This window comes from Pecten maximus, chromosome 1 (genome assembly GCF_902652985.1).
Source record: "Pecten maximus chromosome 1, xPecMax1.1, whole genome shotgun sequence".
Classification (NCBI taxonomy): Eukaryota; Metazoa; Mollusca; class Bivalvia; order Pectinida; family Pectinidae; genus Pecten; species Pecten maximus.
The window spans coordinates 40,098,684-40,352,209 of record NC_047015.1 but is presented as its reverse complement, the minus strand read 5'-3'; the positions used below and the strand labels follow the sequence as shown (position 1 = coordinate 40,352,209).

The window sequence follows — 253,526 nt, the reverse complement described above, 5'->3', positions numbered from 1 at the left end:
GACAACGGGCAAACCAGTCGTCCCACTCCGAGAATGTTGAGCGCTAAGCAGGAGTAGCGACTACCATTTGTCTCGGCCAGAGTCCAAAAGGGTCCAAAGTCTTCCTCAGAGGGGCGATCACTCAACTATAGGTCAAAAAGTGGGGCACTGTTAAGGGAGACATTAGGAAAAAGAAAGTTGTTAAGAAGAGAAAAGATAAGATTCCAAATTTACTCGCCTCTTACGATAACTTACGCCCTACCTCCAGGGCAGCATTTCACCATTTCATTTGTAAAGAATATCAATTACCGAAATATGAAATCTTCAAAGTCAACATGTCACTTAGTTGTATTTAATGTAATAGATTAAATATAATTAATATTTTATTAACATTCCTGCTTTACTAATTAATACCTATGTCGCTGATGAACCGTCTGAACAATTATATAAATCATGCGGTAGATATATATATACAGCTGTAGTTGGAATTTGAAAAGCTGCTGTGACAAGTGTCAAAACCGTACATTACATATTGATATAAATTTGATTAGGCTTTGTGTATTTGATGGACGAGATGGATCCAATATTTCTCCATTGCCGAAATCTAATTAAAGTAGAACAGACCATACTTTAATTGGATTATGGTTGGAAAGTTACGATATCAGTTGACAGGTTTGAATTGGTAGGTTTTGTGACTGTCACTTAACTTTTTTTTTCGACGACTCAATTTTGTGTTTGTTCTATGTTTTTCCATATTCCAATTGAAGACTTTTTCATGTATCGTCTGACCAAACTTCAATAAATAGAGTTTATGCACACTTAAATCACTCGCAGATTTCACATTTGACTCTAAATTCATTTCAATAGTTTCAATTCAATAAATAAAGATAAATAAATAAATAAATATTGCCCTGTCGCTATGCTGATACATGCCAAATCAAAACCAAAACCGATAAATGTATGTTCTCTTTATCAAACCAATCATATGTATACTATAAGCAATGTCGTTCACGGTGCCTTCGGTTTATTTTGCCATAGCATATTCTAGAGAGCGGACATCTTGGTTCCAAAGATGCTAAGCATGCGAAATGTTATTAAGATTATTTTTTTGTTTTAGAGTGCTTATCACAGCAGCATACTTTCTTAAAAAAAAACCCAGTTTATGACAAAACCCGTACAGTTTCCTATATACTTTTCTAGTTTTGTTTTTCAGTCGATTTACATAAACATTGTGAACTAGTTACAAACATGACAACTATATAAAGATAGACCGACAAGCTGTCACGACTTCTCTTCGTATAAGATAGAAGATATAGATTTTTCTTTTTTCCGCTTTCGCGAGTTTTGGTTTTTATTATATGACTAAATGTATCGTTCCTTTGCCAATTTATCTTTACTTGGAGCTCAAACCAGCTGGTCGCATCTATGTTGTAAATAAATTACTCTAACCTATTGTGGGGCAACTTTTACAGATATGTCATAATTAAATATTTTGCCTAGGCAAAAATACAATATTGCCTAGGCAAAATTATTTCTGCCTAGGCAAAAATAATTTTGTTTCGATTATTGCCTAGAAAGAAATCGAATTTTGCCTAGGCAAAAATCGAGTTATGCCTAGGCAGAAATCGAATTTTGCCTAGGCAGAAATCGAATTTTGCCTAGGCAGAAATCGAATTATGCCTAGGCAAAATTAAAATTATTTTTGCCTAGGCAATATTTTATTTTTGTCCTAAGCAAAAATGATTATTGCCTAGGCAAACATATTTAATTATGACATCCTTCCCGCGCCATACATATCGTCCTCCTAGGGCTCATCAGTCATGCAGTCTCAACTCTCCTGGGAAAATGTCTTATATAGCAATCTGGTATTCTTTAATTTTCCTGAACATGTGCGACTGTTGCCTTGTGACGTCACGTGGCGCGAAATTGAGTCTGATGTCACTCGTCCGATGGATATCGTTGCCTAAGTTATGTCATGAACATAGATCATTGCCCAGGGATGAAGATGATATTCAAAGGAATGCCTGAGTGTCATTTGTTTTAAGTAAATAGAATTTGGCTCGACGACTAGATGGGTTAGCTACAAACGAGTAATTTTGAATACATGTACAGTATGTTACATACTTGTGTTACACTATTCACGACGTAACTACAACTATATCGTTCTCAATCTATTGTGGATAGCCGTAATGCACTCTGGGATATATTGGGGGTAACCGCAATGCACTCTGGGATATATTGGGGGTAACCGCAATACACTCTGGGAGATATTGGGGGTAACCGCAATACACTCTTGGAGATATTGAAGGTAACCGCAATGCATTCTGGGAGATATTGCAGCAGTTTTCTCCCGCCAATGAATCAGCGCGGTTGTAGCAGGTGTGTAATAAAGAGAATATGTGATGGATTTATTATACAGTACACAACGGTAGCCGTATGATAAAATGTTTATATATCCGAAAGTTACTTAATATATAACACATCTGTGCTGTTTCTAACTTTTCGTTTACTGGTGGCATCGTATCACACCATTATATAGTCTGGTGTTCAAAGTTATTTGTGGGTTTGGTTCATTTTTATTTGTACATTTTACGACCCATCGACAGTTGGAGTAATTCAGGGCCGGTTTGGACGCATATTCTATATAAATTTTCCATTCTCGTGTATGAACTCTATCAAATTTACCCAGTCATTCTACAGCTTATTGAGTAATGCATCAAATCTAAATATAGATTTTGTAAAATAGTGTATCGCTTGTTCACAGGGGTCTATATTCAAAATTTGAAAGAAATTGCTATATAATTATGACTGAAATCTAGAGGTATTTAGCCTTTCCGAAAGTGCCATGTTTCAATAATATTCATGTATGCGGGCGGATTTACAAAGGTGTGAAGCGTCCTCCTGGGTCGTTAGTTTCACCTGGAAACTTCCGGCTGTTGACATCCGAGGTCAGAGATAGTCATGTATGCCTAAACCAGGAAACGTATCGAATTTATCCAACATGTCTGTCGGCATAATGGATGGTAAGTTTCTGGTGTTTGGTCCCATTACTCTGTATATTAGTTTGATTGCTGTGTTTAACGACGTACATTGAGGCCCAGATATTAGGAAATCAAGCATGACGTCTGAATGTGATCGAGTTGCTGCTAAAAGCATCGTATTTCTGCATAATTTGATTTTTGCCTCCAGTAAAATGTTGTGGAATAAACGAAGCAGATCACGTATCTCGATAATCTCTTATCGATTGGTAATGGATGGTCAAAAACTTCATTCAAATGTCATACTAGTCGTTTACGGGTTGGAGCATATGAATCATTTTATGGGGAACTGTTTGGTAAACACTGCAAGTGCTATTCAAGTTGCTATGTGCACCATAATGTACACCTTCCCATCCATTCTTGAATACGGAATGTCTGACTATTTACTGTCAATCAGTCGATAAATATAGAATTTTGGCATAAGACAATATTGAAATATTGAATCACTCTTAAAATAATGACAAGGGTTTGGTTGGTTGCTACCAGTGGTACCGGATTTGTCTTTTGGAAGTGCTCAAACAGGAAAACCAGATTTCGAGTCTGATTAAAACGCAAACATGGAAAACAAAGTACTACAAGTATAAAAAAAAAAAACACGCCCTACAGCCTATATAAAGTACCCTATATCGGCTACCATTGTAGATTCAATATAGTCAAGTACCAAATAATATATTTTGTAGCTATACAGGTGTCGAATGTCTTAAGCAGCAAACTTAATGCTATTATCTTGCATGCTACATGTAAAGTGATAACGTTACGCATACAATGGAGGGTTGATTAGTTGCGCCGGTCATGTAGCTAATGTTTGAAGCATTATTGTAGATTTACTATATCATATCATGTAATCAAACTACATAACAGGTAATTATCCCATGATTTATCGGTAGCGAATATAATCCGTCTGTGCTATCGACGGCTAGTACATGTTTTCTGGCCTGTTTTGATATCCTGTAATATATTGGTAGCATCCAATGACCTTTACTCTGTCGTAGTTCCGTACCAAACACACGACAAGGCCTAGTTGAACATTTTGTTTTCCTCCCCATTGTGTTTGATTCTATTACGATATGACATTATGTACTGTTTTGATTTGAATAGCGTGAGACCAATATCAGAAAACCGCTTCCCAACACAGATGACTGAGTATGGCTCTTCTCTTGATTAGATTGAATCGCGGGATAATAAATCTGTCCCTTTCCATAAATTTTATCCAAATCACAAGCATACATTATGCATCGTTTCTATTGGTTGATTGTCTGTCGAGACGTTACCAAGGGGAGGTACGGGGTTGACGTTTTTCCTTGACATTTGTAGTCAAAATAGCCACAGTGATTTGTTAATTGCGTTGGGACCTACAGAAGGACAGTTCGATGTCTCCCTTTGGTTCCCGACACGAACTCACATCACACGCTAGTACATACATCCTTATCGAGCTGTTGATGTGGGTAGCACATTTAATAAACCACATGAAATATTGCTATCTTAGACTGACGGTAGAGCGTTCATCACCAATATGTGTTTGTCCGGATTATGGCCGAGATAAGGATTCTGGCAATCTCCCTGGGGCTGATGGTCTGGTACATGTAAGAGGTAAAAAGCCTATGGTATATCGTCAACAAAATGTATTAGCAAGTCTACAGAGGAGAGAACGCACCAGGGGCTATATTACAGGTGACCTCAAGGTCATACATGTGTACGTACGTATAATTATGCCAAAACAAAATGGTGGTGCCAACTTGTTGAGGAATCGGAGCTCCGCGGTGTGAAGAGGCGCAAGTCACATTTGAGAAGTCCCCATGGAACCACAATGCATTATAAGAGAGGTTGGCCGTTTACGTATACGCCTTTCCTCGAAGACGTCAATATGATCACATGGGCTGGTGCACATGGGTGATTCAGGGCATGTGTATTCAGCAATGAATTAGCTGCTGTTGCTTCCACTTGAGAAGATGACCTGGTACACTTTGATCTGCCGTCATTCCATTCAAGTATCTAGGCGTTATGCTGTTTCCTCAAAGGAACGCATATATTGAAATCTTAAGGTATTTTCAAATATCCCATTTGCTTTCTTTAAAAATAACACAGAAAATGTTTATAATTGATGTTGTTAAAATGAATCTTTCTTCTAAAACAGATCTCACCACCTGCTGAAATTTCCTCACAGGAACATTTGAAGTTAATTCACGAGTGGAAGGCTATTAATAAATGTCAGATAGCCATGGATACATCTTTACTAAAGAACAAAGGAATGTAGCCAAAAAATGGACAAAAAAAATAAAGATAAAAACATAATAATGCAGAAAATGAGCATTTTCACTTATAGTTGATAACATAGACAGCTAACGTGTAATGAGTTATAACTCTGATGTTTTAACACAGTAACAGTTTATCTGGCGTCGTAGACTAGTGTGGCCGCCGTTCTACGCCGTTCTGTGATTCCGTCAGATAGGGATAACCTCGCTTGTGAGATTATCGGGCTACTGTACGCCCAATTCACGATACACCATCCACCATGAGACAAAGCAGGGCTGACGGATAGCTTTTATTGCCACAAACATTGTTTATAAGTATACAACACTTGTCGAGTCTACAGCGATAATGCGGTCAACTTTTTTCATCGACCTCACTTGTGAAATGTAATTGAAAATAGCGCAAAGATGATGCAGGCGCGTTGTTTACATAGCTCTAGTTGATACAATACGACAGACAGGCACGAGAAACGAGCTCGTGGGGAGTATAATACCTACTTCATCTACGGCATAAAGCATATAAAGCATTTAAAATATCATTACAACACATGTATTTAAAGCCCAAACGTCTAAGTTTATTTGGTTGAACTAAGAGGGAAGGTCATGGTAATTTATTGAAAATTACGCAACGAGAGAGTTGGTGTGGTGCAGAAAGTGAGATTATGACATCAGACAATAGTGACGTCATCATAAATGTATTATAGGAGTATCAACACTGTATCTTTAACTACTAGGGATATCGATGATGTCAAAATGCAAACAAATACTACAGCCCGATAAAACAACTATAGGGGAAAAGATTTGCGTTCATTTAAGATATCACGACGACATTTGATAATCAAGGCGTAGCATATGAATTCCACGGAAACCCATTGGTGCCAAAATGAAATCTAAAAAAAAAAACTATTGTGTATACGATACGTAATGCGCAAAGTATTTTTATATGCTTCTTTTGGCAACAACGGCTTCTGTAGAATCCAAAGAGACATAGTGTCACGTTTGCGGTAATATTTCCATTGTTTTGGGTTTTTTTGTTGTTGTTTCTTTTTATCTTAAATCAGTCATTGACTATCTTCCAGTAAGCAAATGGTATCGTAATTCTAACTGGAAATGGTTAAAACGAGGGCTGATATGAAAAAGGAGAAGATTTACGTCGGGTTATCTTTCCATAACTATATAGGAACATCCCCGTGTCCCCTACGTATGGAGTTTACATGTCCCAGTGGATTCGATATTTAAAGACTTGTACCAAATATCACGATTTCCGTGATGGATGTCGCTGATGAAGTAGAAGATGCTTCCAGGGTCACGTGCCAGACCACGTGGGTTTTCTCAAGGTTCTCTGGTTTCCTCTCACAACAAGACCCCTCGCGCCCTTCCATCCAGGCCATCAGGAGTGATCTTCCATCCGGGCCATCAGGAGTGATTATGATCAGTTGATCTTGTTTCGGCATTGTTGTAATATGTATAAAGTTTACATTTAAATTTTACAGTGACTCGGCGCTTCAAAGAAACTGTTTCCAAGAAGACGTTTTGTAATTTACGGTTGTATTTGAAATAACGGACACCTACTTTGAGTATATTTTGGAATATATATTGTGTGAGAGATTGTTATTAATTTGTTTGCTTTGTTTTTTGTTTTTTTTGTTTTTTGTTTTCATAAAACATATCTAGAAGTGAGAAGAGGATGCTTTATCCAATATAAACCATTTTCATTATGCAATGTACTTTTCCACACATTTTGTTCTGTTTAGGGGTTTACATTTGTACTTACCATCAAAATAACTTACGTAATTATTTTATATCAAAAATAAAAATGAATTGAATTGAAAATGTATTACTTATATGATTGTTTTATTAAGGAAAATGTTTTATAGGAGCTAACTGCTTTACAAACTGATTGATGTGACGTTCGCTTTATATTATCTAGCAATCTGCTTGGGTTTGACGTCTATATAGTTTGATTTATCTCTATTTAGCTTGTAATATATAAAACAAAATCATAAATTACATATAACATTTATCTGTCAGCAATTTGCAGTTGCGCACGATATTGCTTTTATACAGCATTTACGATTGGGCACCATTATGATTGTGTATACGACAGTATAAATGTAGCTTCGAACAAACTTGTTCTCAACAGAGAATATGTTCGCAGCTTACTGCGGTCATATTTATATAAACGCAGTCCAAATTACGTTCATTTCTTAATCGTTCAAATGTACACGAGAATATCAAGGAAACATAAATAACAATAAGTTTCTTTCCTTTATGTTTTATAACTTTAACTTTTGAATTGATTATCTTTATTTCTCCTGGGGCCGATATGAAGCGTAACGACACACTTCGTGGTAGTGATGGGGTTGACTGTTCTAGAACGTCGCCTTCTTGTTTTGTTTACGACCAGGTTACATTGAAAGAGCATGCACATGGATTTTTATCAGCAATCGTGTTTTTGCGTAAAAGGATATGATAAGTTTTCAATGTCCTCCACGATTTCAGGATATTTAGTTAATTTTACCCTGAATATGACGATGACATCTCGTGGACTATCTTGAACGAACAGAAGATTCCGGCACCATATTTGAAGAATACAATGTATGCCAATCTTCCGAACCCTATATTTACAAGGTTCCTGGTCCCAACAGCTAACAGAATAACGAACATGCGCTTACACTGCAGCAGTGCTATGTATAATAAACGATCACCATTTGATCACGTGGTCCTATTGTGACGTCATCGGGCACATTGTGACAACAGTAATTTTAGAAGAAAAAAACTGCGTTATTATGATTTATTCAATCAAAATGGAAATACTGTCTACCGATAATTTCTATTTGAGTAGTTTGCGTCATGGTCATATGACAACCATTGTAGATGATGAACTGGTAGCAGTGTTAACACTTACGACATCTAATAATGCATATAAAGACACTAATGTACTACGCTGAATGAATTTAATTAAGAAGTATATCTCAATGTCCTCTTCCTTGTTATAACACAAAATGTGTGCAGAATCATTTCCATTCCCACGCAGTTTCAACATGAGTATATATCATTGATTTTTGAACATGTGATACGAAATTTCGCAGACTATGACGAGTGTTTAATTCGTGAAGGATTTCAAGACAATCAGATATACTTCTATAACATGTGACCGATATATTGTGTTGTATTTGTATGTAAATTAAGTAATGTGGAATTATTTTTTGAAATAAGAAACGTAGTTACTACGGGGACGCATAATTAATGCCCGATGAATATATCTTATGTTTCTCACTGGTGACGATATAACGATTGATTCCACGGTGTTGTTGAGTAAGTTGATATTCTACATTTGACAAAAACGTGAGGAGTGGACACGATGATGAACATGAAAAAAAAACAATAAAAAAAAACAAAACCGCGTGGCAATATTCATTTGTACTATTAAATAGAAAATGTCTCTATTAAATCGTAGGATACGGCGATTCTGTGCTATTGCTTTTGCTATAATAACTGAATATATGCATGTGTTTTATAAAATATTTCATTCTAAAGTCTTTAATTTAGTATTGTTATACTTTCGTGTACAAGCTTAAAGTTTTGAAAACATTTTTGAAAATATTTTTTACATACCAATCATGTAATCTGAAGATCTTAAACATATATATGTACACAGTAGGTGTGAGATATAATGATTATCACAGTTTGAATTTAAACAGACATTTCAGCCATCGGTTACAACATGTTAACGTAGTGGGTTGTTGTAAGACAAGAACGTTGGAATCAGTCCAGTGTAGCCTACATAGGGATATTCCTATAAATGGCGAAAGCTGTCTTACACAATCGTAATATTACATTGATAAAGATAATTTAGGGTTAATGTATATTTGGTAATGGTAATTGAGCAATTTGAGTTTTTTATTGTTATTTGAAGTAGTGTGATTATTTGTTGTAATAATGTTGAAAAAATGAATTTATTTACTGATTTGTTTATAAATTATGCATACTAACTCTAAATCTATAAATAGCTTTAGGAATCCATATACTAAAATATACGTTATCAATTAACAATATCGGGGGGTGGGGGGTGGGGGGATTAATGTCGTATAGTATTGAAGAATATATTATATAATTAACTAACGTCAATAACTTGATATACAATGTATCAAGATTCGTGTGAAATAGAATTGATATTTCAGTTTAATGGAAGACTGGACAATTGCTGCTCGAGATATAATTCAGAATTATAGTACCCACACCATTTTGGTTCATCTTGGGGCCGCGGTGGCCGAGTGGGTAAGGTGTCCTGACACTTTATCACTACCCCTCCACCTCTAGGTTGCGAGTTCGAAACCCATGTGGGGTAGTTGCCAGGTACTGGCCGTAGGTCAGTGGTTACTCCAGATGTCCTCCACCTCCAAAACCTGACACGTCCATAAATAGCCATAGGTATTAATAGGACGTTAAACAAAATAAACCAAACCCATATCACAATATAGCTTACTTTACTTTGGAAAGTTTTAGCTCTTTAGTACCTTGATTTACGTGACAAAAACACGTGTTTACTGCCAAAAGTATCGCTCGTTGAATATGAATCAGAGAACAAACTACATCATCTTTGTAAATAATATCTTGTTACTATTCGAGTTATTTTATGTTACAGCGATTTCATTAGTATATCAATTTACAGCCCACACTTCAACATGGCCGACGGGCTCCTGTTGCGAGGGGATCCTCTGTAGTAACTAACGCATGACTAGCGAATCTAGAGTGCTTTTCTGGACTTCAGGAAATACCTCAGCATGGGACATTGTTTGTAGTAGATCATGTTCCAATCGTTTCCTGTTCACTACGGGACGTGGAGTACCAACTAATTTGCATTATACATATAAACCCCTTATACATACTGGGGCCGCGATAGCTCTGTCAGCATCGGACCTCAGTACCCCGGGAGAAGATACTCGAGGCGAGAGCTCGATCTCTACCGAGCGATTTGTGTTTCTCATAAAACCTGAGATCGCAGAGCGTCCTTTGATGTTATAATTGAGCAAGATGCTTTCCCTCAATTACTCAAGGCAATATGCAACGGACCTCCATATGTTTGAGTGAGGTAGCCACCGGCTACTACAAGAAACTCCGCCTAAAATGACCCTGATTGTTCACGGGTTGATACCTAAAGGCAGCAAACAGGATGATGCACCAACTAGATTCCTAGACACCACTAAGGATCATTGTCCAAGGGTAAATGTAGCGTCCTCAGTAATTTCTACCTGAACCTCGCACTATAACAAACTACGTCGTATGCTACCATCTCTTCTAATTTAACGTAAACATCGTTGCAACACAAGACGCAAATTTTATTTTGTAGCTCGTAGCAATTTTTAAACACTAACTTACATTTGGAACTGCATGATGGCAAAAGTCGACTAATTTTGTGATCTTTTCTTTTCTTTCTAAACTTTCATGCTCACTTTTGGACTTCAGTTGAGCGTTTGTCCTTGCGAGGAAGGTTTTTTCTTCTGTCCCCTAGCCGAGACATGCCAGAGTCTATACAAGTTGTTTCTTTATACTCCTGCTTTAAGTAGTGGGACGACTCGTTCAACTGTTGTCAGTATAGTATAATGTTACCGGATGGGATGTCTTTGGTAGTATTCTTTATTGAGGTGGCACTATAAAGTCAACACCAGTTCCACGCTATCACAAGGAGACAACCAAGAACATACCACAGCCCCCTAAAAAAACACACCATACGAACACATCTCTTACACACGGGAGGCTGTCCTTAGATAACAATAGCTGGAGATAGGACGTTAAACAATGCAAAAACGGGACCCACGATTCTGTAAGACGCGCGCTATGCGTCCCTACGTCCCTGAGTATTTATCTTGTGGAACTCCCTCTACATCATTTTCTTTCCGACTCCGACTGCAATAAAAGACCGAACTTGTTCTCTGGCCAGCTGACCCAAAGGTAAGTAGTATCCTTGATCCTCGAATGGTAAGAAAATCTCACAGGACCATTCAAGGATATTTCTTTTGATTTTTCAAGAGCAAAATCTCGATCTAGTTCTAAAATAACATTCCGATTTAGCGCCGAATAAAACTATCAGACCGCTTCAATCTTAATGTCAACCGCCAGAAGCTGATATTTTGGGGTAGACTTAAACCAGACTGGATAGAAAACCAAGGACAGGGAATTGTGTGCAGAATGAAACTCAGCTGGTAACTAGTTAATAGGTACGAATCTGAACAAATCCCGGCAGAAAGTTGTTCCCGTGTTTGTATGGCGTAAAATCAAGAATCAACCTAACACCTGAAGTCCTTCAACTCAAGCTTATTCAGTTAAGCTACACCAACTTACGCCATCCTACACCATCCTACACATCTCACACTCTAAATTTTTTTTTTTTTTTAACCCCCCCCCCCCCCCCCCCCGTTTTTAAACCATTTTTTCGTTTTGCCCTCAAAAAAAAAAAAAAAAAAAAAAAAAAAAAAAAAAAAAAAAAAAAAAAAAAAAAAAAAAAAAAAAAAAAAAAAAAAAAAAAAAAAAAAAAAAAAAAAAAAAAAAAAAAAAAAAAAAAAAAAAAAAAAAAAAAAAAAAAAAAAAAAAAAAAAAAAAAAAAAAAAAAAAAAACCCAAAACCCCCCAAAACCCAAAAAATTTTTTTAAAAAATTTTTTTAAAAAAAACCCCCTTTTTTTTACCAATTTTTTTAAAAAAACAAACCCCCCCCCTTTTAAAAAAAAAAAATTTTTTTTGGGGAAAAAAATTTTTCCCCCCCCCCCCCCCTTTTTTTTTTTTTTGAAAAGGGGGGGGGGGGGGGGGGGGGGGGGGGGGGGGGGGGGGGGGGGGGGGGGGGGGGGGGGGGGGGGGGGCCCCCCCCCCCCCCCCCCCCCCCCCCCCCCCCCCCCCCCCCCCCCCCCCCCCCCCCCCCCCCCCCCCCCCCCCCCCCCCCCCCCCCCCCCCCCCCCCCCCCCCCCCCCCCCCCCCCCCCCCCCCCCCCCCCCCCCCCCCCCCCCCCCCCCCCCCCCCCCCCCCCCCCCCCCCCCCCCCCCCCCCCCCACCCCCCCCCCCCCCCCCCCCCCCCCCCCCCCCCCCCCCCCCCCCCCCCCCCCCCCCCCCCCCCCCCCCCCCCCCCCCCCCCCCCCCCCCCCCCCCCCCCCCCCCCCCCCCCCCCCCCCCCCCCCCCCCCCCCCCCCCCCCCCCCCCCCCCCCCCCCCCCCCCCCCCCCTACCCCAAAACCTAACCACAACGTTCAACCCAATAACCACAAAACCCTCCTGAACTAAACAATCACAATTTAACCCCAAACTCACCCTTTTACTCATACCCTAAAACCCCTCTCACTAAACAACCAACATAAAAACCCTTAACCCTTAAATACACCCACTTCCCAACTAAAAAACCAACCCCGGGCCTTAGCCCTAATAACCACCCCACCCTACAACCGGCCTTACTCTAACTACAACAACCCCTACACAACTCACCTTCCCTAACGTCCTTCGACAACGGGTCACCAACCTACCAAACCAACTTACAACTTCGTCCTAACCCCCCCTTTAATTATCAACCACCTTCCCCAACTTTCGTCCTAACTACCAACTACCCCATTTACCAAACTTACCCTTACGTCAACTAAAACTCACAACTACAACAACCCCTTACTTAACGAAAACCACACCAACCTACCACAACTACCCCAATAAAAACCATCAACAACATCTACACCACTTACAAAAACCGCTAACGACTAACGCAATAAACCCCCTTCTACTAAACCAACCAAACCCCAACCCAACGCCTTACGTTTTTTAACTCAACCACCTACACCAACCTACCAACCAACCTCAACTACAAAACCTTAACCTACACCACACAACACCACACCCTTATACTCTAACTACACCAACCTACACCAACCTCCCAAACCTTACTCTAACACAACCACCTACACACAACTAACACCACCCTTACGCAACTCCCAACCAACTACAACACCAACCTTAATCCACCAACTCCCACTACACCATTAGTAACAACAACGCTTACGTTATAACACTAACAACCTAAAACCCCAACTACAACCACCTTACGTCTAACTCCTACCAACCTACACAACCTACACGAAGGCCGCTTTATCTAACTACAAATCCAACCTACCCTTAACCTACACCCCGTTACGTCTACTTGCGACAACTACACCACCTACACACCTACCATACCCTAACTACTAACCTACTCCACTAACACACCTTAACGTCTACCCCCAACCAAACACAATAACCACGCTACTAAACTACACAACCTCCCAACACCACCTACCTTACAACACAAAACCAACCTACACAACCTACACCACCTTACACATACAACCAACCTACACCACCTTACGTCATCCTACACCAACCTACACAACCTACAAACACCACGTAACTACACAACCTACCACTCCTAACACCCACCTATCTACAACCCTCGCTAAACCCAACCACCCTTACGTCAACTAAACCAACCTACACCACCTTCACACCAACCTACACACCTACACCACATACCTACGCTAACTACACAAACCTACACCACCTACACACACAGACACCATCTCTACTACACCAACCTACACAATACACCCCTACGCTTACACCAACCTACACCACCTACCACCTTACTTCCTTACTACACAAAAACCCAACCAACCAACCACTAACCAACTACACCACTCGCCTTACGTCAACACAACCAACCTACACCAACCTACACACCCTTACGTCTAACACAACCAACTACACACCAACCTTACAACCCTTACGTCTAACTACACCAACCTACACCACCTCCAACCACCTTCACTCTAACTACCCAACCAACACACACCTACCCAACCACCCGCCTACTCTAACTACACAACCACACACACCTACACCCCTTACGTCTAACTACACCAACCTACAACCCCCTCACACCCACCTACGTCTACTACAACACAACCTACTACACCTAACCTACCCAACTAACCAACCTACACCAACCTACACCACCTACTCTAACCTACACCACCTACACAACCTACACCACCTACAACAACACACCTACCAACTACCACCACCTAACACACCTTACTACACTAATACACCAACCACAACTCCAACCACACAAACCTACCACTAACAAACAACACCGCCTTACGTCTAACTAAAACCCAACCAACCAACCAACAACCTACCCACCTAACAACCAACCTACACCACTACACCGCCTTATCTAACTACACCAACAACACCAACCTACACCAACTACACCACCTACCCAACTACACCACACACCACACCACCCCTTACGTTCTAACTACACACAACCAACCTACACCATACTCAACCTACACCACCTACACCACTACACCCAACACCACCTTACTCTAACTACACACTACACCACCTCCATACCAACACACCACCTACACAACCCCGCCTTACGTCTAACTACACCAACCTACACCACCCTACACCAACCTACACCGCCTTACGTCTAACTACACCAACCTACACCACCTTCACCCATTAAGCAACTCACCAACCTACACCACCTAACCACACCACCCTTACACCCCTAACAACCCACACCACCACAACCTACCACCTACACCTACACCACCTACACCAACCTTCACATCACCTTACACCTACTCAACACACCAACCTACAACCACCTACACCACCTACACCAACTACACCAACTCCACACCAACCTACACCACCTTACGTCTACACCCCAACCACACCACCTACACACCTCACACTCACAAACCCTACTAACACACCAACCTACACCACCTACACCAACCTACACCACCTTACACCGCCTTACGTCTAACTACACAACCACCCCACCAACCTACACACCACCTACTCTAACTCAACACCAACCTCACACCCACCTAACACCAACCTTACCTACTCACCAACTAAACCACCTCAACACACCACCACACACCCTTACACCCCCTACAACCACCACCCCTTACTCTAACACACCAACCTACACAACACACCCCTTACGTTAACTACCACCACCTACACCACCTACCAACCTACACCTTACTACTACACCAACACACCCACCTACCCACACCCCTTACGTCTAACTACACCAACCTCACCCAACCTACAACCACCCACCTCTACACCAACCTACACCAACCTACACCCTTACTCTAACTCACCCAACCCTACACCAACCTACACCACCTTCTTAACAACAAACCTACACCACCTTACACCGCCTCTAACTACAACCTACACCCTAACCAACCTACACCACCTTACTCCTAACCACACCAACCCACCCCTACCAACTACACCACCTACTACACAACCTACACCCACCTAACAAACACCTACACCACCTACACCACCTTACGTCTAACTACACCAACCTACACCACCTTACACCACCTTACGTCTAACTACACCAACCTACACCAACCTACACCACCCTACACCAACCTACACCACCTTACGTCTAACTACACCAACCTACACCACCTTACGTCTAACTACACCAACCTACACCAACCTACACCAACTACACCAACCTACACCAACCTACACCAACCTACACCAACCTACACCACCTTACACCAACCTACACCGCCTTACGTCTAACTACACCAACCTACACAACTACAACACCAAACCTACACCAAACCTACACCAACCTAACCCCTAACTACAACCAACTACACCAACCAACCTACACCACCTTACGTCTAACTACACCAACCTACACCAACCTACACCACCTTACGTCTAACTACACCAACCTACACCAACCTACACCACCTTACGTCTAACTACACCAACCTACACCAACCTACACCGCCTTACGTCTAACTACACCAACCTACACCAACCTACACCACCCTACACCAACCTACACCACCCTACACCACCCTACACCACTCCCAACTACACCCAACCACCCTACCTAACCAACACCACCTACACCAACTACACCCCTACCCCCAACACCACTCACACCAACCTACCCACCTAACCACCTTACCAATACACCACCTACCCAACACTACCACCAACCTACAACCAACCCTACAACCACCCTAACCAACACACCAACCTACACCACCTTACACCACCTTACGTCTAACTACACCAACCTACACCACCTACACCAACCTACACCACCTTACGTCTAACTACACCAACTACACCAACCTACACCAACCTACACCACCTTACACCAACCTACACCAACGTCTAACTACACCAACCTACACCAACCTACACCACCTTACACCGCCTTACGTCTAACTACACCAACCTACACCAACCTACACCCCTACACCACTACACCACCACACACCCAACCTACACCAACCTTACTCAACCCACCTTAACGTCTAAACTACACCCAACCTAACACCACTACACACCACCTACGTCTAACTACACCAACCTACACCAACCTACACCGCCTTACGTCTAACTACACCAACCTACACCAACCTACACCGCCTTACGTCTAACTACACCAACCTACACCAACCTACACCACCTACGCCAACTACACCAACCTACACCACACCACCTACACCCCTACACCCACCCTACACCAACCTACACCACCTTACACCGCCTCCTACACCAACCTACACCACCTTACACCGCCTTACGTCTAACTACACCAACCTACACCAACCTACACCAACCTACACCACCTTACGTCTAACTACACCAACCTACACCAACCTACACCACCTTACGTCTAACTACAAACTACAAACCAACCTACCAACCCCACACCACTTACCCCAACACACCACCTACACCAACCTACCACCCCTTACCACTACACCAACCAACCTACCACACCAACCTACACCGCCTTACGTCTAACTACACCAACCTACACCAACCTACACCAACCTACACCAACCTACACCAACCTACACCAACCTACACCACCCAACACCCTTACGTCTAACACACCCCTAAACCACTAACCACAACACAACCACACCAACCTAACCCAACTCACAACCACCACACCACCTTACACCACCACCTTACGTCTAACACCACCACCTAACACCACCTACCTCCAACCTACACCAACCTACACCACCTACGTCTACTACACCAACCCACAACCTACACCACCTACCTACTACACACACAACCACCCACCCCACACCTTACACTCTAAACTAAAAACAACCACACCACCTTACGCTAACACAAACACCAACCTACACCAACCTACACCAACTTACACCACCTTACGTCAAACTAAAACCTACCCAACACACCAACACCCCACCAACCTAACCCCTTACTCTAACACAACCAACACCAAACCCTACGTACACACACCAACCTACCACCACCTTACCCTTACTCACACACCAACCTACACCAACCTACACCAACCTACACCAACCTACACCCCAACCTACACCAACCTACACCACCTACACCAACCTACACCACCTACACCCACCTTACACCGCCTTACGTCTAACTACACCAACCTACACCAACCTACACCACCTTACGTCTAACTACACCAACCTACACCAACCTACACCGCCTTACGTCTAACTACACCACCTACACCAACCTAAACCACTAACCAAACTCACCACCTACACCACTTACACTAACACCAACCTACACCAACCTACACCAACCTACACCAACCTACACCAACCTACACCACCCTACACCAACCTACACCGCCTTACGTCTAACTACACCAACCTACACCAACCTACACCACCTTACGTCTAACTACACCAACCTACACCACCTTACTCAACTAAACCAACCCACCACCTCGCCTACCTAACTACAACCAACCTACACCACCTACACACCTTACCTAACTACACCAACCTACCACCTACACCACCACCCTACACAACTACACCAACCTACACCACCTACACCTTCAACCAACACCTCATACCTCTAACTACAACCCAACCTACACACCACACACCACCTTACACTAACCCACAACCTCCTAACTACACCAACCTACACCAACCTACACCAACCTACACCACCTTACGTCTAACTACACCAACCTACACCAACCTACACACCTCACCTAACACACCACCTACACCAACCTACACCCCTTACCCCTACCAACTACACCCAACCACACCAACCTACACCAACCTACACCAACCTACACCACCTTACGTCTAACTACACCAACCTACACCACCTTACACCGCCTTACGTCTAACTACACCAACCTACACCAACCTACACCGCCTTACGCCAACTACACCAACCTAACACCACCTTACTACAACACAACCTACAACCTAACTCACACTTACTCAAACCAACCTACCATTAACCCACCTACACCAACCTACCCACCTACTCTAACAACCCCAACCTACACCAACCTACACCGCCTTACGTCTAACTACACCAACCTACACCAACCTACACCGCCTTACAAACACCACCTACACCACACCCCTTACAACTACACAACCACCACCACCTACCACCTACACCCCTACGTCTACACCAAACCTACCACCAACCTACACCACCTTACCCACTACACACCCCTAACCACCTTACCCTTACGTCTAACTACAACCAACCTACACCAAACCTACACTAACTCACCAACCTACCAACCTACACCCTTCTAACACAACCAACACCAACCTACACCAACCCTCACTCAACCACTTACACAACCTACACCACCTTACCTAACTACCCACCCCCAACCTACACCACCTCAGTTCACCAACCACCACCCTTACGACCAACACACCAACCAACGCAACCTCCCCCCCTCTCAACCACCAACCTACACCAACCTCAACACCAACCTACCCACCAACCTACACCACCTACAACTCACCCTACACCACCTTCCAACTCACCACCTACACAACCTCACCACCTTAACCAACTACACCAACCTACACCAACCTACACCACCTTACGTCTAACTACACCAACCTACACCAACCTACACCACCGCCTTACGTCTAACTACACCAACCTACACCAACCTACACCGCCTTACGTCTAACTACACCAACCTACACCAACCTACACCACCTTACGTCTAACTACACCAACCTACACCAACCTACACCACCTTACACTACACCAACCTACACCAACCTACACCAACCTACACCAACCTACACCAACCTACACCACCTTACACCACCCTACCACCAACACCCCCTACCTACTCAAAACCACCTACCCAACCACACCACACCTCTACCTACCTAACTACACCAACCCTACCCAACCTACACCACCTACACTACCTACACAACCTCACCACACACCCTACACAACTACACCACCTACTCCAACTACACCAACCTTCACACCTACACCACAACCATAACACACAACCTACAACCAACCTACACCACCTACCCACCTACACCAACCTAACCCCACCAACCTACAACCACCTAACTACACCAACCTACACCACCTACCTTAACTACAACCAACTACCCACCTACACCAACCTAACACAACACACCACACCTAACCACCTACACCACCTTACCCAACCCACCTACACCAACCTACAACCACCTTATATAACCTAACCCACAACCACAACCCCTACACCCCTAACACCCAACCACACCACCTACACCACCTTACGTCAACTACCCACCACCCCCTACACAACCTACACCACCTTACGTTAACACCACCACAACCACCTTACACAACTACCAACTACACCACCTCTAAACATACACCAACCTACACCAACTACACACCTACCAACAACCACCTACACCACCTTACTACACCCTTAACCGCTAACACAACACCACCTACCAACTACACCACCTACCCACCTTACACACCCCCTACCAACACACACCTACACCCCTTACCCCCCTTACTCTAACTACACCAACCTCACCACCTCACCACCTACGCTAACACACACACCCACCTACAAACACCACACCAACCTACACCAACCTACACCAACCTACACCGCCCTACACCAACCTACACCAACCTACACCACTTACACACCACCTACCCCATAACCAACCACACCACCTACACCACTTACCACACCCAACCACTACCCAACCTACACCACACTACACAAACACCAACCACACCAAACTACACCACCTTCCCAACCACCCATACACCCCTACACACCTCACCTACACCACTACACCAACCTACACCACCTTACACCGCCTTACGTCTAACTACACCACCCTACACCACCTACACCACCTTACAACTACACCAACCTACACCAACCTACACCACCTACACCAACCTACACCACCTACACCAACTACAACCACTTACCTAACTAACCACCTTCACAACCAAACCACCTTACACCCACCTTACACCCACCCTCTACAACCAAACCAACCTACACCACCTACCCCTACCCAACCACCCACCCTACACCACCTACACCCCACCTACAACCAACCTTACACACCACCATACACCAACCTACTAACCCACGTTACAACAACCTACACCACCTAACCACACCACACCTTACGTCCTCTAACCAACACCACACCACCTACACCGCTACTACTAACCTACACCAACCTACACCAACCTACACCAACCTACACCAACCTACACCATCTTACACCGCCCTACACCACCTTACACCTCTTACACCACCCACCCCACCTACACACCTACCTACCCACCTACACCACCTTAACCGCCTACCCTACACCACCTACACACCCACCAACCTACACCAACCTACACCCACCTTACGTCTAACTACACAACCAACACACCTACACCCCTTACCACTACACCACCCACACCACCTAACCACCTTCCCCTAACCCCAACCCCACCACCTTACACCACCTACACCAACTACACCTACCACCACCACTTCACCCCTACTACACAACCACACCACCTCACCAAACCCCACTCCTACACACCACCACACCTTACAACACACACCCCTACAACTACCACCTTACACAACTACCACCCACCTTACCAACCACCACTAACCAATAACACCACTAACCCAAACCTACACCACCTACAACCACCAAACACCACTTACACACCTACCCACCAACCTCACCACCTTACACCATTTACCACAACCAACCTACCAACCCACCCACCCCACCCCAGCCCTTACACCACCTTACCAACACACCACCTACCACCCCACCACTACACCCACCACACCACCACACCATCACACCACCACACCACCACACCACCACCCTTAACCACCCCTACCACCACCCTTACACCACTTACCACCCCCTTACACCACCTTACACCACCCTACACCACCTTACACCACCTTACACCATCTTACACCACCTTACACCACCCTACACCATCTTACACCACCCTACACCATCTTACACCACCTTACACCACCCTACACCACCTTACACCACCTTACACCACCCTACACCACCCTACACCACCTTACACCACCTTACACCACCTTACACCACCTTACACCACCTTACACCACCACACCTTACACAACACCATCTACACACCAACCCTACACCACCTTCACACCCCCTTACACACCCTACAACCACCTTACACCCTACCCACTTAACCACCTACACCACCTACCACCACCTAACCACCTTACACCACCCTAAACCACCTTACACCACCCTACACCACCTACACCATCTAACACCACCTTACACCATCTTACACCACCTTACACCACCCTACACCACCTACACCACCCTACACCACCCTACACCATCTTACACCACCCTACACCACCCTACAACACCATCTTACACCACCCTACACCACTTACACACCCACCACCACGACATCTACACCACCTTACACCACTTAAACCACCCTACACCACCCTACACCACCCTACCCACCCTACACCACCTACACCATCTTAACCAAACTACAAACCAAAACCATCTTACAACAACACATACACCACCTACAAACACACCTTACAAAACCCATCTTACACCACCCACAACCACCTTACACACCTACAACACCACCCTACAAACCAACCACCTACACCCCACACCACTACCAAACCCTTACACCACCCTACACCATCTACACCACCTTACACCACCCTACACCATCTTACACCACCCTACACCATCTTACACCACCTTACACCACCTTACACCACCCTACACCACCTTACACCACCTTACACCATCTTACACCATCTTACACCACCCTACACCATCTTACACCACCTTACACCACCCTACACCACCTTACACCACCTTACACCACCTTACACACCACACCACCTACACAACCACCCTACCCCACACCATCAAACCCCCTTACACATCTTACACACCACCATCCACCAACACCCACACCACTACACCACCACCCACTACACCATCTTACACCACACACCCACCCTACAAACCCTTACACCACTACACACCCACCCCACACACCACCCTAACAAACCACACCATCTTACACCACACCACTTACACCACTTACCACACTACACCCCACCTCTAACACATTACACACCACCACTACACCACCACCATCTTACACCACCCTAACCACTTCACACCCTACACCACCACACCCCTTAACACCACCCACTAACACCATCTTACAACCACTACCCTACACCACCTTACACCACCCTACACCACCCTACACCACCTTACACCACCCTACACCATCTTACACCACCCTACACCACCCTACACCATCTTACACCACCTTACACCACCTTACACCACCCTACACCATCCTTACACCACCCTACACCATCCTACACCATCTTACACCACCCTACACCACCCTAACACCACCTTACACACCCACCACCACACACCCTACACCACCTTACACCACCCTACACCCTTACACCACCCTACACCACCTTACACCACCCTACACCACCCTACACCACCCTACACCACCCTACACCACCCTACACCACCCTACACCACCTTACACCCACCACCCACACAACCCTCCACCACCCTACACCATCTACACACACCACAAACACCACTACACCACCCTACACCACCTACACACCACCCACACAAACCTACACATACACACACCCTACACCACAACACCACAACACCACCCCACACCACCCACACCACTACCACCACCGACACCACCTACACCACGACACCACCCTACACCACCCTACACCATCTTACACCACCTACACCACCATACACCACCCTACACCTCTTACACACCAACCCCACCACCCAACCCACAATCAACTTACACCACCCTACACACCACTAACACACCAACCTACCCAAAACCACCACTTACCAACACAAACCCACCCAAAACCATCTTACACAACCACCCTACAAACCACTTAAACACCACCACCCCACTACACACCTACCCACACACACCACCCTACACCACCTTACACCACTTACACCACCTTACACCACCACCTACAACCACTTACACCACCACACCACCCTACACAAACACCAACCTACAACCACCAAAACTACACAAAACACCGACACCACCTACACCACTAACCACCAACAAAACCACCTAAACACACAACACATACAAAACACCTACAAAAAAACCCACCACACACACCACCAACACTAAACCACCAACATACCCAACCACCACCTACACCACCCAACTACACCCACAAAACAACAAAACCACCCAAACCACCTACACACCACCACAACCCCCTACACAACCCTACACCACCGAACACAACCACCCTACACCACCCTACACCACCTTACACCACCCTACACCACCCTACACCACCCTACACCACCCTACACCACCCTACACCACCCTACACCACCTTACACCACCTACACCACCCTACACCACCCTACACCACCTTACCGTTACGGTAACCTACATATTGTACATCCCTTTACGTCACCCAACACCATCCTACGCCATCAAACACCTTACGCCAATCTACACTAACCTACGCCAACGTACACCACAATTTACCACCTTACGCTACCCTACATCATGTTACGTCAAACTTTACCACCTTACGCCACCCTACATAGAGGTTACACAACGAGTGGTTGTTGGATATGGAATTTATTTCACTCGAGTAAGTTGTATTTTCAAAGTTACAAAAGTCACGAGCTTTAGCGAGTGTCTTTTGTAATTTTTAAAACATATTTTACTCTAGTGTGAAATAAATTCCATATCCAAAAATCACTAGTCGTGTGACCCGTTTCTACCACACTTATATCGACTTGAATCAAAGGGAAACGTGGCCAAGTCTTATTTCGCGTATGCAAATAAGGTGAACATGTGACGGCCGGGTCAAGGTTCGAATTATTGACCAGTCAAAAGACCGTAAGGTCCTTTAGTGGTAAAGAACATATATATATATCGAACTGTCCACACATTATATCATGGTTTAGAGGAAATTACTCAGCGTGATTGTGGTAAAACCATTTACACATTAACGTACACCACCATATTTACGGTAAACAAACACCTACGTCCCATAATCACTTAGGGCGCACCCTAAATCACTTACCACCCTAATCACCTTACACCCCAAATCACCTACCCACCTAACATCACCTTACCCACCCTACATCACCTACGCCCCTAAATCACCTTACGCCACCCTAATCACCTTACCCACCCTAATCACCTTACCACCTACACACCTTACCACCCAATCACCTTACGCCACCCTAATCACCTTAAACCTAATCACCTTACCCACCCTACATCACCTTACGCCACCCTACATCACCTTACGCCACCCTAAATCACCTTACCCACCCTAAATCACCTTACGTCACCCTAAATCACCTTACCCACCCTACATCACCTTACGCCACCCTACAATACACTTACCACCCTAACATCACCTTACCCACCCTAAATCACCTTACGCCACCCTACATACCTACCTTACGCCACCCTAATCACCTTACGTCACCCTAATCACCTTACTGCCACCCTAATCAACCTTGTACCCACCCTACATCACCTTCACCACCCACATCCCTTACCACTAATCACCTTACGACCCACCTAATCACTACCCCAAACACCTTACGCCACCCTACATCACCTTACGCCACCCTACATCACCTTACGCCCCCCTAAATCACCTTACCCACCCTACATCACCTTACCCACCCTAAATCACCTTACGCCACCCTACATCACCTTACGCCACCCTAAATCACCTTACGCCACCCTAAATCACCTTACGCCACCCTACATCACCTTACCCACCCTACATCACCTTACGCCACCCTACATCACCTTACCCACCCTAAATCACCTTACGCCACCCTAAATCACCTTACCCACCCTAAATCACCTTACGACCCAATAATCACCTTAAACTAGCCACCCTAATCACCTAACCCTGCACACCCTAAAAATCACCTTACGCCACTAATCACCTACCACCCTACATCACCTTACACCCCACCCTACAGCCACCAACTTAACCTACACACCTTACGCCACCTAAATCACCTTACGCCACCCTAAATCACCTTACGCACACCCTAAATCACCTTACACTGTACCCACCCTAAATCCACCTACCCAACGCCCCTAAATCACCTTACGACTACCACGCACCTACACCTTCCCGCACCCTAATCACCTTACCCCCCTAAATCAACCTTACAGTCACCTATCACGAACCACCCTAATCACCTTACGCACCCTAAATCACCTTACGCCACCCTAATCCCTACGCCACCCTAAATCCAACCCTAATCACCTACGCCACCCTAATCACCTTACGCCACCCTAAATCACCTTACGCCACCCTAAATCACCTTACGCCACCCTAAATCACCTTACGCCACCCTAAATCACCTTACGCCACCCTAAATCACCTTACGCAACCCTAAATCACCTTACGCCACCCTACATCACCTTACGTCACCCTAAATCACCTTACGCCACCCTAAATCACCTTACATCACCCTAATCACCTTACGGCCGCCCTAAATCACCTTACCCTACCTATACATCACCTTACGGGCGGCCGCCCTAAATCACCTTACATACCACCACCCTAAATCACCTTACCGCCACCCTAAATCACCCTTACGCCACCCTAAATCACCTTCCGCCACCCTACATCACCTTACGCCAACCCTAATCACCTTACCCACCCTAAATCACCTTACGCCACCCTAAATCACCTTATGCCACCCTAAATCACCTTACGGCACCCTAAATCACCTTACGCCACCCTAAATCACCTTACGTCACCCTAAATCACCTTACGCCACCCTAAATCACCTTACGGCACCCTAAACACCCCTAATCACCTTACCCACCACCCTACCACAATCACCTTACCCCTAATCCTCGCCTAAATCACTACCCACCCTAAATCACCTTACCCACCCTAAATCACCTTACGCCACCCTACATCACCTTACGCCACCCTAAATCACCTTACGCCACCCTAAATCACCTTACCCACCCTAAATCACCTTACCCACCCTACATCACCTTACCCACCCTACATCACCTTACGTCACCCTACATCACCTTACCCACCCTACATCACCTTACACCCCACCCTACATCACCTTACCCCCCTAAATCACCTTACGTCACCCTACATCACCTTACACCACCCTACATCACCCTACACCACCCTACATCACCTGCCTACCCCACCCTAATCACCTACCCACCCTAATCACCTTACCCACCCTACATCACCTACCCTACCCCCCTAAATCACCTTACGTCACCCTAATCACCTTACCCCCTACACCCTACGCCACCCTAAATCACCTTACGCCACCCTACATCACCTTACGCCACCCTAAATCACCTTACGCCACCCTAAATCACCTTACGCCACCCCTACATCACCTTACGCCACCCTAAATCACCTTACGCACCCTAAATCACCTTACGCCACCCTACATCACCTTACGCCACCCTAAATCACCTTACGCCACCCTAAATCACCTTACGTCACCCTAAATCACCTTATGCCACCCTACATCACCTTACGCCACCCTACATCACCTTACCCACCCTACATCACCTTACGCCACCCTACATCACCTTACGCCACCCTACATCACCTTACGCCACCCTAAATCACCTTACGCCACCCTTAATCACCTTACGCCACCCTAAATAATCTTGTGCAATCCCTACATCACCTTACGCCACCCTACATCACCTTACGCCACCCTTAAATCACCTTACGCCACCCTACATCACCTTACGTCACCCTACATCACCTTACGCCACCCTACATCACCTTACGTCACCCTACATCACCTTACGCCACCCTAAATCACCTGACGCCACCCTACATCACCTTACGCCACCCTAAATCACCTTACGCCACCCTTAATCACCTTACGCCACCCTATATAATCTTGTGCAACCCTACATCACCTTACGCCACCCTACATCACCTTACGCCACCCTAAATCACCTTACGCCACCCTAAATCACCTTACCCATCCTAAATCACCTTACGCGACCCTAAATCACCTTACGCCACCCTAAATCACCTAACGCAACCCTAAATCACCTTACGCCGCCCTAAATCACCTTACCCACCCTAAATCACCTTACGCCGCCCTAAATCACCTTACGCCACCCCTAAATCACCTTACGCAACCCTAAATCACCTTACGCCGCCCTAAATCGCCTAACCCACCCTAAATCACCTTACGCCGCCCTAAATCACCTTACCCACCCTAAATCACCTTACGCCACCCTAAATCACCTTACGCCACCCTAAATCACCTTACGCAACCCTAAATCACCTTACGCCGCCCTAAATCACCTTACGCAACCCTAAATCACCTTACGCCACCCTAAATCACCTTACGCGACCCTAAATCACCTTACGCCACCCTAAATCACCTTACGCAACCCTAAATCACCTTACGCCGCCCTAAATCACCTTACCCTACCTAAATCACCTTACGCCGCCCTAAATCACCTTACCCACCCTAAATCACCTTACGCCACCCTAAATCACCTTACGCCACCCTAAATCACCTTACCCCACCCTACATCACCTTACGCCAGCCTACATCACCTTACCCCAGCCTACATCACCTTACCCACCCTAAATCACCTCACGCCACCCTAAATCACCTTACGCCACCCTAAATCACCTTACGCCACCCTAAATCACCTTACGCCACCCTAAATCACCTTACGCAACCCTAAATCACCTTACGCCGCCCTAAATCACCTTACCCACCCTAAATCACCTTACGCCGCCCTAAATCACCTTACCCACCCTAAATCACCTTACGCGACCCTAAATCACCTTACGCCACCCTAAATCACCTTACGCAACCCTAAATCACCTTACGCCACCCTACATCACCTTACCCACCCTACATCACCTTACCCACCCTACATCACCTTACGCAACCCTCAATCACCTTACCCACCCTACATCACCTTACCCACCCTACATTACCTTACGCAACCCTAAATCACCTTACGCCGCCCTAAATCACCTTACCCACCCTAAATCACAGTACCCACCCTAAATCACCTTACGCCACCCTAAATCATCTTACGCCGCCCTAAATCACCTTACGCCACCCTAAATCACCTTACGCTACCCTAAATCACCTTACCACCCTACATCACCTTACCACCCTACATCACCTTACCCACCCTAAATCACCTGACGCCGCCATACACCATCTGACGCAACCCTACACCACCTCACCCCACCCCACCCTACACCACCTCACCACACCGTACACTACCTCACCCCACCGTACACCACATGACCCTACCGTAAACCACCTGACCCCACCCCACCGTTCACCACCTGACCCCACCCCACCGTTCACCACCTGACCCCACCCCGACACCACCTGACCCCACCGTACACTACCTCACCCCACCCCACCGTACACTACCTCCCCCACCGTACACTACCTCCCCCCCACCCCACCGTACATCACCTCACCCCACCGTACACCACCTGACCGCACCCTACACCACCTGACCCCACCCCTACACCACCCCACCCCTACACCACCCTACACCACCTCATCCTACCTTACGCTACCAACAATGTTATAGACTGGGTTACATGTGTTTGTTTTTCCTTTAGCGCAGCCTAGCCGAGAGACATGGTACCAAGGCAGGTCCACTGTAATGCTACATTTGTTCCGGGAATGTCGCTGACCAATCAGAAATCCCGTATTATTCAAGTGCCCCCGCCAACGACTAATGGTGACGTTATGTAAGGATACCACTGCATGGTAGGTGTGTATGTTTATGTATTTTGTTGACTATGGAAAGCCCGACTTTGTGTGATCGAGAAAAAAAGCTGTTAGATTCTTTTCTTGAAAAGATTCCAAAGTTTGAAATAATAAGATTTTATCTGTGGTCAGAAGCGAACATTAAAATGCATGTGTTAAATTTTGAAAGTTCCTGCCGTTATGAATTATCCGTGATCTGGGGTCGGACCCTGGGATAAATATATCATTCTGGGTCTCAGGGACGTGATTAGCTCCTATATGATCCCCACTAGAAAGTGTTGTCTAAACAAGCCTTTGAACATCATTAATGTGAAGAATGTCGCCCCTTCTACTTACCCCCTCGACGATTGTCTCGGCAGAACTTTGTCTTTGTCAGGTCGAACTATCTACATTAACGTTGTTTGTTCTGTATGTTTGTAGCGATAAATGAGTACACTTGTTGTACAACTTAAGTAGCTGAAGTGAGATGTAATTTGCTCAATGGGTGAGAATAAGTGTCGAGGAAGTATCTATTCTCTGTGTCTTCTCTGACACGTTGTTTGTATTGTAAGGAAAACGAACCCTCCTCCAGCGCCTTGAGTGGTTCCACTACTAGGAGTGTTATACTCGTTAAAATGGCGTTATTCTGCTTAATATCATCAGCGGAAAAGTCTTCGTTCTTCAATCAGTGACAATTGAATTAGACTGCGTGTGGTTGTATTCTTTTGTTGAAATATCAGTACGTTTCATTTATTTAATAATAAGAAATGAAATTGCTTTAAGAATAAAATTCAAAGGAACTTAATTTGAAAATGCAGATTTTTTCTTGTGTTAAGAAATACAGCTATTAGGAAAGCTTTGATCGTTCTGTTAGGGAATGAGGCACTTATAATGTGAGAGAATGCGATTATAACACCTGTGTCGAATTCCCTCCTTAGGCACCGCAAATGGTCCATTATAAACTCCCCTGTCCTGCAATCGACCCTAAACAATGGCACAAGCAACTCGAATCCCTGCTTTCTCATTACAAACATTATCTTCGAACTATCCCCTTAAGGCATCTTGAAGCTTTTGTCTCAAACATTCCTTGCATGGTAAACAACCTCAACTCGCCACTCCCACATCCAAATATATGTGTCCCAACCCACAAACACGGCAAACGCACAATAACGAACAATCGAGGAGAAACACGCCGTCACATTCTCTCACCACTCTCCATCCAACAACACAAACAAACACGCATTAGTCGACAACATGCAAACACGCAACGTTTACATTCAAGCACTTTCCTCACTAGAAACGAAGCAAGCAGCCCCTCACTAACGTTAACAGGTACTTCACTAACATTGACCACACATTATATCCCCTCACCAGCACTAACATGCAAACACGCACTTCCCTCACATAGACAGCACGCAAACAACCCCTCAACCCCGTTAACATGCAAACACTCACTTCCCTCACATAGACAGCACGCAAACAACCCCTCAACCCCGTTAACATGCAAACACGCACCCCTCAACCCCGTTAACATGCAAACACGCACTTCTCTCACATAGACATCGCGAAAACAACTTCTCTCACATAGACATCATGCAAACACCCCCTCGCCCGTTAACATTAAAACCCCCCAAAAAAACAACGCACTTCCTTCAAATACACCCCCTCCCCTACAAGTACACATCAATCCATTTTGAAACCAGACATACTCCCACTTTACACCCCTCCCTCTCTTTCAAAAAACGAAGACACACGTCTCACTTTTTCCAACTGACAGGTCTAATGTGACAACAAGCTGCTGTCTGAACGGAATGTTTTTAAGTGAAACTATTTTAAAACAATGTCTTCTGGTCTGTTAAAACCTTTAATTCTTCCCACTTTGGTATTTACTGGGGAATTTGACTGTAGAATACTGAAAGATATATGTTTCGTTCACCTGAAAATAACAAAACTCGATAACTAATGGCTGCCCAATCATTTCCTTGGCTTGCTGGATAGAGCCGAAGTCTCTTGATGCTACTTATGAGCCGTGGAAAGGTTGCGATGTCTACGCCAAACTTGTCTTCACTGTAGCAGCATGGCGTCACAGAGCAATTAGAGCGGTTTCACCATGGTAACACGGTGTCACCAAGAAAGCACTGCCTTACCGTCTCCAAGGTAACAAAGCATCACTGAGCAGGTAGAGCTTTACCGTTAGCTTGGCAACTAAACCAACAGAGGCTTGGTCACCATGACGACATGCCGTCATAAAACACGGCCTTACTATTACCATGGCAATAGAGCGTCTCTAAGCAAGATAAGGTTGGACGTCACAATAGTAAAATGGAGTCACTAAACATGTGAGCCTTACCACCAGCGCAGAAAAAACATACCGTCAAAGTGCGTCACTACACAGACAGACCCTTACTGCCGCCTTAGTAACACGTCGTTACTACACATAAAGAGCTTTGCGTCAAAGTGGTAATAAGGCGTCACTTCACATAGCCCAACCGTCAAAGTGGTAATACGGCGTCACTTAACATAGCCCAACCGTCAAAGAGGTTATATGGCGTCACTTCACATAGCCCAACCGTCGAAGTGTTAATACGGCGTCACTTCACATAGCCCAACCGTCGAAGTGTTAATACGGCGTCACTTCACATAGCCCAACCGTCGAAGTGTTAATACGGCGTCACTTCACATAGCCCAACCGTCAAAGGGGTAATACGGCGTCACTTTACATAGCCAAACCGTCAAAGTGGTAACACTACACAGACATAACTTTACCGCCACCTTGGTAACACGTCGTCACTTCACATAGCCCAACCGTCAAAGAGGTTATATGGCGTCACTTCACATAGCCCAACCGTCGAAGTGTTAATACGGCGTCACTTAACATAGCCCAACCGTCAAAGTGGTAATACGGCGTCACTTCACATGGCCCAACCGACAAAGAGGTTATATGGCGTCACTTCACATAGCCCAGCCGTCGAAGTGGTAATACGGCGTCACTTAACATAGCCCAACCGTCGAAGTGTTAATACGGCGTCACTTCACATAGCCCAACCGTCGAAGTGTTAATACGGCGTCACTTCACATAGCCCAACCGTCAAAGGGGTAATACGGCGTCACTTTACATAGCCAAACCGTCAAAGTGGTAACACTACACAGACATAACTTTACCGCCACCTTGGTAACACGTCGTCACTTCACATAGCCCAACCGTCAAAGAGGTTATATGGCGTCACTTCACATAGCCCAACCGTCGAAGTGTTAATACGGCGTCACTTAACATAGCCCAACCGTCAAAGTGGTAATACGGCGTCACTTCACATGGCCCAACCGACAAAGAGGTTATATGGCGTCACTTCACATAGCCCAGCCGTCGAAGTGGTAATACGGCGTCACTTAACATAGCCCAACCGTCAAAGTGGTAATACGGCGTCACTTAACATAGCCCAACCGTCAAAGTGGTAATACGGCGTCACTTCACATAGCCCAACCGTCAAAGTGGTAATACGGCGTCATTTCACATAGCCCAACCGTCAAAGTGGTAATACGGCGTCATTTCACATAGCCCAACCGTCAAAGTGGTAACACTACACAGACATAACTTTACCGCCACCTTGGTAACACGTCGTCACTACACATAAAGAGCTATGCTGTCAAAGCGGTAACACGGTATCACTAAACAGACATACCCTTAGCGTCACCTCGGCAACATTGCGTCAATACACAGTGAAAACATAACCGCCCCCTGGTAACACGGCGTCACTACACAGTCCTTTACTGTCACCTTGGTAACACGGCGTCACTACACAGTCCTTTACTATCACCTTGGTAACACGGCGTCACTACACAGTCCTTTACTGTCACCTTGGTAACACGGCGTCACTGCACAGTCCTTTACTGTCACCTTGGTAACATGGCGTCACTACACTGTCATTTACTGTCACCTTGGTAACACGGTGTCACTATACAGTCATTTACTGTCACCTTGGTAACACGGCATCACTACACAGTCCTTTACTGTCACATTGGTAACATGACGTCACTACACAGTCCTTTACTGTCACCTTGGTAACACGGCGTCACTACACAGTCCTTTACTGTCACCTTGGTAACACGGCGTCACTACACAGTCCTTTACTGTCACCTTGGTAACATGACGTCACTACACAGTCCTTTACTGTCACATTGGTAACATGACGTCACTACACAGTCATTTACTGTCACCTTGGTAACACGGCGTCACTACACAGTCCTTTACTGTCACATTGGTAACATGACGTCACTACACAGTCCTTTACTGTCACCTTGGTAACACGGCGTCACTACATAGTCCTTTACTGTCACATTGGTAACACGGCGTCACTACACTGTCATTTACTATCACCTTGGTAACACGGCGGCACTACACAGTCCTTGACTATCACCTTGGTAACATGGCGTCACTACACTGTCATTTACTATCACCTTGGTAACACGGCGTCACTACACAGTCCTTTACTGTCACCTTGGTAACACGGCATCACTACACAGTCCTTTACTGTCACATTGGTAACATGACGTCACTACACAGTCCTTTACTGTCACCTTGGTAACACGGCGTCACTACACAGTCCTTTACTGTCACCTTGGTAACACGGCGTCACTACACAGTCCTTTACTGTCACATTGGTAACATGACGTCACTACACAGTCCTTTACTGTCACATTGGTAACATGACGTCACTACACAGTCATTTACTGTCACCTTGGTAACACGGCGTCACTACACAGTCCTTTACTGTCACATTGGTAACATGACGTCACTACACAGTCCTTTACTGTCACCTTGGTAACACGGCGTCACTACATAGTCCTTTACTGTCACATTGGTAACACGGCGTCACTACACTGTCATTTACTATCACCTTGGTAACACGGCGTCACTACACAGTCCTTGACTATCACCTTGGTAATATGGCGTCACTACACTGTCATTTACTATCACCTTGGTAACACGGCGTCACTACACAGTCCTTTACTGTCACCTTGGTAACACGGCATCACTACACAGTCCTTTACTGTCACATTGGTAATACTTCCAGAAGTTAAACTTTAAGGGGTCACATTAGATTTCAAGTTAAATTTTCACACACATGTAGCTATTCTATCATTTCAAACTTCAATTTTTTGTCCACTCACATGGCACTTCTGCGGAGCAACCAACACACCAAAAATGGGGGAGAAATCCAGGAAAGGGCACTCAGATTCATTTACGACACACAGTATGATACTTACGGAAATTTACCAGCTCGTTCAAAATTACCATCACCCATAATTAGGAGACTCAGAAATTTTGTCATAGAAGTCTTCAAAATCACAAACACCAACATACTTACATGACTTAATCAATTTAACAGAAAAGGCATACACATTTAGATTTCACAACACTACAGATATACCACATGTTAGGACAACAAAATATGGCAAGCATTCTTTTCGGTCAAAAGCACCTAAAATCTGGAATACCCTACCAGACCACTTCAGAACAACAACTTCACTCACACAATTAAAATCCCTGACAAACAGCTGGTATGGGCCACAATGCGAATGCAGCACATGCAGACAAAACATATAGACATACACTTGACATCAGACCGTTAAATGTATATTTTTTATATCGTGAAGTGCTATATTTAAAGAGGAAACTCTAATAGAAATATATTTCCAACAACTATTTTCTGCTGTTATCTGTTTTTACAATGTTTAGGATCTATAGCCTATTCTATTGTATACATTATTTACTGTGTAAGTTGAGAAAGCCAGAATATACTTCGCTGGTAGGGCTATTCCAAACCCTTAGAAAACAAAAAACGTTTTATTTTTTAACAGACATATTCTAATATCTTTCCATTCTAAGCCATCATATAACTCACTATCAGGTAAACACACACGTATGTTCAGAGACGTTTATATAAAGGTCTTTAGTATGTTTTAATGTTTTATTTATTTCTATTTATTCTTATTTATCTTATTTATTTTGTATCTGTTTACTGTTTGAGTCTGTTTTAATAGCTCATTAGAGCTAATGTTGATTTCTTATATGTACCGACAATAAATAAAGTTTGAATTGAATTGAAAAACTGTCATCTTAGTGTCATCTTGGTATGGTAACACGACTTCAGAATTGGGTTATTTTTACATTCACACGGTAATATATATATTCTCCTCCAAGATGTACTGATAATGCCTTGGTATAGAAACTTTGAATACGACAGCAGAACAGCGCCCGGATGTATAGCCGATACTTGTTAAATGCATCACGCCATAGTTGCCTGTTATTGGTAAGACAATAACTGCTGCGGAAAAATACCCGTATGCATTTCTACGCACATCATATACTTTGATACTATTTGGTCCCATTAACGGCCAGTGGGTAATCCCATTGACCGACAATCACGCACAGAGTGACAAGAAGTGTCCTCCAAACTAGAAGAGTTCCAGCGTTAACGACCACGCGTAGCGGCCAAGTTGCTGCCTTTGAGTGATAATGAACTTCTCCAATCCTAACAACGGCGGGTAAACCGGATGTGAAGAGAGCCCTCGAATTGCCAATTCTGAGCGTCTCCGTTACTTCAGCTACATGCTGATTTGTCGTGACACGGTGAGGAGAGACTGGTAGAGTATGACAAAGTAAAGACTACACTGAACACAACACAAAGTTCACGTATAGAATACACGTGTACATTCTTCAGCACTGTAAGATGATATTTTGTAATACAATCTTAAAGGTTTGACATTGTTTAAAAAATGACAATGATTAAATGTAGTGAAATGGAACGCCTATCGATCCAACAGCTTATTCTTGTGTACAAAACTGATTGGCATTTCAGGTAAATAATGTTCGCATGATCATTGGATAATTACACCATGCATAGCAAGCGTACCAACGACCCTGATTGTTGATTAGTTGGGTATGAAATGAACCACAAAGGTCAAACAAACTTAACACCTACAAAACACTTACTATAATCGGTGAGACAAATCATGCAATAGACGGAGCTGTGTAGGCGATACGAAGTATCTAAATCAAACAGCATCACGGGAGTGGTGGCATCGGATCGAAGAACACTGGTTACAGTCCGAGGGATCTTTGAGCATGGTGTGCAGGAAACTTTCTGGCCATGCCAACGTCTAGACAGCGGAAGGGCAGGATCAACACTCACCAAAAATCAGGATAAAGGCCAACCCATTGCGGTGGTCGCCTGACCATAAACTACGGCTGTGAAATAGGACATACTTATGGCACCCGTTTTAACCGGCCACTCCCTGCTAGAAAAGGAAAACCTATGCTGGAAAAGGATTACGGGGTCATGTGTTGAATGTCGGCACGCTTACAACCAGATTATGAATCTTAAACATCCAAACCGACTAGTACCTATCGCATTACTGAGATTGTTAGTTACCGCTGGACAGACAGGTCTACGAAGAATACAATTTCTGTGGTAACTTTCCGCAAAAAGGAGAGTGATTATGATCTGGATTAAAAAGAGTGAGAAAGAGAGAGAGAGAGAGAGAGAGAGAAAAAAAAATTCATCAGCGATAGTTTTCGCAATACAGATCTATGACAGAACCGCGACAGTTTACGACAGATCTGCGGCAGCCATTTCACTTCACCAGAACTACGACGTCGTATTAGTCTACGGCTGAACTAAGACGTTGTATCGGAATAGGATAGAATAACGACTGTCATAGCCATACGATAGGATAACGATTGTTGTTTCACTACATTAGAACTAGCGTTAGGTATCCCTACGACAGAATTACGACTGTTATATCCCTACGACAGAATTATAACTGTTATATCCCTACGACAGAATTATGAGTGTTATATCCCTACGACAGAATTATGAGTGTTATATCCCTACGACAGAATTATGACTGTTATATCCTACGACAGAATTATGAGTGTTATATCCCTACGACAGAATTATGACTGTTATACCCCTACGACAGAATTACGACTGTTATATCCCTACGACAGAATTATGACTGTTATATCCCTACGACAGAATTATGACTGTTATATCCTTACGATAGAATTATGACTGTTATATCCCTACGACAGAATTATGACTGTTATATCCCTACGACAGAATTACGACTGTTATATCCCTACGACAGAATGATGACTGTTATATCCCTACGACAGAATTACGACTTCCATATCCCTACGACAGAATAACGACTTCCATATCCCTACGGTATAATTACGACTGTTATATCCCTACGACAGAATTACGACTGTTACATCCCTACGACAGAATTACGACTGTTATATCCCTACGACAGAATTACGACTGTTATATCCCTACGACAGAATTATGACTGTTATATCCCTACGACAGAATTACGACTGTTATATCCCTACGACAGAATTACGACTGTTATATCCCTACGACAGAATTATGACTGTTATATCTCTACGACAGAATTATGACTGTTATATCCCTACGACAGAACTACGACTGTTATATCCCTACGATAGAATTACGACTGTTATATCCCTACGACAGAATTACGACTGTTATATCCCTATGACAGAATCACGACTGTTATATCTCTACGAAAGAATTATGACTGTTATATCTGTACGACAGAATTACGACTGTTATATCTGTACGACGGAATTACGACTGTGATATCTCTACGATAGAATTTCGACTGTTATATCTCTACGACAGAATTACGACTGTTATATCCCTACGATAGAATTACGACTGTTATATCCCTACGATAGAATTACGACTGTTATATCCCTACGACAGAATTACGACTGTTATATCCCTACGATAGAATTACGACTGTTATATCCCTACGACAGAATTACGACTGTTATATCTCTACGATAGAATTACGACTGTTATATCTCTACGATAGAATTATGACTGTTATATCTCTACGATAGAATTACGACTGTTATATCCATACGATAGAATTATGACTGTTATATCCCTACGACAGAATTACGACTGTTATATCCCTACGACAGAATTACGACTGTTATATCTCTACAACAGAATTACGACTGTTATATCTCTACAACAGAATTACGACTGTTATATCCCTACGACAGAATTACGACTGTTATATCTCTACAACAGAATTACGACTGTTATATCCTTACGATAGAATTACGACTGTTATACCCTTACGATAGAATTACGACTGTTATATCTCTACGACAGAATTACGACTGTTATATCTCTACGATAGAATTATGACTGTTATATCTCTATGACAGAATTACGACTGTTATACCCCTACGACAGAATTACGACTGTTATATCCCTACGATAGAATTACGACTGTTATATCCATACGATAGAATTACGACTGTTATATCTCTACGACAGAATTACGACTGTTATATCTCTACGACAGAATTACGACTGTTATATCTCTACGATAGAATTACGACTGTTATATCCCTACGATAGAATTATGACTGTTATATCTCTACGACAGAATTACGACTGTTATATCTCTACGACAGAATTATGACTGTTATATCCCTACGACAGAATTACGACTGTTATATCCCTACGACAGAATTACGACTGTTATATCCCTACGATAGAATTACGATTGTTATATCCCTACGATAGAATTATGACTGTTATATCTGTACGACAGAATTATGACTGTTATATCTGTACGACAGAATTACGACTGTTATATCTCTACGACAGAATTACGACTGTTATATCTCTACGATAGAATTACGACTGTTATATCCCTACGATAGAATTATGACTGTTATATCCCTACGATAGAATTACGACGGTTATATCCCTACGGTATAATTACGACTGTTATATCCCTACGACAGAATTACGACTGTTATATCCCTACGGTATAATTACGACTGTTATATCCCTACGACAGAATTACGACTGTTATATCCCTACGGTATAATTACGACTGTTATATCCCTACGACAGAATTACGACTGTTATATCCCTACGACAGAATTATGACTGTTATATCCCTACGATAGAATTACGACTGTTATATCCCTACGATAGAATTACGACTGTTATATCCCTACGACAGAATTACGACTGTTATATCCCTAGGACAGAATTACGACTGTTATATCCCTACGACAGAATTACGACTGTTATATCCCTACGACAGAATTATGACTGTTATATCCCTACGACAGAATTACGTCTGTTATATCCCTTCGATAGAATTATGACTGTTATATCCCTACGACAGAATTACGACTGTTATATCCCTTCGATAGAATTATGACTGTTATATCCCTACGACAGAATTACGACTGTTATATCCCTAGAACAGAATTACGACTGTTATATACCTACGACAGAATTACGACTGTTATATCCCTACGACAGAATTATGACTGTTATATCCCTACGACAGAATTACGACTGTTATATCCCTACGACAGAATTACGACTGTTATATCCCTACGACAGAATTACGACTGTTATATCCCTACGATAGAATTATGACTGTTATATCTCTACGACAGAATTATGACTGTTATATCCCTACGACAGAATTACGACTGCCATATCCGTACGACAGAATTACGACTGTTATATCCCTACTACAGAATTACGACTGTTATATCCCTACGATAGAATTATGACTGTTATATCTGTACGACAGAATTACGACTGTTATATCACTACGACAGAATTATGACTGTTATATCTCTACGACAGAATTACGACTGTTATATCTCTACGATAGAATTATGACTGTTATATCTCTACGATAGAATTATGACTGTTATATCCCTACGATAGAATTACGACTGTTATATCTCTACGATAGAATTACGACTGTTATATCCCTACGACAGAATTACGACTGTTACATCCCTACGATAGAATTGTGACTGTTATATCCCTACGACAGAATTACGACTGTTATATCCCTACGACAGAATTACGACTGTTATATCCCTACGACAGAATTACGACTGTTACATCCCTACGATAGAATTACGACTGTTATATCCCTACGACAGAATTACGACTGTTACATCCCTACGATAGAATTGTGACTGTTATATCCCTACGATAGAATTACGACTGTTATATCCCTACGACAGAATTACGACTGTTATATCCCTACGACAGAATTACGATTGTTATATTCCTACGACAGAATTACGACTGTTATATCCCTACGACACAATTACGACTGTTATATCCCTACCACAGAATTATGACTGTTATATCCCTACGACAGAATTACGATTGTTATATCCCTACGACAGAATTACGACTGTTATATCCCTACGACACAATTACGACTGTTATACCCTTACGACAGAATAACGACTTCCATATCCCTACGAAAGAATTACGACTTCCATATCCCTACGACAGAATTACGACTGTTATATCCCTACGGTATGATTACGACTGTTATACCCTTACGATAGAACTACGACTGCAGTTTCACTACACTAGAACTAGTGTCGTGTCGTATCGCTACGATAAATTACGACTGTTGCGTCTGTTGAAACTGGCCTACTGTCTATATATCGTGTAGATGTTCATATCATGTAGTACTGCATTTGAACATAAAGTTCAGAGTAGATAAAGTACATAAAGTACACAGTATCGGCAACACTACGGTCGAAAATGTTCGATCACATCGACATACATCTATGCATGATTTTTGTTTAAACATGCTTTCGCCATGTGAAGCACGTGACCTAGAAGTGCAGAGTGTCCGATCACGTCACATTTTACGTCACCCGAACAAATGCAGTGCATCACGTCCGCGTCAGTGAATGCATTTATTTAGATCGGCTAAAGGTACATAACAAAGAAGGTTTTGCTGGAATGAATTATATCCACAAAACACTAATGTTCTAAGTGTTTTCTTTTCTTTTTTTCTTTCCTTTCTTGCTTTTGAAGTAAATTTCCATTAAGAAATAAAGAAAATTTTATCTTGGGTTAACATGAAATTATGTTTGGAATGGAATTTAAAAATAACAGCAACTGAATATTTCGGACATATATCAATTGTCTCCTTGGCGATGGCGCAAAGTTACAGAAATGTACTCAGAGCCTGCTGTTGTATGATAAAGATATGGCCATGCTGTATCATAACATTCTGTAAAGTACATGTGTACTGGATGATGTACAAACTATCTCGGTACGGTACATGTGTTTGCTTGTCTGAACACGGATAATTGGCACGGATTCCCAACCCACAGCTCTGATATATAAGTACATGTTGGTATAATTCTTGCAAGTCCCTGTGTGCCTGTGTAGGACAGGGAGTAAGTATTCGCGAATGTTTTCTTTTTTGTTTTAACCACGGTGACGGTCACTGCAGTTATAACATTTGTATTTGTGTTATGAAGATACGACCCATAAGTTAGTCCCATCCGTGACATGACATTTCATGATGATGCGTTATATTTAAGCAACCGCATGTTGGCCCGATCCGCGATATTCCATTTCATCGAACGCGCCCTATATTTAAGTGATCCATAAGTTGGTCCCATTCGCGACATGATACATGTACTTCATCAAAGAGGCGCTATATGAAGTGGCTCGTATTTTAGTCTCATCCGCGACATGCCATTTCATCGAACACGCGCTATATTTAAGCGACTAATATATATGTTGGCCCAATCCGCGATATCACATTTCATCGAAGCGCACTATATTTAAGCGACTTATATGTTGGTGCCTTCCGCGACATGAAATTCCATCGAACACGCCCTATATGTACGTGAATCATATGCTGGTGCCATCCGCGACATGCTATTTCTTCCAACACGCGCTAAATTAAACAACCGCATGTTGGCCCAATCCACGATATTAGATTTCATCGAACACTCGCTATATTTGAGCGATCCATAAGTTGGTCCTATTTGCGCCATGATACATCAAAGAGGCGCTATATTAAAACGGCTCATGTTTTATGCCGCCTAGGTGAAAGGGGAAGGCAATATCCACTCATCAAATGGCTAAAAGGACCAAATTAAAGTTTTCAGTTAAAGATTTCTGTTCAAAACACTCATACAGCTTTGCTAAGTTGCTCTAGTCTAACTATGTCATGTGTCAGACGATGACGTGTTACATGTTAATGACGTCGGCAACTAAAACACTGTTTCGTGTCATAACAACCGTGAATCGCCAGACGAAACAGATGTTATAGACAATACTAATTCAGTTAGCAATCCCTGTTAGGCAGACCCGGAAGCTATCTAGAAATACAGGGGGTATAGATACTCCATCATGTATATGTAATGATTTCCTTTAAACATCTTAAGAACAGCATAGAACTTTGTTATAAAAAGTAAAACGAATACATGTTAGCAGGAAACGACGGTGTAATTAATTAGGAGAGGAAGTGCCTTGTATCTTATTGATCGTAGGCCGCAGTACATACTGTAATGGGGCCGTGGAAGGACCTCACCCGGCAGGGATCATACGGGATTAATGGCCGTCGCCGGGGATCACGCTGGCCGTAAATCTCACATTTTATGGAGAAAATTCCGCAACAAATTACAAATATATCTCTTACAATTTCCCCAACTGTTTGCATAACAATCATGCGTTTATTCCTGCAGCGAATGTCTGCTGTCAGCACGCGTGGGGCGTAATTATACAGCAGACATCATTGGTTTCTGGCTGGATTTGTCGGGTTTAGATACGGTGAGGTACCGACTCCAGACCGCATCTAGTTGACAATAGGTAGTAACGTGCGACTGTCTGTCGGTCCAGTCGCTCACTGGCGCGAACTACTTAGTATGCACATTAACACCGAATTTGTCTGTTAGCATCGTAGAAATCACGCTGACAGAATAATAAATCTCTCCAAAATAATGTGGAAATAGAAAATCCAGGGGACAAGCCATGCCCAGCCGACACGGCTGAAGAAGTAGGTCTTCCCACAGAATGTGTGTATACATCAAGATCGGCTCATGTCAGACGAGCCACAGTCGCTCGTAAAACCTCGGACGCAAGGATGTCCCGTGAGAATTCACTCTATCCGGATGCTCATTACTTACTGGCGTAGCAGATTACACAAATGATATTATCACAAACGGTTGAAAGATGGTACTGTTGTTATTGTTTTTACTTAATCTCAGAGAGATTGGTGCTGAAGCTCCTAGCCGGAATATGTCTACAGCAAATTTCAATGGAGTGCGACACTGATGGCGGAGGGCTCGGAACACGGGGTAACGGACTGGAAGTTAATGATGGCGGAGGGCCCGGAACACGGGGTAGTTAATGATGGCGGAGGGCTCGGAACACGGGGTAACGGTCTGGAAGTTAATGATGGCGGAGCGCTCGGAACACGGGGTAACGGACTGGAAATTAATGATGGCGGAGCGCTCGGAACATGGGATAACGGACTGGAAGTTAATGATGGCGGAGGCTCGGAACACGGAATAACGGACTGGAAGTTAATAATGGCGGAGGGCCCGGAACACGGGGCAACGGACTGTTAGTTAATGATGGCGGAGGGCCCGGAACACGGGGTAACGGACTGTAAGTTAATGATGGCGGAGGGCTCGGGACACGGAATAACGGACTGGAAGTTGATGATGGCGGAGGGCTCAGAACAAGGGGTAACGGTCTTGAAGTTAATGATGGCGAAGGGCTCGGAACACGGGGTAACGGACTGTAAGTTAATGATGGCGGAGGGCTCGGAACACGGAATAACGGACTGTAAGTTAATGATGGCGGAGGGCTCGGAACACGGAATAACGGACTGTTAGTTAATGATGACGGAGGGCTCGGAACACGGAATAACGGACTGTTAGTTAATGATGGCGGAGGGCTCGGAACACGGGGTAACGGACTGTTAGTTAATGATGGCGGAGGGCTCGGAACACGGGGTAACGGACTGTTAGTTAATGATGGCGGAGGGCTCGGGCCACGGGGCAACGGACTGTAAGTTAATGATGGCGGAGGGCTCGGAACAAGGGGTAACGGACTGTAAGTTAATGATGGCGGAGGGCTCGGAACACGGGGTAACGGACTGGAAGTTAATGATGGCGGAGGGCTCGGAACACGGGGTAACGGACTGGAAGTTAATGATGGCGGAGGGCTCGGAACACGGGGTAATGGACTGTTAGTTAATGATGGCGGAGGGCTCGGAACACGGGGTAATGGACTGGAAGTTGATGATGGCGGAGGACTCGGAACACGGGGTAACGGTCTGTAAGTTGATGATGACGGAGGGCTCGAGCACGGTTTAATGGACTTTAAGTTTATGATTGCGGAGGGCTCGGAACACGGGGTAACGGTCTGGAAGTTAATGATGGCGGAGGGCCCGGAACACGGGGTAACAAGACTTCAAGGTTTTTATTAGTACTCAGGGACACTATTTTGCAGTAACGGACTGTAAGTTAATCATGAAAGGGGGCTTGGAACAGGAGTAGCGGACTGTTAGCTAGTAATTGTTGGAGGCTCAAAGCAAGGAGTAAGATGCTGTAAACTAATGACACCTGAATGCTTATCCATAGCTGGTGAGTTAGGATGTGGACAAAAGGACTACGTCACTCATGACCCTAGGCTAAAGACAGAAGAGGAAAATGACTCAATCCAAAATGCGCCAGGGCTCAGGACATGGGAAATGGACAGTCAGTCAGAAATCGCTGGGGACTCGGGACACTGGCAAAAGGACATTAGGATGAAGTGTAGTTAGTAAGTGATCGATAAGGATATTCAAGACATTGGATAAAGGACTATGGGTAAATGATGGGGTCAGGGTTCAGGACACGAAACGGGCTGTACCTCATTAAGGACATTTGAACTGACCAACACAAGACATTATGATTTTATCCAATCGCAGAACACCAATCAAAGAGGACCTGATTTGTCCAATCATATGCCGCGTATATTAGTGTCTCGCCTAACATGTGTAAACAGAAAACAAAAATGCGTGCGGCCTAAAGACTGGCCTTCTATTCTGATCAAAATGTTATTGCAGATTTCAATATAGTACAGAAAATAATAATAATAAAATCATTTCATATTGTTTATTTAGAAATACAGTTTTATCAAAACATAGACTGCAGAATACATTTGGTTGGTTTATAGTGAGCCTAGGACTGAGTGGTTTATAGTGAGACTAGGACCGAGTGGTTTATAGTGAGTCTAGGACTGAGTGGTTTATACTGTGACTAGGACTGAGTGGTTTAGAGTGAGACTAGGACTGAGTGGTTTATAGTGAGACTAGGACTGAGTGGTTTATAGTGAGACTAGGACTGAGTGGTTTATAGTGAGACTAGGACTGAGTGGTTTATAGTGAGTCTAGGACTGAGTGGTTTATAGTGAGACTAGGACTGAGTGGTTTATAGTGAGACTAGGACTGAGCGGGTTATAGTGAGACTAGGACTGAGCGGGTTATAGTGAGCCTTGGATTCTGATGATGGTGTCAGATCTTTAGGAATGGTGTACTATGCTTAAACATTTGAGATTTTATTACATTTCTGTGGCGTGATTTCCTTAAACCGTCTATATAAAAATATTATAATATATTTCAGCGACAGTTTATTAATTGTGTATAGACATTGATTTGGAACCAAAACATATCATTGTAATAATAGTGCATCGTGTTTCGTGTAGAAACAGAAAATGTAGAAATGATATTTAATAAAAAAAAAAAAGGATTTTGAACTGGTTGCGTTTAACCAATGCTGGTTGATTTGATGCAAAGGACTAGTCAAGTTTGTGTCGCCTTCCTACACGCGATGCAGTAGCGTGTTGGAGGGTTCCCCCTGGGGCGCGGCCTTCTCTAGCCTAATCGTACATCACAGCATTGCCGGGCAGGCCAGCTCCCAAACGTCTACCCTAAAATGCAGTTTACTGCAACGTCACATGCGGATGCCATCTCTGACGACGCTGTTACGACACGTAAGGCATAGCCTCACAGCTACGCCTGCGATAAGATGGGAATAAGTTTTTTTTAAACATCAGCGATTGTTTCCACAGCAATGGTGAACGGAACAATTGATATCAACAGCAGTAAGCAATTTTAGATTTAGTGATGAGACATGTATCAAATTGAATCTTCGGACTGGAACGCCGAAAATATAATCAATATTCAGAAAAAATAGGAAGACTGTGTGTTGAGGCCCTCCCCCGACGCCCCAATGGTTTATGTTGTATGAAACCCCAAGGGACATCTTCCAACTATGTATAGTTTGATTAAATAATTTTTTATCAGCGTATAGAGATATATCATCTCAGACTGTTGCATGTTTAATCGCTTGCTGGTTCTAGTGTGGCGATCTCAACAGACGTGACGGTTATCGCACACTCTGGCCTTCGACTTACCTAGTGATGTATGGCTGTGTACGATATCTAGTGCGAAAATGGTTGACACCCACAACCGCCATCTACATTACCTAGGCGTGTTGGCCTCCTGTCAACCGTTTCGTGTTAACAGTACTCACCATTATCACGTCTCACAGATCTCGTGTTGACAATACTCATCACGTCTCACAGATCTCTTATTGACAATACTCATAAAATCTGTGAGACATGATAATGATGAGTATCGTCAACACGAGATCTGTGAGACGTGATGAGTATCGTCAACACGAGATCTGTGAGACGTGATAATGGAGAGTATTGTCAACACAAGATCTATGAGTAGTGATGAGTATTGTTAACACGAGATCTGTGAGTGGTGAAGAGTGTTGTTAACACGAGATTTTTGAGACGTGAAAATGGTGGGTATTTTTAACACGAAATCTGTGAGTCGTGATAATGGTGATTGTTGTCAACACTAGATATGTGAATCGTGATGAGTGTTGTCAACACGAGATATGTGAGTAGTGATGAGTATTGTCAACACGAGATATGTGAGTGGTGATGAGTATTGTTAACACGAGATCTGTGAGTAGTGATGAGTATTGTTAACACGAGATCTGTGAGTAGTGATGAGTATTGTTAACACGAGATATGTGAGTAGTGATGAGTATTGTCAACACTAGATATGTGAGTAGTGATGAGTATTGTTAACACGAGATATGTGAGTAGTGATGAGTATTGTTAACACTAGATATGTGAGTAGTGATGAGTATTGTTAACACGAGATATGTGAGTAGTGATGAGTATTGTCAACACTAGATATGTGAGACGTGATAATCACCATTGACAATATTCACTTTTATCAACACTCAAAGATCTCGTATTGACGATAATCACCATCTTCACGACTCACAAATCTCGTTTTGACGATATCACGTCTCACAGATCACGTGTTTGCTCCTCATTGCGACCAGTAATATATCTAATATCATGAGTTAGTTATTATTAACCACATGAACTCTGCACATATCCCAGTCCCTCAGTTCATAGTTTTTTATGGACCATGGGTCGAAAACTCGTGCCAAATCCCTTTAATTTTAACACCTGTGACAAGTGTTTAGAATAATTGACAACTCAATAGTTCACACTTTCGTTTCCGGTAATGTAGGATGAAGGACATTAGTCGTAAGAAACGACTAATTGCAGAACCTCAGGAAAAATCGGACATTTTCTTCTGTGTTTGTTTTCGATTTAGGAGACGTTGAATAGACAAAACTCAATCTTCTGTCCCCTAATTGAATCTGAAATATTTCCTTCCTCACTACTCTATCTTTCTGCGCTTTGTTTTCTTTTATATGCTTCTCCGTGACACCCGTCCTCATTTGACCCTGCCTGTTGGTGTCTCCATGACACCCGTCCTCATTTGACCCTGCCTGTTGGTGTCTCCGTGACACCCGTCCTCATTTCACCCTGCCTGTTGGTGTCTCCTTGATACCCGTCCTCATTTGACCCTGACTGTTGGTGTCTCCATGACACCCGTCCTCATTTGACCCTGCCTGTTGATGTCTCCTTGATACCCGTCCTCATTTGACCCTGACTGTTGGTGTCTCCTTGACACCCGTCCTCATTTGACCCTGACTGTTGGTGTCTCCGTGACACCCGTCCTCATTTGACCCTGCCTGTTGGTGTCTCCATGACACCCGTCCTCATTTGACCCTGCCTGTTGGTGTCTCCATGACACCCATCCTCATTTGACCCTGCCTGTTGGTGTCTCCATGACACCCGTCCTCATTTGACCCTACCTGTTGCGAGGCTGTTAAACCCCTAAAAAACAGAAGAAAATGTCTATTTTCGCGCAGCTAGGTGGCATCACAAAAACTTGAATGTATTTCCTGGTTGAGTTAGCGACAAAACATGTCTGGTCTTGGTTTTTGTCTGTTCTAGTGACGGTGAAAGCACATGGGCCAACGGTATCCTAACGCTAATAACAATACGGCTATGAAACGCGATTGATGAAGGGAAAAATACATAGTTCCTTAGATATCCTGATGCATAAAATCCAGATAGGTATCGAGAAACGCCATCTACACATCTCCGACTGGCCAATAAAGATACATAAAGTGCGTGTATCGGGGACGGGAGGCTCACGTATCGTTTTCACGTTAGGAAATCTAAGATAACGGCGGCAGGTGAAGAGGTATTTGGGGGATTGTCTAATACACACAAACAGTGATCACTCAACGATATTCAGTTCCGGGGAAACAACTATTGCACGTGTTTATCTTAGTTACGCACAGCATGACAGGTAATGGACGTGCAGTTGTAAAGCGACGAAACAATTCCGTAAGTGGATTATCGTCTCTTTAACCTCCGACATATTCACGACATTCGAGAGGAATTCTGGTCTGCAATTGTGAGTAAACCAATTGGAGAGTGCTGCATGTCTGTTTCTTTATCAAGTGTCGTCACGTGATATGCTTTGTAGTAATTCTTCATTCATTAAGTGGTTTTAATTTTTATCGTATTGTTATTCATATAATTCACTATGTATTAAGTTGCAAGCTGAGTCTCATCACTATTTAAGTTAAAAGAACCAAAACAAATCCGGTCCATAAGGAGTCTTTGGATGATGCAGGAATACATTAAAGCGTTTTGAAGACGCCAATTGCAATTCACAAAGCAGATCGCATGCTCGTTCCGGTTTCATGGTAATTGATATTTTGCAAAGCAAGTTTGTCAATATTCACTGCCAATGATATGCGTTTTTAACCTTATTCAAATATTGTATTCCGTCACCTCATAAATTGCATTTAGGGACAATAATATTTCCCTGATGTAAGAACATGACATTGCCTACAAGTATACAAAATAACAAGGTAAAAAACTATGATAGTATTTATGTTCGTTAAACTGAAATATATCTGTGTGTATGTGTGTTTGGAAAGCAGTTTCGCAGGAGCATAAAAAACAAGTATTCGTTGCAAAAGTACATTCGCCCACAGCCACATATTATAAAACTAAAAATAAAGAAACAAAAACAATGATACATTGCAAAAGCATGATTTGCTTCTGGTATGAACTGACGTACATCACAATTACTTACACAGAAGCCCTAACTTTACACAACTCCACAAGCTATATACATTGTAGCTTACAATTATTCTTTTAGTGAGCTGATATTATTGTTAAAAACACAATATACTACCTCAGTATCAACGCACAGACATTTGACCTCAAAATATTACAACTGATTTTTATACAGAAAAAAATATACCAATGAATCCTACATTGGTATATACGATAGGACGACACAGACGACACTTCTCTTACAGAGGATCGATTTAGCAAGAGTAGTTCCCCGTGTCCTCTATTGCGCGAGACTGTCTTGCATGCTTTGACGGATTACACAGTATGATGGGCCTTGGCTGAATTAGTGTAGGCACCGTACAGCGCTGAGAGTATGGTCTCCACCCTGGGGTTGAAAACACAAATTACATTTTTCTGTTTTTTTTTTTCATGTGATCATTTCTTTATTCTATAGCATGTGATCATTTCTTAATTCTGTATTATTTGATCATTTCTTAATTCTTTATCATGCGATAATTTCTGAATTCTGTATCATTTGATCATTTCTTAATTCTGTATTATGTGATCATTTCTTAATTCTGTATTATGTGATCATTTCTTAATTCTTTATCATGCGATAATTTCTTAATTCTGTATCATTTGATCATTTCTTAATTCTGTATTATGTGATCATTTCTTAATTCTGTATTATGTGATCATTTCTTAATTCTTTATCATGCGATAATTTCTTAATTCTGTATCATTTCACCTTTTCTTAATTCTGTATCATATGATCATTTCTTAATTCTGTATCATGTGATCATTACTTAATTCTTTATCATGTGATCATTTCTTAATTGTGTATCTTTTGATCATTTCTTACATTACTTATCCTAATGGGACGCCGTTTTACTCTTTATTCTCCTTTAGTCTCTTAGTCGTTAAATGATAGTAATGTGATGCCACTTATTCCAACTTCTAAGTGATTGCATTTTTAAATTTCTGATTGATGTCACCTAAACGCTTAAGTGATGTCATCTTTCAAACTTGTAAGTGGTATTACTTAAACGGCTAAGTGATATCACATATACAAACGTCTAAGTGATGTCACATATTCAAACGTATAAGTGATATCACATATACAAACGTCTAAGTGATGTCACTTTTTAACGTCTAAATTATATCACCTTTCAAACCATGTCCTTGCAATATAAGCATACCCGCATATATCACGTTTATTTATCCGCATACACATGTAATGCACATTTCAATACACATGTTATGCACATTTCCATATACAGTGTACATGTACTGCACATTTCCATATACATGTAATGAACATTTCTATACACATGTAATGCACATTTCCATACACATGTAATGCACATTTCCATACACATGTACTGCGCATTTCCTTACACATGTAATGAACATTTTCATACATATGTACTACACATTTCCATACACATGTAATGCATATTTCCATACATATGTAATGCACATTTCCTTACACATGTGCCTGCTATGTGCGTGTCAATACAAGCTGAAGAACACCATATTTTAAATCATCAATTAGGCGGGTCCACATTCACTCCTACACAGGTATAACGTAGAGACTTTATCGATTTTCTACAAGACAACTTTCATCAAGTTCCATCCTCAATTGTATTTTGGCTATAAAATTTAAAAGCAGATTTTGCAGCTATAGCAAGATTCAACGCACAGTAAGTTCGGCGGTTATAGTCACCGCGCAAGTTTGATGGAGAATAGTATTATGAGCTATCGAGTATCATGGGCCTATATATTTCTGTCACTAGATGTCATGTGAATAAATGTATATATGTGTTTACATGGTAATACAAAACAATAATAGAGAATGGAGTATAGATACCCCTTACAGACGAATGACTAAACACAGCTCATAGATTTCTATCTGCCGTACTGAAATCATCAACAAAGGATTTTTCTATGTGGAGATTTGTACACGAATGACCTGCAAATTAGATTTGTAAAAAATAGCTGTAGGCTGCTGTCTTTTTGATGATTGTATTATTATTTCATTTTCCATGTTTGGAGTCAGACTATTAGATTGGGTATACATGCATGTATTACGTAGACGTGAGTACTCGAACAACGGCTTGGTTTTGTTTCTAACTCTACGAGTAGTTATGATGAAAATTACCAGAAATATACTTAATTGAGTTACATGTGGATTACGTCCGAGTTACTTCAAAGTTTCAAGTGAGTTAAATGTGCGTTACACATAAACTAAATTTAAATTGATGTACACGCGATTTTCATGTGAGTTACACGTGAGTAATACCTGGGCCACACGTGTGTTACACGTGAGTTATATTTTGTGTTTCGTGAATATTACATGTATATCGAGTTACGCGTGCTTTTCATAGGAGTTACACATGAGTAATATTTGATCAGCACGCGAGTCACATTTGAGCTTCAAATGTGTTTCACGTGATTTACATACGATTTACTTGTGAGTTACATAACTAACGCTGTTCCTGGACCATTGTACCGGCCCGGGACCCTATCAGTCTATAATCATCCTTATCGCGAGAAAACCCTCACAGGGGAATGCCAACAAACAGAATCTGGCAGGGAAAGAGCGCGCGCTCACCTAATCTTACAGCGCGTGCGAGAAGAAAATCCGATTTTAGAGGAGAGGGCGATCTACCACAATGTAAATGTATGAATATTGTCCCGAAATGATTTTGTCTAAAAGCGATCTGTTAATATACCGCTGAGGCTTTGTTAGGGTTGTTATCACTTCACAGCCAATTTGTAGTTATTTACGCGTTTTAGCCTTAGTTACTGTTGTGTATATTACATGAAACAGGGCCGATCTGCGGTAGATAATGGGCATCAAAGGACCAACGCAGTAACACAGGTCAAAGGGGACAAAACTTGTACCAAATTTTCAGAATGATACAATGTCTAGGTTAGAGGCAACATCACGATATAATATATGTAGGTCAATATGGGGAACAGGGGTGATATTGATAGAGCATTAACAATTCTTAATGAAAGGTTAGAAGCATTGGTCTCCGCAGTCACAGGCATCTGCTTATAGTTAGTATTAATAAAAAAATATAATAGCCCTCCTACTATACCAACAAGGTGTAACACCCGAAAAACCGGAAGTGGGAGGTGAGCTTCGATTCACTTTGAATTTAAGTTCAATCCGATTAAAATATCAAACGCACGTAAACGTCAGTAACGTACGTACCTTGGTTTCAAATCCTAAGATAGCAATGCATGTTATTCTTGTGTCGTTTGACAATGTTTTAAAAATAAGTAGGTGGATCAAAAGCGGTCGTGATAGCCGACGATGCATCAACTGTGGAACGGAGGTACAAAATGTAGTCTTTATATTTAAGAGTGGTATGCAGGGAAGCAATCTGATTGGTCGACAACTGTATAAACATTACTAAGTGTCGACCAATCAAGTCTAGTTCCGTTCCACAGTCGATGAATCAAGGACCTTCACGTGTTACACCTTGATGACAAAGTATGAGTAGGGTCTAATATTTTTTTTATCAATACTAACCAGAAGCAGACGCCTATGTCGCAACGGTCCTTGAGTTACCTACTCTCGCCCCAACTCGCACCACCTCGCCCCGCCCATCAGCGTCGAAATATTTTAAAGTCATCACAATTCTGTGTCATTATCTGCCTCCCTCACCTCATCTTGCCGTGCTTTTTCAATATATCTACAGAAAAAAATATACACAAACTTTGTTTCGACGGGAACAGGAGATCCAAGAATATGTACATTTGGTTGATACAGCGTGCTAACACACATACACACAAAACAAAAGGAAATAATCAAGTTGTCTTTCTTCGGGAACTAAACAGCAAAAAATTGTATCTATGAAATAAACAACTTCATGTAAACAATGTCAATGTGAACAACTTCATTGTGAACAATATAAATGCAAACAAAGCCAATGTGAACAAAGTCAATGTGAACAAAGTCAATGTGAACAATGTCAATGTAAACAAAGTCAATGTGAACCATGTCAACGTGAACAATGTCAATGTAAACAAAGTCAATGTGAACAATGTCAATGTAAACAAAGTCAATGTGAACCATGTCAACGTGAACAAAGTCAATGTGAACCATGTCAACGTGAACAATGTCAATGTAAACAAAGTCAATGTGAACAATGTCAATGTAAACAAAGTCAATGTGAACCATGTCAACGTGAACAAAGTCAATGTGAACAAAGTCAATGTGAACAAAGTCAATGTAAACAAAGTCAATGTAAACAACGCCAATGTAAACAAAGTCAATCTAAACAAAGTCAATGTGAACAAAGTCAATGTAAACAAAGTCAATGTGAACAATGTCAATGTAAACAAAGTCAATGTAAACAAAGTCAATGTGAACAAAGTCAATGTGAACAAAGTCAACGTGAACAATGTCAATGTGAACAAAGTCAATGTGAACAACTTCATTGTGAACAAAGTCAACGTGAACAATGTCAATGTGAACAAAGTCAATGTAAAGAAAGTCAGTGTGAAGAAAGTCAGTGTGAAGAAACCATATATGGATTGCTTTTTGTACATGAATCAAAGTTACGCACCAAGGAAAATATCTGTTACCCCAATGTAAATACACCAAGATAAACTTTGTTAGAATAGCAATGGGATTAATAGAACAGCCAAATTATACTGGAACTACTAGGTGGCGTTGGTAGGGGTGTCAATGACGATAGGCTGGTTTACTGGTTTTGTACCACTTCTATCCGCTAGGTTGCGCTCATTATTATTCGAAGCGTATAAAGCGAAGCAGCGAGTAGAAAAATCTAAGGCATACCATCCAGTCAATCAATGGCGACAACAGTTGCCAACAGTTCGAAGGGAAAATGATTTAAGAAATGTTTTCATTCATAATCTATATAATATTCTCGTAATTTTTGGTGTTTTTCCCCTTCAATTGATGATAGTACACGCATCGACCTTTATCATGCATAACTAAGGTAATGCTGTTTAAGGATCGCGCAGATTTACTCTGAGGGAACAAATAACAATTAGTGAGGAGACCGGATGTTATCTCGCATGTCCAGGTTGTCAGGTCCTCTTCCACTCTCCCGAACTCCATTCAGTAAAGGTCTCCATATTTCCAGTATAATATTCCGGTTCAGACCGGTTGACTTCCAAAGGAATCAGCCACAGCTGGATTGACCATGTCTATATAGATCGCAGACGACGGGTTTCCTATTAAGCGTCTGCTTTGGAACAATGCTTTTATTTTCAAGTTTATTTATATTTCAATTAATGCCAGAATTGTTAATTGATATTTCCATAAATGTTTGTATACTTTTATTTATATTGTTTAATGATGTATTTTATAATTCATTTTTCAATCACTAGCAATTTTTTAGACAGGTAGTACTGTTTTCCTTTGTCTAGTATTCTTGGGCAAGCCTAGTCACCACGAGCATGCCCAAGAGACAATCCAATGTAGATGTATTTATTCAAAGTGTGTATTATTGCGAACAAATCATTTATTCAGAGCTGTGTGTCAACGTGGACTATGCAAATGTTAACAAAACATAAAAAGTTCTGTCAGTATTCGCATTCAAAGTTATAAAAAAGAACATCTATTTAATGTGTATATATGCCTAACGTGTTGTCTGCCGAACACCCAATAACAAGTGGACATGAAGTGATACGCGTTAAATTATGTTGACTATGAATGATGGTGCGTGACTACGTGGATAGCGGAGTATTCACCCCTCACCAATCACAGAAGATAAAAACCTCATTGGTTATGTTTAAACTCGGATCCCTTCCGCCAAGTCCGTGTTTTCTCGTGTATCGCTCCGCCACGACGCGCGATAGCAGGGGGAAACAAATTATCAAAATAACATCTATTCCTGCCTACAGAACCGATGTTATTCTCCTAAAATTCTTGATTGATGAACATTTTACATTTCGCGAAACACGTATCTGTGTCCTGATAATAGTGTATGTTTATCTTCATAAGTAAGAGATTAAAGCAATCCCTGCTTTTTCTTCTTTCGCTTTGTCTGTATCTTTGACTTTAAACATATTTTATTGCCAAATTAATTGTGACAAAGGATTAGGCACAAGTTTTTTCCAACTTATGGACGCCCTCTCCCAACATACAAGTATATTACATGAAATCATTGAGATAGAATCATTGGCATAAACATAAAGTAGATATATAGATTATTTTACAAAGACACAGGTTTGCAAGAAAGAGTACATGAATACATATCAAAATCTATTGCTGGATTTGATGTAGTTTTGCGCATGTCGAAAAGAGTTTAAGTCTACAGAAAGATCTGAATTTCCAAACAGGAAAAGTTTTAAATCCAAAACCAAACCTAAGGCATTTAAACCTTGAAACATATTAAATCTTTCCAATTAATACAATTTGAATTCAAAGAAAAAAATGAAAGGCATTTTCACAAGGATGTCCACAGGTGCAAAACGGATCATTGATAAGATTTACTCGATACAGGTCATATTTGAGAACACTACAATTGTGCCTCAATCTAGTATGTAAAATATTTAACTTTCTTTCACCATAACTGTAGTAGATAGGTGGAGATGGTTGTGCATTTTAGTTTATAGAGTTTTTGAACAAATTAAGGGAAGGCAACGATCGTACAGATAGATCTAATAAGTTCCAACTACGAATCACTGTTATTTCTAAGCACGTATCGTTATTTTCTGCAACTGTAGGTGGAAGAAAATCATGTAAACAATCCGGAGATAACTTATTATGCATTTTATATAAAAGTTAGATTTTTCTTTACGTTTTCAACGATTTGAAAGAGTATCTAAAGCAGTTTCAAAGTGTAGATCTTCTATACGCGCATACGAGGGAAGGCCTGTTATGACACGGGCAGCTTCCCTTTGAGCTTTCTCTAACAATTCAGTTTCAAATTTAGTACAACCATCCGATACTTCACATGAATATTCCAACACCGGTAAGATAAATGATTCATACATTTTAAAAGACTACTTCGATTTAGCAAAAATTCCAATCTCCTTAATACATTTATTTTCTTCATGACCGAACTGTATATGGCATTTATATGATCCCCCCGCTTGGCGCTCGCACTGAAATAAATTCCAAGATGCCTATGGCTATCAGAAAAAAACAAATCTTTTCCATCAAATAACAACTCGAAATATTCATCTATGTCAATAGAATTTGAAATAAATATTACCTCAGTTTTATCTCGCTAAAAAGTTACCAACCACGTTTTAGACCACACGTTTAATGATTCAAGATCCCTATTTAAGACAGTTTGAATTTGAAGACATGATGAAGAAGACATTAATAGAGACGTATCATCAGCAAAAAGACGAGCAGCTGAGTCATGGACATCAACAATATCATTAATGTAAATTAAACAAAAGTGGGCCAAGAATTGAACCTTGATGAACCCCTGCTAAATTCAAACTTAAATGTGAATAAGAATTATTTACGAATACTTTTTTGCGCCTGTCAAATAATTCACCACAAATTCCATAAGATTTAAACTTCACCATTAAACCTTTGTGCCACACACGATCATAGGACTTTGAAATATCACAGAAACCCTTATATACAAATGTATATGTTTCTTATCTTCAAGTGAAATACAAAAGTTGTGATAACTTTCTATCAGCTGATATACAGTTGAATGGGTATGCATAAAACCAGATTGGTATTTGTAAAACAATGAGTTATTTATGAAATAGTTATACAAATGTTTGTAAATTTCACGTTCAAAAACTTTACCAACAGTGGTTAGAAGATAAATCGGTCTATAATTAGAAGGTGAATGTCTGTCTCCTTTTTTGAACAAAGGCATGGCTTTAGCTACTTTCCAAGTGGTCGGAAAAATACCTGTTGACAATAACATATTAAAAATAATTTCAAGTGGAAAACAAACATTTTGTGATGCATTTCTTAACATATGATGACTGATTCCATCCTCACCCGAGGCCTTACCAAGCTTCAGTATCTGTAATACCTCTCGAATTTCATTATTATTCACTTGTATAGAATGAAATGTTTTGTCAGTCTTTGGTTCAATAATAGGTATTTCAGTGTTAGACTCATCTACTTGTATTATATTACAAAAATAATCATTTAGTAGGTTAGCTATACCTTCATCATTAGTGACAACAGTTTTAGTGAGAGGATCTACAAGAGTAGGAACAGATTGTGAAGTACCAGTTGATTTTAGTAATCGTTTAATAAGTCACCAGTACGATTTCGGATCAAAAGTGGAAAAAGCTTCGATTATTTCATTAACATTTTCGTAAAAACGTATACGTACATGTTTTTTCATGTTATTTACCTTATTTCGCTGTTGCTTAAATTTATTTATGTCCGAAATAAGCTTTGTTGACTTCGCTATTTTATGCAACCTATCACGAATTCTTAAATTTTCCCTTAATTCTGAGGTCATCCAAGGTTTATCATTTGGCCTCAAGGTGACCAATTTAGATGGAATACATGAATCTGCAAAATTTGGAAAAAAAATCATTAAAACGGTTACAAGCAATATCAATCGAGCTACAACCAAGGAAAAGGTCGTTCCAGTTATAATTGGAAATACGATTATTAAATGTTTGAAAGTCAGCCTTCTTATTCAGACAGATTTTACACTTATATGTAGATTTAAAAGCCCAAGGTCTGTATCTTTCGTTGGGAAATATCATCACCGTCCATTTCCCTGTTATGTTTATTTTGACACGTCACATTACAGTTAAAAGAAATGATTTTCGTATTGTATCACGAAGTATTGTCTGATACGAGAAATCGCGATTTTACAACTTTGGTTTAGCGTAATAGTCTTTAAGATGTCAGCTGAATAGCAAAAACATAATATTCTACTCTCTACATTTATACACGTTGTTGGTGTACATATGTTTGTGTTGTATATTCCTTTGTTTGTTTGGTATAATCCTTTGTTTGTATTATATTGTTTTGTTTTTTGTTGCATATTCCTTTTTGCAATATGGCTGGAGTGTTTCCTACATTTTTATTGGCTACTTTCCTGTTTTCCTCACAAGTACTCATCAGTGAGTAGACCTGTTCGTGCTAAAAATAGCTCAGATGGGAAATTCCCATGGCATTGCCGACCTGCTCTTGCTATTTATAGCAGGAACAGGTCGAAAATCTTTGCCTCCAATCACGCAACGTATTACTTTGGACAACAGCCAATCAGAATAATGGAGACAAAAGATTGTTAGACATTACTTTGTTTACAATATGGCAAATGAGATACCCCTACGTTTCGCTACAATAAACGAAGAGGAATTACAAGATATTTTGAGGGGAAAAGACTTGTTGAACAGTCGGAAAAATACTTCAGTTGCAACAAAACTATTCCGGTCATACTTAAGTTCAAATTAAAAGTCAGTCTGCATGTCGACTTTAGTCAACAGGATTTGAACAAGATCAGCCTTTGGATTGTTTCATTCATATTACAAAACAGTTATTGCCTTTTGTGTTCGGTGTACACGAGACAACACGGACTCTTGACCAGGTCCGTATAGTCTCATGTACACCACAATCTAATTAAAATTAGACTTTTACACTCCTCTACAATACTCTACGATACACTGCAATACAAGATCTAACGATACCCCGTAGGAGGTCATCTCAGCATGATTCCTTTGTTTGTGTTCTATGTTCCTTTGTTTGTGTTGTATATTCCTTTGTTTGTGTTGTATATTCCTTTGTTTGTGTTGCATATTCCATTGTTTGTGTTGTATATTCCTTTGTTTGTGTTGTATATTTAAGCATTGAACTGTTACCAAATGGTAGTATACAGTCGATATGAATACAATTTGGGTGACAGATAAATAGAATGTCGCCCGTTAGGGCGACATGAAATATTTATCTGTCACCCAAATTGTATTCATATCGACTGTATACTACCATTTGGTAACAGTTCAATGCTTATATTTACATTCATAATTTTATTTCATTTACTGTAGCTTAAGACGCGTTTAAATTTGCCGCTTCTCCTATCACTGACGTCATCAAGTTCAAATACCGGAACAGCCGAAATTTCCAGAGGAATAATATAGTCCCTCATGTCGTTATCAATAGCAATCACATGAAATGTTTTTTGCACAATTTGGCTTTATATTATATTTTATAAACGTTTGTAGATATCTTAAAATTGTTCACAATTGCATAATTTCTGATTGTTTAGAAATAAAGCCGTTTTTCGGCGCATGATATACGGTTAACATTTAGAAGTGATGCGGCGTTGAATGGGTACTGCACAGGACAGACTCGATTCCTCGGAAACACTTATGTTTCTATCGACTGGATTTACATGTATTTTCAGAGGAATATCATCTCTTAAATTCTAAATGAACGTCGTCTTGACAGTAGGTGAAAACGATTCCAAGGATATTTGATTAGAAACAGAATCCAGTCTAACCGGTCACATCAGTGTCGCTTACTTAGCAGACGATGTTCAACTTCACAGGGGCTCGATTTTGGAGTAAGGTAGGCTTTTGACATCAGTGAATAACCACATAACTATAATTCAGTATGCATACACAACCAGAAACCATGTCGATACTGCCGATTTTTCGCAAGATTTAAAAAAAAAAAAATGCTGGACTTTAAATGTTGTCGTGTCTAGCATTTCTGACTATTCGACAACGAGCCCCTGTGTGACGACAGTGACAATTTTATTACTTCCTATAGATCAGGAATAGAGCTTATAATAATTTTGTGTCGAGTCGGTCGACTTCATATTTTCTATTATTAAATTTTGCTCTCATAACTTGCGTTGCTTTTTTTGTGGTGGTTTACGTAGATAAATGCTAGCATTCGAAATCTCTCCTGGCCGAGTGTAGATACTGGCGGCCATTGTTTTGACCAGCAACACCTGGGGCTGTATTCCTACTCTGACCGAATCACTGTAAATTGTAGTATACAGTCTCATGAATACAATTTGGTTTACTAACGATATATAGGCAAATGTAACACAGAATGTAAATATTCCTTTGTGTTGTATATTCCTTTGTGTTGTATATTCCTTTGTTTGTGTTGTATATTCCTTTGTTTGTGTTGTATATTCCTTTGTGTTGTATATTCATTTGTTTGTGTTGTATATTTCTTTGTTTGTGTTGTATATTCCTTTGTTTGTGTTGTATATTCCTTTGTTTGTGTTGTATATTCCTTTGTGTTGTATATTCCTTTGTTAATGTTGTATATTTCTTTGTTTGTGTTGTATATTCCTTTGTTTGTGTTGTATATTCCTTTGTTTGTGTTGTATATTCCTTTGTTTGTGTTGTATATTCCTTTGTGTTGTATATTCCTTTGTTTGTGTTGTATATTCCTTTGTTTGTGTTGTATATTCCTTTGTTTATGTTGTATATTCCTTTGTTTGTGTTGTATATTCCTTTGTTTGTGTTATATATTCCTTTGTGTTGTATATTCCGTTGTTTGTGTTGTATATTCCTTTGTTTATGTTGTATATTCCTTTGTTTGTGTTGTATATTCCTTTGTTTGTGTTGTATATTCCTTTGTTTGTGATGTATATTCCTTTGTTTGTGTTGTATATTCCTTTGTTTGTGTTGTATATTCCTTTGTTTGTGTTGTATATTCCTTTGTTTGTGTTGTGTATTCCTTTGTTTGTGTTGTATATTCCTTTGTTTGTGTTATATGTTCCTTTGTTTGTGTTATGTTCCTTTGTTTGTGTTGCATATTTCTTTGTTTGTGTTGTATATTCCTCTTTTTTGTATTGTATTGCGTATGCTATTAGCTGTCTTTAGTTATTTATTACTTTCTTTGTTTTGTGTTTTTCATGAATTTGTTTTTATAATTTTGAATAAAATTGTTTTTCCGGCATTTTCTTTTGTTTGTGTTAATATAATTTTATATTTGTGTTTACCTACCTCTGACGAATAACCTGATTCTGTATCACTTATTGTGTTTTGTAATGACATGAAGATCGAATACGTAGATGTTGTGTGAAACATTGTGTCTGTAAAAGCACGAATATCATGCTGTTAGTATCGAGACGTTGACTTTCCTTTACATTTTAAATTTCCCATTTTTGTCTCTGTTTCCATAGTAACGACACTTGTATTCCTGAATTACACTATAGGGATTAATATGCGGCCAGTGTTACGACGTCAGGCGCTCAAGAACCGCTCAAACCGCCATAACCCGCTTCACAGTTATATAACTACACAATTCACTAGTAATACTACAGTTCCCGTCCTTACACAGTTATATAACTACACAGTTCGCTAGTAATACTACAGTTCCCGTCCTTACACAGCTATATAACTACACACTTCAGTAGTAATACTACAGTTCCCGTCCTTACACAGTTATATAACTACACACTAGTAATACTACAGTTCCCGTCCTTACACAGTTATATAACTACACACTTCACTAGTAATGCTACAGTTCCCGTCCTTACACAGTTATATAACTACACACTTCACTAGTAATACTACAGTTCCCGTCCTTACACAGTTATATAACTACACACTTCACTAGTAATACTACAGTTCCCGTCCTTACACAGTTATATAACTACACACTTCACTAGTAATGCTACAGTTCCCGTCCTTACACAGTTATATAACTACACACTTCACTAGTAATACTATAGTTCCCGTCCTTACACAGTTATATAACTACACATTTCACTAGTAATACAACAGTTCCCGTCCTTACACAGTTATATAACTACACACTTCACTAGTAATGCTACAGTTCCCGTCCTTACACAGTTATATAACTACACACTTCACTAGTAATACTATAGTTCCCGTCCTTACACAGTTATATAACTACACACTTCACTAGTAATACTACAGTTCCCGTCCTTACACAGTTATATAACTACACACTTCACTAGTAATACTATAGTTCCCGTCCTTACACAGTTATATAACTACACACTTCACTAGTAATGCTACAGTTCCCGTCCTTACACAGTTATATAACTACACACTTCACTAGTAATACTATAGTTCCCGTCCTTACACAGTTATATAACTACACACTTCACTAGTAATACAACAGTTCCCGTCCTTACACAGTTATATAACTACACACTAGTAACACTACAGTTCCCGTCGTTACACAGTTATATAACTACACACTTCACTAGTAATACTACAGTTCCCGTCCTTACAGTTATATAACTACACACTTCACTAGTAATACTACAGTTCCCGTCCTTACACAGTTATATAACTACACACTTCACTAGTAATACTACAGTTCCCGTCCTTACACAGTTATATAACTACACACTTCACTAGTTATACTACAGTTCCCGTCCTTACACAGTTATATAACTACACATATTACTAGTAATACTACAGTTCCCGTCCTTACACAGTTATATAACTACACACTAGTAATACTACAGTTCCCGTCCTTACACAGTTATATAACTACACACTTCACTAGTAATACTACAGTTCCTGTCCTTACACAGTTATATAACTACACACTAGTAATACTACAGTTCCCGTCCTTACACAGTTATATAACTACACACTTCACTAGTTATACTACAGTTCCCGTCCTTACACAGTTATATAACTACACACTTCACTAGTAATACTACAGTTCCCGTCCTTACACAGTTATATAACTACACACTTCACTAGTAATACTACAGTTCCCGTCCTTACACGGTTATATAACTACACACTTCACTAGTAATACTACAGTTCCCGTCCTTACACAGTTATATAACTACACACTTCACTAGTAATACTACACTTCCCGTCCTTACACATTTATATAACTACACACTAGTAATACTACAGTTCCCGTCCTTACACAGTTATATAACTACACACTTCACTAGTAATGCTACAGTTCCCGTCCTTACACAGTTATATAACTACACACTTCACTAGTAATGCTACAGTTCCCGTCATTACACAGTTATATAACTACATACTTCACTAGTAATACTACAGTTCCCGTCCTTACACAGTTATATAACTACATACTTCACTAGTAATACTACAGTTCCCGTCCTTACACAGTTATATAACTACACACTTCACTAGTAATGCTACAGTTCCCGTCCTTACACAGTTATATAACTACACACTTCACTAGTTATACTACAGTTCCCGTCCTTACACAGTTATATAACTACACACTTCACTAGTAATGCTACAGTTCCCGTCCTTACACAGTTATATAACTACACACTTCACTAGTAATACTACAGTTCCCGTCCTTACACAGTTATATAACTACATACTTCACTAGTAATACTACAGTTCCCGTCCTTACACATTTATATAACTACATACTTCACTAGTAATACTACAGTTCCCGTCCTTGCAGTTATATAACTACACACTATACTAGTAATACTTCCGTTTCTGCCCCTACGTGTCCCGACACTTTATAACTAGCCACGTTGGTCAGTTGTCTCGGTAACCGTAGGCCGGTGGTTTTTCTCCTGGTACTCTGGCTTTCCTCCACCTCCAAAACGTGGCACGTCCTGAAATGGCCCTGGATATTAGTAGAACGTTTAACAAAATAAACCAAACCTTACGCGGTATGTACAAACCTGAAACCTATTACTAGTACTAGGGCCTTAACTGTATAGTGAACATCATGAAATTGACAGAAATATGGATCTTTTGCGCATCCTTATCTAGATTAAGACTTTAAAGTCGCCTACTATAATCATTACTATAGAGCCTTAGTGGATAATCACAGAGTCCTAGAAGGACGAAATAGCTGTATAATGCAGCTTAATTAATTTTGGCTCTACGGTATTTAACTCTGAAATTGCTTTTAAAATGTGCAAATATCCTGTGTTTTTTTTTTTTAGAAATCCTTTGATGTGATTTTCAAAATGTGCTCTCTGTTGTTGAATTGTCTGACTTGCTCGCAGTCATCGTTCTGGTTACGTGGACCGATGATAGCCGTAAGGAACTTTTCAAAACATCATCAACAAAATGAAGGTGAAGCTTTAATGCTTGAACAATTGATGAAATGTTGTTATTTGAGTTGACTGTTTATATCGGATAGTTTAGGAGATTTTCTATCAGCTAGCTACCAACTACATATTACAAACGCGTCTCTCTGCTATATCACTATACAGAACCTTATCTCAGTCAGCCAGGTAAAAAATATGGCTTCTCGGATGGAAATTGACGCTAACTTAAATTTCAAATATATCTTGTGTTATCAAACAGGATCTAGTTGTGGTGTTCTTTCGTATGCTTTAACACACAGTTGTCTGACTGGGAAGGTTGCAAGCGTCCTGGCGATACGGTATTTAGTAGAATACGGATCACGGTGTCTAGCACCGGGGTACAAACAAAGGTCCGCTGTAGGACTGGAAACGCGAGTACGTGTATTTGATGGATGGATGGATGGATGGATGGATGTGGATGGATGGATGGATGTGGATGGATGGATGGATGTGAATGGATGGATGGATGGATGGATGTGGATGGATGGATGTGGATGGATGGATGTGGATGGATGGATGGATGGATGGATGGATAAGTGGATGGGGTGTGATGGATGGATGGATGGATGGATGGGGTGTGTGTGATGGATGGATGGATGGATGGATGGATGGATGGGGTGTGTGGGTGTGTGTGTGTGAGAGAGAGAGAGAGAGAGAGAGGGGCGGGGGGGGGGGGGGGGGGATGGATGAATGGATATATGGACGTTAGATCAGGTTTGGGCTCACAAATGTCCCGAGTTAGAAGATAATGTTGAGAAAATCCGATAGACAGGGGGCTAACAATCTCTCCCATGTATAGGACGTGTTTGACATTACACTGAATCTGTTTAACCAAAGGTTAGTTTTAATAGGTTATTATAGAAGCTAATGGACTTGTACGTATTTAGTTTATTTTTATCTGATGTATATTGCTATGAGTTTAAAATCACGACTAAAGCTCCCATGTCTATGCGAGTTAACTTAATTCATTCCCCGCCATCCTTAAGGATACTCAATCCCGCTACATTAATCACCAGGAGTGTAATTAAAGCAAATCACATATGAAGTTGAAGGGAATTTCAGTTTAAAATCTTATTTCTTAATTTCATGTCGATAATAGGTCTCCCCAACCTTACGCATGTGCACTGGGTGGTCGACACCTTACTCACAGCACGTGCAGAAGCACGTCAGCAGCACGTACACGTGTACTTTCTGCCTACACGTAGTGATAGGAAGATACATTTTACCTAAAAATTATCCCAAAATACAGAAAGAGTTTCAATTCCGATTATCAATACAAAATCTACAAAAATAAATGTGGTAGTTGATAACAGAATCATAGACCTATGAGTCAAACCAAAGTAATGATAGACAACTTTTTATATCTATTGTAGCCACCGAACCTTATGGATTTAAACATAGCTTAGTTTCATATAATATTTAGGCGTTCAGTGGGCTAGATTAACATTCTGCGAAATGAAACCCGTCCATGATATCTAAAAGAAGTTTAAATTACTTTATGCACACAAAAGATAGGTTCAAAATCACATTTGCTATATCAAATTCGCAGGACCCTGTGCGTGGAAGGTGTAACTATTTTTTGCTAAACTACACAAATTTTGTGTATTGGAGAACCATCATTCTCATATGCAGGCTTTATAATATTGCTAACAAATTAATCTCGCATTACTGTTATGTTTTGAATTACGAAAAGCAATGTGAACATTTATGAGGCAATACATTTCATGCATTTTTGTAAATGAATATTGATACCTGAAGCCCTAAACCATAGCTTTATAGCTACCGGAGAAAGTTAGCAGTATTAATATGCAGATATGTTGAGGGGCTTTCTCAAGGAGTCGACAGCCATGAATACCAACGTCTCTTCAGAGAGGCAGCTAGAAGTTAATATGCCACCAACGATTCCTGGAGCGTCGAGATTGTTTCAGATGAACCGCATTCAAAATTAATTAAATAATAAAAAAAAATCTGTTAGATTTTCATGTCGTGTATGAGCAGAGAAAGACGAAAATTGTATTTCATTTGACACCAAATCAAAGTGATATTGTATGTGCCTTGTTGGTCTACGATACTGATGACTAAAGTCGGATATACACAAATCATTGGCACATGCGCATTAGCATGTCGATTCAATTATCCGGTGTGACGGAAGAGTATTATCCGTTACGGAAGAGCGTTGGTATTGGGTATACCACATCTGCCTGTGGTAACCGGCGCTCGGAACTGACGCGGGAGACAGCTGGCGTGCGGATATCGGAGAAGGAAAATGTTCCAACTTGGCCACAACTGTTATCGTTCAAATCGACGTTAAGTAGATACAATGGTTCAATTTCACAGATCGGAAGTAATCAGCTCACAGCTTGTCAGACACAAGCCAAACTCTGACAGTGGAAAAGGCGTAAAAACAACACCGGGAGGAGGGTTTTGTTTACCTACATCTGTTGGGGCGGAGGTTAAGCCTTGTTTGGTTCTCATTCGTAAGTAAGAACGTATGTTGAAACACCGGACTTCTCTTAGAAGGGCATTATAACATAATCTCGGTTCACGGCGGATTGATCAAGGATGGCACTGATAATTAAATACAGCTACACGGATTGTCTTCATCGGTAGCAAAATGTCTGTCTGTAATGCATCAATAAAAGAAATATCAGCCAAAGTTCTTAAGCATGGTTTGTTATTTGCTGGATGAAATTTTAACAGATATTAGTTTTTACTTTATTTTACGCCGTTGGCCTTCTTGAAATCATCATTAATGTCCTTATTGGTAGTTTACAAAGGGGCAGCAACTCTTTTGAATTCTCAACTCCTGTGATTTTTTTATTCAACTTTTAGAGTACGCTGAAAAAAGATTTTAATAAAATAACAACATCAGGAATTCTTTGAACCGATTAACTTTTATACTTATGATGGAAAAGAAAAGGGAAAGAGTTTCCTTTCAATCGATATGCGATGTTCTATGCATCAAATATAGCTAAAGGGTCCCGAACTTCAAACCTACCAAACCAGAGGTGAAACACGTGTTTCGAAGAGTCGGTTTGGAAGTATAATGGGAAATTTCGCACTGGGTTTAACTCCAATCGGGATAAGGCATTCTATATATACACCCCCCCCCCCCCTCCCCCCCAATTTAATCTAGAAATTTTCTCCTTTATCGGGAAACTATGTACAGGTCAGAGGGAATAATCAGACGAATTCACTACCTGATGAAAAATTATGAGGCATCTGTTTTACATAAGAACTCTATGGAACGCAACAAACGGCAGTACGCTCCGTTCCGTAGGTGATACCTACTGTATCAAATTTTACACAGATTCCGTCAGGGTTATTTTCAAGCTTGATTCACACTGCCTTTTCAAAGACTTCCACTAATTGGTTTATTGAATATGATCTAGTACTTCTTTGGTTAGTCTTGCATGCGTCACAACAGTGACCTTCGATTGGCCATTTTAAGATATGTGGCCCGTGTAGGCCCGTGTAGGCTCGTGTAGACCCGTGTAACAGGCCAACAGGAGTAACACTTCCTAAACATAGTTAAAGATAGGTTTACCATCTAGGGGGACATTACCGGAATATTTAACGGTTCGAGTTCTGTCATTTAGAGTAACATTGTCTAACACAATGGCTACTATAGGTTGTATGACCTTGGATGACTGCAGATTAACTCATCCTGTTTTGTCTTTTTGAGTAAACATTTAAATTTAGTGATCTATTATATGTGTTGTTGCCAGTCTCGGATTTCTGTGTAAACAAGTTGCAGTGAAGTCTTGGCTGTGCCATCTTGAATAATGTTACATATTAGGTTTGTCATACAATGATGTCACCTGATGTCAAACAATGATGTTACCCGATGTCATACAATGATCTAACTCTATGTCATACAATAATGTTACCTGATGTCATACAATTATGTTACCCGATGTCATACAATCATGTCACCTGATGTCAAACAATGATGTTACCCGATGTCATACAATGATGTTACCCGATGTCATGCAATGATCTAACTCAATGTCATTCAATAATGATACCTGATGTCATACAATTATGTTACCCGATGTCATACAATGATGTAACCTGATGTCATTCAATAATGTTACCTGATGTCATACATTGATGGCATCCGATGTCATACAATGATGACACCTGATGTCATACAATGTTGTCACTGTATCATCGTCGGTCTGGAGTTTGTCGTCTAGAATGATGTCATCTGTATCATCGTCAGTCATTAGTGCGTCGTCTAGAATGATGTCACTTGTATCATCGTCCGTCTTGAGTTTGTCGTCTGCAATGGTGTCACCTGTATCATCGTCAGTCTTGTGTTTGTCGTCTACAATGATGTCACCTGTATCGTCGTCAGTCTTGAGTTTGTCGTCTAGAATGATGTCACCTGTATCATCGTCAGTCTTGTGTTTGTCGTCTAGAATGATGTCACTTGTATCATCGTCAGTCTTGAGTTTGTCGTCTACAATGATGTCACCTGTATCATCGTCAGTCTTGTGTTTGTCGTCTAGAATGATGTCACCTGTATCATCGTCAGTCTTGAGTTTGTCGTCTAGAATGATGTCACCTGTATCATCGTCAGTCTTGAGTTTGTCGTCTAGAATGATGTCACCTGTATCGTCGTCAGTCATTAGTGCGTCGTCTAGAATGATGTCACCTGTATCATCGTCAGTCTTGAGTTTGTCGTCTAGAATGATGTCACTTGTAACATCGTCAGTCTTGAGTTTGTCGTCTACAATGATGTCACCTGTATCATCGTCAGTCTTGAGGTTGTCGTCTAGAATGATGTCACCTGTATCATCGTCAGTCTTGGGTTTGTCGTCTAGAATGATGTCACCTGTATCATCGTCAGTCTTGAGTTTGTCGTCTAGAATGATGTCACCTGTAACATCGTCAGTCTTGAGTTTGCCGTCTACAATGGTGTCACCTGTATCATCGTCAGTCTTGAGTTTGTCGTCTAGAATGATGTCACCTGTATCATCGTCAGTCTTGAGTTTGTCGTCTAGAATGGTGTCACCTGTATCATCGTCAGTCTTGAGGTTGTCGTCTACAATGATGTCACGTGTAACATCGTTAGTCTTGTGTTTGTCGTATAGCGTAATGATAGCACTCGGAGCATAACCAGTCTTCGTTAGTCATCTAAAATGATGTCACTTGAACAAGTATTATCTTGTAGTATTTAGTGTGACATAGACATTTGCTCGTTTGTCATCAGTAATAACTTCACCTGAACAATTCCCTGCCTTGAAATCAACATCGATAGTGACCATACTGGAATGGATGCCATCCACGAGGATCGATCCATCTAATATATATTCACATAAAAATTGTGACCTTGACTGACCTTATCTGAAAGATTGACTTAACTGTTGGCCTATTACCGGCAATTGGTGTTCAAAACATCTTTAGATATCACGTGATATCATCCCATGATAGAACAATAGAAGGCATGTATTGCCACGGCTGGGAAGCATGTGGAATGCAGTGGGGAAAAAATACCACGGATTTTATCATGACGGGCGCGTCATTCATCGGCGAACATGCTGATAGTACCCGGTGGAATTGCGGATGCAGTTGCAATGAGATGCAACTTATGATACATGACAGGAGTTTAAGGTGGCTACATGGACCTGGGCACGTGTAACATACAGCACATCAGTCGGTGGATTTGATTGTCTCCAGAATACCACAGCGATAAGGCATAACAAAAGACAGAGACAATATCTATCGCCGGTCTCAAAGGCCAACAACTGTAGGAAATACATTCTGTTAGGGTATAGGGATTAATTAATGCATGTAAAGTGTTTTTTTTATCTTTGCCTTGTGTTCGTGTGCCCAGCTTTTGTGTCCGTCTATCTTTTAGGCTGCAATCACAGATATGCTTATTTCGTCAAAGAAACTTTTCCTTGACAACACACCGGAAGTGATAAATGGCTGCTCTGATTAGATACATTCATTTTATTTTGGCTGTATAACTTAAAGGTGTAAAATAACACCCAATATCGTACCAAAAAGATGTTCGGGGGAACTTATAAAGGGGAGAAAAAAAAACATCGGTGAAAATGTCATCGTCTTCAAAGGAAGTGGCCCACATATTTCGCTGGGTAAAGATGAATATATGTTGTTGTTTTTTTTATTTCAAAACACTACATACGAATTAACATGGACAGCGATGCAGGGTCGAACAGAGGATCAAAATGAGATAGCGGAATACAACAAAAAACCAACTTCATTCTGATAAAGTTGTTACAAAAACTTATATCCGAAACAAATAGACAAATACCCTACGGGATTGTACCGATTCCGTGTACAACATCAAAGTTTATGCGTTCGGTCCCTGTCGTTGATTTACAGTATAGATAGTGGGGTTTATTCTGGCACGTGCTGTGCTGTAATATACTCCGAGGCTCGTACTGAAATATAATTCTGACAACCGACAGAGAAGTTTAACCTGGCTATTGGCAAAGTATATGCAGTTAAAACACAAAGTTTCGAGAGATACAGGTTGATTAAGACCGTCCGTCGATATCACATTGGGAAGAAGTAACTACATATGTCCTTACACTCGTCAAGTAGGACCTGTTAGATTCGTGTTGTTATGCCAGGTGGTTCCGTTGTCAGCACCCTTGTTCTATTTGAGAAAATTACAATACCCGGATTGTACATAAAACTATGAGGATACATAGGTGTTGTCGATGAAGCAGAAGACGCTTATCCCTTTGTAACACTTGATCTAAATCTCACAGTCGATATTTGGTAAAATGTTGGCCTCTCGTTATTTACTTTGAGTTAGAAATATGATTTCGCTAACACGCCGATAATATTTTGTTGTCTTACAACTGTAGTAACTAAAGACCAAATATGTTATATTTTAGGTTTACTTGATCGAATTTTTACATCAGTCTATCAGATGTTTTCGTCCTCGCAACTGCTACGGTTCATATAGGGCATATAACAGGGAATCGAATCAGGGTTTACTTTCAAAATGATATTTCAAAGCGTAAAACGCATTATCCATTCATTATCCACTTTCGCCAGCTTGTTGATCAGCGGCCATATTGTTTTCTCTGAAATCAATGGCTACACCAGCGTTTTAGAATCTTGTTATTCAACATAAAACATAAGAGATAATTTGATTATGATTGTATCAGAGATAAGAGGGCTATTGCGGTTATAAACGATACAAAGCCTTGTCCAAACCCTGGCCGCCGCGCGGACTCGGTATTGTCACCGGAAACGCATAACAAGAATTGTGACGAATGCATGTTTTGATTGGGATAGGCCGACATCGAATAATTAGTTGTACGATCAGCTGACATCAATGTCGATTTGACGTCCCCTGGTCAGGTCACGTGACGAACAATAACTAGTTACAGGAGACGTTTTAACACTCTTAAGTAAGCCAAACTCAGAGTGATTTCTTTAGGCTATGGTGTTTACCTTTGTACGCCGTCGACACAGCTGGAGACGTACCCAATTCTCAGACATTTTATTTATTTTATGAGAAGTTTTGTTTGTGATTTCATTTCAGTGTTATTACATAGGGTAGATGAAAATAGTTGTAACGTGTTACAATCTCGTTAGGTTTTATTAAGAAATAAGGTCTTGAATCAGAGATCTGATACATCGTTTCTAAATATAAATCTGGAATTACTCCCGATTTTCATTTAAACCACATGTTTCTCAAACAGAAATCATATATCCATTAGCGATGTAATTTAAAGGTAAAATAAAGAATCCACATTCTCGAGAACATCAGATGCCGAGATTACTGATCATCCTGAAAACTCAACTAGCACCGAATCTCTGCTTTCCAATCTTCGTGTTGTGCTGTAAACCGACACTTAACAAATGTTCCCGACACAAATACTAAACGACGCAACAGTCCTGCCGGTAGGACATACTAACTGTACCTCCTGTCCCCGTGGCATGATCGCAAGGGGCAACTACATTTCGGACGTTATTTCTATTCTATTTTCTTCTTCCTAATGTCTCCCTTAAAACTAGCTCATATTTGACCTTTGGTTGAGTGTTCGCCCTTTTGTCTCCTGGTCGCTTTATTCGCGGCATTTTAGGAATTTGAGGATTGATTCGCTTGCTGTCAGTATAATGTGGCTGGGTCGGGTGTCATGTCGAGTCTTCGGCAGAATGTTCCGAGATAGCACTATAAAGTCGCCATCAGTTCTACGCTATCACAAGGACACAGAACCAACATATCGCAGCCTACCAAAACACACAGGCATACGTTAAATTCACCCATCTCGCAAACAGAGGAGGTCGTCCTTAAAAGACTAGGACTAAAATCCAAACCAGAAACGACACAAAAATATTTCGCCACACAAACAATTGTTAAACGACAGCAACAAATGTTAAATGATACAACAAATGTTAGATGATACAACAAATGTTAGATGATACAACAAATGTTAAAGGACACAAACAAATGTTAGATGACACAAACAATTGTTTAAGGACACAAACGATTGTTAAACGACACCTACAGATGTTTAATGACACAAGCGATTGTTAAACGACACCAACAGATGTTAAACAACACAAACAGAAGTTAAGCGACACAAAAAAATGTCAAACGACACAAAAAATATTAAGAATATGTAATATCGACATTGCCGTTAGTTCAATTAAAAAATATGATAGTGGTACCTATAAACAATCAAGAACATTGGTAGCCATATTGGATGATATGTCAAGTATAGTATGGGCTGACATTTCTAAACATTTTATTCAACCTTATGTTCTGGGACATCCAAGTGTGAAAACATACATAGTTATCAACCTCGCCAACCAAAATGTAAATATCTCTGGTCAAGATCGACGTTCGTTCAGAAATTATGTGAAATGTCATTATTGTTGAAATATGTTATATTGTATGGATTCACGTGCGATCATTTCTGTGCCAAGTTTAAGTGGCACCGAAGGTGTCTTAATGTAGTTTCAGGAATTCTAATTGATTCTAAACGTCTATACGTTATCTTGTAAGGTACATCAAAATGGCAATTATAACTAATAGCCACTGATCCAAAAGTTCAAGACAGAGTTCGATTCGCCGTGATAAACTGGGTGACATTTTACCGGAAGTACATGATCTGAAAGTAATGTAGGTATAATTTACATAGACACAGTATTTACAAGTAGATGTTATTTCAAAATTATGACAGAATGATTGATGCAGCGAGAATTCTCCTGGTCTAGATATAAAATAAAAATAATTGTAGGTCACTGAAACTGTTGTAAGTTACGACATGGTTGCTCCACAAATCCTATATGATGTTAAGGTTTACGAGATCTAGTTGATGGAATCTGTCGGCTTTGTCCTATCAGCCAAACTCTCAGCCAAACTCTCGCGAGAGTTTGGCATTACGTTTTATTATGTGTAATACAATATGCTCATGTCTGTAACTACCTCTGGAACACAGGTTCAGAGCGTGTCTAATCCTTGCAACCGTCAGCCTCTAACCTAGCAAATCTATATCATTCATTTTATCGACATCTAAAAATTTTGCTCTAAAAAAGGGATTTGTCTTCTGAAGATATTCATACACCCGCGCCTGTTGTTGGTTTCTTTATTTAGATCGTGACTTGCCAGCGTACCGGCTGGTCACAAACAGCCAGACATTCTTGCTGTCGCAGCCATGTACACAACAGAAAAAAATATCCATTGTATATCTTTACATTTTATGCTGATGTATCCCATTAGCTAAGTGTTAACCTAGAGGTATATTACTGTAACGTGCACCGGGGGTACAACGGAGTGGTCACCCATCCAAGAGCTGACCACGCTCGACGTTGCTTAACTTCTGTACACAGACACGACCCTCAACCACACAGCCACAACGAGCTATCATCCATGGACCATCACATAACCCCGACAGCAAAATGACGTCATCGTGCCTGTTAGACCAACATGTAAACTACGTTACGAAACGGTCATATCAACAGTTGGAAAGTCACCTCAAACAAAACGTAATCCCGTTGCAAAACATTAACTGAGATAATTATCCGAAATAGAATAAATCATTCTCTGTTACGTATGTTATGCTAATTAAAACCGTCTATGCAATTTGTGATATCGGTTACGACATAAGAACCGCCTCCGATCAGTTTGTGTTAATTTGACCGCTTATTCTTCTGACGTAATCATTACTCTTGGTCTACCTAACCATCCTTTCACAAATTGCGCTAATCGTCTAAATAAGACATTAATCACGGAAAAGTTTACGTGTGTTTTTAGGGTAAGTACATTGTAAATAAATGCTTAAATGATTCCAATTGATTTGATGCCAAGCGGCGAGGTCGTGTTTGCGCGAATTCGGAGAGGTGAGTTCCAGTTAAAAAGTAGCCATTTCGTCCTTCAGTTATGACAGATGCAGACAAGAGCGTATATCTTCTGGAACAGTGCTACCGGGAAACATGCACTTGGTTACCTTTTATCTAAACATGCAACACATTTTGTTGCCTTAGTTTCAAGACAAGACGATTTCGTTAAAGTAAATTATTTACCTTCAAATTATTATTAATTTCCTTTATGTCGCTAGTTCAAGAAGTCCAGAGCTATTTTTCAGTGTATTACTACTACACATCTTTCGTGAGTGGAAACCTGAATACAACTTTCGCCAATATTATCAAACATACTGAATTGAAATTTATTGGCAATAAATACAACCTGGAAACGATTCAATAGTTAAATACTAACACTGACCAAGTTAATGACCAATAATATCGACCGACAATAACCTATCATTGGCAGTAGGAAATGCTCCAGAGTCTATATATTGGTTTCTCTCTGTAAGACAACCATGGCTATGTTTAACAACTATCGCGCTCCATTTCCCCTAAATGAGTTTTCAAGATGCGACTATTTTTTACAATCTATTCCTTGTTTATGTCTGTATGTATAGTATTTATAGCGAAACAATAAATGTATTTGAATATAAGACTCAATTAAAACATTAAAATGATGCGAAATGTGTACATACCTGTAAATAGAAAATCACTGAAGCGGGAAAAAAACAACACAATGTGTTTATTGGAGAGGATGGGAGTAACAGAACGGGTAATGGAGAGGTTTATACATAATGTGTTTATTGGGGAGGCTGAGAGTGACAGAACGAGTTATGGAGAGGTTTTTATATAATGTGTTTATTGAGAAGGCTGAGACTGACAGAACGAGTTATGGTGCAATCACCGCTATAGCTGGGTAATTAAAATAACAGGTCCTTTATGCATCACCGTAGTATCACGCTTAACCGGAACATGGATGGGGACCTACCAATTAACGCTCCCTGTCTGTTCCGGCTGAGGGGGAGGGTTCATTGCTGGTGACTAGAGATTCTTTTCCTCTAGGACAAAAAGGTGAGAACTGTATAATGATCAAATGCAAAATATATCATATCTTTTTCTCCCATGTGTTAACCATTCTTTCATGTAATTTTGCGCAGTTCAACCTCAAATATTATCAATCATTATATCTAATATTTTTTTGTTGTAAATTAATTGAAAACACTTGCTTAAAAGCAAATATGCATTAATCCCGTACACCTGAGCTATTTTCAAAGACAATTTACAGGTCAAGCCAATAAAAAAATTGTCACGCACCAATTCACACATAATGTAATTAGACATATTAAACTATATCCTAGAAAAACTAGTCATGTTTTTCACGTGTCAAATGGTATTGCTACATTAATATTGTACCATCAAATGATCGTCAGTGGCGTGTGTTTTTAGGTAATGATATTAATGCTAGCCTAGGACATTAAGCTGGACAGATGAATTGGTTGGGGGAGTCACCATGTCCTCAGACTTTTGATGTCTGTGCTATCGATCGTTCAGTTGATTGTACCTAATGAAACAGACATCATTGTTGGCTGTTAATTATCACGTGCAGCATGGATGCTTTACACAAAGGTTGGAGTCATAATGCGCCCTAACAACAAACAAGAATTCTATTCAATTGAAATGTAATTGTTGAAATGTGTTTTACATACAGTTAGAATATCTCTCTATGTTTACCTTGTGTGCCATTGAATGGGGCGTTGCATGGTTCCAGCGTTGAAATGGATGTTTTGACTCCGTTGTAATTAAACCGACCTGTACAGAAACAGCGGGTTTCAACCGCCGAGTGTGGGAACGGTATAGACTTTTGTTATTAGTTATTTATACTATTTGAAAACTTATCAAATCTGTAAAAGTTATGGGTGTAAATACCATTCTAACAGCCAATTAGTACAGACAAACCCCCCAAGTCTTGGGGTGTATAGTAGATATATAATATTGGCCGTGCGTAGTACTGTTCATGGCCACTCGTGAAGGTGGGACGTGGGTCAAACAGTTGAGTAGAACCACTAATCCATGGTATAAAAAGACTGTGCATATACGTGTATACAGCAAGCGAAGGTAAGTTTTTTTTAAGGTTCAAATAATAATTTTTGCTAAAACAATAGAGAAGAAAACACAATGAGCTGCCCTCATGCAGGTGGGGATCCATTCGACAAACCGAGTACTCATCCTAGAGATTAAGATGTTAAAATAGTCAATATATTATACTGTATCGTTTAGAATGGACATACAGTTTACCTGTCAACTACAGTTGTCAAGAGGTAAACGAAGGTAAGTTATTGTGATGATTTATATCTTTATATACCAAGAGAGACAATGATTTTATTCGACCTGCAGTTGATGTCATTTTGAGAAATATTTCTTTCTAATTTAATAACTCACAAGCAGTTCATATACACTTCTCTTCTGTATTACACATACATCGTTATCCAAGGGTTCTAGTCTGTTACCTTCACCCTTAGAATATGTCATGAAAAAATCGAAGGTTCTTTTTTATCAGTGTGATTGGCTTTAGACTATTTAAGTGACCATTTTAAGCTTGAAGATGACGATGCTTTCTGGGCATAGAATTTTAGATGTAAACATGCAAGGTGCCTGACACAGCAGGTGAAAGAATGTTTTATTCTAAACGGCTCTAGTATATGGTACGAACCGGGTCATTTTCAATAAGTGTTTTTTAATGCTTGAAGACTGGCAGGGTATCGTCTGGCACGAGATAATTTGCCATCCATACCAACACAGTGGTACCGCACATTTGCCATATTGTTATCACGAAAATAACTTTTAGAGAACATGGACAGCCGGCAATCATGGTATCGCATCTGGGTACATGTGGTCATAATATCGCCATATGTGTAGTATATGATGATAGGAGACATCGGTATAGGTTACCATGATAAGAGACATCGGTATAGTTGATCATGTTAAGAAACATCGGTATAGTTGATCATGATAATAGACATCGGTATAGTTGATCATGATAAGAGACATCGGTATAGTTGATCATGATAAGAGACATCGGTATAGTTGATCATGATAAGATACATCGGTATAGGTTATCATGTTAAGAGACATCGGTATAGGTTCTCATGTTAAGAGACATCGGTATAGGTTATCATGATAGGAGACATCGGTATAGGTTATCATGATAAGAGACATCGGTATAGGTTATCATGATAAGAGACATCGGTATAGGTTATCATGATAAGAGACATCGGTATAGGTTATCATGATAAGAGACATCGGTATAGGCGATCATGATAAGAGACATCGGTATACATGTAGGTTATCATGATAGGAAACATCGGCATAGTTGATCATGTTAAGAAACATCGGTATAGGCGATCATGATAAGAGACATCGGTATAGGTTACCATGATAAGAGACATCGGTATAGGTGATCATGATAAGAGACATCGGTATAGGTTACCATGATAAGAGACATCGGTATAGTTGATCATGTTAAGAAACATCGGTATAGGTTATCATTTTAAGAGACATCGGTATATGTGATCATGATAAGAGACATCGGTATAGGTTATCATGTTAAGAGACATCGGTATAGGTTATCATGTTAAGAGACATCGGTATAGTTGATCATAATAAGAGACATCGGTATAGGTGATCATGATAAGAGACATCGGTATAGGTTATCATGTTAAGAGACATCGGTATAGGTTATCATGTTAAGAGACATCGGTATAGTTGATTATGATAAGAGACATCGGTATAGGTTATCATGTTAAGAGACATCGGTATAGGTTATCATGTTAAGAGACATCGGTATAGGTTACCATGATAAGAGACATCGGTATAGGTTATCATGTTAAGAGACATCGGTATAGGTTACCATGATAAGAGACATCGGTATATGTGATCATGATAAGAGACATCGGTATAGGTGATCATGATAAGATACATCGGTATTGTCTATCATCATATCCATATTGGCTACCAGCTGATGGTCATTACTCCTTTAGGCCTTACAGCTGAAGCCCCCCGCCCCCCTCAAAGCCGTACAGCTGAAGGCTACTCTTTAAAGCCTTACAGCCGATGGTCACTCCTCAAAGCCTTACAGCGGAAGGTCACCCTTCGAAGCCTTACAACTGATGGTCACTCCTCAAAGCCTTACAGCTGAAGGTCACCCTTCAAAGCCTTACAGCTGAAGGTCGCTCGACACTCCTTTACTTTCTCATTTCCGCATTTGCGATTCCGTGATTGATGTTTGTGGTTTCCTAAGTTTTATGTCCATTCTATTCTAAGTGTGTGACAAGTTTGGAACGTGTGAGTGCTTGTATATAGCTTAGACAATATTGGACGTATCACGTGTCCCTTAATCTCACACCTTTTGCGCCCCCTATCGGGTGTGTCCACTAGCTCATAAACACGAGCAGACCGTGCTCATTATTCCCGGTCGGACGCAATACTCATTTTTATAATCCTTACTTAATTACGTAGTCACGTGACAAACGACGTTTAACACCCGCAGAAAGAGGCAACCAGAAGCAGTTCTTTCTTGAATAATCAGTCCTGAATATAACGTGCAGGTTTAATTGGCTTTTAATGCTACTTTTGATTAGCATCTTCCGGGAAGGTATCGCCGGACTTTGACCAGTGTGAAGCCAGAAGGCAATTACTTGTCAATAATTGATGCTTGTTTTCAATCCCTCAACCTTATGTTTTGGCTATATTGCGGGGTTCATGAATACGTAATAGCCAGTTGTGTGACTGGACCATGGCGTTGGTGGGCTGTTTACCTGGATGGTAGAGAGCCAGGTATACTTTGTACATACGCAGACATGCAATATAGCGTTTCGTACAGTTTACTCCATGTCATTCGTTACAGAAATAATTGTGTTGTAATGTAAAAGTTTGGTATAAAAAGTGAGCAAATAGGTGGTCTCGTCTGTTCCCCCACGATCCGCCATTAAAGTCTAATAGAGTATCTTAATACCGCCTCAGCTGTTTGATCGGCTATAAGTGTTGAAGTATTTGGGTTTATAGAGACGTCGATATATACATTAAGTGCACCATATGAAAAACCATATCTCCTCTTAAACAATTACTCTTGGTTCGGGAGAGAAGCTGACGGTATGTTGATATTATGTATACAATGTAATAAGCACGTTCTTAGTCGACTGAAGGACTAACATCACCCCGTGGTTTTCTATACCGGAAGTGAGTATAACAATATATTCTGTGTCGTTTTGTTTTATATCATATAAAAAATGATGAGTGTTGAGTCTGTAATTGTGTGTGTATAGTGAATTATGAGGGGTTGGTTTTGGGTTTGGGAAAGTAGGGAGGGAGGGGGGTGGGGCTATGATGGGACGAATAAAATACGAAATTTCTCCCTCATGTGGGGAATTAGCTGGGTTGTAGCACATGGACTTGGCTGGCACAATTCCTCAAATCGTTCAAATAACGTTATAATAGCCACTTCTAGTTGAATATCATACTTCAGTAACACCTGTGGAATTCTATTTGTATAACTTGTTGGCACTAAGAATTGTTCATGCCACATACAATGTATCGATTTCTGTCAATCTATTGTACACATGTATAAGATAACCGATGACGTCACCCTATGTAGGCGGTATCATATGGTGTCCTGCAGAGTCCAGGGGCAGATTAATCAGTGTTTTGAGATAACATACGCTACAATGAAATAAAACAATACATTTTATATATGTAGATATATTTCAAAATGAAAATTGCATTGATTCCAATGATGACAACTTGAGAAATGGAATGCCATTTGATCTTATCAGTGAATATCAGGGACTTTGCACAAATCCAAACCTACTTTCATACAGGGACATAAAACACGTAATATATTATGGACAATGGGTTGGCGATGCCCTTAGATCTCACACCTCCTACCTAGGTGTCTACACGGTCATAATTACAAGTGTATGAGCAGAACGTGCTCACCATTGCCAGTCGGTTGCCATACCCAATTTTTATAATCTCGTCTTCTTCACGTTGTCCATGTGCATTGGATGCCCACACAATCATCAAAATGTAACAATAGTCATTTTTATTGATAAAAATAATTACAAATGGACACGGGAAACATAAAAATGACGTCTCATCCCATTTCAAAAGCGGTGACATGTATGATGTTCAAATGACATGTTGAGCGATCATGATAGCGCATATCGTATATTGTATATTTGGTTGTAGTGAAATTAGACAATATCATTGTTACTTGGTTCGATCCCTGATGTCTGTGCGATAAAACACTACGGCTGAACGCGTTATCCACGGAGATGTATTCAATAAGGCTTGGGCCTAGGTAGGACAAGGCACGGTGGACCCTGTCTTTGTAGGCCAACTGTCTGATAACTGGCTAAATATCATGTAGTTCACCTTACCGATAGAGGTGATATCAAACCTGCGCTCCATAGCGGTGCCATAGTTATACTTCCAAATTTAATTTCAGACAAGATCAAACAGTTAGGTTTGTGTATTAACAGATTATATCGATCCGCGCAAGTTGTGAATGAGAAATCGCGGAACAAATCCGTCCGCGGAGTGTTCCACAGCCCGGGACAGAATACGCTAAAGTGTATCCAGGGCTGTAATCTAACAAGGGCGTTTCCATGGCCGGTCCGTTAAATCGAAGATATCCCCAGGGTCGGGCCGTTAACACAAGGGTGTACTCAGGCCGTGTCATATTAGGGCGTTTCAATGGCGTGTCCGTTAAATCTAAGATATCCCCAGGGTCGGGCCGTTAACACAAGGGTGTACTCAGGCCGTGTCATATTAGGACGTTTCAATGGCGGGTCCGTTAAATTTAGGATGTCCCCAGTGTCGGGCCGTTAACACAAGGGTGTTACAAGGGCTGTACCATCAATACTAGGATGTCCCCGCGGCTGGGCTATTACACTTGTGTGTACCCAGGGCCAGAATATCAACGGCAAAATTTATTCAGCAGAAGAATATTAACACCAAGTTAAACCCCTTCCTTTGAACGTGATATAATGTCGTTTAATTCTTGACTGTCCCTTGGGCCAGACTATCATACAGGTACAGGCGTGTTCCCAGGGCCGGGGTATTAACGCCAAAATGTTTTAGGACAGGAATATTAACACCGGAATGCACCCAAAATCAAACCTCTTTACGTATACTTTGAACGTAATTGAAAGTCGTTAGATTTTTGACTGTTAATAAATTAATAGCCACGCCTCAGCTAGTTATAATTGTATAGGAACCGTCCGTTAACATGTTGATCCATTCTGATGTTGGTATGGAATACATTTTGCATTGTTTACAAAGTGATATTACGATGCTGCGTGTGCTAAGCTATGTAGCCGCGGCTTGCAGAGATACCACCCCTTATCGCGCGCGTACGTTCATATATATGCAGTGTTGCTTTTTGTACGAACAATAGCTTCCAAGGTACTGATGGTATTGGCAGAGGATTCGCTGGAATCGTAAATTTATGTACAGGACTTTAATTGGGGACTGTAAAAACGTGGCGTTGTAATGAATATTGGGAACCGTTAGAGACGACTAGATCGATGTGATGTGCCCTAAGACTGGGGTGCTGAAATGTTGGAAAATTTCACTAGAGCGGTGTCGCTTCCCTGGAGATCAGCGAGCTCTGTGGCTCTGTGACTATATGTAAAGACGATTAATTATGTGTTCCGACACCGATAACACGGGGAGGACGTTGTTGTAACAGGAAATATCATCACTCTTTTTCCAAGGGAATTTTAAAACGTATATTTGTACCTGAATATTTGGCCCTCGCGAGTGCCCGCCGGCGTGACCTTTTGTGCCACACTATACTATGCTTAGTAAACCATGTACAATCCAAGAATTGTAAAGAGGCACATGCTTGGCCACTGTGGAATCGTTTCTGACATATCTTTCGAGTCTAGCACCACGCGGCGATGAAAAGGTAAGTCAAAAAACGGCATGTGTTCCTAGTATCGTCTGTAATTGACCATGGAGAATGTTCTAAATTCGATTACCTTTGTTTGTTTCTGAGCTAGCTACACTTTCTACATCAAACGTTGATGTTATTTTACACATGTATACGTCGTTATCATTGAACAGTTTCTCCCACGTCTTACAGAAGGGCTTTGCATGTTTAAGGATTTAGCGCATATGCCTGCCAATTTATGAAAGATCATGCGGGTTTTAGTATTGGTGATGAAAACAGATATTACTTCTCATATTGAGGCATTTAGACTACAGATTTCAATTTGTAACGCGATAAACATCTTTATATAAATGCTAATATCATAAAGAGGGTAATATATATAATTGGCCGCGCTCACCCGACAAATCCCTTCTCGATATGTACGACTGGGATTTTTTAATGAATTTATAAGTCAACTTACACACACCATTGATTAGAACCACCGCTGATCGGGTAATTAGGCCACATTAGACCACACCAGACAAACATAGCTAGCCCCGCCAGAAAAGACACATCCCGCATCTAACCTACACTGTGTAATACTATTTTGGAACATTTTCACTCCCGTTATCGCGCTAACGCGATGACGTGTGAAATGGGTTGATGGCAAATACTCTTATCTCGTTGAATGGATGAGATGATGGATTCTTTTCGTGAAAGTTAACTTTCAAGCATACCTACTCGGCAATTTATGTATGCTTCTGTTGGGAGTTTCTAGTGTCATGTGTTAATGGTGGTTGTATTGGGAGACAAATGCACCTGGGCAATGAACATTCTAGAGCGCAGTTGGATGGAAAATCAGTTCCTAATGGCGTCAGAGAAAAAAAAGGTGACATTCTCTGCTGTTTCTGCAGACTCTGTATTTGATGGTATCGATGCCTTGATGTTGATGGTTATTTCTTTAGCTATCTTGACCGTTTCATCAGCAGTTTATAGTCACGTCAATGTTTGTATTCGGACAGCTTGTAGATCTACATCAGACAAAATGATGATGTACGCTCTTTAATGGTGTAAGTAGAGAGTGTAACCATGTATCGTTGAACTGTCAAGGTCCAGTTGAGACGTAGACGAAGAAAAACTTTTTCTTGTATGTTATCAAACCTAGTTTATGGGAAATGAGTCAATAATTATAGATACCTTTTACATTTTTGAATACCAAAAACACATTTATTTGCAATGGAACATTATCGAGAGCCATTGAGCCAGACAGTAGATTGTCGGTAAATCGAGGACAACCATTTGTCAACATGGAGCGGCCGGTGGTGTCGGCGTCTGTGTGCGCGCGCCCCCTATTTGTCCAGACGTGCCTGATGAAGCATGAGCTCAACACTGACTGTAGGCTTTGAACACCTACACGATTCTTAGGTGAGTGAGCTATACGGCGGTGTCGCGCGCGATCATGAATCACGGACACTTCCAGGCTCAAAGGAGGAGTATAGGGGTAACGTTGGGAGGCCCGCTATTTAGTTATCCTACATTGATTAAACCGAGCATTTCAGAAGACTTCCACATAAATAAAGTCAGAAAAAATCTTGATAGATATCTAACATTTCCCAGTGACCAAAACACTGAAAAAGACTTAGCGCAATACGAATGTCTTTGAGGGTACCTTAGATTGACATATAAAGTAATTGCAATGCCCTGTCACTTGTCTGACAAAAGCGCTATAGAGCAGTTACTGTATTAAGCTGATAATGTAATGATGTCTACCTGGTGTATGGTTCTATCTTTCAATGGTTTATCCATTCTCTCACCTTATCGCCTAGTGATGTCACATCTCGTGTTCTCCACACGTACTGCACACTTACATGTATATTCTTGTTTGTCGTGTGGCCTCGTAGCGTCCCCTATCTTGTTCTCCAGTTCCTACCCTTCATGGTGCCCCTAGCCTTCTCTCTTTGTGATAACCTCCCGTTCTCTACCATTAATGTTGCCCTTTGTCTTCTCTCTAAGTGATAATAACCCTCGTCCCCTACCCTTCATGTTGCCCTTTGTCTTCTCTCCAAATGATAATAACCTCTTGACCCCCTACCCTTCATGTTGCCCTTGGTCTTCTCTCTAAGTGATAATAACCCTCGTCCCCTACCCTTCATGTTACCCCTTGGTCTTCTCTCCAAGTGATAATAACCCTCGTCCACTACCCTTCATGTTGCCCTTTGTCTTCTCTCCAAGTGATAATAACCCTCGTCCCCTACCCTTTATGTTGCCCTTAGTCTTCTCTCCAAATGATAATAACCTCTTGACCCCCTACCCTTCATGTTGCCCTTTGTCTTCTTTCCAAATGATAATAACCTCTTGACCCCCTACCCTTCATGTTGCCCTTTGTCTTCCCTCTAAGTGATAACAACCTCTTGACCCCCTACCCTTCATGTTGCCCTTTGTCTTCTCTCCAAGTGATAATAACCTCTTGACCCCCTACCCTTCATGTTGCCCTTTGTCTTCTCTCCAAATGATAATAACCTCTTGACCCCCTACCCTTCATGTTGCCCTTTGTCTTCCCTCTAAGTGATAATAACCTCTTGACCCCCTACCCTTCATGTTGCCCTTTGTCTTCTCTCCAAGTGATAATAACCTCTTGACCCCCTACCCTTCATGTTGCCCTTTGTCTTCTCTCCAAATGATAATAACCCTCGTCCCCTACCCTTCATGTTGCCCTTAGTCTTCTCTCTAAGTGATAATAACCCTCGTCCCCTACCCTTCATGTTGCCCTTTGTCTTCTCTCCAAGTGATAATAACCCTCGTCCCCTACCCTTCATGTTGCCCTTTGTCTTCTCTCTAAGTGATAATAACCCTCGTCCCCTACCCTTCATGTTGCCCTTTGTCTTCTCTCTAAGTGATAATAACCTTCGTCCCATACCCTTCATGTTACTCCTTAGTCTTCTCTCTAAGTGATAATAACCCTCGTCCCCGACCCTTCATGTTGCCCTTTGTCTTCTCTCCAAGTGATAATAACCCTCGTCCCCTACCCTTCATGTTACCCCTTAGTCTTCTCTCTAAGTGATAATAACCCTCGTCCCCTACCCTTCATGTTACCCCTTGGTCTTCTCTCTAAGTGATAATAACCCTCGTCCCCTACCCTTCATGTTACTCCTTTGTCTTCTCTCTAAGTGATAATAACCCTCGTCCCCTACCCTTCATGTTGCCCTTTGTCTTCTCTGTAGTGATTATAATCTCTCTCCCCATACTCTTTGTGTTACCCCTAGTCTTTGCTCTGAATGACAATAGCCTCTCCTCCCCTACCACTTATGCTCCCCTTAGTCTGCTCTCTGACTGACAATAATCTCTCCTCCGCTTAACCTTAGTTTTCTCCCCCCCACCCCCGTCATGTTGCCCCTACATACCTACGTGCTAGCTTGTCTTATCTCGTTCTCTGTATCATCTCTCCTTAGTGTCTCACATTCTCTTTTCAGTAGATTTTTACTCAAAATTTTCAAATCGTCATGTTGCCATTTTTTGTGTCTTACTATGACTGTCTGACCTCATACCGTTTTGATTGCTTTCTCTGATTGATTCTGTTTTTCGATGAATATGGTGCACTTTTTGCGTCGACAGTTTTCTTTGTTTCCATGTGGTGTCCTGTTTGTTCTCACATTTTATCCGATGAAGTTTTCTCTTTCTTTCACACTTCTCATTTACTTCTCGTCGCCCCCCCCCCCCCCCCCCCCCCCATAATTTGTGCTCATCTGTAGATATATTCCTCGTATTATCGTACCCTTCCCTTGTAACCTTTCTCCCTCTCATCTCCTCGTAACAGTTACCCCCATCGCCCTCCCACGAACGATGATTTGTTAACCTCTCATTACCCTTCCTGTCAGCCTACTGACCCCTTTGTCTTAATCTTTTATTTGTTTTATGTTCTTTTATTACTCACATCATTCCTACCTGTATTATTATTGTTTTATCTATAAATAGATTACTCTTTTGTGACGTCAGAGGACAATTAACAACACACTATCAATATCACTACTAAAAGCAGAGCACCAAAGTTCACGGGAGTGCTCGTGTGAACGAATGTGTTACGTTCCTTTTAATTCAGATAAAGAAAGTTTTTATATACCAATAATAAAGATATCGTTCTTAGTATATTTTGAAGATGATACCCTTTATAATTTATGAGACATTAAGATCTTGTGTAGCCTTCTGGGACGGAAATGACGTAGCGGAAATTGTCAAGAATTTGTTTCTTTGTACAATTCGACACTGGTGTGTATATCATTGAAAGGTTACTTCCGTCGAATGAAATATGGCGATGTTGAGGTTTTTACATACTAATTGGCCGACATACATTCGAGTTTTATTTCGGGCCTTGGCGATATTGGTCGAAATGTTGCGATTGCGTACCGATACAGTGAATTGGTGATATCAACATAAGAGAATCAGGATTTTAAATGGACTTTTTGATAACTGAACATTATGGTGACATCACTAATTGAAACAGAAAAGCTGAGATCACCACAATGTATAAATGGTATCTGCTCATCATTTGAGTCATATCCCTTATTCATTATGGTCATATCACAAAAAGTAAAACGGCACCACATAGTACCCAATGTTCACACGTCATGCACACACACACATCGTATCAAGTGTAGTCCGGCAAATGTGATTAACAGCGAACATGATGTATATCGAGGTTATAACAGATAAACAATTCATAGCTTCACTGATTCATAAACAATTCATAGCTCTGCTTCTCTAATGGTCTACCAGATACACAATGCATGTGTCTTCGATGCTCTGTCAGATAAACAACAACTAGACTGCGACACAATTTTGGGATTCTAAAAGACGGAAAATGTATTGTCTAATTATTCCATCATCTTTGCGCCAATATTTTGGCGCCCGTGCGATACTGTCAATCACCAGGTTTTACTGAGTCTCCTATTGCAAGAAACAATATATAATGATTCATTTTACCTTGATGTCATCAAATGAAAATGATTATTAACAGTGTCCTTTATTTTTGGTTAATAATATGATTTAAATAACGTTTGCTCATTGAATTCTTAGCATTTGCAATCGGTTAGTACTTGTTTCTCCTGTTGATGGAACTATGCATCAACCTCATTGACGAGATATAAAACTCGCGTACCATACTGAGCAGAAATACTGCACAGTCGAGAATTAATTACACTGTACTAGTGATGTGGGTAGACTAGTTTGACATGTTGTCATGCTTTATTAAAGAATCGAGAATGGATTGATCAGGCGATATTCTTTCTGATATTAAACTGCCCGATTATTATTATTTTCATCCCCCTGTCTTCCAATTTAATTTGTAGTCTTAGGAAGAATGCAAACGAAAAAAAGAGATGTTATTTCGCAATGAGACGATAACTTTCGTCAAGTTAAAATTCAAGATGCGTAAACCCCTTCTAAACCACCAGGGCCATCTTTAACCGTGAAGTCAAGGTAAACCTCTTCTAAACCACCAGGGTCATCCTTAACCGTGAAGTCAAGGTAAACCCCTTCTAAACCACCAGGGCCATCCTTAACCGTGAGGTCAAGGTAAACCCCTTCTAAACCACCAAGGACCATCCTTAACCGTGAAGTCAAGGTAAACCCCTTCTAAACCACAAGGACCATCCTTAACCGTGAAGTCAAGGTAAACCCCATTCTAAACCACCAGGACCATCCTTAACCGTGAAGTCAAGGTAAACCCCTTCTAAACCACCAGGACCATCATTAACCGTGAAGTCAAGGTAAACCCCTTCTAAACCACCAAGGCCATCCTTAACCGTGAAGTCAAGGTAAACCCCTTCTAAACCACCAGGACCATCCTTAACCGTGAAGTCAAGGTAAACCCCTTCTAGACCACCAGGGCCATCCTTAACCGTGAAGTCAAGGTAAACCCCTTCTAAACCACCAGGACCATCCTTAACCGTGAAGTCAAGGTAAACCCCTTCTAAACCACCAAGGCCATCCTTAACCGTGAAGTCAAGGTAAACCCCTTCTAAACCACCAGGACCATCCTTAACCGTGAAGTCAAGGTAAACCCCTTCTAAACCACAATGATCATCCTTAACCGTGAAGTCAAGGTAAACCCCTTCTAAACCACCAGGGTCATCCTTAACCGTGAAGTCAAGGTAAACCCCTTCTAAACCACCAGGGCCATCCTTAACCGTGAAGTCAAGGTAAACCCCTTCTAAACCACCAGGACCATCCTTAACCGTGAAGTCAAGGTAAACCCCTTCTAAACCACCAGGACCATCCTTAACCGTGAAGTCAAGGTAAACCCCTTCTAGACCACCAGGGCCATCCTTAACCGTGAAGTCAAGGTAAACCCCTTCTAAACCACCAGGAACATCCTTAACCGTGAGGTCAAGGTAAACCCCTTCTAGACCACCAGGGTCATCCTTAACCGTGAAGTCAAGGTAAACCTCTTCTAAACCACCAAGGACAATCCTTAACCGTGAAGTCAAGGTAAACCCCTTCTAAACCACAAGGACCATCCTTAACCGTGAAGTCAAGGTAAACCCCATTCTAAACCACCAAGGCCCTCCTTAACCGGGAAGTCAAGGTAAACCCCATTCTAAACCACCAAGGCCATCCTTAACCGTGAAGTCAAGGTAAACCCCTTCTAAACCACCAGGGTCATCCTTAACTGTGAAGTCAAGGTAAACCCCTTCTAAACTACCAGGGTCATCCTTAACCGTGAAGTCAAGGTAAACCCCTTCTAAACCATCAGGGTCATCCTTAACCGTGAAGTCAAGGTAAACCCCTTCTAAACCACCAGGACCATCCTTAACCGTGAAGTCAAGGTAAACCCCTTCTAGACCACCAGGGCCATCCTTAACCGTAAAGGTAAGGTAAACCCCTTCTAAACCACCAGGAACATCCTTAACTGTGAGGTCAAGGTAAACCCCTTCTAGACCACCAGGGTCATCCTTAACCGTGAAGTCAAGGTAAACCTCTTCTAAACCACCAAGGACAATCCTTAACCGTGAAGTCAAGGTAAACCCCTTCTAAACCATAAGGACCATCCTTAACCGTGAAGTCAAGGTAAACCCCATTCTAAACCACCAAGGCCCTCCTTAACCGGGAAGTCAAGGTAAACCCCATTCTAAACCACCAAGGCCATCCTTAACCGTGAAGTCAAGGTAAACCCCTTCTAAACCACCAGGGTCATCCTTAACTGTGAAGTCAAGGTAAACCCCTTCTAAACTACCAGGGTCATCCTTAACCGTGAAGTCAAGGTAAACCCCTTCTAAACCATCAGGGTCATCCTTAACCGTGAAGTCAAGGTAAACCCCTTCTAAACCACCAGGGTCATCCTTAACCGTGAAGTCAAGGTAAACCCCTTCTAAACCACCAGGGTCATCCTTAACCGTGAAGTCAAGGTAAACCCCTTCTAAACCACAATGATCATCCTTAATCGTGAAGTCAAGGTAAACCCTTCTAAACTTCCAGGGCCATCCTTAACCGTGAAGTCAAGGTAAACCCCTTCTAAACCACCAGGGTCATCCTTAACCGTGAAGTCAAGGTAAACCCCTTCTAAACCACAATGATCATCCTTAATCGTGAAGTCAAGGTAAACCCTTCTAAACTTCCAGGGCCATCCTTAACCGTGAAGTCCCTTACCGTAAACCCCTTCTAAACTACCAGGGCCATCCTTAACCGTGACAATTTTGTTTGGATTCGGACTTTTTCCGGATCATAGTGACCTTCATCGAAACATGGTATGGTCCCGTGCCACTCTAGATGTTGTATAGGTCAGGTGTCTAACAGGTAATTTCTAGCCATATCGGACAATAAATCACATTTTAACCGGATTCCGAGTCATCCTGTTCCCTTATTGGGATAAGTGACGCAGATGGAGTTTTCATATAAGAGTTTTTGGTCAAATTTCATCCTCCGGGACACCCTCACCCGAACCCTACCGCGCCCAAAGTTAGTCCCACCTGGAATGAGTGCCAGACAGATCAGATAGCCCAAGGGAGCAAGCTGGCCATTTCCTACTTCCGTGACTAAACACATAGCAACACACGATTACATCAACGGCTCGCATGTTCTAAAGTACGCGCCCATTAATCACACGCAAAGCTCGTGCAGTCCTTAATGAAATAGTGTCGTTATTTCAAGTACATATGCTACATTTTTTTGTTCATTCAGATATGAGAAAGGATATGACTATTACTAATGAGGGTCTACCTTATGTCGCAGCTATTAGTGATATTGGCAATAAAAGAGTGCCATTGTTCTGTAAATAGCTCATACTCTGTACATACTATAGATATGCCTCATTTTTGCAAATGACATTCATATATACATTAACGATACAATAACATCAGTGCAAAATGAATGGAAAATAGAAATTAAATACAATTTATATTCCACCATTAAGACTCAGCGTGAGTAATCGCGTGCGCCTAGCGAAATTCTTTCTCTCTGTGATTGTTTCATCACATATATTATACATGTTGAAGTGTGACTTCAATCTATACATGTATGTAAGCACCCAGAATAACTGGAGGGAAGCTAGTGTCTGAGGGAGCTATTACATATCCATACTATAATGGTGTTGATGGTGTTGTGTGGCTCGTCAATTCCGCGAATTGGTCTGAAATGCTAGTTTATAGTTAGTGACATCACACTTTCGTGATAGAACATTTAATAGTTAGACAATATACGATCCAAGAACCGAATAGGAAGCCAAGCAAATAGACCAGGGGCGCCATAAACAGTTCAGGCTTATGGGTTGACACGTTAATTGGTCGCGAACGCAATGAGTTTTTCTTTTAGGACAGAGTATTGTGTTTGTCGGTGTATGAGGGGATAATCTCTGGTGTTGATGAAAAACTGAACGCTTGCATGCTATACAAAGAAAAAAAAAAGGTCATCAAAAGCTCAACTTAAGCAGTATATTTTCATTACTTCAGATTTGTGAACAGAGTTGGTATAAATGACTAAGTCAAGTGTCTAACGGACGTCTAAAAGTGTATTCGTCGAACACTTTGAGAAGTAGGGATTAGTGTAAAAGCTGAGTCTGGTAGGGCAGTTAAAACTATATGTACTACGTGGCTAAGTCGAGCCCCAAGTGTTGGCGTTTACATGTACGTTAGTGACAGAGAGCCAATGCTGGAGCGAAAGGAAGTGGGGTTTCGCTGTATGCGCCATGAAGTGGGGTTTCGATGTGTGCGACAGGAAGTGGGGTTTCGCTGTGTGTGACAGGAAGTGGGGTTTCACTGTATGCGCCATGAAGTGGGGTTTCGATGTGTGCGACAGGAAGTGGGGTTTCGATGTGTGCGACAGGAAGTGGGGTTTCGCTGTGTGTGACAGGAAGTGGGGTTTCACTGTATGCGCCATGAAGTGGGGTTTCGATGTGTGCGACAGGAAGTGGGGTTTCGATGTGTGCGACAGGAAGTCGGGTTTCACTGTGTGCGATAGGAAGTGGGGTTTCGCTGTGTGCAACAGGAAGTGGGGTTTCGCTGTGTGCGACAGGAAGGGTAATATTGTTGGGAGCGAGTTTGCGACAGGGCCAATTGCCGTGGCCAGCAATGACGGAAGAACAATTTATGTCGTGATTAGCAAAATGGTGGAATGCCAATAGCCGGTATGCAACATGGGAGATGTACGATGACGTAGTCTTATATGGACGAGCATAAGATGAAGATGATATCGTTCCGTATTTATATTTCCAGTGTGATATTTGACTAGAGAATATGTGTTCCTATTATTTTTTTTTACAATTTAACTAGTGTTCTTGTTTCTTCTTTAAGAACCAGTGTTTTTTTAATGATATTTAACTACAGAACAGACCTGTGTTTCTGTGGTATGTTTATAGATTCATAGAACCATTGTTTACTGTTTGATATTTGACGTTTGAATACGCTTCACTGTACAATTTTAGTTTCCCTTTAGAACAGAAGTTTCTGTTTGTCAGTAACTCACCATCAGCCCGGCGTGGTGAGCATGGCCAGATTTTGTGTGGGACTTTGTGTTTCCCAGTTTGGAGAAACCACTACAATGAAATGTGGTTAGAATGTCAACAGTTTGATCTTTCACAAGCGACGATCGGTGGGCTCGCTTGCCGTTAGGGACGGGCGCTATACGCGTGCGCTTGGCGTGACGTATGTGCACGTCAACCCATGCAACTGACAACATGTTCTGTCTCACCTGATTTACACCAAGATCAATATGTCCACGCGGCACCGGCCTGTAGGTGGCGTTGTACAGCCATATATGCTTTCAGTAAGACTGCGGTGAATATGCCCTTTCCCTCGTTACTGTTCGAGATTAAACAACTCCATTGACTTTGGATGTATGTATCTTAGATAGAATAACATCACGCGGCATGACGTCATGCCGGCTGCATTGCACGTCTTGTTATGGGAGAAACAAACCATTCAATTCGTGAAGATCAATTGCTATCCAGATCGATTTAAATTCTCAAATGTTTCCAATCATAACACGTGGATTAATATCACTGTGTGTATGTAGCTATGTCTTCACGTAGGAGAGAGTGTTTGCCTCTACGTCATATACTCCAGTAGGATAGTTTTTGCGTCTCCGTCAGATGCTCCAGTAGGAGAGTTTTTGCCTCTCCGTCAGATATTCCAGTTGGAGAGTGTTTTGCCCCTCCGTCAGATGCTCCAGTAGGAGAGTTTTTGCCTCTCCGTCAAATATTCCAGTTGGAGAGTGTTTGCCTCTCCGTCAGATATTCCAGTAGGAGAGTGTTTTGCCTCTCCGTCAGATATTCCAGTTTGAGAGTGTTTTGCCTCTCCGTCAGATATTCCAGTTGGAGAGTGTTTTGCCTCTCCGTCAGATATTCCAGTGGGAGAGTGTTTGCTTCTTCGTCAGATATTCCAGTTGGAGAGTGTTTTGCCTCTCCGTCAGATATTCCAGTTGGAGAGTGTTTTGCCTCTCCGTCAGATATTCCAGTTGGAGAGTGTTTTGCCTCTCCGTCAGATATTCCAGTTGGAGAGTGTTTTGCCTCTCCGTCAGATATTCCAGTTGGAGAGTGTTTGCTTCTCCGTCAGATATTCCAGTTGGAGAGTGTTTGCCTCTCCGTCAGATATTCCAGTTGGAGAGTGTTTTGCCTCTACGTCAGATATTCCAGTAGGAGAGTGTTTTGCCTCTCCGTCAGATGCTCCAGTAGGAGAGTTTTTGCCTCTCCGTCAGATATTCCAGTTGGAGAGTGTTTGTCTCTCCGTCAGATATTCCAGTTGGAGAGTGTTTGCCTCTACGTCAGATATTCCAGTTTGAGAGTGTTTTGCCTCTCCGTCAGATATTCCAGTTGGAGAGAGTTTTGTCTCTCCGTCAGATATTCCAGTTGGAAAGTATTTGCCTCTTCGTCAGATATTCCAGTTGGGGAGGGTTTGCCTCTTCGTCAGATATTCCAGTTGGAGAGTGTTTGTCTCTCCGTCAGATATTCCAGTTGGAGAGTGTTTTGCCTCTCCGTCAGATATTCCAGTTGGAGAGTGTTTTGCCTCTCCGTCAGATATTCCAGTTGGAGAGTGTTTTGCCTCTCCGTCAGATATTCCAGTTGGACAGAGTTTGCCTCTCCGTCAGATATTCCAGTTGGAGAGTGTTTGCCTCTCCGTCAGATATTCCAGTTAGGGGAGGGTTTGCCTCTCCGTCAGATATTCCAGTAGGAGAGTGTTTGCCTCTCCGTCAGATATTCCAGTATGGGTCCATTCCACTCTCTTTGTCTTTTGTTTGATATATATTGCTTTGTTCAATTGGTTTAAAATGCAAACTTATTTATTTTACAATTGCAAAATAAGTTATACCAACTTATATTAATTAATCTTGTTGGCCCAAATTGAAGGACTCGAGGGGTCTTTCTGTGGGAGAAAACCGGCGTATGAAGATAAAACTCACGTGGTCCGCCAGATAACACAATATCTTTCCACGTACAGCCGGGGAATCGAACCCCGGCCCCCTGGGTGAAAGGCAGGTAAGTTACCACTGTGCAACCCGACCTCCCAGTTTCCGGGTTTCTGATTTTTTATGAAGTCTTTACCGGAATCTTTTGCAAATAAAAACCCCACCATTATTCCAAAATTACTGTAATTACTAATTTTGGCGGCCTCAAATTTTACCGCGCCTCATATTTTAACAGGTTAGCGCTAAGGAGAATGGGCTCATCCACAGAAATGGCTAAATGAGTGGTATATATAATAATCATAATTTACCGCAATTTTCCCGTGCGAAAAGCGGCAAAATAATATTATCAATCAGCAAAAGTCTTCTCCTGAAGACGCACACAACATTAAGAAGAACATAATAAAATATCAATATACATGTATACAAATTGTTTTGTGTTGCTTTGTGCATATCAAAGTATATTATACACACACATATATATATATGATTTACGTCATAACAAAAATCTACAATAATTTGCATATAGAACTAAGCTACCCTAAATCTTTCCAAACATTTTTGTAAACAGCTATGTTTTACAAGTCATCGATATAACGCCAGTGTGTAGATTTCAATCCTTAGTGACGTCACGATCTGTCTTGTAAATTTCAAGTTGATATTGATTGGGATGTTAAAAGGTCATCTGTCCAATGGGGACAGACGTGTGAGCGTTGTCCGCTCGATATAGCAACTCACGCGCTACGAAGTCTCGTCCTCGCGGGATTTTAAATGCTAGTATGGCACAACAGTGATTTACAGCGACGCCTAGTTTTTAAGTTGAGATTATTTAAATATCACTTGGGGCATGACTGTAGGACCGATGGCTAAAAAGTAATCATATTTAGCATTTAAAGACACTAACATACATTATAATTCAGCATATTTTAATTCCAATTAGCTGATTGGTTTATAATGATGTAATATAAAAACCAATCCTTATTAATCAGAATTTCCTCTCTCTATGCGTATACTCTTTCTCTATTTCTTCTTCTTCTGTAATTACAATAGAATGTCTTATTGTTCGTGCTTTCTATTCAATAATAAATGTTAATGATATCACGAGACCTTTTAATGACATGTAACTATGTACTAATATCTGCTTATATTCGTTCAATGTATTAAACCAATTCATACTAGATAGTCTCTCCCCCGACATACCTTTGTATCAGTAAGTACAAAATCACTACCCCTACATACCGCTGTACCGGTTAGTACAAAATCACTACCCCTACATACCGCTGTACCGGTTAGTACAAAGTCACTACCTCCACATACCGCTGTACCGGTTAGTACAAAGTCACTACCTCCACATACCGCTGTACCGGTTAGTACAAAGTCACTACCCCTACATACCGCTGTACCGGTTAGTACAAAGCCACTACCTCCACATACCGCTGTACCGGTTAGTACAAAGTCACTACCTCCACATACCGCTGTACCGGTTAGTACAAAGTCACTACCCCTACATACCGCTGTACCGGTTAGTACAAAGTCACTACCTCCACATACCGCTGTACCGGTTAGTACAAAGTCACTACCCCTACATACCGCTGTACCGGTTAGTACAAAGTCACTACCCCTACATACCGCTGTACCGCGGTTAGTAAAAAGTCACTACCCCTACATACCGCTGTACCAGATACTCCCCTGCTGTTCTCTTTGGAGCATGGTCAGATTATTGCCTGGTTTCGAAAACCAACTTGAAATTGTAAATAATGCTAAACTGATACAGACTATCATACTATCCAACGCCTGTTCCAGCGACCCAAACCTAAACTGCTGTTTTACAACATCAGATTATCCATCGCACAGCTCCCAGTGCTTCATATTAAGTTCAAAATTGCATAAGTTGTGTATGGACCGCCGTTCTCTTATATGAGCCATAAATACGGCTAACGTTACAACCGGAGTTATATTAAAGCCCATTGATTACATCAGACCGGCACCTGTATGAAGCAAGTTCATATTTCTGCACAAATTCAATATCCAGGGAGAAGATTGGTTGTTTGAGAATGATATGGCGTTCTCGGCGCAGCCTGTGCCTACCAACATAACAAAGATGCACTTTGTGGACACACTCATGAAGCTTTGGCATTCTTACTTTGGAGACGATAAATCAGATAGTTTGAAGTGTGTACCTTCTAGGATGACGAGGAGAAAGCTTGTTATTAGCCCTCCCTGTTAGTCTTATCAATCCTTTATTGCATACTTCGACTCCTCATTTGATGACGTTGTTACAGTGTAGTTTAGGTTGGCGACATCCCTCCTGTGTCTTCTGTCGCCGTACCGCCTCGTTACTATGGCAACAAGTCCCGCCTGTAGACGTCAGAACCAAAATTTCTCCCGGTATTACACATTTAGAGCTGGATGTTACTGCTATATTATCATATTTGTTCACACTCTTCTCGTTCTAGTCGTTGTTGGTATGAAATATATTTGATTTTAAAAAGACCAAGTAGTTCCATTTCAATTCCTACATGACCAAGGAACGGCGTTGTTTACCCGCCCGGGACCAATGGGATTTCTTTGAGGTTCTTAATTCATCAATATGTCAAACTTGAAATTCTCAGTTTAAACTAATACTTAATATGATGATGCAATACTTAGTAGTGCCCGTGTGTTGATATCGAAAGGTTTACACGTGCTGGTATCCAAATCACACGTGCTGCCTGTGGGAGGAAAGAAAGGTCTGTACACAAATGCGTGGTATTTTATTTTAAAACCAAACCAGCATATGTAAAGTATATATATTTTTAAAGACGAACTACCAAAATAAATGTGCGTTTTTAGCCCGAGTTAGACAAAAAGTTGTATCGTATTATTTCAACGTATACATTGTATCATAGCAAACTCTTTTAACACAAAAGAAAAAGCCAAAATGTTGAAACAGAGTTAGAATGATGTTCTTTCACAAAACCATTTTATTGCTTAGTTGCGTAAGATGTCATCATTTTTCTTTACTCTGACGTCACCGAAAGACGCAGATGACACCTAGACATCTGGTTCCGGTTTCAGCAATGTTCCTAAAATTAGAAATTTCTTACCTTAGAATTGTCAAAAGGAAAAATACGAGATTTCCTTAAATCATGTAGTACATTTCTACCGAATTTTATGTTTACTGATCTCCTAAAATTAAGGTAATTCCTTAACTGAACATTTTCCATTGGAAGCATTAATTAAGAGGAAAAATACATGTACGAATTTCCCTCTCAAGTTATGTAATGTATTCCTATTGAAATTTCATGTTTCTTTAAGGACTACTTATGACATTGGGCCCTGATAAGACGTTGTTGGCGTTTAATTGTAAATATGGACATTGTACACACTGACGTGTATACATATCAGAGGGGGTGGAAAAGTTCTGTTTGGGGCGTTTATGACGTTTAGCCCCCTTAAACATGGGTATGTACATGTACTTGTATATACTATTGTTGTGTGTAAGATTGTTAACAAAAGATATTTGAAATATTCATTGCTAAAGAAATATAGTCCAAAAGTTTTACAGTCTGGGCATTTAAATTCAAATATATCTTTAACAATACCTGTTTGAAGTGATTTGTATGGCATTGTTACATTGCTAATCACATCAATCCATGTGTTAATATAAACATATGCTTTGTAAACTCATGTAACCACCTGCTGTTTCAGTGACAAATCGGCCAAGAAAAGATTGTGTCACCCATCAAAGTATTTCTTGTGTAACCTTGTAAACCATTGAAAACTACAGACGATTTTGGCGAGCTATATAAATGTGTTCTCTTTGATATTAGGGTTTTATACGAATCACTATATACTTTACCGGCTTATAGAAACCTAGATATCCTTTAGATATAGAGAAAGCATGTCAAATAGAATACTTTATCACACGAGTTTTGACCGCGAGTTTAATTGCGAAAGCTTATCTCCACTGCTACACGTACCAATAATGGATTTTGCTTTAAAGAGAAAAAAAATTTCTGCAATGTACAATGTAGTAAGGATCCAATTGTTTGATATCGATCTCCACTCCAGACAATCTTGATTTCCTTTTTTTGTAGGACAGTCCATATATAGTTCATCGTTGATGTTAACCGATTAGAACATGTACATCTGAAGCCGATAAACATGGTAGAATCTGTATCCTTGCACTGTTTACACGAGTAGATACGGTCATGTGTATTTCAAGCTTTTTCTACACCCATGCCTGTTTTAAATGATTGTAAGCACGTGAAATGTCTCTGGGTATTATAATGCACAGATATTAATCCTCTACAAACATCAGAGTGATCAGAATAGCTTTTTATCCTAGGGTGTATCTCTTCAAGGTTGTGTATTCTGTTTTAATCAAAAGCAGGACGCCGATTCGGTAGTCGGAACGATTACGGCGGTGTGATGTAGCTCTTTTTCATAAAGTATAGAAAAGCATGCCGATGATTCTTTCTATGTTGATGTTGTGTTAGTACGACACTTGGAGGTGGGACACAGAAATACCCCCGTCTTTATACTGAACACACATTACCTCGAGGCGAGGGTGCCACGTGGATTAGGAATGGTAAGATAGGACATTAAGTAATGTTGTGGTTGAGTACAGACGAGGGAAGAAAGAAAGCAACATGATTTGCAAGAAATGAGTATAACGTCTCAAAAAGAAAAAAAGGAAAAAGAAAAAAAGAAATTAGTCAACGTAATGTACTTTTAAAACCCAAGCAATTTGGATAGGAAAATGATAAGCAACCTAAACCCGTTTTCAGTTAATGATTTTTATGTTAATGATGATAAAAATATGAATATATCAAAGTTTCACAGCAGTTCAGAATTTCAACATTAAAAACAAATCTAACTTTTCACAGGTTTCAATTTATTAAGGTTGTTAGATTTTCCTTATATTTCACGGCAATATCTAACAAATCAAAGGCTTAAGCACATTCTGTACACCTCAGCCCGATTGGCCGCGGTCATTGATGGAAGGCGAGGTGTTCCGAATAAGGTAAAGCAGCAATTAATCCGTTCTGGAGCGGCGTGATCCTCTGTTTTGTTGTAATTATTGCGTCCCCCGTCCTGACATGACGGTGTTGAGCGGTTATATGGAGTTTATTCGTGTCTAAGTGCAAGTATGGGAGTTAAGTTGTAAAAAATGATGCCAAAATCACTTTCAGTAAACAAATTGAATTAAATAGACGGACACGTCCCGCGAATAGAACTCATCTAACATTCGTCATAATCGAAGGCTTATCAATTCTGATTGGTTGCTTGAGTCACCATCGACCTTTAATAAGAGCAAATTTAGGCGAATTTTCGTATAAGCGGTCTACAGCATTTCAATCCTATATATTGCAAATAGTTATTGCATGGTTTCAAAGAAGGGAGGAAATATATTTATTTAATACAGACTCTTTAAAACTCCCTCAATCAATAACTTGGTGCCATATTAAGGGTGACAGATCAACGCGTCTCAAAGTGAGACAGATTACTCACTTACACGCTTTACATATTGCGGATTTTCTGTGTTTGGAATATTTTAGGCAATAGAAAGTCCAAAAATCGGATGTTAAAAACCAAGAGAAATCTCTTCAGTTTTCAATGCTAGATCTTTAGGTTTTGGGTTCAATATTCATGACTGGAACATGAGATTAATGATAGAGGTCTTACGTACATCATAACAAGTTTTATGCCTCTGTGACACTACGTCACTAAACCTAGCTCAGATCCGGTTTGTGTCTCTAGATGTAAATTATCAGTCAACTTAGAAAAAGACTCAAAAAACATATTAAGCCTTCAATTGCTTCGCTATTAGGAAGTTCGACGCGGATCCACTTAGTGAGTTAAGCGTACAATCTGTGGCCGAAACGAGTCGATTAATCACATCCACTGCATCTGCTTTACATGCATTGTACTTCCGGTGATGAGCGGAACTACGCAACATACTTCCTGTGATGGGCGGAAGTAAGCTTCTTTTAGATTTGCTTCTACATTTTCTTGTAATTTACTCAACATTCACTGTAGATTGCATCAGTATAGTGGTTCGAAGTTTGTATGACTAAGTGACCTAACAGTACATCGCACACACAACCACTTTATACATGTATGTCTAAGTGACTGACACAAAGGTACACGGTTTGTATGTTTAAGTTACTTAACGTTACACCATACAGACACGCCGTATGTCTAAGTGAACTAACGTTACACCATACAGACAAGCTGTATGTCTAAGTGAACTAACGTTACACCATACAGACACGCCGTATGTCTAAGTGAACTAACGTTACACCATACAGACACGCCGTATGTCTAAGCGAACTAGCGTTACACCATACAGACACGCCGTATGTCTAAGTGGCCTAACGTTACACCACACAGACACGCCGTATGTCTAAGTGAACTAACGTTACACCACACAGACACGCCGTATGTCTAAGTGGCCTAACGTTACACCACACAGACACGCCGTATGTCTAAGTGGCCTAACGTTACACCACACAGACACGCCGTATGTCTAAGTGGCCTAACGTTACACCACACAGACACGCCGTATGTCTAAGTGGCCTAACGTTACACCACACAGACACGCCGTATGTCTAAGTGGCCTAACGTTACACCATACAGACACGCCGTATGTCTAAGTGGCCTAACGTTACACCACACAGACACGCCGTATGTCTAAGTGGCCTAACGTTACACCACACAGACACGCCGTATGTCTAAGTGGCCTAACGTTACACCACACAGACACGCCGTATGTCTAAGTGACCTAACGTTACACCACACAGACACGCCGTATGTGAGGTACACAATTTGTATGTCTAAGTGAACTTAACAGATTGACACACGCAGTAATAGAAGCCATATCTGAAACAAACCTGTATCTGCTTGTGTACATATCACATCATAACAAATTTCATGCATGTATCAGTGCGCTTATATACACTAAATATAAGTATTTGTTTGTATGTCCGAGTGAGCTGAACAGTAGATTGACACACAGTTTGTATGTCCGAGTGAGCTGAACAGTAGATTGACACAGATTGTATGTCCGAGTGAGCTGAACAGTAGACTGACACACAGTTTGTATATTTAAGTGAGCTGAACAGTAGATTGACACAGATTGTATGTCCGAGTGAGCTGACCAGTAGATTTACACACAGTTTGTATGTCCGAGTGAGCTGAGCAGTAGACTGACACACAGTTTGTATGTCCGAGTGAGCTGAACAGTAGATTTACACACAGTTTGTATGTTTAAGTGAGCTGAACAGTAGATTGACACAGATTGTATGTCCGAGTGAGCTGAACAGTAGATTGACACATCGTTTGTATGTCCGAGTGAGCTGAACAGTAGATTTACACACAGTTTGTATGTTTAAGTGAGCTGAACAGTAGATTGACACAGATTGTATGTCCGAGTGAGCTGAACAGTAGATTGACACATCGTTTGTATGTCCGAGTGAGCTGAACAGTAGATTGACACAGATTGTATGTCCGAGTGAGCTGAACTGTAGATTGATCCACAGTTTGTATGTTTAAGTGAGCTGAACAGTAGATTGACACACAATTTGTATGTTTAAGCGAGCTGAACAGTAGATTGACACAGATTGTATGTTTAAGCGAGCTGAACAGTAGATTGACACACAGTTTGTATGTCCGAGTGAGCTGAGCAGTAGATTGATACAGATTGTATGTTCAAGCGAGCTGAACAGTAGATTGACACACAGTTTGTATGTCCGAGTGAGCTGAACAGTAGATTGACACACAGTTTGTATGTCCGAGTGAGCTGAACAGTAGATTGACACAGATTGTATGTCTGAGCGAGCTGAACAGTAGATTGACACAGATTGTATGTCCGAGTGAGCTGAACAGTAGATTTACACACAGTTTGTATGTCCGAATGAGCTGAACTGTAGATTGACACAGATTGTATGTCCGAGTGAGCCGAACTGTAGATTGGCACACAGTTTGTATGTCTAAGTGAGCTGAACAGTATATTGACACACAGTTTGTATTTCCGAGTGAGCCGAACTGTAGATTGACACAGATTGTATGTCCGAGTGAGCTGAACAGTAGATTGACACACAATTTGTATATTCAAGTGAGCTGAACAGTAGATTGACACAGATTGTATGTTCACGTGAGCTACATGTAAGCATTGACTTCTTTATGACTTAATTGACGTCACACTCTCCATGTAGAACTGTTAAAGGAACAAACAGTTTAATCAATCAGAATATTACAGATTCCGATAGTTCGTCCAGTACGGATATCCTTTATTGACTTGACAGTAAAAGACTGAAACATCAATGTCCGTGCTATTTAATTGACTGAAAATTACAGAGATAGCGTGGAAATATGTTCACGCTTTTAAAAGTGTTCTGCCAGGCTATTTGTTGTGTGGTTGATGTACAGTTCGCCAGGTGGCGCTGGCTTCTAGACAGTGTCCTCGACAACATCGTGCACGACGAGCTATCCAATGTCATACCGTTTGCACGTTCTTTTCAATTTTGGGAATGTCAGAACCTGCCGACTTGTAAAAATCGATATCAAAGATAACCTTTTAGTTCAGAAATTTCAATTAATTTTTGTTTGATGGATGAGTTGCTAATTCGGTAAGATTTTTCCATCGCTGTTATAGTGCGCCCTATGGCTACTCAGTGTGGCGATACACAAACGTGTTGTCTTTACAGGTCATCCGTAACTCTAGATGTATATGGATATGGCGAAATCCTATATCTAACTACTGTTGTAGAAGCCTGGTAAATGTAATATATCGGTATGTCACTGTTGTCTTTATAGATGTGACCTCTATATATCTCTACACTACCGTGACGTCCTCAACTCTCTATGCTGTGACGTAATTATACCCGAGATCTTTAATTGATTTTCGTGCCTGTATGTCGCTGTGACGTGCTGACCGAGACTTGTTTGCTGGGTATATCGCCCCAGTTAACAAACATGGTTATTTCGAGGCAGAGTTTCCTAGAAACAGCTTGTGACAACCTCAATTGCCAACATACGAGAAGGTATGATATCCATAGCAATTGGGGAGCATTTAGCATCTTGCTCAAGGACACAGCCCCAACAGGACAAAACGGACCGTGATCCTAGCTTACTAAGAAACCCGAATCGGTCGTTTAGGAATTTAACACTACCATTTACCTCAGATCTCTACCTGTGGGTATATTGTCTGATGCTCTATCCAAACAGCTGTCACGGCCCCGACACCAAACTTACGTATTCGTTATGCTAATGCACATTAAATCGAGACTATGGGCCCTAAAAGGTATTGACCGCTCCAAAAATGGCGGCACATTTTGTGCGACCAAAACGCCTCGATGCTCGCCTCAAGAGGGCGAAGCGTCCTATACCATGGTCCGCTGGCTTACTGCGAGGGTGTATTTGCCCGACTAGAGATAAAAAGAGATTTTGATTCCTGATTGCGCAATGTTTTGTGCAATAAATCTTTGTAATACGACATCTGAGTTTGCTTTTGAAATCTCAGTCATGCGCACTTCGGGGAATAAGGCCAGAACTTGTTCGCATTACACAGAAACAAAATACTGGATTTTCATGCAAATATATTGGAAGAAATGCAAATATATATTCTGTTATAAGCTGGCAATTTAGTTTCGTATTCGGTCATTATAAATAAGTGTTCCCGAGAGTGTAACATGAGAAAAGGCATGTCAACTTCGATCGGAGACAATTTGTAGTGACTGAAGATGGCTTCATTTCAAGAGCATTTACTATAGCCGTGGAACTGCGAGCCCCACACTATCGCGTTATTGATCGCAAGGAGCAAACCTAGTTATGATGCAATTATGATCAATGCGCTTAAGGTCTTAGCATATCCTGTATTCAAGTTGTGCTATTTTTTTTATCTACATTCTAAAACTTATGTTCGTTTATCGGCGGATTATGTTAAGGAGTATTCCTTTGTGCATGCATGTACACGTGTGACTTGCATACTAAGATAACGCTTTCTTGGCTTTGTTGGCAAGAGCACGCATACACGCAGTCGCACACATAAGGCGTATTTCTTGACTGTTTAATCGAATCAAATTATGACAAGATTTCATTAGTATGTTCGTATGGTTTGCTTTCGTTCTGAAAATAGGAATCAGGCGCCATAGTTTTTTTTCAATTCTCAGAGTTCCTCAAACTCGCACGTATGATATAGAAACCATTGTGTTGAGTCGTTCTTTTACTACATAACGTAAATCACAATTTGATTACTTTAAGCGTTAAGCAAAGATTGTGTACTACGTAACGTCTGTCAGAGTTTGTGTGGTACTAACGCTAAACAAAGCTGTGTACTGCAAAGTGTTTTCCAGAGTTATGTACTACATTCCTTGGTGTTTACTGGAGTTTGTGTACGACGTCACATTTACTGTAATTTGTGTACTACATCACATTTACTTTAGTTGATGTACTACGTCACATTTACCAGGCTTTGTGTACTACGTCACAATTACCAAAGTCTGTGTACTACGTAATACATTTAGTTTACCAGCTTGTGTAATATCTGACGTTTATTGGAGTTTTTGTATTCGGTACTTTTTGAACTAAACCTCGCCGAATACAGGTTGTCGTAAATAATGCTGAATATTGCAGACTTTCAATAGAATGTAAAGCAATATATTTCGTTACTTATTGTGCTGCCTCTAAAATAATCGATTGCATGAAACGACAATAGTAGTTTGGAACACATTTGGAGGCTGATATATGTTGTGTTCACAAATAATTATCACCAGCATATACGGATATTACAAATTTGCCGACATTTAATAACATTTTATACCACATGATAAATTATGAGCGTTATATAAAATAAAAGAAAACAACATGAAATCATAAACCTATAAACGCAGTAATTTTGCGAAAATGGTGAAACTATAGCATTGGGTTACACTGTAAAATAAGCATATACATAACCGTCACGAGCCACGTGTACCTGATTGCCATGTACCTTCACGTGCCTGTACTTTGGATTTAACACTTGTTATACCTGATGTTTAACAGCTTTCTCCTGATATTCAACGCATGTTTATACCTGATGTTTAACATGTGTTATACTTGATATTTAACACGTATTTTTACCTGGTGCTTTGCACATATTTACACCTAATGTTAACACGTGCTATACCTTATGTTAAACTCATCTTTGAACCTGGTTCATCTCTGATGTTTAACACGTGCTATACCTGACGTTAAACGCCTGTTACACCTGATGTGTAGCACGTGTTTATTACTAATATTTAACACATGTTTAAAACGGATGTTTAACACGTGCTACATCTGAGGTTTAGCACGTGTTTATACTTGATGTTTAACACCGGTTATACCTAACGTTTAGCACGTATTTTACCTGGTGTTTTAACACGTATTTATAACTAATGTTTAACATGTGTTATACCTGATATTTAAACGTGTTTACACCTGATATTTAACCCGTGTTGATACCTGATGTTTAATACGTGTTTATACATGATGTGTATTACGTGATATAACTTATGTTTAACACGTATTCATGACTGATGCTTAACAGTGATATATCTGATGTTTAACACGTGCTAATAACTGATGTTTAGCATATGTATATATCCGATGTTTAACACGTGTTTATACCTGATATTTCACGTGTCTTTACCTGGTGTTTAACACGTATTTATTTATGATGTATAACACGTGTTGTACGGCATGTTTATAACACGTGATTATAATGGAAACCTGGCAGTTATCACGTGTCTGTTGTCAGGTTGTAGACATATCCTCACGCCCGCCCACCCTTTCTGGCGGTGGTTGCGTCCCTTGCCGCGCTCTCCTTCTCTTGTAGATCAGTATGTAAGAGTACAGTTCTGGCGGGAGGCGCGCTAACTGTTTTTGCCTGCGTTTGTTTATGTGAACGTATTGATTTTCAACAAACCATCTCAAGATAGCGCCTATGTATTCGGCTTTTGCGTAATTTACGTCTTCTTTGTACGCTCCGGGTCAAACCAAGCACGTCTACATGAACATAACTAGACACGTAAATGATGAGACCATTCCTAAACTTAACAAAATCATCATTGTTCCTGCAATCGTATAAGTTTGATCTGTTGTATAAGTATTACGCGCCCGATCGTCGTGTGCCTGTTAAGGGGTGGCTGTCTCACAATAGAACAGAGACTGCCAGTTGTAGTTGACATCGATTATCCAATGTTTTCCTGGATTACAGCAGTTCTCAAATCTATACCAAGGGACCACCAAACTGCAGTTTCAAACGCAATGATTTCGGTCAGATTCCGAAGGTCAGTCAGTGCATACAATATTCTGAATTTATTCCATGTGCACGAGTTAGCTCCCTTAGGTTCTGGCTTCAGTTGTAATACTATATCTCACTCGCATAGAGAACTTTTGTTCTATAGAAGATTATTTGCCGTAGGAATGGATCAACAAAACCTATCGATATAACATAATTAGTAATCACTGGTGTTTTCTGTGCGTTTAGAAATTAATATATCAAGATAACCTTGTCAAGCGTCTGATTGACGTGGATAACAGAGGAGATACGGTGGGGTCAGTCTGAACCGTCTGGGAGTGACCAAAGGTGCCTACACCACGTGTCCGGGTGTCAAGCCTGGTAGAGTACACAGTCAGGGAGTGAGTGACAAACCGTGATTTAATCAGGGCATCGTTAGCGCGAATCGCGAGGGTCCCAGAGTGCTTAGCGAGGGAAACAGACGATCAGTGTTGCGATAACTGGCTGGGTGGCGGGGGACTTGCCGCCTATGTCCGGAATTGGTGGTGGAAAGCACGTCTAACCAGACACGCCGGAGTCATATCGCAGAGGAAAATTAAATTTTTAGTACCCCACACATCACAAACTACCGTATTAATTGAATTGTTGCCTAAAATATATGTTTGCTTTTATTTGTAAGCACATAACGGACATAAATTTAAATGTATGAGTATACAGGGATCCGAAAGTGTCAATATACTCGGCATCCGTTAACAATTCCAGCTATAGAGTACAATTACAGTAATGGACACGGATACAGGACTGGTCTCAATTCCCGGTCTTCTTTTACAGATTCAGAGTAGGAAAATCTTAACCCCCTTTTTACAGATCCATAGCAGAGACATGTATGCTGATTATAGGACACTTTCCCAGCTTCATTGTAGGACAATTATAGGTCCCCTCTTAAAAAGATATTCTAGGACAGTTCTCGACCCCTTTTCACAGATTCCTCGTAGGACTATTCTAGATCCTCTTTTACAGACCCATTGTAGGACAATTCTAGGCCCCCTTTTACACACCCATTTTAGGACAATGCTAGGCCCCCTTTTACAGACCCATTGACGGACGATTCAATATCCTGTTTTACAAACCCATTGTAAGCCGAGAACCCCTTTTACAAATTCTTCGTAGGACTATTCTAGATCCCCTTTTACAGACCCAATGTACAAATGTAGGTCAATTATAGGCCTCCTTTTTCAACGCACACAACAAAGGAAACAAGGCGGGGTCTGGGGGCCGCCCAGGTCCCCAGAATCGCTCGACAAGGTTTATCATCAAATTCTGGGAGTTTCTAGACCATATTTTAAAGTTTATGTTTTTATTTTTTTGTTTTATCTTCAGAATATTATTTCCCATTAATAACTGTTCTAGGGTCAAGAAAATAAGGCGGGGGTCTTGGGGCCATGCATATTTTTTTTCTGAATGATTTTTTTCAGGATTAACTATTTGATGTGTACTAAAAAGAAAACAGGGAAGGGATCTGGGGGCCGCCCAAGAAGCTCTTGATAAAATGGTGTGCTGTCATCATATTGTGGAAGTTTCAGGATAACATTTTCCCTACTTTACTTTTCGCAACTTTCATAATGAAATTTCAGGATTGACTGTTTAGAGGTTGGGGGACAATAAAGAAAATAAAGCGGGGATCTCGGAGCAGCCCAAGACCTATTGGTTTTAAAATTGAGATAATAAAACGATAATATCTTGTTGTGATTATCTTTAAAGGTGTTTATATCACAAATTTCCAAAAATACAGAGTTTTCACATTACATAAAACACATTTGATCGTTTTCTCTCTCAATTTGTTGTCGTGCATTCTTTGTTTTAGATTTGCAAATGCTAAGGCAGCAGGATAAAAGACCCATTGTAGGACAATTCTCGGCCCCCTTTTACAGACCCATTGTAGGACAATTCTAGGCCCCCTTTTACAGACCCATTGTAGGACAATTCTTTGTCTCCTTCTGTGTCAGTATGTTGAATTACAGTTTTCAGATTAAATTGAGGTTGTCTATACCCCTAAGTAATGTTCACATGAAGCTTGATTCCAAAGAAAAAGCATAATTACATAAATAAAGATGGGAATCCCAAACCGATCTGAATTGTCAGGATGACGAGATATGCTGCCATGTTTATGTTCTCCAATCCCATAATGCAGTGCGCAAGCCGGTGTTCTGATGTAAACAAAAATGGTCAAACGAAAACGTCCTTGAAAGAAAACAGTAACAGATGATCTCAATAACGTCTTTATGAAATAACAAATCTTTGATAAAACCGTTGTTGAATTGAAAATGAAGTTCACATCCCGGGTACTAGACTTTTACCCAGGACTGGCGTACACAATTTCATCCATACCGATGTTAATGTCGCGTCACTCTCGAATCTAACTTTTAAGATAAGATAAGTTTATTTCTGGTTCAGGACATTTTATAGTCCTCTATACCAGACTATAAAAAAAAATAAAAAAAATAAAAAAAAATAAGATAGAACTATTTATAGCAAAGTATTTTCCTGGTCAAGCTGAACATCAGTATGTCCAAGAAAGTGAATACAAGTTCGTGGAAAATTTGAATATTTTCCCGGTATTTTATTACGTCGGCAATAACCATCTTTAATGGATATTGAATTGGTGATATGTTTAGGTCCTTGATCAGGAACACCTGACGTTCAGAGATTCTGTGATTTCATGGCAATCATCTTGATATTAGATTTATCGAGGGATCTGTTTAGGACGACGTTTGAGGTTTTAAACTGACTATACAATGTCAGGTAACGCTGTGGCGATATTTTTATGCTTTAGCTTTATTTAATAAAAAAAACCCCAATTATTTATCAAATTTCCCGTTTTAGGTAAAAGATGCAGAAATATTTACCAACTTTCCCGTGTAAAGTTTAGGGTGCAGATATATTTACTTTTTCCCGTGTAAAGTGTAAGACGCAAATATATTTACAGAATTTCCCGTGTAATATTAGGACACTGAAATATCTATCAAGTTTCCTGTATAGGTTTAGGACACAATGTCACACAAAAATGCTTACAAAATTATCGTGTCGAGTTCAAGACAAGAACTGCAACTAAACACGCCGCCTCTTAACTTGTCAGAACCGAACCCTCGATATCTAAATAAGATATATAGCTCAGCGTACCCTCGATATCTAAATAAGATACATAGCTCAGCGTACCCTCGATATCTAAATAAGATACATAGCTCAGCGTACCCTCGATATCTAAATAAGATACATAGCTCAGCGTCATGATCGATACGTGAAGGGAGAGTTGAGTGACGTATCACCCAATCTCATCAAATATAGTTTATCAGTGTTGATTTATAAGAAAACTAATTCTCTTGCTCGCCCTGTTTACCACATAATGTAAAATTGTATTGCTGCTTATGGTGGATTTGATAAGGGTTGTTTCCCTTGGCAGGCACGTTTCAATACTGGTGACACAAACAATATAAAATGCTGTGAATGTACAACGTATTACTATCTGACTCTTTGTTATTAATTCATTCATCCATTAACCATAATATTTTTGTAATATTTTGAATATTCAATACTTTTTGATGGTTTTTCTATCAGTTTAATTAAAATATTGTATTTTGACATCTGTATGTAAATCGGATGATTTTCAGGCTTTTCAGTTGGTTCGGTTATATCAGGCTTCACCACACCATGACCAAATTACTAATCGACCCTACTGAATAAATGAAACCTAGCCTAGGTGAGAGAGAGAGTGAGCTTTTGTTATGTCGACATGCACTTGAATTATTTTGGATCTATTGTTTCTATCGGTGATAACTATTGCTTTCATTAGCTATACAAATCGCGGACCTGGATACATATCCCTCGTAGACCTGGATACGGAGCTCGTGTGTGCCTGTATACAGAATCCTTTTGTAACTGGATACGGAGCCCTTACGGGTCTGGATACGGAGCCCTTACGGGTCTGGATACGGAGCCTTCACTGGCCTCCCTGAAACTGGAGCCCTCGAAGGCCTGGATAAGGAGCTTTGCTGGTCTGGATACGGAGCTCTGCGATTCTCGATACGGAGCCCTTGCAGGTCTGGATATGGAGCCCTCACTGGCCTACCTGAAAACAGAGCCATTGGAAGCCTGGATCCAAAACCCTCGCTGACCTGGATACGTAGCCACCGCGTGTCTGGATAAGGAGCCCTTAAAATGCCTGAAAACGTAGAACTCACGGGTCTGGATACGAATCTTAAGCGGAGCTGGATACGAAGCCCTCGAAGGTCTGGAAACTAAGCCATCGCGGACCTGGCTACGAGGCCTTCATATCCTCCCTGAAACCGGAGCCCTCGAAGGCCTGGATACAGGGTCCGCCAGTCTGGATACGAAACCCATGCGGGTTTGGATACGGGGCCCTTACTAGCCTGACTGAAAACGGAGCCATCGAAGGCCTTGATACGGAGCTCCGCTGATCTGGATACGGAGCTCCACGAGTCTGGATGAGGGGCCCTCGCGGTTCTTGATACGGAGCCATCGCTGGCCTACCTGAAACTGGATCAAGGCCTGGATTCGAAACCCTCGCTGACGTGGAAACGTAGCCCTCGCGGGTCTGGATAAGGAGCAATCGAAGGCCTGGATACGTAGACCTCGCGGATATGGATACGAATCCTTCGCGGACATGAATACTTAGCCCTACGAAGACCTCAAATGTCTGGATATTAAGCCCTCACGTACCTGGATACGAGTCTCTCGTCCTGGATACTAAGCCCTTGCATACCTGGATACTAAGCCCTCGTTGACCTGGATTCTTAGTCCCCGAGGACCGGGATATTTAGCCCTCACGGACCTGGATTCTCAGACCTCGTGGACCTTAATACTTAGCCCTCGCGGACCTGCATACTAAGCCCTCGCGGACATAGATACTTAACCCTAGCGGACTAAGATACTATGCCTTGTGGACCTTGAATACCAAGTCCCTGCGGACCTGGGCACTAAGCACGAAGCCCTCCCGGATCTGGATACGTAGCCCTCGCAGGTCTGGATAAAGAACCCTCGTGAACCTACTTACAGAGTCCTGCGGACCTGGACACGAGCATTGTGGTCCTAGATACGGATCCCATGCTGGTTTGGATACAAAGCTCCAGCTGGAATGGACATATGGGCCCCTGTTGGCCTGGATGCAGAACTATTGCGGTCCCTGCTTAAGATACCCCAGGGACCTTGATACGGAGCCCTCACAAACCTGGATACAAATCCCTCGCGGACCTTGATACGAAGCCCTCGAAGGTTTGGATACTAAGTCCTCGCGGACCTGGATACCCGAGCCTTGCCGACCTTGATTCGGCCCTGTTTAGGAAGCCCTCCCGAATCTGGCAAGCCCTTGCAGGTCTTGATAAAGAGCTCCTGTGAACCTGCGGACCTGGACACAAGCCTCGTACGGATCCCATGCGGGCTTGGACACAAAGCTCCCGCTCAAATGAACATAGGGGTCCCTGTGGGCCTGGATACACAACTATTGCGGCTATACAGAGACCTCAGGGACCTTGATACGGAGCACTCACAGGGCTGGATACGGAGCCCTTGAGTACCAACTCGCTTTCAAAAGTCTGCTCTAACGCATCTAAAAACGGCTCAAATATCTATTGCCTCCTACTATGTATACTGTTATCGATCCTGGTTTAGTATTTCTTTTCTGATTGCGAAAAAACAAATGATGAAACAAGAGGGAATTGCTTTAAAATAATCAAATATTCCTTTGAAGGAAAGAATGGAAAAATCTACTGTCGAGCATGGTATAAGCACGTCCCTTGCTAGCTATGAGGATGACGGCAAGTTACGTAATCTCGCTGTGATCCCAGCTTTATCTGACCGCCGGGTAAAATAAGCTTTGTTATACGTGGAACTTTGTGACGTAAGTGGAACTCGGAGTATGGCTTCCCCGACTCATCCTACAGTACAGATGGCTGTTACAGATACCTTAGCTCAAACCTCTGGAAATTCAAAACCGTTTAAAATATCGAACGTAATTACAATAGGAATTATACCTCCCATCATGTTCGTCGGTACACGTTTACTATGGAAACCGCTCAGCTGTAATTCATCGTGTTTCTGGCAATGGCGCTGTTATGTGACCGTAAAGGTGACTTTGCGGGTTTTCACCGTGCTTGTGACTTTTCACTATGGTAACGGTTTGGGCTATAATTGAGTCTGCTTTCAACGTTTAAGGTGACAGCAGAAATATTTTCTCAAACCGATTTCACGATACAGGTACATGTACATAACCAGCATTATAATGATTAATAAGGTAGCAGCCCGGGTAATGTTTTAATGTTAATAACAACAGGATATAGAATGGGCGACATAAGATTAGGCATACAAAGTATGATATCAAAGGATGTTAAAAAAACCAAATTTATTACCCTAAGCTCACGTGAGATGCTTATACATTTTTTATTTGTAGAATGCTCTGACATCACCAATCACCTATCCGGTTGTTCCAAACCCCAGTACCCAACACAGAAGATGGAATGAATTGTTCATTTTTATACGCATCAAATGAGCATTTTTGCAAGCACGTCATTATTTTTGGGAATTTGAATTTAAAAAAAAGAAAGAAATATCTACATACACACCCTACTTTTTCAGCTCAACAAAAAAGAATAGGTCTACATCAATTTTAATTTAAATGCGGACAATTTTACATTTGAAAATATAAGTTTTTCGTTTTTAACCAATCAGTCCTTTCACAATGGCACCGTCAAGTTGACAAGGAGTAACGTCAAAAAAAGACAACGTCTTGCATTGTGGTACTGATTCCCGCACTTTTTGACACTATTAATTTTTCGATGTTTTCTATTTTATCTTTTTAGCATAGAAATGCAATTAAAAGAAAATTGAATGGTTTCCCGGTGAATATAACATATATTTCACTCGTATGACAGAATATGTATCGATATTTTTCACTCGTGCTTCGCACTCGTGAATAGATCAATATTCTGTCATACTCGTGAAATATATGTTATTTTCAACGGGAAACCATTCAAAGTCCTCTGTGTACCCCCCCCCCCCCCCCCTTTTTTTTTAAAATAATATACAAAAAGCTTCATACTTCACGTTTATACCACCCTCCAAAGCGTCTTCCCTTCTTTGCACCAATACAATGACGTCACTAGAAATGCTATGGCACTCCAATTCATCGCTTGAAAGGTAACGTTCTTTCTTGTAAGCGACAATTTGGGTCGCTGTAACATACAGCATTTACTTTGTTGCTGTTAATTAAGTATATTTCTATACAGTGTACCAACAGCGCAATAGTATGCATTTTTGTGACATGCAGTGTATTACTACCGTACAGTTATTTGTGAAATATACATGTAGTTGCACCATGGTAAAAATATGTACATAGTCCTCGGCTGTCTAGCACGCCTCCCAAAGGGACACTGTTAATTACACACAACGATACGTGATAGGACGGTAGTTTACCAAACATTCATTAATGATTAAACGGTGTAATGTTTGCATGTCCTCCATACAAGGGGTTATCTCCCCTGATAGATGGCGTATTATCTGTAGTTAATTCACGATGGGGAGCTTCTATGCTCAGTGATGTACAAAACATTTAATTGTTAACGAAAATGATAATCCTGATTCGGGTTTTGTGCGGTTCTTATAAATCACGTGTATTATAACAGGTGTGTATATAATTAGACCGAATCAAGTGTATTATAACAGGCGTGTGGACGGTTAGACCGAATCACGTGCAGTACAACAGGTGTGTGGACGATTAGACCCAAACACGTGTATTATAACAGGTGTGTATAGAATTAGACCGAATCACGTGTATTATAACAGGTGTATATAATTAGACCGAAACACATGCATTATAACAGCTAGGTGTGCACGCTAAGACCGACTCACCTACTTTTGTTCTGAGTCGTGATTGGTTAAATCGGTATAGAATGTGTTTTAACACATTGCTTTTTTTAAAGTACGTTGTTTGACAATTCTAATACGTGTTTTATGGCGTAATTAATTATAACAAATGTGGCACACGTTCGATTTCATCTTGATATCTATTCTTTGTTAATGTAAATATATCATAACTAATTTTCAAAACCGGAAACCGCCAACAGTTTTTTTTTCAATCTGTGTCTCGTGATTGGAGTCGTCGTAGAACACAGGCCAAAACCCTGGACAAATACCGAATAACGATCAGAAACGTCCCCTGGGCACCTAAATGTGTTTGGTAATGACACGATATATTACGCAAACACAATTATACGCGAATGGACGAGTATCAATTTGCCATGCACATCGATATCAATAAACAGCGTCCATCAATGCTGAAATATACACGTGGTATAAAGACTATTAGACAGAGAACCAGATACCAATCACACACCCTCCAAATATTGTCCTACAGACCTTCACAAGCTCACGGCTCAACTTCCTTTACATGTGTACATGTATACCAACATTTTCAGGAAAAGACATCACGACGATGAAGCAGTATTCATTATTTATGTAGAAATGCAATAACTGCCGTTGCTATGGTAACAGAACCATCCCGCACATGCCGAACCAAACCTAATTGTAAGGCACATGGAACATTACCATTCATGTTTTTGCAGCAAGGATTTAATTTTGATACAAAATACACTATATTTCTTATCCGAGAGCTCAGCTCAGTCCGCTACCACGTCTTTACAAGTTTTATACAAACGTGCTAACGGTCATCAATTTCCGGCTAGTTTAACGCTGGCTTCCTAGAGCTCACAAACTCAAGAGAACCAAACAATCGATAATCATATTTCTGATGAAAATTACAGTCATTTTGAAAAATAATTCCCTCGTTACATGGCCAATTTGCATCTGAAAATAAATTTGCCATCGCCAGTGTTCCCTGATGGAATTCTTCTCTGCAGCACAAGGAAACAAACAAGTGGCATAACAACATCCATAAAGCACTGCTTGGCCAATTAGTGGGCGTTCCCCACGGATCCAGTCTTCCGGTGCACAACAGCAAATCCAATAACAATGTAGTGCACTTCCGGTTTTATTGTATTATACACTAGATGCTAGTAAAAAAATATTCCAAATAGGTTATTATGGCCTTCAATGATGGAGTGTCTATCCGTATTACACGTACTGTAAACATAAAAGCATACATAAATGTTGACATTTATTTTTGCTTTTCCCAAACAATCCGATTTCCTTTCGAAAACACTAACCTCGTTTTGAGACTAGACCCTAAACGTTATGGAGTTTTAAACAGTCCATTACCGATACACATACATGTATAAACCTAATATTATAGTGAGATACATGCTGTCTATTCGATTTATAAACATTCCATTATAGAGTTACTGTTTTGTTACAAAACTTGAGATGGCATTTACAGTCAATATAAATGGCACAATTATTACAATGTTTGTCTGCGTCATTGGTATTTACTCTAGATATACATGGGGTGTCATAATAACTTATTTATATAGTTAAATATTATAAATATTGGATGTTTTATATTGGATATAATTAAGTTTTAATCAGAATAATAAAAATACTAACAACATTATTCGTTTTGACGGATGTCTGTCACCGTTCCAAAGGAAACAGTCTTATAAATGGCTTTCTAAGTTTGATATAACAGTATCACCATACAAATATAAACAATAGTTACCACAACCTGTACCACTACCAGTATATTACTCTACAGTACCAAAGTTAAGGTTGCATAATGTTTTGTTATATAATACTGGAAGATAGGTGACCTCATTGATTCGTGAATACAAACAGATTTCATTGGTGACTTTGAGATCTTTGATTGGTTATTTAAAATTACAACCCGTATTGGTTGAAAAGATACGACGGCTCTGATTGGAAACTATTGACAGTGACTCTGATTGGTGACAAGTGACGAGGACTTTGATTGGTGAGTAGTGACGAGGACACTGATGACTGGTGACGAGGACTTTAATTGGTGAATATAGTGACGACCCATTAATGACAGGTGACGAGGACTCGTATGTGTAACAAGTAACAAGGACTTTGATTGGTGAATGGTGACGAGGACTCAGATTGATGGCTAATGATGAGGATTCTGGTTGGTGACTGGTGACGATGGGTCTGATTGGTGACAGACGACGATGACTCAGATTGGTGACTTGTGACGAGGACTGAATAGTGACTGGTGACGAGGATTCTGAATGGTGACAAGTGACGGGGACTCTTATCGCTTACATGTGACGAAGATTCTGATTGGTTCCTAGTGACGAGGAATCTGATAAGTGACTACAATATAAACTGACAATTGCGAAGAAAATTATGATGTGTGACTCTTCTCTCTTGTCGTTTACTGACTATAACCTCTCTGATCGGTACCATGTACCTAGTGGTGACGTCTCCCTCGGGCAATAATGACGTCACTGAACGGTGACTAGTGCGCGAGACGTCTGAGCGGTCTGTGGTGCTGAAGCGCCTAATCGCTACATGTTCTATACTATACTAGTTTATTATAGGGTATGGTATGTAGCATGTATCTTAACTGACATTAATATCCAGGGAAACCATACCCTCTCCACCCTTTCCCCTTCTTACATATCTAATACTGTACAAGAAGACGTTCACCTTCAGGTTTTAATGACCTCACACAAATGACTTGATACTGTAATTATGAGATTCTCTATGTAGCTATGTTGTGTTTTACCGTCGTATCAAGTTAATGCCTGCCCCATTACACCGTGTTCAAAGTAAGCAGAGCGGTTTCCTTACGATACGGCGGCTAGGCTATGTTCCCTTGCCATTTTCTGCTTACTTTTACTACTGCTTTGGTAATTATAAACTTTCCATATAGTGAAAACGTCCATCGTCGTTCCTCGCTAAATGAGTATATGATGAAATTTCTTGCCAGAATTCGGAAATAAATACTGTTGTGCTTTGTTTCATCGCTGTTCATAAAACGGTAGTGCATCTCCAGTAATCAGAACGTCAAACTCAGGAGCCAGTTGCTGGACCAAATTTCTAGGTGCATCAAGGTCATTTAGGAATAAACGGGTTAAGATGGTTATCTTATAGTGTAAACGTAGTTATTTGGTACTGTAACCGTAGTTATATTACAGTGTAAACAGTGATTACTTTGCATTTCAACATAATAACCCGTTTATCTCTGTCACAGTGTAAATTCGGTTATATAGTTTTGCAGTGTAAACCTGATTATCTAGCAGTGTAAACCTAGTTATATAATTTTGCAGTGTAAACCCGATCTAGCAGTGTAAACCGAGTTATATAATGTTGAAGTGTAAACCCGATTATCTAGCAGTGTAAACCTAGTTATATAATTTTGATGTGTAAACCCGATTATCTAGCAGTGTAAACCTAGTTATATAATTTTGAAGTGTAAACCCGATTATCTAGCATTGTAAACCTATAGTTATATAATTTTGAAGTGTAAACCTGATTATCTAGCAGTGTAAACCTAGTTATGTTAAAGCGTAAAACCCGTGTCCGTATAGTGTAAATCAAGTTATGTTGAACTGTAAACCCGGTTATCTTACAGTGTAAACCCGGTTATCTTACAGTGTAAACCCGGTTATCTTACAGTGTAAACCCGGTTATCTTACAGTGTAAACCCGGTTATCTTACAGTGTAAACCCGGTTATCTTACAGTATTTATCCGATTATCTAGCAGTGTAAACCCGGTTATCTTACAGTATTTATCCGATTATCTAGCAGTGTGAACCTGGTTATCCTACTGTATTTATCCGATTATCTAGCAGTGTAAACCCGGTTATCTTACTCTATTTATCCGATTATCTAGCAGTGTAAACCCGGTTATCTTACTGTATTTATCCGATTATCTAGCAGTGTGAACCTGGTTATCTTACAGTGTATACCCGAATATTTACATTTGTTTGAGAGCTCTGGCATTGATGTACATTTAAATGCCATCCATCACGCGCTACACTTAGCGTATTAATACAACACAAACTGGAACTACAATATCCAGGATAATTAAGTTAAACGACTAAATATTTTGTCTACATTTGTTATAAAAAAAAATATGCGATTTGCGCATTACCTTGATAATAAAATGATAAACAAAATTGAGTTGAAATAAAAACAAAAACAAACTTTCCATGTACTATTTTGTTTGCCAAAAAGCACGCGACCATGTTCCGGCTGGTCCAACGGCTGACACAAAAAATCTGCTGACTGTCGGAAAGGCGGGAAATATGAATTTTAAATACGAATTATAGCATTTAAAAAATAAAAAAAAGTAAAAGAAATGTAAATATAAGCGTTGAACTGTTTTTGTATGGTATTTATGATCTATTTGAATGCCAGAGCTTTGCAAGCAAATAAATCATAATGTGCTAATGCACATTATGTTGTTTGCTTGCAAAGCTCTGGCATTCAACTAGATCATAAATACCATACAAAAATAGTCCAATGCTTAATTATCTCACAGTGTAAATCCGGTTATCTTACAGAGTACATCCGGTTATCTTACAAATCCGACTATCGTTGTGCGTTATCCGCATAAGGATAGTCGGATTTGTAAGATAACCTGATCGTCTTTGTGGCCAGAGCGTATTATATTCAATGTACAATGGGTTATATTATCAAAGCGTTATTGTGACCAAAGTCGTACGACGAATTCGCCGCCTGTGTCCTAAGCGCTTTGGTTTCCAAGGAGCCATACGTGTTTATGCGTCATGTGTGGTCAAAACGAAAAGGTGGCAAAGCATCATGTTTGGTGACGCGTCAGCAAATATTCTAGTATGTGTACTTTTAGTTTTTGCATACAATGTAGTTTACTGTTCTATGAACTTCATGTTCAATGTACAGAATGTGAGATTAATAGCATGTACGCGAAGGAATGTTGGCACGCGGAATTTTATGTTTCTGATCGGCGAAATCAATATGAATCTAAACCATTTTACTGCATCACGTGGAAGAATGCACATTGTTGCCGCGACGAGCGGAACATAGACAATGTCACATCCACTTACATCTCTCACTGCTGACGGACTGCCAGAACACTCTCTCAGTAAAATATGCTTTCTGTCGACGTAAACGGCCTATTTCAAAGGTAGTTGTAACGTTTGAATAAAAGGAAAACCATTACAAAGATTTACCTTAATTTTCATGTGAAATTTTTGAATGGTTATAAACACGAATAAATGTCTCTAAAACAAGAGAAACGATACATTTTGTTTTGCAGATTTAGTAAATGTTGACCGTTACAGGTATAAGAAATACGTTCCTCGGTGACGCACGTGCGACTGTCGACGTCAAAATGACGTTGTTCCAAGTACTGTCGTACTAATGATAAACAATGTGTTTTTTGGTCAAGTTTATGCTTAATATGCTAAGGTCATTCGGCCGCAAAAAATCCCGCATGCATATTATTTTGTGTCGTATGTGTTTTTTATGGAAAATGTGAATTTTTTTTCCGCGGAAACAACCCCCAATCGCATAGTTTACCTGTAGAAATCGCGAAAATAATCATCCGCAGAAATAACAACTTTTACAGTAGTTAAGAACTGCACATTAACAACGCCATCGATGAATCACACTTATGAAAACTGATATTAGGAATTGTAATTGGCTAGTTATTTGACTCCTCCGCCAATCAAACAGAATCTGAATGTGCATTTTCGACATCACGTCAGGTAATTTAGTTACTGATTTAAGTATATTGACCTCTCTGTAAGGCGATTGACAAAAAAATCAAGGGACGTCTATAGATATATATCCATTTAGTATACGGTCATGCAGAAACGTACTGAAAAATGCATACTGATATTCCTTTCACAAAGAGCAAACTATGAGGTGCGTTGAGGTTTAATGCCTCTACGCACGTGATCTTGGACTAATTATCAACTTGTAATAAATAATTCATAATTTCATTTTCAAGTTGTATCGTTATGCATGTTTTGAGCCTATGGAGCCCAGTGCACTTTGTACCTTGTTGTAAGTCATATATGTGATAAATACACAGAGCATGTAGGGTAATGGCATTAGCATTTTAACTGCTGGCTCAGTGTTGTTATGACGACCTTGGATTGGCGCATTAATTAATTTTGGAGGCGTGGCCACTCGTATACGTACAGGAATGGGGCGTGGCGTGTGAAATGTACAATGTATAAAACTTTGGCAGATCATGTTGTTTTCCCTCAAACTACCTTGTTTTTAGACATATAGGTGTGGCAAGCCAGGCTTATAGTAACAAACTTTAGAAGACCTTTATACATGTAGGCGTGATGAACCAGGTGAACTAGGGAAAGATGGGCAAAATATTCTGAAATTTGGAACACAATGTCTGTCAGCAGCGTGATAGGCGTGTATTTGTAGGCGGGACTAACAGGACTAATTAAAACAGATCGGAATGATGAATTGATGAATTGTTACCATAGAAACCAATGAAGATAGGATACAATCAGCTCAATAATGATTTAGCGGAATGCTTCCATTGGGAAAAACGAAAATAACATTACCGCTAGAACATGTACGTTTACAGTATGTATTGTACTAGATGGACTTAGCTAAGAAAAGAAAGAAGAAAAATTAATAAGTCAGCGTGTCTGGACACATCCACCAAACTAATGAAATATATGTAGACGTGGTTAGTAAAACGATTTAGATTGATTAGGTTCTCGTGATTATCGGTATTAATGAGGTAGGTGTGGCTAATTATACATACAAATGTGCCATATTAATGCGATAGGCGTGGTTAAAAGAATAATCAAGGGGTGCCTCGTTAGTTATACGTAAAAGACTAATGAGGTGGGCGTTGCTAATCACATATACATGTTATAGGTAAATAGTAGGTCGGCTGTGGTGGTGTGGATATCGAACTACCCTTTTACATAGGCGTTCAGGGGTTGATATCCCGTTTGGACATGAAAGTATATGGGATCACGTGCCCGACCACGTGGTACTGTTTCTGTCCACGTGTATGTACCTCCCGTGTACTTTCATCCAGGCTAATTGAGGGTTAATAGTATAAGTTTTATTTTAAATTTATTTTTTAAATAATCAAACCCATTTCCATAAATTGAAAAAAATATATACATATTAATTTGTAATTTTAGGACATACATAGGTAGGCGTGGCTAACCAAATGCACTAGATTAATGATATAGACATATGGTTAGCAGTCAGCATGATAATATACACGTAAGAATGGGAGTCATATTTAAGACTATGCATGTTTGATGTACTGATTAGATACACGATAAAAAGTATGTGGGCGTGGTTCCTAGTCAGATATACCAGGAAAAGATAGTCGATAAATATAAAAATATATTAGATATACAATGTAGGATATGAAAGTGTCTAGTATGAACTACTAGAATGATTGTGAACAATTCTCCGTGACTGTTCATATGTACTCGCCGATGAGTGTGGGAGCGAGTATAGTCTTGTACATGTGTATTAGACAATTTATATAATATGTCTCCTGTAATTTACTAGACCAGCGACGTTGCATATTACGTGTACTCATTTTGAGGTTCGGGTTGATATTGTTCTTCCCTTTGATATGCTTTGATATAAATGCGAACCTAACAATAAATTGCCGAAACTGCAATCAACATTCTAACACTTTACCCTACACCATGTAACAGGGCACCGAGAGAATTACGTGGACGCGTTAATGTTATAAGTAATTTTTAGCAGTGTTGGGGATCGTTAGAATAGTTCTGTAAATGTTTGTATTTTAAATGAGGTGTTTATTGAAACTTCCCTGTAAATCACACTAGAATACACTGTGTATATCTGCAGTACCAGGGGTTATTTAATTTGGAAGTGATTCCTGACAGAATTATACACTGCGAGATAAACAATATTAAGTACTAATGAGAAAACTGGTTCTAAATATGAAAAGCCGTAATAAAATGGCTGTAACACGGCTGCTAAGGAATCCCGGGGCGGCATACTGGAGGGGGTGCGAACATATGATATACACTGTACCAGTATAGTCGTAATGATGGAAGCGCGACGGAGAAAGTGTCTGCTATTCTCTGTTATGATAATTTAGCTGAAATGGGTGCCAAAAGCCGCCAGCAGATCGTAACGAGTAGCAAGATAGTTTTAAATACGGATCTGTTATGATGACTAGCATTAAACACAGTATCTACCGTGAGCTCTCGTGATGGCTACGGTGATATCGCGAATCAGATCGCTCGAACGATGGCGAAGAGAAGAGGCGTTGCGCGTGACACTTTATGAACATGCATCGGTATCATTTGTATTGAAGCTGTGAATATATTTAATATTTTCAAGGTTCGACCCAAGTCCCCAATCGAAAGTGGAGCTCCCATGCGCGTGAAAATTTGGAATTCGATCTCGCATTTGGCTAATTTCATCATGTTCCGACAAGCGTTTGACAGGAAGGGTGTTATCATGTTGATTGTCTGCACTGCGAGGCGGAAGATGCACAGCGGACACCGCTAGGGGTCGCGGTAGTTTGTCCGGATTATGTTGTCATAATTTTGACTCAGCACTTTTTATAGTCGAATCAAAAATAAGAAACTTGGTTTGTTTCTGCAAATGTCTGCATTTGAGTTCTCCGCAATGACAATTCCGTCTGTCATCATGTAAAAGCTTGTTTTAGTCAACGTCCTGTGAACGATTATTATCATTGAGCCACTGACAAAGAGAATTTCACCACGGTGAACTTTTTAAAGGCTACATTTACCGTCAGTAGTGAAATTGAAACTCATTTTTCTGAGGAATATCTTTCCTTGTCTTCATCTAATTAAGAGGTATCTATCTACCTTGTTTATGTCTTTGAAAATAAAACATATATTTTATCTGTTTTTACATATATCGCTTACAACGATACCTCAGCTCAGAACCTTGTAGGTAGGGCGTAGGAATCATACCTGCTGCCTCCAGTGCATGATCGTAAAAGGTGAATTGATTTGGGTTTTTAACTTTTTTTTCTTTATAAACAACTTCTTCATATCTCTCTTGACACTGCCTCACTTCTAGCCTTCAGTTGAGTGTTCGCCCTTGTAAGGAAGGCATTCAGCTCTGTCCCCTGGCCGGGACATACCAGAATCTATGACATGGTAGTTTCTACTCCTGCTTAATGCTTAGAATTTATGATTGGGACGACTGGTTCGCCCGTTGTCAGTATAATGTTGCTGGGTGTGGTGTCCTACTGGATGTTTAGGCAGTATGATTCAGTGAGGTAGAACTATAAGGCAGACCTTTGACCTTAGTCGTTGATAGGGCGATAGACAATACTAAACCAAATATCAGCATGTCACATTAGACTAGCACTTGTACATGTAGGTAGCTAGGGCAGATACAGCTGTAGCTACAACGTTACCTTCCTCGTATGATTGACCTTGACCTATTTTTGGATTATTCAGAGTTGCGAGCTTTTCTGATGTTCTTTCTCCGCTTACACGCGTTCTCGTCAGCCCACCCAAATTATCAGAATCAGTTGTAAACAAAACACAAGAAAAAATATGTATCAAAATAACGATAAAATTAGAGATTCATCAAGGGAAGTAGGGGTGGGGGTGGGGGCAAGTTTGGTTGCTGCACAAAAACTCAAGCAAATTTGCTTGAGTTTTTGTGTTGGAAGTGAATCTATTTTGAATTATGAATGTTTGAACTGAGGAACCAAACATAAATAAAGGCAAAGTACTAACACCCATTTGGGTGGTGTTGAGAGGTGGATCCCCAAATGCTAAAGTATCTAAACAATTAAATATGAATGTTTATTCATGATTGCTTAAATACAATATACAGTATCAAGGTGTGCTATACAGGCCCTTTGTGCCTCTTGTTTTATAGCGATTAAACTATTGTAAGGACAGTGGTCAACCAGTACCTAGTAACGGTGATGGGCTGAGACGTTTCCTTGAGTGCTGTAAACTGTTATCAATATTTTATCAGCCGGACCAAAATTGCTCCCCCGGCAAAAAACGCACCTTCGGGAATTCGCCCATGAAATATTCAAATGGCCGAGGTCCCTACTCTAATCAACCTAGATGTATTTAGCCAAACGTAACCAAAAATGAACTCCTCGCGGTATGTTTCGGACGAGTTTCTATGTCATTCATTTGTCCTCCTACGCTCCTTCCCTTTCCGTAACAAAAATGTCTGAGACAACAATGTTCAAAGAAAGATCAAATACCTCCGTTAGGTACACCTGGTACATGTATCTTTACGTATTATAAAGTATACGTTATGGTATAATCTGAGTACAGCTAGCTCCACCTGTCGTACAACTAGACGCCGACGTACTTATATAATGACCCCATGACCCTTGTACCGAGAATATTTCCGAACTCCATTCTCTCCAAACCAGAATCACACATGATGATATCCACGACCTCGTGAGTGTAGGAGAGATGACTCATATTATGTTCTTGAAGTTTCCGAGTGTGAAGGGTTTTTGCAGGAACCAATTGCAACCTGCCCTTGTGGTACACAAGCGTGTGCGGTTTCTGCAAGAAACCATCCTGCAATGTAGTACCCGAATGTGATATGAGTGTCTTGGTGACCAATGTTAAGAATCTTATCTAGGTAGCCGATTTGACTTATAAAAGCCCTGTGAGATGTGTACCTAGGTAGCCGGTTTGAGAAGGTGTATCTAGGAAGCTAATGTTCAGAATGTCTTTATGATAACTAAATATGAGTGACATATCTAGGTTACCGCCTTGACTTTTTGGTACCCGACTGTGGGTGGCTCTGCTCTGTTAGATAACTCCTATCACCCAGCTCATATAGTTTTCACTGTCACTGCCTCTGACAGATGCCCAAGGTATCGCCGGAATCCATTTACAATTATTATCATATTACTTCCTACATCAGCCTGGTAAAATTGCATTCAGATATACGAGCCGGGAACAAATAACGGGAATGTAGAATTAATGGGGTTTGTTTGATTAAGTAATGTGCTTTCAATGAAGATATGCATATACTCTTTATATATATTATCTTTTCGCTGGGATGTAAACTATCAAAACAAAAAACAACATTAGAACCGACTCTGGACTGTTATCAGGCCCGTTACTATCACCGTACTATGCAAGCACCACCATCTCAGTAAAACAACTTAAGGGATAGTTTTTAACTTTTGTTTGTAGAAAGTTGTAAATTATAAAGCCCCGTAGCCATGTCAGGGAGAAAGTTTACCCATGGAATTACAGAATAGACGGGGATTGAGAATAGCGTAGTGGGTGAAGTCACAAATTAAGTTGCTGGTAACGCAGGTTTGCGTGATGCAAATATGGTGGCGATGAATGATTTTGATAAACAATGCTTTTACGTGCCAACCGTTCTAGTATGGAGACAGACGATCTCCCCGTGTTTGGATGTTTGTGTTCAAATGTGTTTGTAAACCACGACTAACAGTACAGCATTGATTTGTTATTAGGAGAATAATGGTACAGATCAGAGAACATGCGTACCTAAAGGTTGTACACGTGATGTCACACGTAACAAAAGGTTGTACACGTAATATCACACGTAACAAAAGGTTGTACACGTAATATCACACGTAACAAAAGGTTGTACACGTGATGTCACACGTAACAAAAGGTGGTACACGTGATGTCACACGTAACAAAAGGTTGTGCACGTGATGTCACACACACCAAAATGATGTACACGTAATATCACACGTACCAAAAGGTTGTACACGTGATGTCACACGCACCTAAAGGTTGTATACGTGATGTCACACGTAACAAAAGGTTGTACACGTGATGTCACACGCACCAAAAGGTTGTACACGTAATATCACACGTAACAAAAGGTTGTACACGTAATATCACACGTACCAAAAGGTTGTACACGTGATGTCACACGTACCAAAAGGTTGTACACCTGAGAAAACACGTACCAAATGGTTATTCGCATGAGAACACACGTAACAAGGAGTTGTGTACGTGAGAACACACGTAACAAAGGGTTGTGCTCATTAAACCACAGATAACAAAGGGCTGTACACATTAAAACACCCGTAACAAAGGGTTGTACACATTAAAACACCCGTAACAAAGGATTGTACTCATTAAACCACACGTAACAAAGGATTGTACACATTAAACCACAGGTAACGAAGGGTTGTACATATTTAAACATACATACCAAACTGTTGTTCGCGTGAGAACATACGGAAAGGTTGTACACATGATGTTTACGTAGTAACATGTGCATTTTGTTAAGTGATGTACAAATACCTTGTTACACATGTATATTTGTACATTTGTATCGGTTCACACGTACCCTAGTGAATACCACGTGTCTAGTATAATGTAATTGTGTATCTTCACATCCAAATACATTTACCCAGATGTAATACAGACCCGCACAGGTTCGCTGATCCAATTTAATGGAATCGTTTGCGTGGCACTGTTGTAGCGTTTTAAGATGGATCAGCTAATATTGACGGATTTGTATGTGTTTTATCGATATTACACGTGCCAATGCTTGCAGTATATTGTATGTGTATAGACGTACATATTTCGGGACAGGCACACGCATATCTTCTTCTGAACCTGCTTGGGTAAAACAATTATGATTTCCGCCACATGAATTGGAATGTTTAATGATGTTAAACATGATGTGTCTAATTAAAATGGTCATCGTATGTGGATCTCATGCACTAACTGGTTGCGTGGAAGAAACCTGGAGGTATAGTGTAACAAGATATTTGCCCTATCACTTGTAAATGGACAACATCTTTGGGGAAGAGGAGGAGGAGGAGGGGGGGGGGGGGGGGGGGGGGGGGGGTGCAAATTTTGAAATATATTATAAAGAAACATACATTGGATTGCTTTAAATAAAATGAAATTGGGAATCGCTTCTGTTCAGAATTGAGGATCTTTGTTTTCAAATTGATGCTTTGGGTGTTTGTCACTTTTAACATTAACTTTTTACATTGCGTCTCGTTTTTCTGTAACCATTCTCCCTCTCATCCCCCGATGGTCCCCCTCCTTGGTGACGTCATTATAATTAATAGCGTTCATTGTACTGAACCTAACAAAGGCCCATAGACAAAAATCGCCACCGCGCTGATAGGATAATGAAAAGCTCTGTAAGTGAATATGACAGGAAATATGTTACAAGGTTTTACAATTGACCACAGACAATGCATATGGATACCCAAGCAGATAAACAAAACTCGACCAATAAAGACAACATTTGATGGCAGGTACTAAACAAAACGACTGACAGGAGACTACATCCGGGTACTTTTATATCCTATTCTAGCGCAACGATGCATCTAAAACGCCTTACAAAATACAGTCAAGAGTTTTGAATGGCCGACATGGCAATTGTAGACTTCACTTTGTTGGCATGGCCATATTGACGTGGCATGCGTTCTCTATGGGACGGTGGTGTCCGGGGGGAGGTATAAAGGCCTTCGGTATTAGTTCCTTGTTTGTTTGTACGCAGACAGCCAGAGAACACAGGTACATATTGTAGGTAGATGAAAGGCGGCCATTGTCGGGTGTTTTGTCGGCTATTTTCTCTGGCTTCCCTGATTAAACATGTATGGTAACGTAATGAAGCAGTAACCTGCGCGTCATAAATACCACCGTTATGGTGTTTTCACAGAACTGGCAGAAACGGATTCAATAGCGTTCGGATAATGGCTTAACATTCATAGAATATGAACGTGAATTTGAATTCGTCATATAACCAAGGGATAGCAATAAAGTTTCCTATTTCTTATAGACTTTTGGAACTAGAAATACAATATTTAGTGATAATCATTTTCTGCTTGAAAGTACAAGCAAGATAAAAACAAACCTATGGTTAGAGGAGTTTTATTTATATAATTCTTCAAAAGATGCCAATAAATACCATATTTAAATATTAATTTAAGAACAGGTAATATTACTGAATGTAAACTGCATCTTACAGCGGTTTAGTTCCTCTATGACTCGTCAGGGATGTTTGCAAATCCACCTAACTGTTTAGTCCATCTAGGACTCGGTAGTAATGTAGGGACCAAAATTGAGGGAATCCATAAAGGAAGTCAAATAAAAATAAGTCGAAATACTTGTTTTGAAATTGAATGAGATAGAATGAGAGATGAGTTTGCTTCCCCTCCCTCATATTATCCGTTTGCAAGTTTTGGACATTAGATACTTTTTGAAGAATCAAAAAAAAAACAACAACCTAAAGCCAAAGAAACAACCTTACTCAGCATTAAGACGTTGCATGCGAGCAAACCATGGGGACACACAGTCAAACCTCTGTGTGTGTTGATTGGTCAAAACTAGGTCAAGATAATCGTCGTCGTCGTCGTAAATGTAATATCAGTATCATACGTAGTAGAAGCCATCGTCGTGATACGACGGTGCGTGTAAAGGCAGCTGCCTTGTGACTTATGAGGTTGTTTGATGAGACGACAGCTCTCACGTGATTTAGGAGAGGATGAGACAAAGCGCTCTCACGTGACTAAGGAGACTATGAGACGACAGCGGTAATTATGAGATGGTCTGATGAGACTTTACCCCGATGATGTTGACCCACATTTCATAGTTCATGTCGTCTGCACTCAGAAGGCTTATTTAGCGGAGCGTCTCTTACAAAACCGTTTGTCCTGTTACTCCAGAACCGCTTTAGCATTTCCCCGGGGTTTTGTGCGCTATTCTATTTGGCCATGTTTAGGATTACTGGTTTTTTTCTGTTTATATCGTTGAGATTGGTGTTTTGTCTCCAAGACCGTGATATGGCTGTCTCTAGCTCTATAGAATTATTGTTTCAGACTGCACGTCGGGACAAAATTCAATTCGATTACGGCATATTGTACTGACATGAAGTCAAACGAATTGGACAATTGCCAAAGCATCTGTAAAGTGCCGGACTGCGTCCTCGGTGTCTACGCCTGATCCGGGAACGGACACCCTTCCAGATCTGAAGCTGGAGTAAATGTGTAAGACATTCCAGTCATGGGTTATGCTTCCAATACTTTAACGTCCCGCAAGCACTGGTGTTTTGATGACAAATCTATATTTTCTGTAGCTATATAGTGTTCACACCGGAAATTAGCAGATTTCTTTTTTTATCCTTTTGGTGTAAGCTTTAGCTAACACCGACCGAAACCTTACTAGGTATTGATATAATTGCCATGCGAATCGCTGTTTATTTTCTTCATTTTGCATTAAACTAGTGCTACGCGCCCTCTGTCTGTACAAGGGGAGGTTACTCAGACCCTGGGGAGGTTAATCTGCTCCTGATGAGGTCAATATCACGTTTGCCAACTAGATATCTAAAGGTCATCGTGTCTTTCTTAATATCACAAGCGAGTGTCTCGTCAAACCTGTTCACAGGTCTGCGGAAATCTTGCTCAGTGATTTGATTTATATTTTACGATCGATGTCATTATGCGAGACACAGCTCAGAGATGGTTTCCCTGGCCTGTTCGAGGAAACTAGATAGACTATGTGACGGGATTCAGAAACAAATCAAAAGTATCAAGGCATACCTTCAATGTCCAAGGCCTTATTATTCATTTAAACTGTGATTTTATTATCAGGATGGGCTTTTAAAAAGGTATAGATATGAAATAAGGAAACGAGTTAAATAACATCTATACCAGTACTAGACTTAACCATATGACAGAATGGCCTGTGAAATATCGGCACCAACAATAATATCTGTGTCGTTCGCACTGTGAGTGTTGCTTGCGAACACACGTTCTTTTTTACGCTTTATTCCATTAATAAATGATATAAGGAATATACACAAATTGAATTTTGCACCTCCTTCCGGTGTAGGGTGGTGGAGACCGACGGGAGGTGTGAGGAAGGTTGACACCAAAGCTCGCTCCTCCGAGAATTAGTATGCTCAAAACACTAATCCCGCTCAATGCTTATCCCAATATGACAGCAACACCGAAGCCATTTTCATTATGTTCACAAGCAATAGACATAAATATTGTATACATTTGTACAAAATATATTTGGAAACAGCTAAAGAGATAGGCAATTACACGAAAGCTAATCTATAGTGTAAGATATACACATGTACATTTGTACAATGTACAATGCTTCAAACTGTAATTTATACACACGTACAATGTTATACATTGTAAGCTACATTGTATATACATGTGCAGTGTTTTACAATGTAATATTCATGTATACACATGCGCGGTGTTTTACATTATAATATTCATGTATATACAAGTACAATGTTTTACATTGTAATATATATATATATACAATATAAATATTATATCGTGCCCGCACATTAATGTTAAATCTTTGATATTGTAGAATATTGTATTCATTGTTAAATGTCAAGACATCGAGAAAACTCTATGTGTAATATGAGTATTGGATTGCTGTCCCTTACGCTAACTTGAATATCATTCTATTTTCTCCTGTCATTGAAATACAAACAAGCATCTGTTGTCATCTCGCGGAATGAGTTATTTTCTACTTGACGGTAAGGAGTCGGAACCAAACCTTTCCGGATTCCATCAGCCCTGAGGCCCGCACAAACGTGTACAGGCACTCAAAGAATCCAGCAGCGAGCCAGTACAGTCCTGCACGAGAGGCGCGTGAGAGGCGTTCTCGGCTGTCAGGCAGCCGTAAGTGTCACTTTTAGAAAACCAATTTCCGTAAATATTCTCTATATATTAGAAAATAATTACCGGAGCTTTCTATGGAAGTTTAACATCAACGAACGATATTTTCAATCGACCCATTTCGCTGGCATTTAGAACTAATTTCGTTTTATGGCATGTTTAAAAGAGGTAATCCACATTACCATTTTGTATATTTTCAACACAGTGTAATTTGTAAAATAAAACTGGCAGTATTAGTTGAAAACAGCATCATACCTGGGTATGCTTAATCATATTTGTTTATTAGTTTGGACCTAGTGGCGCCTTCGTCACAGCAGTAAATTCGACGAATCGATCAAATCATAATAGGAACTCTTGAATTTGTGTCTGTGGGGTCATGCCATAGCTTTTGACAAACAAAATGCTTTGTTCACTGTAGTCTAGTATCTGTATTTTGTTGGACGTCTTTTTTGACCAATGCATGTTTGTGGAACAGCCAAAACTGTGTTGACCTATGTAGTTTGTCAATATATATTTGTGGGGACAGATAATACACGTGTGTGTGATAACTTATATATGTTTTTGGGGACAGAAAATAAACGTGTGCTGACCTATGTAGTTTGTGAGGACAGACAATACACGTGTGTTGACCTATGTAGTTTGTGAGGACAGACAATACACGTGTGTTGACCAATATATGTTTGTGGGGAAAGAGACACGTGTTGACCTATGTAGTTTGTGGGGACAGACAATACACGTGTGTTGACCTATGTAGTTTGTGGGGACAGACAATACACGTGTGTTGACCTATGTAGTTTGTGGGGACAGACAATACACGTGTGTTGACCTATGTAGTTTGTAGGGACAGACAATACACGTGTGTTGACCAATATGTGTTTGTGGGGAAAGACAATACACGTGTTGACCTATGTAGTTTGTGGGGACAGACAATACACGTGTGTTGACATATATATGTTTGTATGGACATACATGTACTATACACGTGTTGACCTATATATGTTTGTTGGGACAGACAATGTACGCGTATATCATTCTGGTCTCTAATTTACAGAAAGTATAGACAAAATATGGGTTAGGTACCTTTGCTTCTCACAATAGGACCCCTTATATTCATTTCGTGTTTTCTCAATTCTAAAACACACACCACAGTTTATTGGAGGTTTGCGTGACAGCAATGCTATCAAATATAGATATGCATTTGAAATGAGTCCAATCTACGTTATTGTCTTAATTTCTGTCTCAGTGCCACCCTTACCGAAGTATATAGCTCACTGTGGTGATGTTTGTGTTAAATTGCATTCCTGTCTGTCCCGCTGTCCGTTCTGTCTTTCCTTTTTGTTGTCCAGACCATTGCGTGCTACCACCTTGCATGTCCTGTGTTCACAGCCTGGGGAAGTGTTAGAAACGCCTAGACCGTCATTCCAAATCAAGGGTGATATTGTCCTATGTTCTGAATGCAATACACGTACAACTAGCGAGATCATTTTAGACAGAGCTGTATAGAAACTCACTTCGTCCAGACCAGGTTTTACATTGTCATTCGGATCAGAGTGCCGAACGGACTGTATCCGTCCTTGTCATGTATCCCGAAGGCGAATAACGACTGGCTGTCCAACAAATTGTATTGGCATGTTCAATGTATGCATGTTTTCTATATAGATTAATCAACACATTTGTGAATTGGTATGTCTGTTCTGTAATGCGTATGGGGTGACAGACCTACATTGCCCTCGGAGTACAATAGTTTCAGTAACGCCCCTCTAACAATCTGATTCTAAAATCAATAATCTTGATAAGAGGCCGATATGTTACTACATTTCGGTTATCATCCCATTCACGTAGTGCCTGTGCCAAGTGTCGAAACCTATCGCCCGACATCCTGATATCTGGAGATTTTGTAACTAACCACACTATCCGGAAAGTCACACGATGAAGAGATTCGCCGAGATTTGAATCACATTTGTCATTTGGAAGACAAGACGTCCTTTCATTGGTTGCGTAGCAATGCTAGCTATAGATATGAATACATGTGATATTAGTACACCAGTTTCTGTAATTTTCAGATTGTGTAGTGGAATTCTTAGTTGTAAAAGTATCATGTTTGGCAAGCAATACCATTTTAAAATCTTATGACAATTGTGAGTTTATTTGGTGATGTCCGCCATGCTGTCATGATTTATTTCAGCTTATGTTTTCATACAACAGTACGCTGTACATATCAATTTCTAATATTAAGGATAAATACATACAAATTAGAAAAAATGATTACTTCTATATTGTCTGGCTTATGTCTGGTAAATGTCAACAAAATGTCTTCAAGGCGAAATGTATTGGCTAAAACTACACAGAAAGTCGGACAGACAGATTGGCACCGTGGTTTTCATAAAGTTCGGACATATACACAACTGGTCACAACTACAAAGAGAAATAGCATATTGCTAGAACTAGATCAGCTTCTTTTGGCTAGACTTGCAAAGAGAAACACCTTTTGCAAGGATTAGACAGACGTATATAATGTTTGTTTGGGAAAAGACAGATATACTAATTATAACGAGAAAGATTTACACCGCACATTAAGAATTTATTGCTAAAAATGGACATTAAAACATATCGTTAAGAATATAAAGAACTGAACTGACAAAAGATCTTGACTGAAAGAAAGTTTCTGACTAGAACTTGACTGAAAGATGATTTCTGACTAGAACTTGACTAACAGTAGATTTCTGACTATAATCTGACTGAAAGAAGGTTTCTGACTAGAACTTGACTGAAGAATGGTTTCTGACTAGAACTTGACTGATAGAAGATTTCTGACTAGAACTTGACTGAAGAAAGTTTTCTGACTAGAACTTGACTGATAGAAGATTTCTGACTAGAACTTGACTGAAAGATGATTTCTGACTAGAACTTGACTGATAGAAGATTTTTGACTAAAACTTGACTGATATGGTGTCTGACTAGAACTTGACTGATAGAAGATTTGTGACTTGAACTTGACTGACAGAAGATTTCTGACTTGAACTTGAAAGTCAGATGCTAGAACTGGATTTATATGTTTGAAACAGTCCTGCAGGTTTTAATAAATGCTGTCACGAACATGACTGTTACAATTGTATTCTGTTGTATTTGGATGGAATGACTTGTCTAGTATCATATGGTATCCACGTAGACGCCCAAGGATCTGGCAATTGTTCCTCGTCCTATTGTACAATGTAGTTAACGTCTGTATTTTATGTGTCCTGAAGGTTTTCTAATTCAGCTGTCAGTAATGATTGTGGCCGGCCATTCCACTGTGGTGGGTCAGTAGGCCAAATTTTCACTAACAATTGTTGATGTTGTAAATAAACTTCTACAGTTTTATGTCCATGAATGGACAGATAAAAACGTATTAGTTTTATTTATTTCAACAAAAGAGAGCAAAAGCGATATAAGTCTGCCGGGCTGTTGTAGCTAACAACCCCTCTTTTTATTAGACTAACTTGTATTTAGTACAAGGGTGCCAGTCTTAACATGAAATAAACAATAAATGTCCATAGTGATAATATCTTAGCAAAAACATGGCAACAACTGTAACATTGGAAGTAAAACACAATGTAGCGTAGTTGTGTACAAGAACAATGGCGATCTACACATGTCATTGTTACGGTTCATTTGATGAAGCACGTGCGATATCACGGTTCATCTATTCTATGATACACGTGTATTCTTAACGATTGTGGTACGCGGGTATATTGTTACTTAATTATTATTTCACTTGTTCAAAACAGTAAAACGAAATATATCTCTATGGGGGTTTCCTTTTCTTTCTGTTATAAATATGTTATTTATGGTTGGGACATCATTCCTTACCCTAAAGTTTTCCAGTGGGATAGCATTACTAACTTAAGGGAACGCTCCTTAACAAGTTGTTTCCTTTAAATCTACGTTCCTAAGGAAGAACTAAGTTACGGCCGACTGGCGACAGGCGTTTATCAGACATTCCGTCGTTTAACTGGTTTGATTGGGTATTACTTGCCCACATCTAAGTTTAATATCATTTTTCTTAAAACCAAATCGACCATTGTAGATCAAAGGAAAAAATACCAAACTTTCAGACTGACCATGTCACATTGAAAATGATGTTGTTTGTTTTGTTTTAAGCAGTGTGTGATGATGACGCAATACTACAGCGTTCATGTATAAACTTACGTCTGGACAAAGTTTGTGGTTGAACAATGAATTAAATAAATGTGATCATCGTCATGGAAGCGCGAGACATGTTCCATTGGTAACTGTAGAGATGAATTGCTGAAATTTTAAAATACAACAAGTAAGTAAGTAATGCCGGGTCGGTCGATACGGTGCCACGTGATCACGTCTGACAAGAGCTTACCTACTGCTCGTAGCGCTATCTGGCGGCAGTGATGACAGTCTGTCCTCGCCTACCTAGTCAGCACGCGCACACAGACCACCTTCACTTCAGCACCGACAGCCCTACAGCTAGGTGACGTTACGTATTAACATCTATCTACCAAAATGTCTCAAATAACTCTCTAGCTAGGCCCACTGGTATCTCACTACATATTTCACTGGTCTTCAATCATTCAAGTGTTTTTTTTAATCACCACACACAATTTCTATGCAATAATGCAGTCAAATTGCTCAATGATAAGGCTCTGATTATACTACCAGAAAATTGAGATGTATAAAACTGCATTAGATTCCAAGTCGTTTAAGAATTTTGTCACGCAAATAGGAATGTGTCACGTTAATGATTGTCCGTAAAGTACAATGTAATTCCAAGAAGCTTACATTACAGACACATGTTACATGGTATATTACAATGACAATATGACGGAGAAAAATTAATGTTGAATTGACACAACATAGAGAACATCCTTCCTAATTTAATAAGGTATGTGAGAACATCTCACTAAAAATAGAAATACACCGTCATTTTGTCACATGGTGCAATGTATACAGGTTGAAATCTAGTAATATTCCATACAAGACTCCGCACTGGAAAACACACTATTTTCTGCATTCAATGTAAACATTAAGTTTGCACATGCAACTTGTTAACTGTAGATTGCCTTATCAAATACAAAGGAAACAATACCTTGCTCCCACTCTCATTGTTATTCATACATGTCTATAACTAAATGTATTGGATAACTGACTGAATTGGAGCCATTTGTAATCCCTTGTATTCTATAATCTTCTCGTGTATCACCTCTTCTGTTTTTATATATTTGTCGAGGTCATTTTGAAGCTTTCCACACCAGGGTTATGTTTTGAAATTCAGACTAGTTTTAAGAGTCTTGAACACCTGGTAAATTGCTGATCTGCCAAGTATTACGTCACAACTGCGCAATTGTATTGTTTTATTTGTTTTATTTTGTAGCCGTAGTTTCATTTCCTTCCGGTATACTTTCAATATCCTACATTCATGGAACAAATGTATTTGTATTGCAAAAGACAAGTAATGACAAGCCATTTATTTCTATTGTGTGCAGGTATTTGTTCGTCCTTATAATTCTGTGTATTTTTCAGTTCTGTAACCACATAAATTCAGTCTTTATTTTATTTTAAGGAAAGTATGTTTATTTTTGGTCCCTATGTGTCGCAAGTAAAACAATAAATCAATATAAATCATATACTTAATGGTCCCCTTTGTTTGTTATGAATGAATATTCTTTGGACATTGGGCCAAAGTAACAGTACATGTCTGTTTTTGATATATATATTCCAAGTGGAAATAAAATGAAAATGTAAACAATAAGATAATGTTATAAGAGGATGGAAGTGTTGGATTTGACAAAATCTTATTAAATCTTCGGCTAAAGTTTATATGCTGTTAAGTCTTGAATTGAATATTCGTTTTTTTGTTTTTGTTTCTTCCGAGGTTAAATGGTTGAATGCTTTGTTTGTGTCTTGTTTAGTGTGATAAATCCTGAGTATATGTCTTGCTGTCTGGAGTGATTGCGCAGTAATCAGTATGGATTTGAATCCTCAGAATGTGCCATTTAAGTTTCGATTTCGATTTTATTATTTCCCTTGTTATTGGAAGTCATTTTGAGTACATGCCTTGTTGTCAGACATGGAATCTTTTGTTTAGGCTTTGATGTTTAGAGTTAAATCCTCAGTATTTTGCTTGTTGTCCTCCGTTAAATCCTTAGTATTTGGCTTGTTGTCCTCCGTTAAATCCTGAGTATTTGGCTTGTTGTCCTCCGTTAAATCCTCAGTATTTTGCTTGTTGTCCTCCGTTAAATCCTCAGTATTTGGCTTGTTGTCCTCCGTTAAATCCTCAGTATTTGGCTTGTTGTCCTCCGTTAAATCCTCAGTATTTGGCTTGTTGTCCTCCGTTAAATTCTTAGTATTTGGCTTGTTGTCCTCCGTTAAATTCTTAGTATTTTGCTTGTTGTCCTCCGTTAAATCCTTAGTATTTGGCTTGTTGTCCTCCGTTAAATCCTTAGTATTTGGCTTGTTGTCCTCCGTTGAATCCTCAGTATTTGGCTTGTTGTCCTCCGTTAAATTCTTAGTATTTGGCTTGTTGTCCTCCGTTAAATCCTTAGTATTTGGCTTGTTGTCCTCCGTTAAATCCTAAGTATTTGGCTTGTTGTCCTCCGTTGAATCCTCAGTATTTGGCTTGTTGTCCTTCGTTGAATCCTCGGTATTTGGCTTGTTGTCCTCCGTTAAATCCTTAGTATTTGGCTTGTTGTCCTCCGTTAAATCCTAAGTATTTGGCTTGTTGTCCTCCGTTAAATTCTTAGTATTTGGCTTGTTGTCCTCCGTTGAATCCTCAGTATTTGGCTTGTTGTCCTCCGTTAAATTCTTAGTATTTGGCTTGTTGTCCTCCGTTAAATCCTTAGTATTTGGCTTGTTGTCCTTCGTTAAATCCTTAGTATTTGGCTTGTTGTCCTCCGTTAAATCCTAAGTATTTGGCTTGTTGTCCTCCGTTGAATCCTAAGTATTTGGCTTGTTGTCCTCCGTTGAATCCTCAGTATTTGGCTTGTTGTCCTTCGTTGAATCCTCGGTATTTGGCTTGTTGTCCTCCGTTAAATCCTTAGTATTTGGCTTGTTGTCCTCCGTTAAATCCTTAGTATTTGGCTTGTTGTCCTCCGTTAAATCCTTAGTATTTGGCTTGTTGTCCTCCGTTGAATCATCAGTATGCATTTGGTTTGTTGTCTTGTGTTGAATCTTCGTTTGGCTTGTTGTCTTGTTTTGAACCCTCGGTATATCCGTTACGGAGCGTGTACATATTATAATTTCTTGTCTAGATTAAAATCATATTGTTGAATTGGTGTAATATATTTGCGATATGGATTATTAATCAATTAAGTATAATTTGAAATATTCTAAAATGCGAAAATGTTGATAATATTTTACACTTTAAAATACGAAAATGTGGATATTTTTTCAATGTAAAATACGAAATGTGGTACTGTTTACGGTGTAAAATGCGAAAGCGTGGATAATGTTTGATGACATTCAAAACGGACCGACTTTTAGTAATCCATATCACAACTTCTCATGTTGATTCTACTTGATGCTGTTTACAACATTTACACGTGTGTTTAATTGATCCTGCCTTACCGACAACTAAAACACGATCCCATTCTTACGATGTTTAAAAAAAACACTTATCAATATATCACGTTAACTGTTTTATAATCATATCACGAGCACCAGCATGAACCAAATACAATGTTATGTTTTCTTACACTGGGATTCTCTCCATTAAAACAAACACAGCACAAACACACTATAAACAGCTTAGCCTACTCGCAGTCGATATATTTTCACTTTCCATCGTAAATATACAAACGTCGATAGCGGTAGGTGTGGACGTCAGACGATCTCTATGGTTGGTCTACCCGGGGCCTATAACACGCCGGAGTACAATCAACCAACAGTTAACACCCAAACTAGCCCTAAGTGCTAGTTCTGCATGCTGTCACGAAAGTCCCACCTCCCGGGCTCCAAATCAGAGCGGTATCGAGTCCTGCCATACAACAAATCAAATTGGGAGTCGTTTGGATTATTGATGAAGCACAAGTAGCAGCGCGCGCGCCACTAAGCTTTCTTTACTCCGGAAGCTAGGATATGTACATACGTTTATCCGCGCAATGTTTGATCTCAATTACTGCATTATACTTGAGCTTAGGAAAACAACTGTAAACTGGGAACAAGTAAGTTATGACAATCAATGTTATATATAAAGCCCATATCGAACCGGGAGTGTGACAGGTTAGCTAGGCAGCGCCCTCGCTATGTTGGTAGTAGCGAGGTGGTGCAGTCTTTCTCTCGTCAGTCCTAGCCAGCCACTGCAACTTAAAATGTGTGTTCGCCGAGAAGGAGTCGTAGCTACAAAATGTACTGCTATTTTTCAAACTTGTTTCAGACTCTAGCGACAAGTAGCCATGTCTGCCAACAGAAAGCGAGGTTGGTGTATTTGGATTTGGAAGACATTCATGTGGTGGACAGTTTTCCATGTTATACCAAAAAGTCGGGGTAAGTCCAGCTATCTTTTCTTAATTTTTAATATACAATGCTATTTTTTAATCTGCGATATATCGCATTTGGATATTCTTTATTATTACATAATAATTCTCTTATTTCAAATGTGACTGCGTCACCGGAATTATTTTGGAGGGCTCGTCAGCCACGCTGCGAGAGATAGCCCTGATCGCCGCCTCACGCGCCACCTGTGATAATGTCTTAGTGGCCGCTTCTCTTGTACATATGCACGAGTGGATGAGCGTGTAATTAGCAGATAATTTGAGCAGTGCTACAATGCAAACGATAGAGAGAGTTGTCTAACACGATCTTACGAGCTTTTTATACGCTAGATTGATCAATGGAGGGACACAGGGTTAGAAAACAGTGAGAGGACCATTAAAACTACGGTTTTATCAGAGATTCGACATTGTAAAGGAAATTCCGTAGATTCCGGTTAATCGAGCCGGTAATACTATTTAACTCGTGCCGTCAAACACTGTTTGTCGGATCATTAAAACAATACAACTTGTGCAGGTTCATCTGGGTTTAAAGATGCTTAATTAACTACATCGGAAGACAACTTAGACCGAGAATTGATTGCGCCGGTATATAGGCGTCGAGCTACAGCGCTTACGTGTGGCTTGTTATTATCAAGTAAATTCCTATAGTCTAATGTTATTGATGGTGAGAACGATTCGCTACATGGCTTCCACGGTATATAGTTATTGATATGTGTAAGGCAGAACGCCGATATCTAGGATCAATGAGTACGAGTGTTCCGATACAATAACCTTAAATCTCTGTCCAACCTTGCCCTTAGTTTATATCACCCTCACATTGTCCACCCGTGTAAACATTGCAGGTTACAGGCACGATTTATTATGTTTATATACATTGCTTGCCAAATCTTGGCCAAAGTGTATGACGTCATTGAAATTGTGTGCTCCAGCGCCAGCAGTGACAATGAAATGGTGACACGCCGCCATAGCACTCTGGCTTGACACCCGTTTTGCTGTCTCGGCCGATAGTTCTGAGATCATTTCAACAGCTGGTTGATCATACTTGCCCGACAGGGCATAATTATATTTTTTAGTTCTGTAATTACAACAAATGTTTTCCATGATTATTACCACACAGTACAATAGCCTATTAACCTGAGTTACTGAAGCTTATCACTATTGTCTATATAACATGCATTATTGAAGATGAGTATCATCGGTTAAACACGTTTACGAGATGCTTGTCGACCGTGCACACCCAACACATATACTTAGAACGAGGAGAGTCCCCTACAATCAATCATTAATTAATTATGGCGACGGAAGCGGTCTATTAGATATTATAGATAATCTTCCGTGTTCATGGTGTCCAGTTTCTGTGCCAGTTTACCCTTCTAACCTTTAAGTCACAATAAATTTCGTCAATCTTGGCGAACATGCTTTCTCCGGTCGGACTAAGGGGAAGGTATTATTTAGATAAAAAAATCAATAGCAGAAATTATTGCCGTTTCTTGAACATGCATCTTTGTTTGGTCGGTACGGTACTGGGATGTACACGTGGGTAGACTGACGGGGTCCCCATCACCACGACGTAATGGCCACTTCATCGATCTCCTAAAACACTTACTTTCAAACCCTAACGTTTTATTTCCTTTGCTATTGTTTGCTGGTATTTCCTGATCTTAGACTCAGACTGAATCTACTAGTATCTATATATTACCTACCGAGGCTGACTGCCAGTGTGGGCCTGAGTAACAATATCGGCCGGGGTCCTTAGTCTGTTTCAAAGAGCAAAATCAGGCGTAGCTCTTCACCACACAAGTGTCTTCAGCTTGATCGCGATTTGGTCAATATTAGCTTTATATCCCAATTTGAACGATAGTAGAGAGTCAATTTTCCTCCAAAGTAAATACTTCGTGGGAATAACAACGCAAATTGGAAAGACAAATTGATACTTACCGGCGATTCATCGACAAGATCCGACCTCCGTCCCCTTTCCGCACTGTACCATAAGTCAACACCTAATTAAATCATACTTCGATTGGGCGATAAACGCAAGAATGGATTGACAGATGATAGAATGGAAGCTCAAATGTATAGTGGAAGATGATGAATGATGATTCGTTGTGGCTAAATATGATTTATGGTATGGTTCGACTATAAAAACTGGTAGATTGAATCTGTTGTAAAAGTAGGTGGTGAGGCTAGTAACTTTTGCCAAACTGTTTTAATCGAAATCTCTTAGGCTGGAATTTTGGAACAGAAGGCACTGAAGCTAGTAACTATTGCCGAATGTTTAAAGTGAAATCAAAAAAAATCTCTGAAGTTACAAATGAAGTAAATGTTGTAAAAAGACCTTGAAGCTTAGTAACAAGCGCAGTTGTAAGAGGAGGCTCTAAGGCTTGTTACTATTGCCGAACTGTTGTTGCAATAGACTTTTAGGCTAGTTATGGTCGTAAAAGAAGGTTTTTGAGGCTAGTAATTATTGCCGAACTATGGTGACATTAGACTCTTTTCATGTTACATTGTCGTGAAAGTAGTATTTGAGACTAGAAAATATTAGCATTTGTTTTGGTAACAGAATTCTCTCAGACTGGTAGCTATTGCCGAATGATAAAAGTAGAAAGAAAAGGATATAGATAATCTAAATGTGATAACTATTGCATTAAATTGCTCTGGGGCTAGTAACTATTACCAAACTTTTAAAACAAAATGACTTTAGGGCTAAAAATATTTGTTGATCATGTTTTAGTGTAACAGAAGGCTCTGCGGTTGGAAACTGTTACAAAACTATTGGAACAAAAAAGGCTCTAGGGTTAAAATGGTCGTTTATCATGTAATAGTATAACAAAAGGGTCTCGGGTTAGTAGCTATTGTCGAAATGTTTTAACAGTAGACTCTGAGACTAGTAACTATTGCCGAACTGTTTTTGTTTTAACAGTAGACTCTGAGGCTAGTAACTATTGCCGAACTATTGTAACAGTAGACTCTGAGGCTAGTAACTATTGCCGAACTGTTGTAACAGTAGACTCTGAGACTAGTAACTATTGCCGAACTGTTGTAACAGTAGACTCTGAGACTAGTAACTATTGCCGAACTATTGTAACAGTAGACTCTGAGGCTAGTTACTGTTGCCGAACTATTGTAACAGTAGACTCTGAGGCTAGTAACTATTGCCGAACTATTGTAACAGTAGACTCTGAGGCTAGTTACTGTTGCCGAACTATTGTAACAGTATACTCTGAGGCTAGTAACTATTGCCGAACTATTGTAACAGTAGACTCTGAGGCTAGTAACTATTGCCGAACTATTGTAACAGTAGACTCTGAGGCTAGTAACTATTGCCGAACTATTGTAACAGTAGACTCTGAGGCTAGTAACTATTGCCGAACTATTGTGACAGTATACTCTGAGGCTAGTTACTGTTGCCGAACTATTGTAACAGTAGACTCTGAGGCTAGTAACTATTGCCGAACTATTGTAACAGTAGACTCTGAGGCTAGTTACTGTTGCCGAACTATTGTAACAGTATACTCTGAGGCTAGTAACTATTGCCGAACTATTGTAACAGTAGACTCTGAGGCTAGTAACTATTGCCGAACTATTGTAACAGTAGACTCTGAGGCTAGTAACTATTGCCGAACTATTGTAATAGTAGACTCTGAGGCTAGTAACTATTGCCGAACTATTGTAACAGTAGACTCTGAGGCTAGTAACTATTGCCGAACTATTGTAACAGTAGACTCTGAGGCTAGTAACTATTGCCGAACTATTGTAACAGTAGACTCTGAGACTAGTAACTATTGCCGAACTATTGTAACAGTAGACTCTGAGGCTAGTTACTATTGCCGAACAGTTATTGTTTTAACAGTAGACTCTGAGCCTAGTTACTATTGCCGAACAGATATTGTTTTAACAGTAGACTCTGAGCCTAGTTACTATTGCGGAACATGTGTGATAAAAGGCAATGTGACTAGTAACTATTGCCGAAATATTGGCAATGAAGCTTGTACACTATTGCTGAATATTAAATGTTGAAGCAAAAAAAAAATAAATAAATAAAAAATTACGAGGTTATAAATGCAGTCCATGATGCATATAATGATACTTTTGTCGAACAACAGACAGTTAAACCGGTAAATTTTTGCCGAATATTTAATTCTGTAAAAGGAAGCTCCTGGACCAGTATCCATAGCCGAAGGTGTGATAAACACCATTTCAACGTTCTATCAGAACCATTCTCTCGAAGACATAGGAAGCCGCGTTCTAGTCCCTTGTGTGACGTAACGAAAGCACGCGATGCCAATTAGCACACAGTGCGGATGTGGATCTATGTGTTTGTAAGCAACAAACGAACTTACTTTTTCTTGCATAATTGCGCATATAAAGGGTAGTTGGGTACAGCCCATGCTGAATATTTCATAAGCTAATGTCTTTTGCAATGTAGACTGTTTATCGTGTGATGAAATGAGAGGTTTGTTCAGGACCTCGTCTGGCACTGCCTTGTCGTGGGTATAAATAAGGATGACACTTCCCTTTACTTCGCCACGGTAAAACACATGCGCTTTCCAAAACCGACATATTAAAGCTAATAAGTATTTGTATCAAAGTTGGGATATACTTAACACATTAACCTTTTATATTAAAATGATTCATTATAGATATACTTTAATATACAGCTATATAATTTATATATATATATAATTGATCAATATGTATCTCTGAATATTATCACAAACACAAATGAAATGCTAAACACATATGTAAATGATATTGGCAGACCTTGTTAACATAACAATATGTTACTAATGCTTCTGATACAACACATTGTAGTAACATTAATTTTAATTCTGTAAGGATGTTCCTTTGGTTATTCTAAAATAAAAATTAAAATTAATGCCGTGAATTGACTTACAAAAAAACACTATATGCATTTTTTGTCCCGGTTTCCACATATAGATTATCAACTTCTTCGTGGTTTGAAGTTAAAAACAAATTTTCGCTTTTCCATTTGTTGGACTTCCTTATCTAGTATACAGTTTTGTCATCTTGAAATGCAAAAATATGGCAAATTTCGTTAATATCGATTGGCGTAACACAATGTACGTGTGAGAGAGTTAGTGTCGTATGGAGACAGGTTATAGGTAATACGTGTGAGAGAGTTAGTGTCGTATGGAGACAGGTTATAGGTAATACGTGTGAGAGAGTTAGTGTCGTCTGGAGACAGGTCATAGGTAGTACGTGTGAGAGAGTTAGTGTCGTATGGAGACAGGTTATAGGTAATACGTGTGAGAGAGTTAGTGTCGTATGGAGACAGGTTATAGGTTATACGTGTGAGAGAGTTAGTGTCGTATGGAGACAGGTCATAGGTAGTACGTGTGAGAGAGTTAGTGTCGTATGGAGACAGGTTATAGGTAATACGTGTGAGAGAGTTAGTGTCGTATGGAGACAGGTTATAGGTAATACGTGTGAGAGAGTTAGTGTCGTATGGAGACAGGTTATAGGTAATACGTGTGAGAGAGTTAGTGTCGTATGGAGACAGGTTATAGGTTATACGTGTGAGAGAGTTAGTGTCGTATGGAGACAGGTTATAGGTAATACGTGTGAGAGAGTTAGTGTCGTATTGAGACAGGTTATAGGTAATACGTGTGAGAGTTAGTGTCGTATGGAGACAGGTTATAGGTAATACGTGTGAGAGAGTTAGTGTCGTATGGAGACAGGTTATAGGTAATACGTGTGAGAGAGTTAGTGTCGTATGGGGACAGGTTATAGGTAATACGTGTGAGAGAGTTAGTGTCGTATGGAGACAGGTTATAGGTAATACGTGTGAGAGAGTTAGTGTCGTATGGAGACAGGTTATAGGTAATACGTGTGAGAGAGTTAGTGTCGTATGGAGACAGGTTATAGGTAATACGTGTGAGAGAGTTAGTGTCGTATGGAGACAGGTTATAGGTAATACGTGTGAGAGAGTTAGTGTCGTATGGAGACAGGTTATAGGTAATACGTGTGAGAGAGTTAGTGTCGTATGGAGACAGGTTATAGGTTATACGTGTGAGAGAGTTAGTGTCGTATGGGGACAGGTTATAGGTAATACGTGTGAGAGAGTTAGTGTCGTATGGAGACAGGTTATAGGTAATACGTGTGAGAGAGTTAGTGTCGTATGGAGACAGGTCATAGGTAATACGTGTGAGAGAGTTAGTGTCGTAAGGAGACAGGTTATAGGTTATACGTCTGAGAGAGTTAGTGTCGTATGGAGACAGGTTATAGGTAATACGTGTGAGAGAGTTAGTGTCGTAAGGAGACATGTAGCTATGAACACACCAAAAAATTGCAGACGAGAAAATGTTGGTAGAAAAAAAAGGTAATCAGAAATATTAATGTTTATTTTCAGCGGAGAAACAAAAAATGCAATATACCATATACACTTTTTACTGGGGTGTGAATTGTAATAAAAAATATGTACATTCTTATCTTAATTCTAGATTTGCTTGCAAGAAACAAAAAAACTAAACTTGATATACAATCAATTATACATATTAAGAAATGTTGTTAAATTAAGTACATGTATAAACGCGACCTAAGCCTAGTTACTGAAGAAAGACAAACGCGATATTAAGCTTGTTTAACAATAAACGTGACACAAAATAAATACAAACGCTACCCAGGTTTATCAAAGAAATACACACGAGACCCAAGCTTGATAAACGAATACAAATGCAAACCAATATTGGTTGATAATACATTGTACAAATGCAAGTTTGCTTAATAAAAAAAGCCTGATAAAATATAAAGGCAAACTTATCTTGATGCAAGAATGATAATGCAACTCGATCTTGCTACAGTGATAATAAAAACAAACGAAAACAACAAAGCTTGTTAAATAAATAGGTAGGCAACTTTAGCATGATGAATAACCACAAGCGCACAGAGTTGTCTAAAAAAAATATATACTGTACATCTACCAATCTTGTCACGCCAGGTACAGGTAAAGGCTAGCCATATCCTAACTGTAACGATGTCAATGAAAATTAAATCATCTAATGGCCTATGTTGTATTATTGGTGATCAATTTGGCAGATAAATTCTAGAGTATGGAGAAAAATACCTTTTATTATATTTATTGTCATACTGAAACCCTATATTATGATTCAGAAATGATTTGTTTGTATTAATTAGATTTCATAAATTCCGGAAATATCAACCGGTGACCGGATCCATCTTACATACTTTTAGTTAAAAATCCCTATGCACATGTATATTCCGACAGTCACACATTTAGATAAGCAATTCAAACGAACTATTTATTGTTTTGGTTAAAAAGCATTTCTAGTTATATGTTTGCAGAATCATCACTTATGTTGTTACTACTTTAGGCGACAGAATAATTTGTTATGCGTTCAATGTCAATTATTTGTAATAAACTTTGTGAAAAGCATTTCCAAGCTTTATCCATTGTGACACATACGTGTGAAGTATTTCTACGGCGGATTGCGGGCAACTCACAAATCGCTTTCCACAAAAATATGTTGTTTATTTGAAAGATTATACAATTTTCTTATTGATCGAAATACATTTAAATGGAGATTTTTGTAAAATAAATGGCTGCGGTTGTAGTTAGTCCGTACCGGTGGGAACTCTACCAAGCACGGAAACCTCTTACAGTGTAGTTATATCAATAATTTACATACCATCATGAGTCATGCCCTCCAAACAACCGATTACTACCAACAGAACACCCCCATCAGAGATCCCGAGCTCATGATTCCGAGCTAGTTACGTACATGTGTATAAGGGAAACACGGAATGTCACCCTTTCTGCCTGTATTCCTAACTTTTCGTTTACTTTAGTTGTTTCGTTAAATTGAACCGGACGGCGACACCGACTAGTTACACAGTTTAACGTTTTTGCCATTCTTCTTCTCGCCTATAAACAAAGCCGTGCAACAATTGGCTTCAGCAGGTGTTGTGCCATGTTATTGATACACCTGTGGCCTCTTAGCGTTTTACGGAACTGTTTTCCAGAATTGCTCGAATACATCACACATTTATAGAGCGCAAATTTATTGCTTTATACATTTATATCGATTGCTGTATCCGGTTTTAATAAAAAACTAATTATTTATTACAAAACGTTCCGTACAAAACTTTTGTATAACATTTGTAAGATTTCTAAATGATAATAACAACCATTTCTGTTTCAATTTAAGAAGGCAGAATTATACCCTTCATAAAAATAATTTCGGCGAGTGCATTCGATTACAGATATAAGTGGGAGAAAATTGGCCATCATTTATTTTTGGTAAATGAAACATGTATGTTTCGTGTTTAACATGAACTTAAGATGCACCTACATGTTAATATTGAAATCTAAACTTGCTTATAAAAGATGTTGGTATTAAAAAGGAATCGTTGTATGTTAATTAACAATATTCATACATTAATTTTAACATTTCTATTTAGCTTATAATATATATGAAACATAATAATCATTTTCTTTTCCTAACGGAGGAATATACATACGTCACTTACATGATTGAACACCGTCCATAAATCAAATGTTAACACATTCCTTTATTAGGGTGAATACTATATATGGTATTCTTTTAGTTCTGTCTACGTGTACCTGGTCTTGTTTTGTTATCAAAAGTGTTTAATGTTATAGTTTTTAACGATAAAATATAAAAATACCCGTCCTCATATGACCCTCGCTATTGCGAGGACGTTAAACCACTAAAAGCAGAACAAAATATCAACGTAAAAATAATGGCAGACTTTTCAGTAACTTTAAAACCATTAATCTAGCTCTGGGAATGTCCTTTCTAGGTTTTACAGACATTCTTTAGGCATAAGTTGAAAAACTTTATTAAGCTGTTTAGGCTAGAACATTTTATCCTGTTGTGGTTAGAACATTTTATCCTGTTGTGGTTAGAACATTTTATCCTGTTGTGGTTGGAACATTTTATCCTGTTGTGGTTAGAACATTTTATCCTGTTGTGGTTAGAACATTTTATCCTGTTGTGGTTAGAACATTTTATCCTGTTGTGGTTAGAACATTTTATCCTGTTGTGGTTAGAACATTTTATCCTGCTATGGTTAGAACATTTTATCCTGTTGAGGTTAGAACATTTTATCCTGTTGTGGTTAGAACATTTTATCCTGTTGTGGTTAAAACATTTTATCCTGCTCTGGTTAGAACATTTTATCCTGTTGAGGTTAGAACATTTTATCCTGTTGTGGTTAGAACATTTTATCCTGTTGTGGTTAGAACATTTTATCCTGCTCTGGTTAGAACATTTTATCCTGTTGTGGTTAAAACATTTTATCCTGTTGTGGTAAGAACATTTTATCCTGTTGTGGTTAGAACATTTTATCCTGTTGTGGTTAGAAAATTTTATCCTGCTATGGTTAGAACATTTTATCTTATTGAATGTATTATCGGGTAGGTTGTCATCTATCTGAAGTATTACAGAAGAAGATTTTTAAGTATTTTGTCAAAAAGTGTAAGCAAACCCCACCACAATTGTAATGCGCAATTTTTGTAACCCCGCTCAAAATTGATGATATTCCTAGCCCGTGTTTAATCAAAGTTGCTCAGTTTAAAATGTTCCATAGAAAAGCACTAGATTATTTCAGGAAAATCCCCCCTTATCTTAAATTAAATGATTGTTTCCCCGTGGAAAGTTACGGAAATTCATTCATTTGAGGAACATTGATGAATCTTTGGTGTTTATTATGAAAATATAAGCATTTATACATTTGCATGCATCTTCTAAAATTGAATCTCACTTATAATGTATTTCCTGCTAGACTGGCAGGTGAATAACATGATTCAAAAGTAGGTGGCTAAAATAGGATATTTTATATGCTTATACTGTATTGTAAGGAAGCACAACACAAGAGATAGGTGACATGTTTAATTTTTTCTTAATATACAGGCCGTATATATTACTTTATAGTATCTGATATTTATACTGTTTATATTTATTTGCTTTATATAAAACTTTTATATATAATTATACAGTCTCAGTACACGTTCTAGGTGTCCATGACGTCATGCAGGTGTAACATTTTAAAATGAAGTTTGTGGCTGACTGGTCTTGGACGAGTTAGCTTTTTTCAAAAGAGGGTTCACGCATGTGTACAGGTATCAGAATACTTCTATAGTTAAATATGACCTTTAACCGCAGAACGAAAACGAGGCATCACGTGACAAATGTAGACGCGTTCAAAACAATCGGTCTAATTGAAATGAAAATGTTATCTAGGTCACGTTGTCTGTACCTCGGTAGACACAAAGGTACACACATCAATTACACTCTCATGTCGCAGAATATATATAATCAAAATATGTTTAATTATCATCAAGAGGAAAGAAATTCTCAGGCCAAAGCAACTTTCGTCCGTCATTCCTAAACATTTGTTCATCCTCGTTATCCAGATCAGATGTAGATATGTTGATGATTTCCTTAGATATTTAAATAAAACGGTAGATGTGGATAGGATAGCGTTGCGTTCATACATGTACAATGTACGTTATTGGTGTGAATTAAAGATCCTACATATGTCTAGGGTCAAAGTTCAGTATGCTTTGATATTTCATAATAAAAGTGCACCAGGATTAGAATTTCTGCCTTAGCTAAGTCCACACCTAAGAAAGTCGATCTAGACTGGCTGAAAAATTGTGCTTGGTACCTCGGATAACATTCTATAATATTAATAGGAAATAAAGATATAATGATAAAAGAAATGTCAGAAAATGTCTGGAACTGGTAATACTGAACTATGGACGCTACATTTCTTGCGAATACAACATGCTTCAGACAGGATTTTTATCAACATTATACTGAGGTGTTATCAGTTTAAGTTTGTTTACCTGTGATGAAACTGTACAACACTATTTCATCTGGTCAAATGCTTATTTTATAAACATCATGGCTTTGCTGACTAATAAACTATGGTGTTGGATAGAATTGTCAAGACAAAACCAAACAGCACATGTTTAATTTAGTCATATAATAGGACAATTTTTCAGCAGCTCAGGAAACCTGATAACCATCTCGGACAACGTCGTTCGTTGAGATCGGTGATATTAAATTGTTTAGGGTTAATAAATTCTGGTGTCAGCTTCATCCTTAGTCAATAATTGAATGGTGTTATAGCTGTTAGCATACGTCTGTTATAGTTTGACTATAACACTATTGTCTATAATACTATTGTCTATAACACTATTGCCTATAATACTATTGTCTATAATACTATTGTCTATACATGCAACACTATTGTCTATGATACTATTGTCTATAACACTATTGTCTATAACACTGTTGTCTATATCACTATTGTCTATGATACTATTGTCTATATCACTATTGTCTATAGTACTCTTGTCTATAACACTATTGTCTATAACACTATAGTCTATATCACTATTGTCTATAAAACTATTGTCTATAACACTATTGTCTATAATACTATTGTCTATAACACTGTTGTCTATATCACTATTGTCTATAACACTGTTGTCTATAACACTGTTGTCTATATCACTATTGTCTATAGTACTATTGTCTATAACACTGCTGTCTATATCACTATTGTCTATAACACTGTTGTCTATATCACTATTGTCTATAACACTGTTGTCTATAACACTATTGTCTATATCACTATTGTCTATAGTACTATTGTCTATAACACTGTTGTCTATATCACTATTGTCTATAGTACTATTGTCCATAACACTGTTGTCTATATCACTATTGTCTATAACACTGTTGTCTATATCACTATTGTCTATATCACTATTGTCTATAACACTATTGTCTATAACACTATTGTCTATAACACTATTGCCTATAAGACTATTGTCTATAACACTATTGTCTATAACACTATTGTCTGTAACATTATTGTGGTATTGAGCTTTATTTATTTTGAAAAGTACTTACATCTTTTGGCTTTTGTTTAATCCTTGGTAGATTGTAGCTGGCAAACATTTCCGGAGCATTGTATCCCCATGATTTGGAATAACCTGCCTGCATTTCATTTTTATAGAGAAACGGTTGAATAAATACATATTTTCTTGGCATTAGTTCGACGGCCTATATTGGAAATTATTAGAATTATTGAATTATGGATCTTTTGCACCTCTCAATCCAGATTTTGACATTTCTGGAAACCTTTTTTGAGTTTATTCTGCCGCCTAATACAACTTGGCATCTCTGACGAGTCCCAGGACAAACATTTGTATGATGCGATTAAATTCATTGTTGGCTCTACTGTATCTGACTTTGTATTATAAGGTGTTACTATCTTGTTACTTTTGTACAATCCTGTGCTGAGCACTGTTTCCATGTCTTGTCTAAGATTATTTCTGCGTCTTGCCTGCACTGACAAAGCAGGTGTAACTATGTCCATCTTATCACAAAGAACGTTATTAACGCCAACTCTATGATGTTGTATACCGTTAATTATGTCCAACAGCGCGAACACCGGCTTCGTCCGTTGGACATACAACACTTCCTGAAGCCGCGGTGGCGAGGAAAGTGACCGATTTACGAGATGGATCGGCGTTGATATATTATTTGGTTCCCCTATTCAATAGTCTGTATTTAGCTGGTTTTCTACAAACACAGTGGGAGCTTTAAGGTTTCCATATAGTGGAAAAGTATGCTACACTTCACAAGAGATACCTACATAGTTACGTGTCCTGTGAGCCGTGACGTAAGCGCAGGGTCGATGCTCAGTGTCCGGAAAATTATGCATGGCTTCTCATTAGCGGTTTATAATATGTCTATATCATATAGTCCTTTATGCGATAAAACATTCCTATAAAATAAAAAAAAGAGAACAGAAGTTGAATCTTTACTTCTGGATAGTATATCCATATAAGATATGCTGTTACTTTATCTGTTTACCGAGCTGGTGCTTTTCCCCATGCTTAAATAAAGAATTTATATCGATCTGGACTCAGGCGACAATATATACTGTCAAAATCAGTGAAGCAAATCAGGTTTCAATATACCATAAACGTTTCCATGATATCCCTTTATTTTCTTATCATGCTGTTGAACGAGTCGACCATTCTGACGTCATCAGATCTAGAATGACCGATCAGTTCCCAATACTTCTCCTGTTTCCATATTATCCTGTCCCCACATCGCATACCCTCATTGCGCAATAGACTCATACATTATAAACGGTGCTATGTGCGTCTAGTTGAATCAGGCGTTTGGGATATTCCCCCAAGTGCTGTTTTGGGATGTGAACTCGCCTCGTTGAACTGTAATATAACCGTACCCTTGGGTCTATAACGCAAGATCAAAAACAGTGCCTTGTAATAAACCGAATCAGGGAGCCGCCAACTGCACAGTAGTATTATCATATGTCTTGATAACATTCTGTTAGTTCTATCATAGAACTATCTCCAAATAATACGTATATCTCTCTCTACAACTACTTTGCATCTACGGAATATCCTCACGTGCTTTATGTACCTGCCGCCATAACTGTTTTGCCTAACGTCGCGCGCACCCGAACGCACCCCTTTCCATGCAACTTACATCACGATTTTACATGTGCTCTTTAGATGAGTTAATACAAATTATATATGATCTGTCTACGATAATACGTAAATTAAAACCAATAGAATAAATTGTCTGTCTGAGAATGAAATCCGTACTCTGCGCAGATGTTTTCCATCTATTATAACCTAAGCCCGTTCCCAAGGGAGCTGTGTTCGTAAAGGGTTGTCTTGGGAGGTATAGTGACCGAACCGCTCAGCTTACCCACACAACTCGACACCAGAACGATTCCTCCGGGTAAAGGAAATAGTGTATTTAGTACATCACATGACGGTAAATCGTACAACCTTGTTTGGTGGCGATCAGTGACCTCTCTAAGATGATGTATTTATTTTCGGACATCGCCATAAATTACGAATTCGGGCAATAAATCGGTCAGAATCATGACAATGGTACATTGGTTTAGTGTTGTTTAGATATAAACTCGCGTAAAGCTGTTACGTCAATTCATCTATTTGTTTCGCATGTTTTTCACGTGCCCCACAAAATAATGCAGGACTTAAAAACTGATTTTATTAACTTTTCCATTTGCTACCAGAATTCACGGCTCCTCTTACAATACGACAAGGGTGGATAAAAAGTAACAGAGTAACGCGAGTTTCTGCTGTCTACCCCCAAATTACAGTGCCCAGTAGCACCTTTAGAAATATGAAATTTAATTATGTATCGCATACTCACTCTGTTCGTTTGTAAACATCATTGTGTATACCCTTGAGCGTTTTCCCTGGCTGTGCCAGTCAGAAATCAATTTAATTTTAATGCCATATAAAGACAAATGACGTTACTTCATCAATTGTTAATGACTCAACAAAAGGTTCGCAACACTTCCTAGACCTCAATTGAAATAAAAAAAGAGTTCCTCTTTATATACTATGCACATACATGTACAATGTTCATGAAAATGTATTAATGTCCAAATACTATGCATTGCATAATGTAAAGTATAACATCGCTAAAAGGTTCCTCCCTTTTGTCCACTTAGGGCACATACATTCCTACACTAAATACAATTTCAGGTATGAAGCTTACTCAATGTCGACATTGGGAAGTTACAGTAATGTCGACGCAAAGTAGTGTCATTTCGACACAAAAAGAGTATACCATGGTGTCGACACAAGATATTGTTATTTCGACACAAGGAGAGTTCTATGGTGTCGACACAAGGAGAGTTCAATGGTGTCGACACAAGGTATCGCTACAGTAAACTAGGCTCCAATCACGCTTTCACTCCAGTGCGCGTCTAATGCTACACGACTCGTCACTAACACTACGCCTGATTAAGTTGTTAGCGTTTTACTATTCATACGTTTACGTATATGTAAGCATACGAATGGTTTTGATTTCTGTAGCACTTTCTCAATTTTACCCCTGATTGGACAAACACGAATCTACATAAAGTAAGTCTCTGGGTACATCGATCTCTGCATGTAACAGCATTAATGGACAAAATACGCGTAAAGTTAGGACATCTCTCGACTGTCCGATATTTATCCAGTACCACGCGCGCGTTAAGCCGAACATGACAGTATCGCTGTCTCCCTTAATCTGCTGCCTGAGAGCCGATGCCTTGGCTAAGTTTCAGCTGTATGATGTTATTTCTATCCCTAAAGCCCACTAAATGGAGTAATAGCAGGTAATCGTATTAAGTATAAAATATGTGTGCTGCCCTGCTTCCTATCCCTGCTAGATTTGATAGGTTTCTAGTCTACTCTCGCTCTTAAATATAGCCACTGCCGATTTTCACTGTTTTAGGTAACGCTGAAAGACTGTAAGAAATCGAGTGTGATATATAAGCCATACTAGGTAATATCAAAATGCGAGTTTCCACATTTTACATTATCAAAATAAAAGTTTCGAGAGATGTTACATTTTCAGACAGCACATAACATGCAATTATTTTAGTCCAAAATCACTCATGGTCTGTGAATATTAATCTTGAACAGATCAATGTGATTGATAAATGACTAAATAAAGCCATCGTATGTAGGACAAATATGAGTTCCTGATAACATATTCAAGGACGAGAGTTCAGCGCATTGATACAGAAAATGTAAAGCATCTTAAGAGTGGCCTTATTTGGAAGACATAGTTTTAGGAGTCCAATACTTTGGCGAGTCTGATCAGGGAAATAGGGTTGAAAGGAAAACATCCTTTGCCTGATCTGACCCTACTTTCATTAATTTAATGTTTCACATCTTAAATAGAAATTAAGGACAGCTCCTTAACTAAGATATTTTCCTTAAATGTAAAACGGTTCCATGTGAGGACAACACTCACTCACTTATCATTGGCTGTTCAGTTCAAGTCCTCTTGTCTGTGTATGATTTAAATCCACAGACATCGATGCTATATTTACGACACATAGCCTTGATCCGAAAAAGAGGATTCCGGATCACCTTCCTAGCTATGCAAGCTTATCATGGGAAAACTAAACTTGTTCTGTCCTAACAGAGAAAGGGGTGTTCAAACAATAATGAAATGTCCATGAATATCTTTGCACTTATGAAGAAGGGTTTTTTCAGGAAGACATGTCCTTGGACATTTGTTCCGTTAGAAGAATTGTTCAAGATAGCAAGGGAATAATATAATCTTCCTCTCCTTTGAGGACGTGATAGAAAACCTTCAACCAAAAGTGTTAAATATTCTTGGTTATCTAACCCGACCCTCGAATTTGATATTTCTTGGTCACATCCGTAGGGGATGATTATTTTTCTTCCATCATACTATTTTATTTATTTGCAATTCAAAACAATGTTGACATGACGTGCTTGCATTGTTGGCGTTACGTGATTTCATTGATGCCGTGACTTATTACGTTGTTACCAGCACGTGCTATATCTGTTATATAATATACATATTATATTATAATTGATGTTTCCTATCTCTGCCACTTCTATTACCGTTCCTGGCCGTGGAGTCTCCCTCTAAATTGAAGCCTAGAGTTTGTTGAAATGGGGACAGAATGACGCGCACTACTACTTTACGATATTTCAGTGTCGCACTTTAAAGCGGTCGGTGAATGACTCTATGTTTTGCACAGTTATATTCGTCTTAAGATCCCGGCTACTGCGAATACAACCCCATAAATAGAATAAAAGCATCAGGAGGAAGACTAACATACGAGGAAGAGAGTACTAGATGAAACCATCTATTGGCGTTTTGACCCGGGAAGGGATGATTCTTAGGGAAAGCAACTATCTTGGGCTTTTGTTATCGGTGGTGATGGATGGTATCAATCCGCAATGAGTAGACGGCCTGAAATATCACCCTCACGTTGATCCAAATTTATCACTGTAAAGGATTTGTCCCCAACACGGACTATCCCATACCTACTGATGGTGTATTGTCTTCGTTTCCATTCTGTCATTCTGTCCGACCGTCAGTTCTCTCTGTCATTCGGTTCAACCGTCTGTCCGATTGTCCGACCGTCTGTCTTATCGTCAATCGGTCTATCCGTCCGTCATGTAGTTTGTCTTCGCGAAGGCCTATCATATCGCCATTCCTAGAGAGAGAATAACATGAAACACTTTTTGGACGATAGCCACCTTTGTGAGGGGGGAATATTTCCGGACTTTGACAAAACAAATTAAGATCCCATTAAGAGGCTAGACCGTTGAAGCTGCTACCCCTCTCGCGAAGATTAACAGACGTATTCACATATGTATGGACACTCCCTGATACACATTGACTATTGTTTGTAATAAATCAAACAAGTTGTAGTCCAAAAACACAATCACGCACGGTAATGTCGCGCCATGAACTGTTCCCAGTCAGCTGTAAATACATGTTTGTAAAAGAATATCAGCGAGGAGAAGAATGTACTTCATTCTTCGCCGAAATATGTAAGGTTTTATTTTATCACTACTATAAGGTATTGGCACGGGTATATTTCATATGTCATGCGTTAATACGGTCCAGAAGTTTCCATGTACGTGTACGCACAGAAATTTCGGGAGATGCCCATGTTATTGTATATACATTATACATTTGAGTGATGCACCTGATGACACGTATATACCTACATATGTATACTTAATGTTATGGCCCACTGAACTACAAAGTCTGTGTCTATTGGCTGTCTATTGATATATACACGTATAAAATGCACTAAATTCATCTAATGCAATAAGTCTTCTGCTATGCATACAATGTACCTATGGTATTGATGACTCTGTATAATGCTGTTAGACAATGTGATGCCCCTCAGTATCCTTAGGTGATGCCCCTTGGTACCCCTAGATGATGCCCTGTAATATATTCTGCTATTAGTGATGCATCGCGGTACTCCGAGGTGATGCTCCTCGGTAACCACACGTGATGCCATGTAACATATTTTGCTGTTGGGTGATTCCCTGTAACATGTGATGCTCTGTAACATATTCTGCTGTTGGGTGGTGCCCTGTAACATATTCTGCTGTTGGGTGATGCCCTGTAACATATGATGCCCTGTAACATATTCTGCTGTTGGGTGATGCCCTGTAACATATTCTGCTGTTGGGTGATGTCCTACAGTACCCTTAGGCGATATAGTCATTGGTGCTCTGTAGTATCTACAATGAGCGTACTGGTATCGTGGAGTGGATGATACCTTCACCTACAGTTTTAGAGTAAATGATGCCCGTACAGAATGTTTGTAGTAGGTGATGCCCCTGTGTTGATGTTAAGGTCTATTACGGACATTGATGGCCATTAATGTACTGTGTAATCGGATGGAATCATCTTGTAGGGTCCTCAGCTGCTTGATTAGACTAGCAACATGTCTGTGTCCAACACTACGTGCATACCATAGGTTCAATTTGTGTTCGTGGAACGTTCAATTTTATCCACGATTAGATAAACATGAGTAGACCTAGCCCGTCCTGAATACATATCGACCGTTTGGGAAAGATGTATGTATCTGTCTGTTGGTCTGTCTGTCTGTCTCGTATGGAACTCGCGCACGCTCCACTGATCTCCCCCACAAACTTACACCATATGCATCGCTGTTAGATACGTAATAATAATTCATAATCTATATAGATCCCGCCAAACAATCGATCCCTTAATTTATCAAAAGCTTTACATTTTGAGTAGATTATTAAAGAGATATTCTGTGTTAACGTAAATTCTGTTTAATTTGGTATGGGGTATAACCGATGGCAGCAACACAAACGTTGGCCATACAGTCTATACCGAAACAATCCACATGTACAGAACGCGCTCAGTTGGACTATTTTCTGGTCGCGGAAGGGTACGTTGTAAACTACTTCATGTCCAGCATGTCTTACGGTCGGTATATGTACCACGTAGCACAGAACATGTAACACAAGCCATCTCCAACCCCGTAAGGTGTTGTGGCATACCAAAGCTCAGAGGAAATTGGGCGAGTAGTGTTTCTGTTCAACATGTGTACTCATACAATAGGCATAGTTGTTTACAACATGTATGACAAAAACAACGCATAGAGTTCCAAAACAATGGTTTGCCCCTAAATACCAGAGCCTCCCAACTTTGAGTAAACACGGAATAATTATGTATTACATTTGGGATATGGATTGTTTTACTAACGACAAATACCGGATTTAATAGTGATTAGTATGTGTAACGTAATAATGAACTTCTACGTACAATGACGAATATATCTTTATTTTCATGTTATTGAATTTCCTCTCCTGACGCCATCAACATTGTTACTAGTCCCTGTGAATTTACCATCATTGTCACTGATCCCGTTGACATAACCTACGTTGCAACTTGTCCATGTGACGTCACAGCCTATGTCATTGTCACTATGGCTATTCCACTAACAGTGGTCCTTATGACGTCACCACTGATGACGTTGATCCCTATAACGTCACAACTGCCACTGACCCCTATGGCTGTTTCATTGACAACATTGGTCCCTATGACGTCACCACGGATGACATTTGTCCACATAACGTCACCGCTGTCACTGATGCCTATGGCTGCACTAGTGTTTGGAATCACTATACATTTCATGATCGATCATCACACTTTCTTTAACGATCGATGCTTAATTATTGACCGATCATGAACAGTAAAGGAATTATATGTAAAAACATTAACAAAGATAGGGGAAAGTGTTGTCGATTTGTTTTAAGACATCTACATTGTAGCTATGCTTTAAAATGTTGTTTTCATGCATTATAATATAATTTCAATTTACCAGTAATATTGTTCATTTATTCATTGTTGATGTCGGCTGTAAATCTTGAAAATTGCCATGATATAGTCAAGATTATTCGAAACAACACTGGGCTGCACCACTATAACCATTGGTACCTATGACGTCATAACCACTTTCGCGAGTTCCTGTTAACGTCGCTTTGACATGACGTCAAGTTAAAGGCCACCGAAAAATTGCAGCTGAAGTTAGCGGTGCCAAATAACTGTTTAGTAATTACGGTTCAGCATTTACATTGATTTGTTTCGTGTATGTGCTTGATTAACGTGCACCTTAAACTGATATAGGATTGTAAAGAACTTTTCCCTAGATAAAACCTGCTTAATCTTCATTTCGAATACAGCTGGGAATTTTCACTCGACATAGTACAATTTTGGTTTCGTCGGTACATCGCACTTAAACGAAATGATGGTACAAAGTGCTGTCTACCTATCTGTTCTGCCATCTGGACATGCGATGTTTGGTGGGAATGGATCAGCGAAATCAGTGCTCACATAACACAACCACTGCTCACAAAATTATACAAATTAATTATCACATTGTATTTTTCTGAAAAGATATATTACTTAAGTGATCAAGCAAATTGACATAAATTAATTGTATGTAGTGTGTTACTTCAACCATGTTTGTATAACTAATTCTATATTATTACTGACGAAAGTTAAATATAAGAATTCCTATTGTCTGCCGTGAGAATTAATCTCGATCCATGATTGACTCCAGAAAGAGGCTGTGGTTTAGTCCACTGTTGGATTGTTTACTTGCTATACTGCTAACATTCCCTCGATTCATCCCTTACTTTAAGCGCTTAAATCCTTTATGTGTAGTCCTTAAACATGGGTGTTGAAAACCTTTCACTATATATACAAAGACATTTAAATATGGTGTGACATCGATTATCGGCGGAAGGTAGACTGGTCGTGAGAACCGGTATAGAGGTAAGGATGTAAAGCATATATATTATCTTGGGCGATACTATGATAAATACACTAACACAATGGAGCACTACGTCATAAATACTTAAGTGTTGAAATGCTTTTCATGTCTTCGAACTCATTGTCATCTTGTGTTTTGATAGTAAACTCGAATCTAAGGCTTACCGCAATATTGATTTTACCGAAACGTTGTCCGTTGTACAAAGGAGACATGTGGATCTTCAGAAGTTTTTTTTCTTCGACAAGCAATGTTCGACAATGACAATAATGTTATGTAGATATCTATCGGAATGATTACAGTTATCGATTAAGGAAGAATACCACAGTGTAAGTTATAGCCGCTCAGAAGAATTCCACTTAATAGTTTTCACACGGAGATCATCACTTAATAATGAAAGATGAAGCAATCCAAACGCATATATTGCTTATTATTTTTAGATGAAAACATCCTCGGTAACATTGATATAGTGATTTACCATTCCTTAATAGGAACATGTTTTTATTAGTGAAGGCGTTTTTAAGCGATAACTTGTGCGTAATCCCATTTGTTTGATTAAACAAATAAACTATGTTGAAATATAAATAAAATATATCATATGTCATCAGGTACTCGCCCAGAAAATTCGTTTATTTATTTGTTTGTTTGCTTATTTTTTATTAGGTTATCTGAGCGAGGTTCAGTAACCGATTCCAATTTGGCTTTGTTAGGCGTCGTCCATCGATAGTGAACATTTTCAAATTTGTGACTTCTTATCAAAAAACTTTTGAACCAGTTTTGATGAAACTTTACAGAAGCCTTTTCGGGGCAAATGTCAAGCAAAAGTGTTATAATATATTATCCACCCCAATCAGAAGCCGGGGGTTTGGGGCAAAAAAAAGGATCAATTGATTGAAATTTCAAAAATCTTCTCAAGACCCGGGTATTGTAGAATCAAATACTCTTCATGGATACATTGTGTAAAATTCATGGCCCCTGGGTTTTAAATCTCTCCCCGAGAAGAAGGTTAATTTACAACTCTTTAAATAGCTGTTTAGAATTACCTTGTAAATACATAGAAGATAGTAGCATGTTTAAGATTTAGATGACCGTTAAGGCCCATGGATCTTTTGTATGTATGTTTGATACATATATATATCTTTATTTGGTTTCCTTTCCTAAGACGTGTTTTGTTCGAAATGCATCTGAAAGCAACCAGTTAGAAAAACGTTCATTAAAATTTGAAAAAAAGGATATTTGTATTGAATATAAAAAAAAAATTAAAATATCAGCACACTGGGAAGCTCTACTAATGTAAATGTGTAATACTAATCTCACACAGTCTCACCAGAGTTTTGTTTCATTGGAGTTTTGGTTCCTTCAATATAAAGTTGGTATGTCCATTGCTAGAAAGATGTTAGGTGGAGGAGGATTCCTGAGAGGGATATATGCAGCATTAAAATTATGTTTGAGCTGTTCTCTTCTAGAAAGCACGTCTCCTTTCTACTACAGACTGTTTTGGTGTCGTTATACGGCGATGAAGAGTTCTCCGTTCCGGGGAGTTTCCCCCCTTAACAATCAAGTTCAAATAATGTAGAGTTTTGCATCTCTTCTAGCTATGAAATATTGCGCACGGAATGTCATTGATGGAAAGTTGACTTCTTTGTCAGCTCAAAGACAGTCTGCCTCTTATTCGTAGCTATAGTCTGACAAAACATAACATTTCCGATGTACTTGAGACACACACTTAAGTGTAGATAAAATCGGAAGGGATGTTGAAGTGCACGTAAGAAAGACAATTATAAAGTTAGTGCGAAGTTTATCCTCTGGATTGTGCGAGCATTAAAATGGTGTACAGATGAATCCCTTGGATCCTTCGGGCTCTAAAATGGCGTACGAATCCTGTTGAATAATTCAGAAACGAATGTGTTGATTCCCGTCAGGAAAGTCGATTTTATCAACTTGACAAACCATTAAACTGACAGAGCTAATGCCAGCTTACAATCAAACTTATTAATCTAATAATTTCTAATATTGTTTTGCATTACTTTGAATGGAGTCGGCGTAATACATGCCGCCGTGCCGGTGTTCGAGTGAGCTGGGCGAGCAATCCTTCAGTGAACCAGGCAAACGCCATTACACACAGCTATATGTATCGATTTTAAGCGGAGGTAAAGTAACATGCATTTCATTATAGCCTTCGCCAGCCTTCTACAGCTGTACGTTTGATGTGTCTTCAAAGTAAGAGTATCTGTAAAACAAAAGCCTAATTAAATGTCATGCATCTGTGATCACCGGTATGACACAAGTAGATTTTGTACGGCGTTAGGAGTGTTATTGTTTGTATTGATAAATACATGAACCCGTCATTCCGTGTGAGATCATTATAAAGTAAATGTTTTTGTCAACAAGCGTTTTATCCTTTTTGTAGTGACATAAGGCGTTATTGTAATATTGTATTCCCGCAATTACATACATATGTATGGCCACTAGGCCTGGACACGCTAGCGAAACACAGTTGTCATGTTGATTCTAAATGTAACCAATACACTTGGTCACTTGGTACACTTAAACTATATCTAGGTAAACCAGAACTGCGATGTGTGATAACGATTGCCAAGACCATAGGTTAATAGAAATACAAAGTTTATCGCTAATTAAAATATTAACTCTTTAATTTTCACTGATTTTTGAACGGGCTTTAATATTTCTTTTACAAAGCATGCCGCATCGGGTTGTTGGTTGTACATGCATGTATGTACAAGGATCAGTAGAAAATACACGGGTACTGCCAGTACCTCCTCCTCATGTAGCCATACATCGGTAAATAATTCTATGCAGTATAGCGATATTTCTACATTAATCTTCAAGATATTAGAAGGCTTATTGATGTTCTCGAGACATTGTGATAATTTTACTTAATTAGATATGAAACTTTCATTTGATAGTTAATGTTAAAAATAACAGATCATTTGGAAAGTAAACAAGACGGGCTACCTAGTAATATTTGTCTGTTAATGTAACAATCGAATCCTTTAGGGTTGTTGACGGGGCTAAATAAAAAAAAACTTTGTCTATCCACTCGGCGAGGGTATATAGAGCAAGCTTTGCATGCCCACTTGCCGAGCTTTGTACAAGCTTTGTATGCCCGCTCGGTGAGGGTAAATAGAATAAGCTTTGTATGCGCAGTCGGCGAGGGTATATAGAGCAAGCTTGATAAGCCCTCTCGTCGAGGGTAAATAGAACAACTTGATATGCCCTCTCGTCGAGGGTAAATAGAACAAGCTTGATATGCCCTCTCGTCGAGGGTAAATAGAACAAGGTTGATATGCCCTCTCTTCGAGGGTATATAGAGCAAGCTTGATAAGCCCTCTCGTCGAGGGTATATGGAGCAAGCTTGATATGCCCTCTCGTCGAGGGTATATAGAGCAGGCTTGATATGCCCTCTCGTCGAGGGTAAATAGAACAAGCTTTCTATGCATGCACCCACGGCGTAAATGGTAAATAGGGCAAGCTCTATACGCTTATTCGTCGGTGTCGGTCTTTTTATTTATATATATTAGCATACTAAAGTGATTGGTGTTGCTGTCGACATTTTTCTTGTTAAAACCTTTTGAGATAGTGATTAAATGTACAAATATTAGGTAGGAAGTGAATTCATTTAGTATTCATAAGCAGTGTAATTTTCATATGGACAAAATTCCTGAAAACGATTTGATCAATTTGCTTTCTGTCCATTCTTATTTGTTTATGACTGAAAGCATTCACATGCTTAAAACAAAGGGTCGAAACGGTATATATGCTTCTGAATGGTATTTGACGCCGAGATGCGTCATATGCTATAGATAGCAGTGTGATTGACAAATCTTCTTTCGTATGACTCTGTTGCTATGGCTACCACCTCATGGAAGGTTACCTCAGTACAGAAATAAAAACAAATCCCCATCGCTACATCGACGGGAACATATGAAAATGCCATTATTACTGGTATTGTGTTTATTTAAGATATGGTAACCCGTGTGTGGCTATGTCTATCATTACGTACCACAATCTATGTCAGATTCCCTTGAAGTTAACTACAATTGCGCAATACGTATATCTTGTAGCATTTATATATACATGTATATAATGAATTTCAAACATGTATCATTAATGTTACTTCGTATTCCCCCAACCCTCTATGCATACATTTCTTTTCTTTTTTTTTCCTTTTTTTTTTCCTTTTTTTTTTTTTTTTAAATATATCGAAGTGCAAAACAATTTTCTGCTGAGACATTAAGACCGACGTGTAGAGACAGATTCTTCCTCTAGTACCATTAGTGATTTCGTTAAAACGCACCGATAAGACTTTCAGACCGTTTAGCATATTTGTGATGACTGTCCTGATATGGAGAATGCTCAAAATGGACGTCCTTGTCATGTCGTTAATCACATTGCTTTCTATCCTCCCAAAGCGACAAACTTAACCAGGGATATTCATTCCATAGTAATGCCGCAGGTTTGATCAACGACCTCTACCCTCACCTCCCTCTGCTCAATTAATATCAATACCATATTGCACCGACAGCAACAGCCTTCATTTCATGCACAGCGCTTTTACATTATCAACTACGGTGTTGCAGGCATTCCCGACGCTGTCTATAGCTGTGATCTTGGTATCGTGCTTTTCTCTCTGTTACAAATAGCCAATAATGATAATCTTCCCTATTTTGACCGTCTCACTGATATATTCTTCAATTAAGGTAACCAATACTCTGCACATTAGTGACCTTGACCCCATAGTATACTATAATCAGTATTACTAACTACAGCAGCGGTTACCATGTCGCCGTGGTACTTAAGCAGTGACATTGGCCCTGCTACTTTTCACATGGATGACCTAGATTTTATGCTAATTATACATTAGGAATACAGTTCAAAGCGTTGATAATGAACCTGTTATACTTTAGCAGTGGCCTTGACCCCTATTGTCCTCTACATTAAGGTAGTCAGTTATATCTATATTGGTGAACTATGTTATACTATTCATTTCCGCGACGACTTTGGTCCTATTTAATTTTTGCAACGTCCTTGACCCGCGTCGTCTTCTACATTACAGGAAGTCAGTACTCTTTACATTGGTGACCTTTGCCTTGTTTTAGATTATAGATTTATAATATTGTTCCCAGAGGTGATCATGATTCTGTTATACTTTAGCAGTGTACCTGACCTTTTTATCATCTACTTTACAGGTACACACCAGCACCGCCATCACTTCCCAGAGGTTTTTTCCGAGGAGGATCGCCTCATCAAATACTTACTCCGTATCAACTCAGTGCGATCTCTCTACAGCAGACCGGTGCTGAACTATTCTGATTCTGTAAACGTGAAATTTGGATTACAACTTATACAAATCATGGACCTTAACGAACGGGATCAAGTGCTCACACTAAACGTCTGGTCGCATTACGTAAGTACCCGCTTTGTCTACGCCATATTTAAATACTTTTGACTGTGGTATCAAAACCCTATCACACATAAATATATTCCAGGATGCATTGTCTAGGAATATGTTTTGTACGTACATCGGTAAGATACATCTTTCACTACAAAATGTCTAAAATTTTCTAAAAAAACGTACGATTGCATTTCAAATGTCTGTGGGGTTCATTAGTTGATTATAAATTTTAAGTTAATGGTAGAACAGAGATTTAATAATTTCACCGTGTTGTACATCTGGTCACAAACATATATCGGGAACTATCGGGAATTCCCGGTGACTCATGAAGGAATGCAGAAAGGCCGGAACAAACACGTGTTAGGCAAACATTCATATTATCAATCAGTTTCCAATCGCATATTAATCAATTGATGAGCTCGATCAAAAAGATTTTAAAAGTATGACACCACCTCTTTACAAGTAGTCTTCCGCATCCCATGGCATTTGCTGCTTTGGCGTTTGTTGTCGATGAGTCACAAGACGGTTACTCCTAGAAGCACATGGTCTTATCACTTTCTACAGTTTCAACGGTCTCCATGACAACCTGTTGTTATGTTCATATTTTGTCATGTTGTCCTCGTTTTTATAGATTTTGATAGAATTATGGTTTCGTTATTATGTAGGTATTCTTTGTTGTTTTGGGTCAGCTTTGGACTACTTCACCGTGTTAATGGTATCGCCTGGAATGACATTGGGCGTTGAAATGGACATTTCTAAACTTGGATTTAACATTGATTTGTAGCTTTGGTCTGTGTTTGAATTTTAATTCTATTTCGAAATATGCATATATTGCATACTCGGAATTCAATCATCAGGTGTGAAAATCTCTCTTGATATCCCTTTATACTGTACAAATATAAACTGACCAGACTCGGTCCTAAAATCAATCTGTCAAAGTTTATTCTGGAGAAACAACGCTACCACTACATGTATCACTCCGTGTAAGCTATTCCCGCTAAATTAAGTCTAGTCCTCCGATAATTCAGAGATACTCTACTACATAAAACATGGTCTAAGATATTTCAGGGATATCTGTCTCCATGAAGTTTATTTAAGCATTGAACTGCTTTCAGTTGGAAGTTATGGGCTGATGAATGCCAACTGGACAAAGGCAAATTTAATGAAGCGCGCAGTTCAATGCTTATATTTACATTTGACAACGATTTTTAAAGACTATATCCAGGAATTTTGCTCCGACGATGAATGAACAAATTATTATCGTCAAAGACGGAACAGCCTTTTCAACAGCCATCTTTCGTTATCGCCGACGTGACAATTATGACGTCACTATATCAATGACGTCATAATAAAGATTTGGAAGTTATGGACTCATAACTTCCAAGTGGACTTGGTAAAGTTATATAGTGGGGCTGCAGTGTATTTGTCGTGCGATTTTTTTTTGAAATTTTGAAATTCAAATTTCAGTTGGCAGTTCATAAGCTGGTGAACTCGAAACTGAATTGGTAGGGTTATATAGTGGCAGTGCCATACAATGGTAAATATATCTAAATATTCCCGAGATATGCTGCGCTACACCAAACCTTGTTTAGAGATGCTCCCGAGATATTTACTTCACCAGCTCTCATATAAAGATAGTTCTGAGATATCCCATTTCATCAGTAGAGATATTCCCAAGATATCCCGCTTCATCACGTCTTATGTTAAGATAACTTCCGAGCTAACTCGATTTACAAAGTCTTATACCAAATACATTCAGAGATACACTGCTAGGCCATGTCCAGAAATATTTAGATATAACCATGTCTAATCTAAATGTATTCTAGAGATACTTTGGTACATAAGAACATCAAGTCTAAAAAAGAGATAACCGTTAAGTCAATATCAACCTAATATAGAGATTACCTGATTCCTCTTATCTATTAGATTCAGAGATGCGCCGACACACCAACTACGTATAGTTTATAAAGGGTACCAGCTTCACCAAGTAAAATTTATTTAGAGATATCCCGATTCCAATCAATTTACTTCAACCATTTTTATCTATGGAAACATAGCAACCGTAAGCCCGGGTCTAACTAGCGACACCAATGTTCGGCCTGTCTAGAGACTACCAGATAGCCAGATACAGTCTATTACAATATCCGTATAGCGTCGGTAAATTGTACAAGTCTGCGAAATGTTTTATGAAACGTCCAAGTTCGTTGTGAAATTTGCATTATGATATAAAAAACAATTTGTAAATAGATATGAAAAACTACACATACATGTCCTTAAATTTCACTATATTGCATGGCATTACATCAGGATTGATACATGAACGTGATTGTGCCACACGTATCCCCTGATCACGTGACCGAAGTAGTGTGTACGATTACATATACATATATGCAGATTGTTACTTATTTGTAAGGGAAACCCTCACTTTTATACATAAACCATTACTTTGTTATTAAATCTGACGTTTAATTTCCTGCCGAGCTTGGCCCGTAGACAGACAACGTTCAAGTCGAGGGTCTGACCAGAGACAGAGCTGTCATATCAAGGCAAATAAATCAACTTAGATCTGGAAACCAAACGGCTGGACCCTCATCCTTTTTGATTGAAGTTTGTTTCCAGGAAGGAGAGCTGGCCGGAGAACTCTGTGCCGTCATCCGTGGCGTGGAAACCTAGTCTCGGACAGCGACCCCAGACATAGACATAGCACTGACGACCAATCACGTGCACTCGAACACGCCACTGGTGGTCAACCACGCGTACTCTATGGGATACCATGTACACGGCATCGGTGGTCAATCACGTGCTCGCAGAGTGAGCTTCCGGACGCGGCTCTGGTTCTTCATTACACGTCCTTCATTTTAGTTTATTCATCCGTTTTTCGATTAATATACCAAATATATGTTTTGATAACGTCATCAATAACGAGGGTTTTTTTTTTCCGCAAAAATCATTCGCGATCTGACAAATTATCATCTAACATTTCAAAGAACATTACTGACCATTTCACATAGTTATGGAATGTTCGAAAATAAGACTAAATTGGCGCTCGGTATGTTGTACAACGCCTGTTATGACGCTAGTTATCAAGTACGACGTCGTTTATTCCATTGAATATTTTTCGCTTTTGTTGTTTACTGGTTTAAAATGACACGCTTCATGTTGAAAAAATGCAATTCACACACCGGGTCCGACCCGACCTCACTCATCGTCACCTCCATAAATGATTCCTACGCGCCAGACTAAAGCTTCCCGAAGTGTAGTCGTTAATTTAGCCCGTAAGGTCAAATATAGAATACTCAACCGAATGTAAATATGACGTCATAGATGTAGGACGACGCCAGTTTTTAGTCCATGTATGTTCGGCGACGCCTGTTATGACGCCATGTACATGTATAATGGACGACGCCAGTCATGGCGTTTGGTGTGTAGCACGGAATCTGTGTGTTTCATGCTTTCTTAATAAAAAAAAATACAGTTAACATAATAAACAACAGTCTGTGAGATATGAATTTGATTACTCACCACGCTCTCAACAATATTTTACTTAATACATTGCACGAAGCCAAAAATACAACATGAAACATTCGTATGATAGCGTTTCAATTGAATCCACAGTCTGATTACGTGGTTAATGTGTAACATACACACGTACACCTGTCTCGGTTATAAGTACGCTTCATTCTCGTTGTGTATTCTTTTTTAAAGAAAAACTACAAGTTTAGCTTGCATCTTGATAACCACTTGCATCCATGGGGTAAATATACAAAATAAAAAACATCTGCCATTAAATAGCAATAATGGCGTAAATTACACGGTCCATGAAAAACCAGTGGTAGAGTTAACGCTTAGCCCGCGGTAGGGCAACTGGCCGCCTTGTTCTACACAGTAGGGTATAGTATGTTTGCTTATTTTGTAATAAAACCAGTAACATAATGGCTTATTGACAATGATGTTGTATATGTAACTGTGATGATGGTTACCACCTGTTGCAACTCGTCATCTCAAACAGATTTTGTAGCACTATGACTACCTGCTCTACATTAGCCTCACGAGTGAAATATATTTGGTATTACTGAAGACACTGTTAGATATTCTGTTTATTACATTTATTATCAACGAAAACCCTACCCCGTATGCTAACTAGGACTACAGCGATAATTTGTAAACAAAAAAAGAAGTTTCCCCCGTCCAGGTGCTGACAAATATGTCGGGCTTTCTGATTGGTCAATTATTTTGGTATTTTCTAATCTTTAATTTGATTGGTCAAATCAGCAAAAGTGATATTTTTCACTAGTATTTTCACTAGTGAAAAATATGATATTCTTCACTAGTGAAAAATATGATATTCTTCACTAGTGAAAAACATGATATTCTTCACTAGTGGAAAATATCACTTTTACAGAATGAATAATTTTTGATATTTCCCTGGTAAAAATGTAATAAATAATGGTAGTTCTAATCTGGTATAATTCTTGTTTGTGATGTTGATTTCAGTAACGGTAGTTCTAATCTGGTACAATTCTTGTTTGTGATGTTGATTTCAGTAATGGTAGCTCTAATCTGGTATAATTCTTGTTTGTGATGTTGATTTCAGTAATTGGTAGCTCTAATCTGGTATAATTCTTGTTTGTGATGTTGATTTCAGTAATGGTAGTTCTAATCTGGTATAGTTCTTGTTTGTGATGTTGATTTCAGTATTGGTAGTTCTAATCTGGTACAATTCTTATTTGAGATGTTGATTTCAATAACGGTAGTTCTAATCTGGTATAATTCTTGTTTGTGATGTTGATTTCTGCATTGGTAGTTCTAATTTGGTATATTTCTTGTTTGTGATGTTGATTTCTGCATTGATAGTTCTAATCTGGTATAATTCTTGTTTGTGGTGTTGATTTCAGTAATGGTAGTTCTAATCTGGTACAATTCTTGTTTGAGATGTTGATTTTAATAATGGTAGTTCTAATCTGGTGCAATTCTTTTTGAGATGTTGATTTCAATAACGGTAGTTCTAATCTGGTATAATTCTTGTTTGTGATGTTGATTTCAGTAATAGTAGTTCTAATCTGGTATGATTCCTTTTTGTGTTTTTGATTTCTGTAATGATGTATCTCTGGTTTGTAATTGGTTGTGTCCCGGAAAATGATATTCTGTCGTGTCATAATTGTTTCCTATGTTCCAGTAGTAATTAGCTTTATCATTATTTCTAAGATTCCTATGATGTTCTCACGGTCATTAGTACTACCTTTGTTTCTGACATTTTCTGCCCTGCAGACAGGGCCAAAGAATTATACCTGGTGCATCTATTTCATGGTCATAAGAGGCGACTGAAGTTATGATCGTATCTGTTTTCTTCTTTCTAAAGAATATTTTTTTCTTCCTATCATCTCGCTTTACACTTCATATTGTTAGGCATTTAGGCGAACGTTCGTCCTTTCGAGGAAGGCCCCGGGTTCCGTCTCATGCCGAGACGTATCAGAGGCTATAACAATGGTAGTTTCTACTCTTGTTTATGTTAGCGTCCGTCCTTTCGAGGATTTGGTTTGGTTTGTTTTTGTTTAACGTCCTATTAACAGCCAGGGTCATTTAAGGACGTGCCAGGTTTGGAGGCGGAGGAAAGCCAGAGTACCCGGAGAAAAACCACCGGCCTACGGTCAGTACCTGGCAACTGCCCCACGTAGGTTTCGAACTCGCAACCCAGAGGTGGAGGGCTAGTGATAAGATAAAGTGTCGGGACACCTTAACCTTTCGAGGAAGGCTCTGGGTTCCGTCTCATGCCGAGACGTATCATAGTCTATAACAATGGTAGTTTCTACTCCCGTTTAGGGCTTATCATTGGGGGAGTGTGACGACTGGTTCGCCCGTTGTCAGTATAATGTGACCCCACGGGGTGTCCTGCTATGTGCCTTGGGTAGTATGCTTCAGTGAGGTAGCACTATGGCATCAGCTTCGCGCTTTCTCAAGGAGACAACCACATATATACGGCAGCCTCCCAATACACACGCAGGGGAAGCTATTACCATAGGTGTTGATAGGACGTTAAACAATACTAAACCAAAGTCAGAAAGTATAGCGGGTTGGTATGAGACTAGTACATATGCTACTTTGTACAATACATCTGACATTCGATTATAACAGCACTTTTATAATTTCGTAGAATCACCGATTGACTGCAATCGGTAATGTAATTCAATTTGGACAATAATGCTACAAATAATCTGTGTGTACAACATATAAGGAGGTTCTCGGGTGTTTACGTTCCCCTGTTTGAATTAAGTAGGTTCTCGGGTGTTTACGTTCCCCCTGTTTGAATTAAGTAGGTCCTCGGGTGTTTACGTTCCCCCTGTTTGAATTAAGTAGGTCCTCGGGTGTTAACGTTCCCCCTGTTTGAATTAAGTAGGTCCTCGGGTGTTTACGTTCCCCCTGTTTGAATTAAGTAGGTCCTCGGGTGTTTACGTTTCCCCTGTTTGAATTAAGTAGGTCCTCGGGTGTTTACGTTCCCCCTGTTTGAATTAAGTAGGTCCTCGGGTGTTTACGTTCCCCCTGTTTGAATTAAGTAGGTCCTCGGGTGTTTACGTTCCCCCTGTTTGAATTAAGTAGGTCCTCGGGTGTTTATGTTCCCCTTACGGTTTGAATTAAGTAGGTCCTCGGATTCCTACGCCGGGTTTGGGTTACACCAATTTTCTGGAGCGATGCCAAAACATTTGCTATTCCCACCATTTATCATCATCTTCATACTAATCCCGTTAATGCGATATGTAAATTAATCTATCAGCAAAACGTTTCAATTAGATGAAAACAATGATGAAACTGTGAATAGATAAGTTGATTTGAGTTCACGAAAACCCGTGTTAAGAACTGACATAACTTTAATAAGATTTCGTGTTTATAGTATGCGGGTCATAAGATCCATGTGTGAGAAGTATAAAGATATTTGGGCCGGTACATTTGGAGCATTCCCTCATACATCATGTGATAGCTGACGAGAAAATCTACTTGGATTTCTACCATTTTGAAATTAAAATGATTTAAGACGAAAAAAACCTTTTTATTTTTTTCCTTTAAAATACGCTCGGGTAATTGAGAGTATGCTGTAAAAACATAGCTTTCGTCACACCTACATTGTTTTGTTAATGTATATGGACGCTATATTTGAAAATCGATATATTAAAATGTCAAACTGAGCGGCTTCGTTCTTTGGCGATGTCCTTTTTTCAAAAATTCTAGTATACCTGCCATTGAAGCATGATATGCCGTTTATGAACCCTGCATGGGCTATGTTTTTGCAGGATCTACCAATTTTAATATGGTTAATATCATTAATGTTTTAGATCGTTAATTATCTATAAAATGAAAGTATTTTTATTGCATGAAATTTACTTGTTATGGTCATTCTAATTTGAGATTTTATGTTGTTTTAGTATGTTGATAACAGTTAATAACGATCCTTATTTGATGTTAAATTCCTTCTATAGGTCCAGTATCTTCCCCTTTTCTTATCCTATTGTCCATATTTCTATTTTTTATGATATAAATTATCTGAGGATCGTGCAGTCTTCTCCTTCCATTCCCCGCTACAGACGCATGTTAGCCGCTGTGTGTATTGCCGATGGATTCCCGACTTCCGGTGCCCTTACCCACTTCCGCCCTGCTTATCGCCCACTCTAATCGGTAATCAGAACCGGTTATGCTATTTTGTATCATAGCGAAGGTCGGAAGCCAATGACGGTTTGTAAAGTGCGCTATGACGACAAATCACAAAAGATCACGAACACCTTTGTTATTTAGTTTGCTGGCTCTAACCCAGGGCGAATACGGACCATTTCCAATATCTGTCCCTATATTCTCTCCGATTAACACGGAGGAATATTGTTGGGGCTACTCAGATATTAGATAATTTCTGTTTGGAGACAGAACACAATTTGATTTATTGATTTTTAATCAAATAGCTTTCCCTTATCATTTCTGAGGCCTTCGCTGTATGCTTGCCGCTGGTCTTGTATCGTAACGTTGTGGTTAAGGAGCGAGGAAGTGTGTATTAGCAATTATATTACTTTCGGTCAATTGAACATGGACGTGTATCAGATTGGAAAGGAGGTTATCAGCTAGGAGGAACCTACAAATTACACTGTATGACCGAGGTAATGAAACACGTCAGGAAAACAGACCTATATCCTTTACACCCTGAAACACGTCACGGGCGACAAAGGGTGTTGTACTTCCGGTGTTTTCATATATATTTGAATAAGCCATGTTATTGCTCCTTTCAGAGTCATAGGACAGTTACAGGGTTGTTTCAGTAATAATGTCATGTTGCTGGCTAGATGCTGGTGTCGAGCAGATCCATATTTTCTGTTACAATGACTACTATATATGAAGCACCCATATGTTATTAACTGTGTAATAGTAATCTTATTATGTAATATGAAAACGATGGACAAATGTGCTGGAATTGGAATAAAGAAGTTAATCTCGTGACGTAATACACACAACTAATTGGTAGCAACACGCATTTGGTCATTGTCTGTGATGACGTATTGTACAAAGCTGTCAGTGGTGATGACGTAATTGCACATGACTTTCAGTGGTGGTGACGTATTGCACATCTCTTGTTTTGATGACTTATTGCACACGGCTCACTGTAATGATAAAATATTGCAAATGCTTGCATGTACAATATAATTGTGATGAATGAGTATTCTACATGGCGTTTTGTTATGGTAGTTTTTTGGGGAGCTTGTTTATGGAACAATGTAGGGTAATGGAATCGCAATAGTTCATCTGGAAGAAACGATACAACATTCGGCGGATGATCGGGCTAATTTAGTTAGGCGTCATGTCTAGAAGTACTATAAAAATCTGAGTGAGATTGGTCTCTAGGAATCGTTGTTCCACGGTATGCCTTCATCGACATATACGTGCTTTATGGCTGGAACATGTAGTTGGGAACAATAAGTAAGATGTCTGACGTGGCCACTGCTGTGCGACATCACCGCCTGGTATGCTACTCTCCAAGACTCTGTGACCACAGCCAAACATCGTGACAAATTGATATTGGGGTAGAATAGTCCTGTTATTATAATGACAACAAAGGTCGGTCTCCCGCAAAGACGTTCTGACATGGCATGGCAAAACCTACATGCAAACCGTGGCCACTGTCTGGGCGACATTGCTAGGTTTCACACTTCCTTCCAACACAGCCTTGCAATGCCATGTCTACCTGGGTAAGACTGTGCGCGAGCCTCAGCTATGCAAGCTACAGTGGTGACGACAGTTTAATGATTGTCTCTGAGGTAATAGCGGAACTAGACATCATTATAGACACCAGCTCAAGGCGAGAATCCAAAATTTTACTATTCTGGCGTTTGTCCTTGCCTACTGACCTGCCATTATCTGGTGTGTAATTATCCCGGCCAAGTTTATGCCCTGTGGTATTAATCTATTCCGGCCCAACCTTTGACATCTGGGGCTCCTTCAATTCTACTCACCACCCTCTGTCGTCTACTGGTTGTTCTTTCCTGCCCCTTTCTGCCTCTGAAGTTTATTCTATTTCTGCACAACTTCTGTTTCATGTTGTTTATACATTCCCATCCTCTGTGCCATTCTGGTGTTATATATTTCTGCCCACCCTCTATCATCTGATATTCCTGTCCCCTGTGCCATTCTGGTGTTATATATTTCTGCCCACCCTCTATCATCTGACATTCCTGTCCCCTGTACCATTCTGGTGTTATATATTTCTGTCCCACCCTCTATCATCTGATATTCCTGTCCCCTGTGCCATTCTGGTGTTATATATTTCTACCCACCCTCTGTCATCTGACCTTCCTGTCCCCTCTGTCCTCTATCGTATTATTTATATCCCTTTTTAATCAGCATGGCCCTGTGCAGCAAAGCTTAAACTATTGCCATTACCAAATCGTCCAATGTTCTCATAAACATGAAGTGGTCTGAGTAATGTGTATGTACCATATCCACAATAAGACGGTCCCTTCATGCCTCTTGTTCACTACATTTAAAGTCGATCCAGTGTTGAAGAAAACTTAACATTAGATATCTGTAATTTTCAAAATTCCAACAGAGCAAGTCTAAATGAAATGCCATGAGTTCATGTGCATGCATTTGACTCACACAAATAGATGCATGCTAGTTATACAGGCCGTATAGGCCTCTTGGTAACTTCCTCGGTGCGTTAACTTTGCGTTTATCATTTTTCATTTTATTCAGACTTCAGGTCTTAACCCCACATATGCTGAACATACCCACAGTCTATGCACAGAGTATAGAGACAATGCTATTGACTATGGTTCCTTAAATTGTCTGCCTCATATATATGTTCCTTAAACACTTATTCAATATTATGAACAGTCAATAGCTAAAAAATTCAAGCAAATGTGCCTTTTCTTAATAACAGTTTTTGATAAAACAAGAGTTATGTTTTGGGACTTCGTTTTTGAGAACAATGAAAAATGGAAATCTTCCTCTATTCCAGAAGGGTAGTTAAACTCCTTACACTATCTACATTATCCAGATGAACAATCCCTCTTTCACGAGTTTGTTGCCAAAGAATAGGTAGATGTATAGAGTGGCATAAGACAAATGTGGTGAGTTTTCGGGATACATTTCTATATTAGTGTGGCAAAAACGTTAGAATTCCTCAAAGTTCGCAAAGCTCTAAGAAACCGTATGTTATGGTTACAACATATTAGTTTTCACACTGGTAATAACATTTCTGATGATAAATAATTAATGGATTTAATCACACACCACCAAGTCTAGCTTATGGATTTTTTTATATATGTAGTACAGTTGATATAATTTCTGTCTCACCGTTTTCTTACGAAACGCATATAATTAGGATACACCAAATACAATGTCAATGTTTTGAAATCTTAAACCATTATTTCAGCTCGATATACACTCATAATAACACGAATAGTTAATTATGAAAAATGCTAAGGTAATAGTTAACTAATAATTTAAAATACCTGGACTACAAACTAAATGTATACCGTGGAAAAGGCGCGTGCAGTCTTTGGTCCGTAAAATAGCATGGTAAGCTCCTAACCAATTCCGTAAAGCTTTAAACACCAGTCTGTTCTATTGAAAAACACGAATCTGAGTTAATTATCAGCGTTTCAGGATTGAACACATGCATGTACAGCGAGATGAAGTGCCGATGTTGGTCAACACAAAATCCGTGATGGATGGTGTTAGTAAGCTCTAGTAAATTTCGGTAATTGGAAATTAGAACTGCTAGGGTTAGATTGCGGACAGCTAGAGAATGTAGATAGACAATATTTAAACCGCTAACAGAAACACAACACGACATTGATGGACGTGGTCATTGGTACAAAAAAAAAAAAAGAAAAAAAAAAGAAAATCTGACATTTACATTGCAATGTGATTTGGTTGAAAGACTTCTGCTAATTAGATATGTACCCACGACAATGTAAGCCTGGTTGCCAGGCCGCCTTTCCACCACACACGCCCACATCGTGGTACCAAGGGAGGATAGCTTCGCTTTGGAGGCATCAGCAGGCGTAATATCCAAAATCTGAAGCCAGATACTGGCAATTTAGGACCGTACCGACGTTTATAAAGGTCCCCAACGTACCATCCTTATGAGATAATAATCTAATTTAATAGCTGTCTGTGAGCGAAATGGGATGTGCGAGGAAGTTGCGAGCGTAAGTTGATAGCCAGGCATTACGTAAGCATGTCATCGGTTGAGATCTGCTTTTTCTACAATTTTGTGGAATTCATTAACTTCTGTACGCTAACGATAGAATGTATTTGTTAATTGGAGATAGGGCAACGTGGACATGATAGGGCAACGTGGACATGATAGGGCAACGTGGACATGATAGGGCAACGTGGACATGATAGGGCAACGTGGACAGTGAGCGAAATTCAAAATATGGCCACAATGTGGCGGATTCCTGGTTGTTTCCATTTCTCCAGATATGATAATAAAAGCGATTTTTCATTAGCTTGGGATTAGGCCTTTTTGCTTAATTTTGACAAATATAAGGGATTGGAAAGGAAATACTCAGGAGTAATTGCAAACTATGAGAATTTTGCTAAAATGAAATAATTTCTTTTTGGAACCAGGCAAATGAAGACCTCGAAAAGCCTTAAGAATTAGCTCTGATTTGTCTTCCTTTTAAAAGAAAGTATAGCATTTTGAATTTATAAAGTGATTCTGATTTGGAAATTTAGAATATTTTTGGAAGATGACTTAAAATTAATTGGCTTAGTAAAAGTAAGAGCCTTCTTGCTTGTTTTCAAAGGCACTTAGCGCGGCATCGCTGCCAGTTTTATACTGAAATATTACAGGACGAATGAATCTTGTGCACACTTAAACCACTTTTCGTTGACGATTAATAGAGCGATAGTGTAATCCCCTGGCTCTGACGGAGTGCGCTGCTGAGCCGGCTAATTATATCGCCAAATTATGATTAAGTTGAGGCAAACACGAGCTTTCTATGAGAATGATACTTAGAACGACAAGATGCTCGATTATTTTTTAAAGAGAAAAATGCCCAAAGCCAGCTAGATCTTCCTTCACGGTGTTATGTAACTATTCTGTAGCCTAATGTTGCCTTTGACATTTCCGCTCACCTTCGCTTGTCTGTGAGGTTTCTCTCCAACTTCCATATTTGGTCGTTATCGACCAGGTTTAGAGGAGTGTGATCCATTACCAACACAAGCTGAATAACTGGTTCCTGTTCATAACATTATTCTAGACAAATGTCAACCTGGCCTACCAAACACACATCATTCGTCCCCGGTTCACCCATTAGCTGTACAATCTTGCCCCTGTGCATTTGTCGCCTGTTCACTGCTTATCAAAACATTGGTGCTCCTTACAGTATCAATCGTCTCAAACTCAATTCTTATAGTCACAATTATCTCCCCATCACGTTTACTAATAACAACCATTTCCTGACCACCCCTACTAGTCACAATAATCTGGCCAGGCCTACTTGTCACATCGTCACATCAACTCCTTACCAGGTTAATTGTCACATCATCTCCTGACCAAGCTAATTGTCACATCATCTCCTGACCAAGCTAATTGGCACATCATCTCCTGACCAAGCTAATTGTCACATCATCTCCTGACCAAGCTAATTGTCACCTCATCGCCTGACCAAGCTAATTGTCACCTCATTTCCTGACCAAGCTAATTGTCACATCATCTCCTGACCAAACTAATTGTCACATCATCTCCTGACCAAACTAATTATCACTTCATCGCCTGACCAAACTAATTGTCACATCATCTCCTGACCAAACTAATTGTCACATCATCGCCTGACCAAGCTAATTGTCACATCATCTCCTGACCAAGCTGATTGTCACATCATCGCCTGACCAAGCTAATTGTCACCTCATTTCCTGACCAAGCTAATTGTCACATCATCTCCTGACCAAGCTAATTGGCACATCATCTCCTGACCAAGCTAAGTGTCACATCATCGCATGACCAAGCTAATTGTCACATCATCTCCTGACCAAGCTAATTGTCACATCATCTTTTGACCTGGCTAATTATCACATCATCGCCTGACAAAGCTAATTGTCACATCATCGCCTGACCAAGCTAATTGTCACCCCATTTCCTGACCAAGCCTACTAGTCACAATAATCTGACCACACCTACTTGTCACAGTTATCTCTTGACCAAGCTAACCGTCACTTCAACTCCTGACCAATCTTATCGTCACATCATCTCTTGATCACTGTTACTAGACCAATCGTTTTCTGACCACGCCTACTAGAATATAGTCAGAGTCTATGACCGACCAATGAAGAAACGTTCTGTCCCACATTCTTTATATGCGATGGCCATGATATCCCCCATTCATTAAACTATCAGTTCTGTAACTGTTTAACCCTCGTTTCCGTGTATAGCCCCGTCTGTTCTGAAGATCAGCCTTATTCGCAAAGTTAGTGTTTTGTTTGGTTCTGTAATTGTGCAGCCCTGCCCGTCGTCGTTTATCCTGAACGATTGGTAATTGTTAAGCCATGCTCGTCATATTAAGACATGTTTGACACATTGCTAGACCTGAACATTCAGAAGTTATTCTATTCCTCACTCATTGCTTTTGTTATCTTTTGTTCTACAGTTGCCAGCATTTCCTGCTATGTTCAACCCTCCTCGCTATTGCTACCCTTTACGTTCTTCAGTTGCCAGCATCCCCGCCATTTCAGCCCTCATCACGATTGCTACCATTTACGTTCTACAGTTGCCAGCATCCCCGCCATTTCAGCCCTAATCACGATTGCTACCATTTACGTTCTACAGTTGCCAGCATCCCCGCCATTTCAGCCCTCATCACGATTGCTACCATTTACGTTCTACAGTTGCCAGCATCCCCGTCATTTCAGCCCTCATCACGATTGCTACCATTTACGTTCTACAGTTGCTAGCATCCCCGTCATTTCAGCCCTCATCACGATTGCTACCATTTACGTTCTACAGTTGCTAGCACCCCGCCATGTTCAGCCCTCATCACGATTGCTACCATTTACGTTCTACAGTTGCTAGCATCCCCGTCATTTCAGCCCTTCTCGCCATTGTTGTTGTTGTTCCGCTTATTCTGACATCCGATTATGTAATAACTAATCATGTCGATCCTTTTAATTCATTTAGCTACCGTGCTTTCTTATAACCATTGCCTTCCACAATTATCAAATTAAACATTTACAAATCATTAGCTTTCTCTGTAATCATATCAGTAGTGTTCATTGAGGCGGCTACAATAAGGTGATGATCGATAGCTGGCCCTACAATCAGGTGGAGCCTGTCTCTCTTTCCGATAGTCACCATCGCATTACTCCACCGATAGGCTGGGAACGCGGACAGCCCGCCGGGTGGACATGTTGTAGGTGGGTAGCATATCACGTGTAGGTTGGAAACAACATGTTGGCATAGATGGGTAACATGTTGGTATAGGTGGGTAACATGTTGGTATAGATGGGTAACATGTTGTTATAGGTGGGTAACATGTTGGTATAGGTGGGTAACACGTTGGTATATGTGGGTAACATGTTGTTATAGATGGGTAACATGTTGGTATAGATGGGTATCATGTTGGTATAGATGGGTAACATGTTAGTATAGGTGGGTAACATGTTGTTATAGGTGGGTAACATGTTGGTATAGATGGGTAACATGTTGGTATAGGTGGGTAACATGTTGGTATAGGTGGGTAACATGTTGGTATAGATGGGTAACATGTTGGTATAGGTGGGTAACATGTTGGTATAGGTGGGTAACATGTTGTTATAGATGGGTATCAAGTTGTTATAGGCGGGTAACATGTTGGTATAGGTGGGTAACATGTTGGTATAGGTGGGTAACATGTTGGTATAGATGGGTAACATGTTGGTATAGGTGGGTAACATGTTGGTATAGATGGTTAACATGTTGGTATAGGTGGGTAACATGTTGGTATAGGTGGGTAACATGTTGGCATAGGCGGGTAACATGTTGGTATAGGTGGGTAACATGTTGGTATAGGTGGGTAACATGTTGGTATAGATGGGTAACATGTTGGTATAGGTGGGTAACATGTTGGTATAGATGGGTAGCATGTTGGTATAGGTGGGTAACATGTTGGTATAGGTGGGTAACATGTTGGTATATATGGGTAACATGTTGGTATAGATAGGTAACATGTTGGTATAGATGGGTAACATGTTGGTATAGGTGGGTAACATGTTAGTATAGGTGGGTAACATGTTGGTATAGGTGGGTAACATGTTGGTATATATGGGTAACATGTTGGTTTAGATGGGTAACATGTTGGTATAGGTGGATAACATGTTGGTATAGGTGGGTAACATGTCGTTAAAGATGGGTAACATGTTGGTATAGGTGGGTAACATGTTGGTATATGTGGGTAACAGGTTGGTATAGGTGGGTAACATGTTGGTATAGGTGGGTAACATGTTGGTATATGTGGGTAACATGTTGGTATAGGTGGGTAACATGTCGTTATAGATGAGTAACATGTTGGTATATGTGGGTAACATGTTGGTATAGGTGGGTAACATGTTGGTATAGATGGATAACATGTTGGTATAGGTAGATAACATGTTGGTATAGATGGGTAACATGTTGGTATAGGTGGGTTACATGTTGGTATAGGTGGGTAACATGTTGGTATAGATGGGTAACATGTTGGTATAGGTGGGTAACATTACTATTTAGGTGATAACGTGACGGTACAGATGGGTAACATGTTGGTATATGTGGGTAACATGTTGGTATAGGTGGGTAACATGTTTGTATAGATGGATAACATGTTGGTATAGGTAGATAACATGTTGGTATAGATGGGTAACATGTTGGTATAGGTAGATAACATGTTGGTATAGGTGGGTAGCATGTTGGCATAGGCGGGTAACATGTTGGTATAGGTGGGTAACATGTTGGTATAGGTGGGTAACATGTTGGTATAGGTGGGTTACATGTTGGTATAGGTGGGTAACATGTTGGTATAGATGGGTAACATGTTGGTATAGGTGGGTAACATGTTGGTATATATGGGTAACATGTTGGTATAGATGGGTAACATGTTGGTATAGGTGGGTAACATGTTGGTATATATGGGTAACATGTTGGTATAGATGGGTAACATGTTGGTATAGGTGGGTAACATGTTGGTATAGGTGTGTAACATGTTGGTATAGGTGGGTAACATGTTGGTATAGATGGGTAACATGTTGGTATATGTGGGTAACATGTTGGTATAGGTGGGTAACATGTTGGTATATGTGGGTAACATGTTGGTATAGATGGGTAACATGTTGGTATAGGTGTGTAACATGTTGGTATAGGTGGGTAACATGTTGGTATAGGTGGGTAACATGTTGGTATAGATGGGTAACATGTTGGTATATGTGGGTAACATGTTGGTATAGATGTGTAACATGTTGGTATAGGTGGGTAACATGTTGGTATAGATGGGTAACATGTTGGTGTAGGTGGGTAACATGTTGGTATAGGTGGGTAACATGTTGGTATAGATGGGTAGCATGTTGGTATAGATGGGTAACATGTTGGTATAGGTGGGTAACATGTTGGTATAGGTGGGTAACATGTTGGTATAGATGGGTAACATGTTGGTATAGGTGGGTAACATGTTGGTATATATGGGTAACATGTTGGTATAGATGGGTAACATGTTGGTATAGGTGGGTAACATGTTGGTATAGGTGTGTAACATGTTGGTATAGGTGGGTAACATGTTGGTATAGATGGGTAACATGTTGGTATATGTGGGTAACATGTTGGTATAGGTGGGTAACATGTCGTTATAGATGGGTAACATGTTGGTATATGTGGGTAACATGTTGGTATAGGTGGGTAACATGTTGGTATAGATGGATAACATGTTGGTATAGGTAGATAACATGTTGGTATAGATGGGTAACATGTTGGTATAGATGGGTAACATGTTGGTATAGGTGGGTAACATTATTATTTAGGTGATAACGTGACGGTACAGATGGGCAACACGCTGTAAGAGGTTAACATGATAGTGTATGTGGGTATCTTGATTATCTAAATTGTGGATGGGTAGCATGATGTAGGTGAGAAGGGGGACAGGTAACATGACGGTGTGATGGGTAATATGATTTTGTAGATGGGTAACATGATTTTGTAGGTGGGTAATATGATTTTGTAGATGGTAGCATGATTTTGTAGGTACGTAAAATGATTTTACAGGCGGGTAACATGATTTTGTAGGTGGATAATATGATTGTGTAGGTAGGTAAATTGATTTTACAGGTGGGTAACATGATTTGTAGGTGGGTAACATGATTTTGTAGGTAGGTAAATTGATTTTACAGGTGGGTAACATGATTTTGTAGGAAGGTGACACTGATTTTAACGAGTTGTTGCAATGTAACAAACTGATATACCATTGTTTGAGGTGATGAGACACCATGGTGCTGTGGGTTTTATTAGAAGATACGGTATGTTGTGATGAGACACTGATATCTGTGGTACTTGTGTATCACCGACAGATATCGGATTGTTTCCAAAACAGCTACGACCTGCAAATGTATTTAACTCCTTATCCGGTTTACATCGAAGTGAGATGAGATAGATAATTATTGACGTAATTCCTTTACTCGTGGGCAGGCCTACATTTCAGTAGCGCCGTCTTTACCTCTGCAGTAACAAACGAACACAATGAATGAGTGTAGCGAGACCGCGCTAGCTTGACTTGCGAAGGGAACACAGTTTATAGGTGTAAAATTTACTTAGTATTTTGGAAACAAGAGAGGAGTCGATCGATCGCACTCTGTTAATGGCCTCTCTCCTACACAAACTCCTATAGCGACGGCTGGAGCAGGTCGCAGCCAACGAATACTCATTTGCTTTATGTCATTGTAAAACAAAGACGTGTATTCGGTATATCTGAACTCGTTGTAAGCTTTGAAGGAACCCTCCCCATCCGCTTATCGAACTGTGCGTGTTCGTCTTGTGGATTTGTTTACAAAATGGTTTAAGACGGGAAGTCTATTGAATAGATATATAGCACTGTATCAGGCCCGAATAATGTATCGTATAAACACTGTATCAGGCCCGGATAGTGTATCGTGTAAACAATGTATCAGGCCCGAATAATGTATCGTGTAAACAATGTATCAGGCCCGGATAGTGTATCGTGTAAACAATGTATCAGGCCCGGATAGTGTATCGTGTAAACAATGTATCAGGCCCGGATAGTGTATTATGTAGATCTATAACACTGTTTCAGGCCAGGATAATGGATCGTGTATGTATATAACACTGTTCCAGGCCAGGATAATGTATTGTTTAGTAACATAGCACTGTATCGAACATGGGTAGTGTATTGTGTTTTTATAACAGTGTATCGGGCCTGGGTAGTGTATTGTGTTTTTATAACAGTGTATCGGGTCTTGGTAGTGTATTGTTTAGTAACATAACACTGTATCGAACATGGGTAGTGTATTGTGTAATTCTAAAATTGTATCGGGCCCGGATACTGTATTTTGTAATCATAACAATGCATCCATAGCAGTGTATCGGGCCTGGGTAGTGTATTGTGTATTTATAACAGTGTATCGGGTCTGGGTAGTGTATTGTGTATTTATAACAGTGTATCGGGTCTGGGTAGTGTATTTTGTATTTATAACAGTGTATCGGGCCTGGGTAGTGTATTGTGTATTTATAACAGTGTATAGGGTCTGGGTAGTGTATTGTGTTTTTATAGCAGTGTATCGGGCCTGGGTAGTGTATTGTGTATTGATAACATTTTATCGGGTCTGGGTAGTGTATTGTGTTTTTATAACATTGTATCGGGCCTGGGTAGTGTATTGTGTATTGATAACAGTGTATCGGGCCTGAGTAGTGTATTGTGTTTTTATAACAGTGTATCGGGCATGGGTAGTGTATTGTGTTTTTATAACAGTGTATCGGGCCTTGGTAGTGTATTGTGTATTTATAACAGTGTATAGGGCCTGGGTAGTGTATTGTGTATTGATAACAGTGTATCGGGCCTGGGTAGTGTATTGTGTTTTATAACAGTGTATCGGGTCTGGGTAGTGTATTGTGTATTTATAACAGTGTATCGGGCCTGGGTAGTGTATTGTGTTTATATAACAGTGTATAGGGCCTGGGTAGTGTTTTGTGTTTTATAACAGTGTATCGGGCCTGGGTAGTGTATTGTGTATTTATAACAGTGTATCGGGCCTGGGTAGTGTATTGTGTATTTATAACAGTGTATCGGGCCTGGGTAGTGTATTGTGTATTTATAACATTGTATCGGGCCTGGGTAGTGTATTGTGTATTGATAACAATGTATAGGGCCTGGGTAGTGTATTGTGTTTATATAACAGTGTATCGGGCCTGGGTAGTGTATTGTGTATTTATAACAGTGTATCGGGCCTGGGTAGTGTATTGTGTTTTTATAACAATGTATAGGGCCTGGGTAATGTATTGTGTATTTATAACATTGTATCGGGTCTGGGTAGTGTATTGTGTATTTATAACAGTGTATCGGGTCTGGGTAGTGTATTGTGTATTGATAACAGTGTATAGGGTCTGGGTAGTGTATTGAGTTTTCATAACGGTGTATCGAGGTGCCGCGATGGCCGAGTGGTTAAGGTGTCCCGACACTTTATCACTACCCCTCCACCTCTGGGTTGCGAGTTGGAAACCAACGTGGGGCAGTTGCCAGGTACTGACCGTAGGTTGGTTTTTCTGCGGTTGCTCCGACTTTCCTCCATCTCCAAACCCGGCACGTCCTTAAATGACCCTGGATGTTAATAGGAAGTTAAACAGACTAAACCAAAGAACAGTGTGTCGGGCCTGGGTAGTGTATTGTGTATTTATAACAATGTATAGGGCCTGGGTAGTGTATTGTGTTTATATAACAGTGTATCGGGCCTGGGTAGTGTATTGTGTATTTATAACAGTGTATAGGGCCTGGGTAGTGTATTGTGTATTTATAACAGTGTATCGGGCCTGGGTAGTGTATTGTGTATTTATAACAGTGTATCGGGCCTGGGTAATGTATTGTGTATTTATAACAGTGTATCGGGCCTGGGTAGTGTATTGTGTATTTATAACAGTGTATAGGGTCTGGGTAGTGTATTGTGTTTTTATAACAGTGTGCCGGGCCTGAGTAGTGTATTGTTTACATTGTAGTTTTATTGTATTTTTGTACACTATCACGACCGGTTCGCGGTTGTTGGTCTGTATGTGAGTACATATGTTTGTAGGACGAAAAATGAATAAATAAATAAATAAATGAATGTGCTGAATATGGATCAAGATTCGACATTCTCTTAGTAAGGAAGGAATGAGTAACGACCTGTGCGTGACGATGGATACTAATGCGGGAGGTGACGTGCGAACTACATGTAGGCATATTATTTTAAATAAATATGTTAGTACTATTTATGTCGATGTATATTAGCTTTGACTGCCGACTCAATTATGTGTACTGCTTTTAAAATTTTGATTGATCGCGTCATTATTTCCAATTCTGTTACGTAGTCGCTGCTTCCTTTTTTATTTCGTCTATTTGCGCACTGTCCATCACCATTTGCAGCTGACTGGCGTGACGTCATTAGTGCCAGGATTCGGCAGCCAAGTCACCAAGCACGCACAAACACATGCATGCAATGTTACCGATCGCCTTCTACAGCGCAAATACATCTTCACACCCAAATTCATTTATGAAGAAGAATTATGTATGTTTGCCCCGACGTGTCAAATCCAGTATGATGGTATATTATATTTATCGATGTTATATTTTCCATTGGTGTGACTTTGGTTCGCAAAGCGTAAATTAATTTATCAAAATTTAGTGCAAATGGTGCGCCTAACGCTATACACACATATTCAGTGGTAGACCAGAACATTCAGCCAATAAAAGGCTTAAACAATGATTAAAATTGCATGAACTTATATGTAGTTGTGTTCATAAACAACTAATGAACGTAAACGTTCTACATGTGAAAATCGTGCCTTGAGCCAATTTCATGTCCCAAGGAACTTTCTTCCCGGCAAATGGTGTAATGTTGCTGTCCTTTGAGATAGCGTATATCGAATACTGTGTGTTGAGTCAGCCTAAAATTGACCAATTCATCGCAGTCACGTCAGAGTTGTAATGTCATATATATAAATATATATATTATAATAATTCAACATCGTTGACATATTTTTTTCTATAATATGTAACATTGGTTAACCTCTGAATATGCACGTCTGCTTTAACGTTGTAACATCTAAGTCGTTCTAGGACGCTAAATAGCCCGGACAATTTAGATAACGACACCCGCCCTAACTTCAATGTAATAAACATATTTACTCTATTTAATAAAATCTGATAATGTATTTATTATCAACTTATCTAATTTATCTAAAAATCATATAGATTTGACCTGTATTGTTCTATGATGGTGTAGATTATCGATTAAGCGTGATTCTTTGAATGATTATGCAAAGTCAGTGAAATTTGACCTCAGTCAGTTACATCTATATAACTGTGCCATCGTAGTTTGCAAGTCTGCAGATATGGGTCTATATAGGTCCGTCAGACGTTTGACTGTTTTGGACCACGAGACAAAAACGTTTGTCTAGTCTGCACCATCGCCCTTGTGGAAGCCAATATCAAAGCAGTAAACTTCAGCTTATACTAACGTGTGTCTCTTTGAAAAAAACACGAAAGTATTCTCGGTCAATGCTAGGCTTGAATGTGTTACGTAAAATGATATTTTCTATAACGTTTTTCTGTAGAAAAACATCCTCGGTAAGTCACACACTCGGCTGATTTTGGTAAAACAAAATTGACATCAGTCAGTCATACACTTCTCTATTTCCACAAAATAAAATAAATCTCGGTCAGTCCTACTCTTGTCTGTTTCCGAATGCAGTTACACGCTGTTATCTTGGATCTCTGTCAGTTTTGCGCTTGTCCCGTCCTATTCTGTTTACTGTCCTCCACTAGCCTTATTTTTGGCGAACTTAGATTGTGTGCGATGGATTCGCGTGCGGCAATTCCAGTATCAAATTATTCATAACTTCACAAAATAACTCCATGGTTTGTAGAAATGTGCGAAAACCTGTTAAGCAAACACCTTGTCCTGTGACGTTTTCACAGTTTTGTTTGGCTCTAAATATAGCGTGTCAGTACATGCTATGGAAAATACATAGTCCTGTAGAAAAGTTTACAAGATCACGTGACACTTGAAACTTGGACAAATATGAAGGCAAACAAATGGAGAAATACAAGTTAGTTGATAGAAGTCAACTGAAATTGGGACACACACATGTCACATAGCAATGATAAAAACTGATGTGGCCACACAGCAATAAAGGTCACAACAAGACGAAGGCAACTCGAGCTGTTGCATTCAATTCAATTTATTTATTCCAAATGCAACACAGCATATAGGATAACACAATATTCATATAATATGTATACATATTGCAACTTGAATGACAAGATGGCGGAGGGCCCAACACAGGCAATATACTTACGACACATAATAATGAATAACATATTGCTTTTGAAAACTTGTAACTGATGCATAACAATTACAGCGTCTACGTATTGCATGCCTATGACGTCATGACAGTATGACGACATAATTTAAACATGTACTATTCAATATAAATAACATACTTTCTACATACATATATAATATATATACAAGAACACTACATATGAAAACTGTGATCATAATTTCCAAAACGCATTTAATTTAGTTACTTACAAGGAGAGTTTTTCTTTCTGCAGTGGCATGTAACAAAAATTTACCCAATCTATTCAAGGTTTTAACACTTTTACTGGAAAATAATTCTATCAATTTATAAACACTTGGACGAGAATAATAATACTTTTTGATTTATGTTTTTCTTAGTTCAGAATATGCAGGACAAAGAAGCACAAAATGTACTTCGTCCTCGACGTCATTTTTGTCACAAACTGTGCAAACTCTTTGACTTCTAGGTATTTTATTGTAGCGCCCAGATTCAATATTTAGACTGTGTCCTTGCATACGGAATTGACTCAATAACTTTTTAAATTTATAATTAATTGGCTTAATAAGATAAAATTGAGTATTGAAGGTATCCACAATATGTTTGTATAAATAACATTTCGACGATATATCAAACGCACTGCGTAATTCTTGAATAAATACATCATGAACACGCTGGACATATACTTGCATAAAATGACTTTCATTTAAAACGTATTGGCTGTTCCAAATATAACCAAAACCTAAACTACAAAGCTCATTTTTAATATGATAAACCCAATTACTTTTACAATTAGGTTTTTTATTATTCAATTCGACAAGTGCGTCATAACATGATTTTAAAACACAATTATTGGTTTTTAGTAATTTCAGCCAATATTTCATTACTGCTATTTTACGTTGCACATACAATGAATATCTACCAGTTTCGAAGAAGACCACAGAAGAATTTACCGATTTCTTAACATTAAGTAAGTCTTTGAGAAAAAGAAGATGAATTTTTTCAATTTGTGGTGAAACAGCTTGTCCCCATACTTCACATCCGTAATTCAAATCACATGCAACATAAGTGTCAAATAAAGACATTTTCGTTTCAATATTAAGGGTGAACACTTTCATTTTTCTTTTTAAATGATAATATGCTTTTCTTCCTTGGCAAGCCAAAGTATCTAATGCTGCAGTGAATCTACCGTTAAAGTTAAAAATCAGGCCAAGGTAACAAAACTTATCGACAATTTCTATAGGGTTTCCATTAAAAGTCCAGTTTTCAGAGGGTAGCATTCTTTTTCTTTCCCTAAAAACAACAATTTTTGTTTTATCAGTGTTTATTTTTAAGTTCCATTAAGAGTACACCTATCTATAAGTCACATGACGAGGTCACACAAAAACAAAGATAATACAACGATGATGACAACTTTAACGAAAACGAAAGAGCGACGACGACTGATGGAAGTGGCCCCACACAACAATGAAGGTCATCAACGATGATGACAATTGGAGATAATGCCACACAATAGTTAATGTCATACGGCTATGATGACAACTAATGATGGGACCACGCTACCCTTGGTCAAGCTCGTATTAGGACGTATCTTACGTACCCATACTTGTGTGATAGTAGACTACACCTGTAATTGTCGGCAATATAGACATTGAGTGTATAACATTGTATATTCGGTCATCTTGCACAACATAGCCATAGGACGCTGGTATCCACGGAAGAAGGACTAACACAAATGCATTTTGTCGGTCTAGCAGCCTGAACTGTAATGTCATCGAGGCGACTCTATAGCGTGTTATAAATAATCGTGAGCGTTGTTGCTGCTAATGTTGATGATCTTGTTGTTTTACTTGTTATTTGTCCTTGACTTCGTGGTTTCACTTAAACTTGGTACATTTAAAAGTAAGAACTTTCCTTTATATCTTTCAGGTGATTTTTAGTTGTTTATATCCAACATTCTAAGACTTGCTTTGGAACTAGTTCTTTTTCGTAATATTTATCAAATTTACCGAAGAAGCATAAAGAATGGAGAGGACTTATATAAAATCTAAATCGAACACAATAATTGCTGCAAATCACATGTTACACGGACATTTCCCTACTTCTGTCTGGTGGAAACAGAGCTATATCTGGCCTTGTACAATGTCGATAGCTATTGTCTACAATCTTCCATACGCTGACAAATGTACGACATCAGATGAAAAACGAGATGGCTTTTATACCTCGCACAGCGGAACGAAATAAGCCTGGCGCCCCGAGTTTCGTCTGGACGCGGGACCATCGTGCTAATTTGATGTGAGGAGTTTTGTGTATGGACGTTTCAGTATAGTGCCGGACAGACAGCTCGGTCAATTTGACCCGTCCCTAGTGCCCCGCTCTCTCGTTTGATTTATGTAGAATCGTGGTTTACGCGATCAGCTAAGGCTTGGTCATCTCTGCCTAGTGTCCACCAAACCTTGGATCCACCCCATGAATGATTCATACAGCGCCCTCTTTTGGAACGGTTTATGTTTGTCAAGTACTAACAGCGATAGTTTCGTATCTGAATGTAATTCTGGGTGTCAACATGTCGCCCACAGAGGCTATAGCGTTGCAAAGCGTGCTGATTGGGGGAGGGGATGCCATAGCCACTCTCGTATGGCTCACATACAGGGTCTAAAAGCATTCTTTTATTACCCAGGAAGCTGGCTTCACAAAACACATTCATTCTTGTGACACTTAGCCAAGTTCTCTAGAACATCGACATTCAACACATTTGCTGTATATATCTACATGAACATAAATTTCGCTATTTGTGTATGGAGATTTGTTGAATATCAAACACGATGTATTTACATAATGTTAGTGGATCGGAAAACATCTACAATCCATTTATAGATGTAGAACACAACCAATTTATTATTTGGCTAGTTTAAATTACCCTAGTCGCGCCAGTACGTCAACGCATCACGTATATGTGGTTTTCTTTTTAAGTAAATGGTAAAAGCTTAGATGTATTATTTACATAAGCTGTAAGGTACTAAGTCGTGTGGTTAAGTCCCCAATGTAACAAGCAAACAACTATAACATGAGTGCTAGACCAACACCATATTTCTGCTTAACATAGTTGTTTGTATGATGTATAGTTGATAATATTCGTGAGAATTTAATTAAGGTATCTCGATGTCATTGGGGATAGACAAAATGACAAGTGTTTCGCGAAATAGTCCCTCTCGATCTAGTTCCATTTGGTAAAACAGCGAAATATGAGCTCTAACAAATGTAGCAGTACTTCATTGTTAAATTCTCACAGCAAATAAGCAGAAGGAATGGCATTTCAAAGAAGCCTTAAGGCCACTAGCCTCTATTGACATATCTGAAGCTGACGCGAGTATGCAATACAATGGATACTCCTTGAAATCTCTGAAACTGATAATAACCCTGGTGTCTCGCACAACGAGGATATTCCAGGTATCTTAATTATCAGATATCCCCAGTGTCTCACACATTGAATACATTTGGTGTCTCACAAACTGAGAATATCCAAGTGTCTCATCAAACTTAGAATATCCCATATATCTCACACACTAAGATATCCAAAGTGTCTCCCATATTGTCAATATTCCTTAATTAACTGGACTGAAATTATCTCTTGCTTCCTACACACCGAGAATATCTCATGAATCTCATAATATTCCAAGTATCTCACACATTTAAAATATTTCAGGTATCTCACTCACTTTGGATATCCCAGGTATATCACACACTCAGGATATCCAAGGTATCTCACACATTTAAAAGATCTCAGGTACAGTATCACACACACTCAGGATATCCCAGATATATCACACACTAAGGATATCCCAGGTAAAATACATACTTCGGATATCCCAGATATATCATACACTAAGGATATCCCAGGTATCTCACACTCAGGGTGTCCCAGGTATCCCACACACTCAGGATATTCCAGGTATATCTCACACTCAGGATATCCCAGGTATCCCACATACTTCGGATATCCCAGGTATCACACACACTCAGGATATCCCAGGTATCACACACACTCAGGATATCCCAGGTATCCCACACACTTATGATATCCCAGGTATCCCACACACTCAGGATGTCCCGGGTATCTCACACACTCAGGATGTCCCAGGTATCTCACACACTCAGGATGTCCCAGGTATCTCACACACTCAGGATATCCCATATATCCCACACACTTAGGATATCCCAGGTATCCCACACACTTAGGATATCCCAGGTATCACACACACTCAGGATATCCCAGGTATCCTACATACTTCGGATATCCCAGGTATCACACACACTCAGGATATCCCAGGTATCCCACACACTCAGGATATCCCAGGTATCTCACACATTCAGGATATCCCATATATCCCACACACTTAGGATATCCCAGGTATCCCACACACTCAGGATGTCCCAGGTATCCCACACACTTATGATATCCCAGGTATCCCACACACTTATGATATCCCAGGTATCTCACACACTTAGGATATCCCAGGTATCCCACACACTCAGGATGTCCCAGGTATCACACACACTTAGGATGTCCCAAGTATCTCACACACTAAGGATATCCCAGGTATCCTACATACTTCGGATATCCCAGGAGGATATCCCAGGTATCCCACATACTTCGGATATCCCAGGTATCACACACACTCAGGATGTCCCAGGTATCACACACACTCAGGATATCCCAGGTATCCTACATACTTCGGATATCCCAGGTATCACACACACTCAGGATGTCCCAGGTATCACACACACTCAGGATATCCCAGGTATCCCACATACTTCGGATAGTCCAGGTATCTCACATACTTCGGATAATGCAGGTATCACACACACTCATAATGTCCCAGGTATCCCACACACTTAGGATATCCCAGGTATCCCACACACTTATGATATCCCAGGTATCTCACACACTCAGGATGTCCCAGGTATCCCACACACTTATGATATCCCAGGTATCCCACACACTAATGATATCCCAGGTATCTCACACACTCAGGATATCCCAGGTATCTCACACACTCAGGATATCCCAGGTATCCCACACACTTATGATATCCCAGGTATCCCACACACTTATGATATCCCAGGTATCTCACACACTCAGGATGTCCCAGGTATCACACACACTCAGGATGTCCCAAGTATCTCACACACTAAGGATATCCCAGGTATCCTACATACTTCGGATATCCCAGGAGGATATCCCAGGTATCCCACATACTTCGGATATCCCAGGTATCACACACACTCAGGATGTCCCAGGTATCACACACACTCAGGATATCCCAGGTATCCTACATACTTCGGATATCCCAGGTATCACACACACTCAGGATGTCCCAGGTATCACACACACTCAGGATATCCCAGGTATCCCACATACTTCGGATAGTCCAGGTATCTCACATACTTCGGATAATCCAGGTATCACACACACCCATGATGTCCCAGGTATCTCACATATTAAGGATATCCCAAGTATATCACACACTCAGGATATCCCAGATATCCCACATACTTCGAATATCCCAGGTATCCCACATATTAAGGATATCCCAAGTATATCACACACTCAGGATATCCCAGATATCCCACATACTTCAGATATCACATGTATCTCATTTACTCAGGATATCCAAGGTATATCACACTCAGGATATCCCAGGTATCCCACACACTTCGGATATCCCATTTATCCCACATACCTCGGATATCCCAGGTATCTGACACACTAAAATTCTCTAAAACTGAAAACATCTCTGGTGACTCATACACTAAAATATCACTGGTGTCTCACATACTGATAATAAAACAGGTGTGTCACGTACTGATAATACAACAGGTGTGTCACGCACTGATAATATAACAGGTGTGTCACGTACTGATTATAAAACAGGTGTGTCACATACTGATAATATAACAGGTGTGTCACGTACTGATTATAAAACAGGTGTGTCACGTACTGATAATAAAACAGGTGTGTCACGTACTGATAATAAAACAGGTGTGTCACGTACTGATTATAAAACAGGTGTGCCACGTACTGATAATATAACAGGTGTGTCACGTACTGATAATACAACAGGTGTGTCACGTACTGATAATAAAACAGGTGTGTCACGTACTGATAATATAACAGGTGTGTCACGTACTGATAATAAAACAGGTGTGTCACGTACTGATAATGTAACAGGTGTGTCACGTACTGATAATAAAACAGGTGTGTCACGTACTGATAATACAACAGGTGTGTCACGTACTGATAATACAACAGGTGTGTCACGTACTGATAATAAAACAGGTGTTTCACGTACTGATAATAAAACAGGTGTTTCACGTACTGATAATAAAACAGGTGTGTCACATACTGATAATAAAACAGGTGTCTGACACATTGAATACCCTTGTTGTCTCACACAATAAGAATCTCCCATGTGTCTCACAAGCTGTATGAATCCCTAATGTTTCGCCGGAGCACTCTCAGTCTGCTGAAAGACTATTACACTGGTGTCTCATAGCCTGCTTTTCTTCAACGAGTAGATTCCTGGTTTGTACATATTACATACGGATCTGACCCTGGTTGTGAAACTACACTTCATGAGCTAGCACAGTCTAGACACAAGTTTAGTTATTATTGAGTTATACTCACTGATCAGCTCGTATTTACAGATACTTGCCCAAACGATGACATTTCTGTTTTAGTATTCATCTCGTCCCAGACCAAACACCATTGTGAGTTTCACATACAGAATATCGCCGAACTTCAATTAGATTTGGGCGTCACTTGGCCATAATATAATATTTCTTCTATAGCTTATATTAACCAAATGAATTGTGTAATGTGTCCGTGTGTACAGTATATAGTGTGTATTGTGTCCGTGCGTACAGTATATAGTGTGTAATGTGTCCGTGTGTACAGTATATAGTGTGTAATGTGTTCGTGTGTACAGTACATAGTGTGTAATGTGTCCGTGTATACAGTATATAGTGTGTATTGTGTTCGTGTGTACAGTATATAGTGTGTAATGTGTCTGTGTGTACAGTACATGTATATTGTGTGTAATGTGTCCGTGTGTACAGTATATAGTGTGTAATGTGTCCGTGGGTACAGTATATAGTGTGTAATGTGGTCGTGTGTACAGTATATAGTGTGTAATGTGTCCGCGTGTACAGTATATAGTGTGTAATGTGTCCGTGTGTACAGTATATAGTGTGTAATGTGTCCGTGTGTACAGTATATAGTGTGTAATGTGTCCGTGTGTACAGTATATAGTGTGTAATGTGTCCGTGTGTACAGTATATAGTGTGTAATGTGTCCGTGTGTACAGTATATAGTGTGTAATGTGTCCGTGTGTACAGTATATAGTGTGTGAGTGACGTACAATGTTTAGTATGTAATCCCTCCGTGTGTACAGTATGGTATGAGGTATTTAGGATTTAGACGTACAATGTAAAATGTATAGTATATAATCCCTCCGTGTGTACAGTATGGTATGAGGTATTTAGGATTTAGATGTACAATGTACAATGTATAGTATGTAATCCCTCCATGTGTACAGTATGGTATGAGGTATTTAGGATTTAGACGTACAATGTATAGTATGTAATCCCTCCGTGTGTACAGTATGGTATGAGGTATTTAGGATTTAGACGTACAATGTAAAATGTATAGTATGAAATCCCTCCGTGTGTACAGTATGGTATGAGGTATTTAGGATTTAGATGTACAATGTATAGTATGTAATCCCTCCGTGTGTACAGTATGGTATGAGGTATTTAGGATTTAGACGTACAATGTATAGTATGTAATCCCTCCGTGTGTACAGTATGGTATGAGGTATTTAGGATTTAGACGTTCAATGTACAATGTATAGTATGTAATCCCTCCGTGTGTACAGTATGGTATGAGGTATTTAGGATTTAGATGTACAATGTACAATGTATAGTATGTGATCCCTCCATGTGTACAGTATGGTATGAGGTATTTAGGATTTAGATGTACAATGTACAATGTATAGTATGTAATCCCTCCGTGTGTACAGTATGGTATGAGGTATTTAGGATTTAGATGTACAATGTACAATGTATAGTATGTAATCCCTCCGTGTGTACAGTATGGTATGAGGTATTTAGGATTTAGATGTACAATGTACAATGTATAGTATGTAATCCCTCCGTGTGTACAGTATGGTATGAGGTATTTAGGATTTAGATGTACAATGTACAATGTATAGTATGTGATCCCTCCATGTGTACAGTATGGTATGAGGTATTTAGGATTTAGATGTACAATGTACAATGTATAGTATGTAATCCCTCCGTGTGTACAGTATGGTATGAGGTATTTAGGATTTAGATGTACAATGTACAATGTATAGTATGTAATCCCTCCGTGTGTACAGTATGGTATGAGGTATTTAGGATTTAGATGTACAATGTACAATGTATAGTATGTAATCCCTCCGTGTGTACAGTATGGTATGAGGTATTTAGGATTTAGATGTACAATGTACAATGTATAGTATGTGATCCCTCCGTGTGTACAGTATGGTATGAGGTATTTAGGATTTAGACGTACAATGTACAATGTATAGTATGTAATCCCTCCGTGTGTACAGTATGGTATGAGGTATTTAGGATTTAGACGTACAATGTATAGTATGTGATCTCTCCGTGTGTACAGTATGGTATGAGGTATTTAGGATTTAGATGTACAATGTTTAGTATGTAATCCCTCCGTGTGTACAGTATGGTATGAGGTATTAAGGATTTAGACGTACAGTGTATAGTATGTAATCCCTCCGTGTGTACAGTATGGTATGAGGTAATTAGGATTTAGATGTACAATGTATAGTATGTAATTCCTCCGTGTGTACAGTATGGTATGAGGTATTAAGGATTTAGATGTACAATATTTAGTATGTAATCCCTCCGTGTGTACAGTATGGTAATGGGTATTTTAGTTTGAGACGTATTGTGTCAATGATGATCCAAAATCATGTCATAAACACAGGCTTTCTCCTGATATAATAAACTTCGCACAAGAACAAGACCAATCGATAATCCCGCCTTAATACAGACGTTTTGTGGAAGAATTTTCAATTTGCCTCGAATTGTAATCGCATGATTATGAGGAAAAACCTACAGTGATGTATCGTGTTCTGCATCAGAGTAGGGCCAGGCTAGCATGGCAAGTCTAGTTTGGGAGAAATACTTGTTTGACAGCCCGGCGTACATAGAGAGAGCAAAGAACACCCGCATGCTGCTACCAAACTGACACCATTTATAATGAGCTGGTTTTACTCGTTTAGATCGAGAGGAAAAACAATGCAACAGCTCTACTTTAACTTTCAACCTGTTGTTTTCCATCTCAACCCTGGACGATCCTCATTCCAATGTTTATTATAAACTAAATGTCAGTATATATATGTAGTACATTTATCAGTTAAGAAATAGTGCCCAGAGTTTTGATGAAAGGGAAAGCCGATTTACCAATCTACAAATATAACGACATCGGGTTATATATAGTGTACGTAATGCCATACATCTCCGCCTAACCGGGAGCGGGCCCGATATGGCCAGGGTGTGGAACGTTATAGAAGCATTTTAATTGACATCAGAACGAGCTCACAGAAGTAAGTACATCTTTCAAACAGACTAGAATACAATGTTTTATTTTAATAGCTATGGTTCTTGGAATGAAACGCTGTAACTGAGTGGCAGGTTGTAGTCGGGGCCTATATGTCATCTACCGAGATCCGGGTTACAACCAAGTAGTTACAAATGCTATCTAAGACAAACGTTTGTTGGAATTCAATCCGGGATTCCCTGTGCATTCAGAGATAATGTCTGGTTTGTCGGTATACTCTGGAATCGGGGATCCGTCGCCTGTTCTTTAATGCATGCTCACATGCAATGATATCCATACAGCGCTTCGTTTGTCGTGTGACGGGTAATATTGATATGTTAGAGGAGACCGAACATTCACAAGAATGTACGAATACTGCTAGAAGGTCAGAGGTTGTGACTTCAAGAAATCTATTAACCATTAATAAAGATATCAGGGTAAGAGAAACAGAGTAGCACTATTTGGACGGGTTGGGGAATGAAAGGGGGTCTAGATTGTCGGTAACTAATGGTATGACCCAGTGTCCCGCCCTCTTATCCCGGCATTGACAGCTAAACGGGAATGGTACATTGTATCACCGGCAGCAGAGAAGACGTCGACCGGTGTCTGCTGATGTCAAGACTCGACAGACAGTGCTCCGCGCTTCATCTTGTTACATGCTCGAATCGGTGAAGGCCTCTTGTCAAGCAAGCAAACCTGCTGTAACACTGGCCGTGTACTTAAGCTGTATTCTAAATAAGCTTATGGGATAAATTGGCATTCATGAAGATAGTAGATTGCACAAGATCAGTTGAATCAATCTCCTATTGACTAAGCGTTTTGACGACGCGGCCTGTTACGGCGAACGGGCAGGGTAGTAAGGGCGATGAGTGTTAACCGTCAAGAGGACTTAGCAGGATCAGTGTTGACAAAGGAGGTGTTGCTATTAACAACCGTACTCTTCAGACGTTCATGAAGATTCGTCTGAAGACGACTTTGAAAAATGAACAATACATTTGACTTAACGGCTTGCGCCCTTGTTATTGTGTACTGTATACTTGTTTTTTTCTTTTCAAATTGTCACGTTGCGCATTCATTGAAATATATATTGTAATATAGTTCTCAGCTGCGAAAAGCTACGTGCTATATAAACAGGATCGTAATCAGTTATAAGGTAATTCTAGCATTTACCGGACAGAATAATGGTGTCACCAAAGAAATGTTTTTTTCTGCCATTTTAACATAATTTAACCAAGTAAACAAATCTTCAAACGTTACATCGTTTCCTGTCATCTCCGTGCTGCCATTATAGACATTTGGTGATGACCATTTTAAGCCAGAATATGTGTAGGCAGTCAATATAATTGAGAAATCCTACCGCATGGCTTGCTCCGCTCGGATCAATGATGCAATGACCCGTTTTGATAGATAGCTAGTGATTCGAATGCTCTCAAGGATCCAACAAAGCCCCATGCATTCTAATTGTACAATTTGCAATCAAATTGTTCATTTATTTCACTTTTTTTTTCTCAATAATGTGGAAAATCTATTGCATCGATCGATTATCAGTGACGTTCTGCGTTATGGCATCTAGCGGGTTATTCACCCGGGAATCCGTTCCGTTTACTGGACATGCCCTTCCGGTGGATACGGTATCCGAGGGTTGCCGCTCTGTGTGAAAGCCAATAGCAACATTTGAGTGTACATCTTCACCTGTCGTAACTGACTGCTACATGCTTTAACCCAACTAATGGCCGGGGACGTGTGATTATATGGATTGAATTCAGGCGACTGAGACAGGCTTTGGACATACATTTTGATATATGCAAATTTGTGCGACAAGGGAATTCGGAGTAACAGAGTTAGGTTTGCGGGACGAAGAACTAAGACTGGTTAAGACACTTGGGATTTTGCCACAGTCTGGTAAAGAATACGAACACTGTGGCGACATGACATTCCTGTAATCAGCTATGGATTTCACGGAACTTTAGTACAACTCTCAGGACATTTACACGCAGTAATACTGCACGAATGCACGACTATGAGTCTGCAGTATACACTTATTGTCCGGGTATGAATACACAGTAATACTGCTCAGATGCATACATGTACACTTATATGAAAAACATGGTGCCACATTTACTGTCCGGTTATGAACAGGTGGTATCACTTTCCGAATATACATAGGCTCTACAACTGTCCGGATATGAACAGGGTATCCGGTTCTACTACTGAATATAGATTGTCTGTATACTTCCGGCAGATAATGCTACCTATCCAGGACTCGTATTTTATTTTAGATACAGTGTATATGATTATGTCAGCGAGAATATTTTTATGAAAAACTGATATGGATGCAATTTGTTGTAAGCGTGTGGCACACCACTGTTATACAATAGAGGGCGTTTACTTCACCACAACTCACAAATATTGATATGTACACAGCACTAACACCTAACTATCTGTGGTTCTAGGGCTGTTCATAATCCAGCTCTTTTTAAAATAATTTGATAATTTTAGTTTGTGAAACATTTGTTCACGTGCTCCGTCACGAGAAAGCATAACTCAATTTCCTCGGTGTGGAAAATTGAATATGCCCCACTCTCTCGGTTGGAATTAACGAAAATTAATGATAGTCACTATTTGCATAACACGATAGAGAAATGCAAATGACGTCACAATGCATTTATGAGTCATTTTGAAACTAATTGGAAATAAATAACTTGAAAAGAAAATATCCTCTTCTGTTAATTTGGTTTCTTCGATTAAATGACTATTCTGCTCGCATGCACTGGTAACTTCCGGTTGAAATACTCGATCTCGTGTTAACAACAAAAGACGAAAAAATCTAAAAACGAAGTGATACCTAAAAAACGAAAGTGTTACCTAGAAACGGAACTGTTACCTTACAATGGAAGTGTTGCCCAAATAGAACAAAGAGTGTTACTTATTGATACTGTTTAAAAATAACATAACTTTATTTTTTTTTTCTATTTCAGGAATGGAAAGATGTCCATCTACGATGGAATATGAGTGAGTACAAAGGTGTGGAAGAGGTTCATATGAAAGCAACCGAGCTATGGACACCGGATATCAAACTATATAACTAGTAAGTTACACCGGATATCACACTGTATAACTAGTAAGTTACACCGGATATCAAACTATATAACTAGTAAGTTACACCGGATATCAAACTATATAACTAGTAAGTTACACCGGATATCAAACTGTATAACTAGTAAGTTACACCAGATATCAAACATTATAACTAGTAAGTTACACCGGATATCAAACTATATAACTAGTACGTTAAACCGGATATCAAACAGTATAACTAGTAAGTTACACCGGATATCAAACTATATAATTAGTAAGTTACGCCGGATATCAAACTATATAACTAGTAAGTTACACCGGATATCAAACAGTATAACTAGTAAGTTACACCGGATATCAAACTGAATAACTAGTAAGTTACGCCGGATATCAAACTATATAACTAGTAAGTTACACCGGATATCAAACTATATAACTAGTAAGTTACACCGGATATCAAACTGTATAACTAGTAAGTTACACCGGATATCAAACTATATAACTAGTAAGTTACACCGGATATCAAACTGTATAACTAGTAAGTTACACCGGATATCAAACTGTATAACTAGTAAGTTACACCGGATATCAAACTATATAACTAGTAAGTTACACCGGATATCAAACTGTATAACTAGTAAGTTACACCGGATATCAAACTGTATAACTAGTAAGTTACACCGGATATCAAACTATATAACTAGTAAGTTACACCGGATATCAAACTATATAACTAGTAAGTTACACCGGACATCAAACTGTATAACTAGTCAGTTACACCGGATATAAAACTGTAAAACTAGTCAGTTACATCGGATATCAAACTATATAACTAGTAAGTTACTTTGGATATCAAACTGTATAACTAGTCAGTTACATCGGATATAAAACTGTATAACTAGTCAGTTACATCGGACATCAAACTTCATTATCGAAATGATATTTGATAATAAGTTTATAATACTACACAGTAATTCACATTGTCGCCGTGGAGTCAATTACTTTTAGGGGTACGGCATTATGGTATAGACCATCACCAATCCCACCACCACCACCACTAAGAAATAGAATTAAATGAAATAAAATAAAAAAGAATAATGAAATAAAGATAAAATAGATAAAAAATGAACCTGTGATTATCTTTGTTACAAGGCTGATGTAAGTAAAGGAAATGAAGAGAAAAAAACCAAATCTTGGAAGAAACATTGTTTAGATACACTGAAGCAAAAAGTGCCTTTCCCTACTATACGGCGTATGCAAACGTTCCGAAAATTAGAAACGTTTTCTGTACGAACATCCGGTTTTGTCGCTATAAGATAGAATCGCCAGTGCTACTGCACAAAGAAACGTGGTAAAGCATTCAGAAAATTTTCGCTTTCAATTTTCGGTTTCATAATCGTTAGGCCCACTTAAAACGACACCTTGTGAAAGCAAGTGGAGTTGTCGAAGCAAGTTAGGTGCAAGTGGACCTACCGGATGTAGTCGATAGCCAAAGCTTGAAACTATAACCACCAACTTCATCGCTAACTCCGTGCCGTTATGGCGAATTAGATAACGCCATGATATAAAGCTGGCGTCGAGATCCCGTTTCGGTATCAAATCGAATGCAATAAAAAGGAGGGTAATGGCGTATGGGCTTAGAAAAAAAGTCTACATGTTGAAGTGTTAGGGTTATGGAGCATAATTGCTTAGACCGGAAAAGTATTAGTTATGCATGACGCCAGGTGATTGGACCAGTCAAAACGAGGCGTGTAGCACAAGCATGTTTGGACCAGCCAGATAGTTGTGGCGTTAACCAGATGAATATGTAGGTCTGTGAGGATAAGCTGTTTTGAGCTGTATGACGTTAGGGTTTGAAGCTTGCTAAAGTTTTCAACCAGAAAAATATGATATTTGAATAGCATACAAAATGGCACACATCTTCTTTGTCAAGTGTTATGTCATTTCGTTATGACGAGAATAATATTGTGCTTTTAACTGCCTCCTTTTTGACGAAATACTTAATGTATAAGTAAGTCATTGTAGTCATTTTATAATACAATAATCATTTATTTTGTATTGTTTCATATCTATGATAGAGACATGTTCACTTGTTTTTTTTTTCGTTATAATGCAAACGGGAACCTAGCAAATATTAATAACATCATTGTCACATCATGTTTTAATTAATTTGATTAATACGGTTCAGAATACATACATGTAATCATAAATGGACGTTCTTTAAAATCTAATATTGTATGTTTTGAAATTGATTTCATTAAACTCCATCTTCTCATCATGATTTCGACATTGCTTTAGTTTTTCCGTTGCCTCCTGGGAATGACTGCTTTAGACCCCTGGTATCACTGACCAACCTAAAAGGACGAACGGTTGAGTGACACACCTAATTCTTATTTAGCCCCACTGTACATTGTACCTAACACTTAATTTGTAATGAAAGTCACTAATAGCATCATCGTGTGTCTTTTGTACAATCTTTACAGTTGTTTTACTTGTGTTTATTTACGATTTCGTTTGATTGGATCCAGACGTTATTTTATTAGTTGAGAATGTATGTATAACGTCATTTTTCAGTGCTGACGACAGACTGACAGAGAATCGTGAAGCGATGTGCGTGGTGAGGTTTGATGGTACAGTCACGTGGCTTCCACAGGCGGTTTACAAGAGTTCCTGTAACGTAGATGTCGCTACATTCCCATTTGACAAACAACATTGTCACCTCAAGTTTGGTTCGTGGTCCTACGACGGATTTAAACTGGACCTCCATTTTGTAAATAAAAGTGAAATGACTATGGACGATTACTACGTAAGTAACGTATGGGACGTTATAGAAACGCCGGCAAAGAGGAATGTTATAAAGTACGTGTGTTGTCCGGCTCCTTTCATTGACCTGACCTTCTCTCTGACCATAAGAAGGAGGGCTACTTTCTATGCTTACATTCTCATTCTTCCTTGTGTGTTGCTGACCTCACTTACTTTGGTCCTCTTCTGGATCCCACCGGAGTCTCCGGCTAAAATGCAACTTGGTAGGTATTCGTTTTACGTCAACATAATGATGCTATGAAACATGTTACAATTGCGCTGTCATTTGTGGAAAAAAATATGCGTGTTTTTTAAATGAGTATAATTATAAATTCTTCTACAATGAAGTCAAGAAACGCTTGATAAAAATAATGAAATTTAATACAAATGTTTATATGTTTAATATGTTAAAATGACTTGGTTTTGAGTTGTAACGCAGTGTGAGGATGGACAGGGCCGAAGGGATGGGTACCCAAAGAGGAGAAACAAGATTAACGATCACACTGTTACGGGTGTACATGTATAGAAGGAAAATATGTACAATGGCTACACTAAAATCTCGTTATATCGTCCTTATATTATTTGATGTTATAAAGGGGGTGGGGGTGGGGTTTGGATATCTATACGGAGTAGTTCAATCATTTGGGTTATAAGGGATTGTTACAATGTGATAAAAAGGCAACCGGTTGTTAAAAGGTGTAAACAATGAAAGTGGAATCAAATAAAAGGCACTATTTCGAGATTTTACTGTTAATGTATATTGAATGATTTAAACCTAGTAATGCATCATAGACAATCGCACTTATTTTATATTTTGTGTCATTCTTAGTTAAGATACATTCAAAAATACTCAAATTGACGCCAATGAGACGATCTGTGTTGTGTGTTAGTCCGTTGTGACGTCACAAGTGTGACTGACGTTTATATCATTAGTTACGTACTCTATCTGTTCGAGCGAGATACCGATTCTAGTGTCGGGGAAATTGAATTCAATTCAGGACCGACACATGATTAAGAAAATTCTTCGGGTTTAGAATAAACACTCTTAAAAGTAACGTTGATTAATAATCAGTTGAGATATTAGATTTTAAACGGATTTGATTCTTATAGTGATCTTTGCTGTTTTTGTAGCAACGTAGACTGTACATTAATCAGGTGTCGCTTGCTTACCTCAAGCATCAGGATTCCAAGCTAACTGATGATTTGATACATAGAGGCCAAATTCCCACTGTATACATATTTTACAAGTGTTCGGATTCCGAACTTGAAAAAATTAAGATGTAGATTTGGTAACATTCAGTGAATCAATCAAATTAACAATTATAGAAAATGGAATTTTCCCATTTAATTCAGAAGTCAAGGAATATAAGATAAATCCAACATTTTCAGACTTTGATTATGTTATCATGTTGCAAATATCAGGTTCACTTGAGAAAATCAGATGAGTTGGTAACTCTGTTGAGGCGCACTATAGGCCTTTATGAGACAAACAACATAAAGGAAAGACAACTGAGTACCTGTAGGTGTGTGGTAAGTGACAATCAAGTCAGATTTACCAAAGTACAGGTACAAATATATTTCTCACAATTTGATGGACTGATTTAGCACGTAGGTTTATGGACAATTCAGACGCTATACACTTAGATATATGGACAATTCAGACATTAGAAGTGTTTAGATTTAATTATTTGGAACACAAAATACACTAATGTACTGTGAATTGCTGTTCTAGGATACAGGTACATCTTATCAGTAAGTAAAGCGTGTAACTTGGTATAAAAACCAATAAATAGTAAATGTTGTTTACGCGTGTAAAACACACCATCAACTATGATCGCGTAACATGTTTTTAAACTGCAAATGGGATGTCATTATGATACGTTGTTAATATACTTCAGATTGAAACATTTAAATGTATATATATATATATCAATGCTATAATGTCACGTACAAGTATATTTGCATTTTGTTTGTAAAAAAACATTGTAGTTTCTTAAATTCCGTTCTCGAAATGCAGCAAGTACGCGTGGAGATGCTTCGTTTATGTTAAGGTCTACCCAAATAGCTACACGGCAAGTCTTTATCCATTCTTTTATTGCTGCACGTTGAAGGATTGGATTTAATACTAGTCAATTCATTTGGATATTTATTTAACATTTCGACAGTTACATGGTTTTCCTGACGGCAATATTTTAATTAAACATGCCTAACAGAAATACGGAGGAAGGAAAATCGAAAGGTGGCAAGCCAATGCGCGCGTGTGTAATGATGATGGGATTACACTAACAAGCTAGAGTCTATGTCAATGGGGTGTTTGTCTTCCAATTGATCCAGTTCCAAGCAGCGTTTACATAGGGACCAGAGAAGGGGAGGGGGCGTTCGGCAGATCGATACATTCAGGTGCTTGAGCCTCACACTTTACCTTACAAAGTTGTTACACAGTCTACACAATTTTGCCATGACTGGTAGTTAAGAGAAGGAAAACATCTCGATGTGTTTGTAGATTTTTATGATAAGATGCCATTGACACCTAATCAAAGGACTAAAACAAAGGTATACCGTCAGTCATCACGCCTCGGAGTGTCGCGTTTTTGACATTATCGCTGGTCACTATAACTGAAGTTAACCCAACACAACACACACGCATCAGGCACTTCACGTGAATAGCCGAAAAATAGTTGCTTTAATACACTTGTTCATGGTTTTACGACTTTAAGCTACGAGATCTTTGAAAGCAAAACGTATGTTATTTTGGTATAGCGATCTATATATTTCTATGTCGTGCTGGTGAAAGGCAAACTTATTTTACATGATGCATGAATCGGTGTTTGGATGGAAATCATGATTTGATAACAGTCGGTGCTTTTGAAATGAATAACAGTCCGGCTCGTTGGCGATAAAATTACCGTCTACTAATTAATGCGAGGGTAATCAGACACACTAATGTGAACAGCGGCACTCTTGTGGCTGTTTCGAGAGCGAGACAGCTTAGTAGACGGGTCCAATTTGCAATTCCGTCCGCTGCTCTCAGCAACATACACATGTATTTCAGGTTTTAATTTTACTGTGGATATCAACATGTAAATCAATGGTCAAGTGTAAACTTTCCTTTTCATTTGTCGCCATTTTTGACTACAGGCTATGCTTTGCAGAACAACAGTTCGGCTTTAGAACAACAGCGTGTGCTTTCCCCCTTTACCAGCGTGGGACGGTATCGTCTTCTTACTGTGGATACGTGGTTCAGATACTCTTGCAGCAGGGGAAGAGCTACAGTTCTGTTTTCTCACGTTCTGATATGGAATACAGAGAATAATAACTGGGTTTTGGTTGGGATTATTACATGTTCATGTTTGTACTCATACTTTCTACGTTCTTACAATCCTACCTCGGCGACCCAATTAGGTCACTTTTGTCTGAGACATGACCCTCGTTTCAAGTACAGCGTTAATCACTTACAATATAGCGAGGACGGCCATCGCCCCGCCCAGACTAACAGTCCCATATGACATTCAAAAACTGTAGGTCGTTCCCATGTGTGTCTGCCATCGATCGAGTTCAAATTGCGTTTTCTGTAGTTTTGGTCAGATATGATAATAATAAAATAATCAAAAAAATCTTGTGCTGTCTTTGTCACACTATTATGATTTATTGCTTTCCAAATTACTCATAAACAGGTTCATCTACTAACTCACAATTTCAGTGTGTTACATCCCAATGTGTGAGATACCCCCGCGTATCACAAAATGTCGTCTCGATGTGTTTTAGAAATAATACTGAATATGTATATATGTATGTGAACACTTAATTTTAAGGTTTTTGTTGTAGTCGGGTCTTTCCATGAGTAGCAGTTACTGCTCATACATTTGTATCTTTTTCAGATCCAGCTTTTGCGGTATATATTTATTTATTTCAAAGATGCTGTAGAAAATATGGTGATACCACTAATATTTTACCTTTAACCTTTAGAATTACTTCCTGGGCGTGCTGCAAGATTATAATGCTGCATGGCCAATGCTGTAAAAGACTAAGTGGAATAGGGTTTGTCTGGGATGTGGGTTGAGCAGAAGTCTTAATATCTGAGACTGTACGAAATACTTAAACCGTAGTCGGCAATGTATGAGACTCAAGACATTATGTTGACGGTAGTCTGTATTGTATTACATTATAAGACACTTTGTTGACGGTAGTCTGTATTGTATTACATTATAAGACACCTATGTTGACGGTAGTCTGTATTGTATTACATTATAAGACATAATGTTGACGGTAGTCTGTATTGTATTACATTATAAGACATTGTGTTGACGGTAGTCTGTATTGTATTACATTATAAGACATGTTGACGGTAGTCTGTATTGTATTGCATTATAAGACACTATGTTGACGGTAGTCTGTATTGTATTACATTATAAGACACTATGTTGACGGTAGTCTGTATTGTATTACATTATAAGACACTATGTTGACGGTAGTCTGTATTGTATTACATTATAAGACACTATGTTGACGGTAGTCTGTATTGTATTACATTATAAGACACTTTGTTGACGGTAGTCTGTATTGTATTACTTTATAAGACACCTATGTTGACGGTAGCCTGTATTGTATTACATTATAAGACATAATGTTGACGGCAGTCTGTATTGTATTACATTATAAGACACTATGTTGACGGTAGTCTGTATTGTATTACATTATAAGACACTATGTTGACGGTAGTCTGTATTGTATTACATTATAAGACACTATGTTGACGGTAGTCTGTATTGTATTACATTATAAGACACTTTGTTGACGGTAGTCTGTATTGTATTACTTTATAAGACACCTATGTTGACGGTAGCCTGTATTGTATTACATTATAAGACATAATGTTGACGGCAGTCTGTATTGTATTACATTATAAGACATTGTGTTGACGGTAGTCTGTATTGTATTACATTATAAGACACTATGTTGACGGTAGTCTGTATTGTATTACATTATAAGACACTATGTTGACGGTAGTCTGTATTGTATTACATTATAAGACATGTTGACGGCAGTCTGTATTGTATTACATTATAAGACACTATGTTGACGGTAGTCTGTATTGTATTACATTATAAGACACTATGTTGACGGTAGTCTGTATTGTATTACATTATAAGACACTATGTTGACGGTAGTCTGTATTGTATTACATTATAAGACACTATGTTGACGGTAGTCTGTATTGTATAACATTATAAGACACTATGTTGACGGTAGTCTGTATTGTATTACATTATAAGACACTATGTTGACGGTAGTCTGTATTGTATTACATAATAAGACGTTATGTTGACGGTAGTCTGTATTGTATTACATTATAAGACACTATGTTGACGGTAGTCTGTATTGTATAACATTATAAGACACTATGTTGACGGTAGTCTGTATTGTATTACATTATAAGACATGTTGACGGCAGTCTGTATTGTATTACATTATAAGACACTATGTTGATGGTAGTCTGTATTGTATTACATTATAAGACACTATGTTGACGGTAGTCTGTATTGTATTACATTATAAGACATTATGTTGACGGTAGTCTGTATTGTAGTACATTATAATACACTATGTTGACGGTAGTCTGTATTGTATTACATTATAAGACACCTATATTGACGGTAGTCTGTATTGTATTACATTATAAGACACCATGTAGACGGTAGTCTGTATTGTATTACATTATAAGACACTATGTAGACGGTTGTCTATATTGTATCACATTAAAAGTCACCACGTGGACGGTAGTTAAGTTACACGTTAAGACACTATATAGGCCGTAGTTGCTGCTGTATTTCACATAAAGACACTATGTAGAGGTCATTGACACTGTATTATACTATAATACACTATATGGACGGTATTTTTTGTTTGCTAACGCCCAGACACTTTGATACTCTAAGACACTATATAGATAATATTCTGAGCTATATAAGACAATTAGACACTGTCATCTGGGTGGTAGTCGATTCCGTATGCTATTCTAAGACACTATATGGACACTATTTTGTGCTGTTTAAGATAGTATGTGGACGTATACGGTAGTCCGTGCTGTATGATGCTAAAATACACGGTAGTTAGCGCTTTATGAGACCATAAGACATTATGTGGACGGTAGCTGGTGATGTATTGAGCTAAAAGACCACGTGGCCGTTTGTTGATGCTGGATTACGCTAAGACAGTATCTTGACGGTATATTGTCTTGTATTACAATATAAGACACCATGTAGACGCTAGTTTGTGCTGTATGAGACCGTAAGACACCATGTAGACGCTAGTTTGTGCTGTATGATACCGTAAGACACCATGTGGACGGTAGTTTGTGCTGTATGAGACCGTAAGACACCATGCAGACGCTAGTTTGTGTTGTATGAGACCGTAAGACACTATCTGGACGGTAGCCGTTGATATATTACACCGTAATACACCATGAGGACGGCAGTTTGTGTTGTATGAGGCCGTAAGACACCATGTAGACGGCATTTTGTGCTGTATGCGACCGTAAGACACCACGTAGACGCTAGTTTGTGCTGTATGAGACCGTAAGACACCATGTAGACGCTAGTTTGTGCTGTATGATACCGTAAGACACCATGAGGACGGTAGTTTGTGCTGTATGAGACCGTAAGACACCATGTAGACGCTAGTTTGTGCTGTATGAGACCGTAAGACACTATGTAGACGCTAGTTTGTGCTGTATGAGACCGTAAGACACCACGTAGACGCTAGTTTGTGCTGTATGAGGCCGTAAGACACCATGTAGACGCTAGTTTGTGCTGTATGAGACCGTAAGACACCATGTAGACGCTAGTTTGTGCTGTATGCGACCGTAAGACACCATGTAGACGGTAGTTTGTGCTGTATGAGACCGTAAGACACCATGTAGACGCTAGTTTGTGCTGTATGAGACCGTAAGACACCATGTAGACGGTAGTTTGTGCTGTATGAGACCGTAAGACACCATGTAGACGCTAGTTTGTGTTGTATGAGACCGTAAGACACCATGTAGACGGCATTTTGTGCTGTATGAGACCGTAAGACACCATGTAGACGCTAGTTTGTGCTGTATGAGACCGTAAGACACCATGAGGACGGCAGTTTGTGCTGTATGAGACCGTAAGACACCATGTAGACGGCATTTTGTGCTGTATGAGACCGTAAGACACCATGAGGACGGCAGTTTGTGTTGTATGAGGCCGTAAGACACCATGTAGACGGCATTTTGTGCTGTATGAGACCGTAAGACACCATGTAGACGCTAGTTTGTGCTGTATGAGACCGTAAGACACCATGTAGACGCTAGTTTGTGCTGTATGCGACCGTAAGACACCATGAGGACGGCAGTTTGTGCTGTATGAGACCGTAAGACACCATGTAGACGGCATTTTGTGCTGTATGAGACCGTAAGACACCATGTGGACGGTAGTTTGTGCTGTATGAGACCGTAAGACACCATGTAGACGGCATTTTGTGCTGTATGCGACCGTAAGACACCATGTAGACGCTAGTTTGTGTTGTATGCGACCGTAAGACACCATGTAGACGGCATTTTGTGCTGTATGAGACCGTAAGACACCATGTAGACGCTAGTTTGTGCTGTATGCGACCGTAAGACACCATGTAGACGCTAGTTTGTGCTGTATGCGACCGTAAGACACCATGTGGACGGTAGTTTGTGTTGTATGAGACCCTAAGACACTATGAGGACGGTAGTTTGTGCTGTATGAGACCGTACGACACCATGTAGACGCTAGTTTGTGCTGTATGAGACCGTAAGACACTATCTGGACGGTAGCCGTTGATATATTACACCGTAAGACACCATGGGGACGGCAGTTTGTGTTGTATGAGACCCTAAGACACTATGGGGACGGTAGTTTGTGCTGTATGAGGCCCTATGGCACTATCTGGACGGTAGCCGTTGATATATTACACTGTGAGACTATTGTGACCGTTATCAGTGCTGGATTACACCAAGACAGTATCTGGCGGTAGTCTGTGCTATGTTAGACTGTAAGAGATTCAATGGGCGGTAGATGGTTCTATGACTATAAGACACTATATGGGCGGTAGAGGGCGCTGTATAAGACTATACATCACTATTTGGCTGGTAATGGGAGCTGTATAAGATTGTAAGACACTATATGGGCGGTAGAGGGCGCTGTATAAGACTGTAAGACAAAATCTGGGCTGTTATGGGCGCTGTATAAGTCCAGACGACACAATCTGGGCGGTATTAGGGACTGAATAAAACTATAAGACACTATCTGGGCGATAGAGGGCACTGTATGAGACTAAAGACACTATCTTGGTGATAGACGGTGCTAAGTCTATAAGGCCCTATCTGGGTGGTAGTGGGCACTGTATGAGACTAAAGACACTATCTTGGCGGAAGATGGTGCTAAGTCTATAAGGCCCTATCTGGGTGGTAGTGAGCACTGTATGAGACTAAAGACACTATCTTGGCGGAAGATGGTGCTAAGTCTATAAGGCCCTATCTGGGCGGTAGTGGACGCTGTATAAGACTATTAAACGATATGTGGAGAGAAGTTTGTTGCTGGCCGAGACTGTAAGATGTGATATGGTTGGTAGACAGTGGGCGTCCGCCTCAGATCAATACGACATCACATGTAGTTTTAAATGGGGAAAAATAAAGCGATGTGACGCGTCATCAAAGTACAGGAAGATTGTTCTCATCTGTAGTTAGAATTGGTTTTATCTGTACGATTCTTATTTGGGGATACTCAGCTGTACCAAGAGATGCCCTAGTAACTTGATAGTACATTGGGTAATGACTGCACAGGGTATGAACCCATATGTTAGTTACATCTGTATGACTAATGACCACACAGGGTATGGACTCATCTGTTAGTTACATCTGTATGACTAATGACCACACAGGGTATGAACCCATATGTTAGTTACATCTGTGTACGTAATGACTACACAGGGTATTGACTATCTGTTAGTTACATCTGTATGACTAATGACTACACAGGGTATATTGACTTATCTGTTAGTTACATCTGTATGACTAAAGACTACACAGGGTATGGACTCATCTGTTAGTTACATCTGCATAACTAATGACTACACAGGGTATGGACTCATCTGTTAGTTACATCTGTATGACTAATGACTACACAGGGTATGGAATCGTGTGTTAGTTACATCTGTATGACTAATGACTACACAGGGTATGGACTCATCTGTTAGTTACATCTGTATGACTAATGAGTACACAGGGTATGGACTCATCTGTTAGTTACATCTGTATGACTAATGACTACACCGGGTATTGACTCATCTGTTAGTTACATCTGTATGACTAATGACTACACAGGGTATTGACTATCTGTTAGTTACATCTGTATGACTAATGACTACACAGGGTATGGAATCGTGTGTTAGTTACATCTGTATGACTAATGACTACACAGGGTATGGAATCGTGTGTTAGTTACATCTTGGTAATCGTGGCTACAACAAAACATCCGTTGTGAGATATTCAGTAATTCATAGTATAGCCAAACCAAAATACAAAGCATATCGTTATCGTTTTGGACTTATAAATGCAATTATCCACAGTTAAATATATATCACAGGCGCCACAGTTATACATATATTACGGGCGTCACAGTTATACATATATTACGGGCGCCACAGTTATACATATATAACGGGCGCCACAGTTATACGTATATAACGGGCGCCACAGTTATACATATATTACGGGCGCCACAGTTATACATATATACGGGCGCCACAGCTATACATATATAACGGGCGCCACAGCTATACATATATAACGGGCGCCACAGTTTTACATATATAACGGGCGTCACAGTTATACATGTTACACATATATAACGGGCGCCACAGCTATACATATATTACGGGCGCCACAGTTATACATATATTACGGGCGCCACAGTTACACATAAATTACCGGCACCACAGTTATACATATATTACGGGCGCCACAGTTATACATATATTACGGGCGCCACAGTTATACATTTATAACGGGCGCCACAGTTATACATATATAACGGGCGCCACAGCTATACATATACTACGGGCGCCACAGTTATATATATATTAATACATATATTCTTGGATATTAAGGACAAACACGTTGACACAATGTTGAATAATAGTGTAATTTAACACATTAAGTAACTATATTAACACGACATAACATATTCTGTACTGTAGGTAAAGTGAATAGAGTACATGGTATATACAAGGCAACAGGCTGTTATTAAGACAACAGTCCGTGATTTGGTAGTCAAGGCCAGAACATGTTGACTTAATGCTATATACAGTCTGATTTCTTAGATAACATATCTTAATTAACAAGACATAAATATATTTTGTACTATATTCCTTTGTTAAAGCAACTATGTAACAGACTGTAGCAATGACAGAGTAGTAACATTAAGTTAAATGTCGGCTTTAAACATGATGTTTTTATCTTTTGCCAGGAATGTCCATATTTATGGCTTTCTTCGTCTTACTGTTGTTGTTTGAAGGCAATCTCCCTCCTGCAGCTAACGCGGTTCCCGTCCTAGGTAAGCGGAATTGATGGCCTACACATCTTAATGCGTTTTACTTTTGTCTCTTACCTCCAGGAATGAGTATATTCATGGCATACTTCGTCTTGTTGTTGTTGTTTGAAGCAAATCTTCCACCGGCCGCGTCCTCGGTACCCATTTTAGGTAAGGTTGGCTATTGTGCCACTATCTGACTGTCGTGACCGAGTGTGTTTTTTCTTCATACTGTAGTTGGCTGGCCGTCATTTGATCTTTCTTTTCCCTGTTTTGTGTGGTACCTTAGAACAGAGTAGACTTTTTGAGTTGCAGTTTTGATTGATACCGCCAACCACTTAAGGAAACCCGGGAGGTATCTACTCCGTAATACTCTAGTCTTCACTGGTGATGAAAAGAGCTGTTTTGAGAACCCTCGCTCATAGCTTCGCATTCTTCTTTTATATTCAAATATAGCTGTCTTCCCTCTGACAATTTGGCTGCATTTGGAACTTGTAGCTTTACAAAGCAAAGTAGATAACCAGTAGCAATGTCTATTAAGAGAATGTAACCGCATATCACATGGTTTGTTTCTCTATTCGATTTTTGCAACTCGCAACCTTTTTCTATAATATTCAAAATATTGTTTTTGGAATGAAGATATCATCCAATGTATCTGTTTTGTATAATTTCATTTATAGATTATTATTTTCTTGATACAACTCTTGCATAGGATTCCGCAATAAACTTTTGCAAAATTAGGCAAACTATTAACGTCTAAAAGCCTATTATGTAGCGCGCATCGGGGCGCTGTAAGCAGCTCGCACTCCCATGTCAAACTTATCACAATGTAGCAACAAAAACGTTGTGCACATATTGATTTAGTCTATTTCAAAAGATACATCCCAATTCTCAAAACAAGTTCGCTTAACTGTCTATTCCAATACAAACTGAAACATTGAGCATGTGATTTTCCAGAGATCTAGTCGGCTATGCTAAAGGCGGTTGCACATGAAATCAATTAATCTAATTACATATCTCACATTAATTCAACCAATCCTGCACATGCATAGTTCTACAATAACATTCTTCACGTACGTCGTAGTTGAGACTACCCAGTTACTGCACAAGTGCCTATTTTTTGTGTTATAACAAATGTCCCTTCGTTGTCCGCCAGTGGAAAAACCAACCGTTGAAAACGCGTATCTGATGCGCACTGCATACATTGAAGTACAGGCTACATGGAAGGATAATTCTATAAGTGGACAAGATGTTCTGTGAACTGAGTATAGCTATTCGGCATGTTCCCTTGACACTATGTTGTACCACACTTGGCTATTTACTGCAGCGTTGCTCAGGCTGGCACTTCTCTGCAACAGAATTATCCCCATGGAGATACAGTATGCATTCCGCATCAACACTCGTTCACGATGGGACTCTCTCCCAGGGCTAACGGGTCGACGTCTGTGATACTCTGTATCCTATTTGTACTTATTCTGGTATCATCTTTTCGACCAGAGGAATTTGTAGTATAGTTTTTATCTCCACACTACACCATAAATGTGCAAGTATAGCTGGTTCATCAGCAATGCGACACGCCCTTTTCCTTATAGAATGCAAGGTGCAATATCAGCGAGTAAAATTCTGATTCTTTGTAAATGGTTCTCCTGTTTACACTATAGAGGGCGCTCTTGTTTTCTTATTTCTCAATTCTAACTTCAATGATTTGTGGTTTGGTTCCCTGGGTGATCAGCTGCTATACACAAACACATTAGTGCTACCTCCGCTACCCTAAAAAGTAAAAAAAAAAAAAATCACTTTTGACACCATAAACATAGATTTAACGTGTAGTTTTATTTGACACTTTGGACTTGGTGCCGATCGGGTTATCGGTCAACCTCCATGTCCGAGGTTCTAGACATGTGTCGATTTAACCTAAGCCAGAGCTATTTTCAGGTATACTATTAAACTGGATTCTATCGAGACGGTAAGGTCAACACGTCAAGGATAATATGTTGCTTTGGACGGAGAGAGAGAGAGAGAAAAAAGAAACCATTGATCGAGAGGCTACCAATGTCTGGTCGGCCCTGATCTAAACTCTCATGTAGAATATTTCAATGACACTCAACATCTAAATCCTACCCCGTGTGCGCCAGTACGGCGTTCCATTTACCGCTATAGCTTTCGTCAAACTGGGCAATTAAGCTCGGAGACAGTAGTTTCAAAATATATCATATATCGAGAGTCAGTATGTATGCTTTACGCATTGATGTTCTATTAAATCTTTAAGGAAATACGAACTATAACATAGAACTTCATTTGGCTGTCGATTGGGCAACATTAGAAGCCTGTCGATCGGGCGCCATAAGAAGCCTGTCGATTGGGCAACATTAGAATCACGTCGATTGGGCAACATTAGAAGCCTGTCGATCGGGCGCCATAAGAAGCCTGTCGATTGGGCAACATTAGAATCACGTCGATTGGGCAACATTAGAAGTCTGTCTATTGGGCAACATTAGAAGCCCGTCGATTGGTCAACATTAGAAGCATTTCAATGGGGCACCATTAGAAGCCTGTCGATTGAGCAACATTAGAAGCCCGTCGTTTGGTCAACATTAGAAGCCTTCCGATCGGGCAACATTAGAAGCAATACATTTTGGCAAGTAGTATGTATTTATACAAAAGACTTATATCGCAGTAGACATTTTATTAGTTCATTTGCCTTCTATTCGTTTGATATGCATTTGAAATACTAAAACCTCATTTTACCTTACATTTTGCTGCTGTTTCCATGGCTTTGCACATTAACACTTTAACATATTATGCATCTTTTTCGATAATTATTGTACTTAGCATGATTTGTATCACTAGTTCTAAAGACATAGCACATGACATCGACATACCTATTTACATTATGTACATGGGTATGTCAAATATACTACATTGTATGTGTCATTAGTACTCCAGCTTTGTTTCCGCAGGTATACAGTGTAGGTGATTCACTATTTTTTTCTTATCTTATTCAAAAGTAGATTCATATGTTGAATATGAATGTTCTAGATATACATGTGTTTAGATATATATATTATGTGGAAAATTATGTATACAAACATGTTGACGTTTATTTTTACCATGCCGATTACACTTTGTCAGTAGTGCTAGATTTAGTAGCATATATATGTACATATATATATATATATATTGTATATACTGCTGATCATTGGAGATTACGTTGTCAGCATGGTATCCGCTCTAAGTATCGGTACAATGTAACAAAAATAGGCAAACTGTTTTAATAGGCACTGACTTGTATAGAGCAGGCGCCATGATCAGTCGTTACTCAGTCAGACAATAGCAATTCACGTGCTGGCATGGCCTTAGACACACCTTTTCCAACGTGACGATAGAGCCATAGAAGTAGGCAATGTAGCCTGCATACCAAGAGCTGTTGTGGAGCGAGCTCAACCTGCTACGGAGAAGCAAGCTCATTTCGTTAGTCGCAGTGTACGGTAGTACTGCATATCGTGGTCATAGGGGTTGTTAGAAGACAGTAAAGCATGCTCAGTCTTGAATAGTATTGTGTATCGCTTAACAGAGCTGAATCAAACCAAATGTTATGGTAGGACAATAATCTGTGAAATCGACCCTTTCTGTGTATAGCGTGGACACGAGCCGTGAATTCAATATGCAATGCTTACTGTTTGGTGCTTTGACGCTCAGCTGCATCAGCCGCCAAAGTTTCAAGGGAACTAACTCGAGTGAAAGAAGTTATATACACATCGGATTAGAAAAAAAGTTTATTAACATCAATAATTGCACTCCACCTGCGTCGTTATGCCATCAATTTGTTATATATTCATAACTGTAATTGTCATGGATATAACCGCTAAAAGTCTCGATGCTGTTCTAACCATATAATTTGGATCTTTTGATAAGAACGCACGTGAGTGTTTTCCTTCACAAATGAGTTACCTTTATGACATTTCGGTAGTGGGTTTTTCTATGACTATAAGAATTAAATCAGTTACGGAAATAAAGACATTTTCAAACGAATTGAATGTTCCTTAGGAACAAGTACAGTTTGTCTGACCACGTTTATCACACCTGTCAACCAAAGGTGAAATCGACTCACCCAGCCAATAAGTTTTCTCCACTAAGCTATGGGACTTTCCCGATCAAGTAGGGACTTTCCTTTACATTGTCCACCGAAAATATTAAAATTTCTCAAGCGATTTATTCTAATCTAATAATTGAACTTTCCCTACATTAATTCATATGATGGAATCCTTTCGACAGTTTCATTAAATGCGTTTTTTTTTATCAATATGAATCAACCTGATATTTGGTAAATTATGTATCTTGTTCTATAAACAAATACCGCTTCAATACCCTAAAATGTTGCCTGACTGAACAACTCGTTACACGTTACTTAAAATATGTATGTTCTCAATAACGTTTAATCATCAAGTAATGTTCTTGACAAAAACAGTAATGTTTTCAATATACCGGTCTATGAGGCTTCCAAGACTGACATCAACACTTGAAATGAGTCACACGGAAACGTATATCGAAGCATAGCAAGTCAATTCAAAACCACCAAGGCATGCCTGTTATTGGTATATATTGTTCTCAATAAAAGAACCCGAGGTTAAGAAAATTAAAATAATATATAACCAATATGATCCATAATGAAAATTAGAAAAATGCTAAAATGGGAGAAGAATAACTTCAAATAGACTTAATTGTAGTGTTACAATTATTAGCTCCAACAGATAGTAATTCTTTAACATTGGGACAAAATGTTTTTTTAACTAATGTATATGTAAACCATGCCAAGACCACAAAATTAAATTTATCAAATTACCTATATGTTGTGAGGCTTCAAAATGTACCGTCCTGCTGGTAAAGTTCGATTGCTTCGGGTATCTTACCCAAAGATTGGCGTTTTATGATAAACAGGTTACACTGGTATATTATAACAAAGAATTATTTTGGTAAGATAATCCCGGAATGAAATGTATATTTATTTTAATCGTAATATATTGTTTTTCCTTCTGTAAACGTTTTTTTTCCAAATGTAACATGGTGTCGATCGAAGAAAGTATTTTTGTTCTCTTCAAATTAGTAAAATCCCAAACCAAACATTGCATCTTACTATTAAAGGCAATGAAACAGCTATAATATAAAAGGAAATAATTTTCTAGAGCAATTTATCCAAAGAAACACTCCCAACATGTCAGCAAAAGAAGTTCTCCTTGACCAAACCTCTTAAGGATCTCTTCAAAACTTTTGCAAACTATATGATTCTTTGCAACAGAGATCAAGATTTACGTTTATCTCCCACAACATTGAATACTCCCAACCAAAAACGCAACATTTTCTGGCCTTCAAAAACAATGTTTTCGATAATGATTAAAAATCTGTCCAACAGATGTAATGTTATTCAGTTATTTCTCGACCATTTGGGTTACAAAAATTAGCACTATAAGAATAGCCTTGATGAGTGTCTTGGTGTATAATATGTTAAAAAAAACAATGGACCAAAAACCCTTTGAAAAATTAATCATGCTGATGCGTAAAAAGATAAAGTTACATTGCTTATCATATCTTTAACATTCATATTTGGGTTTAAACTATTTTTTCCTCGAATTTAACCCTACAAAAATATAACAGGCAGTTTCGTATCATACACAATATTGATTGATTTTCAAGTAGGTATTCGTGAATTGTTAATTTACGCTACGGCAACTACTAATGTTCATTCTTTAACCGTTATAATTAAGTAGTGATTTTATCTTACCGCTTTTCGAGATTAACATTCTGCACAAGAGCAAGATTTCGCTGAAATTTGTATATTAATTTTTCTAAAATATATGATGGGGCATTAATTGATCAATTCTCTAATTTGTTGAGATCTTCAAGACGTAGATAATGCGATGAACTGATATGAGTGCGCCAAAAGAAGTCTTTAAAACAGACGAATATAGAGCAGTCAAACATCGCACTCTGATAACTCGAACACTCTGTTTTACTCGAAGTAAGCATTCGGTTTCGACGATAAAACTTCTATGGAAAAAAATACTAGGTGGCCTCGAATACTCAGGGTATCTCGAAGTTTTTTTCACAACCTAATTGACTCCAAGATAACGTAGTTCGGCCGTAGAAAATTATCGAACCAGGAGAATTGTTTCCTTAGTTTGATTAATGTTCGTATGACATAAACACAAACAATATCAATGTCCTGCAACATAACTACAAATCGTGATTATTAGGATACGTATTTCAAACATACACCAGTAAAAAACAAACATCTGCTACAGTTCATGAATACCATATACTATATGAGTGAGATTTTGATTTTTACGCTATTAATTTCCTTTACTAATAATGATGGTGTTTGCCTTTTTTTCTTATCAATTGTTTTTCGATTTATTCCCCGTTTAATAGCTATTTTCGTTTTTTGATTTACATTTTTTTGTAATATTTACATGCTGTTGTCTAATTTTAATATATTTTTATTCTTTTTTTACTTTAATGTATGTTTATTTTCTTTGTTTTAAGATTTATTTTATATTTGAAATACTGACATGTGTGATATATGTGTACATATTGCGTAACAATTCGAATTGCTAGTAACAGAAAACACAGCGCCTAGTTTATCGTCAAATGTCCCTCATAAAGCATATACCATTCATCCTTCTATTGGGGAACACAACTCTGTTATTTATATAACTTCTTCAGTAACGTTCACACATGCAAAACTAAGAAAAATAAATAGAAATACAACAGTTGGCCAATTCAATAGATTGAATACTTAAAACATACATGTAAAATATATAATATTTAAAAAAAAAAAATAAATAAATAAAGATTACCGACATACAAACGAAACAATTTTTCTGTATCCAAATCAATAAACTAGGTAAAATAAGAAAAAAAAATTCCATGAAGACCCTTACAAAGACAGTACAAAGAGAATAAGATAAATTTCAGGAAGGGTAAACATCATCTGCTTCTTTAGCGAAACTACGTCTTCACTTACTGTATAAAATGCAAATACTAATGCATACACGTTACTTGCTAGTTTGGCAGCTGATAAACCCAGATAACCAACACCCACTTCTACCAACCGTTCTTTTGTTCCTACCAAGATAGGGGCAGATTACGCATTCTGCAGTGTCCCAACTTCTTGTCTTCCACTACCTAGACATGCCCATACGGCCTCTTTTCTTTATATGTATTCTCTTCTTGCTGCCGCTCTTGGATCAAGGTTTGTTTTCTTTGATCTTTTAACCTGTCGGTATGACATGTTCTGGGTATGTCTTCCCAAAGTGTTGCGTGGAAAGGGTGACTCACATCCACGTAGTAGCCATGTGTTCACCAAGTCTACCTATGGACCATGTCCAGTTTTCTTTGGATTTCTTTTAGATGATAGATATGCCAACTGTATAGATCTTTTGATCTGGCCTGTGATCAGTAAGTATGTCTTGGCCTCCGCCCGCACATTTTAATTTCGCGTTCGTGTTAGACATTCACGGTAAGGTTTAGGTTTAGAACACCTATAGCAGTAGTTTTCGAATCAAATAGCAACAGTTAGGACAATAGCGGTTCTTTTAGAAACATAGTAATACCTTGATAACCATACAGGCACAGTAAGCACCATAGCAGTACAGTTAGAAATATAGCACTGTACGGTTACTAGTTTATCATTAAACAGTTTTACCATAGCTATTGTACGTTTAGAGCTAGAGCGATGTATATTTAGAGTATGATCCTTTCTTACTTATAGGTGTTCTTATATACATTTATCTATTTTTGACTTTCATCGTTTATTTTGGCATCATTATGTCCGCCAATAGTATTTTCTTTATACATGTAGTGTTTTCTTGTAGTAGAAATCTCTTCTGCTGTACAGCTTCAATTAGTCGTGTGTTGTTGTTACAGCTGTTAGATTAATATTTAATCAAAACTGTCATAATTTTAGTTCTCTTCAAATTGAATTCGATTAAAATAATATTAACACCCGAATATCTTTCAAGCTTAGCTTTAACAATTTAAAAGGGAAAAACCGCTTGCGGCAGGAGGCGGGTTGATTCCAAACAACTAAACTCCATTATTTCACCAGCAGCGGCGACTGGAACGACTCTGTATTTTGATAGGGGAATCATGGGTTTACATAATATATATCCTACTTACTATTTTGTTTTGCAGGAACGTATTATTGCCTGAATATGGTATTAATTACTCTTTCATCATTCCTCAACGTTTTTGTGGTGAACATTTCCTTCATCGGAGCGAGGGCAGCTGTCCCCTACATGTTGAAAAGGGTAAGCTTCGAGTGTGATGGATATATAATATATGTAGCATGTAGGTAGTGTGTGTGACGAGAAGCTAGTAGTGATAGTGACGGGTAAATAGTAGTCATGACGAGTAGGTTTTGTTTGTTGCTGTTTGTGTCTGTGATGTGTAGTATTTGTTGCGAAAAGTGAGTGTGACAAGTAGGTAGTCTTTGTGACAAGTAAACAATATTAAAGACGACTAGGTAGTTGTGATATATGTGGCGAGTCAGTTGTGTTTTTTACCAGTACTGTCACGTGTGGGTAGTCTTAAATTTATCACGAGTAAGCAGCCTTTATGACGAGTAGATGTTGTTTAATGACGATTATGTATTGGTGATGATGGGCAAGTAGTATCAGTGACGAGTCGATTGCTTATTAGCTGTAGGTTGTGATGTAAGGAGTAGCTAGTATTTCATGTTTGGTAAGATTTGTTGGTTACTATTCGAGTATGTGATGAGTAAATAGTGTATATGTAGAAAGTGTCTGTGAAAAGAAACTGATATTGTGACGAATAGGTAGTGTTTGTTACGAGTCCGTCGTGTTTCTGACGACTAGAAAGTGTTTATGACGAGAAGGTCGTGTTTATTGCTGTTAGTGTTTGTAACAATAAGGTAGGTAATGTTAGTTACAAGTCGATATAATGTCTGACGAGTAGATAGTGTTTGTGACGAGTAGGTTGTATTCATGACGAATGAGTCATATTTGTTACAAAAGGGAAATGCTTGTGACGCGAAGGTGGCGTTTTTTACGGGTAGGTGGTGTTTATGACGAGTAGGTATTTTTCGTGACAAATAGTTAATGTTTGTTATGTAAGTGAAATGCTTGCTTGTGATGCGAGGTTGTGTTTCTGAGGGGAAGGTGGTGTTTATGACAGGTAGGTTGTGTTTGTGGCGAGTAGGGAATGTTTGTTACGAGAGTGAAGTGTTTGTGACGAGTAAGTGATGTATTAACGGTTTGGTAGTGACTGGTGTCCATAGCTTGTAACGGAAAAATATAGCATAGAAGAAGTGTACCACATTTGCCGGATAGGCAGTTTATCTGTCAAGTTAGCATCTTTATCTCGTTCAAGAGAAAACCGTTCGAAATTAAAAGAGTTTTATAACTGCATAAGGTATTATTGCTCAACTTAAGGACATTAATATCATTTTTTTGTGTGAACATATACTAGATCGGTATACGCAATCTCTCTCAGTTCTGTAATATATTTGTAGACTCAGGTCATTGCCATTACGTTGATTAGTTCAAATTTACTTTCTGGTACAAAAATGTTTAATTTATCGCTTGATATAAAATGTCGATAGACATAAAAACAATCTCTGACATTCAGATTTCGGCGATAAAAGTCAAACATGAAAACAGATTTAGAACGTCTGTTAAGCTATGCTTGCACATGAAATTATATTCTTTACGGCATTCTGAAGGCCAGACATTGACGTTTATGACGATGTTTTAGTGTCCTAAAATTACTTTTCTTGAAATTAAGCACCAAATATTTTCTTCGGTCAAGGAGGCAAGAAACGCATTCAGTGAATATTTGTAAAAGAAAGAAACTTTTTATAAAATTTCCTCCAAAATTGCGTAAGCAGTCAACATTTCGCTGTGTAGACTTAAAACATTGGAATGAAATGTATCATAAGGTGTTTAGAAGTTGTAAATTATGTTACTAAATGCATTCTGTGTACATAATCTATAAAGGGAAGATGATATACGAAGACACGAACTTGAAAAGTATCTAAAAAATTGATATTAGTATTGGTTAAAGTATTATACAGAGTAATGAACAAAACTTGATCAGCCGGCTGTTTCGTTCGTCTAGGTCTTTTCAGTGAGGTTGAATAAATGAATGATTTTATTTATTTGTGAGTCAAATATATCTAATATTCAGAGGGTTCAAGGATTGTACATCAGACAAAAATGGACACATCATCTTTATGAATTCATATATTTATCAAAATTGCATTGTTTCGTCCTTCAGAAAATATACTAATGATCCGGCGTATAGTGTGAAAACCAAACATTTCATATAATGTTGATATATAGCATTTCAAATAATGGCCATATATAGCATTCCATATAATGTCCATATATAGCATTCCATATAATGTCCATATATAGCATTTCAAATAATGTCCAAATATAGCATCTCATATAATGTCCATATATAGCATTTGATATAGTGTCTAAATATAGCATTTCAAATAATGTCCATATATAGCATTCCTTATAATGTCCAAATATAGCATCTCATATAATGTCTATATATAGCATTTGATATAGTGTCTAAATATAGCATTTCATATAATGTCAATATATATCATTCCATATAATGTCTATATATAACATTCCATATAATGTCCATATATAGCATTTCATATAATGTCCAAATATAGCATCCAATATAATGTTCACATAAAGCATTTCATATAATGTCCATATATAGCATTCCATATAATGTCCAAATATAGCATATCATATATAATATACTATAAAAATGTCATAGAATTTCGAATAGCGCGTAATGTCCTGATTACAAAATACGCTAATTGACACTAGACAATGCCTGAATATAATTATGTAGCACTCCGACAACAACAAACAAAAACCCAAACAAAACAAAAATTATCTCGATTCAAAGAGGATAATTTAAGGAAGTATATCAATAATATTAATGAAAAAATATTGCTAATTACCGGTTATATCATTGTACATGGTAATGCAGTAAGTAACGTCTAATTTTTATGAAACGTGAAGCCAATTTAGAATAGGCACTTGTTATTTGAAGTTCTTTTGAAAGCATCAAATATCCAAAAGGTTCAAGATTGACTGAATTATCAGTCTTCCTCCTATGTATTAGCAATTGTTTGGTAGATCTTAATGGAACTTCACTTCTTTATTTTTTATGGTCCAAGGCATAACTGATGTTTCATAGAAAAATTAAACAGCTAAATAATTTAATTACAATCTAGAGCTCACTAATAAAAATCAGCCGGTCGTGTTTTATCGCCGGTAGTTAATTTAGATTCACCCAAAATAATAAAATGGCTTTATCATCGTACATTGGATTCAACATAGGCCTCGTCCTTATTGCGAGAGTCGTTTTGAGACTTTGAATTATTAAAACATAAGAATATTATTATCGTTATTCGAGATAGATACATGATTTACTGGATGTAGTTCTATTCTGAAGTGTTGTATTACCAAGTCGGTATAATAAATACAAGTATCCTTAACGGTTTGTCGTCATTAAGTAGGGAGAAATCCTCAACACAATATATCTGGCTCCCTATAAATCTAACATGCCTTCCATATTTCGGTCGATTGACCATAGCTATTCCAATACATAATGTACTTCCGTATATTAACGTTGTACTACGTGCTAAATTGATTGTTAAAATGGTGATATTTGCCTTTCCCTTTCACCATGTTAGCAAAATTGATATTATTTTGCTGATTTTGAACCAGTATAGATTTATTTCGAAAGATATCTCGGTAAAACCAGGGCGCGTGTCTGATTATAAAAATGTCTCTACAACAATATAATAAATAATCGGTCTAGATGACGTGAATTAGTACAGATGAGAATCGATCTGAATACTTTTCTTTTTATAAGGTTGTAATGTAAAGTTTGGTCGATGCTTTTGAAATCTTTGTGTTTAATCTCTATGTTTCTCTAGGATAACCAATACATCTCTCGCAATAAAAGTGGTTTACGCGGTTATCTGAAATTATTGAGAGATCATCGAAAACTGGCCTGCTGATTTATGGTTCCATTAATTAGAGATTATTGGTAGCATGGTCATTAATATCCTGTTCGAAAGCCTTAGTGCACCAGTTATCGATGATGTTCTCGTTTAGCATGTCGCTAGCACTGTTGTGACGATTTGTCGGTACATTCTGGCTCCACAAGTTAGTGTTGCCAATGTCACTGGTACTATTGTTGTATTCAGAAAAAACAAAGGCGATATCAGTCCAAAACTTTTTGAACATGACTTCTGATACATTTCCGTAATGTGGCAGAGATTAGGCTTAACATATAGTATAGTATACTGCCGATCAATCCAGCAAATTATTCACCGGATGTTACGAATGAGCTTTCTAGAAGTACACTAATGTCAGTACGTGTTTTCTCTTTCAACAGGTGATGTTTTCATTTGTGGCGAGGGTCGTCTGTATGGAGAAACTCGTCTTGCCTTTCAAAGACGATGGGCAGGTGACATGCCCGCCCTCGCGCAGGTGTATGATTGGCAATGGCGAGAATAAATGGGCGCCCCCTAACAACTGGAGGGGCTCTTCCGAGATGACAGCCAATGCCCAAACCGAGACTGTACAGAACCCTCAATTGGCCGAGATCCATGCCAAACTTAATGAAATACGAAATTTCATCAAAATGTATAAAGAAAGACTAGAAGAAAAAGACAGAAAAGAGAAAATGGCCAAAGAATGGAAGGCTTTAGCGCTGGTGTTTGACAGAATATTCTTTATTATCTATATATCAACTATCACGGTGTCTCTGTGTGTGGTCCTTCCCATCATCTTTAGTAGTTGATATATATGTTTAGGCGTCAATCACATAAACAACTCTGTTAGAGGGATTTATCAAGTGTTGATTACCAATGTCTACATCATGTACCAGAGAATAGTGTATAAAGTTTTGTGTCACACCAAATTGTTTCATTGTGTAATCCGGATTATTTTGGCGTGCTGTATTTTTATATGAATCATCTTCAAATTGTAAATGTTACCATGGTTACTTATGTTACATATTCACTTCCTATGATAAAACACACTTGGCAGAAAACAAGTGTCGTGTTGCTGTACAGTAGTTTATCTGATCGGACATTAGAAACTGTTTAATCATGCTGTAAAATAGAAGGTTATCTGGACAGTAGCTGAGATAGCGAGGCCCAAAATGGACTGTGATTAGTGTGAAAACATGTTCCACCCATGGTGTTTTGGTCTGATGGAACTCCGGTGGAGACGAACTCCATCGCGATGGGTGGATAATTCAGTGTTGTGGGTGGTTCCAACTGTACATAGAAAATTTCCAGCACTGGTTGCCGTACCACATAATGCTGTCTAATTTGTGTGATAGAATGTATAACATTGAACTACCATGTTTAAGTCACCATAGACGTATTTGTATTTTCACCTTAGTCACCTCTTCTTCTTAACATACGGGCATTCTTAACTCATTCTGTCTGTATTGAAGAGGATTGGATGGAAACCGACCCTGTATATACACAAACCGGAGAGTAGTGGGTGAAATTGTTAAACGGCTGTAAAACGTGTTATATTTAAATGTATCTGCACGATGAACATAAATAACTTATGGGTGAATGTAATCAAAATATTTAAATTGTAGAGAAAGTTAGCACTATGAAAACAGGAAGTATAAGTGTTACACAAATGTATGTTGTTGTGGATGTGTTCCTTGTTTACAAGGCCAACAACCCTGTTTGCCAAAATACCTGTGTAAACTAACGTTGTATTTGTCCCACAGTCGCTCATAAAAATGAAGGTTTCAGGTTTACAATATAACTGTTGACAAGTATTATAATATATTGTTTCTGAGTGATAAACAATGTAAACCGGAAGCTCTAGTTAGTTTCCGGTGATGTCACTACTACACTGTTGGGTAGTACCCCGATGCTGCTGTTGTTGTTTACGTTCTAGTTGATATTAAATTATTTATTGATATAATATTATCGTTCCTGACTTCCATATATTAAAATGGTGTACATCTCGTCACGTGGTGATTTCGCGAGAGCGTTTGACCTCGGTCGACCTTGAGACGAAAACGCTTTGTACGTGATGCACCATTTGCCTATGCAAACATCCTTTTGTACATATGTATATTGTACTGGGCGTTGGTCAACGAATGGTGTTGCTGAATTACACTGCATCTCATTAGGTGGGCTTTCTCCTCCCTAACGTGCACTCACGTGCACGCATGTGCTGTCACGATTCACGCGTCAATTATATACCATGTTTACTTTTTGTCGTCAGTTCACAGAATTTTATCACGGATTTTACCTTATGGTAATCCGCTAGTTTGTACCTTCTCATTAAGATCATATCACCATGTTACACACATAGATATATATTATATTGCCACTAGTGTTGGCACTAGTTGTGGGTGGGGCACCTATATGATAGATGGTACGTTGTGCTTCTCGTGCTAGGGTCCAGCTAGCTTGGAACGAATTATAAAATTGCTTCTTGTATTTCTGTAGTTTGAGTACGACATTATTTGTTTGTTTCCCAAACGACCAGCCAAAATAGGGATTTATTCTATTTTTATATTCTTAGGTGAACTTTTGAATTGAAATAGTTTATATTATAAATGATACTTGTGTAATATCAGATACTCCCTTTTATCAACGTATACGCTTGTGAAATGCCACAAGAAAAATACCATGTATGTTTTAAATGATTGGGAAGTATACATATCACAACCAGATAACTGTAGGCGCCACGATGCCAGTCCCATAGGATTCAGCAGTGTTAAGGAATAAAACATAAATTGAGGTGATATGGTGGCGTGTACGAAGATTTCTGCACGGCACCTTGATACAAGGGCATCCATACGACACCTGAGCATAACGTCGTCTGAACGACACTTTGTTACAAGTGTGTCGGCACGACATCAAGGTACAAAGCAGTCTGTATGTCACTCGGGTACAAGTCGATAAGCACATGTCGTACCCAAGACATCTGGGTGCAAGGCTACTTGTACGACGCCAGGTTATACGTCTTCACGACACCTGATACAAGGGCGTCTGTTTGACACCTAGGTATACGGTTGACTGAACGACACTTTGTCACAGTTCTGTATGCACGGCATCTGGGTTCAGGAATATCTGTACGTCATCCGTGAACAAGGCTGTTTGTGTCATAGATAGACTATTTGACAGAAATTTGTTGAAGGTAAGTGTGAATGTTTTAAATAAACTGACCAAATCCATGCAAATACCAGAGGATTAATAAAGCACAATATAATCATACTCTAAATTACAATGAAAAGGTCATAGGCCATTCTTCTGACGTCACACACTGTACACTTTGTATGTGAATGTGCTGACATAGTATACAGTATGTAAAGACTATAGGTGAATGGTCTGACATCAAATAATGTATGTTAATGTCATGGATCGATGACATAATGTCACGTATTTAAAGGTCTTTGGTCAGAGGTATGACGTAACACAATGCACGTAAATGTAATGGTCCAATGATGTGATGTTGAATACTGGATGTAAAGGCCTTGGGTCAATGATGTGACGTCATGCATTGTATGTATCTAACATACTGTATGTAAATGTGTAAGACATATAATATCATGCATTGTATGGAGATACCTGTAACACTGATCTAGTATCATATACTGTATGCAAGACCAATATACCCTATGTTATATGATAATCAATTATCTATGTGTCATTGACAGAAAACACCGTGCACTGTATGTGAATGTCAATTTAACACCAATCTAGCGCCATGCAATTTACATGTATGTTAATGCCATAGGTCAAAGATCTAACAATGTGTATTGTATGTAAGTTATTTAACAGAAACCATTATGTTAATGTCACATAGAACAGTATACACTCGATGTTAATGTGGAGTAATTTTTTGGCATGCTACAAAGTAGAAACGATTAATACACTGTGTGTTATGATTGATTTCATTGATGTAAGCCGTAACTGTGTATGTACAAATGTATCTGACATTATACACGGTGTGTAAATGTATCTGACATTATACACGGTGTGTAAATGTAACTGACATTATACACGGTGTGTAAATGTAACTGACATTATACACGGTGTGTAAATGTATCTGACATTATACACAGTGTGTTAATGTAACTGACATTATACACGGTGTGTAAATGTAACTGACATTATACACAGTGTGTAAATGTAACTGACATTATACACGGTGTGTAAATGTATCTGACATTATACACGGTGTGTAAATGTAACTGACATTATACACGTTGTGTAAATGTATCTGACATTACAGACTGGTATGTAAGTGATCTACAAGGTTCACCGATCTTTTTATGTCTGAAGATCTAGAGAATGAAATAATGTAAACGGGTGTCATTGGTTATTGCACCATGAGCGAATATTGCTGTACCCCACTTGCGGTCGGTACCTGGTCATGATAGGTCTACTGGCGGCTCGTCTCTTAAACATGTGCGACGATATCTGAATAAGACTTTGAAAACCTATCTGGAAACTGGTGAAAGTGTCGAAGGGCTGGTCCCGGAACATGCGTCTGCCCCAAGTTCACGGAAAGGGCGTGGTTCTTTTATCTGCTCTCCTTTTCCAGCTCTTCTAGGAATAAGGCATTATGTAGATCGTAGTTCTTGTATCTTATCCTCTGTTGATGGAAAGGGAGGGTGCCACGGTTCGTAGCTACTTTCTGACGAGGAAATGGGTGTGGTTCTTTTATCTATCTTTCTGACGAGGAAATGGACGTGCTTCTTCAATTTACTTTCTTGACCAGGAAATGGGCGTGGTTCTTTTATATATCTTTCTCCTGAGAAAATTAGCGTGGTGCTTTATCTATCTTTCCGACGAGAAATTGGGCGTGGTGCTTTAATTTATTTTCTGACGAAGAAATGGGCGTTATTCTTTTATCTGTCTTTCTGACGAGAAAATAGGCGTGTTTCTTTTATCCTCTTTTCTGACGAGGAAATGGGCGTGGTTCTTGTATCTATTGTCCTGACCAGAATATGTAATCCCGTTTGTTTTATCACTATATATTGAAAATGAGAGGCGGTGTATCTGTTCTAATTAAATGACATATCCAGTTAATTACGACGTCAGTCTTCTTTTCGTAGATTATTGACTTTGATGAGAAGAGCCATTATCAAAAAAACGTATACCATCTGAAGATTTTGATCCACATTCAACTGCCATTTTTGAATTTCACTTCAATTTTTCCACATCATTTTAAGTTCAAATAATATTCCTTGATTTTGTATTAATCACACATAACAGACGTTTAACTGTTCTTTTGCAACGGTCTAATTCATCTTACCATAAACTCTATTTTTAGATGTGACCTTGACCTATGGATTATTCCATTTATCACCTCTACAATGAACTAGGTATAACCTTTGATGCTCTACATTTGGGGCCTTATGTATAGTTTAGTTTCGTTATCGTCCAGAGAGGACATTAAACAATCACATTTCCATCCATATCGTCCATAATCATTATTTGTTTGGTTCGTTATTTCAGTATTGTTGATGCAGCCGAACTTCATTGTCTCGAACTCTGATAACTCGAAGATCCTGCAAAACTCGAAGTTGAAATTAAGTACCGACAGTTAACGTTATACATAAAATATATTCAATTACCTCGAATGCTCGCGGTTTTTCGTGACCCGAGTTGCTTCGAGATAACGAGATTCGGGTGTATTTCGATAGTCTGGTCTCTTTCTTGTCTTTACACATAATTAAACAAACGACTTAAAGTTGGAGAGAAGAGAAGGAGAAGGGCCGCCATGTTTATCTAGCTTGACCAGTGTCCATCTGAAATATACAAAACTTCCTGATATACAATGCTACATATCACTAGTGAGAGAGAGATGCGATGTGTGCCGTTTTCATTAAGTTGAGTCAGTTATGTCCTCATTTCCCTTGTAAATGCATATAATTAAAAAATTAAAACCTTTATTCAGCGTGCGTGTTTTGGGTGTATTTGACATGCTGTTGGTAGTGATATCCACATAGACTCCTCTTTCTTTCCAATGCTTGTTTTAGCCGTTCTTACCTATGTTTGCTCTCAGGTCAAATGTGTGCCAATAAGTGTATGTGTCCTAATTTATTTATCATATTGCGTGGTACCAAATGTGTACTAACATTTAATATGTGTTTCTACGGAAAAAGGGCAGGCCAACCACCGGGACAGCTATCTATAACTGTTGTTATGTTATGTTTTGAATTTAAAAAAACTTTGTTGATATATGAAGTGTTATTTGCCACACTCTCGAGTGTCATCGTGACCTGTGGTTGATCTCCCACACGTAGGAACACGTGACCACGCCCACCTATCGCTGCCCATGTGTCCCTGCTATTGTTTTGTGGAATACACTAGAAACAGTGGCTAATAATTGACATTTTCCTTTAATATGGGAATGACGGTTTTATATCACGGTGAAATAAATTCATCTCATAATAAGTTTGTGTTGGCCTTGTCTATTAACATAATCATCTAATAACACTTTTGTGTTGGCCTAATGTCTTACCACGGAAATCGAACAATACACCGTTTTTACCTCATCAATTAACACAATCATCTAATAACAACGTTATGTTGGCATTAACTCTAACCACAGTAAACACATATTACTATTTTGTTTGCCTTGTCTCTATGCACAATCAACTAATACATGTACTACCATTGAGTTGGCCTTGCCTCTTACCAACACCATTGAGAATGTTTCTTACAAAATAATCTAACAATGCTGTAATGCAGATCTTATAATTTAACATTATCACCCAATAACACTGTTTTGTTTGTCTCATGTTGCCTCTTCATTTAACCTAATTGCATAATGATACTTGGTTTAATGCTATATGTACTCGGTAGTACCATGTCCTGTTACAGACGTATAGATAGTGCTCGCATTATTAACACTGTTTGTTTCCAGTACTTATTCTGCACAAAACATAACAAGCAACTTAGCGAATAGGCATCATATCATATGAGTCTTGTCTTTTTCATATCATGTTGTAGAACAACAAGTAAAAGTCACATCAACGACACAGTAACTATAGTTGAGGAAACGTAGGGTTATTATACCCGACAGATCAGCTATGTGATGTCACATAGGGTTATTATACCAGACAGATCAGCTACCTGATGTAACGTAGGGTTATTATACCCGACAGATCAGCTACCTGATGTAACATAGGGTTATTATACCCGACAGATCGGATACCCGATGTCACATATGGTTATTATACCCGACAGATCAGCTACCTGATGTCACATAGGGTTATTATACCCGACAGATCAGCTACCTGATGTAACAAAGGGTTATTATACCAGACAGATCAGCTACCTGATGTAACGTAGGGTTATTATACCCGACATATCAGCTACCTGATGTAACAAAGGGTTATTATACCCGACAGATCAGCTACCTGATGTAACATAGGGTTACTATACCCAACATATAAGCTACCTGATGTAACAAAGGGTTATTATACCCGACAGATCAGCTACCTGATGTAACATAGGGTTACTATACCCAACATATAAGCTATCTGATGTAACAAAGGGTTATTATACCCGACAGATAAGCTTCCTGATTTAACAAAGGGTTACTATACCCGACAGATAAGCTACCTGATGTAACATTGGTTATTATACCCGACAGATCAGCTACCTGATGTAACAAAGGGTTACTATACCCGACATATCAGCTATCTGATGTAACATAGGGTTATTAAACCCGACAGATCAGTTACCTGTTGTAACATAGGGTTATTATACCAGACAGATCAGCTACCTGATGTAACGTAGGGTTATTATACCCGACAGATAAGCTACCTGATGTAACGTAGGGTTATTATACCCGACAGATAAGCTACCTGATGTAACATAGGGTTATTATACCCGACAGATCAGCTACCTGATGTAACAAAGGGTTACTATACCCGACAGATAAGCTACCTGATGTAACATTGGGTTATTATACCAGACAGATCAGCTACCTGATGTAACAAAGGGTTACTATACCCGACAGATCAGTTACCTGATGTAACATAGGGTTATTAAACCCGACAGATCAGCTATCTGATGTAACATAGGGTTATTAAACCCGACAGATCAGCTACCTGTTGTAACATAGGGTTATTATATCAGACAGATCAGCTACCTGATGTAACGTAGGGTTATTATACCCGACAGATCAGCTACCTGATGTAACATAGGGTTATTATACCCGACAGATCAGCTAACTGATGTAACGTAGGGTTATTATACCCGACAGATCAGCTACCTGATGTAACGTAGGGTTATTATACCCGACAGATCAGATACCTGATGTAACATAGGGTTATTATACCCGACAGATCAGCTACCTGATGTAACAATGTGTTATTATACCCGACAGATCAACTACCTGATGTACCATAGGGTTATTATACCCGACATATCAGCTATCTGATGTAACATAGGGTTATTATACCCGACATATCATCTACCTGATGTAACGTAGGGTTATTATACCCGACAGATCAGCTACCTGATGTCACATATGGTTATTATACCCGACAGATCAGCTACCTGATGTCACATAGGGTTATTATACCCGACAGATCAGCTACCTGATGTAACAAGGGTTATTATACCAGACAGATCAGCTACCTGATGTAACGTAGGGTTATTATACCCGACAGATCAGCTACCTGATGTAACATAGGGTTACTATACCCAACTTATAAGCTACCTGATGTAACAAAGGGTAATTATACCCGACAGATCAGCTACCTGATGTAACATAGGGTTACTATACCCAATCTATAAGCTATCTGATGTAACAAAGGGTTATTATACCCGACAGATCAGCTACCTGATGTAACAAAGGGTTACTATACCCGACAGATAAGCTACCTGATGTAACATTGGGTTATTATACCCGACAGATCAGCTACCTGATGTAACAAAGGGTTACTATACCCGACAGATCAGTTACCTGATGTAACATAGGGTTATTAAACCCGACAGATCAGCTACCTGTTGTAACATAGGGTTATTATACCAGACAGATCAGCTACCTGATGTAACGTAGGGTTATTATACCCGACAGATAAGCTACCTGATGTAACGTAGGGTTATTATACCCGACAGATAAGCTACCTGATGTAACGTAGGGTTATTATACCCGACAGATAAGCTACCTGATGTAACATAGGGTTATTATACCCGACAGATCAGCTTCCTGATGTAACAAAGGGTTACTATACCCGACAGATAAGCTACCTGATGTAACATTGGGTTATTATACCAGACATATCAGCTACCTGATGTAACAAAGGGTTACTATACCCGACAGATCAGTTACCTGATGTAACATAGGGTTATTAAACCCGACAGATCAGCTATCTGATGTAACATAGGGTTATTAAACCCGACAGATCAGCTACCTGTTGTAACATAGGGTTACTATACCCAACATATAAGCTACCTGATGTAACAAAGGGTTATTATACCCGACAGATAAGCTACCTGATGTAACGTAGGGTTATTATACCCGACAGATCAGCTACCTGATGTAACATAGGGTTATTATACCCGACAGATCAGCTACCTGATGTAACATGAGGTTATTATACTAAACAGATCAGCTACCTGATGTCACATAGGGTTACTATACCAGACAGATAAGCTACCTGATGTAACGTAGGGTTATTAAACCCGACATATCAGCTATCTGATGTAACATAGGGTTATTAAACCCGACAGATCAGCTACCTGATGTAACATAGGGTTATTATACTAGACAGATCAGCTACCTGATGTAACATAGGGTTATTATACCCGACAGATAAGCTACCTAATGTAACGTAGGGTTATTATACCCGACAGATAAGCTACCTGATGTAACGTAGGGTTATTATACCCGACAGATAAGCTACCTGTTGTAACATAGGGTTATTATACCCGACAGATCAGCAACCTGATGTAACATAGGGTTATTATACTAGACAGATCAGCTACCTGATGTCACATAGGGTTATTAAACCCGACAGATCAGCTACCTGATGTCACATAGGTTATTATACCAGACAGATCAGCTACCTGATGTAACATAGGGTTATTATACCCGACAGATCGGATACCTGATGTAACGTAGGGTTATTATACCCGACAGATCAGATACCTGATGTAACATAGGGTTATTATACCCGACAGATCAGCTACTTGATGTAACATAGGGTTATTATACCCGACATATCAGCTACCTGATGTAACGTATGGTTATTATACCCGACAGATAAGCTACCTGATGTAACATAGGGTTATTATACCCGACAGATCGGATACCTGATGTAACATAGGGTTATTATACCCGACAGATCAGATACCTAATTTAACATAGGGTTATTATACCCAACAGATCAGCTACCTGATGTCGCATAGGGTAATTTTACCCGATAGATCAGCTACCTGATGTAACGTAGGGTTATTATACCCGATAGATCAACTACCTGATGTACCATAGGGTTATTATACCCGACAGATCGGATACCTGATGTTACATAGGGTTATTATACCCGACATATCAGATACCTGATGTAACATAGGGTTATTATACCCGACAGATCAAATACCTGATGTAACAAAGGGTTATTATACCCGACAGATCAGCTACCTGATGTAACGTAGGGTTATTATACCCGACAGATCAACTACCTGATGTACCATAAGGTTATTATACCCGACTAATCAGCTATCTGATATAACATAGGGTTATTATACCCGACATATTATCTACCTGATGTAACGTAGGGTTATTATACCCGACAGATCAGCTACCTGATGTCAAATATGGTTATTATACCCGACAGATCAGCTACCTGATGTCACATAGGGTTATTATACCCGACAGATCAGCTACCTGATGTAACAAAGGGTTATTATACCAGACAGATCAGCTACCTGATGTAACGTAGGGTTATTATACCCGACAGATCAGCTACCTGATGTAACAAAGGGTTATTATACCCGACAGATCAGCTACCTGATGTAACATAGGGTTACTATACCCAACATATAAGCTACCTGATGTAACAAAGGGTTATTATACCCGACAGATCAGCTACCTGATGTAACATAGGGTTACTATACCCAACATATAAGCTATTTGATGTAACAAAGGGTTATTATACCCGACAGATAAGCTACCTGATTTAACAAAGGGTTACTATACCCGACAGATAAGCTACCTGATGTAACATTGGTTATTATACCCGACAGATCAGCTACCTGATGTAACAAAGGGTTACTATACCCGACATATCAGCTACCTGATGTAACATAGGGTTATTAAACCCGACAGATCAGCTACCTGTTGTAACATAGGGTTATTATACCAGACAGATCAGCTACCTGATGTAACGTAGGGTTATTATACCCGACAGATAAGCTACCTGATGTAACGTAGGGTTATTATACCCGACAGATAAGCTACCTGATGTAACATAGGGTTATTATACCCGACAGATCAGCTACCTGATGTAACAAAGGGTTACTATACCCGACAGATAAGCTACCTGATGTAACATTGGGTTATTATACCAGACAGATCAGCTACCTGATGTAACAAAGGGTTACTATACCCGACAGATCAGTTTCCTGATGTAACATAGGGTTATTAAACCCGACAGATCAGCTATCTGATGTAACATAGGGTTATTAAACCTGACAGATCAGCTACCTGTTGTAACATAGGGTTATTATACCAGACAGATCAGCTACCTGATGTAACGTAGGGTTATTATACCCGACAGATCAGCTACCTGATGTAACATAGGGTTATTATACCCGACAGATCAGCTAACTGATGTAACGTAGGGTTATTATACCGGACAGATCAGCTACCTGATGTAACGTAGGGTTATTATACCCGACAGATCAGATACCTGATGTAACATAGGGTTATTATACCCGACAGATCAGCTACCTGATGTAACAATGTGTTATTATACCCGACAGATCAACTACCTGATGTACCATATGGTTATTATACCCGACAGATCAACTACCTGATGTAACATAGGGTTATTATACCCGACATATCATCTACCTGATGTAACGTAGGGTTATTATACCCGACAGATCAGCTACCTGATGTCACATATGGTTATTATACCCGACAGATCAGCTACCTGATGTCACATAGGGTTAATATACCCGACAGATCAGCTACCTGATGTAACAAAGGGTTATTATACCAGACAGATCAGCTACCTGATGTAACGTAGGGTTATTATACCCGACAGATCAGCTACCTGATGTAACAAAGGGTTATTATACCCGACAGATCAGCTACCTGATGTAACATAGGGTTACTATACCCAACTTATAAGCTACCTGATGTAACGTAGGGTTATTATACCCGACAGATCAGCTACCTGATGTAACATAGGGTTACTATACCCAATATATAAGCTATCTGATGTAACAAAGGGTTAATTTACCCGACAGATCAGCTACCTGATGTAACAAAGGGTTACTATACCCGACAGATAAGCTACCTGATGTAACATTGGGTTATTATACCCGACAGATCAGCTACCTGATGTAACAAAGGGTTACTATACCCGACAGATCAGTTACCTGATGTAACATAGGGTTATTAAACCCGACAGATCAGCTACCTGTTGTAACATAGGGTTATTATACCAGACAGATCAGCTACCTGATGTAACGTAGGGTTATTATACCCGACAGATAAGCTACCTGATGTAACGTAGGGTTATTATACCCGACAGATAAGCTACCTGATGTAACATAGGGTTATTATACCCGACAGATCAGCTACCTGATGTAACAAAGGGTTACTATACCCGACAGATAAGCTACCTGATGTAACATTGGGTTATTATACCAGACAGATCAGCTACCTGATGTAACAAAGGGTTACTATACCCGACAGATCAGTTACCTGATGTAACATAGGGTTATTAAACCCGACAGATCAGCTATCTGATGTAACATAGGGTTATTAAACCCGACAGATCAGCTACCTGTTGTAACATAGGGTTACTATACCCAACATATAAGCTACCTGATGTAACAAAGGGTTATTATACCCGACAGATAAGCTACCTGATGTAACGTAGGGTTATTATACCCGACAGATAAGCTACCTGATGTAACATAGGGTTATTATACCCGACAGATCAGCTACCTGATGTAACATAAGGTTATTATACTAAACAGATCAGCTACCTGATGTCACATAGGGTTACTATACCAGACAGATAAGCTACCTGATGTAACGTAGGGTTATTAAACCCGACATATCAGCTATCTTATGTAACATAGGGTTATTAAACCCGACAGATCAGCTACCTGATGTAACATAGGGTTATTATACTAGACAGATCAGCTACCTGATGTCACATAGGGTTACTATACCAGACAGATCAACTACCTGATGTAACGTAGGGTTATTATACCCGACAGATAAGCTACATGATGTAACGTAGGGTTATTATACCCGACAGATAAGCTACCTGATGTAACATAGGGTTATTATACCCGACAGATCAGCTACCTGATGTAACATAGGGTTATTATACCCGACAGATAAGCTACCTAATGTAACGTAGGGTTATTATACCCGACAGATAAGCTACCTGATGTAACGTAGGGTTATTATACCCGACAGATAAGCTACCTGTTGTAACATAGGGTTATTATACCCGACAGATCAGCAACCTGATGTAACATAGGGTTATTATACTAGACAGATCAGCTACCTGATGTCACATAGGGTTATTAAACCCGACAGATCAGCTACCTGATGTCACATAGGTTATTATACCAGACAGATCAGCTACCTGATGTAACATAGGGTTATTATACCCGACAGATCGGATACCTGATGTAACGTAGGGTTATTATACCCGACAGATCAGATACCTGATGTAACATAGGGTTATTATACCCGACAGATCAGATACCTGATGTAACATAGGGTTATTATACCCGACAGATCAGCTACTTGATGTAACATAGGGTTATTATACCCGACATATCAGCTACCTGATGTAACGTAGGGTTATTATACCCGACAGATAAGCTACCTGATGTAACATAGGGTTATTATACCCGACAGATCGGATACCTGATGTAACATAGGGTTATTATAATAATAATAAATAATAATAATATCTTTTATTTAACCAGGGTAACATATTTAGACAATGTCTAGTTTACAACATGGCCCTGCATCAAATATATTTACACAAGCATGGCATAATTTAAAAAAACGATATAATATAACAATGTAATAAATATATAATTATCATCACAGCTTAAATATGATTTATAAATGAACGCTTGTATATCACACAAGTGTTGCTGAAGGACATTATTAAAGCACAAGGAGTCGAATATACATACAATGCTAATATAGCAAAAGGTAAAAATTGACAGAATATACACTAATATAGTGTGAATTAAAATGGTACAATGAAGTAGGTGATCTAAAATTAAATTTAGAAGATTGAATATTACTATACTAAAATATCAGTGTAAGGGATGAATCACAGATATAACTATATATTCAATTAATAATCACAAAAGAAATATTTAGAAATTAAAACTAGACTAGTTGAAGTAATTTATAAAATATTGCAGTATATATATATATATATATATAGCTAAGATTTTGAGAAGTAAAGCTGCAGGTATCTAGTTTTAAAAATCCCAATACTAACTGAGTCTCTAATAGTATCATTAGCTTCGTTCCATAAAATTGAACATGTATATACAAATGAACGTTTGAAATAGTTTGTTCTGGCTGTTGGAACATACAATTTGTTTATACCCGACAGATCAGATACCTAATTTAACATAGGGTTATTATACCCAACAGATCAGCTACCTGATGTCGCATAGGGTAATTTTACCCGATAGATCAGCTACCTGATGTAACGTAGGGTTATTATACCCGATAGATCAACTACCTGATGTACCATAGGGTTATTATACCCGACAGATCGGATACCTGATGTTACATAGGGTTATTATACCCGACATATCAGATACCTGATGTAACATAGGGTTATTATACCCGACAGATCAGATACCTGATGTCACAAAGGGTTATTGTACCCGACAGATCAGCTACCTGATGTAACGTAGGGTTATTATACCCGACAGATCAGATACCTGATGTAACAAAGGGTTATTATACCCGACATATCAGCTACCTGATGTAATATAGGGTTATTAAACCCGACAGATCAGCTACCTGATGTAACATAGGGTTACTTTACCCGACAGATCAGCTACCTGATGTAACAAAGGGTTATTATACCCGATAGATCAACTACCTGATGTACCATAGGGTTATTATACCCGACAGATCAGCTACCTGATGTAACGTAGGGTTATTATACCCGACATATGAGCTACCTGATGTAACGTAGGGTTATTATACCCGACATATCAGATACCTGATGTAACATAGGGTTATTATACCCGATAGATCAACTACCTGATGTACCATAGGGTTATTATACCAGACAGATCAGCTACCTGATGTAACGTAGGGTTAGTATACCCGACATATCAGCTACCTGATGTAACGTAGGGTTATTATACCCGACAGATAAGCTACCTGATGTCACATAGGGTAATTATACCCGACAGATCAGCTACCTGATGTAACAAAGGGTTATTATACCCGTCAGATCAGCTACCTGATGTCGCAAAGGGTAATTTTACCCGATAGATCAGCTACCTGATGTAACGTAGGGTTATTATACCCGATAGATCAACTACCTGATGTACCATAGGGTTATTATACCCGACAGATCGGATACCTGATGTAACATAGGGTTATTATACCCGACATATCAGATACCTGATGTAACATAGGGTTATTATACCCGACAGATCAGATACCTGATGTAACAAAGGGTTATTATACCCGACAGATCAGCTACCTGATATAACGTAGGGTTGTTATACCCGACAGATCAGATACCTGATGTAACAAAGGGAGATATATCAGCTACCTGATGTAACATAGGGTTATTAAACCCGACAGATCAGACACCTGATGTAACATAGGGTTACTATACCCGACAGATCAGCTACCTGATGTAACAAAGGGTTATTATACCCGATAGATCAACTACCTGATGTACCATAGGGTTATTATACCCGACAGATCAGCTACCTGATGTAACGTAGGGTTATTATACCCGACATATCAGCTACCTGATGTAACATAGGGTTATTATACCCGACATATCAGATACCTGATGTAACATAGGGTTATTATACCCGACAGATCAGCTACCTGATGTAACATAGGGTTATTATACCCGACAGATCAGCTACCTGATGTCACATAGGGTTACTATACCCGACAGATCAGTTACCTGATGTAACATAGGGTTATCATACCCGACAGATAAGCTACCTGATGTAACATAGGGTAATTATACCCGACAGATCAGCTACCTGATGTCACATAGGGTTACTATACCCGACAGATCGGATACCTGATGTAACATTGGGTTACTATACCCGACAGATCAGCGTTGCTTTTGTCAATGGTACATGTCTGCCGAGACAACTGTATTGTTGTTTTTATTTTATCAGACGGTACATGTGTTGATATACAGCTGATACTTTTCTAAAGTCAAATCGTGTGGTTTGTTTAGTTTATCGTTTTTACACAATAAGGTGATTCAAGGACGGGGTTTTGGAATACAGAACCACAGCTCTGACCGTCCGTACCAAATTAATAAAAGTTGAACACCCAAGAACAATAAGTACAATTCTTTATAGACCCTTTTCTGTCTCGACCAGGGCACGGAACCAATACGTTATTCACAGGGCAAACGCATAGCGCCTAAAATCAAAAGATTGTGAAGAAGTGTCCAGTTATGAATAGGGAAGAAAAAAAAACTGACCAAGACAAAAAGAGAGAAGATACGACCCCAGTAGTCTCCTCCATAATCATTCAATGGAGACAGCAGGCCCAGTTTTTACGCCTGCTAGCATGATCCCACTGCTGGGAAATGTTTAACTCATTAAAAGAAGATTTAATAGCTAAATACTGGCAATAAATAGTTGTTAGGATGATGACTTAACCGATAATTAGATGAGGGTATCAATCCCAAAATACCTTCATACAGTCATCTGACTGCAAAATCCATCGACGTCGTCAGCCAGGACCACCTCTCACTGGGCGTTTCGACTCCTATCCTGGAACGCCCTAAAGGTGGCGAGTCGACAGTGATTGGCCAAATCACTGCCCGTCGATGGATGGCTTCCAGCTCTTGTCCTCCCTTCTCCACCAAAGCCAGCTGGACGACTTCTCTTCTGTTGTTGCCAGTCGTTGTACAGCTGCCTTCGGTCTTTCCCCCGGATGCCTAAAGCAGCAAACATCCTCCACATGGTCTGTGCAGGGAATCCTCTGCACCCCATCTCTACTGGCATGACCCACACACACAATCCTTTTGCTCTCACGTCATCAGCAAGGTTGGCGTACTTCTCTTTTCCGCTCGTATGCCTCTTGACAACGCTCCTCCCAGGGGACAGTCAGCTCAATAATTACATGTATTATTCTCTTCCCTTGCTGTGACCAGAGTAGAATATCTAGACGAGGGTTGGTTTGGACGACCTCTGGAAAAAACAGTCTTTGTCCCAAGTCAACCCGAATCTCCCAGTTCTCGCTCCGGCCAGTATCCCTCTCTGGTGTGTGGTTGCTTTGCTGCCTGTTCCTCCAGATCTTACGAAGTTGATGTAGGGTTGTTGTTTCATACATCTCCTCTTTTTCTGCCTTTCTTTCTCCAACGTGTCTGCTAGCTCCCGCAGATACTTGTTGTGCCTCCATGTATATCTCCTCTGGGTCAAAGCATTGTTGCACGATGACAGTACATGGGCCAGGTTACCCGGAGCATAGCGAGCAGTTGGGATTTTCTGTCATTCCCCATCGATGCAAGTTGGTATCTGTTGGTAGAACATCGTACACTGAACGCAGGAGGAACTGGATTCTACATGGTTCCAACTTCCAGATGTCTGACCATGTAAGACGCCTTTCAGTTGTCTCCCATCTGGTCCATGCACCCTGTGCTCCCATTTCCACCATCTTTGCCTTCCGGATCTCTTCTTCCCTCTTCCTGATGTTGTCTTGGACCATCTTCCTCCTACCAACCGTGTCCGCTGTCCCCCACCTCTTTGCACTTGTGTTGTCTTGCACTTGTGTTTTCCCAAGCCCCTTTCTGCCAATGCAGGCAGTCCTAACAATGTCGCCGTGCCTCAATCTACTTTCTACTTCCTGAACCGCGCTGCTTGCCGACCACTTTCGTCCTGTCCGAGTCTCAATCTCAGCATTCCTGATCTTCTCATCTTTGGAGTCTCTGACAGGCATCACCAGCCTAGCCACCTTAAACTCTTCCACCAACGATGATATGGGTAGTTTGTACAGTGTAAGAGGCCAAGTCAGACGAGGAAGAAGCCCATGCTGGTAAATCCAGGATTTTAATTTCCAAGGCAGCCCTGTTTTATCCTCAAACCCTCCCTTACCTGGGTCTGTAACCGTTTGATGTTCCTGCTGTCATTCAGGCTGGCATCAAACCACTTCCCAAAACACTTGATTGGATTGTCCACAATCGTAGGTATCTCCTCCTGCTGTATTGAGAGCTTGAATTTTCTGGTCACCTTCCCTCTTTTCAAGATGAGACATCTAGATTTCCCCGGTTTGAACTTCATCCTTGCCCATCACTGTTCCCTCTAGAGCGGATATGATCCATCGCGCCTGTACATGTGTAGTAGTTGTTATCGTCGGGTCGTCCATGAATCCTCTGTTTGGTGGTAATTGCACTCCTGATTTAGGTCCTCTAGTTTCCCTGTCTGCAGCCTTGATGATCAAGTCCATCCCAATCACAAAGAGTATGACAGATATCGTGCATCCAGTCACGATGCCCTTCTCAAGTGCTTGCCATGATATTGTTATCTCTCCAACTGTAAACCGGAGCATGACGTTGCTAAAATAGCTCTTCACAATTCTTTGGATATGTTCCGGGATGTGATAATGTTCCAGAGCCTTGAAGATCAGTTGGTGGGGGACAGAGCCGTATGCATTGGCGAGGTCCAACAAACTGGTAAGCATATTGTATATCACCTCCATCGCGTGAATACATTGTTGACATCAATTTCCTATCGCAGGCTCAATTGTGTTGGCTATTTACTGTTATTGTGCTTATTTGATATATTGAAGAAATATTCCAAACCTACATGATGACAAAATTATACATAGACACCAGGACAAAGTGTATGATATGGAAAGCATAGTTGTAAACTTTATTACATTTCACATATTGACGAAATGATATATACAAATCATCTTTCATCGTTGAGATTATATCCTTCTCGATTTAAAGTTGTTATAGATGTATGCCAACCCGACATAACGAGAAAATTGCTTAAAAAAAAAAACATAAGACGGCATTAAAACGAAACCTTAATTCTCAATCAAAATCGATTTAACAACGACAAAATATGAACAAAGATATAGATTTGCATGGAGCCATCATTCTACTTCTGAAGTATACATTGTCGGTGTAATACGATGGTACTCGTGACTTATCATTACTTGGAATTGCAGTAAAACCTAAGAGAAGGTAAGGTAAAGTATTTAAAGTATTTAGTCTTAGGAGCGTGGTTAATGATAATTTTTATGAAGTGACGTAAATATAGCAAGTGACAACATGTCATGTTCATTATGGAGACAACAAGATCACCGACATAACTAAACCGTAATTCTGTCTCAAAATCAATAAAAATCAGGGCAGGCTATTAACAAAAATATAGATTGGCATGCAGACTCATGTAAAGGCCAAAGGACGGTAAGACCGTGTATTCCGATAAAAGTCGAGAAAATAAAAATGAAGACATCCAGGGGGCAAGTCGAGAAAATAAAACATGGGTATAACAAAATGTCAAATTATAGTAGGGTACGTCCATTTACCCCATAATGTAATCAATTCAATATTTCTGAGATACTGTATAATAGTTAACGGGAGCTTGAACTTGGTTCCGAGTTCCGAGTTCCGAGTTCCGAGTTCCGAGTTCCGAGTTCCGTTTAAGTAGAACGGAACTAGGAATTAGTTTCCATATCCCTACGTACTTTATCTCAATATGAGACCCGAATCTAAAAAAATGAATGATATGTCAACGAGTGTAAGGACACTTATCAGTCAGGTATAAACTTGTTCCAAGTTCCGTTTAAAATAACTGAAGCTAGAAACCAGTTCCGCGTTCCGTTAAGTAAAACGGAACTACAATGTATTAGCTTTATGAATTTTGGTCCCAGATTTGAGTTCCGTTTAAGATAAACAGAACTAGGAACCAGTTCTGAGTTCCGTTTAAGAAAAACGGAACTAGGAATTAGTTTCCAAATTCCTTAAAAAATATTCTACGTACTTAATCTCAATATGAGACCCGAATCTGAAAAAGAAATGATATGTCAATGAGTGTAAGGACACTTATCAGTCAGGTATAACTTTTACAGGACTTGGTCCTTGTTCCGAGTTCCATTTAAAATAAATGAAACAAGAAACCAGTTCCGAATTCCGTTTAAGTAAAACTCGGAACCAACTTCAGGCTCCCATAGTTAACAGCAACGTGAAATACGCGCTTATATTCTGAACATGTGACATCATTCCAAGAACTAAAACGAGACATGAAGAGGGGTCTATAATCCTACGTAAATATGTACAAGGAAGAGAGACATGTAACTGATGATGGAAACAAAACAGTGATGGGACCATGATAAGTTTACTCTAGGATGTATCATTTTTATTCCTCGGAAGCATACTTTTCTAAACTCGAGTTTACAGTTGTTCTTTGTATAGTTACCTTACAGAGATCCCCATACTTGTGCGTATATCTTATAATTTTCAACTCACCATTCCACCTTCCTGGACCAAAGATGCCCTCGGCCTCGGAAAGCCCAGGAATTTCTACTCAGTCATTGATTTTCAATGATGATATAATATTTATGAACAAAGGAATTATCTAATAGTGATATATTGTATTAACCTCTGAACATCTTACATGACATTCGTTTACCTGTTCATAAGTACATCCGGCTGTCACACTTAACTGTAAACCCCACGTGACCATCGATGCCACGACGCAGGTAGAACGTGTGGTATACTGTAAGTAATTATTACTGCCAATAAGAGGTATATTGAACGCTGGACGGGGATATCAACAATCCCATCGTCTGCACCAATAAAACACTCATTCAATATTCATACACTACGTGATAGATATGCTTCTTCCAATAACGGTTGTTGGTCTCAATCAGTGCTCAGTGATTGATATCGACAAGTTTTTGTAGGTGTGTCAGCACGCACTGCAGGCTATCTGACCAGGTCAACAACACCAACTTAATCATATTTACTCTAGTTTAAGTCATTCCAATCACGAATTAGTTCAATGATCTTAGACAGTTAACAATGGACAATAACCGAATTAGCCTACTTCTTTTGATTAACAGAAAATTCGCGAAAACATTGGTATGTCCTTAACATATGGAAAACGAAAGTTAGGGCCAATAAGGGAGCTCTTTGTCATTAACTATATTGTCATATCAAACATTAAAGTGAGTTCCATCAATAGATACATGAGAATGCTGGCTTGTAAACCGACGGATCTAAACCATAATAGGTAAAATGAGGGGACATATGATTGAAAGTAGTCTACACCCTTTGAAAGAAAGGCGGGGGGAAAGAATAAACAATCCGAAATAGTAAACATCATAGGTTTCATCGGCAACACCAATATGTATATCTATGCAAACTTCAGGTGATGCTACGTTCTCCATTTGCTGAAGCTGATGATATAAACATACAACAATTATATTGAGAGGTATACAATCAATTGCAAGTTATTAAAAGATTATAAATATCATTGAACCGTTTAAACTACATATTCGAAATACTGAATAGTTGTAAACTTACTAAATTATCGTTTTAGTAAGGAATTAAAAGTGAAAAAGCGACAAATTATAAATAATTAATTTCTTGATCTAAAGAAATGATAATTGCAGAAAGTCTAAATCACTACCGAATTATATATGACAGGTCTTGTAGCCGAGGGAAAGTTTCAAGATAAGGTAATGAATACATGTAACCATCCCTGACAATTACACGTGCTTGATCCATGGTCCCTATCTTTTTTTTCTCTAATCTTATTTCGAAGGACAAATCGTTAATAGATAAAAATAAGTAATACTTTGCGTTGGTTGTTTTATGAGTATATTTATATCTTTATGAACTGGAATGAACTTGGTTTAATGATCGATTTTTTTAATAGAGTACATTTAAACACTTCAAAACTATTTATTTTATATTTTGTGTTTGCATAATTTGGAAACAAGTTCCTGTTCGTTACAGTGAAATATTGGCAATATTAACAATGGTGGCGTGCTCATGTGATATCGGCCAGAGTTCTGTTTCCTTGGCAGCACGGCTGGTGATGCTGTTATGGTTTATAGTAAATATAATTCCTGCAACGGAAACGGTTTGAATTTAACAATAGGAATCTATATGTCTACAGAATAGACAAAAGTGTAGTCAATACTCGATCCCATCGCATCGCATTAAGCCGCACTCTGCAGGTTACTGGCAGTATATTTATGTTTGGTATTGAGACATAACAAGGCTGGGCCATCTCTTCAAATAGATCTATGACTGCATTGTCGCTATATAAAGCGAACTGAGGGTTGACAGGGGTCAGATCTGATGAAGTCCCACTGCACCTCAATACCTACTGACATCTCATTTCCGTACAATCCACAATAAAAGTGTCACGTGGTTGATAGCAAGTTCTGGATATGTCTTCAGAACACTAAACGTTTTCGTTTCATGGCAGAAGCAATGCATGTTGCTATACATGTTTTGTTTAACATTGTTTACATTATCCAATCCTTTTTCATATTCATATTGCGATGCACAAGCACAGTGTTATTTAATACATGTATATGGGTATTATATGCAAACAACATTTTGAAATCCAAGTAGCTTTCTGGTTGCATGTTGACTACATTGGTCCTATTCACATTCACGGAAAAAATGTTTCTTACAAAACAATACTTATCATCATTTATTATAGACCGAATAAAGGTCACATTCGGGGATATAAAAATGCTAACTGTACCAGGTTATAGTTTCAGGTCTATTTCCCAACCATTACAAACGTTTTTTTATTATCTGGAAATCACTATGGTCAGTATTCGATTTTAATCGAACCAATCGTTTGTTAGGTGGGTGTAACGTATTCTGTGCTAGTCACTGCCGGTTGGTTTTACGGTCTGTGACTGCACTAAGTACTACCCACATTGAAACTCTTCTGTATCTGAAGTGATGAATGAAATTACTTCCTGTATAGTACCTCGTGGTGTCTGTCGTGAATATAAAACAGTGGGCGGTGATAGTATTCGATTTTAACCGAACCAATCAAGTGTAAGGTGGGCGGGGACAGTATTCGACTTTAACCGAACCAATGGGGTGTTATGTGGGCGGGGACAGTATTCAATTTTAACCGAACCAATCAAGTGTACGGTGGGCGATGATAGCAGTCGACTTCAATCGAACCAATCAAGTATAAGGTGGGCGGGGACAGTATTCGACTTTAACCGAACCAATCAAGTGTAAGGTGGGCGGTGATAGCATTCGACTTTAACAGAATCCGTCATGTGTTAGGTGGGAGGTGATAGTATTCAACTGTAACCGAATCAATCAAGTGTAAGGTGTGCGGGGACAGTATTCGACTTCAACCGAACCAATCAAATATTAGTTGGGCGCTGATAGCATTCGACTATAACCGAACCAATGGGGTATTATGTGGGCGGGCACTGAATTCGACTTAAACCGAACCAATCGGGCGTTAGGTGGGCGGTGATGGTATTCAACTTTAACCGAACCAATCGAGTATTAGCTGTGCGTATTTTGTTTCTGTGTCAACATTTAAGACTTGTTCTTAACTAAACCCCAAATAAAAGACCATTATATTTGTCTTTCGGTTTGGGATTAAAGTTAATACTGCATCAGTATTACTCTGCAATGGGAACATTTGAAACAGTAATGATTGCCATTGTCATATGAAAAATGCTAGAAATATCGCCTCATTTTGATGTGTTTTAATTATAGCAACAGTTGACCATAACTAATCGAAATCATCATGTTTGGCAAGGATTGGGACAGTCATTAACGACGAGCTATATACTCTCGACCTCCGTATTATTGCACCCATTCACCATTTACCATCCGTTTGACTTCACGCAGGCTGCGTACATATCAGCTTGCAATTGTATCAGCACGGCACCCATTCTTTGTATACATAGATACCGGACTCACTAACCACTCTGGTTTTATGATGCGACTACAGTTGTAGTTGGTGACCCACCTCCTCTATACTTTTACACTGTCTATTTACGTTCAATAAGTACCAAACCTGTCTAGAACTTTATATGTTTTATCATATTTCAGTATTAATCATATGATTTCCGCGACACTCCATTGCATAATACCATCAATTTTCAATAACAGTTAACGTCTCTCTGGCTGGCCAGACTGATCGGCGTGTCGCTAGGGTAACAACATCGCATGACGTCATGCTTCCTTTCGGACCCATGAAACCAATCGCTGGTTAGTTTAATCATCAATATTGACATAGCTAACCAGTTATATGTATCGCTGATAAGATCAATCAATATATTTGCACAACAAGGAATATATATATATAGAATAACATTTTAACAGTTTGCACAATTCTTTGGTTGTTTTGGCACCACACGTCCAATATAAACTAGATGTTGAAGCACTTAATATCCAAGTCTCGGTTAAATGACGTGAGGGTGATTGTTGGCCATGAACTCTAAAACGTTTCCTGAGTCATGTTCGTCAGGTCAGCAATGTTATGATGTTGCAATAAAGGTTTATATTGGATTTGTTCTGTTAGGAAGTCTAAACAAACAACATGTATAACAAGGCCTTTGATATAGAAAGAGATATAACATATCATAAGACAAAACTTGTATCATAGATATGGCCCAGCCATACGACAAGACTTGTATCATAGATATAGCCCAGCTATTGTTGGTTTGCTTTTGTTTAACGTCCTATTAACAGCCAGGGTCATTTAAGGACGTGTCAGATTTTGGAGGTGGAGGAAAGCCGGAGTACCCGGAGAAAAACCACCGGCCTACAGTCAGTACCTGACACGTAGGTTTTGAACTCGCAACCCAGTGGTGGAGGGCTAGTGTTAAAGTGTCGGTACACCTTAACCACTCGGCCACCGCGGCCCCTTAGCCCAGCTATACGACAAGGCCTGTATCATATATAGCCCAGCTATACGACAAGGCCTGTATCATAGATATAACCCAGCCAGACGACAAGATTTGTATCATAGACATAGCCCAGCCATACGACAAGACTTGTATCATAGATACAGCCCAGCCAGACGACAAGATTTGTATCATAGACATAGCCCAGCCATACGACAAGACTTGTATCATAGATATAACCCAGCCATACGACAAGACTTGTACCATAGATATAACCCAGCCGTACGACAAAACCTGTATCATAGATATAACCCAGCTATACGACAAGACTTGTATCATAGATATAGCGCAGCTATAGTCCAGCCATAGACAAGACTTGTATCAAAGATATAGCCCAGCTATACGACAAGGCCTGCATCATAGATATAACCCAGCTATACGACAAGACTTGTATCAAAGATATAGCCCAGCTATAGTCCAGCTATACGACAAG

At 39.5% G+C, this 253,526-nt stretch overlaps 3 protein-coding genes across 6 annotated transcripts; 2 read left to right on the top strand and 1 right to left on the bottom strand.

The window, feature by feature from the left end:
- The first annotated feature begins 44,680 nt into the window (after positions 1-44,680).
- Positions 44,681-54,558, top strand: LOC117342958 (protein PF14_0175-like). Its single transcript, XM_033905308.1, has 3 exons — positions 44,681-44,759; positions 45,065-45,241; positions 53,888-54,558. Exons 1-3 carry the CDS (start codon positions 44,681-44,683, stop codon positions 54,556-54,558), a joined length of 927 nt encoding a protein of 308 aa, XP_033761199.1.
- Positions 54,559-69,030: 14,472 nt separating this feature from the next.
- Positions 69,031-88,760, bottom strand: LOC117342876 (coiled-coil domain-containing protein 1-like). The gene is made up of 2 exons (XM_033905198.1): positions 88,623-88,760; positions 69,031-70,056 (listed from the first exon to the last, which is right to left on the bottom strand). The coding sequence occupies exons 1-2, from the start codon at positions 88,758-88,760 to the stop codon at positions 69,031-69,033; spliced, it is 1,164 nt and encodes a 387-aa protein (XP_033761089.1).
- On the top strand, positions 82,662-234,153 carry LOC117333626 (neuronal acetylcholine receptor subunit alpha-10-like). Of its 4 annotated transcripts, none has more exons than XM_033893035.1 (8): positions 82,662-83,198; positions 140,259-140,368; positions 166,266-166,483; positions 202,155-202,264; positions 204,829-205,280; positions 215,724-215,810; positions 223,830-223,945; positions 228,096-234,153. In XM_033893035.1, the coding sequence occupies exons 2-8, from the start codon at positions 140,278-140,280 to the stop codon at positions 228,501-228,503; spliced, it is 1,482 nt and encodes a 493-aa protein (XP_033748926.1). In that variant the 5' UTR covers positions 82,662-83,198; positions 140,259-140,277; the 3' UTR covers positions 228,504-234,153. The 4 variants fall into 4 exon arrangements, with proteins under 4 accessions (XP_033748926.1, XP_033748917.1, XP_033748934.1 ...); XM_033893026.1 differs by lacking the exon at positions 82,662-83,198 and adding an exon at positions 139,769-140,046; XM_033893043.1 differs by lacking the exons at positions 82,662-83,198; positions 215,724-215,810 and adding an exon at positions 215,577-215,663 and having other exon boundaries at positions 140,062-140,368.
- The last annotated feature ends 19,373 nt before the right edge of the window (positions 234,154-253,526 follow it).

What these genes read in the sequence shown, in the direction of transcription:
- LOC117342876 (XM_033905198.1), bottom strand. Translation starts at nt 88,760, where the DNA reads ATGGTCCTTGGTGGTTTAGAAGGGGTTTACCTTGACCTCACGGTTAAG. An exon ending in AGGTTTACCTTGACTTCACG is followed by an intron (nt 70,057 to 88,622) that starts GTTAAAGATGGC and finishes TGACTAACGAAG; the next exon opens with ACTGGTTATGCTCCGAGTGC.
- LOC117333626 (XM_033893035.1), top strand. Translation starts at nt 140,278, where the DNA reads ATGTCTGCCAACAGAAAGCGAGGTTGGTGTATTTGGATTTGGAAGACA. An exon ending in GATATCAAACTATATAACTA is followed by an intron (nt 202,265 to 204,828) that starts GTAAGTTACACC and finishes GTCATTTTTCAG; the next exon opens with TGCTGACGACAGACTGACAG. An exon ending in TCCCCTACATGTTGAAAAGG is followed by an intron (nt 223,946 to 228,095) that starts GTAAGCTTCGAG and finishes CTCTTTCAACAG; the next exon opens with GTGATGTTTTCATTTGTGGC.
- LOC117342958 (XM_033905308.1), top strand. Translation starts at nt 44,681, where the DNA reads ATGGCGGAGGGCTCGGAACACGGGGTAATGGACTGGAAGTTGATGATG. An exon ending in GGAACACGGGGTAACGGTCT is followed by an intron (nt 44,760 to 45,064) that starts GTAAGTTGATGA and finishes GCTTATCCATAG; the next exon opens with CTGGTGAGTTAGGATGTGGA. An exon ending in GGACATTAGGATGAAGTGTA is followed by an intron (nt 45,242 to 53,887) that starts GTTAGTAAGTGA and finishes ATGCAAACAAAG; the next exon opens with CCAATGTGAACAAAGTCAAT.